General features: G+C 44.4%; 1 protein-coding gene across 2 annotated transcripts; it reads right to left on the reverse strand.

The window, feature by feature from the left end:
- Positions 1–90402: 90402 nt before the first annotated feature.
- SFMBT2 (Scm like with four mbt domains 2) lies at positions 90403–208756 on the reverse strand. Of its 2 annotated transcripts, XM_026119388.2 has the most exons (21): positions 208595–208756; positions 193951–194120; positions 186462–186556; positions 183732–183972; positions 159554–159642; positions 156409–156655; positions 149625–149722; positions 138777–138878; positions 137970–138117; positions 132285–132367; positions 128498–128624; positions 122856–122969; positions 121061–121103; positions 120389–120459; positions 119078–119217; positions 111835–111944; positions 103613–103788; positions 101839–102011; positions 99750–99998; positions 99468–99596; positions 90403–97896 (listed from the first exon to the last, which is right to left on the reverse strand). In XM_026119388.2, the coding sequence occupies exons 2-21, from the start codon at positions 194054–194056 to the stop codon at positions 97756–97758; spliced, it is 2682 nt and encodes an 893-aa protein (XP_025975173.2). In that variant the 5' UTR covers positions 194057–194120; positions 208595–208756; the 3' UTR covers positions 90403–97755. The 2 variants fall into 2 exon arrangements, with proteins under 2 accessions (XP_025975173.2, XP_064356316.1); XM_064500246.1 differs by lacking the exons at positions 183732–183972; positions 186462–186556; positions 193951–194120; positions 208595–208756 and having other exon boundaries at positions 156409–156464; positions 159554–159634.
- Positions 208757–234871: the final 26115 nt, after the last annotated feature.

Below are 234871 nucleotides of genomic sequence, written 5' to 3' on the forward strand. Positions count from 1 at the left end.
ACAGATAAACATAGAATAAAAAGGTATATTTACAGACATCCAGTCCTCAGGATGCAAACATATCTATCACTACATGAAGCCATATGATGAAAACACAACATATGGCAACTTAATCATAACAGTAAACAAAAGTAATTTTCTGTGTTGGTAGAAAGAAAGGAGCCATCACACTAAATCTGTATTTGTCTTGTTCCATTAAGGCTAAAGGGACGAAGAAAGCTGTAATGGACAGTTAAGAAATAAGAGGCTTGAATGGGAAATCTTCTTCTGTTTTATAGGTAGAAAAAGGGTGGCAGCTTTTCTGATGTTTTCTGTCTCAGTCCAGATTTTTTCTGCAGCCGAGGACAAGACACATTAGTGACATTCCCCAGAGAACCAGGGAAGAGGATTTTTGAAGGTAGAGCAGAAGCAGGTGGTAAAAGTAGTTCCTCTGAGTCCCGCCACTCCACGTGGGATTGCACTCGACGGGAAGTGCCCTTGAGCCAAGAAAAACCAAAGATGCCTATGCCATCAGCCCACGCTGGTCCGTCCTGTCTTCAGTGGCTCCAAAGACCAGCTGGTCTTCACTAGTGGTCCACATGCTACTGGTTGGTGCCCATGAGGGTTGGTTTGACCCCTGGGGCACAAGGCTTTCTACCCTTTGGCTATTTTTCACCTAACAACTATGTGCATCTTTTCTTCCTGTGGAGACAAGTGGTTTGGATGTGTTCCCCATTCCACCAAGATTTCCGAAACCAAGTGCCTGATATTAAACTCTCTAAATCCATCCTAGTTAGGTATGTGATTGCCCTGATTTTTGAAAGTAAGAGTTTGCTGGTGGTTCCCACTGAGGCTTGGGTCACGTTGATAGGGATATGAAACTTCAGTATCAGATTTTAGGCATTCATTTTCAGAAAGGCAATCTGAGACCAGCCTGAGCTTCGTTCTGCTTCCAGGGAGCTCCGTGGATAGTGATTTAAATAGGAACAGGTTTGGGCCCTAAATGAAATTGAGTTGTCAAGGTCAGTAGATACCCACAGCAAATCTGAGTTGACAGCTGTTTTCTCCAGGGCTAAATTTTTGCCAAAAAGTTTAGGAAACATAAACAACTAATGGTCTCATCCTGAGAGAAATTAGTCAGGTATGAAAGGATTAAAAGAACACTGAAAACTGAGAGGAAAAGTAAAGAAGCTTTTCATGAAATATCTTTTTTGATATGCAGTAGAGTTTTCCTCAGTAGGAAATTTTGTTCAGTCATATTAAAGTCACTAGCTATTCTGCCAGCAGCACATCTCCTCTGTAATGAAAGGTAAATCTCACATGCTCCTCTGGAATATGCGCAAATTTGGGGATATTCATACACCTTTCCTTTGTATAGCCAGATCAGTGCTGAGATTTTACTTGTTATTTGATCTTCCTCAGTGCAAAACAAGACACAAAAATAGCCTCAAACTGCTAAGTCTGCATTGTCATCCTTTTCGCCCTAATTTTTTCCAAGAGAAAAAACCCCTTTCTTAATTATATAATGTCTTCAAAAATGGAATACCAGTGTTAGGATAGATCAAGGAAATAATGGTAACTCACTTCTCTGTGCAGTGAGCCATATTTAGGGCAATCTGTATTACTATATTAATCTCAGAAACATGAGGTGGTAGGGTATGGAGACTGAGAGGTCTACAACTCTCCTTCTAGCTTAAAGACAAGTACTGATTCTAGCTAAAAGTACCATTTCATAGATCAAGGGCCAAATTCAGCAACGTTACATGATATTCATGGCTACATGCAACAAGGCATATTTGAGGCTGGTGTAAATCAGAGCAGCTCTACTGGCTTCAGTAAAGGTGTGACAGTTTATATCAGGCTGGCATCTGCATTCACATATAAATTTTAATTAGGATGGGTCAAAAACTAGAATTTCCAGGCTGTCATCTTCCAGCTTAACTGTGTCTCTCAAGAGGCTCAACATCAGCTCAGCTGGAGCACAATCTGCAGTGTCGTTCAACTCGTAGTCTAGCAAATGCTAGATAATGGGAAGAGAGACGTGGAGGTAAAGAAGAGACCAAAAGCAGAGATCTACAACTGCTGTAGTTGGTGCAGTTCAATGGTGATGTGACCCATGAGTTATTTCATTTTGCTCTTCCTGGGATAAGAATATGAATAAGAAGTAGCAATGACATTTTTTCAGCAGGAAACATGGATATTACAAAAGGAACATTTCTTGTCCAATGCATACAGTATCAACTAGCTTTAGGACATAATTAAAGGGTGAAAATGTGTTGGGGCAGTTCCCCAGACACCTGCACCTCTCTCCCCTCTCTGCATTTTCTCTTCTCTCCCTCCATCCTTTCACTGTTTCCCAAGCCTTTTTTTTAGCTACTCTAGCAAATCCTCGTACCTATCTATAGATGGCAGCAACTTTCCAAATCATTTGCAGATGCTGATTTAACGGGCTGGTCTCTGACTTCATAGGGACAGAAGTGCTTCACTGCATGAAATAATAGCAAAATGTACACGGATTTATTGGCATGTACAAAAAAAGTTAATTCACTCTTGAGGAGGGGTGCTTTTTTATTTGCTCTACTAAGCATTTGGATTGACAGCAGAGACATGCATGGGGGTGGAGGTGGCAGTTGGGGAAAGCGGGTGGATGCTTTTATTCTGCTACTAGCTGCCAGCTCAGAAATATTTAAAAAAAAAAAGAAAAAAGAAAAAAGTGTACTCCCTGCCTGTGATTGTTGCTGGCTCTTAACATATGTCAGGCTCTTATCATTTCATAGCAGCTGGCAAGTTCCCGCAGAACCACCAGGCAGCCCAGCATGGCCAGTAATCAGTTAAGTACAGATGTCCAAATAGATGTAACTTCCATAAACTTTAAATAAAGGTAATTTATGCTGAGTAAACAGACGAGTGAGCACATTTGCCCAAATACAGATGGCACTACCTGATAGCAGTGCATTAGAAGGGTCGTTAAACAGGGAGGTTTGATAACATAGTACTCAAAGATGATCTTCTGCAAGGAAAAATAGCTGAGGTCAGAGGTATAAATTCTACCTCTGCATTTATTTTTTGTGCTTTCTTATGAATAGCTTGACAGGTTTGGAGTCTTAATGGGGCATGAAGAAAATCACTCTTTCTCCTGGAGGGACACCCTTACACCCGTCCATGAAAAAAAAAGAACGAAATTACAGATCCACCCATGGAAGTATGTTGAGAGCAGGAGAAGTGTTCCCACTTAGTGGGAAGGAGGAGAGGTTTGTGGGGCTGACAGCAGTGATCCAAAGCTTGCTGGAATTTGGGGAAGGACGTCCATTGCAAGGGACTTTGGGTTTGCCTTGCATCCCTGGGGAAGGTATGTGCTGCAGTCACACCCACAGCAAAACATTTTGTCCTGGAACAGGATTATGTTTCCATGTACACACATGCATGCACACAGCCACTCCTCCCACCCCCTAGTTACACAGCACGGATGCAGAGTCGTGCTGTGAGCTTCAGTGCTAGTTCCTTCACTAAGGAGAAGGAATCACACCTAGACACCAGACGCTGAGGTTTTGGCCTTTCTAGGCCATTGGGATGTTTGGTGGTGAATGAAAAGGTCAAATCATCTTTAGCACACCTTCTCTTCGGCTGTCAGGTCACACCACACCTGCCTACAATGGGGCAGTTGATATCACCCTCCAGGTTGGCAGCAGCACTGTGGACACCAGGATGGTCTTCTTCATGTGGGCATCTCATACAAGCATCCCGCCGGCCCCCACACTACTGTATTCAGTGGCCAAGCACAGTGAAGTCACAGCAGCACTGACTTCGGCGTGGGCCAGCTGCCGTCATAACCGCTTGGCTCCCATCCCTCTCTATTTGCATGGTCCACCACGAAGCCCTTGATGGTAACACTGACAGCAAGGTATGAGCAAGGGTTTCAATGCCCTCAGCACACTTCCTGGCCACTTCAGCTCTGAAGAGAAGGGCAATTTTTGCCAACTGGAGTGACATTTAACTGATCCATTGAAAAAGATAACAGGACCCAGTAAAGACTATATTTGTGGGTAACCAGTGCTGGCCTCTAGCCGGACTGTCTATGGAGGGCAGGCTTTATACTTGCAGTCAGCTTTGTGCCCGCTCTTTAATAACTCTACTAACTTCCTTGGCTGTGATCCACAACAGCCAACTTACTGCAAGTTTGGTCAGATCATGCAGTGTGGCGGATAGATGAATAAATTTTTTGCCTTAAACATTTCTTGGTGCATGGGGTGCAGGCAGGCCACAACCCCGAACAAGCCAGCTGTCCCTGGTGGAAACAGGACTGGGCTGCTGCGACCCCCGACATGGTCTCCCTGCGACCACCCGGGACACACCGAGCCTGCACTGAACAAGACCACAATCGGGCAGAGACTTTGGGATCTGTACTGTAAATTATTGTCCGTTTTTAGCACAACTTCTATAAAACCTGCTTGGCATGAGTAGATAAATTTGCCGAAGCCTTAGGCCACACTCCCTAGTTCAGTGAGAAAGGGCCCAGAGCTGGTGCAGGCGGGAATGATAAGGGCGTTACCAGCAATTTGCATTCCTGTGCACTGCTGAAACAGTGCTAATTGCTGCAGTTACCACCTCTTTGTCAGGACCTTGAGAGATGATGGCTGGACCCAAGAATGGAGACACACCTGTCAGCAGAAACGGCAACAGTAAACGGCCTACCTAGGGACAGGGATGAGACCCAATAAGGAGCAGGAGACCCCAGACTCAAATATTACTATTGGTCTGAACTACCACGTGAGGGGTAGGAAACTTAATTTGAAAAAGCTATAATTGCCGAGGGATTTCTTTGTTTGGCGCTCTCTCTCTCTCTCTCTCGGCCATCGTCCCTCGTCCCTCACTCCTCGTCCCTCGTCGGAGGCCCCCCAGCTTGAGCTGTGATTCAAACAGAGTCAGCAGAACATCATCGGCCTCGGAGTGGTGGTAGCTAGCTTCCTCTCTCCTTTTCCAGCTTTTCTCTATCTTTTCCCCTTACCCTTGTTCCCTTTTTCCCTTCGCCTCCCCTTCGCCTTCCCCCCCCACACACACCTTTTCTCCCCACTTCGTGGAAAATAAAGGTAAAAGGTTGTACGATATTTGACCGGTTTTAGCGTCTTAATCTCGTCCTTGGGATCGTAACGAAACCCTCCCGATATTGGATCGGGACATGCAGTAGAACAAGATTGCCCATGACCCCTTTTTAATACAGAAAGCAAGGATGGGATTTTTCCTGATTCCTCCCAGTTAACAGGTAGATGTCTGTTCTAAGCTTGTCATTTGCCTTCTTTCTGCAGCTGGTGGAGCTTCCTTGGGAAATTCATGCCCTGTTAAGATTTTTGATTAATCACTTCTGAATTTACTTCCTTCTGCTGACTATCGAGAGACAGACCCCTTGTTTGCACTATGCCAGATGCCTCATTTTTAGGTGGCTAAAATAAATAAAAGAAATCCAACTGTAAAGGAAGCACGAGCTTGTCTTTATTATATTTTTTTTAACTACATTTTTCTCTCTGCCTCAATTTGCTCCTTGTGGAATAAGGAATATGATATGTTAATGTTAACAAGATGCCCCATTATCTCAAATGTTCTCTTCTCTGTGATAAAAGTTTGTTCCAGAGAAGGGAGGATTGGGATGTTTATTAGGTTTACAGTATAACCCTCAATGTAGAGAGGCTGGGAAATTTGGCAATATTTCGGGGAAGGTGCAGTGGTGATGCCAAAGGTGGGAAAATCTCAAATCAGGATAAAAATGCGAAAACACTGAGGTATTTCCTGAGAAGGAAAATCCTGCTGTGGTCCTTGTGCGTTGCTGGCCGCTGGAATGCCCTGATTCATCTCTTTCTGGTGACAGTGGAAAGATCTAGATGGGCAGACTGCTAGAGGCTGCATGGACCTGCATGGGCACATGGACTCCTCTATGTGCTGCTCCAGCACACGTTCCCCCTGCAGAGCTTCCCCTCTCCTCACAGCCAGAAAAGCCCGTTGAGGGCAACCAGCCTTCCCACCTGGTTCCAGGAGAGTATCCAGGCTGGCCGAGAGCTGGGAGACAGCGCTCAGCCTCCAGACGCCTTCCTGGGAGCTTCCTATCAGTGGGACAACTGGGGCAGTTGTTATCTGGACGTTTGTGGTGCACTTCCAGGAATTAAGCCCAGAGCTCCTGAGACTTGTGTCCTGCACCTATGAACTTGTCTCTTTTATTATTTAGAAATAACTCATTTTCAAAAATTTGTATGGTCAAAATCCCCTCTCCCCACACTGACTTTCATTTTCCCTATGCAAAGTATTGTCTTTTGTTCGACCATGTCAGTGTCTTCCCCACAATGACTCTCATTTTAACGCAGGGACCTTTTCTAAAAGATCTTGGCCTGGTTTGATCCCACTCATGACATTTGCCTACACAAATTCCTTTCACCTCTTCTCAGCTTTCCTCCCCCATCATTTTGAAATCATCAGTGCTGAAAATGTCATTTCTCACGTGTCATGTCAGATCCCATAACTATTGGTGTTGCTGGTGAGGTTCTCTAGCAACAACATATATTCATGTCCTTGCAGGTAGTGCTGAAACATTTTTGCCCTAAACTCTCTCAAAACTATCTAAATTGATAGCAAATGACCGGGATCAGGCATTGACCAACAGAATTTGATGCTATATTGAACATTTCCAGCATTGTGTTTTGTTCAAAACATTTCCCTCTTCAGGGTGTTTATTTCATTTTCTATTTCCTGGCCTCATGCTCATGTCACACCCCAATCCCTGTAGCTGTCAGATTAAACAGTGCTTTATCAGAAGAAATGCCACTGAATTATAAAACTTCTTTGGCCATTTAACACCTTTATCTCTGTCTTGCCTGTGCCAGGATTACTGACACAGAGTCGTCTTGTCCTTCCCCTCCCAGAAAACTCCTAAAATGTAAATAATAGAGCACTGTTAGAGAGTATTTCTAACAGTTTTTCAGCTTAGAGAAGCTATGTAAGAGAAAGCTATGTCTCAGCCATGGAAATCTATATTTAGGTACAAAAGAGTGCTTTATCTGTGAAATATCATCATTTTAAAAATATTTTCTCATGGATCTGTAACCATTCTGAATCTTGCTGATTTCTTCCCTGTGAAACACAAGTGGGCTGAGACCATTGCTCATGTAAATCCACTTCTAGCACCTGAAAGTCACCCCTTGGAGCTAATACCCTCTTGCTGGAAGCAGCTATAAAACCATTAACTTTGATGGAGGTATCAGTCCTTAGGCCAGAATAGACTGGGATCAGCTAAAGGGAAATGAATGCTTATCTGAACGGGCCAGGCTGTCCAGAGCATCCATGTCTCACCCAGGGGATTTTGCTCTGAGTACACACACGGACAGAGTGACCCTTCATCGCAGAGGCAAGGGACAGGGCTGACTCCATGGGGTCACTGCACAGGGCACTGTCACATGTAGGGTCACCCCAGCCTTGGACACACAGAGCTTTCAAGACAGCCCTGGCCGGGGAGCACAGACGTAAGGTGATGCGCTCTGCTGTGAGGCCGGTTGCGTTACATCAGCTGCACAGCTTCTGGCCAGCTCAGAGCACAGCCACAGCAAATGAAATCTGCTAAGAAAGCACCGGCCTGAATCTGCCTGTGAAATACCGTGTAGTCGTACCCTGAGGTGCTGCAAGATGGCAAGTAGGGGGATTGTAGTGTCCCAGGCTCAGCTCTGCTGGTCTGAAGCATAAGCAACTCCCTTCACTGCCCCATGCATATGAAACACAGTGGGTGAAGGGTTTGTCTCCAGGTCCCTTGGAGAAAGAGCTGCCCTTGACTCCAGATGGACTTGGATCAGATCCTACATCCAAATGGCAGCAGGGAGGGGACATTGCTCGTGGCACCCATCCCGGCTCCTCATTCACTGCTGGTATCCAGCCCTAATCTGGGCTTTACAGTGGCTTCTAATGCGCAGATACTTGAGTAGCTGTTTCTTTTGCCTCTATGGTCAGCACCAGCTTCTGATGAACTGCATGTACACTTGTTTGATTGCCTGAACTTTCATGTTGGTGCTTGATGTATATTTGCAACAGCAAAGCAAGGGAAAGGAGTACCCGTAATCACATTTTGGCTGATCCAAAAATAACAGTGATGCAAAAAGATTTCTGGTTCATCATTCTACTATGGTTCAGGTGAGCTGTCATGTGTGACCTGCAGATCTGAAGGTCAGAAGGGATTATTACAGTCACTTCATTTGACCTTTTCAAGAAGAGGCCAAACAACCACATACACAATGGGAAGTACTTTGTCCTCCAGCCAATGACTTTGAGTTAGGATCTGCCATTTCCCCAAGGCTAGTGGGTTTTCAATCGTCTGGATTCCTTTCTAAGTCCTTTTTCAAGCTGTGAAGTTTGGCACTGAATTTAGGCTTTCTTTAGATATGGCAGTTATCCCTAACAGTTATTATGGTCTTTGTGCTTATTATCAGCAGCAATTATTTCTATTTCAATATCTCCTTAGGGCCCATGTGTGCTAGACTTTGTCAAAATATTTCCTTGATCCTCAAAGATAGCACTTTATTAGCCAAAATAAGAAGCACCCATGTTCTGCAGCCAGCACTCTCAATTACCAGCCGTTCCCATCAAGTGATCCATCTGCCAAATGCAGTGCCTTCTTTTGACTGTCGCGATCATTCTCCTTCCAAAAGCAACCTTCAAGCAGACAATTGACCCATTGCTCACATTTAGGAATATACTAGACAAATATATTTGGAAGAGTATATCAGTGAGTTGTTGACATACAGTTTGTTTCTAGTATTTGAATCCATAACCAGTTGCTCTGACTAGTCATAGTGGCCTCAGGGGATGTTTCTGTCCTTGGACTGGATAAATGCAACCCTGGCAGTGAATAGGGCTTCTCATGTGAAGTTATCACTGAATTTTGTATACACCTTCTCCTGCAAGCATCCCTGACAAAGCCATACTGGCTTGCATACAGTGGGACTGCTGATGGGGTTATCACGTCTCCTTTCCTCTCCCTTGCTTGTGGAGTGTCACATCTGGCAGCTCTGATTTGGGGATCCTCATGTGGCTCTTGGGTAGCTCAGGTGTGCTCCAGCCACTTGCTTGGACAAGATGGCAGGGGGCAGCTGGGTAACCAGGGTCTGTGGCTGCTGATGCCAACGCCGGCAGAAGTTGGGTCTTGGCAGCACACTTAGCCCTGCCTCATCTCACGGTGGGTCTTGATGGGGCATTCCCTGCCATCTCCCACTTGTGAAGTGGACTCAGAAGTCCCATCAGCCCCTATCACCATCTCAGCTCTCCGGAGGTGTGGGACGGTGGCTTGTGGCAAGGAGCCCCAGGGAGACATTGGTGAATTGCTCCTCCCTTTGCTGCTCCTGGACATGTTTGTACTTATACTGAACACTTAGGGTAAATGGACTGAACACAACCCTCAGGGCTAGTCTGCATTAAGATGTCAATCTAAGGTGCACTTTTAAATTAATTTAATTAAGGTGGTGCACATGGCTATCAGGAACATGTTCATTATGGTTCAAATCTGGCTATATTTTGATATTTAACCTGGTCTAAATAAAAATAGGAGTGGCTGCACAGCCCTTTGGATTTGCTTAATTAAAACAGTTCAGCCTTGTGGAGGGAAAGCCTAAGATTAGTTAGAAGCATCTATCAGGTCAGGCAAATATCACAAAGGGAACTCAAGGATGCGAATGAATGCTTGTGAGTTGTTTCCTCTGTATCTGTACTGGCCAAGCTCTAACTGATGTTATTTACTGGTTCAGGCCAGGGGTCTAGCAACTAAATATCGTGTACGAAAGAAACTACTTCTCTCGTCTTTAGAAGAGGCAGGGGATCCTGAGGTAAGACCGTTGCTTATTTTGCTGCGATGAGAATCCTTCAACTTTGTGAGCAAAAAATAATCTCCAGTGTGACCAGATGCCTCAAACCATCTGACTGGTTTAAAATAAGAGAGGCAGCTTATCCACACAAAGTTATTAAGCCAAGTTCTCCTCTTTGTCATACTACTGTCTTCGCTGGTGTTGCTGGTAAGAAAATTTGGATGCCATCAGAAAAAGAAATGATATTACAAAAGAGTTAAATATTTTACACTCTGATTTAATGACCATCTGAGTTACTACTAACATATATTGATGGCAAAAAGACTCACTCCGAGTGCTTGCGAAGCAGAGGAAGGAGGCTGATAGACCAGATCAGTCCAACCACAAAGCACACAAATATGCACATATACAGGGCAAGGTTATTCAGCTCCTGCCTTTGGGTAGAGTAATTGCTGTGTGAAACATTAGTGAATCAGCATGAATGTTTCATAAGTTTGAATTTATAAAATATTTCTGATTTTCCTGTACACATGCCTTTCAAAGATAACTTTCAAGTGCTTGTTGTATTATGCATCTCACTTTTCAAGAGAACAGCATGATTTCCTTGAAGACATATCCGTTTAAAGAGTTGCCATGGCAATTTGTTCCCACCCCCCAAAAATGCTTAAAAACAGATTTTTCCATTGTCTTCTGATTTCTGCAGATTAAAACATGTTTCACTTTCCTCTCTTCCCTAGAGTGACTCTAGGTGAGCACACACAAAAAAGAAAGAAAAATCATTTCTGTATATAAATTACCTTCTGATGAAAGCAGAAAGCTTCTTCCTCCAAAGTTTAGGCACTACCAAGGCAAAATTCTTTTACTATTTGGAACAATCATTTATTAGTGTGATTCTTGTATCCCAGGAGAACACTGACAAAAATTGCCTGTACAAACATAAAACCTCTTTTTGCATATGCAAGGTGAGTAATTATTAATCCAATTAACCATCTGCTTACCAGCATATTTAATTAGTCCTCAGAATTACTTGTTCCCTGATGTAATTGAGCTAACCACCTTGTGCAGTCTGTAAACCTGACCAACAACATAGTTAAGCTGGTTTTTTTTAAATAAAAGGTAAGTTTTGGCAAAAAATGGGATTAATTCAAGAATTATGCTAGTTTCTTCTTTTTTTTGCTTTTCAGCAAAAAAATACCCTCACTCCCTGCTCAAATAACAGTAACCAGACAATGATCAGGATTATATTGTCAAATACTAGCAAATTATGGCCCTATTTCTGGAAAAAAATGTCAATACAGTGATATTTTTACCCCCATTAACTTTTTAACAACAAATATGCTCTTTGATCATCGCTAATTCCTTGGTCCCAGAGCATAAGCAGACAGAATATTTTGACTAGAGAACATACTGCTTTGCTTGTAAACAGTTCTTCTTTCCCTGTTTTTATTGAAAAATAAAATGAAAAACTAATAGTGCGTGACAAGTCCATTCCTAGTATTGTTTTATAACAGAGGTTCTGCTGTGCTTTTAAAATAATATTGCTCTTTCACAATTCTTATTTTAATTGCTCTGCTGGGGGAATGGATCAGCACAAAGTCTGTGTCCTGATGTCTCTCCATGGTGCAGGAAACACTCTGAATAACTCCAGCGAACCAAAATACGTGAATGGCCTTCTCCATTGCAGCTCTGTGGAACTGGAGCTCTTTCCACTTATATGAGGAAAATAAAATGAGGTGTAAATGGGGCTATTAGTTGAGAGCAATTCCGGGGAAAAGATAAAGGGCTCAAATGTGTTGTCTTGACAAATGCCTCCAGTGTCACGTGAGAAGTCCTGGAGTATCTGAGACATCCTCACAGGGCTGACATGGCCAGGACTTCTATGGGAGACTTGTGCCCTTCTGGAAAGCAAGCCAGACACCATAACAAAGGGCCATGGACTACATTGAGGGCTATGTTCAGGAAACTGAACCAAACTCTTGATCTCCACAGACTGCTCTGGAGGTCTGACCACCTGCCCCACCCGGGGACCCCTACCTGGGGATACCGTGAGCTTGGTGTCTTAGCCTGTGAGCTGAAGCTTTCCCCTACGTTCTATCTAATCCTGTGACGACTGATCCTAACCAAGCCACACAAAGAACTGGTAGTTTAACCAGTCTGTGCAGCCTCTATACCCAATCCTGGTTTGTCACAGACCACTCAGGAGTGGCCCACTAGATGCCTGCTCCACTAAGGTGGTTACCCAAGCCTTGGATGTTCTCCTTCCTTGCCACAGAAGACTCCAAGAGGTGTCCCTGGTCAGGCCACTGCACACAAGTGTGGTGGGAGCTGTGTTTGGGCAGCATGTGGCCCCCAGAGAGCGTAATTTAGTCACCATGAGTTCAACGTGAGTTTTGGTGCAGAATTTGGGAGGTTTTCCAGTGGACCTACTCCATGTATTTGGAACCATGGCCAAATCTTAGGTCTTTATGTCATCAGAGGTGTTACAGTCAATCAGCAAACTAGCTCCTCACACAGGGCAAGGCTTTATGGCTTCCTGTAGCCTCTAGACTATGAAAATTATCTGCTGCTCTCCCTTCCCCCTGCCGTTCAGACAACTTCACCTATTACTGCTTCAGTAAAGCAGGTTCTGCTTGCCTTTGCTATTATGTGTTCTGGAACGATGAACACGATCACCAACTTCTGAACAGGATTTTGGTCGTGTGTTCTGTCTTTGCATATATGTGTACCTGTAAATAAACAGAGCCATCTGATGCTTTCTGGGTTCCTGGGATGGGTTACAGTGGAGCAAGTTAGAGTCCGTGGGATTTCCTCTTTTGCTTCCTGGATATACACACGTTTTAATTACTAAATAATCCAACTGCAGTGTCAATCCCACTGAACTAGGTGCAATGTTAGCTTTAATAATACAATGTACATGCAAGTAGTCAGAGGGGGTTTTTGAACATTGATTTCCTCTCTGCCTTCCCATCACCTCATTTTGAAAAGAAGACAAAAAGATGGCTATATAAATAAGGATCACTGAACTGTAGTGAATGTAGACCTAAGATAAAAGTCATCTGAATGTTAACAACAACTACTTGACTTGTGCAGTGCATAGCCTTGCCTTAAAAAATACCCCTGCACTGTCACTCATCAGCTCTGTGTTTGTGCTGGGCTCACTTGGCCTCTTTCTCTTGCAGCACTAGTGCCCTGATTGCAGTAACTGCAGCATGGATAATAACATCGAGATTTATCTGTGAATACAGCATTGGATGGTACAACCTCAGGGAAAAGCAGTGAATGAAAAAGAAGGCAGATCCCAAACTGTTAACGAGCATCTTCTAATCATGAACCTGAGAGAGATGCATAAAAACCTCAGGAATTCAAAATTACCGTCAGCGGATACCAGGTCAGTGCTAGACGAATGGAAAGCTGGCAGCCTGCTTTCATCTGAAATTGAATAACGCCATATGTCACGAGCTAGCCCATCTTCTCCTCTGGATTACATAGTAGGTGTGAGACAAGAACAAACCAGAGCACAGGCACAGCTGCATTCATCTTCTCATTTGACCTGAAAGTGCCCCAGGAAAAACACAATCCTTTCAATTCTCTCTCTTCGAAACAAGAAACCACAGAAAAAGCAGACAAGTTTCTACTTGCCTGTAGATCCCAAAGGAGGTTTAGCTGATCTTCTCTGGAGCTCCCTAAAGATGATTTCATAGATCTTGTGAGTCATACTAATAGTTTCAAATCACGATAATGAATTTACATCTCATTTCCACTTTCAATTCATCTGATTTTAGCTTCTAACCCTTGAGTGATTTCACTTCAGCTTATGCTGAAGTAAACTGCCCGTCTGCCTAATAGTCAGGTGTAATATTGTAGTGCCAGGCACCTTAGGCTGATATATGCTGATTTTCAATTCTTTGGCTCCTATAGCACTTGGTTTTCAGAGATGTTCCACCATCTGAGCTATCAGAGTAGCATAAAACTAATAACCAGGCTGTATTACATCTTGATGATGTGACAATGGTACTGATGGTGCTTATTCTCAGAGACTACAAGGCAGCATTTCTTTGATTGCTTATGGAAACACTTTACAGCTGAAGTATAATTTCATTTATTAGAGGCAGACAGCTTATAAAAATGTGTGAAACACAACAGGTACCGAAAGGAAAGCTTTGGAGACTGATGAAGCACAGGGCTCATACCTTTAAAGAAAAGAAAGGTTTCTACAGACAAAAGGCTGATGCAGTTTGTTTTTTACGGATGTAAATCAATCAAAACATTCAAACCATGTTATCCTGGAGAGTTACAACAAATATATTTCATCTAAAATTATTGATGACACTGCTTTTAAACTGAGGATAGGACGAAAAGAAAAACAAGGAGGAAAAAAAGTCCTTCAGATTCAAAGAAATACAGCTGGAGTGAAAACCAATTTAGCAGAAGAGGAAAATGTACACAAGTAAAATAATAATAGCATTGTTATAAAGTGCCTTTTTCTCAGATCTCTCTCCCACCCTATCTGAGCAGTCAGGAATGCAGGGACAGAACTGAAGCATTATTTGGTGTAAACATCTTCAGTGAGGACCCAAGAGTGAATAAGGGAATATTAAAAGATAAGACTGGCATCATTTAAGAGCGATAAAACTGGCCCGAGCTGCCTGCAGAAACGTCTGCACACCTGCTTCTCAGCTGGTGAGAGATGTCCATGCTGAGGGGTGGCCATGGAGCAGAGACCAAGCTAAGAGTATTTGTGGACTCTGCTTGCTTGGTCTCTGGACCAGCACTGTTGCAGCCATAGAGAGGGGGCTGAGGTGCCAATGAAGAGGCAATGGTTAGGGTCCAAGTTATGAGCAGGCTGTGAAGGCAACCGTAAATGTCCCATACAAGGGTCAAAGCATGAAGATGGAGATGGCAAGGATAGGGCCAAAGCAAGAAGATGGAGAAGGAAAGGACAGTGTGATGTTTTCCAAATATCAGAAAGTCCTGGTCAAGTATGTTCAGAGGTATGAAGGGCCATCAGTTCAACTGGAAAACTCCTGCTGACTTCCTTGTACATTCCAATTTATCCACCCAGAGGACTCCAGTGAGATACCAACTGCTTCTGCCCTCACTTGTTTTTGTTTAGCCGATGGTCACATTAGCACAGCCTGATGCCAAATCTAAATATGACTACAGTGGGCAATTTTTCTGAGCAAACTGTGTGTTGCATATAGAATAATACGGAGACTTCTAGGACATGAGAGATTCAGTGTGTAACATATACAGGTCTCCTCTGGGTTAGACATTTTCACAGGGATGGCAAAACAGTTCAGGGGTTCCTAGTATGCAGTATTTGGTCAGGGGGATTAATGTGTTCTTACCGGGATGCTAAGCTGGATGCTAAGCATCCAGCAGTATCAGAAGTCCTCACCCATCCCAAAAATGTGTGTGAGGGAAAAAACAGCCAAGGGACCTGTGAATACATCAGTCGTGGACTATACATCTTCCAGAGCAGTACTGTCTTGTATTCAGCCAGTTTGGAAGAAAGGAGGGGAGGCTGTGCCCCATTTGTCTCCCTAGACATCCTCAAGTCATCTCTGGTTATAAACTCTGGGCAGCAATCAACAGCAATGAGGAGCATCATCTGTTCCCTCTTTTTCCATTCTGAAATGCAACCCAAAGCCTTGTATTGCTCAGAATTTGCCTGAAGTTTGAAAAATTAGGACCATACTCTGAGAGCATTCATCCTGAGCCAGGACAGCAAAGATGGGTCTTACCAAGTATTGACAATTAGTTATGCTGCAGTTCCTAGGAAGATGCATTTGTTTGGAACGTCTCATCAGCCATGCAGTGTATCCCCAATCAGCTTTTGCAATGCAGAGTTTTTCCGGTACGTTCAGCTCCACAGAGCAGCTACAGAGCACTGAACTGCGGCTCAAGAGACCTGTTATTTTTCTCTGCCCCAGGCCTGCTAGATGTCCTCAGGCAAGTCAGTCTTGCTTGATCCCTGCATTTCCTCACTTGTAAACCAAAAGTGGAGTTACTGATCTCTTTGTAAGGAAACTTCCGATGCACTGTGGCAGATTGCTGAAAGGAGATGGGAGGTGTCAGCCCTTGGGTGCAAGCGCTGGAAATGGAAACAGAAGCCCTTAGCCTCAGACTGATATTGCAAAACTTTTGTCACCTGTGAGTTAAATTAGGAACCTTTGCTGGCATCTTCTGCCATGCTACAAATACACTTTTGCCCTGTGTTCCTGTTAACACAGATTAGAGAACAGCTATGAAGGCTTCATCTGGAAACTGGCTTCATGCTCTGTTGGCCATGGGCCTTTCTTCACATTGTTTTATGGGATGTGCTCTGTAATTTAGATTTGACTGTCTTCATTACAAACTCTTCTCCTGTGGGCCCACCATAGTAGGTACCTAGAGCCAGGTTTTCTAGCACTCTTACTTAATGCCTTTTAGCTGTGGATTACATTCCTAATTAACATATTGAGCATTCCTTGCCAGTTCCTGTTAAGAAAACAATCAAAGCATGTTTAATGACAGAACATAACAAGGAAGCAAAATGTTTGATACTCTTCCCTATCTCCACCACCATCACATCTCTCTGAGGACATTGTCTGTGATCCATCATACAGACCCCTTATTTCTGATCCAAATAGGTTCACGTTTTATTCCACTTGGGTAGGGGTCATCGAAACAGTTCAGTTCCAGTCCTCTTGCCTGGGTAGTTGGGGATTTTGGCAAAAAAACAAAAGCAAAGGGTTGGGAGTCTGGTTAAGCCCAATTCTCTTTCATGTAAAAGCCATTTATTGTTGCTATGGAGGTGGGCCTAAAGCAAGGAGTCAGTTCCATGTACACTTTCTCTGAGAACACTCGTACATTGCTTTGCAGCATTAAAGACCTTTCTGTAAATGAGAATCAGCCCCATAGATGTGAAGGGCTGAAGCTGTTTTAAGTATCTACGTCCTACCTCCCACATAGACTTTCTCTCTGCCATTCCCACTTGGGCCCAATATTTTGCTTGAATTGAGCACATCAGTTACAGGGATGACTTATTTGGATATCATGAGTCTAAGTGGATCTCTACTCTGTTTGGTAAATGCAAGCATAAGCCATTCTCATGCTCAGACCCAGCCCATGACATATTTTAAGTGCTCTTGCTCACCCTGACAGATCCCTTTAGCCCAAAGCCTGATGCTCTTCCTGGGATGCCAGACTCCGTTTTGTGCCCTCAGGATGGGGTGGACGTATTACCCCCACTCCACCCCGACCGCCCACAGTTCTCCATAGTGCAGCTTTTCCTAAAAGTAATGTGGTTGCTTTCATTATGAACCACATGAGGACTCTGGGTAACCAGACAAATCTCAACCTGCTCTTCCCCTCACAGTGTACCTTAAGCTAGAGAATAGAGCACGTCTTTCAGAAAGCTGCCCCAATGCTGAGGTACATTAACTCCTGGCTATCTCTGCAAATGCCAGCAAGAGTGGGGACTTCTGGGTAGGAATCAGTATAATCTCCATTCACTTCTCACACACTCTGCTGTGTAAGAACAAAGAAAAGAAATTAGCTGATTTAGCAAGTCATTGCAACCTGGAACAGGTCACGTATCACATCATACCCAAGGTGTAATCTTACTGCTTAGTGCTGTGCTCAAAGTGAACGCTTTGTTACTTGTGTGCAGTGAAGGCATCACAGTGGAATAAATGCAATGCTAGGGCAACTATTCTTTTCTCTCACTCCCTTCCCTCCAATGCATAATGAAGAGAAGGTAAAGGGAATGAAGAATATCATTTGCTATTATACTCGAGCAGAGAGGACTCATTTGAACAACTGTCAGCTGTGGAATTTCATCTACGTTTCCCAGATAAAATCTCCTGTTCCAGGGAATATATTTACAGTGTGTGTTTAATTTGACAATGAAAACTCAGCACTTAATAATCTTTCAAATAATAATAATAGGAAAAAACAATAGAAACCTCACAGCCAGCCTAATAAGAGTAAAATGAGCAAGTGTCAAAACCAGAAGATAAAATTCTACCCAGCAAAGCAGAAAGGGAGCACCCCTATTTCTTACAGCTGAAATTGCATGAAGAAACTGTTCTGCTGCTTTGCAGCCAGCTCAGATATTGAATATTGCCATGTAGGTTCCCCTTGCCCTGCTTCCTTCGGGATGAGTGCCTCCAAGGAGCAGAATGGTGCTCTGTGCCTGCAGGATTTGGACCTCTCTCAAGGGTTTTTGTTTCAAGTGTGCCCTAGCACCTGAGCTCACATCTGGCAGCTGCTTTCCAGTTAGCAAGAAACATTCCCTGAAGAGAAGAGGAGGAGGAAGGGAAGAATAAAGGGGGAGAGGGGACCTCTGCGCTGGTAAAGGGGCAGAGCCAGTCTCGGAGGTGTCTGCATGGGGTTTTCCAGCATGCTCAGACCTGGGCAGATGTGAGCCTGCACTGAAGTGACGTATAGCTGAGCTGAGCTAATGGGCTCTGCAGAGGTGATCACATATTGTGCTTGGTAATGTAACATTACAGCTGTACAGATTCCCATCTGAAGCTTAAGCAGAGGCAGAAAGAGTTTGGGGAAGTCTGTGAAGAAACACCTGAGCTGAATGTTGGTTCCCATCAACTCTCCCTTCAGCGTGGAAGAGCTCAGAGACTCGCTCTTCCTGTGGTTCATTAAAGACAGGAATGAATATTGACAAGATATGAACAAGAATTTGTTGAGAAATTCCAGTGAAGGATATGGGACTTTAGGGCATCAAGGGTTAGTTATCCAACAGCAGTTTAAGGAGACAGGGAAGTAACGGAGATTGTCAACAAGACACAAAATAATAACCAGAAATCATGCTTTGCACACATCCCAAATTGCTGCTTGTGGGTAATAGTTCATGATCCTTCTGGGAGTCCCCTATTAAAGGAAAAGTATCTGAAATTGCCTAACAAACTGATCGCAGGCTGAAGTATTGATTGTACCATTAAGGTCTTCGTTTGAAACATTATCAGGGTTAATGAAATGATCGAACGCTTCCCTCCAGCATAACCAACACTGTGGTTCATTTCAGCTCTGCCTTACAGGTTCAGGCCTGCTCTCCTTGAACCCAAGAGGGACCAGGCTGCTGCCTGTCACAGGAACAGGTCAGCTGTGGTGTAAATCACCTTTTCTGCTCAAGCAAGCCTATGGATGAGATAGCCATGGCGGGAAATGGGAAAGTCACTATGTACTGGTTCATTATACAGGAATTTACTAATGAAGCCGGACGCTGTAATGTGACTGTATTTAACTCCTCATCTTCTAGGCAGTCAGCTGAGGCAGACGATGTGCGGTTTGTTCCCCTGCACTGCCAACCTCAAAAGATAAGAATCGTTTGTCTCAGTTACCTCGAGAGATCAAAACTAATGCACGAGACCCCACCCAAATAGCGAGATCAAACAGCAGTAACATCAGTCCTGTTTTTCAGTCAGCTTTGTGATATTTTTTTTTAACTCCTTATCAGCACTGTAGGCAAAATGGAGCTTTATTTCCTGGAAGATAAAAGCAAAATAACTTATACTGTCGTCATCTGGCAGCGGCAATATTCAGCTTTCCAGCATCAGCAAAATGAGTTTGGGGTAGATACAGCTACAGGTATCTGGAAAGGGTCAGGAGGAGTTTTGAGGTGGAGGAATTTCAAGAGGAGCCTCTTAGAGGTCGGCAGAGCTCTGGAAGGTGTAGGAGATCGGGGGGCTTCAGGTGGAAGCAGGGGATAAATCTACCTCCTACTTCTCCTTCCTGCACCCTCTGGTTGATGTAGCCTATTTGTCTTCATCTGCCTTCCTTTTCCCAAGTGCTGGGCTCCCTCCGCTAGCTCTCCCCATGGCCTAGGTCCCCTCCACATCCCTACAAGGTGATTCCTTCCCTCGCCACAAATATCAGCTGCTGTTTCCCGGTTCACACAAAAAAGCTCCATGTCTCAGACGAATGGGTGGGAGAAGGGGGTCTGGAAGCAGAGATCCACAAAGTACCCTGAAAAGTTGTGTTTTTTTCCCTTCCTCCTTCTGCTGTCAGTGGTCCACCCTCACCCTATCAGGACTCCAAGTAGCTCCAGCAAGGGTCACCACCTGGACAACCTAGTGTCCCACTCACCACCAGGCAGAAGTGGTCCTGCACGGTTTGGGTGCTGTAGGCAGGGGTCTGGGCCTGCCCCGGCAGCCCACTGTCCACCTCCTTCCCCTGAGCCAAGAGCCAGCTCTGCCTGACCTTCTTCATATGTCCATGAGACAATTTCAGCCTGGGAAGTCAACCCCTTGTGTACACGGGTATCCCTGGCTCTCCCTGCCTGATCCAAGGGAGATGGTGTTTATTTTTTCTTCATGCCTACAGAAGAACTGCCAGGCTCTCCCTATTGCTTGCTTTCACACGTTCTCACCTCCTTCTCCCACAGCTGACCCCAGTGTCTCTTCTGTAGTGGGTGGTAAAATACCACAGGAAAATGAGCAGAAAACATGCTCAAGATGCACTTTGCTGTGTTTTGACTTCTTCAGTTATTCTGCGAAGATTCACAAGAACTGCAATGTTCTTCACATGTGAGGATGTCTTTTCCACATTGACTGCCATGCTAGTGGTTGTATAGAAAACCTCATGGCTTCCTCACACCAGTGTTACATTAAGATTTTTTAAGTGTTCCTTAATAAAGCAATTATTTCTCATACGTTTAAAACAATTTGAAAGAAATTCAATTCTCAATGCTTTGTATAATTTCTAGCAATTGCAGATATATGTATATAACTTAACCAATTGCCAATGTAGTCCTTTAGAATAGTTTTGCTCCAGTTTGCTTCCTCTGCATCCTAATGACCTTCCTTTCCTCATTCTCCCAATCTCCCACTCAGCCTCCATTGTCTTCATTCCCTTCTTCACAAGTCTCAGCTGCTCATTGGCCTTACCCAATTTGCAGAGAGACATTTTATCTCCGTGCAAAACATACATTCCATTGAAAACTGTGGGAGATGGAAGCCACCTTTATTAAGGCTAGTTTCACATCCCTATTTCAAAAAAGGTATATGGGACAAGGAGTCAGAATGCTGGCTGCAGGTTTCTCAATGATCATGGGAGATGTTTGAATGTTATCTGTGAAAAATACTTGATATTTCGGTCAGTGAAAATTCCTGAGAGTGCAACCTTTCAATTTCTGAAGATGAGAGAGGGAAAACACCAAGAATTACAAAGTCTTGAAGACATGGGAACCACATTAGAGCAGCAAGATTTGGCAAAGCTGGTTTCCTGATATCATCCCTTGAGAGCACCTACAGAGTCATCTCTAGCACAAAGTAAAATACCCAAGTTTCATTCTTGCAGACTTGTTGACATTGGCCATGGGAGAACCCCTCACCGCAACCCCTGGTGTGCCAAGGGCCAAGATTGCTGACTTCAAGTCTTCCATCACTCTGGCATGCCCTACTTTACCGAGCTGTAATGGGTCTAAGAAAACTCCTCCTGCTTTATATCGCTTGTTTGTCTTCTGAATTGAAAAACCCTGATGAAGGTGGAAGCCATTTCAGACTTGGGTGTCTGGAACTATGGATAAATCATCTTTGGAGATGATGAGACGATGGTGAATGAACACTGATTATGAGGGAAAGCTGCTGTATCTCCCTACTGCTGTGGCTGCAGTGGTCACTTGGCTGAGTGATACAGATACCAGCCTGGGGTCATGGGCAAAGGAGGAAGGTGATATGAGGGAAACAGAAAGTTTTAGAGGGATTTTTGCCACTCAGAGTAAATGAAACATTAGTATTCTGAGCAGCTTTGCATGGAATAGGCCTCATTAACTGGACATCTTGAATTAAGGAATGGCAGCAATAGGTTCAAGTAGTGGCTTTTTATAAAAAAGAAGCAACTTTTTAAAAGAGTTGATTCCTGACCAGTCCTTCAAATGCTTTGCCTTTGATTTTATTCTATTTAAATTGCAAATGCCTTACTCCCAGGGGATTTCAGCTGAAGGTTTTCCTGCTGAGAGTCTGAGCTCACAGGTCTCTCCTGGGTCTCCTCTCTTCCTTGCAGGAAAGGTGAAAAGGAGCTGTCTACATCCACTTCTATCTCTCTAATTTTGTTATGCTTTGTAGCCTCTTCTCCAAGGTCACCTCTGCAATGAATGCAGAATCCCAGGGCAGGATTTAACTCAGTTGCCTAAGTGCAGGTATCCCATGCGACTAGGAGGTCCTACCTGGCCTCCAGCTACTGTCCCAGGAAGCGTGGGGCCCTGTGGGTCCTGAGCCCTACTAGGATGTCTCAGGTAGCATCTCATCTGCTACAGGACTACTGTATGTAGACAAGTGGCTCACTCCCTTGTTTGCTTCTCACATCTGAGCAATCTGTGACTGCTTAAAAAAATCTCTACATGAAAAGGTACAAGCTATTGAGTTTATTCACTACTGGATCATATGGCAAGTGATTAGGCCCTACTATTGGGATTGATTCAGGGAGATAAATCTGCTTCCTGCTCACTTTTTATCAATCAATCAGTAATCTTTTTCAAAACAAAATATTTATTGCCCCACTCCACTGCCTACATTTGTTATCCAAGAGCTATCCTTGATATATCTTCTTTTTCACTCAGAAATGTTGTTCATGAAGGAGAAAATAAAAATAAAAGAATATAAGCATATAAGCATTTGGCCAGGATCTCTGGATAGCCAGCAGTCTAGACAAAGCACAGTAGCTAAAATGATCTCTGGACATCCCAAAATGACAGATTGATGTTGTCAGGGCAATATTTGCACTGTTAGTGATCTGTGTCCTGCTGATTTTGTCTAAAGCAGAAGATGCCTTTGATTTCTCCTGCAGAATATGTACTGAGACCATACAGATGCATGGGATGTCTCTTTTGGTCCAGCTTGGGTGAAAATGGAAATGTTTTTCTGAGGAAGAGAAATTCCTTGGGGGGAAAAAATGGACTGGGAAATAAATTTCTGACAATGAAGCATTTCAGTTTTCTTTCTGAGCTGGCCATAAACACTTTAAGTAATTCAGTGTTAAACTTCATTGTTATATATACCTGGGAAGTGTCACTACAGGCATCTGCTCTTTCCACTGGCAGAGACCGGGCTGGCTGGGCCTTTCCTGCTGGCTCGATGCAGGCAGTCTTGTGTTCCTGCGCCCTGAGAAGAGCTGTAATTTCAGGATCCTGTAGACCCAGTAACCTTTTTGGGATGGGACTTGCTTCAATATAAGTGCCTGCATGGTAGATGTCTAGAGCTAGGTAGGACAACACCCATTGCCCTCTTGCTTTTGCTCTTCCCTAGATCTGTACAAAAAAGGATGTCACCATGATACATTTGTTGTGATGAAAAATGTGTTAAGGGACATGAGCAGCTCAAATACTATATAACCAGAGTCCAGTGAACCCTTGAAGGTAAAAGGGGCACACAGGAATCGCTAGCCTGTCCCACTTTCTTCTTGTAGTGGAACTTACTGGGACGCTGTCAGTCTTACTGGTCTCTACTGCTACTATCCTTCTTTCTCTTATAACTCAGATATGTGTTACCTGCTCAGGGACACAACATTTTTGATAGATTAACTCTGTTTTAAAACATCCCTTTCACAGAGTGCAAGTGCTACTGTAATTATCTGTCAGGTCACAGGCTTTGGAGAAAAACTGTAGTTTCCAGAGAGAATAGAGAGGGAGTACAGTGGAGATGACAAAAGGGGAAGGAGGAAAAAAAGGTATTTTTAAGCTGGAATGTGTCTTTGTATGGATCAAAAAAGGAGTTGGGTCCTAAAGGAGAAAGGACTACTCCATGTGAGAGCAGCTGAGTTGTGTTATTCCAGTGAGAGAGGCAATAGCTTAGCTACAACCAATTATGTTTCCAGTCTATTCTGTCTTTCTTCCACTCTTCTTTCTTTCCCTCTCTGTCTTTGTAAAGTTCTAAGTGCTTTTCAATGAAGACAAGAGAAACGTGATTTTAAGATGAGTTGGGGCTGTGCCTTCAGGCAGAAGCAATGCTCAAAAAGTATGTTTTAATGAATACAAAATATTACACCGTGAAAATCGGCAGCTGCTGCTACTGCTTTTTTTAAGGTATGTTAATTTTTGTTGCTTTTAAATACTTCTGTTGCTGGGAAACCATCTCACACACTGTAATTGAAATTGGTTCTTCATATCCCATTTTTTCCCTGGCTGGTTTAAAGTGTTCTTAAAAGCTAACAACTCAGATGAGAAAAGGCAAGGTGCACCTGACAGCAGATCCCTTGGCATTTCTTTGGGCAAAAGTCATTGTGAAGTGCATTCAGGAAAAGCTAAAAGCACTGGGGCAAGGGAAAAAGTTGAACCTGGTGGTGGGGGGATATGGTAAATAAATTTAGTGGGCAAGAGGATTTTCACAATTGAGAAGGATCTTTAAGGGCTATGAGAGTTAGAGGATCCATTTAATCCAGATCCACCTTGGTCCCACTGGTCTCTTGCATCCTACATTTCCCAGGTCAGGGGCTATAGCTCTTGATCCCAAATTTCTCAGTACTCTGATATGCAGACACTTTGTAATTGACTCTCCAAATGTCACTCACTCTGTGCTTGTCTCTTGCTCTTAATGTTCCTCTCTTCCTCTCCTTAATGTTTTGTCGAGTAATGACAAGTGGTGATACACAAATATATTCCCCCTCTAGTGAACAGAGGGTCTTGACACCACACAGCAAAGCATTTTAACCCTTTTAGTCAAAGGTCTGTGCATGCATTTGGAAGACAACAAACCAAATCCCACATGGATTAGTTTGGGCATGGTCACCACATTTGCTATTCAGGTATAACTGACCAAGCTCTGACTGTATATTTCTTAGTTGCATTCTCTCTCTTTTGCATGTCACTTTGCTCTTACTTATATTTTAATAGATGCATATACCTTTTACATCATTTTCTTTCAGTTGCTTGCTTCAGACCTTCTGTTGTCTTACAGAATTTGGACTAGTAACTGAGCGATGTGTAATCTCTCTTATCGGCTTTCTTTAGTTCCTGAACTGAGTGAAACTTGGCCAGACCTGAATACTGGGTCCACAAGGAGCAAGTTAAGCAAGAAGGAGGAAGTTAAACAAGAAACATTTAAATGCTATTAAACAAAAAACTCTTGACTCTTCACCTACTTGGTTAAAGCTGCTTGTAACTATTTCTTAAATAAGGACCTCATAAAGTTTACAGACTGAATTGCAACACGTGTCTTATTCCCTTGTCTACTGTCATCTGCTCCAACGTTGCCTCTTCCTTTAGACTGTAAACTCTTCTGAGCGAAGATGTGTTGTGCTCAAGCGCTATTCACATCTCTCATCCGACATAAGTAATAATACATCACAGTAATAAAGCAGCTGTTTTGAGTTAATTCCAACCAAACTGCAATCTATCCCCATGCAACAAAATGTCTGTGCAATCACTCCTGATAATAAGTCTTGGGAAATGCTGCACAATAACCTCAGTGCCTGATTAATTTTTATTTCATAACAAGTCATTATTAATCGGCCAGATGCTGATAAGTTTGCTCATGGTGAGGACAGTCTGACTGCAGGAGAAGTGGCATTTATAGGAAGGAAACAAAGTGCTACTGATCTAGCACAAGGATATTCCAGTGCATCGCTGCCAGAATAAAACAGCTAGTGAGTCAAACAAAACAAGATCAGCTCTTAGAAGCAGGTATAATGATTTGCTACCTTGAAGAGATAATGCTCCTCTTTTAGTTTCTTGTGTCACGCAGCAAAAGAACATTGAAAAGTTCCCAGAATATCTGCTCAGGGAGTTAATGTTTCCTGCAGAAAAGCCTTTACAAAAGGGGTTTTCTTTCTTATACACTCTTCAGAGAAAGGCTGGGTAAAAGAAAAGAGCTTGTCCAGGCAAACTAAGAAGAAAAGCATCAAGCCTTTTCAGTGGGGACTGAAAGCACAAAGACAAGTTACTGGTAAATGTCAATATTTACCACAGCCGTCATAAAACTGCTGGCCAACAGGGAGAGTGGAGAAAGTTATTCAAAAAATGGACCTTCAGGAGACCATGCACAAGCTTTCTTTTTGCGCTGTGGGATGTAGGGTCAGCCACCAACCATGACTGAGCCAACAGTCAGTGACATAAGGCCAATCTGGAAAGCTGAACTTTCTCCCCAGAAAGCCCCAGTCTCTTGACAAATTAATTTGCAAAGCCAGCGACTCTCCCAGGAGGGTGAAGCAAGATAAATTGGGTGCAGGGTCTCCACGTTCAAGGCTTTAGTATCCAAACAAGCAATTGGGTAATCCCACTTCCCCTTTGGGAGTTCCCAGGAAATGAGGTCTTCAACGTCGCCCTGCGGGATGTGGAAATGTGGATTGCACACCCCGCTTGCCCCTTTGCTCCCTCTTCTTCTCCTGGGTTCATGTTACAGTACAGCCAGGGCTTAAGATTTCACCCAAGCTTTGCAATGATAGATATTTCCCTCGTAAAATTGGCTCCTGGAGCCAAGAAATTCCATCAAAGTCTGAAAGTACAGTCTGGGGCACTTGTAATGCCAGAGGAAAGCTGGAAAGTGTGACTGCTACTGGCTTTGGTACTTAACACTACCTGAACAAGATCCCCCAGACTTTCAAATATATCTACATAAATAAACAGATTCGTTATGATTTTAAAACACTCTGATGATTTTTATGCTTAATGTTTCAACATATGGAACTGGCGGTATCACAGTTCAGTCCCAGCTAGTTCCTGTCTGTGTTGGAACCAAGCTAGATCTCACTGAACATACCAATACTACACTTAGCTAATAAAGTGAAGTTGCTTAGAATTTACCCTGAAACTGCTAAGGACTAGTTCAGGTCCAGCAAATCTGCATTAATCAAGCTAACAGAAATGGCCAGTCCCTCCCCCAGTCATTCTTTGGATGTAATCAGTCTGACAAATCCAATCCATACTTTCTTCTGACAGTGATTAGTCATCATATTAAATCAGATTATGTTAACAAATTGCTTCCATCTTCATATTGCTCAAGCGAACAGAGAAAGAAAGGGCGGCTTTAGCTTTAGAAAATGACTTGGGCTAAGCTGATAGCAAATTGTAAGTACTAACTGAAGTTCTAAATTAACAGCATGTAGCAGAATTTAATTTAATTGCTTTAAAAAGAGATTTTCCAGGGTACAGTCTTCTGGCCTTCAGTGTTACATTGCCAAAGCATTTTTAACTCGGGGAGGAACTGGTTTAGAAAAAGCTCATGTTCTCACTTTGACTGCATTGAGTTTCCTCTGTGTTCATCTCTCTTCAATTGTTGCAGTATTGCTGTGTGCGTGGTCCCAGGAGCATTTTCCTCCATGAATACTGATGCAGATATAATAGGACTGCATTATGCATTTAGTAATAACTTCATGCTTTATAGATCCTGCCAGGATCAGACCCCCAGTGGGGTCTGACTACACTGGGAATATCAGTGCTCTCTCTCAAGATATTCAAACAAGCAAAAGAAACAAGATATGCAAGGAAAAGGTAAGACTGATCACTTTCTTTTTTACACACCAGGAAACAAGAGTCAGCAAGAAAGCTATTTCCTGGAGAAATGTTGGGGCTTAGCCACCAAACCACGAGCATGCAGTGCCATTTGAAATGCTCTAGGGAATCGGAGAAATCCAGATGGGACTGGCAGGTGCGACAGGGATCTTGGGGACACTCTTGGCCCTTTACAGCGGCGTGGACACCAGGAGCCAGAAACGTGAGCAAGCAAAATCATGAACTGATCTTGGCTCAAGCTTCCAGAGAGACTCATCTGTTAAGTCTGTTCCCCTTAGAGCAAACAGGCCAGATTCCAGTTTGAACTTTGCCTGTAGAAATACGAGCATCAAATTAGGATAAAATAGAAAAGGTAGGGCCAAAGAACAAATAATCATGGATGTGTTCTTTGCTACACAGCTGGAACAGTTTAAAATCTGCTTCTACCAGCTGTATTCCTGTGAGAAGGTTCCAGGGATGTACGTTCCACCCCAACCAAAGAAGCATGAAACAAATCCTTAAATCTCACCTTAAAAAAACCATGCAGATGGAAAAAGGGGCTGTTTCCTGGGAACCGCAGATGCAGGGCGATCTGGCTGCCCCTTCAGCTGAGATATGGCTGCAGACTTTGTGGGCACTTCTAATCAGCCTCTGCACAAATTAAATCAGGTCAAAGTAAATCACAGCTGCGGGATGGCAACTTAATCTGCTGCGGCTCTCTCACAAGCATGCATTTCAACAGGACACCAGCAGCTCACATATATCTTCTGTGCTTCACACACAAACTCGTTGCTTAACCTGGTTCTTGCGGCTCCCAAGCTAATGACACAGGTCAGCCAGGCAGCACTAAGGGCACATCCCCCATTGCTGCTCTTCTCAGTGGAGTTGTTGGGAGTCCTTCTTTTCCCTGCAGGTTGGTTATTACGCCATCCCAGTGCCTCGTAGAGTTATTAGCTTCAACAGCAACAGCAACATCCCTTAACAGGTTTCTATCTACTGATAAAATCAGTGGAACTTGAAATGCCTGGCTTGGAAATGCAGGAACAGCCTGTTCGGCACAAGTGCACATTTGTGACTATTGCAGGCCATTGGTGGAAGATTGTATATTTTTAACGTGGCACATTTTGTGTATAATATATCTGAAGTTGTTTGACATCTGAAATGGCCATGCAGAGAGTCAGAATCTGCAAAGCTGGAAAAAGGGCTTTAAATGTTTTAAAAGTTTTTCTACATTATATCAGTCTGGCAAAGGGATAGGCATATAAGATGGCATTTAGATTATGAATTCCCTAGAGAATGGGCTGTCTCTGACTGTTTCTATATGGTGCCTGACATAATACACTCTCTGAATGCATATCTACAAACCTGAATTTACCTCAGAGCAGAGAGCCCCAAATGGAAGCACAAGGGCTTGAAATGTTGTTTGTGGTGGTGTGTCATGGCAGAGAATTGACCCCAGGAGTGCTTTATAGGTCTCAGTTACAGAAATCTACAGCTGAACTGTTCATCCTAGTCCGTAGAGAGCAATGGGCATTTTCCAGACATTATTCATCTGCCCTAATTCAGATTAATTTCTCCCTAGAAGGTCTTATTTCTCCCTGATGACTATAAAAGTAGAGAGGAAGAAATCTACCTCTGAGGTGTCCACATTTGATCAGATGGATCCCATTTACTGTGTTAAAGACACTGTGTTCCAAAGAATGAAATTAAATTTCCCAGAGACAAAGCAGTCATGTGCTATTTTCTTCTAAAACCCATCAGGATGTATTACCGCAAGAGTGGACATGCGTCTGGTGCTACGGCTTCCCACTGCTCGTGGTGCATCCAGGCAAAAATGGCTTTCTTTATGGGCTATGCCACAGACTGAAGGTCGCTGAAGAGTTCTTGGATACCGAAGAACATCCAGGTGGACCTTCTGTGCAGAAGTCTTGTCTCCAACAGGTAGAAGAAGACAAAAGACTCTGAAAGAGAAACACTGGCAATGTAAGCAGAGTGAGGCAGTGATGTGGGGCTGTAAGAAATGCAAGGACCTACTCCTGTGAGAAGCTAAAATTGTATAATACCAAAGGCCTCCATTTTCATGGAAGGAAAACTAGTCTTCAAGGTGACAAGCTGAGTAGTCAGGAGAGTGTTAAGCTAAGAAAAGGGGAAGGCAGAAAGGGAGCAATGAATGAGCATTCATTTAGCACAAAATTAAGATGTCAAGAACAAAATTAATCAAGGCACCAGGGGATGTGAAGAGAAGAAATTCTTTAATTGCCTATACTCTAATGCTAGGAGTCTGAGTAATAAACAAGAATTGGAATTGGAATTGCTCATTTATGAGTATACATTAGACCTTGTTGGCATTATTGAAATCTTGGGGGAAGATTTGCATGATTGGAATATTAAAATCACTCATTATAATCTATTTAGGAAGGATAAAGTGGGCAAATGCAAAAGGGGAGTGGCACTCAACATCAGGTGCCTAAGCTCATTTTGTAAAATTATTCAGGCACTTCTGCTTCTTTATGCAACTGAACACATTTTAAAATGTGGATGGCAGGGATTTGCAAGGTGGGATCTCTTGAAGCCTCAGTATTTGTGAGGGGTTGAAGGTCTGTCACTATTCAAAGACTGTGCTTCCAAAAGTCAGACTCTCATCTTACTGAAGGAAGAAATATTCTGAGTAAATCTTTGGTTTATTGTACACGCAAAATCTCTGGCTTGAAGGCTACTGTTGGAATGGCATTACTGAAATTTGCCATAAAAAAATGAAACATAATGAGCTTCATCCTATGTTCTGATTAAATACTACAGGCATTTTGTGTATGGAATTAAAGATACTAGGCCATTCAGAAAAGCATGAGTACCTAGTCTTCTCTGACCCTTCCTGGCATTACACACAAAAGAAATCTGGTCCTTTATATCTTTTCAATTGTGTAAATTATCACCGTACTTTGGAAGATGTAATACTGGCAGGTCTGCAAAATAAGAGAGGCTCTAATCATCACTTATTCTCCTGCTGTGATTTCCCTGACATCAGTTTAGATTCTCAGTTTCGCCACATATACACATATTTTATTTCCTAGGTAATTTTCGCAATTCTCTCTGTACTTTTTCGTATGCATGAGTTGTTCCCTAAGTACAGAAAATTCTCTTAAGAGTAGGAGTCACTTTTTCTTCCCTCCTACCCTACTCAATCCTCACGTCTATTCTGACTTTGAAAACAAGTTAATTCATCTTAATTGAAAATTCTATACAGGATCACAAAGATTCATACCACCAATTTAATTTTATGCCTTTATCATTGTGATCTTTATTCTGCTTCACAGTACAGAAGTTCCATCCTCTCCCCTTCTTGTTATCAGAGGGTGCCTCAAAACACCAAAAGCTAGAAACCCCCCAAGTTTGTTTCCTTCTTGTATGCCAAGAGATTTTTTCTTTAAATGTTCAAAAGCAATAGAAGCAATTCAAGCAACAGAAATTTGAAGATGTCTTTTTTCTCTGAGAAGTTCCTTACGAGAATCATGTGTCTGTGATGGAGCAAGGAAACAAAGAGAAAAGGTGCGCTTGACCAGCAGAACAGCTCACCACAAAGTGGATGAGTGACTGTGTTGCGATATGACATAAAAAGCAGTTTCTGTGTGAGCTGGGACTCAGTTTACTGGGGCCAGTCACAAATCTCTTGGTTGTGTGCACATTTCTCTCTCTCTGTCTAAATACGTGTGCTTTTTTGGTGTAAAAAGGGGATACTCGTGCTTCCTCTTTTTGAATCAGTGACTCATGCTGTCATTTCATGGTAAAGCAAACTGAAGTCATAGCAGAGCAAGAAAGAAAGATGTGATTCAGACTTCACTCCTGATTTTATGCTTGAATAACATTCTGGAATGCAAAGTAAGCTCAGTGAGCCTGCTGCCAATGTAATGCTGGGATAAGTGAAGCCAAAATTAGAAGTAACAAGGCCTATGGCTTTGCAAAGCATTTTTTTCACAAAACACTATACACTAAAGCCAGCCAATGCAATGCAAGGTCCTTCAGCCAATTAACTAATTAGTGCACGATTTCCAAGATCCATCTGAACCTCAGCTCAAGCTCCGCTTGTTTCGCTGCAGCAGACACGCTTCCCCCCGAGACAGTATGAAATACCCATGGTTGTTACAGCACAGTATGTGTCTGGAAGAATAGGCGTCGATTTGTACTGACACAGTTACAGAAGCACTTCCTAGCATCTCTTGGGAAATCTTACTTGAAGCAAAACTCATTCCAATCAACTCAGAGGGAGGCATTGTCATGGCTATGGGGCTGTAAACAAAAGGTGATGTTTGTCACCAAAGAGTGGAGTTGAAAGGAGGTATCCTGGAGATGGTGAAGGTGTGAAGAACAGTAGATCTGGCCTCTACACTGTTAATAATAAAGAAAATAACAGGTACAGATAATAAACAAGCTGAGAAGAACACTAGTAAGGGCAGAGAAATAATGAAAAGGGAAGGGAAAAGGCCAGGAATATCAGCTGGAAATAATGAATGGGATTCAACTGAAGAAAAAGAACACGAAACAGTGAAGACAGAGAAGGAAATCTGGGACAGAGAAGGAAATCTGGGACCATATAAGCTAGGTCTGTTCTGCAGTGGGGAGAAGTGAATGGGATGCAGCAGATGCTTGCTCAGTGTGCCTAAATTAGCTTGAGAGCTGGAGTAGTGAAGGCTTCAGCACAGGAGGAATAAGTGTGTAGGGGATCCTGGTCATCCATTTCAGTAGCTGAAGCCCAGCCAATACAATATTATTGCATTAAAAGTAGTTCAGATATATGCACCCAAGCTGGAAATCTCAGTTGCCATCTGAAAGGACACTGGTCTTATCTGGGCTGGTGATTATTGCGTTGTCATATAGGCCAGGAACGTCTGTTGGCCCCTTTACCCAGGTGAAATATCAGAAAAACAAAGCTGTAAACACTGTTCAGCTTAGCATCCAGATCCTACCTGCTGCCTGATGGTTGCTTCTGTGAGCAAGGTTATTGGCAAAATGCTGCATCAGAAGTTTTAGAGATGGGCACTTTCATATGCTCTGGATGTACTTATGATCAAGCCTACAACCACATCACCCTTCTCAGGATTGTCCAAGGCACTGATATATCATCTTCAGGCTCAACACTGGATTACTGGAAAGTACATATCCCAAAGCTGACAATAACACACTACTATGCAGCTAAGCAGATATAAGGATGGAAGGAAGGATGGTCCGTCTTGTGGTGGAGGGGTGCAGGTGGAGTTTGGGGAAAGCATTATAGGAAGACTGACATCTCTCGAAGAGTGGAGTTAAAGACTAAAACGTTCTCCATGAGAGATAATGGTTGGTGAGGCCTGTGGTTATGGTTAGGGCAACAAGGAGTTCGTACACTCTGTAGCCTTAGCTTTTCACGTCCCAGGTATTAGGATATTTGGCTTGTTTGTTTTTTTTAATGACTTACATTGAATGCAGAACATGGCTAGGCATTCACATATTCATTAATGAACTGGAGATGGTCCAAGAAGGAGTAGAAAGGATCTGGCAACTGGTTGGGTCAATGTTCAAAGGAAGGCTTGGAAAGACATGCAACACTTGGCTCAGTTAAATGGAGAAGAAGAAAAATAGGGAGAGGAGAGACAACCATAACCTACCCAAAAGATATGAACTTCAGGGACAAGATTTCATCCCCTGGGTTACTGGTGAGTGCTGTTTTCACACACACATTTTCACAAAGCCTGGTGTCAAAGGTTGTGCCAAGGGAAGGGCAGAGTACAAAGCAAAGCAGCTTCAAATTCCAGCAAGCATCCTGAACGGACACAAAGACCAAAAGAGGAAAGACATCGGCTCTCTTTGGTCCTGCCTACTTTGGGGCCATGCTTTCTTTGGGGCCATACCTATCATGCATGATCTTTAGATCCTTCCCCATTCCTTCTTGGTTTCTACCCATGTGCACTGAGCTCTGGTCATATGACTCTGTATAGCACTTTCCACTAAAGCAGGGATGATAGTGGTGTAACTCAAATATCCTTCTGTGGCAGATAGTTTGTAGCAATCTCAGAGTGAGGACTTTAAAACTCAACTGGACAAAAGCAGTAGGAGCTGCAGCAGACGGATAATTCAGCTTTGTAGAGAGATGAGATGGCTAATCTAATATTTGGGGTGTATCCCTGGCTTAATATGGGTATGTCACTATATTACATCATTCATCACCACAGCAGTGTGTACCTGCTCTTAACTGATGGTCTTGAATAACTCTAATGTACGCTTTTATTTCACTAGAGAAAAGCATTAGCATATTTCCCTTCCTGAACCCTTACTGAAAGCAGATGTTTTTAATAAATTATGCATTGCACTGTATAAAATGCACAGTAATGTGTGTGTATGTGCATATGCACATATTCTGTGATTTTCATTGCATGAAAGCAATATTCTGGGGTTTGGTTGGGCACATCTCCAGTGTGAATCCTGGTCTTGTGCTCCCAACTGTTCCTTTCAATGTACAAAAAATGTAGATGTCTAACTTAGAGCTGGAGTTATCCTGCTAGGAAGGGTTTCAAAGACATTTATGTTTAGAGTCATCATGCCTAAATCTGTCTGGGGATCTGAATCTACCAAATTCATTTTTAACTAGTACCCAGGAGTCTGATTTCTGCCATACTGACAGGGGTGACATCAAAAACCTGGCTGAACAGCTGAACAGGAAAGTCATAAACTCAAATCAGGGATTTTTAACGAGGATAAAGGAAATTAGAAAATATGTCCCATCAGTGGTCACTGTGCTTTGGCTACATGTTTTCCTTTATCCTCATTGAGAATCCCTCAAGAGGAACCCAATGTATGCTTTCAGTTAATGCTGAAAGAAGCTTTTTTTTCCTGAAAGAAGCATACATAGTAAGGCTATCTAAATATACTTCTGATCACTGTAGAGTGACATTTTTACCGAATTCACATCAGACACCTGTGTGACAGCTTGCTGCAGCAACTGAAGGAGGAAAAACCATCAATATGAATATACTGCAGAGTGCTTGTCAGGTTGAGTAGCCACATCTATTAGCTTGAGTGGGCATTTGGAAAAGCGGATGCTAAAATAAACAGCATGGTGAAAGCGTACCGGTGCCTCAAAAACTCACAATTTCAAGAAGCCCTTTACATTGCCACACTCATCAGACCTACCTTCCTTTCCCTTTTACCCCTCCCTGCCGCGGCTTCTTCCCGTCCTGGTTTAAGCTCCTAATCTGGAGGAGGCATTTTTGCGGACCCCAGAGCAGCCGCCATGCTATGCACAGGGCCTTCATTACCATATTTGCAAAAGGAACGGATAAAAGTCCAGTGATGAATGAGAAACATGATAACCCAGCTTAGTGAAAGCGTAAGATAGCTGGGAAGCACTTTCAGACTACCACTCATATTGCCAAAGTGATCACATGGCACCGTCACTAACTTTACTTAACTGCAAGGGGTCAACCTGTCTTCAAGCTCCAGGACCTAGATAGCTAGTTAAGGAGCTACCTACCATAGACAATTCCACCTGAAGTAGTCACCTGAGATTCCCTTTTGAGTCAGAGAGGAACAGCTATTTTTGTGACATGTTCCATCTCATCTCTTTTAGACATTTGTTTTAGGAGGAGAAAGCAGTGTGCTCTCTGCAACCCCAAAATATTCTCCAAGCTCCCATGGAGAGCCTGCTCCCCCAGCTCACCCCGTATCTACTTCTGCCTCCTTCCAAGGCTGCCCAGAGAAGATATCTCCTTCCCTCACAGGATACTCATCTAACTACTGCCAGGAGAACTGAAAAAGTCCCTCAACAAATCAGAGACAAACTGAAACCAATCCATCATCTCGGAAATAACTACAGCAAGCGTTGCAAGGCTCCTTGTACTAACTCACCATCTTCAAAACACATTTCAGGAGTGATTTATCTTTTCCTCTTAACACTTTTAAGCCAGTTGTCATTATAATGAGCTAGAACAGCAGCTCCTAAAAACAAAAGAAAATAAAAGATGGGATAGCTCCTTCTCTGCACTAGAACAACTGTGATTCAGATTTAGCCTGCTATGCTTATTTAGCTGTTGTTGGTTTGGAGGTTTATTTTCTGGCGTGTGTGTGTGTGTGTGTGTGTGTGTTTGTCTTCCCTTCACAGGAAAATTGACTGTTTGAAGGAACCAAGATTGATGCACCTAATATTTACAAACTGCACACACTTCTGGACACTATTTTCTGGTGTAACCTAATAAGAAATTGATTTGTTAGTTGCTGTGTCTTTTCCTTGTTTAACACATTTTAAAATATTTATAGATGTATATTAGTATTATTCAGCTTTAAAAATGATGAACAGAATGGTTAGAATTCTAATAAAGTAAAATTTTGGTGATAGGATAACCACTAAAAATGATGAATCTATAATTTTGGTGCCATTTGCACACATATCTAGGAAATATATCTTAGTTAAGGCTGGCTTTTCTGGAATAAGCAAGAATTTGATCACTTTCTTCTGTGATCATCTGTTGTCAGCTCTGTATCCCTCAGGCTTTTGTGTTACTCTTGTTTTGATTTATCATTTGATCTCTTTCATTTTGTCATCTTTGAACTCTACTGAAATCCAGCAATGAGGATCATATGAAAAGAAATATGTTTTTGCTCACATTAAAAGCTGGAAAAATTTAATAAGATGCTTTCCTCTTTGCCTGTCAGAAGGGAGAATCTGGTCCTGATTCATCCAGCTATTCATGTGGATGGACCTCTTAAGTCCAGCACAATCAATCATGCTCCTTATTGAGACAGTGCTGAACACTGATGGGATTTGTAGTCCCAAAGGCCAACTGCAAAGTAAAAGCAGTAGCCATGAGGTGCACCAGGAAGTGCACAGTCTGCATAAAAACAGAATTTCGGAAGGATCAGGCTGGGGGAAGATGAAGGTGTGGCTATTTTTCAGATGTAATGTTCAACTTGATTATAGAATGGGGTGTTGGGATCCTGAGACCTGAAAAGAAGAATATACCTTAGCCTTATTGTGTGGTTTCAGTTAGCTGCTTTCTTTGACTTGCTTTTCCTGTCTATGAAGCAAAGCATATGCTTTTCTGAAGCACAAGCAACACATGTCAGCTCACACATCAGGCAGCATTTCTAGTATGCTGAGTCACAGGATGGGGAAAGAGCCTTTGCAAGTCATGCAGTGAGATCCTAAAGGAAGCTAGGCCACTGGCTGCAGTGCAGGATGCCAGTGGCATGACCTCTTGTGCCAGCCTGTCACAAACCTACTGATGTGCTGCATTCCCAGAGCAGGGAGATGCCATGGTCTCATAGCTTGAGCATCATGTGGGTGCATCTCTGGGGGCAGAGAGCAGAAGCCAAGGGTTTGAATCTCATCTACAATATGTGTGATATGACAGGGCTTCACAGAATCATAGGATAATTCACGTTGGAAAGGATCTCAAGAGGTGTCTCATACAATTTCCTGCCCAAAGTGTCAAGTATGAGATCTGACTGGGTTGCTCGGAGCTTTATCTAGTTAGGCTTTGAAAACCTCAAAGGATGGAGACTACGTAACCTCCCTGGGCCCCTGCTTCAATGCTTGATTATCCTCACAGGGAAAAAAAAATCCTTATAACTAGTCAGTACCTCCAAGTTTCGATGCATATCCACTTTCTCATCCACCCACCACACTTCTCCGTGAAGAGCTTGGCTCTGTCTTCCTAATGACCTCCTCATAGGTACTGCAGGCTATTATGAGGTTCTCCTAAAGCCATCTCTTCTCCAGGCTGAAAGAGCCCAGCTTCCTTAATCCTTCCTCATAGGGTGAGTGCTCCAGACCCCCAATCATCTTGATGGCCTTCTGTTGAACTCACTTCTGGTTTATGAGTGTCTTTCTTGTATTGGGTAGCCCAAAGCCAGGGGCAGTATTCCAGATGCGGTCTAAAAATGCCAAGTAAATGGGTATAGTTTAGTATAGACCAGTAACCTGCTGGCCTTCAAGGCTGCTAGGCTGCACTAAGGACTTGTGTTTAGCTTACTGTCTACCCCCAGGTCCTTTTCAGGAGAGTTTCTATGAAGAAACGTGTAAATGTACAGCTCATGGATTATCTTTTCTCTGGCACTGAAAATATAAACTTTTTATTGGTTAAAGAGTGGTTCATATCTGGAGAAACCACAACTCCCATCTGGACTCCCCAGATAAGGTCGCACCTTCTTGTCTCCAGGCTGGATGGGTTCCTCCAAAAGCCCCTGTAGTCCTCCAGGACTGCCTGAGTTCCCTGGGCTGGAGGCTGCCTCACCTGAATCTGTCATTGCTGCTTTTGTTCCTACAGTGCTTCTGTGATCACAGCACTGCAATGAGTAGCTGCTCGCTCCTCAGCAGTCTTCCTGACAGGTGATTCCTTTACAATAAAGATTTAGGATAAAACAAAAGTTGAATTCCCACTGACACCCTCCTTTTCTCCCTCCAGCATTTCAAGTCTGGATTCATTATCACCTCTTTAATTGGGTAATTATAATAGAGCTGACAATCACTTGGTGCCATCGAAAGGCATGTTTGATCTCACTTAAAAAATAAAATAAAATAAAATAAGTGGAACAATTAGGCTTCCCCTCCTTTGTCACACCCTTTTCAAGAAACCCAGAGAGTCCAAACTGGATATAAATATATAATTCTTGGTGTACACCAAGGATTGACCTATTCCACACCCATTACCTAACCCAAGTGGAACCACAGCTTCTCAGATGGGGTGATGGGGGGGAGGACTTGAGGCAAATGGTATTTCACAGAGGAAGAGAGGGATGGTCAGTCTCTCTCCAAGGCCAGCCCTATTATAGGACTGCTACAGCTGCCTCTAGCACAACCATGTTCAGAAGGGAAATGGTAGATCACTTCATCAGTGTCACCATAGGAGGAGGAAAAGAAGCAAGAGGAGGAAGTTCTTGCTAACAGACTGTCAGTCCCAGGAGTGAATAATATTAATAGGCTGTCTGCAATCTATTAGGAAAAGGAATTAATTAGTATTTTTAGATGAGTTTGTTTTGTGTTCTTTTAATTATGCACACAGGAAAGAAATACCATCTGCCCTTTTGAAAAAGAAAAATGCAATCACATGAACAGATGCCTCACGAAGGCAAGAAGAACTGCAACATGCAGCAAAGCTGGTCACAACAGAATCCCTAACTGTCACTCCATCTCCACATAAGCACATTTTAAAGAGCCAAACCTTACCTCTAGATCCACCAAAAGATAATATTTCATAAGATTTTTTCCTATGTCTTGCATGCTACAGGAAGTCTTCTAGCAATGTTAAAAGATGCTCTATCTGGATAATGGTGCAATCCATTTGGGATAAGCTCAAACTTCTGGATGCCCCATAATCAGAGAATCATGGAGGCTGGAAGGGACCTCTGGAGATTGTCTATTCCAACACCCCTGCTCAAAGCACGGTCAGCTAAAGCAGGCTGCCCAGGGCAGGTCTGGCTTTGAATATCCTCAAGGACGGAGGCACTACAACCTCTCTGGGCAACCTGTTCCAACATTCAACTGCTCTCACAATAAAAGAGTTTTTTTTGGTACAAGCATCAATTCCTGCATTTCAGTTTGTGCCCATTGCCTTTGGCCTGTCACTGGGCACCATAGACAAAAGTTTGGATCTGTCTTCTTTACTCTCCCCATCAGGTACTTATACACATTGATAATGTACCCCTCAGAGCCTTTTCTTCTCCAGACTAAACTGTTCCAGTCCTCTCAGCCTCTCCTTACGTGTTAGGTGCTCCACTCTGTGAATCATCTTTGTGGACCTTTGTTGGACTCACCTCAGTAAATCCATGTCTCTCTTGTACTGGGGAGCCCAGCACTGAATACAGCGCTCCAGATGTGGCCTCATCAGGTCTCAGTAGAGGGGAAGGATCATCTCCCTCAACCTGCTGGCAATGCTCTGCCTAATGCACCCCTTTCTTTGCTGCAAGATTGCACTGCTGGCTCATGGCCAACTGGCTGTCCACCAGGACCACCAGGTCATTTTCCGAAGAGCTGCTTGTCAGTTGAACAGCCTCCAGCTTCTAGAGGTGCCTGGGGTTGTCCCTCCCCAGGTGCCGGTCTTTTTATTTCCCCTTGTTGAACTCCGTGGTTTTCCTGTCAGCCCACTCCTCCAGTCTACCAAGGCCCCTCTGAACAGCAGAGCATCCATCTGGTGCATCAACTAGTCCTCTCAGTTTTGTGTCATCTGCAGACTTGCTGAGCATGTACATTAATGAAGATGTTAAACAGTATTGGTCTCAGTATTAACCCCTGGGGGACACCAGTAGTGACTGGCCTCCAGCTGGACTTTGTGCCACTGATCACAACCCTTCCAGTCTAGCAGTTCAGCCAGTTTTCAATCAAACTCACTGTCCATTTACCTATTCTATTGATAACTGATGTGTTTCATCAGTTTGAAAATGAGGATGCTATGGGAAACAGTGTCAATCTATCTATGCTGACTACTCCCAAGCCCCTTTTTGTTATTCGTATCTTTGGAAATGGTTTCCAAGCAGATTTTCTCCATCATCTTCCCAGAGATCAACAAGAGACTGACCAGTCTGCAATTTCCTGGATCCTTTTTCTAAGGAATCCCAAGAGTGACATTTGCTCTCTTCCAGTCCTCAGGAATCTCCTTTAATCATGATGGTCATTTAAAAATAATCAAGAGTGCCATTGCTATGACATTGGCCAGCTCCCTCAGCACTCATGGGTGCATCCCATCAGGTCCTGTGGACTTGTATCTGTCCAGTTTGTTTAAGTGTTCCCTAACATATTCCTCCTCCAGCAAGGAGGAGTCTTCCTTGCTCCAGACTTTCCCACTAGTCTCGGGAACCTGGGATTGCTGAAGACCACTTTCACCAGTGAAGACCAAGACAAAAAAGTCATTCAGCACCTGAGCATTTTCACTGTCTTTTGTCATCAGCCCCCTGCCCCATTCTGCACCAGACCTGCATTTTTCTCAGTCTTTTTTTTGCTGCTGATGTACAGGTAGAAGCCTTTCTTGTTGCCCTTCATATCCCTTGCCAGATTCAACTCCAGATGGGCCTGGCTTTCCGAACACCATCCCTACATGTTCATGCAGTGTCTCTATATTCTTTCTGGGTCACCTGATCAGATCCTGCTTCCATCTCTTACATGTTTCCTTTTTATGTTTGAGTTTTGTCAGGAGCTCCACGTTTATCCATTCATTCATTCTCCTGACACCTCTGCTTGTCTTTCTAAACATTGGAATGGCTTGGAAGTGGTGGTCCTTGAAAAATCAACCAGCTCTCCTGGACCTCTCTTCTCTCCAGGACCATATCCCATGGGATTCTTCCAAGCAGGTCCCTGAACAGGCCGAAGTCTGCTCTCCTGAAGCTTGGGGTTGTGATCCTATCATTTACCTCCCTCATCTCAGGATCCTGAATTTCACCATCTCATGGTCACTGAAACCAAAGCTTACCCCAACCTCCATGCCTCCAAACAGCCCTTCCTTGTTTGTATGAGGTATGAGGTGCAGCAGAGTGCCTTTCCTCATCAGTTCCTCAGTCAATCACCTGTGTTAGGAAGCTGTCATCAATGCATTCCAGAAGCCTTCTGGATGGCTTATTTCCTGTTCTGTTGTCCTTCTAGCAGCTATTGAGGTGGTTCAAGTCTCCATGAAGCTTCTTGCAGTTGTCTGAAGAGATCTTACCTATTTCTTCCTGACCAGGCACTCTGTAGATGACAGATGAGAGCTTCCCTCACTCATGCTGTCTTCTCAGCACTTCCTCATTTGTGTGCATACACCTGAGGTGGGTCCCCTTCAGCCCTGTTTAGTTGTTTTCAGGGTTTCTCTTGTCCATATCACCCTGCTCCCTTCTCTTGCTAACCTGGTCCACTAATTCCTCACTCAGTTGTGGGCCATCATCTGTTGTTCCTGGCACTCACCAGGTCCTCACCAGGTTGGCCAGCCTGCTGGCAAAGATGCTTTTGTCCCAGTTGGTCAGATCAGTCCAAGCTCCCAAGACCAGAGAATGGAGCAATGAAGACTTACCCTTGATGGGGGAGGATCGTATTAGGGAACACTTAAACTGGACATACACAAGTCCGTGGGCCCTGATGGGATATACCTGCAAGCGCTGATGGAGGTGGCTGATGTCACTGTGAAGTCGCTCCCAATTATCTTTGAAATGTCTCAAGGTACATAGCTAAAGGAGCTTATATTTAAGTAACGAAGGTCACCCTTTTTCTTCTGTGCACACATAAGCTGGATCTCAGGTCTCATGGGTCCTGGATGGGAAGAGGAAGACAACAGCAGAGCTCTCCATCTTCTCTGTCCCAGCATGCAAGATGTCCATGTATGAAGTCCCAGTCTGGTCCAGATTCCACTTCACTTGCAAAGGTCAGCAAGCCTTGCCACAGAGGAGGAAGGCATCTGCTCTGCAAAGATGTGGGCACGGACCATTTCCCCAGAGGAACACCTAATTCTGGGCACATAGAGCTACAAGCTATCCTTTACTTTGTAGTAATTGAGTCCTATAGCTATAACTGCCTCCATCCAGGCTGCCTGGACTTTTGCAGTGCCAGTAAAAGTTAATAAATGCTTTGGAATATGTTCTCATGTTGAATCCACATTCTTTCTCCTTATGGATCTTTTATGGTTGATAATACATTGCTGGAGATGTCGGATAGTTTTGGTAGTAGGGATGAAGCCACCTGGACATTTAATCATGTCCAGTACATGATATTATGCACAGTGCAAGTGATAAAATCCTTCCATATAATATATTTTCCCAGAGTGGAGGGGGAAATAGAATTGGATTTTTTTCATATTATTAATTGAGCAGAATGGCCATATTTAAAAGGCAAAGTCTATTGAACGATGAGCCTGTGATAGGTTCATGGGAACCAGTAAATCAGCATAGTCCCTGGGGCTTTCCTAGCTATATAGCCTTATAGTGCCATTTGATATTAAAAAGGAAATTGCTGTGATCGTTATGCAATTGCGGATCACATGTGAAAAGGTGGCTGTGCCTTTCAGTGACACTGTAGATTTTCTTAGACTTAACCAGTGGTGAGGGGAAGGATGTGAATTTTAGTGCAACATCTCTTTCAGTTATTAGAAACTGGTGTCATAGCCTCGTTGTAAAATGTCTGATTCATAAGAATGGCTCCATTGGCACCAGCGGGCCTGTTGCATGAATGTGATTGCATAGCACATGGCACCACAGGGAGTATCAGTCTAGAAAAGGCTCTCTCCAGATAAGTAAACTTTCTCCAACTAGTGAGCAGTCTCAGTTGTTTCAGAAAAATATTGGGGAACACTGGCTGGAGTCATTTAGTGGATTTACTGTATTTAGTGTCCATTTTCCCTGTCATCAGTTCTGGAAGGCTGAATTACACCCTGGAGTATGTGGGTTTCTACCCTTTGAAGTACAGGTTTGGTTGGCAGATAAGAAGTTTTTCCTTTGGAAAATGCACGTACGCCCAACTTCGGTTCCAGCCTTTTGTCTCTTTTTCACCAGGAATCACTCTTTCTTGCAACACCGCATTGCAGATTGAGACATCCGCTGAATGAAATGCACCTTTTCAAACAGGCAACAGTCCTTTCCCCAGACTGCTCCAAAGAGACACCATGAGGCACATCAAGCCAAGCCTCCCCTGTCTTGGGATGTGGTTTGATCAGAGAACACAAGGCATCGCTGGACAATTCCTGAACTAAAAGAGCCCTAGAGGAAGCTCAGCTCAAACTTTTTCCCCATCCATTGCTGCTTCCGCTGTTTCTTCCTCAGGACTGTTCAGGTTGCTGTCCCTCTGTGGGCATCTGGTATCTGGGGCAGGTTTATGCGTCAGCCCCTAGACTGAACCATCAGACCTTTGGACATAGCCATCAGTTATTATTTTCCTGTCTGCCAGATGGACGGTCACTGAATGAGGTCTTAAATGGCCGTGCTCAACCTGAGGAGCTGTAGGAATGGCGGCACTGTTTCGTATGAGTCTATGATAGGAAACCACTGCACACTGTAAGATTCCTGCTTCTCCTCACTGCTATTTTAAATGGATTTTTGAATTAAGATATACCTTACAAAAATGGTTTGCATATATGTTTCTTATATATTATTTATAAAAATGTATTTTCTTATGGCTATGTGGAGATAAACAGGAGCATGTATCAATATGTACAGATCAGAGAGAAAAGAGCAGGAAGGTTTGAGCTGAAGAAATTCATGCTCCAAAAATGTCTATTTAAAACAATAAGACAATTTCAGCAGCATTTGTCTTTGTTTTAAGATTGTGCTGTGCCAGATGGTTAGTTCATGTCTTATGAGTAAAAAGAAATGTCTGTGAGCTCACCCAAACTTGAATTTCCTTGTTAAGACACTTCTGACATAAAAATAATGAAGATGTTGAGATGAAAGCAACTCAGAGGACATTTACTTCATTTTGTCCTAGGTATACAAAGAACATACTAGACAGTGCATCACAGGACAGAGCAGCAGGGAAAGGACTGAGAAGAAGGAAAATATCATAGTGCATAATCTCTGTAGGTGCAGCAGGTACACAGGGGAGGAAGAAGAGTTATTGACCTGTGCATGGTGTGCTTGGACCTGAAGGAGCACGGGGCAGGACTCCTGGCTGGGCACCATCCCAACCTGCCAGGTGCCATTTCTGTCTGCTGCTCTTTGCTGCTCAGCTCCGGACCAGCCACGTGGAGTTACCCAAAAAGCAAAGTGGCATTTTATCTTAGGCTGTAAGGAAACACAGAGTGAACTTCCTTGTGAAGCGCTAAGTGCAGTCAAGAATTTTCACTCTGTGATAAATTCTCTAGACATTTCTCTGCTTTGTTTTTTGCCTCACATTGGGACAAAAGAATTTCTTCTTCTTCTTCTTCTTCTTCTTCTTCTTCTTCTTCTTCTTCTTCTTCTTCTTCTTCTTCTTCTTCTTCTTCTTCTTCTTCTTCTTCTTTTTTTACAGAATGGACAAGGGGCTGAAAAAGAAATTCAATTTGGAAAGGTCAAAACACAACAGACGTCAAATGCTCTTCTTGACATTTTCACTTGAAGAGAAATGTTTAACATGACTGAAATCAAAACCTTTCTGCTTGGTTTGCTGAAAGGTTTTGTTTTGAGTAATGGCAACATCCAACTTTGTTTCCTCATTGCAGCACGTTGTCTTATGGGAACTGTAGTTCAGAGAGAAATTTATCCCTCCTGCTCTGACCAGGCTTCCTGCTCATGATAATTACACTATAATTACAAGATAATGTAGTGTCCATGACATGCCATACTGCTTGGTGGGTGGGAAATCAGCACAGTTCCTTGATGGAAACACATTCCTCTCAGAAGATCATTTTTTTGGAGAGAATGTGGCTGAAACTACTAGTCACATCAGGCAATACACCAGCAGAAAAATGCAGTTTAGTACTTTGCTAAGCAGTTTCCAAAAGAAACACATACCAGTCAGTCCAAAAGGAAAATATTTCTCAGCAAAATGAAATACATTGCTGATGGAAGTATGGAGAATTTGGCAAAATTCCCAAAACACTTCCATAAAGATTTCTGCATATATGGAAAAGTTTTTTGATTGAAAAAATCTTGTTCCCTTATAATTAGAAACTATGGGCCCAATCCTGGTAAGTCCCAATGCTCACAATTGCATGCCAAATAAAGCTCAGTGTTTAAAGGAGAAAAAAGTATCTTACTAGTGACAGAAGACAAAGAATAAAAAGAGAAAAACAAAAACGTTTAAGATGGCCACGTGATGAAACGTATTATTTTACCAAACAACCCTCCCACACAGAAAAAAAAAAAAAAGAAAAAAGACACTTCAAAGCTGATTCCAGCCTGAATGACAATAATTATAATGTACATTTGTATGGTGTCAGTCATCCTTACAAAACCCCAGGTGCTTCATAAACTGTAAATACAGCAATCCTTCAGCAGTTATTGGGGTGGAAGGCAAGAGCTATTCTGCATCAGCGATGATGCTCCGTGGCTATTTTGGGATGGATTTTGCAGTTGAGAGAATAGGGAGACTTTTATTTGCAAGTACAATTACTGCCGAAGCTCTCAAGCAGAGAGGACATGGTGCAGGGAAACAACTCTCCAGTTCAGGTCTACGAACATGACAGACTGCAGCTCTGCCACTGACCAACCTGTCACCTGATATAATTTGTCTAGTTAGATGATAAACTTCCCAGGATGGGGTTAATTTTTTGGAGGCTAGCAAAACGGGTGTGTCCACCTGAGTGCAGCCACATGCTGCTGTGCTGCTCATTCAAACAGAGCTGAAATTTTCGTCAAACATGGACTTTTAGTTGGTGTAAAAGAAGTTTGGCAGAAATAGGGACACTGGAAACACCCTTTCAGCTGCAACATAACTTGGAAGACACGCGAAATCCTGAGGAGCCACTCTGTGATTTTAATGCTCTTGCACATAATGTTGTGTCTTTTCACGTGTCCAGACTGCCCAAGCAGGGCGATGTGCAAAGACAAAAGGAAAGCAGCAGGCATTGATGACCAGGTGTCCCGCCAGGTCCTGGAGAGGTGTCTCTGGTAGATCATCCCTGAGAACACTTAGCCCCATCAGGACTCTGACACCCATAAAGTGCCTCTTGGTTTCCAGACAGAGCCGGAGTTGTTTCCTATTTTTAATATTACTACTTTGAGGTAGAGCTCCTACCCAAGGAATGGGAGAGTGATTCTCCTTGCAGAGTGGCAATCTAAAACCCAGTTCCCTCCCCCCCATCACCTCTCCTAGAGATACTCAGTCACTGTGTTAGGCTCTTCTGGGTGGAAGATGACCCCCATTCCTCCTGTGCAGAAAGGACCTGATTTTCAAAGTCAAAAAGAGAATGAGTCAGAGGGAGCAGTACTCTAGAGGTAAGAGCCCTCTCTAAGTCTTGGTCTCTGACTCTTGTCCCAGGTGTTATTTTGTATTTTTTCCATCAAATGAATGATAGAAAATGTAAACAGCGTCATGATCTTAGGTCCCAAGTTGGAAGCAGAGAGGCAGTAATTCATACCAAAGATCAGAGAGGGGCTTTCAGTTCACCACTCTGCATTGCTTTGGACTTTACTACTTCATTCTAAAATTTTGTTAATTTTGTTCATTTTGCTTTGATCTATAGTTCAGTTTGTTTGCAGCCCCTACAGTCCTCTTTGGACCCTGAGGAAAACCATCTCCAGTTGAGACACTGAGGGACCCAGGTGCTTCTGGACCTATCATGAGAAAGGTGCTCCTTTGAGGGAATTTAAGCAAGACAAATGATAAATTAACAATTGAAGTGGAGGGTGCAATCTCATGAGCTGGGGAACTAAACTTACTGCCGAACAGGGGAATCTTACTTTGGGGAATCTTCTTTTCCCCTGCTCCTCCCTCATCATCTCTGCTCTTTCCACCTTTCTTCCTCTTCCAGCAACTGTGAGCTGTTAAACTAGTTCAATTCACTCGTGAAACCACTGAAATAAGAGGCTGCATGAGCTAATATGAAACATATAAAAAATATAAAAGCATGTCTGGCATAAGGCTGCTGTACACGGAGAAAAGAGTCATCATCTCCATTGGGTTACCATTCTCAAAAGGGCATGTGAATGCCCTTCAAGTGGGGGCATAGAAAATTAAACAGAAATGGACAAGAAACATATAAGAACTAGAGAAACAATAAGGCATTGGGCACATGGGGTTTATTTATAGATTTATTAATGATATATGTAGAATAAATAGCTAACAGAAACAAAAGAGTAGAGTTATATGTGCAAGCGTGTACGTGACGGTGTGAATGCACACGCTTTCTAAGGTTCAATGACTAATTTATAGTAGAACTCTTTCAGTCAGTAATTTTCTGCATTGTTATGATACTATAAATTACCCTTTTCTCACAAAGAAAAGGACTGGAGTGAGCTAGACAAGAGATGACACCTTCTGAAAAGATAAATACAAATATATGGCCCTTTTCTGGCCAGTTTAAAGCAGCTATTATTTCAATTTAATAGGCACAGGAATAAGATGCTGCAAAATTGTCTGTAATTACACTGTTACTATGATGCATCTTCCAGCAGTGAACAGGGCAGCCATCAAGTCTCTCGAGTCTCATCTAGTCTCACTAATACATTTTGTTGTCTGGATCCTAACATTACAAGAAAAACCCTGTTGGTTGTCTCTATTACATGTTATTAGGGATTCCGCTCTGAACCATATCCCCAGTGGTGTAAAATCAGGAAAGTTTCGATAAATCTACAGTGACTACGGTGGTTTGTTTTGATATTGGAGCTGGCCTATCAAATTCAAAGCCACTTTTAGTTTGTTTGTTTTTTTTGTCATATTCCGTCTATGGGCTGCACTTACTGAATGGCATTTTGGGGGTCTTTATTTTAGGTGCATTATAGCAGGGCTTCAGATTCCTATATGCAATCAGTTATTACTATAACTAACATTAATTTGGCTTCCATATGGGCTAAATGCTCTTCTACATTTAATACCAGTATTTAACATAGATGAAAACCACTTTTCCTCCTCTTTTCCTTCTGTTGAGCAATATATTTACAAGTATACTTGTGTGTACTTACAAGAATCTTACTACTAATATAGCAGGAACTCTCTGGACCAAATTGTCGGCCAGTTCCTACCAAGCTAGCAGTGACTTCAAGTCTCCATTTTGTCACTCATTGAACTACAAATTACTGATTTGGGTTGCCTTGACTTTCGGATACTCGATTTGACTCCTTCAGAAGTGCTTAAAAACTGATTACGTCATTAGATTTTAGAAGATATATATCTGAAAGGTATAAATGCCAAGGATGATGCAGGACAGAGGGAAGGAAAGAGAAACATTATCTCAGATATCACAGAAGCTTTCCCACTGGCTACATCTCTCTAATCTTATGATAATGGATGAAGTCCGAACAAAGATACACTTGGTCTCAAGCTGCTCCCAATTCAGTATTTCTAGCACTGTTGCTTCTTCCAAAACTTTGCAAGTCCATGGAATTCCTTCTGCCTTCGCGGGGAATTGGGTGGCCCTGGTTATCAGGCAAAATCAAGGCACCACTGAAGCCAGTGCCAGCTTTTTTTCCTTGAGTTCGGGAGAGGCTGGGTTTTCTCCCTGTGACAAGTTTTTCTAAGCAATTCTGTGCAACTGTTGCAGCTGTCAGCTTGTCATCTGGAAGGGCTTCAAGTAAGAACCTTTGTAAAACAGGCACAAAGCATCTGCTGGCAGACTAGCCCAGGTTTAAAGTGTTTACAAATGTTAGCTATGAGAGCCATAGGCAGAGGTGAGGTAAAATTATTTTATTTATTTTCTTATTGAAATAATAAATATCATTAATGCATTTATATAATTATATTATATATTTTTATTGAAAAAAAATTCAAAGCCTTGACTATCACCATTTCAAGCAGTCTGTTTCTTTCCTGAAACATGAAAACAATGTCCTTCCACTGCCTTTTAGGATGATTGAGCCTTTTCTCAATCTATTTATTCTGCTAGTTTCTAAAAACTGTTAACATTCAGCTGTTGGGCTTGGATTTTTTGTTTAGTTTTGTTGTGTTTTTATACAAAAAATTCATCTTCTTTCGATGTTTTTGTTTGCTTTCAAAAGCTCATTAAAAATAACAAGGAACAAATTGGGTGGAAAAATGAGCTGTTGATGAATCATCCTTTTTCTGAGTCAATCTGAGAAGACTGAACTAAATTAAACCTTTTCAATTCATGAGGAAAGAATAGAGCATCATTACTGGAACATCCCTGCAGAGTATTATTGTCTGGGAGGTGATTGTGTTTGCTGATAACAACATAGGAAGAGATTAAGCAATACAGGCCTTCCTGGTCCCCCTTGCTAGAACGGGAGTAATATTAATGCTAAGAGCTCGAACAGATCCTGGTTCCAGGGTTGATCCATATGTTGGCAATGGCTTGTGCAAGTGTAGCATGAGTCAATACAAAGCACTTTAATTTGCTGATGGATCAGCTAAGCATAGCAGATGGAGTTACTACTTGGGCACCTTGCCTTAGGTGTCTGAAACAAAGCTGTCTCCATGTGAGCTGGTGCCTGAATTCCTATTACAGGTGTGGGAATCAAGATGGGATTCACTTGCCCACATGTAGGCTTCTGGAGTGACCTGAGACACCCTAAAATACATCTTCATAAGGCTGGTAGGTATGTCCTGGATTATGGTATGTCCTCTTCCCAAGCACTCTCCCAGCCTCCAGCAATTTATGTTTCAGGACTTTTTGGGGTAGAAGTACTATGTCCGTATGTAACAGCCCTTGATGAGCTTTCCTTTTGGGAACTCGTCCAATCTTCTTTTCAAACCATGCAAATTTTAAACTTCCATAAAATCCCAGATCAAGCTGTGACCACGCTTTGAGAGGAACCTGCTTGCCTTCAACCTGTTTCTTCCAAGTTTCAGCAGACTCCCGGTGACCCAAGGAGTCGAGGCAAGTTTGTCAGACTGAATTATAAAACAGTTCATAAAGTAGCACAACATGGCTGGTACATCACATCCGTAACTCTTAGGACTGCACAAAGGTGAGCTCAGAACCAGCGAGGATGTGGTCGGTTGAGTGTGACCCCAAGCATGCTTTGCAGTCTGGATGCTCACATCCAGTCCAAGCTAAGCTGTGGGCTCAGACCAGGATTAATTGTGCAAGGAACCCAGAGTCTTGAGATTAATGAGACTTATGCTTTGGAGGGAGTCCTGTAAAGGTTGATAAGCGCTTGGAAAGTTCTTGGAGATACTTAGGAGAAAGCAACTGCAACCACGTGAAGCTTTATTAGCACCCAAGACATGCCTTGGCAAACAATTTAGTGTTTCAATCTTTAGAAATGAAATACTGTGCTAAATGGTATGATAATAAGGTGTACTGAACCCTAGGCAAAATTATGTGACTAAATTATCACTATTACCAAACAAACCAGATCTCCAAAGACATATTAGACTATTCACAAAGTTGGCCAACTGATGATAAAAATCAGACTCAATAGTATATTCTTAAAAAAGAATGTATCTTGAGGGAGGTGATGTGCCAGGAAGGGCAATCATGACTTCTCTTTGCCTCTAGGAAGTCCTTTCTCTTCTTTTCAGAAAACACTGGTGTAGATCCTCAACATAGGAAATTTTTCCCGCACTTTTTAATCAGTGAAGCAATTAAAAATGTTAACATCAAAATTATACCATGTGTATGAATCTGTACCCATAGTTCTCAGGGTGTTCCCTCTGCCTTTCCAACTCTCTGCAAACTCAGGCAGCCTAGGTTTACCACTTTCAACGTGGGTCATGCTACACTGCAACCATCAGAGCTCCAAGAGAAATGGAAACAGCTACCCAGCTTCCAGCCAAATGAAACAAAGTGCTTAGTATGAAAAGCATAAGTATGAAGAATGTTTGTCAGTTTGGATTACGGGGGAAGCATATCTTGTCCAACAGCCTATCCTCTGCTGAGAACATTATGTTCCTCATTTCAGCTAGTTCCTCTCTTCTTTACATGACTTGCCTTTATGATTATAGACAAATTACTGAGAAGGTTTCTGAGAGAAATAGATAAAAGTTAGGACTTCCCTCAAAATTTTATGTATATAAATATGCCTCTGGAGGGAGACAATGAAATGACTGAAGAAAAATAAAGCCATCACAGTTATACCATTATGGCCTGCAATACTTCTTCTTCCAGAGGCAGTTTCCATTGAGAAAGTAAAATCATGTAACAAAAACATGAAGAACCTAATCCAGAGTAATTGTTATTGATTTCATATCAGATTCAAAGGTCTTTTGGGGGCCTTCATTCATAGGGCTTATGGTCCTAGGAAGAGTTCAAGACTTAATGAAAGCTTCAAGAAAAATCTATAGGAACCTTATTCTTTTTTATGCTCATTTTAAAGCAGATTCATCTATATCCCTACCTGACTGCCTGGCTATCAGCTTCATCCATCTCCTGTTTCCAACACCCATCTCTACATTTCACCCTACTGCCTCTACCTACCTGAATCAGACATCCCCTTTCAAGTACACAGATACTTCCCTACCCATCCATCTCATCCACCTTTTCCCCAGCTGCAGGGCTCCTCTGCATTCAGATGTCCTGGCATGGCCTGGATCCCACTACGGAGCAAAGGGAGGTTGCAAGCTACTCCTTCACACTGGAGCAGGTCACCATGTCTCAAAGTGCTTTGTGCAGGTACTTTTTCCATAGCACACATCAGGTGAGATATTTTGCATAAAATCTGAGGTCTGTGTGTGCACTTCTGCCACTCATGTGGAGTCAGTTTGACTGGAGAAAGGTTGTGGGGGCCAAGTTCATGGTCCTCTAATAGTCATTTGGATTACTCCTTGTGCCTTGAAGGGTAATGACCCCAAATCCTCTCCATCCAGCTCTTCGTCTGCCACATTTGTGTTCTCTTCACCCCTGGACCTACCTGAGAAGAGGCAAGGTGAAGTTAACCCTTGGCTCACTAGGTACCAAGACAGATTTCTGAATGAAAGACCCCTCATAGCAAATGTGTGTCACGTCCCTTCCTGTGCCCATATTCTGCACAATTTTCCATTCTGAGTAATCCACTTCATACTAAAACCGTGACAGCAACAGTGCTGATAACAGATGCTGTATCTTTTTCTTTCTCTTGTTCTTTTGCTAAGAAATAAAGCCACTCATTGGAAGTGCCAGGATATGAGAGAACACAAGGTGAAAAGAGTTATTTGGGAGGTGTTTATTTTATCGTGCTTTATTATGATGATCACAAGTCCACTTCCGATGAGCACCTGTGAGCTGTGCAAACCTTGTATCCCGTGCAGTGAAATGGCAGCATGATGGAGAGCTCCCATTATTAGGGCTAGCGCTGGGAGTGGATTGCTTTTTGCCATCCGCTCAATCTGGGCCCGGGCACTATATTTTGAACAGCTATTCCTCATGATATATTGAAAGGAAGGCCAACAAATGCAACAATGTCATCCTCCGATGGGGAAGAATGCTGTGCATGTTGTGGCAAACGAAAATAGATGGGATGTATGTATGTATTAAAACAATAAATGCTATGGAAGTAAATCATCTCTTATTGCTTCATATTTCTTTTCCAGAGCTGCTTCCTACTTCTTACCCAGCAAAGCATCCCTAGCAATGATGCTTTTCTTTCAGCTATTCCAGATGTATTAATATCATTTCTCCAGCTGAAGCTGAGTCAAAAATACTGACTTTCACCCCTCTGTGACACACCTCCATTCCTTGTCCATGCTTTTTTGTCAAGCTCTTTTTGCAAACTAAGAATATGATGAGGCAGGGCTACAGGGAGGATGGAAGAGAGAAAGGGATGCTCTGCTGTCAACGGGACCTGGATAAAACCACATCTCAGCTGTTCACAGCCAAAGGCACTTTTCAATAGTTGTCACTATTTTTTCTGGCGTATAGCTTCACAGAAATACAAGCCATTTTTCTTCATCCGTTTGGTATACATTGTTTTCTACTATGGAAGAGGTTGCTACCTCTGATGTCATAGTTTGGGTTTGCAGTAGTGGTAACAGCACGGAGATATATTGTCTCTGTTTTCCAAAGTTGTTCACACTTTAATTCACTGCACCATCACTACATTAGTAGTAACAGTAATAATAAAAATGCTGGTCTTTTTATAGTGCTTTTATACTAGCAGATTCCTCCAGTGCACTGCAAAGGAGCATCACAAACTTCATTTCAGACCTGGGGAAACTGAGGCAGTAAACGACAATTTCTTGGTTGTGTTATGGCAAAACTAGAACCTAGACTTTTGCAAGCCAGTCCAGGTTTACAATCCACTAATTCCCATAGTGTCTTCTGGAGAGAAGTAACTGGGAGGTTCTGGCAGTACCTTTGAGATGCGAATGTGCATTCCTCAAAGCTGATGCAGTTTAAGTCAAGGTGTTGATCTGCACTGGTTTAGGATATAAGTTAAAGGACAAGATAAATGGAGGAAAAATGTGAACCTTTCATTCACTGCAGATAATGTCCCATGCATTTACAGCAGCATATCTTGTAGTAAAACATGTGCAGGCTGCTTTGGAGAGCAGCTAATATACTGCACTTCATGTTTTGTCTTGCCCTGTGGTAGTTCATTCATTTGATCCTGGGCCTAATTAAACTGGTAAAATAGCTGTTTTGAAACTCCCCCATTTAAACCCATCTCATTTCATTTTTTTCAAATTGATTAAGTATTGTTTTCTTTTTTTTTTCTGTTATACTATCTTACAGACTCCTGATAGAATAAGGCAGACTAATCACATCCTGACATGCCTTATGGGCCTAAAGAGTCTCTTTCAGCATCCAGTGTCTCTCCTATTATTTGTCTTTAATATTAAGGCTTTCTGCTTGGAAGCCGACAGATGAGGAATCTTATCTATGTCCCCTTTGCCAGAGCGCTTCTATTTGCTGATTCAAATCATTAAACCCATTTTACAGTCTACAATAAATATTACATAACCAACAGTAGCCAACAAGAAACTTGGTTTTAGTGTCCCGCTTTCTCCAAGCTTGAGCTGCATGGAGATGGACCAAATGGTCCTCAGAAACTCCTTTACTCAGAATGGAAGCTGCAGTTCAGTGGTGACTTCAAAACGCAGAAAGATGTGGGCACATAAAGGTGCAGTCTCTTAGACACAGGCAGTGGCAGTTTGGGAAATCCCCTCACAATTTTTCAAATTCAGGTCAACTTACAGACCCTGAAGTTGCATTTATTAAGCTGGAAAGGCCATTTTGAATCTTCTGCTTTTTTACTTTCCCTGTTGTCTCTTACTTCCGGGTTGGCCCAGGGCAAAGGACCACCAGGAGAGACCATTGACTCCAGGGCCCTTTTCTCAGAGGGGCTCACTCTCTCATTTTGTTTTCTACCCTACTACAGATCCCACTTCACATCCCACATTGGAGAACTGTCTTCTTAGATGGGCACATCAGGGTATCAGATGTCACAGCAGGGTATTTGTGAGGATGAAGGCACATTCTTTGGTGAGGAGTGCTGGAGAATGGATTGGGAGGAGGATGCTGGGGCAGGTGGGGATGGAGAACTAAGGTGAAGGGCTCAGCCAAGGCATAAGCCCACAGCTATGAGGTTCAGCAAAGACCCTAAGACAGGAATTGATCACAGCAGTGGGACAAATCAATTCCTTCCCAGGCAACTGGTTTCACATGGGGAGGTGCAAGCAGGAATAATGTCATTTAAGTGTTACCCATGCAGGATGGGGGAATTGCCTCCTGGTTCAAGCACACATGCTCCGCTACCGAGGAAGCCTCCACTACCGCCAGAGATAGGATGTTTGCTCTTGAGAAGAGTCAGGGCTTGCTCTATCCCAAAAGTCTTGTTCGTATATGCAGACTCCCACAACAGACCTTATGACACTATTTGTCTGTGCTAGGGCCAGCTCCAGGCCCATCAACTGCTGTCAAAGCCCTCCTACCTGCTGCCCACTTTTGTACATCATCTGTGTCCATCCCAGATAGCCCTAGTCCTCCCCACTGCAGGGACAGGAGAAGGAGGACAGCCAGTGCTTCAAGATATCTCAGGCTCAGCTGAGCTGGGGCAACCATTTTGCTGAGCTGGCCTGGGCCACTGCTTCTTTGGGACACTGAGTTGTCTAGATGTGTCTCTGTGAATGAGCTGACCCTTCTCTGATTCCCCATCCCCTTCCTCATCTTTGGACTGCTGGCACTTATTTCAGGCCCTGGTGCCGAAGTTTCATGCATAAGGCTACAAATGCCTAAGTTAGTCTTCACAACTGCCGTGGTATCTAGCAATAAGATAGGAACAGCATTAGGGCTCTTGACAGTCTCCCTGCACTGCTTTTGGACGTGATCTGTCCGTCTCACCCTTTGCTGGAGGTTACTACCCCCAGCTGTGCTGGCAGAACAGAGCATGTGCCTCCAACTCAGCAGCTCCGTTTCTTCATTTCCTTAAACTGTTCCTGAAGGTGAGCTTCTCTCACGACACTGGACAAGCACTGCTGGGATGTGACCATATGTTCCCTTCAGCTGCCTCTGCTGCAGGAGCATGACCTGTGCAGAGAAGGAGACAGCAAGTGCCTGGGAGGAGCTGGCAGTGTCACAGTTCTTTGTCTAGTGAATGCCAGTCAAATATCCTGAGTAATCGATGATGAGAAATTATTGTCCCCAGAGTTAACCATCACGCTGTCACTCTGCTGGCTGCTGCATTTGCATCTCACCGTGACAGGTCTATATTTTCTTATCTTTGTCCCGGTCCAGGTAGACAGTCCAGCACTGGCTCTGCTCTCCCAGTATGTTTATAGGCACAGACTCATCTGGAAGTCATAGAGTTCACAAGTGCCCTTGGCTCCCAGGGCTAGTTTTGACCCCCAAGGTATTCTCATTGCTTAGGCACACATTTCCCAAGTGCTCCAGCCTCTAAGGCATGCGGTGGAGACATACATTCTGTCAAGGTTTCCAGTGCACGTGTTCATTATTTTAGGTAAAACTAGATACAGACACATTTAGGCAAATTTCAACACCAATATGCATTTCCCTTTCTCCCTTTTGAGCAGCTGGGTTTTGCCAGGCTTCTCTATGGTGTTCAAGATCTTTCCAAAGTACAGACATTTGACTTCTCTCCATCACCGCGGAGTCATCATCTCTCTTTCTCCACTCCTTGAAGCCAACTTCTTCAGCTACTCTGCAGCCCAGTAGGATCTTTCTGCAACAGAAGCATGTCCTCTTGTCCACAACTTTTCTATCATTTTAATTCTCTACACTGATGCTTTTGCCCCTTTGTTTTGCCTCTACCCTGAGACTGTCCAATCTCCAGTTCTCTGGAGATAGATTTTAGTTAAACTGACATCTTCAGTTGAGGCATATCTATGTAGCATGCCTATTGCTCAGCCAGGGTGCAAACATTATGTTAATTGCTTGTTTTAGTTCTTTACCATCTTTCAGATTGTGAGAGCCATGTGTCAGGAGCCCTGTCTGCTCAGAGTGACTGTCTGTACAGCGAGGCATTTGGTATGCAGCAATTTCATAAAGTTACCCAGAATTCATAAATTGGGCAAAGGTAGATTTCTCCCATCACAGAAACAATTCAGTAAAAATATGATTGGAGGTGTTTAAAGTTGATGGATTAGGCCCTGCAGTGAAACTAATATTGGACAGTAAGGCAATGCAGTTACCAATTTAACTACCTTTCTGTTCTGAAAAAACCCTCACAAGTACATACACACAAAGTGGGAACTGCATTATTAGTAATCTTATATTTTTATGACTAGGAATGAATTTTTATGGAGCTGATAATGCAAATAGAACACACAATTGTTCTAGTCAACATGAAAGATGAATACAAATCGCAAATCAGCTCCTGAGCTATAAAAAATGGTGCAACCTTCTGAGCAATAACTGATTGTTTAGGACACTCAAATAGAGTCACAGTGATGTTTCTTCCAGCCTTATTAAGCATCATAGTTGTCATGTTAAACCAATGATGTATGAGCATTTGCTTATTGTAATGAATTCTGGAAACAGTAGCTGGAGCAGTGATACAAAAGAAAGTCAGACTGAAGACTCCGGATATTTTTTTCTGGCTCACTGAGGGAAATATTTATTCTTTTTATTTCACTAGCATCAAAGAATATCTGAACTGTTGATATAGTCAGAACTTCTCCTGAAGCTAAATCTCTAGGACCTACTTTCCCTTCACCCTCAATGGGCTGTTAATAGCAACTCTGGATATCGCTGACGTTCTTCTGTGTTTTTAGTTCTCTAGGAGCAATAGAAAATGCTTATTACTTTGTACATGGTAGACTGAGGTTCCCAAATGCCTTTCTAAGCTTTAATAAAACTCTCTTGGGAAATGTGCTTGGACGTGCCGTCTGCCATGTCATCCAGAAGTCAGATTCTTGCTGCAGTATGAGCTTTGGAGGACCTTCAAGCTGAGTGAGGTATAGAAACATGACACTCAAGACCCAGCTGAGGGAGGTTCAAGGGAAGAAGGAAGATGTGTCCTGTTGAGGAAAGCTTGAGGAAGGAGGGGTAGTCAGCTGATCTTTGATTATCTAATACATATGTTATATGTGTGCCTTGTCCCATTTGGGGCAAATCCATTTATAGAGTAGCAAAATACTAAGAAGATGCACTGGTGGTCTTATAGGTGAGTTGCTGCTTTTTTGGTGGTTGTGGCAGATGTTGCATTGAGGTGCATTGTTGGTCATGTCTAGGAGCCACCAATTCCTATACGAAGCCCATGGCTTTCTTAAAAGGAACTAAAACATGAGGTCTTCTGAGCCTTCCCCTCTTACCTATGCCTGGTGGGAAAATCAAACAGTGGTAGAATCCAAGCAATTTATGAATACACAGGGTTAGAATGGACTTTGTGTAATCCACCCTGATTTACCAAGGTCAGTCAGCCACTTAGCTCATGTCCAAGCCCTTTGTCCTATTACAAACCAAATTAGATTTTCACACAGTCAGTTTTTGACCAGTCTTTGCTGGCTGTTCTTCCTTTCTGGGTTTTGTTCTAGATACCTACAAACTGATCAGTTGTTCAGTTTGGAAGGAAGTTGAAGTCAGATTGAATGATCAGTATTTCCTTGCTTCTTCTCTTTCTCCCTTTGAAAAAACAGTCACTTTTCACTCTTTTCTAGCCTTCTGGATTCTCACTTTTATAGGAGATATTTCAGTCCCATCTCATGCTTGAGACAAATCCCCTTTGTCTCAATATGTATTCCACCTGCATAGGGGAAGAAAAGAGGAGATAATCCAGGTTGTATTAGCAAACATAATATGGCCTTTCTTTTCCAGTTCTTGTCTTGGCAGCTAAAAACATTTTTACAGAGCTATCATATGTCATTATAAGAAAAGTTTGCAGCCATGAGCTGAATTGAAGCTCTGAGAAGCTGCTATGTTTCTTCCGTACATTTTGCAGATGGGCTCTTCGTCCTTAGGGAGATAAGTGATTGCCATGATTACATAGGCTTCACCTATTCTATGTTTGGGATTCATCCAAGAAACAGACCATAGTCCCTGGGCCATGTGGTGAAAACTGTTCTACATCTATACTGCTCAAGTATTGGAGCTCTTTGGAGTACAAGGTGTGTCCTTATTGCATAACAGCAGGAGACTCTTAGAGCTCTTCCTCTCATTTTTCATGCCTAGAGAACATGCAGCTGCTTCCAGCCCACCTGGGAAAGCTTCAGGCCTGTTGGAATAGCCTCAGAAGACCGCAAAAGGCTGAGCAAGCAACATCTTGTGTAATTCGTATGCCCACCGTATGTAAGATACAGATCCCAGCACGGGCTGTTCTCCGATCTGTGCCATAAGTTTTCAGCCAGGACACTAACAATGTCACACTGAAGCCAACATTGGGGTGAACTCCTGCATACGCAGTGTAGACTTGAGTTGTAGCTGCCACGTTAAACAAGGCAATATTCACTCTGGATTAAATACGATAATAGATCTTATCTCCGGGGCGGGGGGGGGGGGGGGGGGGGTTTGAGGAAGAAGTGGTGCACTTCTTGAATGTTTCCAGATCCTACAGGTATTTTAGAGGTCTCTGGAGGAGTGAAACTTGTCACAGTATAATAGTGGCCTGCTGTTAGATAAATGCCAAGACAGGCACCGCCAGGCTGTCAGGGAGTTATTAATGGAGGTTTATGAATTGCTCTCTGAAGTCATTCTCAGTTAAGTACTAATGTGCGTCTTGCCTTGAAAGCCCTCATGCACTTAAACACAACTGGAGAAAAATGGGCTCTGTTTTGTTTATCATTCATTTCAGCTTTCCTTAGCATAGGCTTTTCAGGTATCATAACAGACTTCGTGAGCTGTTCATATATATTACTGGCTCAGAATTAGAGGCACGTGGCAGAGCTTTTTATCAGCATGGATTACAAAGCAGTGTTTGATGTGTTTTACTGCTGCGATGATTGCTCAAAGAATGAAAAAGATGTGATCCTATTTGCCTACTTCTTAACACCTAACGAAGCAGTATATATTCCATACAACATGTTATAAAACATGTTAAAGACAACATGAGCTTGCACCTGAATTTTTCATGCCTGAGGTTATCTCAGAGGTAGCTTCTGTGTGTGGTAGCACTGACAAGACTAAAAGCTTAAAAATCATCAGTCATTTCCCGGAATTAAATCAGTGCTTAAAATTTATGTGATTTAAAAATAATGAAATTCAAGATTTTATTCTTTTCTCTTTGCAGCAAGATGCCCTAGGCTCCTATTTTCCAGCTTTTCCCTGTAACAAGAAGGAATGAAAGGAGGCAAGAAAGAAGGGAGAAAGGGGAAGCAACTCTGATGATATGATTGCAGCAATTGGACGCTTAAAAAATCCCTCACCAAATACTATGATACTGCAGTATACTCATGAGAGTTGACAACATTATGTCAGACATGCAGAATGGAGCGCTTTTGCTGTCATCTTCGCTGGTAATTAGTGATTTAAAGAGAGATGAATCTTTGTGAGGGGCTAGATACATGCAAGTTGGATAAATTGGACAGTTAACAGAGGTGTTAAATTAGAAACCCAGCCACCATCTGCTCTCTTAGAGTCAAGAGAAGGGAGGGGAGCCTGTAAGGGGCACAACTTAATCCCCTATAGTCTAAATCAAAGCCAAGGAACCATGTTTCTTTCTGGTCATTTCAGACTACGGGTTTTGAACCCTTCTTCAATTTTTAGAACCTGTAGATATTTTACTTTGGAGATGAAGACGCTGAGGAGCAAATTTCGGTCTATTGAGTCTAGGCTCACTTTTCTTAGTTATGTTTTGGGGCACTGCAAAGTCTTAGAGATGACAAACTCCTGCTACAAGAGGCTGCCTAGGATAATTTTCTGTGCCTGTAGTAAATACTGTAGGGTTACCTGGGGTGAATCCAGAGCTTATTGTTTCCAAAAGGATGCTCACTGAGGTCAGTAGGTCATTTTGGACCCTGGCCTTACACCACTAACTTTGTCTCCAGTTAGCTTGAGTTTCTTAGATGGGCCATCAGGCTGGACTGAAATCAACTGATTCTACATGAATACTTTTTCCTTTTGCTAGCTTCATCTCTGATCAATCACACTCACACTAGAATTAGCATCCTACGTTATTAAAATGAAAGAAGAGTTTTTACAAAGGCACACATGACTAGCAAGTTGTCATTCCTGAGAGTGTTGCAGCTCTCTGCTCAAGCAGAACAGGATATCCAAGAGATACAAAAACTCTTAACTTCAGGAAAGTGTCAACAAACTATTTCTGGAACAGGTCTCTTTTGTAACCCAAATCATCCAAGTGACATCTTTATAGATTTCACAGTATCTTTTGATATCTTATTTCCTTGGTTATGCATCTGTTCATTTTCACTACCAATACCTGGGAGGAGACTCAATCAGTGAGACTTTTAATGTCTACAGTGGAGATCCTTCCCTTCAGCTAACCATTGTTGGTCCTTTCAGGGTGCAATTCATCTTAAATATCCAAAGCAGGACAGATGACTCTTGCCCTGGAAATGCCTATTCCTCTCCAGTCATTCAACAGAAAATCAAAGGAGGTTAGCTCAGACATAGGTGTTCATTGTGCAGACATCTAGAGTTTGTTGACCCTCATGCTATGTATCTAATCATGGATTTGGGGTCCTGTAGGATGGATACAGATAATGATGGCAGCAGTGTAGTTGGCCTTCTGATAAGCTAAGCTTGTTTTAAAAAAAGAAAACTTCCAGTGAGGCTTTGTGTAGAAAAGATGCACTGCTCTTCAGCGCCAATGCTTCTTCCAATGCTCCATGGAGCCAGGAAGCCTGGAGCCAAGGAAAGGTTTCTAGGCTGGGTTGTGAATGCCTGAGATGACAGTGCCATTAGCTGAGAAGCAGAGGTGTGGGATGGCTGAGCAATGCCAATGTCCCAGTGGTGAGAGCGGAGAGGTCCATCTGACATAGGTGTCTTGGAAGCCTCCTAGAAGATAAGTTGAGGGTGCAGACAGGCCAGGGGAACCTCCTTGGTTAGGGTGTAAAGTGAAGTAGGCTTGATAGCCGAAAATGGAAAAAACACTTTTCTCCCACTTGTATGTAGAGGGAAAAAGACCAGCAGGGCTTGCCATTTTATAAAACCCAGAACTTGAAACCATACTGAGTTTTTAAAGTATATAGGAAAAAAAAAGGCGGGGGGAGGGGGAGAAACTATTCAGTTCTAGTCATTACCATGGAAAAAATCTTCATAATATTGATCTCTAAGAGACTAGCCTTGCCAGAGACAAAATCCCTCAGTTGCTGGTCACACATTTCTCTGACCAAAAGCCCCAGAAGTGCTTTCTGGAAGGCTCTCCAGCAGCAGTGGACTGGGGATCGCAGTGGTCTGGTGGTCAGGGCCAGCATTTCACCCCTCAAGCCCTAGCTGAACACAGCAAGGGTGAAAGGCAGGGATCAGAGCCATGCACTTTCCCCTTACAAAGCAGGGCTAAGAAGCCACTAAGGCCATGCAAGGAAAAAATTGAGACATGACAGGTTACTTCTCACCGTAGCTGGAAACCAAGCTAAATTATGAAATTTCTTTTCTTTTGTTACTTAAATGCAATTTTTAATAGGGACTCACTATGAAAGGGCTTATAGACTCTAACATGCCTAATTCTTGTTTTGCTACCTCAGCAACAAAATGAAAGTATGCTCCAAAGCTCTCTGAAGCTAATGAAAGTCTTTCCTTCTCACTCACAAGGCCCTAACAAGCCTTTTTATGCATGTTGAACAGGATCTGGCCTGCCTGAAATGAAAGTGCAGTGATCCTGAAACTTGGTTTAGACTCTCTAGAACAGATAAAATATGCATGCTGATTTTTTATGAGAATGCTCTAAGAAGTATTACATCTGTCCATTTTATATTGCTTTTGTGACATTTCTTTCTCTCTCTCTCTCAGCTGAAACAAAAGCAACAATGAAAGATTCATTGCACAGAGGAGCCAGGCAGTAGATAGCAAGAATACAGCTCTCTTCAGTTCAGTATTGTAATATTTTGGTCATATTTGATCCAGTTTTAGTCCCCGGACTGTTCAGGGTCATTTGGTCTAAGAAATACTGTGAGTTCCTCTCTCATCTGGCAATAAGCACATTCTAAGATGATTTAAAGAAAAAGCAAAGGAGGAAAAAAGCAATCAGGAGAAATGGAGAGGAAATTGCTTTTTTTTGGTGATATCTGCAAACCTTCTGCTGTTATATATTTCTCTGGGTAAGAGTCAGATCTCTTAGTCACTTCTGTATTAGCTAGCAAGCTGATTTTTAAGTTGCATATATGGGCTTGAGTGTGCAAGAACAGGTTTACCTTCAGCAGTGCTACTCATTCCGTTTTTATGTGGAAGGCACTCTTTATTCTGCGGAATAAATTCTTTAGGTAGATGAAATTTTTTTTCTGAATTGGAAAAGTACGTACTTCAACATGCACTCATACTTTCAAGATACAGATACTTCTAGCTGGAACAGCTGTGGCACCCCATTTGGATTGCATGACCTCCCTGCTTTCAGTCCACTTAATTACCCTCAGAGTTTCAGGTCTGAAAATACCTCCATTAAAATAGGAGTCAGGGAGAAGTGGCTAGGAGAACAGGAGTTAGGAAGTAAAAGGACTGAGAATAATCACTCATCTCTCCGTATCTATCTCCCTCCACGGACAGGAGAGGGAATGCGGGTGGCAGAGCATGCAGTTGTTGAGATAGTGAGAAAAACAAACCCTCCCATGGAAAACAAGATTGAGTGTTCATGAGGCTCAGTTTAAAGACATACCCTCGACCATAGCCTTGGCTATTCCCTATTTCCATGGATTTTACCTATTGTGAATGTGTTTCCATGTCCCCCGCCATGGTGCTCTGCAACCAGCCACTTTTCTTTTGCCCTGGGGCAGGCTGGGGGAGGAGAAGAGGAAGGGAAAAGCAGGCTGGCCCTGAGGCCCTGGCAGTGGACAGGAATAAAACTGCTTAACTTTTGGGCAGCCAGAGTACACATTTTTTCATCTATTTCCCCAAAACATGAAGCTTTCCACAGAAGAAGGGGAAAATGCACTTTCTGTCTAGTTTAATACAAACATGACACCTGGGAACTTCTCCAAATAGCCTGTGTTACACTGTGATTCCTGCTGAGGGCTGATTCCAAAGCTCTGCTTTTTCCATTTTGGTGTTCCACTCATGAGAAGTTAAACCACTTCTGAGGCCCTCAAGTCTATCTGGTCACTAGGACCTTGCATCAGTAATAAACGTCCTACCCTGTAGTATGGGTTTTCAATCCCAGGATCTTTCAGCAGTGTCTTGTACTGAAGCATATTTGCTTAGCTGAGTTCTGGCAGTGGTCAAGCAGGGAATCTAGCTCAGTTCTAAAACATATGTCTGATCCGTTATGTAGCATTTTAAGAAGCAATCTGCAGACTTGCACTTGGAAGTGGCACATGCCCAAGCCTGGGAGATATGACCAGGAGTGTACTAGAGACCCACACCCTTCTGGAGCAAGTGCATGTCCTAAGGTATCTCAGATGCCAGAAGCCAATGAATCTGGTGGACTTTGGGATCAGGAGACTTCTCCTTCCTGGTCCACTAGAGCCAACTGCTTTACCTCTGCATCCCCTAACGATTCCTATGCCCCTTTAGGCAACCAGCCCCTTAGTTGGCATGGTGCTCCAGCAGTAGTTTCTTTGGCTGTGCCATGGTGGCAGGTTTCCTATGAGGGACAACAATATAATCATTCTCCTTGGATAGTCTTAGGATTCAGTGTGCTTCATTTTTGCTGATTATATCATGGGGGTTGAACACCAAACACATACATGGAGACACCTGAATTTAAGTATCTTAATCTGTGCTCTCAACCTCACTCTGCACTTCCACTTCTACTGTTAGATGAATGCCACAAAAAAAATATATATAAAAATGTACATTTAGTCATGAGATTACCACAGTCCAGCAAGATTATAAAGTTTGTAAATCTTTTTTGCAATTCGTTCATTGAAAAGTACATATGAACTGTATCGGTTATCCAAGAAAAACCCAATGCATGCTGGGTGTGTGCTGTAAATGTGAATAGAAATCCAGCACTAAAGTCCAGTCATTTTTCTTTATTGTCTTCCAAAATCTACTCATGTTGCTTGTACCCGTTTGCTGAGTGGGGTTACTGGTGTGCAAGGATCTCTCCATGAGCAGCTGCTGTTTTTCCTCCAGCAAAGCCTGCCACTAGCTCACAAGCCCACAGTTCGAGGAGGAGTGGATGGAGGTTGTGTTCTGATTTACAAACTCATAGACAGCGCATTTGATTTAATAGTCTAATAATTAATCAGGAAGGGAAGAAAGAAGGCATTTATAAAGGACTGATAAGAAATCGATGGCAGGGAGAGCACATCACTGCTCGGGGAGAAATAAAGGCTGCATGAGATTGGGCTCGGAAAAATAATCCTGTAAATGTTTAGAGAGCATGAAAATATGTGCCCTCAGTTAGAAAAGAGCTCTGACTTTTTAGCTTTGCAACCAGGAGTGGCTGAAAACATTGCTGGTTTTGTGAAGTAATATTTATCACCTCACATTGAAGAGGAGGACATTTGGTCCTTCAGGGCTCTGCATGCTTTTGAGGGCAGCGAAGCAGAGGTATGGTCAGCATGTTCCTCTACTCTGACTTTTTCACCCCATTTTCTGTCCTCGGTGCCCTGATAGACTGCTCTTTCAGGTCTCAGTTTATGGGAATTTTCCCACTGATCCCAGAAGCCATAAAGTAGGTTTTATTAGAAAACGAAGCAGCTATATTCTGAATCTTCAGGAAAAGGACTATTTACTGACTGAGTGGAATTCACAACAAAACCTCTCTAAACTAAACCTCTGCTATGTAACCCAGCATGATTTGGGGAAGAGATTATTAATGAACTTAAAAAAAAAAAAATACCAGGAAACACAAAGGAAGTAGTTTGATAATGCACTCTGGCTTTTCCTTTCTCCAGAGAAAATGTGTTTATCTGACTTACCTCAGCATGTTCAGCTGCCTGTTGGGCTGAAGGTAACTGAACAGGCAAACTGACTTGACTCTGTTTATTTGATTTTATTTTTCTATTTTGCAGGTTTTCTCCCAGTTGCACTTTTGGGTGTTAAAGAGCAGCCAATGAACAGAACATGCAAAGCGGCTCCCTGACTTGATCCTCATTTGAATTAGACACTAAGCAGTCCATAGACCAAAAAAATGCACCAAACTGTTAATTGATTTTTAAAGGAGAATTATGATGCTTTTAACAAGCCACTTATCTTGCTAAGCATTGTTAGGGTAGTAGTGTGCATTCCATTGAAATGGCTGTTCCACGATGTGAGTCCCTAATTGCTTATAAAGCACACTGTTTATTGAGTATTAGCTCTGGCATAGTTGTTTATTGCAGGAGTGTATTGCTTAGTGTTTGCAAAAAGCCATCTAACTTAAATATGCTCTGCCTCATCTCTTATCCTCCGATGCTCTCATGAACAAATGCTCTTCATCGCTAAGTTTGCAGTCGAAAGAGAGGGAAAGTATTCGCAATGTTATGCAGAGCTGGAGCAGGTTGCCTGGTAACTGTGAAGAAGGGACTCTGATTTGGGAGTGTATTGACTATACATTATCTTCTGCGATCTGCCCACAATTAACAGGTCACTGACCCAATGGAACATTTCAGTTTAAGCCAAATTATGAGCTGGACAAATGTATCTCAAGTGCTGCTGTACACTGCTTGTGTATGATTACTATACATTATGTTCTGGTAAAGTAAGCATGAATCATTAATACATGCAGCAGATTCCCCGGCATCCTGCAGTCAAACACAGTCCCCCAGCCCTGAGTAATGCCCTGCATTATGTTCATAAGACATGAAGCCTTCAGTTAGCATGATCTACAGGGCTGTTAGCTTGTAGCGTGGATGCATTCGCTTTTCTCTTTCTCAGGCATTCGTCATTCCTGTTAGAGAGATGGATAGTATTTTCAGGAGAAGGGAGGGAAACACCAGGAGAGGGAAGACAGGGGGACAGATATACTGATACCTGTTTGGTTATAGCTCCCTTTTTAAGACTGTGAATGATTTCTCCAATTTGCTGCTCTTGTAAGAGGGAATTAGGTTGATTCGCCATCTCTTAGACTCCCCCATACAACTGAAGCCAGCAGAAGGTTTTAGGTAGAAAGATGACCAAGAATGGCATTCAGCTGATGATTTCTTCTATCCTGTAAAGTGAGAAAGCCTCTTTTCTTGTCGAAAGAACTGCATGAACTACAGGAATAGCTGAAGAAATGTTTTCTGGTTTTGACTGAGATTGTTAAGCGGCAGTGTGGGATTTGCGGCATGAACAACTCTTGCAGGTATATCTTGTTGTACCTCTTGATTTTCTTCCCAAGCTCCAGAATCATCTTACGTTGTGTTTGTAGTGTTCCCTGCCAACGGCCACAACCAATGACTCTTCACAACAGGACACGATCAATCCATAATCTTCGAGCACTTGCCAAAACAGATGCTTTCCTGTGAAAGCCTTGGTGGACCAGAAGCCTTCTCTAGAATGAAATGGGATTAGTTTGCAAGTGTGAAGTCATGTGCAGTATTTTCCTTCTCTAAATGATAAAAGCAACAGGGAAGGAATATCCTTACTTTAAAACCTGGCTTGCCCTAAAATCAAACAGCAATGCTTCTCACATAGCTGTGACTCGAACTCAGGACTTTTACACATGTTTTTTCAACTTTTCAGCTAACTGCGTGCTTTTTTTAGAAATACAGTTTCTTGGTTCTTCTTTACAATGAGGCTATTTACACTTTTGTTGGGGAAGAGGAGGATGTTGTGAGGACAGTTTGGTATATAAGGTTCAGATTTAAAGTCATGAAAGTGTGATTTGCCACAGTGATTTCTGCTGTTCCATATCTATTCAGATCTTCGGTGATGAGCTGGTTGAATTCTTAATGTATTGTCTCTCTTGCCAATCCATACTAACACAAGATTTATCTCTATGCTTAGTCTCTTAGGCACTTTAGTTAGTCAGCAGTAGGAAAAAATGAATATTGTGCTCCTTCATGGTAGTCTCAAGGGCTTTCTGAAGCTTCCAAAAGACCTTTAAAATTAGAAACTACCAGCAAACTTTGTACCACCAAAGATGTATAACAGTCATTTTCCCAACAGTCTGAAATTAAATACTGTTGGCCCAGTTAATGCCATGGTTTGGGTAAGCTAGTTTCTAAGGGAAATGAAGAAGTGGCAGCAACTTACTTCTAAGTGAAAGTTGCTTTGATGGAGACTACTTGGGATTTCAAATGGTCTTATATGGAAAAATCCAAATCCACAGTAAAACTGAACAGAGAAGTCTCTGGAGAGGGTATGTTTCAATGAGCCTCATTCATAAGCTTATTAAGAAAAATGTCAGCAAATATCACATTGAAAATCCACAGTGTATTCCTCCTAGTATCAAGAATTTTACAGTCCAAATCTAGACTGCTCTATATTCATAACTACTAGTTAATTAAATTACACAGTGTTAGTTTACCTAATTGGGAGAAGATTTTCTTTTCACATTGATCTTTGAATTAAACATGTATCTCTGGGTATATATATTTTTTCACTCTGTTATCACTGTAGCTAGCCCAATAATCTGTGCTAAACTAAATCACATCTTACAGAAAGATATCAATTCTTGACGCTGAAATATTTGCAACTTCAGTCCAACCACTTTATAAAGAAAAAAGATCAAATCACAGTGTGTACTCTCAAAACCCTGTGTACTCTCAAAACCCTATATCTTAAAACTTTCTAATATTTATTTTCACCTTTGGAACACTTTTGAATGATTTAAATATCTGTTTGTTGATCTGAAGAGGTTTGCAGGTGAGGACGCTGAATATCCAATCAGCCTGGAGTGGACACATTCAACTAAATCAAGATGTTTCCAGCATCTGCATCTGAACTAACAGACTCCCTTTAGAGTCAGTGGAGGAAAGAAGCACTTTTAGAACATGATTCATCTCATTGTAAAGTAATTGCCTAAATCAGTCAGAAGAACTGCTTCCTAAAAATGTCTGCTACTCTCCGTTGACTTCAATGAGAGCTGAGAGTGAAAAAGCTCAAATGGAAAGAGGTACCATGTACAGGTGGAATTCATCTGACATGTAAAAACTTAGACCTGATCAGATAAATTCAGTTGATACAGTCAGTGGCCACTAAAAACCAATGGACACCTTCACGGACAAGCAAGTCACCATCTCCTGATGCAACTGCAGGATGAGGACTTGGGGGCTTAGATCTGGAAGAAGAAAAGTAACAAAAGGGAGTGGATGTTGATAGATTACTTTACCATGGGTCCTGTTTGCACACTCTGACCTTTATGCAGTCTCTACCTGAATCCATACTGGCAGAATCACCAAAGCCTGAGTCTCTTTTAGAGACTATCTCATTCCAGTAAATCTGAACTCAAGAAAGGTATTCAATTGAAGCAACTGAACAAAAACAGACAAGTTTCCAGGTATGTAAACCCTTCTTAAACTACATCATTTGCTCTGATAAAAGATCTCAGCAGGGTGCCTATAAATCTTGTCTTGCTCATCTCCTTGTCATATTTACTATAACATGTTTTGAAGTACAACTCAGATAAGCCTGAGATCCAAAGGTACGGAGCATCCCTAAGTCACATTTTTCTCATCCCCATCTGTCCTATGGGCTTCAGAGGACTCACTCTGGTACATCTCACTGTCAAGTGAACCAGACAGTGCAGAGGGAGGTCACACAGAGGGGAGGGAGAGACACTTTTTCAAGACAAGGCTCAGATTTTCCTTTGTTCTCCATGTAGTAGCACAACTTGTATCCTGGCTGATGCGAGGGATCCCTTCACTGAAATGCATGTGCCATCATCAAATGTGAGACTAGGGTTCGGGTGTAGATTGCAGCAGATATATGTCCTCTGAAAACTGAGAGGTAAGGAGGGAAGAGAAAGCTGAGAAAGGACGGATCAATCCAAAGGAGAGGTGCAACACACTGCACTGTGAAATATTTGCTTGCTCACAGTTGCAAAACACAGTTTATTGGCTGATGCCTTGACAAAGCGTGTACTTACTGCCTGTAAGTCCCTTGATGAAAGGAGAGTCATCAGCCTAAACTCATGGCAGTTACTGGCAAGTTATAAAGACCTGAGACAACCAGGTGTGTAGCATGAAAATTTGCAGAATAAAGTATCTGCCTCAAAGAGTTGATAAATGGGATGAAATCTTCTGCAGTCAGCGCTGAACTGATAGCAACCATGTGCAATGTCCATTAGAAAGGACTTCAGCTCCCCAGGAACTGTGGCTTGTGACTCTAAGAAGAGTAAGTTGTTCTAGACACTGAAGATTTGATTCAGCTGCCTAAACGTAAGTGTATAAGCCTCCAGGTACCAGAGTCACCCAAATGGGGCTGGCCAGTACAAAACAAAGTCTATGGAAGACGTTTATCTTTCTGTAACAGTAGCTGGAGTCCAGAGCAAGGTAGTTGCAGGCATTTCAAATGACACAACATACCTGTATTTAGACAACTGACTTGAGACCTTAGGGGAAACCATGCAGGTCTTTTTGGAAACACCTGTCTCGTTCCCTAATGTCAATCACATCTAGAATAATTTATTTTCTTTGCTTTTGTCCTCCTCCTCTTTTGTCTCATGATCCGCTTTCTGAACGAAGTATTGCTTGGGGCTCTGCTGTCGTGTTCCTCTCTGAAGATTTCTATAATTTTTTCCTAACTAAAACCTTCAAAAAGACCATGAAATGGGAAGGAAATAATTGTTTAGGTCAGTTTTTTTCACCTTCAGCCCAGCAGAGTTGATCCATTATCTCTGTTTTGTGTAAGGGTGAGTGAGGTGAGAGAGGTCAAGAAACACATCTGGGGATTATCTCGGATCAAGAGGCACACTGATTAGGCTTGTGTAACTTTGGTGACACTAATGCAATTACCCTGCTCTACATGATCAGAATCAGATGAGCAGATAATAACTGGCAGAAAATTGAATTACATGGATTTATTTGAGCTGTGGTCATAATGAACATAACTATGTGACATGACGTAGAAAAAAATAAGTGCTGCCATCAAACCTTGAGAAGATGAATTGGGACAGGCTACAGTTGCCTACAGACAAAACATATTGGAATAGACTTCTGCCCAGCCTGCAGTTTCTTTGTGAAACCCTTAAGGTATCGTGAGCCCATGAAGTTTCTTAATTCAGCCATGACAGAAGAAAAAACACATCTTTGATTACCATAAAAATAGGTGCTAGTTTAGACTCTATATGCTTAAATCCTACCCAGCTCCCAACACACTGTTCCCAAGCTGTAAAGGTCACCCAAATTTCTGTCCCAGCAATCATATTTGCCCTGTGAGAACCAGGGGCAGAATACAGACACCTTAACACAGCTAATGCCATGTGAGCAGAGTACATAAATTCTCATTACACTCAACAGGGCCAGTAGATCAATAAAGGCAGCAAAGCTGACACTTTCGTTTGGTGAGATGAATCACTTGTCGGATTCTGTAGACTGCAATGACTGGGTATCTTCTGACTGAACTTAGGGACTCAATCCAGAGTAGCTAGTGCCATTTGAGACAACTTAGGGTGTCTTGCCCAGTCTCCAGATGCTGCTCTGTATGTTCATTTTGTATTTCAGTGTATGATAATACTATAATGTGATCTATTTCTAGCACCATCAGGTAAATACAGCAGGGTTTATCATCTCCAACCCACCCCCTCTCAGGCCAATTCTTCTTGATCTGTAAAGTTCTTCTCATGGTCTTTCTCAAGCAATGGAGTCTCCAGGCAGTCTTTTGCCTCCTGACAAGTTGCCAAGATAACTCATTTGGTAAGTCCATTGTCGAAGTTGTGCTTCGGTTTTCCTGCAATATCTTCTGTACTATTTCTATGAAGGTATACATAATGGAGGCAAGCAATTTGTAAGGAGGTAACCCGATTGCTTGCATTCTTTGTCTTAAGTCTACAATAGATCAATATAGTAACATATTGCACCAATAATCTTGCAACCTCTTGTAATCCTTTATTAACTGTCTCACTGACCTCACAATAATATTATTTATAGTTTCCAGAGGAGGATACTGAAACCCAAATTCTTATTGTTTTCAAACATAGTTGCCTAAATCTGGTCAGGAGCATCACTGAGAAAACCATGAAATGGTCAGAGGAGCTGGTCACAGGATGAGCGAGAGAGAACAGTGAGATGAACACAGTGCATGGTCTCCCTCACAGTCCCAATAGAGACACATCTTAGATGCTCTCAGAACAAGTGGTAGGAAGGAAAGCGGGTCTCCAGGCAAGATCTCCAGGTCACAAAAATCAGTGGAGTCACCCTGAAATCAATTTACACCATCTGAAAGGTTGGCCATACACATTTGTTGTGATGTAAAGCTAGAAGAAAACTTTCTATTTTCAAATAATAGCTTTTGTAAACACACTTTTCCACTGATGGCTATTTTATTGTCTGACTGATGCACTGTAGGGAATGCAATTGTAAGTTTTCCTGTAGGCTACATTTTTATTTTGCAGCCAGATGTCACAATAAAATTGTATAAGCAGAAATGATACAAATAAGTTGCCAAAGTCAGAAAAAAATAATCAGCTCAGGAAGGAGGAAAACACATTTCAGCCTCCAAAACATCACCAGGAACCCTTATATTTCCATTACAAAAATAGATGACATTCTTAATGCAAAGGACTCTCTAATATGCTCTGTGATATTATATTGTCCTGTATACAGTCATTCTGTGATAAAGCTCCATTATGAACATTCTCTCACTAACCCTTTCCTCACTGTAACCCTATAAATGCTTGTATCCTATCTGCAGCCCAGTGTGTCTTTCCTAATATTTAGCATTTTGACTCACTTTGAGGAAAAGTGCCCTAAGAGTTGTTCATTTTCCATCATATTTGGTGTGATGAACTTTTAAAAATTGACCCTATTTTGAAAAAAGGGGAACAGAGGCAGCTGAGTTTTCTGAAACAACTAGAGTCATGGTGCTAGCAAAGTGTATTGCTTTTGGCTTCATGTAAAAGATTTAAAGCACTTAAGTTCTAACAATAAGAATATAGCACTATGACATTTTTAGTCTTATTTATCCTGTCTTCTTTGACTTCCAAGTATTCTATGAAGATATTATCACTGTGAGTATTGAAAAGATGGGACAAGTGAATATGTAAAAATGAAGTGATTTGCCCAAAAAGGACAGTAGGAGACAGAAGTAGACAACAGGTCTCCTGAAGTCCAGCACTCATTTCCCTAGGAAAGACACGCAGTCCACATGAGCCAGCCCCTGAGAGACAGGAGGGGCAAAGAAGGATATTAGGATCGAAAATCCCTTGTGACAAGGGAATTTGCTGAGCTATTTCAGCTGAGAGGTGGTTTCACTCCAGAGTCCATTATGAAGCAAACAGGTTGGCAATTATTTTCTCATAATCCACAACTGGGGATGTAGACATGAGTTCAATTTCCCTGACCTGCATCTCACCTTATATCTCATCCTCTCTCAGTGGAGCCGCCTAACCAGAAACAGAGGGAAGGGTTGGTCTCTCTTCTTGGAGCCACCCCATGCATTTAAACCACCTAATTTTACATTTGCTCAGGAAGTACAAACATAAAAGTGGTGCTGGTTGGTTGATAAGCAATCACTCAGAGCCATGGGTCTTGGGCCACCATGCAAGTCCTGTGCTTCAGCAGTACTCAGGTGTCCCCACCAGACAGAGCTAGATGGTGGAGAAGCCTGTGAGAAGAGACTCCTGAGAGTCCCTTGGCACTCAGAAGTCCCTGACCAAAGGACCAAGTCTCTACCTCGCCACCCTCTGCAATGCACGTTTGAATATTTTACATAAAGCAGACAGATGCAAACAAGAGAGACTGAAAAAATAGATGCAGAACATTAATGCATGGCAGGCAGCAGCCTCTCACAAGAACGGAGTGCTCAGATCCGCCCAGGCAGAGGTGGGTACTGAACACACATCTCCAACATCTGATGATATTCACACTGAACTGTTCCCCCATTATGAAAGATGCCTCAATCTAGCTTTACTATTGTAGCAAATAATCAAATCAGAGATAAGACACTTTGAATGAAACACTTCTGGCAATCTAGAAATGCCTATGAAAGAAACACCAAATCATTTCCATTTTGGCTAAGTCAAACTGGATTTATGCATTATCTTTAGTTTTGAGGGTGGACACAGGGATCAGCCACCAAACTGCTGTTCATCCATTCTGGGTGGACAACTGGTGTGAGTTTATAAACCAAAACAGTGGAGACAGCTTATAGCAAGCTCTGCATGAAAACCTGTTCAGAAAAGAAGGCGCACATTCCACTCAATAAAAGAATAATAAAGTGTCAGGTAGGAAATAAATATTGAAACTAATCTTCCACCAGGGAAATCTCTTTGCAGTAACTAATTTAGATGGAGGAGAAAATAAAAAGTCTCTAAATCTCAACCCTGGCAATAACTTGCCATTGAGCAGCACTCACCTCTTGTGTCTCCTCAGACCTGACACCTGCGTGGGAAGAAGGTGACCACTGCCTTTCTGTCTTCTCTTCTAAATCAAGGCAAATAAACCACATGTGAAAGGAGAGCCTTGCAAAATAATAACTGTGCATTGTTAACACCTTGGAGGCTCTTGAGCAGGAGACAAAAGGCTTTTCTTCTCAATGCTATGAGTAATTACATCAGATATTACAGGTGAATAAACTGTTTTGGTATTTGCTCAAGGAATTAAAATGGTCTCAGAGTTAAAGCAGAGCCTTTAGCTTGCTGGTTGGGGTTTTCTCACTTAAGTTCCCCTGAAGATTAAAAAGAGGGATGGATGAACAATACAGAAGAGATGGGGAAATGTTTGTAGGCCACGTGCCTGTGGTAGTGTGGGCTGGAGACCACGACAAGACAAATGAGGTTTGACTTCTCTGGAGGATGAGGGAGCAAAGTGGTGGCCAGGACCCACACAAGCTGTCCCTGATGGTTGCCCATCCTGGTTTCACCTCGTGCTCTCTGACAGCGGGACATCTGGTGTGTCACTGCCTCTTTCTTCCATGCGGTGACCTTGGGGGCCTCACTAGCACAAGGTTGGGGGGGGGGGTGCAGCAAGCCTGTTACTCTGCAGGGGTTGAGGCTATTTGGGGACACATACCCTGAGGGTCCCCTGTGCAAAGGTGCATCCATGGATGAGCACTGCAGCCTTTCCCCTGAAAACTGGACATTGCCGCTGTGTGATCTGCTTGCACAACCCTGCAGGCAAGCACTGCTGGAAGATCACGTCTCCTTTTTGCCTCCTTTCCCCTGGAAGCAAAACCAAGGAGAGCAGCACACATGCTTAGACACTTGAACCAAGCCTTCTGTTTTCTGCATTTTCCTGCAGACCCTTAATAAAAATAGCATTTTGGAGATGATGCATGCCTATGTTTCTACAGGCAAGGAGCAAAGCATATCCTTCCCATCTAAGATAACTTCTATCTCGAGAACCTGAAAAATGATAAAAAGTTAAGGTGCCCTGGGAGGGGAGGAAAGCACGGACACTGCGATTCTGTTATACAGGTTGCAGCAGCTGAGAGGTGTCTACAAGTGTAGGTGGAGGCACCTACACTTGAGCTAGTCCTCTGGGGTGCAATTTAACTGTCCAAGTGTCCAGTGACATTGAAGAGCCCAAGAAATAGTTGAGCAATCCACACAGGATTGATAGATATGCCATGGGGTGTCACAGAAAAACCTACGTCCTTTCGGCACAGCAGCTGGAGAGCAGGCAAGACACCTTCAGGCACCTCAGACACCACTAGAAATTACACCCTAGAAGGACCTGTTTCTCCCTTCTGACTGAAAAGGGAATGTAGATCCAGGTGTCTGCTTGCTAGACATCAGGAGGAGGATTCAGATGATGAAATGAGAGTCTATGCCTACACAAATCCCAAGTCTCTCTCAGCTCCTCCTGCAGTGGATGGAGGTTAGAGTGTGAATCCTCCCATCCGAAGGTAGATGCCTGCATCTGGCAATGTGAATTGCACCCTAATCTCCACTGACAGTATTGATTAGCCTTTCCACTGCCTGTAAAAGGAGTCTGGCACCTCAGTGTCTGCACTGCTGGGCAGCATCCCAGTGCCGAAGCACAGGTGTCCTGTGTCATTTTAGGTGCTATAGGATCACACCTGAATTCCAAGTGTCGGTCCAGAAGGTTTCGGTCTTCTGCAAGTCCTGTGAGTTGCCGCTATGTTTCCACAGACAGATCCCATCCTGGTTTCCACAAGAATTCCAAGTGTCTGAAAAAAACATTTCTTGGGAGAACTGTCATCTCTATCTCTATAAAATCAACGTGGGCGTGTTTTACCTACCTTCAGACACCTACTATGTAAACAGCTCTGTCTGGCCTAGCAGCTCTTGGCTCACTTTACACATCTGAGGAGAGACAGAGGCAATTAGAAATAGAGCATTATCCATCTCACTGATCTGAGACATCTGCACTAGAGCAGGACAAATCACTCTGTTGAAGAGCTGCATCTCTCCAGTGATGTTTAAGGAGTCCAGATATCCTTATCTGGAAAAAATTACCCATCCACTCCCAACTTTTTAAAGTCTAAAAGGGCCTGCATGACAAAAACAGTCCTCACACACCTGGCCTGTGCACATCCCTTAATCTCATGTTTGATCTGCCATCTAGCATTGCATCAATATCTCATCTTACAGGTCCCCAGGAACCCCCAAGATAAGGAAACTTGTCTTCCTGCCATAACTGTAAAGCATCATATAATTTTATGCGAATGATGCATTAAAATAAATAATTTATAAAATAAATAACTGTACATTACTGTGTCTGAGGGCCTCAAGCCCAGAAAATAAATTGCCCATCTCACTTTACACCTCTACCATTGGCACCTTGAAGAAGTAGCTCATTAACTAGTGAAGGAGGATGCAGGGGGAAAAATCCAATTTCTAGCTTGCAGTATTTTGCCAAAAACATTGATAACAATTTCTGCTATTAGTCTTTGTCAGAAATGCCAGAGTCATTACTGAAATGGTGTGGCCAGAGGGCACCCTGCATCAGAGCTCACTGCAGCATCTGAAACCCTTGAATAAATATTATAAAGCACAGTGAAACTGTTTGTATTTGAAAGTTATCGAGTAATTAAAGTAGCACTCAGCTCTGGTGGTAGTAGAGAGTGAAGCAGAAATGAAAGATTTCCTGCTCCTTGCTGTCTCCAAGCTAAAGCAGCATGTTGTGTCTGCTGTCCCAGGCCACAGCTACACAAGCTTTGGTAGGATGTCTGAGCATGCATTCAAGCATCCGACTCAAGGGGCCTGCATCAAATTGCATCCACCTTGGAGCATGCTCCATACTTTGCTTTAGAGTGGGAATTCAGTAAGCATTTGCCCCTTTCCATGCTCCCTCTCCTTTGCTGGAGTCAACTGCAAGTTGTGCAGGATAGCAGAGCTCAGCTGTACACCACCCTGTCCATCATCAAGGGGTCAGGCCTCAAATGGGTGCTTAGAGAGCAAGAAGAGATGCATCCACTGATCTGTCAGTCAAGATCAAAAATCATGGGGCCTCGAAGCATAATAATTGTAAATTGTCAATAGCTGCCTGTGTGTGCTCTTTCCTCCATCAGGACCATGCTCCTGAGAAAAGAAGCCTCATACCATCTTTGAATGTGTTCCCAATATTTGCAAGCCCATGATGATTTCTGATTTTTTTTTGTTCTAAAATTGAGGCCCTAGAGCTCACATTCCCCAGGTATTTCCATAAGAGTTAGGCACTTACGTGCTTTTGAGAATCTGGGTCTACAGCTGGCCTTTCTGAACATGAAGGTACCCATCAGCTACAAGGGCTAGGGAATTTAGGACTTACTGTCTTTATTACTGACTCTCATCTGTATAAATGGAGTAATTACTCACCTTTTTGGCAAACTGCAAAAATTAGTTAATGTTTGGGAAGCATTTTCATGATCTTAAGCGTGGCAAAAGCTAAGTATTATTATTGTTCCACTTTGTCTTCCATTCAAATGTAAAGGGGGTGGAGGGGGGGCTGTATAACTACTTCCCAAGCATTTCCCAGGGGTGTTGCTAAAGCAATTATGTTGGCTGACGCTGTCAAGCTTCGGAAAATGGAACAGATTCAGAGGCTGACCAGTCAGCCTCTTCACCAACAGATGAATGTAACGACTTCAAAGCTATTCATTAAACAGCACTATGAATTGATTACATAAATTAGCATGCTGCTGACAAGGCAGGGAAGGGAGGAGAAAAAAGGAAGAGGAGGCTGACATAATACATTCTTCATTTGGCAAAAGCAATGGTTGTTAGGAGCCAAGAGCTAATGAAAGAGACAGATCCATTAGGCACGTGTGGCTATAAGGGATCGACCGCTCCCCCAAAAGAGCGCTCTCTTGTTACTACAGGATTATATTTGTTCTAGCCTGTTGATCTAGGGATAATGCTGTCACATTTAACAGGAAAGTATAGCTTGTAGAGAAAGGAAAGTAAGATGATTAACTCACTCCCAAACCACTATTGAAATCTTATAAGCCCAAGCAATGCAAGACAGGTTGGTTTTACTGTTAGAAGGGAAGATGCATGAGGAGGATTTCTGTTTAAAGCATCTGTATTTAGGAGACTTATAGACAGAACCATTGGAAAACAGGAAATTTTTCACTGGAAATTTTTACTGACAAAATCTGGTACATGAACTGAAGCCTGCCTCTGATGAAAACAATCTGAGACAAGCAGGGACCCTGTAGTAGTATGAGGCTAAGCCTCATTGCAGGTTCCCTTAACCTGGATCACCTCCTATCTCTGAAAACCTCACTGGAGCTGAGCTGCTCACCATAGCTGCATACTCAGGCTGTCTATATTGTTGCTCAGAGCTTGGCTTTCCCCTCTACAATAACTGATATATTGCCCCAACCTTCAGTGCCAGCCAGCTATAAAAATCCCTTCGCTCCTGTGCGGAGCTACTTTTATTTCAGATGGGTTAGCCTTGAGCTGCCAACATCATCTCTCCAGGCAGCCCGAGTGTTTTCTCAGTGTGACTTCCTTCCACATTGACTGGAGAGGAATTGAATAAAATGGTCTGATGTTAACATTGCCTACATGCAACATTACTTCTTCATTCAGGACTCTTTGGATACTCCTTCCAGTGCCTCCCTGCCTCATCTAATCCGGGGTATTCCTGAATAACTCTAGGTGCAGAAAACCCCCTTGTCTCTCTGTGGGTTAGAAGCATGTTTTCCACCTGTTGGAGTTGCTTCTGGCACTGAAATAAGGGAAGATGGGTTGGGTTATTTTCCAGTGTTGGTCTGCACTGAAGCATGATTTGAGTCATCTCTCATTACAGGGACGTAAGTGTGTTGTTCATGCCTTTAGGTCCTTAAGTATATGCTTAATTTAAGCAAATGCTGAAGTGCTCTCCTGAATCAGGAGACCTAGAAAGTTCTGGTGGAGTTTTTTTTCTGTATTTTGCAATTGCTGCAATCCATTACTCAAAGTGCAACTCAGGCACTGAAACAGAACCAAAATTCCTAGGAAAAGAGGCTCTTAAATGAAAGCATACCTCTTTTGATCACATTTTAGAGGTAGCTACCTGCTTGGCAAGTTTGATGTTTGTCTAGCAAGGTTTGCATACTGCAGGAAAATCACAGTTGTCATTTGATGACTGACTTTAACAAAATAATTTGTGGTCTTTAAAGATGGAGGTGATCCTTTATTCTGTGGTTCTATTATCAAAGGAAAAAAACATTACTGAACCTGATATCAGCTCAGATTTCTTCCAAATTTGCGAGAAAGGTGCTTAGATTTAAAAAAGAATCCGGTCACAAGCTTCATTCAGGAAACAGCCTTTCCCACCGATTCAGGCGGCTTGCTGGTGTCCGCTGGAGAAAAAGCCAGGTTTGATGGATCACCAGGAAAACCCATCATGGCAAATGAACGCTGATGACAGCTGCACAAGTTCAAGCCGACTGACTTCTTGCGCTGCAATAAGAATTCAGCAAGATCAGAAACTACCAGACCATCATTATATTTGCATATTTGATAGAGCAGCTTTGTGCAACAATTGAACTTCAGAGATAATTTTTCCATCCTTCACTGTTAAAGTAATTTGGTGGATTTATTATTAACCAAGAAATAAACAACCGGAATAGAGCATCTCACTAACTCTTGCTACCTAGGGATTACACAGAGCCGACTGTATTATCCAGTTGTTGCGTTGCATATTTCATTGACTCGGGAGAAACATTACAATTTATAATTCCCATACTGCCAGATTATAGTACAATCTCTGGCAATTATTCTATTTTTTATGATCTGTCAATCTCTGCACTGTTTAATAAGACAATCTGACTACCCTAATGCCAGAAAAATCTCATAGGGCATATTTTGAGGGGGATCAACACAGGAAAGGCTATTCTTATGACTAGAAACCTATCATTACCATTCATTTGATCACCTTCCCTTTGCACTGCAGATAAACACTGAACTTAACAGTTTTTAGCCTTGAAAAGATAAATAAAATTTCAAGTCTGCTCCCTGGAAGTCTTTGGTAAATATCGTGTCACCATGGAGTGCCACATTAATACAGAGTGTGAAATGCAAGTGTGAAGTCTATGATATATCTATACCCTGTGCTTTTATATGTCATAATATTTAGTTATCCCCAATCATGGAAATCACAAGACTTTTTAAGTGCAGTAAGCAATAGTTTGCACATTTTACAGATGGGGAGATGGAGAGATATGTGAAAAAGATGCAGTGACTTGCAGGAGGTAAGGCAGCTCCTGAAGTACAGCCCAGACCTGCTGTCTCTCAATCCCATGTACAGTCCAGTGCTTCCAGCTTTGATTAAAATTTGAATGAATTAATAAGGTCTGGATGAAAGAAAGGAGGGGGCTTGTCGACAGAGGGACAATTCTTCCACAGTAATTAATGTGGGTATTTAAAGTGGATTGTCAGTTCCATCTTTTAGCCTTAATTTAAACGCTTGCTCCAAATGCAGTAGTCTTAGATTTGTTTCACAAGTACCTGCTGTTGTGGGGACAGAAACAACAGAAAAGGTTTTGCCCATCTGCAAACTCCCTCCAATTTGCTACAAGCCTGAGATTCATCTGACCAAGCATCCCCAGTCTGGGGTGGGCTCTTGAGACATCTATACAGGAGGGGCAACAAAACCCTAATAATCACTCATGCTCTTCCGTGCAAGGTGCAGAGGCTTGTCGCAGGTCAGGTGACCCCCAGGTAGCTTGACAAAGCCAGAGGCTGCTTTTTTCATAGCCTGGGAGCAGGGGCTTTCTAGGAGGACTGTGGCAGAAACGAGTCCTGAGCCATATTTCTTGAGTCACGTTCTCATGCTGCTGCCGAAAGACTTATCATCCAAGAAAATCATGAAGTGTGTGGTCCTAGGGGACAAACATCCTTCTCATAAGACCAGCTATGCTGATAAGAAACAAACTAATAGCAAAATGCTCAGCACATCTTAGAAGTTATTAGCCTCTGCATAATGATGTGTTCCCCTTGTATAGGTGGGAAACAGCATGGTAAAGCTGGATGCTCTAAATGTCTTTTTTCCTGGACAAATCAATGGAAAACTTCCCCTTTCCTTCTACGGAGAAAAAAAAGCAAGTCGTAGAGCCAGACAGCAATATACCCATTCAAGCTCTTCTAATCTTTCATGGGGTCCTAATGAAAGCTTTACAGATGGGGGAGGCAGCAATTAACAATTAGCAGCAATTAACAATTATTTCTTCTCCTTGCTTCCTGCTGGAAAAGGGAGACAATTAAAGTCTCTTATCCTGTCACTGCTTTCCTCCCCTCTCCACCTGGGGAATTACACTATCAGGGAATCATTTCATTTAGCAAAGTGTCTGCCTTTGCTTGCAGTAAGTAGTTGCTGCTTTAGGGCTAGGTATTTCAAGATTCCTGATGATACTGGATACTGGGTACTTCCTTCTGAAAACTCACAAGGTGCTTCTCTGCATCTATAGATGCCTAAATAACTGGTATTGATACATTGGATAAGGAAAAATGAGAAAAACAGGGTGCAGGAATGGAATAAGGAATATATGGAATAATAAAGAAGGAAGATCAGTGGAAGAAGGAATATTGATGCTAGATTCAGTGAATGATACCCATGAAACCAGAGCAGACTATCAAGTGTGAGTCCTCCCAGTCTTTTACAGATGGAGCTCCAAGTTATGTATCTTGGAGGTGAGTGTTCTTGAAGCTGTTTATTGGTGTGAGGGCAATGTGCTGCTCTGGGAGATGAACCCCACCTTGGGGCAAGGCTTATGAGGCCAGGTTGGGTACTTCTCTAAAATAGCACTTGTCTCTGCAGTTCCTCCTTCAGATCTGGGAAACATCTGCCTGCAAATCTTTATCATATAGACTTATGCTAAGAAAACAAATTGTAGAGCTTCTGAGAAGCAGAAGTGATGGAGAAGAACAACAGCTGATACCTGATGGGAGACCAGACAGGGGAACAAAGAAAATCTGTTTCTGCTAGGAGTAATTCTGTGATACAGACATGGAAGGTAATAGCTATCCAAGAGACAGGTGAATGGAGAAGGGTGAGTTACTTGTCTGTGATATAAGGAGCTGGGAAGAATTAAGACAGCATAGCATGGCTAGCAGAGAAGCAATCTGAAGTCATTCTGGAGTGGGTGGTAGGACAAGTTCTCTCTAAGTGGTCTTGAGAGACTGTGATGAATTGTCATGTCAAGGCAGTTGTATGTGTAGGATTTCTTACTGCTAAAGGGAAAAAGATATATCCTTGGGGAAGGCACTCTCACGGGAGGCTTGAATGTCCTAGGTGCAACCTGGGAGACAAATGCTACTCATAAGAGTTGGGCCCAGAGATCTCTGATGCAATGGTCAGCTGAGCAGGAAGTGATGAGGCTATTTATGGACAGAGAGCAAACTTTAGAAACGCTAGCTGTAAAGAACAAGTTCACATTAAGCTGATGAAGTTTCAGTTAAACAAAACGGTATATCAAAATTGGTCTGCAATGAAGGTTCTTGATTTCAAAGGGTCTAGTGTTTCTTTAAGTCAGTGATGTGAAAACTGCTAGGAATGGGAGTAGAGGAAAAATACTAGTACTCCAAAGTGAACTAAATCAATTTTTATCCCCAAAGCAACTTTGCAGTGGGACTTCTCTAACTTCAGCTTTCTGGAATTTAGATACGTTGACTAAGTTAGTTGTCCTCTGGAGATGTCTGTCTGCTCACTACAGAGGACAGTTCATCCTGTCCTAGGTAACTGTCCAAAACAGATGGGATAAACTGCCCTCTGGAGGTGCTTGTCTCTCTTCCTTGGTTACAGAAGGAATTTACATGAGGTGCAAACATCTGAAAAGCTAAAATTAAGTGATACTGATGGACCACAGTAGGAGGAAACCAGGCAGCTATAAAGGTGTGGAAGGGAGGGCGTGAGTGGGAAAGTAAAGCATTAATTAGCAATGAAACAATGTCTCAAGGTTATGAAAACTTAGAACAGAGTAAGAATTGCCATATTTCAAGCAGGAATTTTAGAAATATTTGTGTGTTCTTTTTTTTTTTTTTTTTAAAGAAAAGAAACACACAAGAGGATCCTCATTTAATAAGTCTCTTTGAAATCATAATAAGTTTAGGTCTCTGACAAATCTGCTGAAGTCAGTTTTGAGTACAAATACAACATGAACAGAGAGGTGTGATATTTCTGGCATTATAACAAGAGCTATCACTAATAAAACTGCTTCTTGACACATTTGGAATTATCAGATGCATCTGAAGGCTCTTCCTACAGCCCTGTAGGAAACACCTTAAAACCCCTTTCAACACTTCAGGTGACTTCAGAAGTCAGTAGAACTATCTGTTGCTTAAATTCAACTGTGTGCTTATGTAACTAATTGGCTTCAGGGCTGCTCTGGAGAATCTCCTTAGGCTTTGGAGTGGGGGGGGGGGGGGCGGGGGAAGGAAATTAAAACTTTTAAAGGTTTGTTTTTTTTTTTTTTTTTTTTTTTTTTAACAGAGCAAAAAATATAGTAAGCCAAGCTCTCATCCAACTGAGAAGTGTGGATCACTGGTAACAAAATCTAAATGAGGTCAGTAGAGAAAGAGTGGTTAGCTTATTATGGAGGGAATACGGGCAAGTCAGCAGAATGCCTCAGTTCAGAGAGTGCCAAACTGGTGATTAAACCAGGATGAGCAATCATAGTTACTCACTTGGGTCTCAGACTTCTTTGCATGGCACTGCACACAAATTCATTAACTTGACTTTTCAGTGTGCCACCTTCATATGGCTACGTTGCTTCTGTGTATCCGAGGCGTTGCACTGCATCATGGAGATGTGTTCAAGAGAGTCATTTCAGGGAGCTTTCAGATATGTAGTCAAGACCTGACATCCAAGTTGCAGCAGCTATATCCAGGATGCAGATCAGGGGTTGGTCTGGCAGTGCTTAGCTCAACTTAAGGACACCTGAGTGAAGTTATCCATGTGAGATATGATGTTTCTCCTGCTCTGTGTGAGGCGTGAGGAAGCATCCTCCTTGTCTCTAGGACTACGGCAGCACCAATACTGAATTCAGTTTAAATCCATGCTGCCACTGGAAAAGGCAATCCTTTCCTCCTTTCCCTCCCAGTTACTTGTTCCTACCCATCCCAAGACACTGACAGAAGAGTTCATATGACAGCTAGCTAGATTGGGAGAATGAGCCAGCTGAGAGCTAAGATGGCTTTTAACATGAGTTAGTCTTTAGCCAGATGAGTTTCCCAGCAGACTGCACAGCTGCCAAAATATCAAAGCCAGCACAAGTGAGAAGGCAGAAATGACACAGAGATAGGATGGGACACTTCTTTCAGCAGAAGGAGCTCTAATGCTAATGTGACAGCACAACCTTGGCATGTGGGTTAAGTGATCTTCAATTGCCCCAGCCTGAATTAGGCACTTATGACAAGTAGGCAACCCACTACAGTTTACAGCTGGTCTTGCTCTACTGTTACTTGTTCACATTTCTATGCTCAGAAGCTACTGTCCTGCTTCTATTCAGTGACAGAGTTGGTGACTCTGGAAGAAATATTGTTAAATAATACTGTGTCTCATTAATACTGATCTGTGAATGTAAGAGATATTCTGTAATTAATCTTTTAGAAACAGGCAATTAATATTCCAAAGACTATAATTTATACAGATTCTGTCAACTTTATCATCCAGATCAGAGGATAAAAGATAGGAGCTGCAAGGATTTGAGAAGGAAACAGCCTACAAATCTTCATTGCAAGCTCAGCAGTGAGAAAACTAACATTAAAGTGCTCATCAATCTTCAGAGAAGCTGCCTGGACCAGTGTGGTTATCATTCCATGCTTCTTCCAGAGAGATGCCCAGCAACAGAGAGGTGGACCTTGGTTGTCCCATGTTGGTAATAGAAGCCTAAGTCTGGATGTCTACAAGCATGTGGGTGTCCTCAACTGTATCCAGTGCAGTCAGTGGAGATCTGGTCAATGGAGCAATAAGAGTAGATAACCAGATAGGACTTGAGTTAGTCACCTAAATGTAGGTGTCTACTGCTGTCTGAGAGACCCTAAAATACCCTCCAAGCCTCTAGCTGCTGCTTGAAGAGAGTGTGGGTTTCCGCTAGGTCTGTGTCATCCCGTTCATGTCTTGGACACCCTGGCATGACACAAGTAGTATTTGACATCTGTATTAGGCAGTTCAGGCTCCCTCTGTGATCAGGGAGAAAGACACCCACCAGAGGTGATTTGGCCCATCCTAGCCCTCTCGACAGCAATGACTGGATGTAACCAACCTCCTGCATGCTCGGCGCAGCACAGACAGGTGTCTAGTACCATCTGAGATGCCTCCAGCTGCTGTTGCAGAAGGGACTGGGTCCTCCACAAGTCCTGTGTCACATCAGCCAGCTCCAGGTGCATGTCTTGGACACTCCAGTGCCTTGTGAGGCACTCACACGTGCGTGACTGACCTGAGCCCTGAATGACAAGCTCAAGCCCAGCCTGAAGTCAGGTGAGATGAACTCTGCCAAGCACCTGAAAATTAAATGCTACATGTCCTAGTACTGCCCTGCCCTGTTCTTCGTGGCTGCAGGCCCCAGTTTGCCGATTGTCGCATTGGCCCACACTTCCCTGTTCCCAGATCTCTTAAGACAAATCTGATCTGACTCCCCACTGGAGTCAAAAGGGCTGAAATATCTCAAGGAAACTCAAAAGCCAGTTCCTCAAGCCCTTTCTCTACTATCTGACCAATGAGACCTCCCTTTGCCTGCTCTTTTCTGTTCCTAGTAACATTTTTAAAGCCCGGGTGATCATCAACCAGTGTAATAACTGAGGGGGGGACTACCAAGATGCACAGTGAGATGTCCACTTTACAATCCAAGGTTTCCATCAGTGTGGGGTCTGCAGTGTAAGAAAGCACCTGGGAATTATTTTGTGACCTTCTCTTTCCAGCTTTGTATTCTCTGAAATGTCAGCAAATTTCATCAGTGCTTCCAGTCTTAAACTCTCCTTCTCTCTATTTCCAGGGATTCAGCAAAGTATCCACTGGATTATTTGAACCAAATCTGTCTTCACTTGCCTGTCAATAACATTAATAAAAGAAAAAAAGCAGCAAAGCTTCTTTGTCTCAAATCTCTAATGCTCTATCAGTAGAAATTAAAGATAGATTTGTCTGAAATAAGTTACAATTTAGAATGTCTTTTCTCATTCTACATTAAGGGACTCATCTTCAAAGCAATCTGCACAAATCCCATTAATAGCAATAACAGAATTTGTGTGAGTAACTCCCCAAACACCACTTTGAACATTAAGCCCTTTACTTAATTCAATATCAGATAAAAAACGATCTAAGAACATGCTAAGACTTGATATTCTGGCTTGTGTTTCACAATGGACTAAAGACTTGCACACAGACACACGCACGCAGACGCTGCAGCTTAACAGTTGTAAATGGACACAGAAAGCTGTTTTGTATTAAAGGAATTAAAGGAAAAAAAGAAAGAAAAGGCACCCAAAATGCAACTCAAAATGCCCATGCAATAGCAGCTCCATTCCCAGAAGAGAAATGAAACTTTCAAACATGTTTCTGAGAATGCTATATTGCGTTTCAGAGGGATTGATTTACAAAACAATATACCCTAACGTTGGGTGCATCACTGAGTAGACTGCTGCTAAATTTCCAGCCTCTTCTCCACTTTTTATCTCTTTTCTTTCCTCTCCCACTGCCCACCCTGTCAGGCACTAAGCAGTCTGTCTGGCTCCCAGCTCCTTTGAAAGTCAAAGGAAAGACTCCCTTGCCTGGACATGGATCAGACCCTTCCACCACATGCATCCCCAGGCTTGGTCATTGCTTCATCTGTATTTTTTGGTGAGAACCTTGTTTGGGATCTTATTATCTCCATGGGCAGAATCTCCTCCTCCACCCACCTCATTGTCAACAAGTGGTCTGGACCACTCTCTTTCAGCCCTGTCCTCCCACAACCACAAGAATTCAAATGTCACCCTGAAATGCCATGAGTGAGGTATGATCCCATCTCCCTTCTTGGGGACCCAGTGTTCTCAAGCACCTGAAGCAGGGGGAAGGGTTTCTGTTGGCTTTCAAGATGTATTGTAGATCCTTGTGCAGGGGAATGGGGAAAAGGAGTCCCAATTTGACGCTACTGTGCCGTGTGACAGGGAGGAATGTCCTGAGCTGTTTTGAAGGTTAGTGTGCTGAGAGGACAACAGGACTTCCCCACCAGAAACAGGTACATGAATTTATGGTAGCTGCTCTAGTGAAAGACATTATTTTAAGTATTACTCCTATTAACGTGGGCTAAAAAGTGACGTGAATGTCTAAAACAGCAGTTGTAGATGCTGAACAAGCACAGAACAAAATGAGAGATTTTTTTCCCTAACTAGATGACAGCCTGGGGCTCAAATATAGTCGTAACATTATTCCCTTGAGACTTTTATGCTAGATGCAGACAGTCCTCCAGGTTCCCAACTCTTCTCTTCTTTCATGTTTGTCTCTATTTTCATCATGACAGAGCATGAAATTGAGGTGCAAAAGGTCTGGTGCTCAGGAGCAGAGCATTGTGCAATCGTAGCTGGGGAACTCGCTGAGCTCAAGGCCTCCTTGGCTAAGTGAATTCCAGATGTGGTCAGGAGGCTGTTAAGTAGAAAGCTGCAGTGGTAAAATGCAGTTAAGGTCAACTGTATGTCCAGGAGCTCAGCAGAGCTCCCAGGATTCCTGTGACAACTCAAGCACAAAGATTTACAGTTCAGATGCTCTAGGGTCCTTCCAACACTGAGCAAAAATGTAACCTCAGTGTCTCAGTGCCAACTCCGTGAAAGTGATAATAACACTTTTCTCCCTCTAAATGGTTCCCATCTTTTGCTCGGTCTTGTCAGAAAAGAGTGCAAATTGCCTCGGCAGGGAATATCTCCTGTGCACTCTCTGCACCTCTCATGAGTCCAAGCTGATACACCTGGAAAGATCCAGCGAGCTCTCAAGCACAAGGGCATATTCCAGGTCTGAGCTAGCAGCAAACCTCAGACTAAGCACAGGGAGCAGTTGCTCTGAAGTTAACACCGTTATGTTGATCAGCTAGGCAATTTGACAGAAATGGGTGGCTGGTCTGTGTGTAATGTCAGCAGGTGGACAAGAGCAAGGTCCATTGTACATGACAGAGCAACCTGAACCTAAAACGATGGGCCTTTAATCTGTGTTCTACAATAATCCCAGTGATACAAAGCTTTAATTCAAAAGATGACTTGTCCAGAGACACAAGCACAAGGATGGCAGCACAGGGTATTGCAGGGAAGTGGCCTGTAGTACCGCTGTTGTTGTTATCTCCAGCTCTTTTGTCCTACCTCCCTAAATAAGGACTCAGGGTGGAAATTATCACAGTTGCCTACTTGAAATTTAATCTTAAAAGTGAATTTTCTAGTTTTACTATTAAAATTTTCTACATTAATTACTAGTCCTACTAAGCTTTGCAGACAGAGGCCATTGAATGGCAACATCAGCTCAATGGTTTTACCTGGGAATATTACACTTCACTGTCCAAATGCCATCATGCATTTTTAGGCACTCTCGAGATGCTGGAGAATCCCTATCACCAGAGGTCTTATTTTGACACCTGTCTGGAGGTCAAGCTGGATAAATGCCACATAGGAATAAGATTGGTCTAATTGGTCTGACCTTGCGGAGGGGAAGCAGGCTAGCTGACACCTCAAGGTGTCTCGCAGCACTGTTTTCTGTGATTTTAAGATTCTGTGACCTATTAGAAAAGACAGTGTAATTATATCTCTGGCTGAAATGTAACTATAAAATCAATTTACAGTAACTAAGTACAGGCACTACAGCAAGAGGTGTATCATCCTTAGGCAAATATTGTAGGAGCAAAGGAACTTTGAAAATAATCACTACATTTCACTGATAGTCATGAATCTTGGAATTAAAAAAACCAACAGCAATAGTAACAACAACAGCACCTGCAGCATCAACATGGCTATTAATAACAATCATTGTCTTGAATGCCTTTCTGCAAACCCTTGGAATGAAATAGGATTATCTTTATTATTATTTTTTTTTGTATTTGTTCTGTACAAATGCAGAAAAGAAAGAGGGTCTTTTCCTCTGAGATCTGAAAATCCAGCTTGATTTTACTTTTTTTATGTTTTTTTTTTAATGTGGTAGGCAACTGCTGTTCACTATATGTTGGTGAACGCACTCACTGCATCAGTGCTTGACTGTATCCGCAAATCAGGTGAGGTATCCAGTGATCTTTCCCAAATTAATTGTGAATGTAAAACTGCAACACTAAAAACAGAGGTTAGTCTTCAAAATCTTGGCCTGTGATGCCAGAAGCAAGGCTGGTAGATCCCCCCCTCCAGGAAACCATATATGACAACTGTATTTCATGCATTGGTCACTAATCTCAAGGAACTCAACTGGAACATCTTAGCAGTGTTTTACTAAAATCACTTTGCATTATACTCCTCAAAAATGAGCTCTTTGCACAGCTCTGAGCATATCTTCCCAGAGCTGTGGCAGAAATCTAAAACTCAGTGTCTGACCTTTGCATTACTTTTAAATGACTACATAATAAGCTGCAGGGAGATACATGGATTTATTTTCACCTCTGGATTCTTAAGAATATCATAAAGCATTCAAGCTTCCGCTCTTTTAGTTTTATGCCACCATGAGACTTAGCTCAGAATTATTTCCTTGTATAAATCCTTCCTGTTCTACACATCATCTTTCAGTGACGACATCTGTGGCCTAGCAAGCCGTATGTCAAAACATATCACTATCCATTGGCCTGATGCTTTACTTTTAAGGCTCTTTGGAGATGTCAGTTCCATCACTATCTGCAATGTCGTACTTTCCGATGTATGGGCTGTGATTGCAGCATCATAACGTGTTGCATAGAAGGAGCTCCAGCCAAAGACTTGATTAATATTGTAAAAAAAATCTTACTAATGGTTTTATCCCTTTGTAAATCACCCTAAACCCACCTACTTCCCCAGGGTTGTATTTTGATCAGACAAAGAATGGCTGGTCTTGCTAAGCTAAGAGAAACTGTGGAATTTAGGCTCTTCACCACAACCTGTACCTCCAGAAAAAATCTTATCTGAAACGTGTTTTCATACAGTACAGTTTTCTTCTGCAATGTACACCAGGATCTTTGTAGCCCACGTTTTTGACCCCAGTGAATAGCTAATATTCCCCACCGCAAGGTTGCTACTCCATGGAGCAGTGTTCAATGATTCCCACGTAGCTTGGGAAGTCATGTTTCTTGCATCTCTGCTCCACATGTTGTGGCTCTACTGTAAGTCTTGTCCTGCCACTGTCAGCTGCTCTCTCACTACATCCTTCCTTTCTTGCTGCTCATTTCATTGCTTCCATTCTCTTCTTTCACTCCTCTCCTTGTCACTCTCCTATGAAGTCCTCAGATAAGAACTGTTCTTCAGTGTCACACCTCTACTCGGATGGAGCCTGTGCTCCTGGCAAGCTGAGCCGTTGTGTTTGCATGACGCTGTGAAGGATATAACCAGAGCCTATGTCCACCTGCACCCATCCACGTAGCCTGGCTCCTAGCTCAGGTTGGCCCTTTCTCGGTATTCACATCCATGAGGTGTCCATGTGCTCTAGATGCCCTCTAAAGGCGTTGAAGAAAGGCACCTCCCCAGGGCGATTCAACTAGGCCAACCTAAATCTGGCTGCAGGTTCTTCTCTCTAGTGACCAAAATGGCTTTCTCACCTTCCCTCCTCAAGGAAGAAGCAAATACATTAAAGCACAATCCTTGCTGCCCATCCAAGCGAAAAAAATACCCTGGAGAGAGACGTGATTTATTATTACTTTATTAACAATGTAGCTTACAATTGCTTCAAGTAAAAAGGGGATTTATTTCATTTTGAATAAAAATTAAAATATAACTCTGAATATAGATTTTCACTTATTTACATGAAAACATATATACAGAATAGAATCTTACAGCAAACTAACAACATGCCCTTTGCCCTGTGGACTTTAAAAAGTAAAAACACCAGCATTGATTTATTTATATGTATATATATATATATATATACACACACATATATATATACACACATATATATTTGTAACACACCAAAGGGATTACGTACACAAAGTTTGAATCAAATCCTCAGTACAAACTGGAATGCAAAACAATTCAAAGGTTTCCAATGTACATCACCACTAATGGTCTGTAACTGCTGGCTGTAGAGCGAATTTCTGCTGTTCTGTTAGAGAGAGGAGGGTACGAGAGGTCACCTTGTTCCACCCTGGCTCGTGAAAAGACTCAGTTCCCTTCAAAGCCTCTGCTGGAGATCTTTCACCTTTATCGAACCATGCTGCAGTGAGTACCTGGCTATACGTGATATCCCTGCCTGTATACACGGAAGTGTCACGTCATCCTTCCCCAGGCAAGCATTTTCTAACAAGCAGGTCCCCCAAGGTGAAAGCTGCTGGAATAACTGCATGTGTTGGCACATCCTGAGCAGGTTCTGTCGAACGGGGATTAGGAAATACACCGTGTGCAGTTATGAACAGATCTAAAGGCCACAACCTCTGGTGAGAATGGAGCAGTAACATGCAGATGGGTTGACTTCTGAGGGATCATTTTTGGTCTGTCACATCACAACACACAGCTGTGTGTTTTGCTGACTCCCATAATCTGAACTCAGGGCTAGGCGACCTATTTCTATGGGAGGGAGCTAAAGTTTTAGCCTGACTTTTCCTATGAAGGTCTGAAAGGTGCAAGAGGAAGTTCCTTAATGCCCAAACACAGGAGATGCACAGGAGATGGATACCAGGAAGAATGATCTTCCCTACTGCTCCCTACTGAGCCAAATGGCCCAGAGACATCTGGGCCAAATCCCTGCATCTCCACAAGGGAAAGAAAATACTAACCTGACAGCACTCACATGCAAGGGTTGTAGCTCTGAGTGTATTGCCAGCTTCTTTCCTTCTCCTCTCACCAGGCCTCTGCTTGGGCTTAAAGCATCTTTACTATGAGCAAGATGCAGAGAAGCCTTCAGGAATGATGCTGATGGACTACAGCTGCAATTTCCTCCCATGGAAGGTCCTTCTCTACAAAGGCATCTCCAACTCAGAATGCCAAACCCTCTTCTTCCCTGAAACCATCCCTCCCGTCTCTCACAGGCATCAAGGCTGACAATATCTGTGGCTAAGTGGCCACATGACAACTGTCCTGCTGCCTTACGCTATTCAGGCTACAAGATCCATCCAGCAGTAGCATGACTGGAAACATGTCCCCTCGCCCCTGTGAGCTGTGGGGAGCATCCGTCCTCCAGGCTGTGCAGAGGACTCCTTCGACAAGCAGGGCTTTTTTGCAGAGAGATCTCCTCATCTCACCTGCCCTAGCTGACTGTCAACGCATGCTCCCATGCTCATAAGTAGCATGACACTAGATCTAAATGCTAGAAAGCTCTGCCACAGGCCATCGCAGAGGCTAGAGTTTTAAATCAGGAACTTGAGATCTTCTTCAATGTAAGAATTCACATCAAAGACTAAAACACGAGAAAAGGCATGAAAATTTAAATCTATGACCCATGTTATTTCTGGGCAGTTCACATTCACCTTCTCATGCAAGAGAATTCCAGTATGTGGCACCAAATCACTGCAAAACCACTCTTCTCCTGCAGGACAGCTGACATTTAAAGGACTACTGGGCTGTAAAACTCTGATCTTTGATGTCTGGCTCAAATTCTAAATGCAGCCATTAAGATCATTGCACTTGTTGCTGGAGTTTCGTACCAAAGAATAAATGATAATATTAAATGTTTCTGCTCCTTTCTTTGAAGTTCATGAGCACCTAAGGACATGAACCCTTTCTCATTTAGTCTGGCAGATTTCGGTTGGATTTCTGCCCACTGGGAGAAGCAGGTTTTTAAACTTCTTGTTAATTAACTGCACACTTTGGACTTCTAAGTGAAAGAATTCAGTGAAGACCTGGTCCAAAGCCCACACATGTCTATGAGGGCCCTTCCACTGACTTCGATCACTTCTGGATCAAGTCCTGAGTAACAAGGATTCCCTAAATAGTAGGTCAGCTGATTCGATGAAGAGTATCAGCCAGGGAAAAATATACATGCACCCATATTTTGAAAGGGTTTTTACATACATATATTGTATAAAACTTTTCCAAAACTCATAGGATTTAGAGGGGGCTATTTGTTGAGTGTGTCTGAATTAAAAAATCTATAGCTGCAAGAAAAAAAGAATGATATAAAATCCTAATGGTTAAGACATGTTGTTGATTACAGAAAATATTCTTGGAGAGGGGAATCAGCTTTGTAATTCCAAGCAATGGAAAATACAGAGTGACACACCTTAGCACCAAAATGGAGCCCTTGAGAATATATTTATACACATGTGATAAAGCTGGTTTCAATGGTGCTCTTTTACAGCATGTTCTTTTTTCTTTTTTTGGCACTTGAATGTTTAACTGGGAGAAACAGTCTGATCTGCATCATTCTCCAGACATGCTGCACCATAAAAGCAAAAAGCATTTGAAATGCCCTGATGGTGCTGAGCTTCCAAGACATTGTGATTGCATTACAGCTCCACCAAATTCAATCTGGTGCCCTGAAAAGACCAGGGCAGGCTTTTCCAGTGACCAGATATTGATTATGGTGGGTTGACATTGTCTGGTTGGGCTTCAAAGAGCTGAGGTGGCGTTTACTCCAGACCATGTTATTTCTGACCACAAAAGGTTGCAGGTTAAAGCCAAGGAATAGCAACTTTCCAGTTTAAGGCAAATAAGCTGTTTACCCACACTGAACTCTTTATGGGTTTTAGGTGTCTAACTTACTGAGTTTTGTAAATCCCGGCAGGCATCCAAACACCTCTGGCAATGCGGGTCAGGCTGTCTCAGCTAGGACATGCACCCGCTAGATGCTTCACTGAGGACAGGCTGTGTAACCATTTGCCCTGATTTCAACGGGTGCTGAGGATATACAGCATTTCTAAGAGGTTCTCCGCACCCTACAGGACCAAACTCTCAAGAGCTATTGCATATGGTCAACAAGGTGGAGCTGGAGAACCTGAAATCCTTCTCAGAGCTGGGAGGCCATCACAGCTCTGAGAAGCAGAAACAGTCAGGAGTTCGGTCATCCTGCAGTTGAGAAAAAAAAACAGGGAGTGTGGATGGGAGCTGTGTATTTTCAAGCTGGAAAAGGAAGAAGAGCTCTGAACCGAAAAAGAGCATTTCTCTTCCAGGTGGGAGAGGAGCATTGATGACAACAGGAAGAAAGAAGGACAACCAGCAGGGAAACATGGACATCTGCCATAAGTTAATGCGTTATTCTGGTTTAATGTGTTATTCCTGGTCTGGGAAGGCTGCAGGAACCTGCCCATGGACCTCTTCAACCAGGCTGAGCACAGGCTCAAAAGAAGCCGATGCAGAGCAAGATGGGCAAGTATCAATGCATAATATGCTCAACCCTTTCCTTGTGCTCCTGAGCACAAAGCTCCAGAGATGCCCATCCTTGGTCCTATGCCTAAAGAGAGGCCAAGAGCAGATGCCTGCACACCTTCTCTGTGGGAGCAAAACGATCTGTGTGAATGTGCTGAAGCTCAACATCCAACATCCCAAACGCAACTGCAGGACTGCTCCTCAGCCTTTGGTAATGGTCTCAGATAATCATGTGTTTAGCACTTCAGAGTAGTGGCTTTTTGCAGCTGGTAATACAATAAACTTCAGCCCTGGGTGCAAAATTCAGAACAAGTGGAAGAAGATATAATTTCATCAACATTATCGGTGTATCTATGCAATTGCACCAGCTCTGAATTTAACCCAGAACCTATACTGGACCAGAAAAACTTTCAGTGTCTTATATTTCTACTTAGCAAAGCGATGTTTTACTCTAACGAGATCTGGTTTCAAATGTCACTTTTGAGGTACATTATTCTAAAGCCTTGCTAATTTTCCAGAATTGAAATGAAGTATGGGCAAGAGTAAGCAGTTGTCTCTGATCTCTGCTCAAGGTTTAAGTGACAATCTGAGCACATTCTCCAATTAATCTACGCACAATCCATTCTCCATTTGTTTAAGAAACCATCAAAGACCTTCAGCTCCAGGTTCTCTGGGAGGCAGTCAATGCAAGAGACAACATCTGCCCAATCCCCTTTTTCTCCCAATCCTAAAGACTGGAAAAAAAAAAAAAAAGCATTTATCACCCAGCTGGTACAAGATAATTTTACGATAAAGACTTCAGGTTATCATTTTCTCCAAAAGGAACAGAGAGAGATAAATGACAGGACACAGAAGAACAGTAAATTGAAAGACGAATGATGAAGAGAGAGAAACCTAAGGAAATAAAACAGCTGCTGCAACCTAAAATTAAACTGTTTTTTGTTTAATACATGTTTTTTTTTAATATGATCTAACTTCCCTGAACAATCAGTAGAGACTCCCACGTGCTGGGCTCCACACTCCATCCATCCCCTGCTTGGCCAATGTTAGGGATGGTTATTCTCAGAGTCTGCAGCTCTGCTCCCCGACCGTGCTTCCGTGAATAGTTAGCTGCCATAGGAATATCTACAGTTACAAGGTTAACGGAGAAAGCGTTGAAGTTCTTGCGACATGTTCCAGGAAGCATTAAATGTCTCTGACAAATCTGAGCGTCCAGAAACTCCAAAGAACATCAGAGCAGTGGAAGGACGCTCAGAAGAAGGTGAACTTGGTAAGTAAAGGATCAGTGCTGGGATGCTCAAAAAGGCAGATTCCCTTCCTTGAAATGTCCTCGTGCTCTGGTTTTCCTGATAGCAGTCTTGTGGGAGATATCTCCTGCTGGCAGACGTTACACCAGCCTTGGAAGGGACTCAGCTGAAGCACGGAGGTGCTGGGAGAAGCATCCTCATTTGTCTCAGCCATGCTCTCTTTTTGCCAGGCAGAATCATTTTGTCTTCAGAGACTAAACAAGGAGCAACTCTTTAGGGACCCTAAAGTGAGTCCAAGCAGTTATCAAACCAAGTGCATGGACATAGTCCACTGCTACTGTTCAGTAGGTAATCCAGTCTAAAACCCAGTTTTTGAATGTCTGCACCATTACAGACCTTTTTATTCCTGGCTTTTGGAGAAATGAAAGAAACCTCTTTAGCACAGAGGTGACTACATCTTTTCCTTTCCTTTGATTTAAACTTCAACACCAAGATCTTCCATACAAACAAACAGCTGAGCCCAGACCCAGTCCTGCTGATCTCCCACCTAAGAAAATTTCCAGTGAAGTCTGCAGGAGCTGGCAGGAGCTGGCCCAGTCTGCAGCAGTAGCACCCATCAAATTCCTCAGCGGCAAATCAGGAAACTCACTGAAAGACAGATCATAAAGTCTCCAGTGATGCATGGCAGACGGAGTCATTACTTCTTGCCTAACACATGCTCTAGGGCAGATTCGGATGTAGCCCAGGATTTTATTTATTTCTGAGGCTTTCCACCTTTAATCTAAAGAATTTAAGGAGGAAATTGATAAAAGAGAAAGCACCAGCTCTAGCCTGGTGTTGGTCAGTAGGTTTTTTTTGAGTGCAGAGACAGCAGGATTATCTGATCCAAGTTTGCAGTCATCACATGGCAACTATTCAAGGTTTGGTTATCTGGCCAGAAGCACAGCCATTCAGATTTAGGGCTAGAAGAGACATTTCTTTTGGAAGAGGTTTTCCCTGGGTGGCCTTTGGCATCACAGCATTGTAACAGAGCTGTGTAAAATTTCCAGGACAAATATAAAACCCAAGCTGAGTTCCCCAAGGCCAGGAAAAAGGGGCCTGTCTATAGCTTAAAAAAAACCCAAAAAGTCTGCTGAAGCCAGTGGTTTCCTATGAAATCAGGCTAAACCTCAGCAAGAACCATCCAGTTTGCTTTTTGAGGGAAGGATTCACTCACACCTTAAAGTCAGAGCAAAATTCAGGCTTGGTCCCAGTTTGGTTCTTGCTTTGGGGAGAACTTCACACCAATGTGTCACCACCAACCTTTGCTGAGTTGCCACAAATTGAGGCTCAACACGTGTTTGGAGGGAGAGGAGGAGGGGTCATATAGCCCTGCAAGATAGACAGAAACACTGAGCCTGTTTAAAGCAAGCCCCAGTTTAACTGGCCCGGGTGGCACAAAGCACTGGGACAATCTGGGAGCTTTATATACACCGGAGAGAGCGGGTGCTCTGGGCTGGATCTTCAGCTGGCGTAAAACCCCGTGGGGTACAACGGTGGAAAACGTTGAGCTTTTTATGACCACTTAACACCAAATCCACGAAGGTGGAAGTGCAATCAGCCTCGCTCCGCAGTCTCATCATTAAATCTGAAGAGCCTGGTTTCTGTTCCCCCCATTGGGTTCAAAGTCAGACTTGAATTGAACTGGACGGGCTTGAGGATAAAAGATTTCATGCACGTTCCTTTACAAGAATGAAGCACTGTACAGATCTGACCACCGAGACAATCGGTGTATTGTACGCAGCGACGCGGGCTCGGGAAGCGTTACTGTGCATTAGGTCTTGTTGCGCCCTTGTCAGCTCCCTGCAGCTTCGTCTGATACCGTACAGAGAGCCTGGCTTGGGTCCTCCTTTCTAAATCACTCAGGAATAACAAATAGCATATGACTGGTATAACACTTTTTCCTTCTGTGAGAACAGAGAGGAGAAAAAAAAGAAGAAAAAAACCCCATTGATCACTAAGATCAAATTTGCAGTAAACCCCGGGTTATGTTAAAAATGGTCACTTACATTTCAATATGAAAGAAGTGCGTCAGAGTTGGCTGAAAGCATAGTTCATGTCCAGAAATGGACCTAGACCAACCATCATCAGCCGGAAATGTCTGACCGTTCTCCTTGGGAATGTGTCTGCCACTGGTAGCAAAAGTTGTTTGGCTTTGTTTTAAAAAATGACAAGCCATCTGATCCATACTGGCCTTAACACCACAGCGTAGCGGGTTAGCAAGGCTTGTGAAGGAGAGATGCCAGCAATCATTCAGTGTGCTTTACAAGTACAGAAAAATTCAATTTCTTGCTAGTTTTCTTTTTTTTTTTTTTACAAGTTACTTCCCAGTGCTTCCGATTCCATGTGTTTTCGGAAAAGAATGGGGGAAAAGCAAAGAACCTCGAACGAGTTGCAGTGTTAAAAAAGAGAGAGAATGAAAAAGGGAACAGACAGAAACGGAGAAGTGCAGTCAGTTGGCGTATTGTGCATAGAAAGCCACTTTTACTCGCTCGATCTGGTGACACAGCTTGATGGCCGGCCCGAGCTTCAGCTCCATGCACTCTTGCACCGTGGGGAGTGTCAGCAGCAGAAGGGCTTGGCCATCGATGTCCTGTGGAAGGGAGAAACAGTGACATAGGCTTTGTTCATGGACTCTGGAGGACAGCAAGCAGAATGAGGGGTGGAGAGGTGAGGAGGGAAGCCTGTCTCCAAAATTAGCTGCTTTGCCTGAGAGATTTTGTCCTCTGTCTTTTTCTTAATGAACCCACTTTGATGCTGCCCAACTCTTTCCTCTGGGATGCCTGATGCCTTTTCAGAAGTTATCTAGTATGTCTCCTTAGGTTCCCACCTCTTCCTCAATTTGGGAGAAGCCTCCCAGACTATGAAATGTTGGATCAACTTCTAAACAAACTCCATAGGCACCAAGGAGATCTGATTAGTCCCGTTTTATGGCTGAGGAACTGAGGCAAGGAGAAGGCCACAGAGACCATGTCCAGAGTCTCAGACTTATTTATGTCCCAAACTCCCTGAACCAGCACCCCATAAAAAAGCCATTTTATGACAGATTCCTGCTGGCTTCACGATCCTCCTCTTAACTAAGAGTTCAAGTCCTTTTTGTTCTTTAATGGACCGAGGAACAGACAAATCGTTTTTCACACCTTAGGGAGGATCAAAGTCTAAGGACAGAAAAAGCCATTTAACTCACAGGCAACACAAAAACTCTCCAGGATAGCCCAGATTAGGTAGCCTTAGACACGTAGAGACCTTGGACACCTTAAGCACTGCTTTGATCAGGACTGTCCACCACTTGGGTTCTTTCTACATTGAAGCTCAATGGCCCATAGCACCATGAGCTTCCTTGCAAATAGCAAGGAAAAGCTCCACTAATCTGTGTTCGCTTGAAGTCCCCATAAAACTCTCCGATGAAGGAAAGATGGGTTTGGCTTTCAAGCCCTGGCAATACTCCAGGTTGATTAACAAATGGTGGGAGCATACTGCAGCACGGCGATTGCAGCATCTCGCTACAAGAGTGTTTCAGCCTTGCTCTAGATTTGCTCTTCAATTTTTCCCACAGATATTCCCAGGTATGCCCGGGAATGGGCTTGTTCACAAAGAAGAATCAGAAATAGTTCAATGTGCAGCTGGCTACATCGCTCTGCTGAGTGCCATTGGCTGCAGCCTAATTGACCACTCTTGCTCCAAGAGATGGATCTTTCTAGGGATTTCCTGGAGCTTTGCTGCCCCTTTGTTTTCAAATTAATCAACAGTGGCCGTTATTCATTAGCCAAGGAATGGCTGCTTCTATATAAATCTTACACATTCATGCTAACTTGTACCAAAGAACCACTACCTGTTGGTACATGGAGATGCCCACTTGACACCAGCATGGTTTTGTGGGATCGTGGCATGGACAACAAAGGTCTAAACCTCCTCCTTTTGACAAGGACTCAGAGAGGTTTCTGCTCTCTCTGAGGATCTGGCAAAGCTCTGACACCAATTTCCAAGGGTTTCCATGCTTTCTCAAAATTTGTGCTGTAGCTCGGCCCAAGTGGTTTTGAAATCTGATCAAAAGCTCTTTGTCAATGCCCTGGGCCCAGCTAGCAATGTAGTATGTCCTGTCTTTTTTTGACATGTGAATAAGCACCACAAATGTGAAGAGAAGTGTTACATGAAGATCTCTACCTGCTCCTGAAATATTTTGGCAAGGGGTGCGCAGTCAGTCAGTTTAATAAACCTCACAACATCGGTCACAGTCCACTCCAGTGGATTACTGTCCAGGATGAGCTTTTCCTCCTCTTCTTGCTTCATTTCCTACAAAAGTCAAAAGCTCTCGTAAAGAAAACTACACGGCGCTGAGGACTACTCAGTCACAGAGCAGGGATGTCCTCCTCAGACGAGCAACGCTTGACACCAAAGAAAATACTGCCATTAATTAGGAGTGAAAGTGCCTGCCGCCATACTCACTTCCTTGACTTGAGGGCACTTCTCTCCCTCGTTGTACGAGAGAGGCTGGGATTTCCGGCTCCTCCGAGCCCTCTCCGTGGGAGGAGGTCGGTCCGACTCGGTGCTGCTCCGTAACGTGACGGCACGCCGTGGCCGGGTGGAGGGGACCTCGGCGGAGGAGGTGTCCGTCTGGTCATCGCGGAGCTCGGAGCTGGTTTCCTCGCTCCCTGTCTCATCCTCCATCGCATCCGGCTCATCGTCTTCACTTTCCTGCACAAAGATTATCAGAGAAATGGCATTCGGACTTGGAGATTAATACCACGGCAAATCAAAAGGTACCAGGTCAAATTGTACGCCCATGCCCATGTCAGTCCACAGTAACATTTATTTTAACTGAATTATCTCATTTTTACTACAGTGCTAAGTAGATTAGCCTCCAATTTAGATTTCTTACAAAATGTAAAAGTAAAAATACACAGTTAATAAATCCTTTTTTTGTTTCCAACAAAAGGTCAATGGCAATAACTCGTCTGGCATGAAATGTTCCTCTGTTGTGCCTGCATCTCAAACCTTGTGGCACTGCTGATGTGCATGAGAATGGGAAATGGAAACCACCGAAAGGATAGAATGAAACTCAGGTTGCTAAAGGTGAAAGAAAACCAGAAACACGCTTGATTTTAAATCTTCATCTTGCTTCAGATTATCATGGGTGTCACTGGTATTGAAAGGAAGGAAATTTTGATGCCTTTTTAAAGTATCAAGAAGTACTAGTGTATAGAAGAGATTGCTTTGCTGGAATTTCTGTACATTTCAGGACATAGGATTTCATCCAAATTCCCTGCTTTCAGCTCAACACGGCCTTCAGCTTGAGGGTACAGCATAAATTTCCAGGTAAAGGAGATTATAACCACATTCCTGTAATTTCTGTCACACAGAGGCCTATGGAAATATATACTGGCCTATGGAAACTGTGTATGCTGAACTTTATATATGTAAATTGCCCCAACAGCTTCAACAGATTAGCTCCGACGAAAGCGTGAGCATGTATCTACGGCACATGCAAAAGCCTTAAGTGGAAGAACAATTTTAAACCAAGTTAGTTAAATGAATTGAAAAAGCTGGCTGACAGTCAATTTTGTTTTAAAATGGATTTATTTCAGTTTAAAATCCTTTGAAAGAGGTTTAACCTAAAGAAATGAAAGCTGAACTACACCTAAATGAGGACTGATTCGTGACGGTGCAAGCAACCAAGTGAGAGTGGCTTTAGAAGTCACCCTCCCTCCAGCTGAAGTAGAGGGAATTTAGGCAAACCTATTTTATTTCACATTGCACAAAGCAGCAACCGCTGGCGCTCAGCTGAGGAAAGGAAACCACATGTGAACTTGGTCATTATAATCATATGAAAACCAGCCAGGAAGAATCCACACAGAAGTGATTTAACTAAGTCTGCTCCAGTTTGCACCTGGACACGAATCATTGCTGAAGCTGGGATCCTGTCATCGCACACAAAGTCTTGGCGAGACCAAAACCTCAAATTTGGGACACAAACCCTTTACTTGGCTTCTAAAGCTTCTAGTGCTTCTGTTGTTTGGCCTTATGAACCAAAAATATTACAAACAGTTAATGAAAAACTAAGAGTCCAATGACCCAAGGGTTATTATTTGTAGTACTATGATACTTGGAGATCTTAGACGTGGATCTCAGACCTCCTCCATGGTGTCAGATGCTGCACAAACACTGAAAAGAGCCTCATATGTCAACAGACATATGATGAAGCAAAAGAAAACAAAGATATAATATCAGATAGTTCACAACTGATCAGCATAACGAATGCTTAGTCACTATCAAGTGTTTGGCTGGCTCCAAATCCAGGGTGAAACGAAGGTGGAGCTCACAAGCATGAACTGCACTTGCTAATACAGGAATTAGCATGGGCTAAGTGCCCAAAGTGTCCCCCCAAAACCATTATGATCTTAGAAAAAGAGGGTGCTAAGGAGGGATTCAAAATCGGAGAGTGAAGTATTGGAGTTTGCTGACAACTGTTTCAAAAGGGAGACGCAGACCAGGAAAAAAAGCCCAGAGAGGCTTTTGCTGATTTATCAGCGTGTACCTCTGCCGAGCCTGCTGCATTCAAATCAACGGCCGACGTCCTCCTTTTCTTCTGCACAAAGATGGATTTCCGCCTTTTCCTGCGTCTGGCTGGCTTGACATGTCCACTTTTCATGTTGTTATTTTCCCCAATTGGTGGCTTAATGATTTTTTTCCTCTTTCCATAATAATAAGCTGAAGAAATGAAAGGAAAACACCCATTAAAACTCTAACCATCAAGAGAAGGAAACTTCGGCTTGCTTTTTGCTACTGATTAAATATTGCACTCTAGCTGCACTTTTACAAGGAACTTTAAAATACCTTAATTCAGAAAAAATGTCCAGTGTAAATACAGGACGTCATCTTGGACTAGTGCGAAGTGTTAGAGCTCTTATGTATACACATTTATCGGCGATGAGTGAGGAGTTCTGAATTTAACCCTACAGTGTGTACTTAGGCAAAGCTTCCACTAAGCCAAGTAGCAATTTGCAGTGAGAGAGGTCTACATGTTTCAGATCTGATCTGCTGCACTTCAGCATGACTTAAGTCTTAGGTACATTTTCAGCTGCTGACGGTTGCAGTGCAGGGTGGGGAGGGCAGGCTATTCTGCATTATGTATGTTTGTTCAGTGCATGAAGGACTGGGTTTTTATTATCTTCAAATATTTCTTGGCCCAAGCTGAAATAACATTCAGTGCACAGGAGATGAGAGTCCTCTGGCCTTACGTTAGGGGCTCAGTTCAGCTGCCATCTGACATGCTCTACAGCATCCTCTGGGGCTGACAGATACTGCGGGAGGTTTAGGGCACACTTGCACCAAGTAGGGCATGCTAGGACATCTAGAACAGCCCTTGGTACCCATGTGTAGGCAACTGAACAGAGCTAATACAATCAATGGAGTTTACGACATGATTCCTCTGACCAAATACAGGCATCAGCTTTGGGATGAGACGACCACAGCCTGCGCTTCCCTGGCTGTACTCCTCTAGCTCTCCATTCAACAAAGATGGAGTCTAGGAGACTAGCTCGGGTGTAGACTCCTACAGAAACCTACGTTAGGTGGTCTGAATCTGTCCCTGAGCCCATTTCTCCTTTTGCCCTGGCACCAAACAGGAACAACTTCTCTTAAATCAATCAGTTTGGTTTCTTGCAACCTGGGTGAGAGAAGAACAGCACCAACTTACATTTTGTGACCTGTTAAGAGCTAATTTATCTAACATTGACAACAAAGAGTGTTGAACACATGCTTAACTTCAGCATTCCTGAGTACGTAGGGATATGTTTAAATATTAAACTCCCTGGGTACATAGAAGTCAATGCTACCAATCTCCTTCCAGCAGCCCTGTCATTGTGACACTGGCATGTGCTGGTGCATATGATGGAAACTCTTCACTAAGCAGGAGGATTCACCTCACTTAATGAAGATGTCTGAGATGTAGCGGTTTAAATCTCAGTGGCTGCTGCAGTTTCCTTTTATATACCCTGTATTTTACCTTTATATATGAAGAGAAGTCAACACCTCCAAAGAGGAATGACTTTCACACAGATAATATTAGCAGGGAGTGAGATGGACCATTTTCTGAAGATGCCCAGTTCTCAGCAATGACTACTAATGGAGCTTATGGTGACTTGGTCAGGATTAAATAACTGTCTTTTGGGCAGTTCTAATTAGGTGAGGAGAATCACACTCTATATTAACGTATTACACAATTCATGTGCTTCATAACCAGTTCATGCGCAGTCTCCCACTGCTCTGACTCCCGGCTAGCAACAAGAAGTATTACAGCTAATACTCACTGTACTTGGTTTTAGTATGAATGGAACAGTTCTCCGGGCAGACTTCAGCCACCAAGACAGGACTGAACAGGTTGGGGCAGCACTCCAACTTTGCACAGACTCTTCTGCAGAAATCTGCTACCTGATCCGATGTTCGCACAATCTTAACCGTTGCCCTGTACGTCTTCCCTCTGTACCTAGAAAACAGTATCACAAGATCCCATGTCACCAAACAAGCAATGTCCTTCGATGCTACTGACCAGACTCTGCCCTCTGTTAGGTAGACCCCTTCCCTGATGACTTCTGGAAGAATGTCTCTCTTGAGAAGAGAAGCAGAATATACCTACTTGTTTTAGTGACTCCATTTCAGATAGACTTGAACAAGGAAAGGAAGGATGAAACGATGCTGGAAGCTGAGGTGTGGATGTCGTTTGGGGAGGAATGCACGTGCAGACTAGATATAATTGGAGATACGGCAAGAAATGGAGTAAATTGAGAGTACAGTTGGTGGGGATACCGCACAGGATAGTACTGTCGTACCACAAACTGATGGATCTTCAGGATGGTTTGATGGTGTTTGGGAGAGGGGTGCAGGTCTCTCCTCGTAAGTTGACCTGCTATGAGAAGCATATCCACCTTGAAGAGCTATTTGGTCACCACCTCAGGCTTGGGTTGTACTGGAGACTGGCTCTGTATGCCTCCACCTCCACCTTGGTCTTCTCCATTGCCATGTGTCTTGAGGTAGCTCTCACATCATGTCCTACATGTACAATGAACTGAGCACAAACTGACTTCAGTAATCCAGATACTTTTTCATGTAGTGGATCAGGATGAAATAAGACAAAATTCATCTCTTGGCTTTACCCAGTGAGCTGCCCCCAGACTTCCCCACAGTAGCTGCAAGGATCTTGGCTTTCTGTCCTCTGCCAGTGATGTAGAGTGTACCATCCGATACGTGAAATGCCTTAGCCTAACTGTGGCCCCTGGGCTATACGCACTGGGTAGAAATGTCTGGGTGAAACTGGACTGTCTGCGATGTGGGGATCAGATGACTTTACCGCTATGAGGTCTGTGCAGTGCAAAGCCCCAGGAAATAATCCAGAGTCTCCTGAGTGATTTAACTGGGCTGCAGGAACAGGCCCTAAACGGTGACTCCTGGAGGGAATACTTAGAGCAGAAAGCTGCAGTGCAAGATTTGTTTTAAACTTGTTGTCCATGTACTACTAAAACATTTATTTCAGTGTTTTATATGAAGTGTTTCCGAGCGATAAATGGCTAAGAAAGACATGGTTACATCCCTGCTGTAATACATTGGAGACGTGAACTCTGAAAACCCAATTATCCCCATAATTTATTAAACAGCAGCACCAAGCTTTTGTAAACAGCGAGATAAGGCTTTTAAAACATCCCTTACGCATCCTGAGGAATGCAACACAAGAGACAGTCATGCGAGTGCCTGGTGTTCAGGCATTATAAATGTGCTTAGAAGACAGAAAAGTAACACGCAAAAGAAAACAGGGAGGACAGAGCGAAAAAGAGAGATTACTGGCTTGGAAGCCATGAAAGACAAGTTGCCACCATCAGGAAGAATGGGAGGAAGTATTTGTGAGTGCATTAAGATCCACTGCTTCCTAACAGGGAAGCAGCTGCCAACAGTCCAATATGGAAGAAGAAGAGGAGAAGAAGGCGCAACAAAAGAGCCATGGAGTTAACATACGCAGCATCCTCCCTGGACCCCCTTCCCTCTCTCAGAAGGTTTCACAGAGTTATGCAAGGCAACTGAGAAACCACCTCTTACTGCTCTATATCCCTAAAACTTCTTCTGGAAACACTGGGGTATCGGAAGAGGGTTTGACCCTGTAGTGCATGATTTTATAAGGGGGTTCCCAAATTAACCCTGAGTCTGGGAACAGCCCAGTCCAACCATCCTCACATCGCAAAAGGCTTGATCAGAACTATCACCTCAACACAAAACTCTTCCAGAACCTAAATGAGTATCTCTGCATGACACCAGGCTCTGTCATCCCATCTGCTGCCCAAGCAAGATCCCAGGTCATGGAGTCAATTCCAGATTCATTAATTAATTAACTAATGAGCCAACTCTTCATGCAGCCCATCAGACCTGGACAGACAGATGAGGCATAATGGAAAAAGTGCTACTTCCAAGGTGGAAGAGAGCACTGTTATCCCAGCTTCCCAATGAAAAAAACTTCAGACAGCCTGGCTAAAGGGGCTTTGGCAAAACCTAATATGAAAAGAATGATTTCCACAGACATTTAAATATGTGTACTTAAAAAGGTCTTATACTTCTTTTCAATATGTTTGAAAAGACTCCTGCCCTTATTACTTCTCCAGGAGCTGTTAAGTTTAACAGTGACCTAGCTCATTAGGTCAGCAAGTCAGACTCCTGCGACAGGCTGCAGAACTTCATTCTGGTACCTTCACCTGAACCCAACAACTTTAGCTGGACAAAAGCATCACTTCCAGAAAACCACCAGCTTCCCTCTAAAGCCCTCCGCACTGGAAGAATTCAATACTTTACTGGGCAGCAGGATCACCCATACCTATAAGCCTATGCTTCATTTTAAATCTGGATGTGTCTTGATTTAAGTTATACTTATTTGTCCTTGTTCTGACTTTCACCACTAGGATGAAAAGACTGCATCTGGTTTTGCTTCCCTGTAAAAGTACTGCAATCAAATTGCCTCTTGATCTTTTTTCTTACAAGCTAAGCTACCTGATAATATCTGGGTGTCATTTGAGGATGGCTCACTTTTTCTAACTGCACACTTCCTTTTGTGTTTGCCTATCCAAAAAGGTCCCACTGTACTAAAGTGCCTGGCAAAAGAAAAAAGATGAAGCTGATAAAATGAAAAACTGATTTCACTGTCTGCTTTGAATGCAATACCCATATTGCACATAATGACTAATAGAAAGCATGGCAAAATGGAGATTGGCATGACTGCAGGAATCACTCTCAATAACCCGAGGTGTTTGTACTGGCCACAAGAAAAATTTTACATGATTTTGGCCTTGGCAGCACCTCTTGCAAGGATATAAGCCAGGATCTACTAATATTTTCCATACTTCTTGCACTCTAAACCTTCTAACACAAACACCATCAAATGTAATCTGAGCTTGTCTAGGACAGCCCTGTAGAAAGAGCTCCTCAGGATATAACCAGAAAACCCTTTTCTATTAGCATTGTTCAAAAAATTGCCTACTACTGATACTTTCATACTGGGACTCCTATCTTCCCAACTACTTTTAAGCAGCAAGTAACTTGCACGCATAGCACGACAGTGCTAAAGACCTCAAAAACAGCTGTGTCAAGCATAACATTTTAAGCTTTCTTGGAAACCACTGTTCCTTTGAAAAAGATTTTACATTGAAAGTCAAAGAAATATTGCTTTTCTGCCCCCCTTCTCTCTGGTCCAAGACATCAAAAGTTGAAGAAACCCTCATGGCTGAAAATATTCCCAGGAAAAATATACTCAGAGTCTTTGCTGATCCATGAGCAGTAATACGCAGCTAATAGCACCCGTCTGGAAATATTTTACTTATTCTTCTTTGGAACCTTCCTTTGGCCATAAAATAGATTAGAAGCTCATGAGAACAAAATGTCACCTAGGAGCAGTAGTTGGGGCTATTGTGCCATGACATGAAAAGCCTCATGCTGAAGATACTTCAAACAGCATGAACACTGAGCACTAGCTACATTTTCAAAAGTCACACCATAAAGATACAGCCCACACTTCTGACAACCTTTGACAGTATTTTGAATAATCAGGTGGCTAACAGCCTCACTTTCCTTTGTGGGATTGGAAACCCACATCTGTTCTTTTGCAAGAAATTTCACATTTGGCTTATTGCTCAAAGTCAGCCAAATAAGAGAAGTCTCCTGGAAACATCAGGCACCCACAGAACACAACCAAAGTCTCCTTGCATTACATCTACCAGAAGTATCTTACCAGTGCAGTAGCAGAGATCATTTAACATCTGCTTTATTATGCTTGAAATAGAACCTGCCTATATGGGCCATTGGGACTGCCAAAGACAGTAACCTCTAAAGTTTTCATCAAAATACCTGTATCTTTGGAGCAACTCAATGTATCCAGGATGCCAACAATTTTGCAAATATGCATACTGTAGGTAAAATCATCAAAAATGTGGTGGTGACCTTCCTCCAAACCTATTTAATCATCCAGTGATGTTTTGTACTCTTGAAAATAAAATTCAGTGAGGGCCCTAAGATTGTTCTAGTTGTAAGAACATGTCTGGCTAAGTCTCCTCCTAATTATGGAAGAAAAACCCTTAAGTCATTCCATTGGTTCTGACAACTACTATCGCCAGCACTTGGCACAAAAGACCAAGCTGACGTTGAAGACAAATTAAATGATATGAGCTATAGCTCAGTACTGACTTTGAGGAGTGCTGCTAATAACTAGCTGCCACTTGGATTTCATATTACTGATCACAATCCTTTGAGCACAGTTTTCCAACCAGTTTTCCACTCAACTTATCAGGCACCCATCCAATCCATATCACCACTGTTTGGCTACAAGAATAGTATGGGAGACTGTGTTGCAAGCCTTGCTAAAAGCAGTGTAAACAACTTCCAGCACTCTTCCCTCATCTACCAAACCAGTCATCTCATCACAGCAGGCACAACTTGCCCTTGGTAAATCCATGCTGGCTCTTCCCAGTCACCTCTGGTCCTACATGTTCTTGGAAACGGCTTCCAGGAGGATTTGCCTCATAACCTCCCCATGCATTAAGTTTAGGCTGACCAGCCTGTAAGTACCTGGATCTTTCTTCTTGTCCTTCTTGAAGATGGGTGTGATGTTTGCCTTCTTTCAGATATCAGGAAACCTCCCTGATCATCATGACCTTTCAAAGATGAAAGACAGTGGCCCTGCAATGACATTGGCCAGTTCCCCCAGGCAGCCGTGGGTACATCTCATCTGGTCACATGGACTTGTGTATGTCCAACTTGCCTACGTGGTCTCCAATTCCTTTTTCATCTACTGTGAGTAATGCTTCACTCCCTCAGTGACAGGGACCTGGGAGACCTGCGAGTAAACCTTGCCAGCAAAGAATGAGGCAAAGAAGACATAAAGTACCTCAGCATCATTCATCCCAGATGAAAGGAAATCTTGTAAAGCATCCACAGCAAAAAGACTTTCTTTGAAATATAACCTCATAAATAAGCAATGGTTTCTGTGATTACGAGTTAATATTCCTGGAATTCAGCTACTAGATTTGGGCAGGTCTTGGAATTTCAGATAATGGGAATTTCAGAAATAGTACATAGATAGGACCAGTGTGCACAGAGTGTGTGTCTTGTATGAAGCCCAGTTAATCAAAATAAAGAAAAAGAAGGCTAAGTCCTGCAAAAATGGGTGAGGCCCAACAGCCTGGCTTGCAGCTGTAGCAATAAAAGCCCTTAGAAAGAGTAAAGGTCCTTGAGCCTTTGTATACAAGATCAGGACAGCAAATCTGGATTTAGACACTGAAATTAAAGCATCAAAGCTATAAGGGCTGAATGGCCACAGCTCTGGGAATTCAGGGGATCAGGACTGACATTTCTAGCTCATCATCACCAATAAATAAGGTGTGACTATTTTCACAGAGAGTCAGCAGTGCTGATGGGAAGCGACTGCCATCACAGAGTGCAAACACATCTGTTCGGACAATCTAAACTGTTTATCTTCGTTGCAAGGCTAGTGTAATTGATTCTGCGCTGGCCATTCGTGACAGCAGAGTAAACTAAATGCAGGTTGCCCTAGGACTGCGATAACGCATTCCCGGCAGGGAACAACTTGGCGTTCGGGCTGGTGGGAAACAACAGCCTTGTCTTCACCTTTCTCCTCACTCCCCTTTGCTCTACCCTACTGCAACCATCGCCGCAAACAAACAACAACATTGTCAAGATCCAAGGAGGTGTCAGTTTACATCAGAAGGAAGGCGGTGACACGACATGTCACATTACAGCACGAACGCTCCAGCTGGCTGTAGAGCTGTCATCATTAGCAGCAAGATACCATTGGGAGCCGGCGTGGTTGGAAGTCGGCGTAGACAGACGTTTGCTCGTTACAGGTCTCTCTGTTTAAGATTCTGGAGCACACCCGACTGTCATACCTGATGTAACATGTCATGTGTCGCTTTGTGCATGCCGGGGTATCTGATTTCACGAGCTTGTTTTCTTTGCTGTTTCTGCACAACCAGATGCAATTAAAACCCAGCAGATTTCTTGATGAAACAGCCCCAGCGCACTCAGAGGAAAAGTGACCTAGACTAGTCAGGCAATCTTAGGGCTTGTCTACCCTCTGTCACCCACTCCTAGAAGTACTCAAAGTACCTGCAGGTGAGCTGGTATGACCACTCAGCACAGCTCTGTGCACAGAGGACCATGGGCTCAGCCCCCAGGAGCCAGATAGCCACAGTAACATGACACGGACCCATTAGCTCTGTCTCTTCACTAGCCAGAATAAACAGCCACACTGAGATGAGAATACATTTCTACGCCTAGAAGTCACTGTAAAACTTGCTGTCATAGCTTTGAGCCTGCAACGATACCTGGGGAAAGTTCTTCGGCTTGACAAAGTTGAAAGATGTTGTCTGACTCGCTGAGATTGCTGCCTCCTGGTAGGACGGCAGATGTACAGGAACATGTACACTACCCGTGCCCAACAAGAAATGCAAACCTCTTTGATGGAAAGGACTGGTATATTTTTCTCTGGAGGGCTATATAGATATAAGATATATCCCAGCAGGCTAGCCCCCCTGCTAATTAGACGGGAGGAGAAAAAGACACGAGAATGAATGGATAGAAGTGCCATGGGGGAAGGTAGAGGAGATGAAGGACAGGATGTTAAGATGAGGAAATATAACTTGATTTCACAACTGCTGAGTACCAGTAGGATTGCTATATCTGACATTTGCCAGAACAAGGTGCAGGAGCCTGGAATCAATGAAAAACAGCCCATGGATGATGACTTATTTTTAATGAAAATCTACCCGTGCAGAATGATCTTTGGGTTTTTCATCCTCAAAATTTCATTGGATGAACACCAAAAATATGACTTCCACATGGGTGACAGAAGCAAATTAAAAATCAGATTTTCCAATAGCCTTCAATTTCTATTTGCAATCCTCCTTTAGAAGAACAGTTTCTGAGTTTGCAGAGTAAACGGTTCTCAGTTCTCTCCCTCAAAGAGAGCACACATGAGCTGTCTGTAGTGTCTGCATGGCCAAAGATCAAATACAATAGAAATCAATAATGTCATAGTTGAGAGTCAACCATTTCAAATAACCAAAAGCCAATTGCATTTATTTAAAAAGGGAGTAACAGAGTTCAGTATAAGAGGTGAGATTCATCACATTTAACTTTAGCACTCAAAAAGATAAAGTGTCTAAGTCAGTCAGTAGGGAGAGGTGTCTTCAAAGAACTTTTTGCTGACATTTGTCGACAAAAGGGGAATAATTGCTCTTTGGAGGTATGTGGAGAGACCCCTCTTTAAGAGGAATAACGGTTGCAGGGATACATCCCAGCTAGAGTACCTATTATATAAAAAAAGACTTCAAGGGGTACATATTACAGTTGGAAGGGGAAAACAGAGCATTTTCTAGTACATCTAGCATTTTATAGGCACATAGTTCACTTATATATTGTTTAGACTAGAATTAAACACACATATATATATTCTAGTACATATTCTAGAAAGACATCAGGTCTTGATCTGAATCTCAGACTTCTTGGTATTTTGTCCCAATCACTCTCCTGCTTAAAAATATGTTTCTCTTATTTTGTTTGCAATTTTTTGTATTTCTTTCTTCCAGCCATTAATTCTTACCAGATCTTTCTGCAGTAGAGTGACAGGCTGTATATTAAAAGCAGTAATACTGCTACATTTAGAAAAGCCATGAATTGACTGAATTCAATAATAGCAAAGTTCATAGGAGTAGCTTATCATAAAAGTCAGGACTTTGCTGAACAAACATTACATTTTTCTTCAAAATCTGTGTAGCTACTTAAAAAAAGACAACAGAAATGAAATGCTCGGGTGAACATTTCACTTCTTAAGCTGCTCCAGAACCAGCCAAATAATTCAATGAAACAAAATGATAATTAAAAAAAATAAAACATTCGCAGCAAAAAAACCTTTTGTTCTTTTTTTTTTTTTCCAGACAGTTCCATTTCTTAAAGGTACCAAACAAAAAAGCATGCACAGAAGACTTACTTTGCTTTGAGCGTTTCCTCTTGGAAATTCCACTGAGGGTCTTCCACGAGCTGCAGTTCTCGTAAAACACTCCCTGGCTTGTAAGCTGCATTGATCACCATGCTAAGAACCTAACGAGAGACAAAAACAATGCCGATGGGTTTAACAGCAGCCCTTGACCACAGCAAATACGATCATGGGTGATGCACAGGCAAGAGCAGCTACAGGTGCCAACTTAGGTTCAAGGTTGCACAGGGTAAGTGCTACATCCGATGAGAAGAGGTCCCAGAGTTGATCAATGTGCAAAGCATATTGCAGATGACACTGATGCTGAGACAACTTTAAATGCTGCTGGCTAACCCCAGAGGTCTCTTCAGAAAATTGCACTTGTGCTTTTTTTGAGCCAGACCCTCACCACCAAGGCAGTCCCAAAGCAGATGCCACTCCCTGCATCCACGGAAACTCAATTTAATGAAAAATGTAAAGCGCTCTGATGGTGCAGCCAGGTGCAAAGTGATGTGTACCTTTACACACTGAAGACTAAAGGAGAAACTTTGATACTCGAGGCCAGCAACATGCTTGTGCGTCTGAGTGCTGCATTCCTTGACTCTATTCACAGATTATTATTAAGGGCTACACAAAAGGAGTTTGCAGGAGGTATGCTTGAAACCCAGTGTGTGTCTGCTCTGTGTGACAACACATGTGCGCCAAACCATTTAATCCAAAGTCTTCAAGAACAAAAATGATTCCTACTGTTGGCAGAATCCAAGCTTTAATAGCCTATATTTCGCCTAAGGAGGTAAATACAAGAAAAACAAATCTCTTAACAGCACCAGACCGTGTTAGTACACGCTGCTTTGTATGGACATGAATGACCCCACAGTGGGTCTGGATCGGTTTTGGTACAATTTAGCTCTTTATCTAAGGCCTGCAAGTGATTTCAGGGTGATGAGAGTTAAGTTTCCCCAGCACCTATGAGTGTGCTTTGTCAGGAATGAAATACCCAGTAGGCCACATTGCAAAGAGCAAAGTGTATATGATTTTTTTTTTTTTAATCCAGCAACCTGAGGATTTTCTGGCATTTTAAAAAACACGTGGGATGCATCATTTTCAGGCAAGGGCTTCACTTATTATGCAAGGGCTGCACATTACCACGTGGAACCGCAATGTTTGAGTAGCCTGGCTAGTTTATTTACTAGAAACAAAATCTAATTTATTGTTGGGCCCTTGGAAACATTACAGGAACAGCTCTTAAAAAAATGTAATTAGAGAGACCTAAAGCAATGTCTAATAATAGCAGCAACATCTTACATGGCTCTGTTCATCTGTACAGCTCAAAACACCATACGAGGAGGGGCAGGAGCATACTCCCTGTCTCACAGAAAAGGAAACTAAAATACAGCTCTACTTGCAATTCCCCAGCTGGTTCCTATCTTGTCACAACCAACCGTAGCAGCTACTGAGCCATACCGATTCCCAGGAGAAGAAAGGAGAACTTCTGAGTGAGCCCATCCACTTGCTTGGTCATGTCTTTTCTTGCCGGCTGCTCACCGTATGAACTGATATGGTGTTGGTTTCTGAGATACTGAGACCCGAAGCAGCGAAGCCAAATCACTCGTGAGCCTTGGATGGCTCTATTTAAGCAGGCTTGTGCCCTGACCTATTTTTCCCAACTTCACTCAAAATCTAAATATTACCAAAAGAGTAAAACAAGAGAATTCAATGACAGAAGCCATCCAGGTCTAGCTCCAGAGTGGTTATGTACCCCCTGGCATGGGGACATCTACTATGCTCTTTTGGGATAGCTCCCATGGCTTCACTACCAATCAATACAGAAATACCCTACCGCAAATGCTGATGGATACAGCCAAGGGGGAAAAAAAGAGTCTTTTCCTCTCTCTAGTCCCTCTGACAGCCTGGGGGGAATGAAGCGAGGAGGTACAATCAGTTTTCCTTTGTTTTTCTCTGCAGATCACCTGCATTTTAGAGGTTGCTGCTGTGTGCCCTCCTCTGCAGCCTTCTCCCTTTGCATCCTCTTTTTTTCCACAAGGTACTGCCCATTTCTGGCGACAGGCTATCAGGCTGCACAGGACTTAAGCCCAGTTTCTTGAAGACAGTAGGCCACTAGATTTCATTGGAGTCTGTGGTAGTTAAATGTGCAAAATCCTCTTTTAATTAAAACATACCACTTGACTGGACCCCATATCGAGAAGACAAAACTGGGATTGAGGCACTGCAATAATAATGCTGTTGTAACAGATACCTTCCCATCCCTCCAGAGCCAGGCATGACTTTTGAAAGGGGCCAGCTTTAATTTGACCATAAAGAAAAGGCGGGTTTTCAAAAACCTGTAGCATCTGCATAGTTCCCACATGCATTCACACCTCATCAAATGTGTTCTCCTCCCAGTCCAGCAAATCCAGAGAGTCATTTAAGACCTCTGCAGGAGCACACTGGAAAATCTCTTTTAACGCACGCTTCTAAGCCCACCCTGGTTTGTCCGGGCATTATCCGAGACACCTAGTGACCCTCAGCCCTGCGAAGACACTCAACATACCAACACTTTCCTCTAAACTAGCTTGTCATCACCATGACTCTCTTCTAAACTCATGTTAAAAAAAGAGTGTTTTGACAGAATAATAATTTCCCTTTGGAGAAAGGAAAAATAATAATAATAATAAAAAGCTTTAGCTTTTACTCTTCATGTATTTCATAGAAGTCACTGGGCCTGACATTCTACCTTGCAGCAGGAGTCCATTATCATGCTAATAATGTTATCTTCTAACAACATTATCCTCTAATCTCACAGACTGTTAAACACTAGGAAGAGACTAGAATACTTTGTTTCTTGGGGAAAAACTAACTGGGATTAAAAAAAAAAAAAAAAAAAAAAAAAAAGGAACCTAGACCAATTTACAACTTTCTCTGGAGATGGAAAAACACTTTATCACATCAGATGGGTCAAATTTTGGTCTGATTCACTGAATTCCCTATTGGCTTGAGCGTGACCAGTCTGAGAGTTTGATATCTTACTTACTGTATGCAGAGCTGCTTGGTCAGGTATTAAGTCACTAGATGACCAGGCATCTGAAAGTTAGCTTTTGCCACACTCAAGGCTGCGGCATCACAATGCTGACATGCTTATGACTGCGTACAACATCTACAAAAATACAGTCAGATCCTGAGTTGGAGAACAGATGAGCTGAAGTCCACCGAGCAGTCTTGAGGAGCATGTTACTGAACCCTCCTGCAGAAATGCAGTTCATATCTTTTCGGACTATAGAAGGTTTCTGCCATCCCAATACCATATCTGATGGCTAATGACAACTCCATCAGCCTGGCTCAGTCATACATTTAAGGCTCAGTGCAAGCTACTTAACCACTGAGATTGAGACATCTGATTTAATTAAGCGAATTTCTCCTAAAAAGTCATTCTGTGCTCCAAAAATTTCAAATTGCAAAGTGCAATAGCCTTCCTTCACAAAATGCTGACTGATTTCTCCTGTCTGCATTAATTGAACAGTTAAGTTACCTTTAAGTCCTTTTTTTTTTTAATAGGGAAAGAGCAAAGTGACCTAAGAATAGTAACAGCAGTATGCAGTGAGGCTAATCTTTAGAACAGACTTCCCTAAAATCTGGTGGGTTACAGATCATTTGAAGTCTTAAAAAGCCATCTCACTTTGTTTTCAGGAGATGTTCCTGTGGAAAGTTGTTGGCATAGACGGCAGAATTGTTCAGAGGGTCTTATTAGCTATTGTGATCCTAAAGCTAAATCAGGCAGGCAATCTATTTATTTTGATTTAATTTAAAGTTACTATTTGTTACATGGTACTGCCATTATACAGCCACTATTTTCCAGCCCAGGTGCAGTGCTGGACAGCAGTAGTTGACGTCTCCACAGTCTCTTGCTCCAAATCTCAACTTTTTTTTTCAAACAAGCATGTTAGGAAGGAGATAAGCTTCGAAGCTGATGTTAAACAACAGGCATTACCACCATCACCTGCCTCTTGAGGTGAGAAGTAGAATGGAAAGACTCTGCCTCTGAAGTCAATATCTAAAGAGGCCACAAGAAACCACTGGTCCCAGGAGAGATTAGTGGTGCAACTGGGAATAATGAACAGCTGGGCTTTAAAAATGAGTTTGGCACTAAATACCAGAACGTTACCCATCACTCACCTACGGCTTTGCATGAATGCAAAGATACACACACGCACAGACACACGAACACAGAGAATTGAAGCCAGTATTTCTGATCATACTACTAGATAAGCTGGAATTGCTCTCAAGGTTTTGCCCCAAAATCTTGCTTATGAGCTGCTATCCTGCGAGGGACTCTGCGCAGGAGACACCTCTGCACTCTGCTCCCTGCAGAGCTCCCAGCCTCCATATCCAACACCTGGATAAAGCAATCGAGCAGAAGTTGGGGGGATGTAGTAACAACGCATTCGGATTACACCACCTGCAACAGGGATCATCTCAGACATGCTCAACATCTGCTCCCCAGAGCTCCTGCCTTGAGTCCGTGTTATGGGACTGCCAGAAACAGAGGAGCAGGGAAGCCAAGCAGGGGCGTGTGAATGTGTATGCACGTGCCTGCAGAGGAAACAGCTGCACAAGACAGCCTGGCTGGACACGAAGGCACCTGGTGTGCAAATAGGTCATTAGCATCCTTTTTTCAACACTCAGCAGCTCAGCAATGAAGTGGATTAGGAACTGAGAGGTTTCCTCCTTTCTCTTGAATAAGGAATATGATTTATCTCTAGAAAGAACTACTACTGTGCAGCAGAAGATGCTTTACCTTGCTACCCTGAACCATGATTTAACCATGCTTTGGTTAAACAGGGCCAAGGGATGGGGCAGGAGAGTGATATTCAGCTATTTTCAGCATAGGATTGTCTTCTCCACCACTCCCCTGTGTGTTGCAGAAATAAAGCCCATGTATAATTTATCTATTCCAAACAAGTTACACTGATGCATAATTTACAGTGGCCTGCAATTTTTCTATACAGTGTGAGAGAGATAATTATAATGCATTTGCGGTCTCCAGGCCACATCATCAGCAGGCATAAAGCGAGACAAAGCCATCAACCTCAGCACTGAGACTGGGTTCATAGGAATGATGGCTCTCCTCTGCTTCAACCCTTGGAGGACTCTGCAGCCCTGCAAAGCTTTGCGGTTGTGGCCATGGGGTGTCGGAGGTGGCTCTCCTCTCTGTATGCACGGAGGGACCATAGAACAGCACGTCAGCAGGTATCTCCCACCTCTCCCACCTCTTGCTTACACCAGGTGCTGGGTACCTCCATCCTCACCCCTCCCTATGGTCCATTGAGCTGCCGACAGCTCTCTCACCTTGGCAGCAGCTAATACGATTCAGGCACATTTTTCCAGAGCAATGCCCCAAATGTCTCCTCTTCACTCCTCCTAGGACTTGGACCAGGCCCTCATGTCTACATGGACAGAATGAGCCTGGATTTACTGCAAAATACCACTGAGCTATGCTGGGCTATTGCCACAGCCCTGCTCCTTGGGAAGTCATTCATGTCTCCAAGAGGAAAATGCCTGTGTCTCGTTGACACTGCCATTTGCTCCTTCAGCAGGCAATTCTGCAAGGAGGCACAGCAAGGAAAATTGGCTTTCCATAAGAAAATTAGTAGAATTGCTCAGGTTGATTTCCACAGATGAGAATAGGTCCCATTCTTCTGGAATCTGAAGAAGCTGGTGTAAGTCAATGCAGAAAAGCCATAAGATTCTAGGTTCTTGCAGAAGCTTTGCATTACTTTTGCTTTGAAAACCCAAATTCCAGAGGGAGAGGAGGAAGAAACATTAGTGTAAATATTGGTTGTGCATGCCTCATGTTTCCCCCATGTTGCTTTTTCATTGTCTGCTTTTCAAGTAGCAGCAGATCGCTAACGCTCCCCATCAGCAAGCCGCTATGGACTTGCTTTCAAATTTGGCAGCTGTCAACTTTTACTCTGCAACCACTTTATCCTGCTTTCTGCTGAGGGCTATTTTTGATTTGCTTCTTTCAGATCCAAGTGTCCCACCTGCACAAGCAGCTGGATTATTGGGTGCTCTTCACAGCCCAGCTTTTAACCATGTGAGACATCAGGCAGTGCTGTTGTGTATAAAGCAGCTTACAGAGGTTACAAGCAAGCAAATGAGGATGCAGGAGTCACTCTACAGTACAGACACGTTTTCAAAGGTAGTGGGTGACTTGGGAGGAGTCTCCCACTTCAGCTGCCTCTGCTAAGGGGATGGGAGTCATCTCACTTCAGACAACTACAGACATCCACATCTGAGCTAGGCACTGAGGCTTTTACAAATCCGTCAGATGAATGGAGCCCTAAAGCTCCCATGTCTTTCCACCAAGGGCAGAGAGAGGTCAGCTACGCCCTTGCATCATAAATATCTGCGTTAAGTGGGGTTCATACAAATCCAGGTTAGAAAGCCAAAAGATCTTGATTTCTAGAGGAGACAAGTAGAAATGGTTCCCAAGGTGCCAGTGGCTCGCTGTTTATCCAGTGGTAGCATCTTCCTGTCCTTTCCCACCTGGAATTACTTTGCCTCTCATTTCTGTATGGACTGTAGCCTGTGCGGGAAATCTTTACACAGTTTTTTCAGACAAGCTAGCTTTTTCCTGATGTTAAGAGAAAGTGCTCAGCACGCTGTGGATTTGGCCCAAAGCAAGCAAGCATTGATTTGGTCAGCATTAAGTGAACAGATTTTGGTTCCCTGCCATCACTGCTGTGTGGGATTAACCCCACCGTATTCAGCAAGAGCTGAGTGCACCACAGCTTCCATACAGCCCATCACATGCACATGCTTGATTTTCACTGCTGTTAACTTCAAATCCCAATGGTTTGGGCCTCATAAGACCATGGTCACCCATGCAAGGGTGTCAGTCAGGATGAATCTGCTGGCACAACAGCAGCGAGGATGCTGCATTACCTGTGCCAGGAGAAACAGGTCTATGGCAACACCTCACAGCGGCCATCCTGGGGGACCTGCTCTAGTCAGAACATTAATCTCTCTTGCACAGTAGCCACGGTTAGATGAAACTTGCTCCCACCCAACAAAACTCCTCATGTTTCAAATTGTCAGCTCTCCTGGTAAAACCTCAAACGCATATACTTACCTTCACTTCTCAGCTCGCGACTTGGGCTCAAGGAAGACCACTACAGAGCTGAAGGACAATTCTAGGTGCCTTGTAACCCATGGCTCACATTTTCCCCTGAAATCCCCCCAAAAAGTAGCTGAGCCATACCTCTTTAAGGACAAGCACACACTTGCCAGGCCCAACAGACTGAGGTAGCTCTGCTATTCTGCCTTTGTTTAAATATGGACCTGAGAAGCAGCGGTGGTTGATGTAGAGCTGGGGGCAGCAATATCTCCCATTGATGGTGCCTGCAAGGAGAAAGCAACATTGATGTGCGTGCAGCACTTTTGTACAGCAAATCAAGGGCCCTTCTTCCTCCTCCTAGATGTTGGGAAGAAGAGGAAAGGGGACATGAAAAGTTTTCCCTGAGATGGCAGGTACAGAGGCCTCTGCTACTCGAATCCGTCCAATATGGGAAGAGCTATTGCTTTTAATAGTAACTGCTCCGGCCACACATCCTACTGAAGGAGAATCGGGATGGGATTTCATTCACACCGCGACCCGAGGCTCTTTCATAACTCACGTCGCAGAGGTACACGAGCAACTTGATTGCAGCTCAGCAGACAGGTAACATATTATCTGCTTCTCACAGATATGGAAGCGACTCAGGACGGAAATTTAGGTGCAGGGCTCTACAACCCCTGTTCAGCTACTGTCTATCTAGGTAAGTACTGAGGTGCCGTTCATCTGACCCCACATGGGTCTACAGAGCAGTTTTATGGCTCTAGGCTAATCACCCTGGGCTCCTTTACGGTCCATGGAGAGAAGCAGGTACTTCCAGATGTGGTTCATGTGCCGGCCAGGTGGCTGTCCACATTGGCTCAGATGATCATACCTAGAAAGAGCCTGTTTCTCTCCATTTGCCTGTAACGGGGCCCTGGGATGTTGGCTGGGAGGCACGTGCATGTCTTGCAGACTGCTGCAATAAGGTCAGTTAAATCCTGCCCCTCCTACAGTGTCGATGCAATTAACTGGATGAATATTGCACTCTCAGAACCCCCTGCCATCACTAAAGGGGAGAAAAAATTACCTTTAGCTGAAGTAGCGGCCATAGCACATAATCATGATGCTAACATGGGAATGCATTAAGTTCTGGTGTACACAATTTCACGGATGCCAATTAAAAAGCAGCATCCATTTTCCACTTCATTAGTCCAGCCTTCACATCGTTAGCTGAACTGGGCAAGCTGCAGCTAAGCCCAGGCAACCCAAGCAAGACACAACATTCACACACACAGGACCAGACCTCACATGATGTAAATCAGAGGTACCCACTGTTTGTGGGTCTATACCGCCTTACACCCCCATGGGATTTGGCCCTGGCTGTCCCCTTCCCATAGGACATGCTCTTTGGGGTTGTCCCCCTCTCCACAGGCAACTCCACCTCGAAACGAGGAGAGGACCTTGCTGGTGCCTTACCTGTCGTGTCTGGCTGAGGAACCGGGCAGAGGTCATGAGGTATTTTCTCAACAGGCACTGTGGATGGTAACCTGTGAAACAACAATTCGGCACGTTGAACAGCGTAAGCCTGGGCAAGGGGGCACAACTGGAGCCATTCAGGTTTCCCACGGGACTCGGAAGGTGCCCTGAATCCACCAGGAGCAAAGCACGGAGATACTCTGAACGCAGCCCGACCTCCACGCAGACCGCTCCTCATAGCCCAGGGCCTGCGTATTCCTGACACGGAGCCAAATTCACCCCTCCTTTGTAAATGCCCTCCAGCCGGTGAGCTTTAGCCCTCTAAACTGCAAATATTTCCACCCACTAACTCAAGTCCCTTAAATTTTGGTTTCTGGAAACTGGAAGGACTAGATAGGGAAATGCCCTCCTGGTACATGCTCCCCTAAGCATCCCTTATCGGCCACCGGAGATCGGACACTGGCTACACAGTCCCAGCTAGTAAGAAATTTCTATTACAAAGAGCTTCTAATATGCTCACAAATATTATAGGTTTAAAGGAACCCCTGTGCTGACTCTGCTGCACTATCTGGGCTGTAGTTAGCAATGTCACTCAGCTGCTGCGTATTATCTCCCTTAGCAGATCTGATCCATCACTGTAAAAATATCACCCCAAAAAAACCCCAAACTTACTGCTTTTCTGGTTGCACAACTGCAATCCTTCTCTTCTTTCGTACTGCAAAAATTAAAAAAGGAAGAAAACATAGTTTTGTGGTCCTCTGTCCTACAAAGTACACCCATAATAAACAAAAAGCTGCATAAATGCACCGACTATAAAATAACTTATAACACAGTTAAATGGTACTTAATTACTATCGCCATCTTTTTTATTTTTAAGTAAGTCACTACATCATTAAAACCTGCTTTAAAGATGTAATAGCACATTTAATCTTTCTTCCAGAATGCTAATATTGTGTTTTATGGGATCTGTATAAAAAAACATGAAAATAAAAACACAAATATTTTTCCATACAGAAACACATATGGATAAGATTATATTTTACAAGCATGATTACCTCCAGCATAATTTATCTTCAGCTATAAATTGCAATAAGGCTGCATAATGTTGCCATAGCAGTAGTCTCCCAAATTAGGCCCTGGCTGCCTGATTTTTAACATAAGCATATTTAACTCTTCAAAAGGGCTGACACATTTTAAAATTTGCCTTTCAGATGTTAAGTAATATAAACAGCAAGGATAATTTTTCAGCTGGTAGCTTGAGATCGGGGTTGGATGAGCTCTGCGACGAACGGGAGAGCATCGAGCCACCGAATCTCAGCCAGCAAGTCCCGACCAGGGCTGTGGTGAGTCCATGGCCACTCTCCCTCCCTGCTCTCCTGATTTTCAAGCCTGACTCTCTCCCACAGCTCCTTGTAGGTTTTGCTCCGGCTTTGCTAGCCTGGTTTTGCATTTCTGGGCAAGCCAGGTCCATGCTGTCTTATGCAGCGACGTTGCTCCCTGGTGGAAAGGCAACTCTGAAAGCTGCCCCAAATCTCCTTGGGATGCCCTACCACTGTCTCAGCCCTGTCGCACAAGCTCAAGATGAATTCTTCCAGAGCTGTTAGATGACTTATGGGCTGGACTGTGCCCTCCCAGCAACCTACAGGCCTCCTCTCACCTAGGACTACGCTGTACTGAGGGAACAGTCATGAGAAGCCTTCAAATGCAAATGGCAAAGAAAGAAATTGGTCTTCATATCCTTTGGAGGTAGGACAAGACACCACGGGCTTAATTGTGTCAAAAGAGAGCTAAGTTAAATGCTAGGAAAAACTTTGGACTGGTAAGAGCAGCAAAATAACAGGACACATCGCCTGAGAAGAGGTAGAAATTCCATCATAGGAGGCCACGTTAACATTTCTCAGTCTAGGTGGAGCTGATCCTGTCTTGCAGAGGTAGCACCTAGATGACCTCTATATACTATATTGAATTTTTTTTCTTTTCTGATTCCCGGTCCTGCATTTCTAATTCACCCCCCTGCCTTGGAGAATCCTGCACTATACCTGTCCATCATTCCCCTCTGCTACGTGTCCCAAATGGCTCGTGCTCTGCCGTAGAGATGCTCAGGAGCACTGCTTGAGGGATGTGGCTCAGTGCCACAAACCCAATTTGCATGCTTACAATCGCACTGCAAACCCACAAGGCACATCAGGCAATCCCAAAACACATAGGTGCCTTTCCCAAAGCAAACAATACAATTTCTAGAGGAACTGATCACATAGACAAGTAGAAACTAGGCAATACTATGGGTGTAGAGTTAGGTCAGTAATTAGGTTTGTTACTAGTTATTACAGTACGGTTACAGACTGATTACTAGTTCACTTACTGGTTAGGTTGGCAGTTTCAAGGACCGGATTATAGACATAAGGCAAACTCCCTGATAAATCAGTCGAAACACTATCTGTTCTGCTTGAAGTCTCCATGTACTTACAAACAGCTTTGTGTGGTGGAGTTAGGTTATAAGCATTCGCTTCACACCAGCCAACTGGGAAAATGTCCATAGACTCTACATCAACTATGTACTCTGGAGAGGGCATCTGTAAACCTATAAACACAAATTTATAATGCAGTTTAGACATGGGAATACTGAGCTCGGCGCCATTCAAACATCCATCACAAACCAAGGGAGGCAAAATGATGGAACACATAAAAATAAATCTGCTTCCTTGTATCAAAATCAGGCATCATTTCATCTTCAATTTGGCACAGACAGCAATGATAAGGCTGTTGTATTTACAGTGCAGTGTGATTCCAGAGAAAACTTGCATGAGAAGCAGATTAAAGGTGCACAGAGTGAAGCAGCCAAAATCCAGTGAGGTCAAAGATGCATGACTTTCCCTACATCTCTTAACAGGACACCCTAATTGATGTCTTGGTTTTGGAGTAGAGATAGATGAGCAAGTTAGCAGAAGCCAGTTGGGGGCCTGTTCACACCGGTACAAGCGTGCACATGGGTCCCACCAGAACAGCAGATGATGGGACAGGCTTTTATGCACCAACTGCCCCACTGACGCTTGTCTGTGCAGCTCTACCCTTGAGTCACTGCCTTTAAAGGTCGAGATGGCCACTCTAAAGGTGCCAGGACTTCTGCTAGGGCTCCTCACTGGACGTGAAAAGTGAGCGGATCACACAAGGGACTGGCAGCATTAAAATCCTAAACTCGATAGAATCGCTAAGCCCTCGGGCACAACGCTGACTCCAAAATCCCGTCGAAAAATCTCTGCCTAGAGCCAATCTCCTCTGGTTTGGTGATTATGTCTCTTTTAGAAGATGCTGTCATGTCTTGACTTTTGTGGGTCACACTCAAAGCCCACTGAAGCAAATGGAAATATTCCTGCAGGCTTCAAAGGCTTTTGGGGCCAAAGGGGCCTGAGTCAAGACACTGTTTAATTACACCAATTCAAGTCTGCATGTGCTGGCACAGCCTGGCCAGGACGTTCACCCCCACATCTGCTATTCTCGCACTCTGACCCATGGCTCTGGCAACGGCAGGGGACAATCTCCTAACAAAAGAGACCAACAGATCAGCTGCTTCCCCCTCCAGCATCCTCACTTTGCATCTTCTACAGCATCTTTGCCTCCTGCTCAATGCAGCAGTGTTTGACTGTGCTCAGCTAGATGACTACAGGGAACTTTCCACTAATGAATGTTCATAAAGGGCTCACAGCGCAACTGAAACAGTAATTGAATTTTGTGATGGGAACGGCATCCAGGCTGAGCTGCAGCGTTTGGCTGAGTCTTGTCATCAGTAATGAAATTCCTGTGTTTTGAGAGTGGGAGATCATGCAAAAACCCAAAGGCAGCATGAAAATAGGTGCTGGTGCTCACAGCGCTGGAGAAAATGATGACAAAAATGAAGCCACAGAGTCTGCAGAGACACATGGATGTCTTCATGGTATTGCTCTGAGCCGTGCAAGCCTGTTCATGTATCATACCTCAAAGGTATAGTTCCTATTTCACTGGGATATGGGGAAGGATGGAAGAAGGGATGAAGGCATGCAACAGGCACAACCTGCCCATTTGAGCAGGATAAGCCACAATGCAAAGAGAGATTTTTTAGCAGCTGGTGTTCCCTGGACAATCATTTCCCTCCATCTGAAAATATCAAGTGGTCACTGCCCTGCTTAAACCTGATGGAAGTTGCACTCTCCAGGAGGCGAAACACCATCTAACTCCACAATCCACCACAAAACGCACAATTTTCATTATTGCAACAGTTCTATGGTGCTTTTCTGGCCCAATAAACAAACCAAATGTACTTTCCTGCTTACAAACAATAATAGATGTGGCATTGATTTTAAAGTTTACGACTGCAGCCACCCTCATGACCACGGAAGCACCATAATGTTTATTCTCTCCTCCTGCAATACCACTGCGCCTGTCCTGTAGGACACATTCACATCTGCTCTAGCCTCCATGGCAATGCTTCTTCCCTTTGGCGATTGATAATCCAGCCTTCTACTTCCAACATCTAACTGCTCCATTTGGTCTCACTCATATAACCAGAAAACAGCTTGTTTGAAGCTCATTAATTTGCTGCATTTTACACGGCTGTCTTCCCACACCAAGAAATGTCCATTGGACTTGTGAGGTTAAACAGAGAAGCAGAAAACACGGGCATTGAAAATAGGGTGAGGAAAACTTCCATCTCCTGTTACGAACCTTACATGATGGGCAGGATAGAGCAGTAATTCTGGAAACCGATTAAAGGGAGTATTATGGAAAAACTCTCTGGAGAAGCGATTAACAAGAGAGCTTTCCTCAAATGCCTAGTGTGCGCAGCGAGCGTACATTACAACTTGCATAAATTCAAAGCAGAAAGTTTCAGCTTTAAAATCTAAAATGAACCAGTAAAAATTAACAATGCAGATGATGAGTAATAAAGTAGCAGAAAGTGATGGGACGCGCAAAGCCTTGTATCGGACCCGTGCTTCTTTACCACCGCAGGGGAACTATACTGCTGCTCATTAAATGCTCGCCCTGAAGTTTACAGAGTTTTGCTACTGTACAAAGGGTGATTTATTAAGCAATGTTCCCTCATGTCTAACTCGATGCTGCTTAACTACTGCAGCCTGTTTTACGGCTGCCATTTGGGCCGTCAAACAGCGAAACGGGGAGGACAACAATGAAGGCTTCAGACGGAGCCATGATAAACGGTGGGACCCGAGGACTTGAGCAATGGAGCTCCCATGGTAGCTGGGATGTCTTGTTGCTACCAGGATATAAATAATCAGTTACAAATAATAGCGTATTAATGGAGTCAAAATAACGTGCCGTAGACCAAGCCACATTTATTTTACAACTCTGCAAGCAGGAGGTTTTTTTTTTTTTTTTTCATATGCCTAGTTTTAGCCAAACTCTGTTCCTACTATAGTCAGTAATTCCAATAGCAGCCAAGACACCTTTTCTTTTTATTTCTGCAGTATTTTGCATCTTTTCCTTTTACAACCGATCATTCAATTCCCGGTACTGAGCTATAAAACAAATGCAAAGCACCGATACATCAGAACTCAAAAGACAAAGAGATGCGCACAGGATTTTTATGACAAGTTGCAAAAAACACACTTAAAAAGAAATTAGAAGACAAAAGGAGGGGAGAAAGAGATGAAGGGAAGGGAGCAAGATGGGGGCATGTGGCCTTCTCCTTGTCCTCATCCAGGATATGGGAGGACTAGCTGATTTAAAGACCCAAGAAACAGCATTCCCTACTGACTATAATGGGCAAGAGTTTAGTGAACAGTGAGCACCTTTGAAAATATTACAGCTTAAAAAAAGTGTAAAGGATTCCCAAGCTCCATAAAATCTGAGTATTGAAAGTGAAGGAACCTGCCCATTGAAGAAGAGTAGTTGCCACAACGGGCCAGAGTCCACAAGAAGGTGGTGCAAATTTGACAACAGAACTGTATTTCAGACAAATATGGATTCCAGATCTTAACCACAAATAACTGCTAAGCATCCAGACCAGGCTGTCGAGGAGCATTAGCTACCTCAAGCCTGAAGGCAAGAAGAAAACCCAGTTGTCCTGCGCTCTCCACCCCTGCTGCATGCAGGCACATGCCTGGAGCTCGGCTTTCTCCAGAGCTCTGCAGCCAAACTGCAGCTGCCCCGACCCGCGGGGCTTCGCTGCAACGGCACAGCAGCTCGAGAGACGTTGCCTCAAACCTTTGCTTGCCAAGTTTTCGATCGGGAGGAAGCTCTCTTTCCGTAGCAATGGAGTTATAAAGCTCTGAGGAGGGAATTCAGCACGGAGGCATCAGCAGATCCTTGTCTGCTGCATAACGCTGCTTTTCTAGAGCCAAACCCTGCAGAATAGCTGTCTCTTATAGTTTAGAGCGAGCTGTTAGCACAGATGTGGTAATTTGGGTTCCATGCCAATGTTTTTACTAACTTTAAGGGCTCTGACTACAGATTCTTCCTCTTGCACAGACTGCATTACACATTACTGGATGCAGAAATACTTCTTGGGTTTTTACGATCAATGCAGCGTGATATTACAGGGAAGAGTAACTCTCTTGTACCAGGTGAGGATGAAGTAATATGGCTAGTGGTAATCTGGCTTTCAATGCCTTCCCGGCCCCCAAACCCTGACAGCCGAGCTCTTAGTGGAGGAGGGAGACCGGCTTTTTGTGCAGATCAGGAGATTTCAGCTCACATGGATCTATGCCATCAGCCCTTGCCCCAAGCCCCCTAAAGAAGACATGCCCTTTCCCAAAATCCTGTGCTTGACTATGGCACGTACAAGTCCCCATTAACCCCTTCCTAACTGTCTTCCCCTGGAAGGTCCAAAATATTTTCATGGTTCTCCAAAGAAGGCAAAGCAGCATATTGCATTTGTAGGCAACGCAGATCCAATTCCCACCGACTTCAGAGGCAAACTGAAGCTCCTGTATCCACTGCAGACACAGCCACTTCCTGACCTTCGATGCATCCTTACGGGGCTGTCCTTCTACTGTGCAAGTACCATGAGATACCTGAACATCCAGGACAAACACCGTTCATATGCAGCCCGAATGGCCCAGAACAGAATTATTTCACCTCTTTTCACATGTTTCTTTAAAACACATTTGGGCAGGGTGTCCAAACTCAATAGCAGTCCAAGGCGTAAATCAGGGACCAATGCAGAAGCCAGCAGCTCCTAACAATAGTGTATTACCTTGATGAGTAAAAGTTAAAACATGTTGGTACATATTAGAACAACTTTATGGTTTATCACAATGTTCATGAGAATACTCACACAGGGCAACACAGGACATCTTCCTGTCCTCTGTGACTTTATGAATAATATTGTTTTTAAGGCAAGAAGCAAGAGAATCACTGTATTGTTCTAATTTACACTTAAGTCGCTGCTCAGATGAATTGAAGAAGAATGTCTGAAGAGCAAGGCCAGGTCCATCAACACTTCATTTTGAGAAAGGTAAAAGGTAAAATTGGAAGTCTTGAGGTGGTATTATACTCTGATAGTTTTTCAACACTCTCCTACTACTACCTGCACAGTAGCACAGTTCTCTATGGGATGACAGCTCGATAAAATCTTAGGGAGTTACTGCTTGCAAGAGCTCCCGTAGGTCAAGGAAGTGGTACAGGCACAGGGCGTAGGGATGTGAGTATGCAAAGGTCAGGGCGAGGAATAGCACAGCTTGCAAAAATTTCATGGATCTAGATGAAGAAAAGGAGGGAAAGGAAGAGGAAGGAAAGGATGAGATTGCGGGGGACAGGACACCCTGCGAGAGTGCATGTTGGGAAGGTCACTGGAAGTCTCAGCTGCTCGAACAAGGCAGATGTCCATTTCCAGGAGAGAGGCTCATTGTGATGGCAGTGGGGAGGTTTCTACATCAGTGGAGATGACTGTTGAAGTCCATATGGTTGGGAAGGTGCAGGAAGGTCTTGTGGCTCCCTCATAGAGAGAGCAGGGGAAGATAATTCTTAATAATTTAGATTATTGTTTAATGTGTATAAAAAAGCAAAGCTGGAGGAAGCAGTACTGGGCAGAGGATGGAGAACAAAACTAAGAGAGAGTTTGAACAAACCACACACCATTGCACAAAGAAGACAAGAAGCATTTACAGCGCATACCTTCGAGGTGAAGCCACATCAACCGTCCTTTAACTGAGGTGATAGAAGCGACACATATCTCTGCAGGGTTCCTGGGGTTCACAGCCTCCAGCTTCATGTTCTTAGTAAAGCCACGGCTGAAGGATGTCTGAAAGAGTCAAAGGCCAACTCTGAAACATGGCATTGCAGCACTGAATGACTTTAAATAGGCTGTTGGCTCAGAAACAATTCAGCACGGCATCCAGACTCAAAATGGAACCTGCCCTGGACGCTCCTATGAACAATAGATGACAGCAACAGATCAGGAAGCAATGTTGTTCGTGGCCAGTGATGCATTTGCTGGCCACCGGAATATTAAAAAGAGGGTTCCCAGATCTGGCCTGCTTGGATATCTCTCACCTTGCTAGGAGAAACTTTCTAAAGCAAACACCCCACCTTGCCTGAGGAGACTGGAGAAACATGGACCCACTCCTCCACACAGTTGCCCAGTCTGACTAATGCTGGACAAATTTCAGTAACCTACTTAAGTAGTCTTCTTCTACTTGGGGGATTTTAAGCTCAGTGTGCAAAGTCCTTCTCTGAAGACTCTAGGTACGTAACTCCATCCATGCAGGCAGTTGGTAGGTGTAGATGGAGCCAGTTGTGTTTACTGCCAGAGCAGTATTTCTGTACACTTATATGCAGCACCAAAGAAACAGATCTTTCACAGGTTCTCTGAGGCTCCTGCTCCCCTCCCCTCTTCCCCTGTGAAGGCAAAGCCAGCCCAGATGTTATAGCAATGGTACCCAAATGAGGGGTCATCAGCCCAAATAAGAAACACAGGACCAAAACGTAGGGTCGTGAGCTTGAGACAGTATGTTGGCTCCTGCTCTATGAAGAGTTTGGGAGCCTGAGAGAAGCTGCAGTTCAAATCATGCGGGAACAGTTGCCTTAGGCTAATGTGCTCCCTGGCAAACCCCTGCAGAAGGCTGTCCCAGTCCCTTCTGCACCCCCGAGAGCCAGGATGGCTCAGCACCAACATAACGAACCAGCACCCCTGGATCCAGCTGTTGCAGATGATCCCAGGCTCGAAGGACCACCAAGAACTTACAATCCTCCCCAAAATCTCCCCCAGAAGCCCAGCGATTTCATGCTTTCCCTCAGGCCAAGCCTCAAGCTACTCAACTCATCCACTTCCACCCTTGCCCTCTGTCCCTTCCAGTGTCCCCTCTCCCTCTACTTCTCAGCCCTTTCCCAGTATCCCTACCAGCACTATCCCTAAAATGTAGCACAGTAACGCAAAAAGATTCCCTATCTTGGCTGCAATCTCGGCTCCCTAATAATAATTCAGATGGGTAACAATTGCCACTGACTCCAAACGATACCATTCTCTCATCCAGCAATCCCCTGTGAGCAACTGGATGCCAAATTTAAACAGGATCCTCCTGTTATTTGTACAGCACCTAGCACCAGGGGCACTCCACCTTGACCAGTCACTGGGAGCTATTAATGAGACTGAAGACTTCTGGATCTGACCTTCATTTCATTAAGAGGCCTTCCAAAAATGTGTTTTCAGTCTCAAACATTGCTCTGACTGTTCCAAACTCTGCCCGGCATTCAGAGTGGCTTCACCCTGTAAAAGCTGCTAATAGGCAGGACTACGGAAAAGCACGGTGAGTTTGTTTAAAACCTTTTTATGTTGGCTAACAAGGAAATGTCATTTATCATCACACCGGCTCCTTTCATTGCAGTTCGATGCTGGAGGCTAATTTATACAGAATCAATGGCAAAACAGTTAGCTGGGAGTTTATTTTACTAAGCATTTGGTCATGTCAATCCCTTTCGTAACTGCCTCTCCCTGTTAAATATCCCCCCTGGGGAAGCAGTTACAGCATAGCCACTTCCAACACCACGTCTGGCTGTGCTGCGTGGAAGATCTGCTCGCAATAAGCCTCCTATCAAAGAGCCACTCACAGCCGTGAAACAAACGGACCGAGCAGCCAGGGAGGTTGCACGAGCGATAACGGCAAGATTACATCTCTCTGCAGAGAACTGCGTTATTGAGAGTGAAAGCATAACAGACACATGTTCATCTGATGAATGTTCCCTTAAAAAAAAAGGAAAAGGAAAAAGAAAAGAAAGAAAATTCTTAGACCTGATTTAATCTTTGGAGAATATTACACAGAGTCTGCTCTCAAGGCTGCCGGTGTTGAGAGCACAGATCCATTACTTGACTAAAGAGAGAAAGAGATAAAAAGACAAGGGAAGGGTGCTAGCAGTGCAAGCAGACGAGAAGAAACACGATGATTGTCCTGGTGTATTGGAATGATGCAGCACTGTCCCGCTTTCCTTTGAGCCTCTATCTTAGCTTAAGGTCCTTCAAGGGTTTTGCATAGCATGGGCAAAGAAACGGGGCGAAGAAATCCCAACTCTGATTTCATCGCTGAGTGAGATGCTGTGGAAGCTGGGGCTGAGCCTCGGACTTCATCAACAGCAGGTGCTAATCGAAGGTTTATTCCAGGCCAGCATGAAGAAGGCTGACCATTTTGCTGACGCGCTGTGGGAAAAACTGCAAATTCTGCAGTGCTGCACAATTTCTGCAGATTTTTTTCTGCTGGAAAAGCAGCAAGTGTTTTGTGTGACTGTCTCCACTGTGCTTTCCACTAGCGAGCTGTCCCCCAGGCTCGCATCTGCTTGAGATGCTGCATACAGACAAGGATGGTGTGGGAGAGCCTCTACCTGCTCTGCCCTATCTCACATCTCTCTGGCGGACCCCAAGGGAGACCGAAAGCTCAGGGAAAGGCCTGAGGATTTGCACCCGGAGCTCTCCCTGCTTCAGCACAGCTCTCTAGGTCTTCAGGCCTTCACAGTGCATCTGCACAGAAGCACACAACCTCTAGGTGAGGATAAGTTTTCTCCTTCCAAATCCAAAATAGCACAGAAAATCAGCATGGTAGTCTAGCAAAAAAACTATGCAACTCCCAGAGGAATCAGCGGTCCACCTTTCACAACACTGCTGTATTATGCAAACCCTTCAGAAGACCATGCTGATTTTCAGTGTCACTGAATCTCCAGGCTGAGTTACTAATAGGATCTTGACTTCCGCCAGTTGATGGGAGCACCAATAAGGGCACCAGGTTTTTGGAAAAGGCAGGTTACTGCTTCACTTCCTAAGCAGTGAATTCCTGTAGGATCAAGCCATGCTGGACTGCCAGTGCTGGAAAGCAGTCCAGAAAAAACTGTTTTTGAAGCTCAAAATCTTAGTGGCCTGGAGTGTAATGGTGTGCTACTCATTCACGCATCACTGCTGCTGTAGCGAGGAACTACAAGAACAGCCCCAAAGAGCAGAGCTGCCACGTGGCTTCATCCATGTTCTCCTTACACTCTGAGCTCAGCAATTTCAACTGTACTTTTTAAGTGCATTTGGTTTAGTTGAATGCATCCCTCTGGAAATAAGAAAAACCATCCAACAAGTGAAAAGGGCCTGGTGACATCATATGAATTTTTTTTAATTTGGTTTATGGTTTTTTTTGTAGCATTTGAATTACTTGTAAGGGTAAGCTCAGATCCTTCTTGTGCTAGGTGCTGTACAAGATCAGAGAGATATGAAGAGCAGATAATCTAAATGGATCAGATACAGAAAAACTAAGAAAATATTTTTCATCTTTCAGGGATGGAGATCTGAAACACTTCTCCAGCTTCCTTTCCAAGACAGACTCACGCTGGTCTGGGGGAGCCTCCCCGAAGGCTCGCTCACGCCGTTCGGCGCTGAGCAGCCCTGTCTCGCACCGATCGGCAAGTGCCACGCGAAGGGAAAACTGGAGCTTACGTTTCGAAAGCACAGCTGAGGCACTGCCTCCGCTCCGCACTGCTTCTGGTAATCCGCCCAGTCGAAGTCCTGGCCAGAGTAACCTGCAGGAAGACAAAACAGAGCGCGCCGTCAGCCACCACTCCGCGTGGGAGTAGGAAACGGGCGCTGAGTCGACGACCGTTTGCGTTTCAGCATCCCGTCGCATCTCGGTGAAGTGGGAAGTATCAGCCCACAGGTCCTGGGAAGCAACTTGTTACTGTCCTGAACTTCCAGAGAAGAAAGCCCACACAGAGGACGCTGATGGAAGGACGTGTGTCCGGTCCATCCCATCCTGCCGTGAGCTCCCGACTGGTCCCGCTTGGCTCACCCTCCCTGCAGAGGGGGGGTAACTCCCCAGGGGACACAGCCGAATGCTACTCACGGCTGCCCGTTCCCCGAACTGCTCTGGTCCCTGGACTCCTGCTCATGTACCATTAAAACCAGTGTCAACACATCTCCAGCCCATGGTCATATACCTTTTGCGTTTCTCTTAGGGACTGAAATGCAGGGTGCAAAAGCACAGAAAAGGGATAGAGGTCAGCTATTCTGTTTCTTAACACCCTCCCAGATACATGCCACACAATGCATGCACCCATCGCGACTGCCATAGTGGACTCTGAGCGGTGGGCAGTGGCTCAGCAGCATGCGGCAGCTGAACGGGAGAGGCAATCCCTGCCAAACACATCAAGGCAAACTCCAGGTCTTCAATAAAAAGTAATTAATGATTTTTATTTTCCTTATTCTCCCTTTCCTGCAAGTATCTCACAGGCTTTAATAATGCCATAACTAATGAGCAAAGAAGTGCTACTGTCTTCATTTTCCAGGTGGGACTAGCCATGGACTCCTCTCTCCTTGCTTTAGCTACCTAAAAGTTGGGGCTACTGAAACTGGATGTCAAGGGCCCCTCGGCAGTTGACAGCGAGAGGACCAGCACACTTAGAAGCTGATTCATCCGATCTCCCTTAAGATGGGATAAATTCTCCTCTCTTCAGTGACTATGGACGGACCCTACATGACTGAATTTCCAACAGCTCAACTTATGTGAGTTGAGTCCCATCACAGTAAACATCTTATCCAAGGACATAAAGGAACCTGGGGCAGAGCAGGGAAATGAACCCAGATTTCCCAGCTCCTAGGCTAAAGTTTCATCAACCAGATGATCCTTTCATCCCCTAAGTTGAAAGATGGAAGTGACACTGATTTATAGGGGCTCATCTGAAACGGGGCCAACACAGAGAGACAAAACAGAGCTCTACTCATCTATAGCTCTCACCTGGCTATTTAGGCAATAAACTCCTGGGACGGAGATTTTTTTTTTCTGGCTGGCTCTTAGCCTATGTTTTTGCAATGCTTGAAACAAAAGGGTGCTAATCCCATCCAGGAGCCTGAGCCGATACTGCAAAAATATTATTGCAGAACCACGCGCACTGGAAAGTTTCAGGAGTCATTTAAAGGCCAAATTCTCAGCTCAACCTCCCTATTTGGCATTTCAGCTTGGACTCGTTCTCACTGAACATCCCTTAATGTCATTTTCATTGATAGGCAAAAAGGGACACTTAAGATCGTGTGAGAATGAATCTTTTATGACAGTGAAAATTCTGAAATCTTTTGCAGGCAAAAAAGGGCTGGAGTATGGAGGGGAATATGCCTATCAGTCACCCAGACTCAAAAAAGGAGGTAAAGATTTTGAGAATAAACCCCCAAGTATCCTGCAAAGATGCAAGTATGTGGGAGAAGACAAACTTCTAATTTTAATGATTGCATACATGACAAACAAATAAATAAGACAAAACCTTGAGCACAGAGGCTCCCAAGATGCCTGGTCTCTGTGGAGCATGAAAGTCTGATGCTAAAACATGATAACGGTGGGAAAACAGGAAATAAAGAGGCACAGGGAAATAAAAAGAAAAAGCAAAGACAATTATTTATAAAGAATCTTCATTTCTCATACAAAAAAAAAAATCCTTGCACCATTTTCACATACATTGCTACAACAGTATTTTCTTCCCACTTCTTCTCCATCTCCTTATTTTCTCCAACTACTTCTTTGCCAGATAGTTTTCAGCTTAATAAAATGACATGGAAAACCGGAGGAGAAGTCTAGATCACTTCAGGTCAGAAGGGGATTCATCTGACCAAACACAGATGTTTGCAGCGGAGATGCCTGTTGCTGAGCGTCACCCTGGCTCCCTCAGCAGTCAGCGGAGAAGCAGGCACATCCAGGTGTGATTTGTCTGTCCTCCTTCAGAAGGAGCCAAATCGGTCCACGAAAGTCCCTCTAGTGACTCTGCAGGCAGCTGGCTCGGATGGAGACATCCGCACTGTAGTTGTCCACATTAAATCACCCAGGGCTCAGAGACACAGAAACCTGCCCACGTCCTGCACGTTCTCTTGCCTCCAGTTTAAAACCCCTGTGGACACTTCTTGAATCTTAATTGTGAGCTGTGCACAGTCTTGGCAGAGTGGATGGAAAAAAGGTACGTGGACATGGTTTCAGTGAGATATAAAAATGTTGTTTAGTCGTCGCTGCACAACCACCTGTTGACTTGGCCCTGCACCATCCCAATCGCTAGCAGACCTCTGGCTACAGACCTCAGCGGGAACAAAATTGGGGAGGACAGCAACGGAGTTTGCCGTAACTCGCTTTTGCAGCCCCACTAAGATCACTCCAAGAGGAGTCCCCCATACTGGGGGGGACAAACAAGCCTGGACCTTTCTATGGCCTCTTCCCTGAACCTAAAGCCTGGACCTTTCTAGGGCCTCTTCCCTGAAGCTAAGGATGCAAGTGAAATGTGCAGCTCCGTTAGCACGCGACATTCCCACGCTGCTCCGCTTAGTGGCTCAGCCCAAGTGATAACGCACGAAGCTTTGCTTGCATGATTCACGTCCTGCTCCCAAAACATGCAAAACCTCCTTGTGTTTGCTATCTCGACTCTCAGCATGGAAGAGCCCGGCAGCTGAATCAGAAGCAAATACCACAATGCAAATGTATTGGAGGATCTGGAAGCGGCATTTCCTCAGCAAACCTTACAACTAGTAGCACTACCGAAATGTTCCCCCCGCCCCCCCCTTAATAGCTCATAAAAAGGAACAATGGTTGCTACTCTAAAGGGAAGTGGTCTATAAATCCAGCTCTAATAAATATAAACAGCGCTTGTTCAGTGTTTATACAGCAGCAGTAAATGGGTATTCATTTTTGGCACTGTACAGCAAAACACTACTCTCTATTTCTAGCAGCAAATGTTTGCACCTCCTGTTCGTGACTCCTCTACTGTAGGGCTTCAACAAAGGCCTGAAACGCGAAGGCAAGAAGACAAAAAGTACTGGGAACCCAAATATGCCAACCTGCCACACTGTTCTCGGGAAATCAACTCAGCTAATTTTATAACCACAGAACCTCTTTGTCAATCACAGTTAACAAAAAAAAAAAAGTCCAGAGTACAGCAAAGCAACTTCTATCACAGAGAAAAAGGAAGGACATCTGTAGTGTCGCATTGTCATCTTCCGCTCCATGGGAATTTCTTGCCTTTCACAAGGAGAGCCATTTGGGCAACATCAAATACTGTTGACATGTTCTCTGCCAAGGATGATGTTGGTCAGAATTGTCTGAGCACTGGGGAAGCAGCGGGCTGGTCAAAGCCGTGTGCTGGAACAGGCAATTCTGGAGACCCCAGGGCAGGGAGAGACGTTGGGTGGCTTTGGTGGAAATGGTGGGATTTCCTTCTCCTCCTCCTCCCACAGACCAGCTCATCAGCAGCCAGCTCACAGCACAGCCCTCCCCACTTCTGCAGTGTTGCAGCCCTCTCCTATCAGTCCTGATTATTCCTTTATGCAAAGCTGGTATTATTCTGCTCAGAACAGGCTGGTTCCCTCAGTGCGCTTTGCCGTCTGGATGCATTCCACTTCCCACCTAGCTCTTCTCAAACAAATCATTCAGAAATCACTCAGAGGTCTGATCACATCCTAGTAACTCGAAGAGCGTCTCTGCCGACGGAGAAGGCTTTTGACACCAAAAGTGTTAAGATGCAGCTTGGGCACGCAGCCATCACACGCACAAAAAGAAATACAGCAATACATAGCGTGCATATATCTGCCATTTACTCGCTCTTTTAACAGCTTCCCTCCAGGATTTCTGATCTGACAGCAGAATACAAACTTTATTTTGATCAAGGGAATGAAGGGAGACGTCGTATGCGGTCTCAGGAGCCCGGTGTAGCCCTAGTTTCTAGGCATCACCCCAGATACCCACCCGCTGCTTCGACTTTGTGGCCACTACTGACAAGCGCTTGCACAGGCGTTATCATTAACACCAGATTTAAGTAGGAGGGAGATGAAGCATCCAGGGAGCACACGTATTACACTAAAAGTAGCAGGAAAATAATGGATACACTGAACGCAGCTGCATGCACAGGGCTCCCAGACTTCGGTGGGAATTTCACATTACATGGGCTGAAAAGACACGCTGGACGCACATGAGAGGACTTCGAATCTGGCAGAGTTCGGCCCAGCAGAAGCTGAATTATGGTCAGCAAAAGTGTTAGGGTGACAATGGAACAACCCTTCATTTCCTTGGGATTGGCAGCAGAGCATTTTTTCCGAAGTTAAGATAAACCGGCATGCACAAAACTTGATGGGCTTTTTCTTTTTGAGGCATTTCTTTTTGCTCCCAAGCAACACCATTTTTTTGGCAAAGGATCAACACCCTGGCCAGCTTCGAAAATCTACAGTTCCACAAAGCAGACGCTTTTTGCAAGTGAAGAAATATTGCTGGGACACCGCAGGTGGTTGTCTGAAATGGCAAGTAATTAACTGCGCCGCAACAAAGTTGGGAAACACCACGGTCGGAGGCTGTTTCTGCTGGCTCTGATCCGAGCACTGCTCGCAATTTGCCCTCGCCTGGGATTTTCTGAGATGGCTAAGGAAATGTCCACATACTCCGGGCAGACAGCTGTGAGTTTAGCTGGTGGGGCACAAGCTGATTTCCATCCAGAAGCCGCTTAGATATGGGAGTTTGCTTGGACTTGGCTCTGCACCGATGTGGACGCTACAGCAGAGCTGGGTGCCATGGCTCTGCCTGACCCCAAGGACAATCCCAAACCTGAATTCCCTGTGTTTCCTTCTGTAAGACTGGCTCGCTGTCTGCTTGATGTGTTATTGTGTCCCTCTCCCCATCCCCTGGAAGTAGGGAAGTGCCCTACAGATGGAGACTGGAGGGACAACAGGAAGAAACAGCTCTCAAACAGACTAACAGCCAAAACCAGCAGTGATCTGAACCCAACCTGCACTTAACCAACAGATCACCCTCTCTCTTGGCATAGCGGATATTCATATGGGGTAAAAACATCCCTTAATGCTCCTCCTGCTCTCTCAACAAAGCATCACCAAGATGCATTTTGCAGGGATTCACTACACATTGGTACAGCCTTCTTTGGCCTGCAAAACGCAGATGCACCAATCCCCCCGTGAGATGCGTTTGTAGAGATGTTCCCTGGCTGACATCAACCGGAGCAACTCCAGCGACTCGACAGAGCCACGCCGGTTTGCAATATTTAGTGTGATGCTCTCAGGCAAAGAGCAACGGGGTTTTAAAGGCAGTAAGAACAAGCAAGCTTCCTTCAGAGGAAGCCCACAAATCACCAAGAAATCAAAACTGTGCATACGAACCCTTGGGAGGTGTGAGATTGACTCCGTTTTTAAGGCACCACTGTATTGGCAAGATCCCTAAGGAATCCGCATGGCAAAGCATGGAGATTTTGCTAGGTTCAGGTCGCAAATCATCAATGGTCACTTGAAAATAATGATTGTTAAAAACCTAGGAGGAGAAAAAGAAACACAGAAGTTAAATTTGCTGTAACATTAGCAAATGTGGAAAGCTGAAACAGCCAGGCTCACGAATCAAACTACTCCTGAAAATAACCCACTCTCACCTAACGCTTTTCGTCAAAGTGTTTCTACCAGACCAAGACATTTTCAGATGGGTAAACTGAGGCAAGGGAAAACACCAGGGCTTGAGGGATTCTCAGTGTGCGTATAGCTGAGCAGGGACTGGAGGTGATCCTGGAGGCCCCAGAGCCTTCCCCTCTCCTGCCTTTCAGAGAGTGTATGAGATATCCAGGTACCCTCCATGTCCAGCTGTTTTATTTCAGATGGTTTCCCAGATATGCAGAGAAAATATGTCTGCATGGAGGGAAGGCAGGGATAAACGGAGGAGCCCCTTTTTCTACACAAAGGTGGTAGACAGCCATGCACATCCCCATCGGATCTAAGCGCATATATAGTTACCTGTTGAAGCTTGTAGGACAGATACAATCCACTATGGAGGAAACATCCATGGATTTTTTTTTATTTTAAACCTGTTTCTCAATGTGTTTTCCATCCAATGAAGTTCCACTCTTGAGTTTTTCTAAAAGTGGTGTAAATCAGCAAGATGTTCCTAATCAGCCTTTTCAGCCCTCCCTTCTGGGAGCTCACCTTGGTCACTGATGCAGGACAGATACTAAATGGCTCCCTCATATTCACCGCCTCCAGCTTCATCCCCACAGTGAAGAAGTGGCTTCTCAAATCAGCGTGGTCCTGCGAGAAGAGACAGGGACGAGGAACAAATGGTGTGTCAGCACCGTCCACAACGGAGGGGTCAAAAAGAAGGAAATGTCTCAGCATTTCCTTTCATCTGCAATCAATTTGCTTGGATTTTGTCCCCTAGCTGATTACTAGATTGCTCCCCAGCTACAAGTGTGTACTCCTGGTCTTCTGATGAGTTTGAATGTTATCTCTTCATGCTAACTCAGCTGCAAGAAGAGCGGGAACCAGGACAGCTTGGCTCCCAGGCAACAGATCTGCAGAACTAAATCCACCAGATCCCAAGTGTGATGTTGCATTGATCTCACCTGCGGTATCTAAATTGAACTCAGTGATCAAGGAGGTTGTGCTCACCAAAGCGAGGACCTCTCTGGCTCACCCAGAGAAACAGCTACCTGAAAATCGCACCTGGGCAGAGTCTATTCACCAGGAGAGACCTCTGCCAGCCTCTACTGCCTGAGAGAGGTAGTGAGGGGGGGTCAGTCCAGAGGTGTCAGGACTGCGACCAACATCCCCCGGGCAAAGCAGTCGAGGATGGCTCTGATATACATGGGAGGATGGCTGGTTCCTGTAGGACATCAGAATAAGCGCCAGTGCTGGTCTCCATGCACCAAGGATGGAGAGGTCTTCTCTCCAGTCTGGAAGCCAAAGGTTCAACTCCCTAGTTTGCCACCAGTTTATTGTGCAACACCTATTAAATTACTCATCCCACCAGGACATCAGCCTAAAAGGCAAGCAAATCTTAACTCCAAAGTAACAATAGTATTTTGTGTTTGTTTGAGCAAAATGTCCTCAGCAGACCATCTGCACGTTAATCAATACCAGTAAGAACAGAGATGTTGTTATATTTAACACACACACACATACACACACAGAGAAATCCAAAATACATGCAGAAAACTTACTATCTGATAAGTGGTTAGCAATGTCATTCCCGTCTACATTCATTGGTACATGCTGTATTCTTGTTCTAAAATGATTTTATATTGATCCACAGTTGTATGTCATTACACTTTCTTCCCCCAAGAATCATCTTCACCTCTAGACTTGACAACTTCTATTTTGGGAACTTGCATTCTTAGTGCCATTAGAGATAAGGACTTTTACAATTTTTACAAGACCCATTTCTATCAGCTTTACACTGAGCACGTTTCGTGGAATAAAAGACTATATAAGGAAAGAGAATCTGGCTCCTTTTAAATAAGGGTTGGATAGTACACTGGATGCATCAGAGAGGCAGGTTATCAAAATTGCCATCTTTACTACTGAAAAGGCTTCGGTTAGGAAAACACGACGGCTGCAAACTTCAGACCTCACATCAGCCCTGAATTTCAATCCACCAAAGACAGAAAGCATCCAGACTGGGGGGCTGCCTCCTTCACTGCACCAACACCCCCATTTGGAGTGTCTTAACCCCTTGGGGTGAGGTTGCAAAGAAAAGGCTACTTTGCAAAAGGTACATCTGGAAGCAAACGATGTCTCCCCATCAAAAGATTCAGGATTTGATTCACGCTCGCATCCAGCTTCAATACATAAAAAGCTCAGATCCACCAAAGTACTTAATCATGTTTATCTTTAAACATGCAGTAGTTTCATCAACTTTTTAAGTGATTTGTTGATTGAGATGGAAATACTTAAGCGATGTTGCTTCTCATTTTTATTTGAATCAGTTTCTTCGGTTCTGCTGCTTCTATGTGCTCTGGCCTTTTTCAAAGGCAAAAAATAATCCACAGGGGGAAAAAAAAGCAAATAATATTTAAAGCAATTTTACTTCAAAAGCATATCCCCTTCGCTCCACGCACTATGTATCCTAGCGTCAAATCTTCCCAAATCTTCCTGCTCATTCACCATAGCACATAGAGATCATTCCTGTCAGATGAACAGCAAGAGTGAACTCCCAAGGGGAATTCATGGGATCTTGGGTACTTCTACCTTTTGGGAGTCAAAATGCTCTTTGAAGCAGGAATGTATGTTTGTTTGGGGAAGCGCTGCAGGAATAAAAAGTCTGCGTTAATTGTCATTTTTGAGATGGAAAAGCGTTCAGGGAGAAAAAGTCTTTGTATCGTACCTCCCCGGCAAATGGTCAGGGTCTGGGTATCTGATCTCCCTCAGGTATTTAAAGAGAATCATCAGACTTACAGAAACAGCCTTAGATTTCTGCAGGCACAAGGAGAAAAAAGATCTCGACACCGTTCTGCAGCTCCAGGGCTGCAGTTGCCTCAGCCAGCAGGGAATTACTTAGGATTTGGCATATGCTCCTCTTCAAAACTCCAATTAATTTACATAATTTCTAAGAATAGGTTCCACTGAAGTAAAGGCAAAGCTTTTAATTAGTATTAGCCTCAAAGTGAAACACTAGATAATGAACTGCTCTCGCCTTCCTTTATTCGCAGTGACACAAACTACGCCTGCTTAATAAAAGCAGCTGCGAGGAGAGGACTGCCCACGACACTGCTTGTGCTGAGCTCTCCCCCGTTTATTTCCCTCTCGATGGATGTCCTGGTCTTTGAAAATTAGCCTGAAAGAGACTCCAGCAGCTATTCCGAGTGAGTAGACACCATCAAAACTTGCCTTCAAAAGGAGCAGAATTGGTAGAATATCTTGGACCAGTTGAAGCATTTTATAGCTTCATGTATGGTGAACCTTTGCTCCCACCGGCAGGCAATGCTTGCAAGGAGCAGACCTACTGCCTGCATTGACTATATTAATTTTCACCAGCAGATAGCCCACTCTGGGGGTCATTGGTCCTGAAAACCACCAGGACACTGAAAAATCCCTTACAATGCAGCAAGAGTTACACCAAGCAAAATACACTGAATTAACGGGGTACAAGCACTGCTGTCGCTCATTCAAAGGGTCAGGGTCTCCAACATGTTGGATTACAACCCGTGACAGTGTTCATGAGTTACGAATGGAAAATTACAGCACCCTCCACCGAGCAAAAGTCTGCCACTTATGGCCCGAACCACATCGGTAAAACCCAGGGCTGTAATGAATCTCACCATGGATCTCAAGAAGCCGTTAAGCTTGGTGGCACTCACAGTTTTAGTGGCGCGCAGCAGATGTATTTGCAAATCTGCCGGCGTGCACAGACTGTGACCCTCCGGGCCATCCGACAGACGGACGCACTTTGATACTCACCATCATCATTATCATGAAACCCTGTAGTACGTCTTACTATGGCATGCGCTCCCATAGCCCTTCTGCAAGAACATGGATGGACTTTGCAACAGCTCCCTAAAACCAGGATTACCTCCCTTTTCCCAGCTGTAGGACTGAATGCTGGAAAAGCTGAAGATCATGTAACAAGTCAGCGACAATGCTGGGAGGAAAACCCAGGCTCCTAGCTCCCAGCTCTCTTCTTTAGGTATTGAGAGAGCTGAATGATTTTCTCCTTCGTATCCACTGAGACACAAGTAGTGGAGGTTTCAAAAACATCAAGGTGACTTGGGAGCCTAGACATCACTCCAAAGCGATCCACAAACAAGTTTACAAAAGTATTTAGACTGAAGGATGCAGATGGGATTTAGGAAAATGTCTCTGTGGATTACATGCCTAAGATAATAAAATCACTGGCCTCCACTAAGCACTGGCACTAGGTCTTGACCTCAACAAATACTCTTCAAAATCACAGTAGTAATTTGTATCTTCTGGCCCCTAAATACCTTGCAAAATCTGGCATTTGGTTATGTCTACTCAACCAATGTCAGTTAAGTGCAGATACACTCAACTCTGTCCATATATCGGCAGGGGTCTGGCCACCGAAGGATGGAGCTCTGGTACTTTCATACTCCATGGGACAATGCAGAGACAGCAGTAGGACTTGGCCAAGTTGCTTTTACATGTGACATTTTGAGAAGCTGTATCATGAGCTGGTTGCTCTAGCTGTGTCCACAGTCCGAGGGAGGGCAGCTCCTTCAGACCTGTGAAATGCTCATTCACAGCCCACCCTGCTCAAGACACACCACTGAAGACATCTCATTTTAGACCCAGCAGCTTACACAGTTCGTAGATAAGAGGACAAACCTCTAATTTGAACCATGATTTTCAAATACCTGAATAAAATTCAGGGCTTTTCTGGTCGATGCTAATTACAAGACTGGGACATTGTGCAAAATTCAGAACTAAGTCTGAGTGCTGAAAAGTTGCAAAGCTGATTAGAAACAGTGAACAATTAATAGATGGTTGACCTGAGTCTCCTTTAATTCTCACCAGCTGTAACAGTGTGAAATGCTATTGCCTTCAATCACATCTCTCCTGGTTTACTCTACCAGAAGACACAGAAGAAGCAGGCCCCATCTGGTATGATTGGAAATATATTATTTGATTCAGTTTTTATTTTGAAAGTAATCACTTCCCCCAGTGTTCTCCCTAATTCCCCAAGAAACTCACTGCTTCTAATAGCCTAATTCTAATCACAAAGCTCATGTGTGGTAACCAGTCACAAAGACCGCAATAGCAGTGGTTAAACTGCCTCTATAGGAATCTGGCATTTATCTTTTAATTGAAAAAAAAAAGGGGGAAAAAGAAAGAACCCCTCCCAAATACAGCCCTCTGCATTATTTGCAGATGAATCGGTCTTGTTTGCAATTCACCAGCTTCCTTCGCTAAACATGGAGCAATTTTCCCTGAAGACACGCTCTCTGCAGGGAGGCAGAAATTCCCCTGTTAAGAAACAACGTGAGCAAATAGCCCCTCGGTCTGACAAGTGCAATTGAGGGAAGGCCAAAATATAGAGGTGCTGGGGTGGGATGAAGAGGAAAGGGGGCTGGGGAAAGAGGCATTAAAGATATTTTGACCCCAAAGCTGAAGGAATCAGTTTGACAGCCAGTTACGAACTCCAGCTACCAAAGAGCCCCTGAAAAACTCCAGACGCTTTCTGCCTTAGGACTGAATTTAGCCCTATGGATTTTAAGCTTCTCTTGTTGAATAAAAATAGTTTCCATAGAAACAGCAACATTGCAGAATAGCCGGTCTCAGTCTGAAAACACCTTCTCCGTATGGCTCGGCCTGCTGCAGATGGCATTAGGGCAAAGATCCCCTCCTGCGCAGCGTGCTTTCATTTGCCGGGGCGGTGGAAACACGGGTGGCAGAGGTAGGGTTAAAAGAGATGGATATGCATCCGCTTCATATGTCTCCCACCAGAATTATAGCATTAGGCATCTGTGGACAAACCAGCCCGCTTCCCCAGAGTTCACTAATGAATCTTTGCTGCATCACACACAGTGCCCCCATTTTACAGGTGGGAAAGTTGAGTGGCATGGAGAATACAGGTGGGCATACCCTAATTTGAACGCTCCTAACGAAAACATCAGCATCTCTATTTGCACCCCTCAATAAGTACCGAGGCCGTTCATTGAAAGGGAGTCAGTCCTCATAGGCCCTTTTTTGGACCAAGTCTGCCCTCATTTATGTTGCGCCAGTAATAACTATTGCGAATCAATGGGAATTCACTAGAGGAGAGAGGATCATAACAAATTCAGTGCACACCCAGGGCTGCAAAGGTGCTATAAAACCATTAGATACACAGCTACAGGTCAGAGTTGGCTTTTGTTTTCTCCAGTAAAAATCATCCGTCTCCGGATGGATGACTCTTGGGTATCACTAATTAAATGGTGCATGTGAGCCTCTCTCACCAGAAAGCACTGCCGTGCCCAAGCATGCCGAAAGAGGCAGAGTTTGGGTCTTCACCTACAAGCTTCCCCGCACCAAGCTGGGGTGCAGTAAGCAAACTGGATCACGCCCCTTCGCTAACCTCTCAGAGTCCTCAGAGACCTCTGGCATGTACCAAGAATGAAAAACGCGTGTGCTAAATGCACAGCCAGCGGGACGGGAAAGGCAGCAGGCTGCGGGATCCTGTCCCCGTTCGGCCCATCTGCTTCGCTTGAATACCATCCAGCGCTTCTCCTCGAATCCTGATTTTCATATGGTGCTGCTGAACAGACCCTGAGGGCATCTCAGACAGGGTTTGGCTTTATTTACCTCCACGGCTTGCTCTCCCCACCAGGCTCCCTTGCAACGGCTGCGGTCGGAAGGGAGACACCAAGACCTCATGACGGTCCCTGGACCATGCAGGGAGCACCAGGACCCATCTTGCCTCTAAAACAGCGCAACGTGTTGACAACGGAGACACCTGCACTCCAAAAGCCACCATGGCAGGTATATTTGTCAGGATCTCTGCAAGAAATGCTGGTTATTAGTCCTACAAAGGTAAGTGGCTTTAATGCGCTGAGGCTGAAGTGGGTCAAGAGGCAGGTGATAAACAAGAACCAGACTTGGTCTCCCAGCCAGGGGAAAATAGCAGTCGGGGAGGAGGGCTGGCGAGCACCACGGATGGGGAAGAACAGATGGAGTATAAATAATCTGGCAGCCTGCAAACGACGTGGCGACTCGTGGATTATTAAAGCACAGCACGCGCAGCAAAGGCCAGCCAAGACATCAGCGCTCGGAGGGGCTGGGAAGCGCTTACACTGGATTTTGGCTTTCCAAGTGAAACCAAACACACATCCAGTTTAACCTGCGGCCTCCGCACGTGCCCCTCTGTTATGGGGCTGGAGCCAGAAAATCCCTATTGGACTTCTAAGTCTGTCCTTCCACCCAGATCAGGATGGAGCATAAAGAGCTCCTTGAGCTTCTCTAGCTCACAGAGAAACTCCTCCAGCAGAGCCCACTAATGGAAGAAAACACCCTCAAACACCTTATGAATTTATTGTGAACTTTTGGGAGACAATGTTGTCCTTCTTTTAAAATAATCACAATTTTGAAGAAATATTCCATCTGAATCTCAGATGGAATGTATGCAATTCAGCTGGTGGAAAAAGTATATATATTTGGGATAAGGAGACGAGTCCTGTTTAATATTTCTCCTCATATTTTTGGAATGTGCAACTAGAACTATCACCTGTCCCAGATATCAGGAGGCAGTTCCCACCTCGGTGCTCCCTTTCCTTCCAGACTGATATACCCATTACTCAAGGCTATTAGTCTTAGCACTAATTAATACTATCACTGATCCACAGGAAAAATCTGAATACCCATTAGAAGCAGGGGTACACTGGACTGGGCGTAGTGCAGAGCAATAGATGTTTTTGCCAGAGAAATAACAATTTCCAGTGAAAAAAGCAACTTTAGGAAAGGAGGACCAGAAGGGTGGGGTCGAGAGGAGTAAGACCAAAATGACAAACTACCTTTAAATCAGGAATTGGCACCTGCCTTAGAAAAACCCTCTCCCATTTAACGGTTTGTGGTCTTCAAGCGACTTAACAGAGTTTGGGTTGGGAATGTGGTTGGAGACAGCTCCATCCAGGCTAGTCATCAGGACCCACTTTATAGCGACTGGAGAGGAACTGGCACATACAGGATGTCCATATTGTCCATATGTAACATCTATAAAGCAATGAGAGGCACCCCACACTCTGGGCAAGATTCAGTTGCCCAAACAGAGGTGTCTGGGATGGACTGAGATACTCCCAGGAACCCAAGGCCTCTACATGGGGCCAGCAGACACGGCACAGGAGACCAAGAGGAGCATAGCGAGATGTCAGATAAGATCCTCTGGGCAATAATTGCCTCTCTGGGGAACCAAATCCCATGATCTATGTCCAACTTTCATCTTACTCAAGCTACAGGGCTTTACATCTAAAAAAAAATGCACTGGTTCATAAGTCTTAGGGCTAAAAGGTGCTGTGTTTGGAGTCTGTCTTCCTGACACGAGGCTCCCCCTATAAAAGCACCAGCAATGCCATCACTGAAGCAAGCATCGATGTGCTTACTTTAAATTAGGCCTTGACAGTAGTCCAGTCACCCTTATTCTATACCCAAAGCCTTGACCAGTTTCTCAGGTGACCTCTGAAGCCTAAGCCATAGTTTGTGATGGATACTCAGCTAAGCATGGGGATCACTGCATTACCCTCGAATCGGAGCACAAACAGTAGAGGACACCTCTCCTTGGGTTATGACCTTTCAGAAGGATTTATGCTCCTAAACTATTCAAACCATGCTTGAAAATCCTGTCTTTATTTAAGCTTCTTAAGGATCAACATGTTTCCTGAAAAGAACGGAATGACAAAATAGTGGATGGGTTGCAAAACGCTTTCGCAAAGAAAAAAACTTATCCCAGGAGGTGCAGTTTGCAAAACACTATGTTTAGTAGTTATATAATAGCAACATTTTCTGGCAGTTATACATCACATTCCTTCTCAAAGGACCCTGAAGCATTTTGCAAACACTTTCAACATATGGCCAAGTGTAAAATAGCACCAGAAAGAAAGACGTTCCTATTCGCAGCCTTCTCTGTGTTTTTTTGCAATCAGCTTTTGTGGTCTGGGGGCTTGTGACCGCTGCTTGGAGGCTCAGAATATGAATTTTGGCTGTGCCATTTCACTGCTCTGAGTTTCAGCTTCCCCATGGGTAACTTGGGATCGACTTTTGCAAAGGACTTTCTGACCAGCCGGTGAAGACCACCACACACAAGTTCAGCTCTGCTGCACCGCTGAGCACTGATAATTCAGGTTCAAGTCTATGCAGTGAGGGGTCTCAGGTAGATCCTGACCTTCTCGCACCAAAATTAAAGAGCATTGCCACAGATGGCAACGGTGGGTGCTAAACCCATAAAAGGAGTCACTTGTCCCACAACAACGTGGACCCGCTTTTCCAGCATCCCGATCCGGGAACAGTTTGACAGCGTATTAATGATACTGCCCATGGTTGCGCACAACTCAAATGACAACAGTAATTTAAGTCTCAATCCAGGAAAGCAAATATGCATCCGCTCACCGTAGGGAAAATTCATGTCTGTAGAGCAAGCACTTATGTTCTCCTCGCACACAGATTTCTGTAGGGGCTGAATATAATTGCTCAATGTGCAGTATACCATGTCCATCAGAGTAAACATTTCTAGCTTTCCAGGAAACCAAGATCTTTAACAGTTGCCAGCTGTCAAACTCTGTGTTTTATATCTCATCTAACACATGACAGCTACAGTAGCGCAGAGTCCCCTGGCACCATGTAGAGACATTAGTTCTGTGCTGGTTTTGCAAAAAAGAAAAAAAAAAAAAAGGCATCTTTGGAATCAACACTGTTTGCTAGGATCTGGGATTCTCCTTGGAAAAAATCTAAACATTCCCTTATCTTGTAAGATCAGACAAGCGTAATTTCACTGAGTCAGGCTTGCATAGACCTTTGCAGCGGTGGGACTTCAGGTGGTTGTCCTCTTAAAATAGGGCTGAGGAAGACAGGGTGGAGGAAGGTAAGAGTTGAGATGGCTCCAAAATCCCACCACAGTCAGTGGGAAATTCTGCCTATGGATGTGAGCAGGAGCGCAGATGATCCCCAAATCTGAACCTCCCACTGGTTTAGACCAAAGTAGCTCTGAAGACGAAAGTCATTAACAGGATGGCTCTCTGATCTGGTCCTATGTCTTCAAACATCATCTCCCACCCTCAGATTTGGAGATCGGACTAAAATGATGCTCACAAGTAAAACAAATTTATTCAACATCCTGCTTTCCCAGGCCTGGAACCAGGGACTTAGATATGACCAGATGTTGAATTCAGCTCTCCTTGTGTTGGGCTTTCACAGTACGAATAAAGAAGCCACACTCCTGCCTTTTTTTTGTCATGCATGGCCCCAAAGTAACACTCCTCTTGGGCCACTGAAGCAATCCAATACCTTGCCTTGTCTCACAAGAGGAACATCCTCGCAAGCCCCAACCATACGGCACTACAACTGGGATTTGCTGAGTTTAAATTTACAGCCCTCGCACAATAATTAAAATAAGTGGGTATAAGTTGGGCATGCTGAGAAGAGACACCAAAACAGCTGCAAGTTATAAACCAAAAAGAAAAAACAACAAAAAAAAAGTGTTTTATGAGCCTCATCAGAAGCATTCTTCACTCTCATATGGACGGGAATAAGATTTACGCATTAGGTATTCCCTACCGTTATTTAATCCTTGCCCCACACAAGGCATTTTTGATGCTGAGACTTCAAACGCAGACTGGGGAAGCTTAACAGAGTCCAGGGATCAAAGTGCTGTACGAAAAGAGGCTCAAAACTCTCCGCGCACCATTCCCACCGCAACACGGGACCGCTCCAACGCACGGCTGTGCCGAAAGCCAGCGCGCAATCTTCCCACCCGATAGCAGCCCCTGCCTCGGCCGATTCCCAAATTAAGGGTTTCATTCCAGCATAACGGCAGTGCAGATTGGGGAAGGGATATTAAAGCTGGTGCCTTGGGGCTGAAGCAGATCTCTAGCTTTAAAAACCCTGGGTGAGAAAAGAAACAGCGTGGGAGCAAATTATCTCCCACTACAGGGCCCTGAAGGAGGTTTCTCTGCCTTGCGACACATGACCACACGAAGATTTGGGTATAAAGATCCCAGAAAGCTGGCTAGCTTATGCCCACTTTAATACTACTTTACTCTAAATTAGCCCTATGCTTTCACAGCTTGTCTATGATGCCTTTTGCACAGGCCTAATATAATAAGACACATCAAAAATGATGCTGCAGGAATCAGTGCTGATCACTCCATCACTGCCTGCAAGATGCCAGTTCCCAAAACGGGAAGCCCACGGAGAGCAAAACTCCTTTTTATACAAACATCTCACTTGCGACCTTTCGCAGTGATATATTAGCGCGCGAGCATTTTCCTGCAAAAGTTTTAACACAAGCTGCTAAGCACCGCACAATATTTATTCACTGCGGGTCCCGTAGCTGAAGGAGAAATGTGCATCTTTTACCTTGAATACTTCCATCGGAAGAGGAAAATTTGCTGCATCATTAAGGGATTTTTCCAGAGCGCATTTCCACTCAGATATAGTCTTCAGAGAATAGATATCTAAAGGGATGACACAAAAAAAAACAACAGAAAAAGGTAACTGTTCAGGGATGAAACATTTTTGAAAGACTTCAGTCCCTGTGTCATGAAAATGGATAGTCAAAGTAAAATGAACAGCATGTACATTTGAAGCTGTACAGTGTGGATAAATTCAGCACAAAAGCAACTAGCAGGGGCGCATTTGAGGAAGATCGTGTTTTCTATCCCGGAGTAAAAAACAGACAAATACACATTCTTCATTTTCTGTTGAAGAAACAAACAACGCACTTTCTCATTACTTCAAAAAAAGAAATCCCCTGTTCTGATTTTCAGTTCTCAAAATACCTTATGTTTTGCAGGCTGAGGAGCCTTGGGTTTTCAGCCAGTATTAATTATATCTGAACAAAACCAGAAATGTCTTTACTGATGCTTCCGTTGATTGGGAAGCCTCTTTTTTTTCCTTTTTTCTTTTATTATGGGGCGGTAGGTGTGGGAAGGCATGGAACATTTCAGCTAAATCTCCACCCAGACACATTTGTCGGCACCACACAGAAACCGGAGCATTGCACCAATGCAACAACAAATCCTTATGAATTCTGCTCACTAGACTTTTTTTAGCAACATCTTTGTGCAGATTCACATTGCTTTCAGTGAGTTTCTTTAAATAGGTTTAATATCATTAAATCATTATATTAGCCAGCCCTTCATCATGATTCATTGCCGTGAAACACCCATGAATCATCAAAGGAAACAATGTAGGAAACAACACAATGATGAAGAACATTATATTGGATTTACTTCTGCCCTAGAAAACATATTGTTATCCTGCCCGTAACAAGTTATTGCAGAGCATTCATATCAAGGTCTTAAGGAGACAAGATAGGTAGATAGATTGCAACAATTATTAAAATGTAAATGAACATTTATTACCCAATAATAAACTTGAACCTCGATAGGGAGTGAATAGCAGGAAGCTTTTCTTTTGTCAGTTTGGCTTTATACACTTGCATCACACTTTAATTTGGCCCAATTTATATTTAAATTCTGCACATCTAATCACCAAATATATTTGCTGTCTAGCGAAGATTTACTGTGGTATCTTACAATTCTGAAGGAGAAAATAAAAAATAAATTAAAAAAAAGGAATTGGCAAGCACTGTTTTCACCTAGCACTGACAGTACAAGAGAATTTTATGCTCTGATCTCAACAGATTTAAGACCTTATCAAAATAGGATTTGCAGAATCACTCTCTGGAAGTGGATGTATTTATACTTCCACTATATCAAACCTTGCTACTTCAGACAGACATCAAGGATATGCATATGAATTTAAACACACTTAAAGGGAAATGTTAACCTTTCAGGGCTGTATTTTGCATTCCTTGCCTGTCTGATTATTAATGGGAACATACATTTCAAGCCTCTGTTTACAGCACGTGCAGTGGTTGCGAGTGTTAAGAAGTTCACTCTCCATTTAATCATTCATTATTTTATAGACCTGTTGCCCCAGTTCTCCCTTTCCTCTGCTCAGCCTGAAGTGCAGGAAGGGAAATGAGCTGCCTTGTTTCTCCCTTTCCAGCTTAAATGATGCCAAACAGGGCAATGCCCAATTCTTCATGATTTTGCCCCAAGCTGCAGACTGTCTGTTGCTTGAGCAGCCCTGAGCACAGATCAGCAAAGGTCCCAACAGCCCCCTCTTCTACGAAGCTTTCATGGTGGGACAGCAAGGAAAACATGGGAAAATAACTCCCAGAACTCATAATTGTTGAGAAGACCCCAAAGAGGTAACCTTGATGGTCAAAGAATGCAAAAGAAAATATTTTTTTTCTTAAAAGAAGGTCTGGCCCAGGGCATCGCTGCCTCCATGGCCTTTTCTATTTACCCTCGTATGACCTCTGTCTTCTACTGTGCAATGGCAGTGAAGCACAGGAGAAAAGAAGAAGGTGGCATTTTGGGTGACTCTGCTCCAAATCAGTGAAAACAAGTGTCAGTCTTTTGTGCGGAGTCAACAAGTTTTGAAAGATAAAGACAACTCTAATGATTTCAATAACCAGAAAGCAATATTATATGTGCATTTCATTAGATGGTGGTGGTTAATTTACGCCAGCAAGTTTATGGACACTAAATCTCATGGTTAAAAGAGCATAAAGCATTTTGTTTAACTGATAGTGTTGCAGGTAATTGAACAAAGTGTACTGTGTCAATTTGTATTTAGGTTAACAAGGAGTGAGCAATTAAAATGACTGCCAATTTGCCTTTAACTAGAAAGTAACATAAAATGAGACAATCTCTTCCTGCATAAACAGTTGAGGCAAGATCACTGGTGGTTCAGTGTCAAGGGGTTTCTGCCAATTTGCACTAGCAAGGAAGCTTATTTTGGATTTGGTTATACACCTGAAGAGGAAAAAGATGCTATTTTCTCTCTGCAGCAGTTAAAAGGGTTTGCAGGACATAAAGAGCTCCTGAAGGTTCCCAAGTGGAGAAGACAGCAAGGGTGCTATTTCCTAAGGACTCTCCTGCAAATTCTTGCATGTTAAGGGGGTTGCTCAGATCTGGAGAGCCTCAGAAAAGAGACCTCTCCACAGAAACGTTATAAACTTCTGGATCCACAGGATCTCCTTTGTAGGACGCAAGATGTGCTCTGCATCTCGAAAGACCCAGCAGTACCAGTCACACAGAGGAAGCTTGGCCACCTCTCAACCTGCCAGGCAAGGTGAACCTCAACCTGGCAGCCTCCAGAAGTGGATCAACGTAGTGAAACCACAGCCCAGACACACAGGGAAATAAAGTTAATGGTGCATATGCAACATTTGGGTCAACGGCAGGCAAAGCACTGTAACAACCCACAGGGCTGAAGTGCAACTGAACCGCCTCATTTTATAGTATTTGTGCACATGGCACTCAGAGACCAATTCTGGGAGTCTCCTCAGCATCTCCTGGGAGGAGGAGGAGATTCATAAAGGCTTTGATATGCAAGCTAAGGTCATTCCTTTATCAGTCAAGGAGCCATCTCAACTGGCTTCAGATCTCCAGAAGCTAGATGACCAGGTCTGTGCTAGCTGCTCTCAATTCCCTGAGTGGGGAGTGGGAAAAAAATAGGCTTATGAAGACATCATTTCATCTGACTTATGTTAGATATCCACTTTGGATGAGAGGAATTGCTGTCTGGTGCCCACTTCTCTCCACTGACCATAAAGAAAAAATAATTAACTTATGCTGAAGCATCTTTTCAATGCCTGCACTACAACAGATGAATCCAATTCCTTCTGTGTAAATAACAATATATTGCCTGTAGATTGTTTCTCCTTACTAAGAAGGTCCATACCAGTCATAGCAAAGGTCTTTTTAGCCCAAATCCTGTTTACTAGAGAAGCCAGTAAGAGCAGCCTAGGAAAGCGTGTAGGAAGGAGGTTAAGCAGGTAGGGATGTGTCCCCAGTACGCTCTCCTGGTCTCCAGCCATCCAGGGAACACTGCCTTCCTCTTTAAACACAAGCATCCCACTAGTCACCTCCCAGCCCACTGGCACCCAGGATGGTCTTAAGGGAGAGGTTCCTTATCACTGGCTGTGGTTCAGCGACTTCATCATTGCATTTCTTTAGAGCTTTCTGCCACACAGCTCCTCATCTTGACAATTTGCTGCTGCTCAGCTGCCTGCTTGTTCCAAGACTTCTTTTGCATGCTTTTTACTTTGCAATGGATCCTCTGATCCTCGAGCACCAGCCACTTCACTGTTTTCCCTGCCCTTCCTGCGGGTCAATGAGATATCACAACTGTCTCTCAGTAAGCTTTGTTATCTGTTGTGCTGTGGTAACATCAAATGGCCAACACAGTTCACGGCGTTGGAGGTGGAACAAGAAGCATTCCCATCACCAGAAGCAAAGCAAAGATCTCTGAGGCACCACCAAAAATAATTTTAAAATTAGAAATGCATCAGATTCCCATTTCTGACTGGTTACTCCCGGACCGCAGAGCTTGACAACTGGGTAGCACAGAAGAAGGGATCAGGAAAACATCCTTGGAGGAAGTATTCTGGAAGAGAGGACTCATGAGCAAATGGAAGGGTTCAGACCCAAAAGGTCTGTTTCTCAGGGACCTCCAACGAGACACAAGCTCAGGTGTAAAGCAATGCACCTCTATATAAGTCAGTGGAAGTCAGGATGAAGATCTGAACCACTGAACTCATTAATAACAATGTTCACTAAAAGCTGAACAGCCAGAGAAATGACAAGGAGAGAAAACATGCCAGATAAAGAGAAAAAGACAAAGAAATCCAAAAAGCAGTGAAATCAAGGAGAGGAGAGAGGAAGTATACACAATTTCAGCAAAGAAAGAGAGTCCTATAACCAACCTAGCGATAGGACAACCAAAAGAAAAGGAGCGAGAGAGAAGGAAAGACAAGCAGATAAAAGCAGGAAAGAGTAAAAGCAGAATGGAATAAACAAAGAAGAGGTACAAAGGTGATCAAGGCCATTTCTGTATTGATTCACCAAACCTACACAGGACAAGAGGGCTCAAACATGATCAATGAAAAGCTGTTTCTCTGTAACGAAAAACACTCTGCGAAATAACAGAGTGAGTGATATTCATGCTCTCTACCGTTCGCATCTAATTTAGAAGTGAAAGGGAGCATCGACTTCCTACCTCATCAGTGAGGAAAAACAAGCATTTCTGTAGAGCGTTGAAGAGACCCTGAGTTAGACCCTCAACCTGGACAGACACTGTGAGCACCATTGGGGGTAACCGCTCTCAATCGGGTGTGATGAAGAAGAGTCACATCAGAAATACCTGCCCAGAGGAGGACTCCCTCTCTCTTAACGCTGACACCAGTGGGAAACCTCCACCCAGGACATGAGGAAAAGGAGGCACAGACCTGGACAAGTCATCCACCTACACAGGAAAAGCTGGAATAAAATCTAGGTCTGCTGTGCTGAATCCTATGTATTTACCAAGAAATCACCTCAATTTGCAGGGGGAATTTTGGTTCTGGGGAATCCAGTTTGGAGCTGCAGACAACCGGCAAAGGTGGGCCATGCTCCACAGGACTCTGCAAGCTGCTTTGCGGCCCTGAGTATAAGCCACAGCTTTATGAAACATACTGATATTGCATGTTTTCTACCCCAAAGCAGACCCACATGCAGCAGGCTCAGCTGTCACATTTAACTAAATCCCTAACTCCAAGAGAACTCAAGTCAAACAACTTGACTTGACCAACTCAACCAACTCAGGTAAGACCAACTTTTAAGTCAAACACCACGAGTAGAGAAAACCCCAATTGCCCAGCGACTTCCACAGAGTTTTGACCAATAATATTGGGGCTGAAGGAATCAATTCACCCCTCCCGTCTTCCCCCAGAGTAATGAGCACTGCCTGGAGATAGTCACTCCTCCAGATAACCTGCCACTCTGTCCATGGAAATGGGAACAGCTCCAGATGCTGCCACTGGGTGCCTCTACAAGGGTTCCTCCAGGAGGCTGCCAGCAGCCCTGATCCCCTGCTGTGGTTCCTAGGCTGAATCGTGCTTGCTAAACCTTAATTTCCTTAGTAACGCTTATTTTCTTATCTGCTCTCCCCCTACACTGAGCCTTGCCCTCCTTCCTGCCCTGCCCGTTTGATCCTGCTCCCTTTGCTGATCCCAGTCCCGCTGTTTGGAGTCTGATTTCAGCTGATCTTCAGACCTTGCTCTTGCTCTGCGCCTTGACACAGACTGCTTGTGCCTGGCGCTTCTGCCTGGCTCCTGCCCCTTGCATATCTCTTGCCCTTGGATTTGCAACTTCCACAGTTTCTGAGCCTGCACTCCCTGGTTTCCTCCTTCCAACCTGGTCTGAACACTCAACTCAACTCTAGACACCTCCTTCTCTAAGTTGGAACTCCTGAAGCTGAACCTGGTCCAACATACTTGAAAAAACTTTGCTCCCTTGGAGGCAACGTAGGACAAAGGCTGCAGTCTTCCAAATATAAAAGACCTCAATCTACCACTTGCTGAGAGAAGTATTTTCTTGACTGCTAGAGAGAACCCCTCCAAGGGCAGGTTGACACGGACAGGCAGATGAAGCCAGCTCCCCCACCACACACTCTGAGCTGGTCAAACACAAGGCAGGTCATCCTCAGCAGCTGTACAGCCACATTACAGGTGAGCATGGAAGGCATGTTAGATCAACCATGAGGTCCCAAACCACTTTCCCCAGCCCCAGGAAACTTCATGGAGATCCACTGCCATGCAAGAGAAACATGTGCAAGCGCCGCAAGACAGACTGGTCTCTGGGGCATGGTGAGGGGTAAACAAGCAGAGCCCAAGCTGTACTGAGGGATGTCATTTAGGACATCTGAACCCAAATGTAGATGTATGTACGTTCTTTCCTGAACAGCCCTACATTAAAACGCTGTTAAGAGGTGGAGACTTTCCTAAAGAACTACACTCACTGGAAGCAGTGTTAACTGCAAAGGTACAGACAGGAAAACAGCAAAAAAATTTGCTCCATCACATAGAAAATCTATGACATGACCAAGACGTAAACCTGGTCCTCCCACCCTGACCCCAAGAATGCATCTGTGTAGGGTCAGCTCTCACAAACAACCTGTTTTCCAGGTAGAAAGTCAAAGCAGTCAAAGCAATGTGAATGCTGGAGAATAAGAGCATATTTGCAAAATGTCTCAACACATCAGCAAATGCAGAGAACAGAGGTTGCATTTTTAGGGAGCTATTTACCTGCAGGTGGGTCCATTCTGTATTTATTCTCTTGACACCAACCGACTGGTCGAAGTCTGCAATCCAAGTAAAACAACCACTGGTCATAGGATTCAGTCTCCTCCAATCCCACATAGCGAAGGCGTAATCTTCCTCCAACATTTTCAACCACACTAACTATCCAGTACTGAAAGGGATTCTGGGAATCCTGCAGCTCTATTAAGGAATCAACTGTAATGAGGTCTACAGGGTTTTTTCCTCGCAGAGGCTGTTTGAATAGAAGCAAAACTCCTTATTTTAAACTTTAGTTGAAGACTTCTCAAGGAAACAGATGACAGCAGATTATTTTTGTTTTTCACACCATCATCCAAGCGATCAGCAAACAGTCTGTTCTTCTTCTATTTTACCCAATGTCTTCCAAGTGCAAATTCAGAAGTAAAACAGAAAACAACAGTTGTGCTAATTCCTCAACCGACATCAACAACAACAACAAAAAAGAATTATAAAGGTGGAACAGCTCATAAGGCACATCCCCTTAAGATGCTCCCAAACAATTCAAAGCCCAGTTATATTGGGGGATTTCAAACCAAATTCTCATCAATTCCAGCTCATAAGAACCGATCACAGGACTAGACCCTGGTAGTTACCTAAACGGCAACTATTTGGGGCATGACCCTGAAAGCCCTCTGTGTGCCAATCTTTCCTACCCAAGACCTGAGCTTGCTCCTATGGACATGGACAGCAAATTGTTCTCCATCACCATGGGTGCAAGAGGGTCATTCCTCCAAAGCCCACCAAGGCCAGCGGCAGACTCCCACCAGCTTTCGTGGGCTTTGGCTCAAACCCAAGGCACACAGGATTTTCTGGGTCAAGCCACCGAGAAACACCAGCGAATGAGGCTCTTTGCCTACGTGCAATGTTTTCTGTGATCCCAGTTTTGCAACCATTTGCACATGTGCTTAACTTTACACCTGCAAAGCTGCCAACCACAGGCATTAAAAAATCATGAGATGTTTTTCAAAATCATCCCTTTGGGGCTCTGTGCTTTTGTTTTATGATTGTGAGCCTGTTTGGGTCATCAAGTTCCTCTCCACAGCTCTCAGGATTAGATTTTTTTTTTTTAAGCCAGTTGGGATTCTTACACAATTTCTCAATTCCAGGGATTTAAGAGCAGCACTAAAAATCACCCTAAGAGTTGGAAATATTGCTCCCCAAAAAAGCTTCAGGAGTCCTCAAGCGAGATGCTAAGCACAGGCAAAATATGCAAAAGACTAGGTCAATTTGTGTGTGTGTATGCTTGTCCCACTTCAATTGAATTAAAAATATATATACCTTTCAGGGTATTTTTACAATATTTATTTTGTAAATCAGAGTCAGCCTGAGAATGGTTCTTTTTAAGGCTGGCTGGAAAAAAGGAAGATGAAAGCCTTATTTTTAGAAAAAAATCTCTTTCAGGTTGAATTTTGAAAATAGTCAAAATTCTGAAATGTAACTAATTTTGATTTCCTTTGTATTAAGCCAAAAATGCAGGTAACAGAATGAGAATTTGGTAAAAATATAATTAAAATTAACTAAAATGCTATCACATGTACAGTTTTAACAAGCTCTGTCATTAATAGGTATTCCTCAGAACCACATATTTGCCATTATAAGCCACTCCTCTATTGTATATATTAGGAACACCTATATAATCTCCTCAAACATTATTTAATGGCAAAATACAGTGTCAAAATTTAATAATATCATGGAAATCTACTTCCATGTGATTTTTCTCTCATACAACAGCTTCATTGCAACAAAACATTCTTTAACACCAAATGACAGTGTAATGATTTAACTTATTATAATAGATCCCTGGCAATAAAAAAAAGCTAATATTGCTTCTCTGATTCGTGCGCTAAATCCTAAGCCAATGGGTTGTCACTTCCCCCTGAGAACTGAGCGGCTAAGATTAATAATTGGGTTGCATGAAATATTAACATTTACCATAATGCAACAACTCTTTATATGCATAGCTAGAGTGTTAAAAAAAAAAAGGCATCACTGCATATTGATTTAACAACACGACAACAATCTTGCAGCACTCACGAACAGCAAATCTGTGGACAGGGAGTTACATACACCGAACGCCACGGACGCCACTAAGCACATATATTGCATAAAACACCGCTGGAGAACGGGCTAGGAAGTGTTTCTGGACAGGGCACTGTCTGATTTCTCTGCATTTCTGCCCTGGGACTGTCTTTTTTTGCCTGCCGAAAGGGAAGGGGGACCCTAGCAATGTCCAGCAACAAGGTGGCAGCAGACACGGGCATCGCTTGGGGCATGAAAGGGCTGCCGCTCGCCCCGATCGAGAAGAAAACCCTGCTGATAGGCTATGCAGGAGGGACAAAATGATCAAAAACGGCGCCTGGAGGTGCACCCACCTTCCAAAGGGCCAACACAAGCACTTACAGAAAGGTCAACCAGGCACAGCACCCACACGAGAGCAGGGCAGGTCCTCCTGGAGAGGCTGCCCAGCTCACACGGTTTCAAGGTGACCCTGTGAGATCTTTGTCAAAGACACTGAAGTGAGTCGAGGTTGCCCAAGGGCAAGTGTCCCCATGGACGTGCTGCACAGACTTGGCCATCTGGGTGCATTTGTAGAAATATCTCCTCTCCTCTCCTGCCTGCTGCTGGCTGAGGGCATCTCACACTGCTTCCCTGCTAAATCTGACTCCTGCTTTTAGGTAGACCTTGAGGAGGGAAAGTACTTGGGAAGCAACTTCTATGCACACACAAACATGACAGTGCTCCCCATCAACCTGCTAAGCCCCTTCTCCAACCATGACCCAAAAGCTTGGGCCATCAGTTTGGTGGAGCTAACAGGGTCCTAAAGGGCTGCGTCCTCCTTGCGACAGGCTCTCTCAATCCTCTCCTGCATCGTCCAGGCTTTTACGAGCACCGAACTCCATTAAATAAAAGGCAAAATAAACTACCCCGTAACTCGGTCAGAAGCAGAGCCAGCGGAGGTCAAGGCAACGTCGCCGCTGACTCTCGGCCAGCGCTGGCTCGGGTACGCTCACGGCACACGGACATCGCAAGCACGCAGCCTCACACGCCGGACACCGCTGCAGCACGAACACCGCGACGCGTTATCAGAGAGAAACTGCAATCTAATACATACGCCTTCCAGCAAATTCGCAGGTGCGGTCCGGGCGCCTGTCAAATCCTGTATGAGAAACTCTGTCCAGTCCACGTATTTCTCTTTGATTGCTGTGGAGCGTGGGGAAAGAAAAGAAATATTTAGCACGGCGCATTGCAATGGACTTGCCACATATATTTTAAAGAGATTTCCTCTGGGATTAGCAGCCCTGTGTTTAAAGTTTTGGATACAACCACAGTTCAGACCAGGAAAAAAAAGCTAGTTCTTTGCTCAGCTCCTTGGGCCACCTCCGCAAGGACGTGCAGCTAGATCCCAAAATAAGGGAAGGAGACCTCGCTCCGCTGCAGGCAGTGGCAGTGATTTACAGCACCACAGTTTATCAGCTACATCGCTCTTGATCAAAATTAGTCCCTGCTTGCGTAACCACTTGTTTCCTGCTTATCACATATGCTCAGATATGATTTATAAGGTCTCTTTGTATGTTTTCTAATGGCCTCAGAGAAAATAAGTTATGCAAACTTGCAATTCCTCAGCAGGACCATAGCGGAACTGCAGGCACTTTTCCCCACAGAGCCAAAAAAATCAACCTCGAGAACATCATATGTCAGACGCATTAATAAACTCGCACGTTAAGAAAGACGTGAACAATTTACCAGGAACACCTACTTCACTTCACAAAATTTGCCAAGCCATTTTTTTTGAGCCAAACATCATAAGACGTAAGTGTTTCTTTAGGAGTCTATGTCAACACAGTTTGAGGAGATTTAAACTGAAATGGATAAATGCTGCCTCTGGGATTCAAATTCCTGTTCTTCAGTTCTTGTTAGAAGTAGTGCAAGTTGGGCACCAAAGTCCCTTAGGCGATTCAGCAAATCCCAGTTTCAGAGATTCAGACGCCTCCTCCAATTCCTCCTGGGCATTCGCAATCGGAAACCCACAAAACAGACTTTAATTTCACCTGCCTATAAATGGGAGCTAGATCACATCAGAAACATCCTTCCCTCCACCCAAAACTTATTTGTTAGACAACGAACAGAGATATAGGTCTAAACATAGCAATACCTGCAGAAGGGGAAAAATCACAATCATAAGAAAATTAAAAGCTTTCCTCTCAATAAGCAAGTAGGTACAGGGCTGAAGGATTGTTACCCCATAGAGGAGCCCAGGAAGGTCAGGACTAGAAAACAGACTGGTATCAACCAGCTTTGCTCCAAAACAGTGAAATTATGGCAGCCACCACATTTGCCTCAAAGGAAGCCAAGTCCTTCCCTTCACTTTTTGTGCAAATCTCAGATTAGTCAGGCGAGAGCAATCCGCTCCGTAGTACGCTGGGCTTCCACAGAAATCCCAGTGGGATTTCTACATGCTTTGAGAAGCTCAGGGAATGTGACTTCACAGCCCTTCCCAGAGATGGGGATCAGCTGCTGCGTTCCCCATTTATTGCCACAAAACCGAGCACGACGTGCTCTCGCTTGGGCTCACTTTGGCCCAAGCACTCGGCACAGTCGGACTCTGGCATAAACTCAGGCCCATACTCAATTTACACCCTAAATACCTTATGCAACCCATGCGGTTGGCCATGGTCAAGGAGAGGAGCCAGGCCCAGCAGACCTTATATTGCAAGATCTCATTTCTGAGTTGTGCCCCTTATCTGAAAGCCATTTTTCCCCGTTTCACTTTAAACGATGCATTTAATTTATAGAGCTAAACAACCTTGCAAGTGCATTTCAATGTATTTAAAATTAGCAGACTTTAAAGCACTGGACTTCAGCCTCTACAAAGTAACATTTAAACTGGCCTTGAACTGCTCTAACTCTTTTGCAACCCTGTTTTGCTATGATTCCCAGGAAACTTAGGACCTTGACATTATTTAAGATGAAGGAATAGCCCAAGAAAAAATGGTTTATACGTGGTGCCTCCCCTGTCAACATTCCCGTGGCATGCACCTTGTCAGCTCCTGTCCACCTACATTAGGATATAAATGATGAGCTTAATTTTGGCATCAGTGAGAGAACAGTAATTGCCATAATGAATGAGACTGGAACCCCTCTAGTGCAAGCTTCTGCCTCTGACTGTGAACAGCCCTGGAGGCATCACAGAAAGGTGCAAGTTGAACTTCATTTTGGCTCGTACCCACGAAGTTGTCAGCCAAATTCTGAATGCCAGAGCTTCATTACTGAGGACTGACAAATGTGATAAAAAGAACTCAGTTCGAACTTTCAAAGCTGGCAGGGGGAAAAGAAAGCGTCAGGATTTTCAAAGTCGACAACAGATTTTAGATGCCTCCGTTTCCAGATGCCCACTTTGAGATGCCTTAACCATGCCTGATTTGTAGGTCTTGCTTTCTGCCAGGCCGTTCCTCTCAACGCAGGCACCCCAAATCCCTCATCCTTTTAAGCAGATTTGCACCCTGCTGCTTTTTGACACCTAAATAAGACCAGGCCTTTAGCAACGACATTCAAACCTGCATTACAGACTTCCCAAGTTCAAAAGCGCCAAGGTGAACCTCATTTTCCGACCAAAATGACTCAGCTGAAAAACTGAATGACTCCCAGTTTCTAAATCAGAAGAATCCTGCCCAAGCAAGTCTCGTATCTGTGGTTTTGTTTCATTTTATTCTTCCTTTGCCTCTGGAAACCTCTAGGAGAGAAAGGATTGCACTGAAAGTTTTTAGGAACAGAGATCTGCACTGTTACTGTGACTGTACAGCACGATCAGGGCTTCTCAGTAGCACAGTGCAAGCCATTACAATACAAATATTATTTTTTAGTAGTAATAAAGTGACTCTGAATCATCACAATATCTGCAAAAGCCTTTAAGGACCAAGCAAGATGTCAAATAAGAATATTCAAACAAAGGAAAATCTTCTGGGTAAATGAGGATCTGGCAGTGTAATGCACGGGTGCCCAACCAGAGCATCCACCTCAGGAAATGCCGGTTCATCTTCACACAAGACCTCTGTGAACTTCCCCCATGCAGGAGCCGAATGCACCTCCGGGATCTCAGGCAACGTCTGCAGTGCCGGGGGAAACACGCGTGTGCGCCCACACACAAGAGATCAAGCAAGAGGAAACTCCTTCATAAACCCTTTCAAACGGTTTCACTTCATGCAGGGAGGTAGGTCCTTCTGCAAAAGCCATGCAGGACAAAGCAGTTGCTGAAGCCTTCAAATGGAAATACTCTGACGAGTCTCCTCCAGCTGTGAAGTGTGGTAGGGACAAGCAGTGATTTACAGGTGCACGTTTGCTTCTCCTCCTCACCCATGTCACACTAGTTCTTACTGACCCGCATGAGCTCAAAAAGTGATCGAAAATCCCCAAAGCCAGTATTAAAGTCCCCACTACTTCTGCCTGGATGGCATGGTAGGAAACACCCCTACTTTTCTGCAATCCAGGGAACCCATGAATCTGGGAGGAAGACTTTTACCAGTGCATAAAATCCACTCCGAGGGGGGATGAGGACTCAAGGCTACGCACCCACTGCACGCCCACCCTTCCCTTGCCAGGCACAGCTGATTTGTGAAGAGGACACCTTGGAAAGGGACTGTCACCCATGCCATGATGGAGCTCCAAATAGGCACAATCACAGGAAAGCATTTGAGATAGTCCAGTTACACTGGGGTACTTTGGACATGATACCCTCGGGAATGAGGACTGACCAAGACAACGGGGACACGATCGCACTCGTTGGTCCTCTAGAGCATGAGACTTTGATGCTTCACGAAGACACGGAGCTTGACAGAACATCCTAGGACTGTCAATACTGCTCCAAGTACTAGACTCGTATTACTGCCAGTCCTGTGGTCCTGCTGTGCAGAGAAATGAAGAATATGAGATTGTGCAACAGTCTAAGACCCTGGGGGCCAACAGCAATCCAATTTATCAGGGGGAAGGGCAATGATTCAAGAGACAGAATAGCAGAAAAAGACTCAGCTTGGTGCCCCAACTGATGCAAAGGCCACAGTATGAGCTGAACTGAACGATTACACACTAGATAATCCAGAGAGGAGACACACATTAGCCGTGCTCTCACCACAGGAAAAGCTTCAGAGCTTGTGCTGTATCGACTATAGTTCAACCCAAACGCAAGGCAGGCATCGCTCAAAGTGATGCTCCCTAAACGCCAAACTGCTTTTCTTTCCAGGTTTAGCAGCCGACACCAGTATCCTGTTTTGGAGCCGCAGCTTGCTGGCACAGATGTGCCGGTTTCCTTTGGCTCAGCTTCAGCTCATCTCAGAGCCAGCGCGGTTGGTTGCTTTCACACCTCGGCAGCTCCAAGGCCAAAGACTTTAAAGCATCTTCGTGCCACAAAAATGCTCTAGAAGCACCTGCCTTCAAGCAAAGTAGACCAAAATAGAGCCAATAGCTCTGCTCCAGACTGCATCCATGCACGGAGAGAGGAATCCAGACTGGATCTGGATCTACTACACTCGGGGTCTCACCGAGGTCTCACACACACAAGATCTCCCATGCTGCTGAGAAAGATCCCAGATTTCTTACAGTTCTCCCCAATTCCCAAAGAGCAGTTGCAGTGTGGCACCAGCTCCCAGACTCAGCAAGCGTCTGGCACATGGACACTGAGGGTGAGGCAGAGCCAAGGCTTCCTGAAGAAAATGGAAAGCCCTCCTGCAAAATACTCATGTCACAGAGGAGCATCTAGCTTTGCAAAGAATACAGCAGATTCTTAAATTAGAAGCAAAAAAAAAAAAAAAAAGACCCTTGGACATTAAGGCTCTACCTATTTCTGCAGAAGTGACTGCACAGGTTGTGAAGCTGAGTTCCCTTTACACAGGGCTCAACTCCATCAAAAACGGAGATATCCCCCATTTAATAGTAATTCTTCCCACTTATTTTTCCACGTGATCCATCCTGCCACCACCTCTGCTCTTCCTTCTATTCTTCTCTCCCTGCAATTTTCTCACTTTTGCACATGTCTCATTTTCCCCTTTTTGAGCAAATGGTTCTGGATCGCGGCAGGATCTGATGGCTCAAACCCAGGTTCGGCAGCTGAGATCTAAGGCTGGGGCCACCAGTTGAGTGGTGAACATGCAATGTACCATCAGCACCGCTTGCCAGTCATTGGATTTTCCCCAATTTTCACCGGTAGCTGCTCCGAAACCTCCCTTTTGCCTTGCACTGTGCATGCTCCCGACGAGCCGAGGAGAGAGGCCAGCATGCTGCAAACCTGCACTACCAAATCCCCCACAATCCAGAGAAGACAATAGGAAGAATGGTCATTTTTTGCCTTCTTTCTGTAAGCTTGTTATTTAAAAAAAGAAAAAAAAACCCTCTCTTGATTTTTCTCAATTTTTCTTTTTTTTTTTTTAGTATCCAGGATCCCCAGCAACCCGCCAACATCTCCACCAGACAATCCCCAAAGGCCTCCATCGACCTCTAAATAGCCCTGAGCTTTAACTTCCTCGCATGTGAAGTGAGGAACAGTGTCTTAAACAGCTTTACAAAATGGTTCAAAAGCATTCACATAACCTGTTAAGCAACAACACTCCCGCTGCACCGGCTAATCTTATTATTAAAATTTAAATCCCTCCTAGAACTGGAATGAACAAAACTGGTTAGCCAAAGTAACTAAAGCTGGATCTGGGCAAAGAGAATAAATAAATAGAAATAGAATAAATAAAGTAAAATATCGATGTCTCAGAAAAACTACCAGTTTCTCAAATAAGTAATTCTAGACTTTCAAAAGATTTTCTTTTAGTTAATATTCAGAGGTGCAGTTTTTGAAAAGGTAAAAAATACATTGCAAGAATATAGAAGCCTTCCCACCTCGGTGTTTTCTTTTATTTTTATATTTGTTGTCACTATAATTTTTATGCAGTATTTATATGTTATAAAGGTCTAAATATATAAATATATATTGTAACTATGTTATAAAGGTCTAAATGACAGAGTCAAAATGAGATGTCTTTATATCAAAACAACATAGAGCGCTAAAACAATTTGTTTAGACTTCGCCCATCAAAACAGTTTGTCAAAACTGACACGTTCCCCAAAATATTTCCATTTTGATAAAGCAGCATTTTGACAGAAAACAGTTGAATCCGAACGTTTTCAATCAGCTTGATGAAGACACATCCCCAGGAACAAGGTCCCAGACTGGACTGAGAATGGGTTTGTTTGCATTCATGTTTCTGTCCCCAGCTCATGGTCATCTCAAGGGACAGATGGATTTGACAAAAGTCACTGCACTGTCTAGACAAAACAAATAAAATAATCAAAGGCTACTTAGTGAGTTACTATCATGTTCCATGGAAATGACTGTTCTTTATGGATTCCTCTGTGTGCTCTAGGGAAAAAGCCAAGTGTGGATACAGACATCCTCAAAGAACATTCTTCAAACTTCAAGCAATCTTCTGTTCTCACACCAGCAGGTTCTGCATTTTGAAACAGGTCACAAAATGATGAAAACTCAGTGCAAAAAAGAAAAAAAATGCACAAAAAGCTGTTGATCTGATTTCCTAATGATGAAGCCATAAATACCATGAGACATCAACTTCAGAGCTCAATCATCACCTTCTATGCACCCACCTTAAATACGGAAAGCCTCTGAAGAACATAATATTACTTAATGGATTTTCATGGAAACCAAAAGTTATAAGCAACTATGTATCAAAGAATACATGTAAGTGCAAAATATATTCCTGCAGTCAGCAGTACATTATGGTCCCATTCATATGGATTTATAACAGGCCAATACGGAGATGTTAGAAGGAAGCGCAATAGTTATAAGAGAATGAGCAGCTGTTGTACGCTATTGGAAGACGTTGCTTTATGGTGTCGACTGACAGGCCAGCTCCTGTAGCTGTTAATTATCCTGAAAGTTTTTATAAATGAAACTTTAAAAATGCATAAATCCCAAATTAATCTTATTTGCTTAGACTATACAAGCTACTTCACATAATAAAAATATGCTGCATGACTTTTTAAATTGTGTCTTCAAAATATCTGGCTTTGGTTTTTTGGCTCTCCTAAACACACTGATCCTAATTCGGACAGAAGACTCTTCATGCTGCACTTTTTAAAGTCTTGACTCAAGAGAGGGCCAATGCACAGACACTAATCCCTGCATATTCAGTTCTGCCTGCACCAGCACCCTCAGCTCAGAGCACACATGCAAATCTTGTTGACTTTGTGCACTTGTGTAGGTGCTGTAACGAAAGGACATGCTCCCATAGACACCATATTTTAAATTTAGTCAAGCAGAACCCAAGCATTTTTTTTAGTAAAGCTCCGCAGGTAACACTTCATGTGCAGCTGCAAGACTACATCAATAAGTAATGGATGCTTTGATTAGATATGATCCTCTCCTCTTTTATATCAGTACAAATGGAGAAAGACATGAACACATGCTTTAGGTTCTCACCTTAAAAATTATTTACAGCTTTGTCTAAGCAACTATATCAAATTTCAGTATGGTTAGACTATTATCCTTCCCGCTGCCATTCGAGGCATCCAAAAATGACCCATTTACAATCTCTTGGTCAAAGCAAGTGAGATGACAAGGACAAAACCTGCCCCACTGTCCACAGGAGATTTTACTTCCTAACATCCTTTTGAGTCATTTGCAGATTGCCTGGTCCCCCTGGGTTTCTCTAGTCCTTAATTAAGTTTTTTTCTTTTTAACAATAAGAAGGCAGTGGGTGGTTTGGGCAATGCAATTTATTTCTTGAAGCTTCCTCTGGCCTGTGCTGTATCTCGAACCCACCTGTGGGGACTATGGGTGAAAAAAGGGAAGCGCATGGAGATGGGATGCTGTGGGAGAAAAGTGTGAGTGTGCAGCCAGGTTGATGGGTTATTCCCTTGAAGTTACTTTGCTGAATTCTGTTAGACCTTCTTCTAGTAAGGTCTTCACACTTTGCCCAGCAAAGAACAGCTTGTTGAAGGGTCATCACCAGCAACTGCCAAGGCATTTCCACTCAGTAGAGTCTACTACGTTAGCTAAAAATACATTACAGAAACAAACACGCTCTGCTCGAGAGCCCACTGCTCTTTACAAATTAAACTGCCCAAGATCAGAAGAGAAATTTGGCTAATAAATCCCAGCAGCACGGTAATGCGTGTGCCATTAACCCGGATCAGGTGCCTTGATTGACTGAGGAGCAACTGTCTCTCTTGCCATCCCTGCAGACAAGCTGCAATAAATGATCCACCTCATAAGCACCGTGATTAATTACTCCCCTTCAGTTAAAGTCAATAACCTACTTGCGCTAGATGGCTTATAAAAAAAAAGGGAATAAAAAGAGAGGTGGCTCATTTGGGAGCATGAACGGGAGAGGAGGGAGAGCAAGAGGCAGGTGGGAGACAGTGGAAGCCAAAGGAAGCTCATCTCTCCCCACTGTGGCCTTGCAGGACCGTGACCAGTTCGTTCATCTGTTCTCCGATGGACAGAGAGGTCACCTAGAGCCACTCAGCTGCTGCGGCAGGTGCTCAGGAACAGGGCATTCAAGTTTTTAGAGCATTTGCTGCGTGCAACCCTGTCTTCCAAGTGCTTTTATATTAATTTCCCCTGGAACACAATTTTGAATCATCATCATCCAGATTAGGCACCAAATGACAAAAACATCTCTGGTATGCTGAGGTCATTTGCTCAGTCATGAGCTGGGAAAAGCAGTGCCTAACAAGCTACCCAGGAAAGCAAAAGATCTGGACATGAACATATTGCTTCGCTTGGGTCAATTATCCATTCCCTTGTATCCGCAGGCATAAATGAAGGCTGATTATTCTGTCTTTGCTACAGCATCCTATGTGGGAACATAGGGCCAGTTTTATTCTTGGCTACCTATGTAATAAATTTGGAGGAAACCTGCTGCGTAACTACAAAAGCCAGGGTCTTTCACTCAACGCAAGCGACTTCTCCTTTAACCCTCAAAGCCGGGATCAAACTGGAAGAGCTCATTTAGAGAAGCACTGCTGCTGGCTTTCCAGATGCCAAGCGGTGGAGAATTGACCACTTTCGGATCAAGGAAGCTCTTCTGCGGCCTCATGACCCTATCCAGCATACATGGGATCAGAAGCAGACTCAAAAAACATCACCACAGCCACGGAAATCACCTTGGGGCTGGCAGCATTATCAAGAACGCTGATGGGCTGATCTCTTGATCACTGTCGCTTCGCGGGATATGATGACCCATCCAATGCGCTTTCCGTGTTCTCCAAAGTTTCTCACCTTCTTGGCCAAACAGAGCATAGAACCCCTTGTGCCTAGCGATGACATTGCCCTTTGCCTTGTAAAGCAACAAATTCAATCCTGGGTAACTACATTCCCTTGTTCTCAATCATAGCATTATAAATTAAGCAGGAATACCTCACTTTTCAAAGCCAGGCGATGCCCGGCACTCGACAGCTCTGAACGAACCCTATGACCACAGGGGATCCTGTGTCATTAACATCACTGTCCATTAGGGCGACAGCTCACTGTGAAAATGCACATCCACACGCCACCGCTCTCTCCACTTCACCCCAAGCCTCCCCGTAAATCCCTTGATTATTTGGTTTTTTTCTCTGTTTGCATTAGCCACAGTGCTCAATACACAGAAAAGATGTAGCACGTGAGATGAGAGCTCAAATTCCCCTCTTCACACCCAGGAGTCTTGACAAGCGCCTTGTCAAATGAGGAATTTGGGACTACTCAAGGAGGCGGGGGGAACCTGATAATTTGATTGCAATTTCTAAATCTGTTTTTAACCCATAGAGATAACAGCAACATCACAAGAGCTCTGTTTTCCAGGCAAAATCAGTGCCGTAACCAAAGTGCTCCTGCAGAAGTGTCATCTACATGCCTGTATCAGATGCCGGCAAGGATACCAGATTCCCTACACGAAGCTGCACTTAGCAGGCGGCTGCTCAGCTACTCTTTTCCAAGCTATGGTCCCCGCCATGCGGAAATGGAAAAGGCATTTAGTGCCCTTGGCAGGCACCAAGACTTGCCTTTGCAGGTAGACAGAGATGAACAGACTCCTTGCAAATTTCTGGTTTAAAAGTTCCCAAAGCATCGGAGAGGCCGTACACATGCCACTTGCCAATTGTCACTCTGAGAGTGCCCACAACGCTTCATACGTTGTCCAGCATTAATTCCAGAACAGCAGCACAGCAAGAGGGAAAAGGTATGTCTACGAAGCCAAACTCAGTAATTCCTGGATCTGTCTCCAGCTGAGCTACCTCCAGAACTGGCTGCAATCCAGTTGTCCGCTTGGTCCATACCCTAAATTAGTATTGTTACGAGCTTCTTTGTTACGAATGAGCCTGGGGGTCTCCTGCACAGGGCTGCACTGCACCACTTCTCTTTGATGATGCTAGAAACTGGAGCTAGTGTGCGAAGGGAGGTCTGGAGGCTACCTGATCCCAATCCAGCTGCCCTAAGCTCTCCCCCGACTCGCCTTTGCAACGGGAGGCAAGCGGCACTTTTACATCCTACCCTTTCCAGCTCAGGCAGACCAGCCCCGAATCAATTCTGTGCCGTAACGGTGTCTAAAAGTTATGGGACGCTCTGGAAGGGGATGTCATTACAGTGTAAACATCGTGCCCAAGGCTCTGACCTCACGCCTCCAAACTCTGCCCAATTATCTCACGCACTAAGTTCTCACTTCTAAAGCCGGCAGCCGTATGCTGAAGGCTATTCTTTGGAGACAGCTCTGTAAAATGCAACAAATTTACAGCAGCACAATGTCCTTACATAAGGAACAAACCAGCTCACTGCACAATTGCCTTTTTTTCCCCCAGCACACTGGTACCAGCTTATAAACACATATACACAGGGGCCTGATTTCCAAAAAATACATCCTGGTTTTCTCCCCTGCCCCCCGGCCCAATTCCCATTTGCTACAGGAAAATGAGAGTAAGTAGAAATGATGCTTATAGCTTATTACAGGCATTGGATTGTTTAAAAGATTACAGAGGAATAATTAAGACAATCACTTCTTAGCTCTGGTGGGAAGCTCCAAGGGAAAAAAGAAGTGATGCAAGTTTTGCTTAGTGGTTAAAGCACCAGACTATGAGGCTGAATTACGAATTTTTTTCTATTACCAAATCCACTAGACATGCATGAGTCTCAGAGGTTAGTCAAAAGCACATTTCTGGCTTTGAGATTTTATCCCTTTAGACAGAAGCTATACATGAGGGTGAATCTCACCCTACATCACCCATCTAAAACTGAACCATCTAGTATTGCATTACCCAAGATTATTTGGTGTTACGGCTATCGCAGGTGAAAGAAGTCCCTGCTTGGCTGGCCACATCTCGCAGTCCTCAACCCGCGCCATCCTTCGGAGACACGAGCAGTGATTTGAAAGAAAAGGCAAGCCACACCTGTTTGCATGATGGGCTCCCAACCCCAGCGGCATGGATCTACTTGGGAAGACGGACAGAAGGACACCGACTTGGAAGACCCTGGCAGGAACACAGTGCTGGGTGGTACAAATGACAAACCAAGGTGCATTAGGTCTAATTTAAGAATTGGTCCATGTTCCTCCACAAATCTCACCCAGAGCTTGCATCAGAACTGGAAATCTGATCCTCCCCACGACCTGATGGTGAGCTTCCAAATTATTACGGAAATAGCCGGCGAGCTTCATTTGTTGTGACCTTGCTTTCTGATACCCCATGAAACCAGAAACATCTGTAAAAGACTTGATCTAGCACTTTGCAGTGCATTCAGTAATTAATTGGAATTGTATTGCCTGCTTCTAATGATCAAATCCCATTTAATCACTTTAGAGCCTCTCAGATGCGTGACGTAAGCGCCGCAAATCAGAACCTACAGGGCCTTATGAACACTCACCACGCATCCTTCCCCAAATTAATGGTACAGTCTTAACACAGCCAGGCCCCATGGGGTGCTTAACATCCTATGTGCAAGGTCTAAATTCATAATCATCATAACATCATCAAAGAAATGCCCCATCCAGGCACGTTTTGTGCTTGCTAAACATGTGTTTTCCTCACTTGAAACTAGAAAAAGACTTGAATTATAAATCCTAGGATCAAAAAAACAAAAACAAACTTTGAAGACTTTAGATCTGACTCGGAGATCAACATGGAACATTATGCGAGACACCATGTGAAATGATGACCGTGGGGGAGAATTACAGAATTTCCTTCTCATCTCTGTAGGCTCTATGTTCATCATGGCCAAGTCTCTTAATTAAAGCATGTACAGCAGGTAGCATAATGCTTTCCTGACTTTGGTAAGAGTTTTCTCTAGATACATCTTCTATACAAACTCCAGCAGGTTGTGAAGTAGTTACATTTTTATGCCGCAGACCTAAAACGCTGACTCTCTCCTCGTTCGTTCATCCAGTCCCAACAGCGCGGGTATGGCACAAGGTGTTTTTCACTCCAAACACAGGAGATGATAGACCCTGTGCCTCACGTCACAAGATCAACTGTTAATCAGGAAGCACTTCAGCACATCCTTTACCTGATTTACTCATTTATAATTTGTGGCCAAAATCAAACAGAGATGGGAACTGGGGAGAAGGGGGGAGGGCAAGGACAAAAAAACAAATTGCCTGGGAATTCACAGCAAAACCCTTCCCAATACCACGCAACAAAGGCCAGAACTGACCCAGAATTTGGAATCTGTATTAAAGGAATCGCCTTCTGATGGTCGTGGGGAAAATGTTTTATAGACGTGTCACTTAAATTCTCTGCACTGCATAACAGCTACCTCCACGGCTCCTGGAGCATATGGTCTGCTTCAGGAAGCAAGCCCCTTCCGCGGCAACCGCGAGCCCACATTATCATGTGTAATGAGAGAAAAATCAAGCGCAAGTCACAGCTGGCTCAGGATCATGCTGTCGCTTGCATCTGCCACTAGCAGCCTCCGCAAATCGCTGTCTGCATTCTCCTCATGCTCAAACCCAGAGGTGCCCCTCATCAGGCATCTGAAGGGATGGTCTGCTGAAGGCGTGCCACGAGACACCTTGAGTTGTCCTTGGCCGAAAGGAAGACAGAACAGCCTCTAAAGTCTGCTCAGCTCTAATAGGCATAAAATAGCCTTTGACCTGATCAAAACGGCCCATTGCAGAAATGTGTATGTCACCTTCAGGGTGCTCTGGATCAGGTCCCTTCTGCCCATTACCCTTCCCCTCTCCCACAGCAATGTGCAAGAAGCCATCTTGTTCTCAGATATACAGCCCCCAAAACTAGGCCTAGGTTAGAATATGGATGACAGGAGTTTTTTAAGTCTGAGCAGATGTCTCTAATGGTGATTATATAAGAGTTTGTTGATGCTTTACTTATTATATCACCATATTAACTACCTAGTTAAAACTAGGCATCTTGCAGTTGAGATGGCATTTGCATTCCAAAGCTCCTTTGGGGAAAATTATAGACAACTAGGGAAAGGGAATATAAGCAATTACCAGAAATGGCCATTTAGAATCTCTGAATTACTATTTTTAAAGAACACTTTATAAAAACCCATTCACCTGGACATTAGCTCAGCTGACCATGTCAAAGAAGAGTGGTCTGTGTTCACTATTAGGCTATTATGCTGGTTTTCCCATTTTCCATGGTTTCAGGGCTTTCCAGCTCCACAGCTTCAGAGCACATGTCCCCAGAAGTGTGCCACAGTGGAAGAACAACTCACAGCAGGCACCGCTGGATATTCCAGGTATGGAGACCTACAGTCATGAGTGACACTCACATCTCGCAGGGTTTTTCTTCACTAAGGATGTGGCAGTCTCCTCGATGACAACTCACCAAGTGTCCGAACTGGATAGAAAGTCGTCTGCTTTACAGTGAACAGATTCTGGGCTGTTACATATTTTGTTCTGTATTTACAGAGTTTGCACCAGATAGCTGGATGATGTCAACTGATGACTCAACACAGAGCCCCAGAGCCAGTACTTCCAAAACTTACTCCTCGTCCAAATTTTTATTTAGGAGCCTCATCAGTACTTTAAAATAACTGACATCCTTTCTTCCCTTAGCACTTGAATGTCTTGGGGTGAGCATTTTGCTGTTTGTACAATGGAAGTAAAGATTTTTGGCTACATTCTTCAAAGGGAGATTTTAGCTGAAGTGGTCTCAAAGGTATCTGATTTTCAGAGAACTGTTACTCAGCACCTGCTGGAAAGCCACCCAATCCCATCTGCTGCTGAAGAATGAGGACACTCAGGAAGTCTCTCATCACAGAAAAGCTTGATGTCTGCTCCCAACCTTTCCTCAGATATTTCCCTGGAAATACAGCTTCTCATTCACAGTCTGACCTTGCACAGCGATTACTCTTTCCGTTACATATATTTGTTCCTCCAGCACAACTTCTTCCGAATGTCAGGTGGTTTAGTCACGCTAATGGCTGCAGTATTATCCCTCACACTGTGACCAGAATTGTGAGCAGCAGAAGACGAAGCTGCAGGGTCTCAACTGCTCACCTGAGACTCCCTGAGAATCCAGAACTGAGCTAGGGTCCCTTCAAAATAGGCTTTTCTTGACAGAGTTTGGGAATCTCAGCAGAGTTCAGTCCTACCAACACCTAGATCTATATATGTCAGCTACTGCAGCTTAATACTACCGTGAGCAGTTTTGCTCCCAGTCCATCACTTTTATCAAAAGTTGAATATTTTTGCTGTACAAAGGGCTTGGGCTTGGATCGATACAGATACAACCTCACAGATCCCCAGCAGCACCTAATAATCAACATAAAAAAAAAAATACAGGACTACGTGGATCTGGACAATCAAAGCTTCCTCGGTTACTGATGCCAGCCCTCTTCTTCGTCACAGCTCAGAATGTGGCAAAAGCCCATGGAGACCTACTTCATCCAGCCCAGAGGAATAAATTTCAGTTCTCAAGGCTGCCTACTACAAAAACAAGCAGTTCCAGATCAGTGGATGTCAACAAAAGTGCATTTTTACTCCTTTCTACGGGAAAAGAAGCTGAGAAATGTCCCATTCCATGCACCTGTTGAACGAAATGAAAAAAAAACACCATCCCTTGCAAAGGCACAAGAGATTGTCCACATCTGAGCCAATCCTCAGTTCACTGAGAAGCTCTGCTCTGAGATGCCTTCCTAAAATCAGCTTTGCTCCTGTGGGCACCCTTGTTTTTATCTCCTTACTGTGTCATGTTTGCTCTTTATTCGCCCGGCTCAGCTCTGGAAGAATCCACTAGCCATAGTCCCACTCTTTCCAAGTTAAAAATCAAGTTGCTGTGGATTTTCTAAGTATTGCAAAGACAGAGAGTACAAAATTAAGAGATTTCCTGATGTCGTCCCAACCACCTGTTGTGAAAGCCAAGCATGAAGCAATCACGCTGGCATGCCCAAGCCCCAAGGTTGTTGATAGCCCAGGAAGGAGCATAAGGAGCGTCAACCTCCTAAATGTGTACAGCAACCCAGCTCAGAGACTCAACCCATCTTCCCGTTGGATAATGAAAACCTCATCCAGGGGCACGACCAACCCAGCATGACAAAGGGCCGATGCCTCCTGGAGCTGTAGGACCACGAGAAAAATCAGACCCTGGAAACCACAGACTCGCATCATACGGGCAGGATGGATCGAATCATTTCCACTTTGGTATTCAAGCACCTTCCCACCAGGAGAACAGGTATCAGGAGAAAACAAACAGAGCCGAGTACAGCGCTGTGTACAGAAATGAACTAATATCAAGCTTGACTGAAAAAGTTGATTAAATTAGTTTAATTTAAAAGCCCAAACAAACCCTGAAGGAGGTTCTTTGTTTATTGCTTTTCACTGACAGCACGTGTTACTGAAGAAGCACCATGTGGGCATGAAATATTTATTCATTAAATCTTTCATAAAGCTGCACACTATTGGTTTCACTCAAGATATATTTATAACTTGTCATGGTCCGGGAAAATCACTGCTTTTCCTTTCTTCCCCCCCACCCCCTCTCCAGACTGTTTATAAAAGGGTTTGGCTTTGAGTTTCCATCATGATAAGCCTGATCCTGGATTCCACTATAGCTTGTATGCAAGGTGCTGCTTCTTTAACTGTAATAGTTGCAATTAATAATACGATGGCTGCAATTAAAATAGTTCAGCTCTCTCTGCACCACCCAATACGGACTACTACAGTGCTGCAAAGCACGCTGCCGTTTCACCGCATTGCTGCCGGCCATGGGGCAAAGGGAAAGTGCAGGGCAAAGAGCCACCAGCACTGGCACAGGGAGAGCCAAGGCGGCAAAGGACAAGTTTTAACCCGTTCCCACCAGAAACGTCCCTCAGCTCTGCGCAGTGCTCGGAAAGGCGATGCTCCGACACCGCCAGCATCACAGTGCAATGCAGCAGCTTGGGATTGCTAAAGTTTAGGGCAAGGAAATGTGTCTGGCTGAAATGTCGCAGGCTTAAACCTCGCGCCTGCTTAACGGAGCGCTAATAAAAATGGTAAAGTCATGCATTGGTATGGGAAGGCACCATGCACTGGTAGCAATATGTGGAAACAAGAGTCACATCAGCGAGAAGACGCACGCCTAGAGGTTTCCCTTCCCTTGGGGAAGGACCCAAAGACGCCCTAACTGTCCCAGGACAGACATCCATCCAAGAAAACCAAAAGCAGTCTGCGTTTTAGTCTCGGTATGTGCAAGCCGTTTATTATCGAAACTCACTCCATCAGCAAAACCCCTTCTTGAACCCCCTCTTGGCCGTCGGCCAGCCTAGGGATCAAACCCATGCTCCAAGCCGGCGTAACAACAGACTAGCGTAAACAGGGTCATACTATCCTCAGCGTTAGTTGTAAAACAACCTAAAATAGTTTTACTGTAGTTTAACTGACAACATAGTTCATACAGGAACGAGAAGAGGCTGAAGTTAGAAATAGGGATCAAAGTGTTTTTTAATCCATAGGACTGGAAAAAAACCCCCACAGGATCTGCATTAGGGCTGTGCAGGACAAATTGCATCAGTGAAACCATCACCTAAATTGCACTGATACCTAATTGGGTGTGGGCCAAGCTTAATTTCCCCATGTAATCTTGAGCAATATAAAGGCAGTTCAAAACGGGTGCAAACTGGGCAGTGTCGGTGCAGCGCAGGGTCCTGCATGGTCTGACGGCCACGGTGTGCATCTTCCTCATCGGACCACGGGCCGCCCCGGCAGGCCTGCCCCTGTTTCCCTTCCTCCATTTGTTGGCAAGAATAAATACAAATATAGCATAAGCAGATGTCGTTGTCCCTGGAAACTAGGCTTGCTGGAAATGTTTCTGCTGAAACTGCTTCTTGGTGGAAAATTAGGTTTTGATTAAAGTGGCTTCTTTTCTTGTCTTTGATAAGCAGAGTCTGCTTCGTGTTCAAGCTTTGGACTTTTTTGCTGAAAACCCAGGCTGTCCTGTGGGTTTTTGCATACCAGTTCCTCCACTGGGACCTGGTCACCTAAGTGCAACAGCATCTCGTAGGGCACCAAGGAGAAGACATCTCGGGGTGCTCCTGCATGGAGAGCCCAGCACCTCGCAGGGAGAAAGTCTAACCCAGGCAAAAGCACAAGGAGGGAACGGTGCCACATATGAATACCACGAGGCACTGCAGTCACTCAAGACAATATTCGGGGGCTTAATCCCAGAAATAGCTGTTCTGACCTTTTTTTTGGGGGGGGGGAAGGATTTTTTTCTTTAAATGGAAAATATTGATGAATACAAAGTAGAGGGTTAGAGTTTCCCCTTGGTAGTCTCCATCATTCATCGTGGTCCCAGCTAAGGCTCAAGCCATGGAAACCTCCCATTTCCCACTCCCATTTCTTTGTCCGAGTCTCACACCCGAAATATCATTTGCTTTCAAGCCTGCCTTACAAAGCAGCCAGCATCTCATCCCTGCAAGGCTCTCTGCAGCTGCACCTCTAGACCTGAAAAGCTATACAAAAAACTCAAAACAAAAACATCCGACTTTAAGCCCAGCAGAATCGACAATCCTCAAAAATGCTGCATTTAATAAAGCATCCTACTTAAATGTTTTGCAAGGCCTGTCCCCCTGGCCATGCTGTGCCGCATTTGCACAGCAGCTCAATGACCACCTACATTCCCAAAAGACACGTGGGGGTCCGGCCTATCCTCAAAGGGCCTCCTTTGGTGATATGAAGTCTTTTGAAAGTACCCACAGCCAGCACCACGTGCAAAAGATTTGCAGTTTCGTGCTGCAGTAAAAAGACCACCTTTCCTAAGGAAGACAACATTACCTTGGTGCGGCGCAAGATATGCGCTAAATTCTTGAATTTTCACCTCCCAGACTCAGCTGCCTGAGTCATGCCAAGGACGGGAAGAAAAAACTCCCATGGGTGCTGTAATGAAAACATTTTTATTTTTCATGCCCCTCCGAGGGGCTGCTTAGGGCATGGGGGGAGATGCCAAGCCACGACACACCCCAGCAGTTTCCAGCTGCTGCAAGCTCCCAAAAGCCAACGGAGCCAAACTGACACCGCTCCTGCTAGGGCAAATTGCAGCCCAAACAGCTCACGCTCCTCAGCCAAGGCTGGTGCTGTTTTTCCTTGCTCTCTTCTCCTCCCCTCTGCAATCATTAGAAGACCTCAGGAGGAAAAAAAAAAGAAAAAAAAGCTATTTTTTATATGCTCGTTAAGAATAATCTGCTAAATGTTCTGTGCCAATGCATAAAGCTGCCTACTATGCTAATAGAATATCTGACATTTATTTGCTGACTAGTTATTTATGCTAACGTCACCCCTGCATAATTAATACTCTGCTAAAGTAGACTTGAAAAGCACACATAAAATACTGTACTAGAAGTCATTTGCAGTGTTTAAAATAAAGAAATCCTACAATCTATTTACATTAGGTTAGTCTAAACTTGGTTTTGATGGAAAAAGAGGATAAGGATTAGGCAAAGAAGATAAAAAAAAAAAAGAGCTGTGTAATACTTTAGCAATATCCACAGCATTTGGCAGCACAACCTGCCAAAGAAGATTTCCGAGTTTCATTTTACTTGGCTCAGGGGTCCAGTTCTTAGCTGATGTAAACCAGCATAAACTCAGGGCATGCCTACTGATTTTCTCCAGCCTCAAGCTCTTAGGAAGTAATATTTCAGGTAAGCCTCCAGTAAAAGAGCTAAACCAGGGCCAAATCTGCTCTCAATTACACTGATAGAAAAGCAAAGTCATTTCAGATAAGCCGATGGAGGCAAGCCAACTCTTCAAAGACAAAAGCAGAAGCGCACGCTGCCTATCTGATCCCTCTACCTGCATTATAATCATGCTGCCGCAAGCACAGTTAAAATTTTATTTCCTGGGGCACGAGATTGCCAGGAGGAGGGAGGAGGAACAGAAACAAGGGCAGTGTTGGTTTTGGTTAAAATACATCCACGATCATATCTTCTAAGAGAGCAGCTCCAGAGGTGGGCAAGATCTGGTTGCTTCGTTTCAGAAAGCCAAACAGTGCCTCCTACCATGGGATTAACTTTTTTTTTTTAATCTATCTGTTCATCTATCTCATATTTTGCACACAAACAGACTATGCAACACAGCAGACCATCTTTGGATTATGCAGAAACTGAGGGGTCTTCATGCCCTACGTTTTGATGCGGCCAACCAGATCCGCTTTTCCCCTTGCTTACAGCAGTGATCTCAAAGAACACAATTTGGCCTTGGAAAAGATTTACATAGCAGTAATCTCCATGGGTACAGCCTCAAAAAAAAGAAAAAGAGAAAGGAAAAAAACAGGGCAGTTAAAGACTCCTATTTGAAATCTGGAATCTTTAATTAGACCTCCAGGCTACTCCACAGCAGACTGAGGTAGCCTGGGTCATAGTGAGAGATGTCAACTTAAACGGGAATACGGTTTTCATTCTAGGCAACCCACTTTGTTGTAGCACAAGTCTGATTTTTCACTCATGCTCAGCTCAGAATCAGGTCCAGCACTTGGCATCCCAGTGAACTTCTTTCCTTCGGCCTGGATCTAAGGTCAAAATTAATCTGTCAGGAGTTACATAGAAAGAACAATCTTTAGCTACTTTAAATCGTGAGCATATGATGAATTTTGCCTTCATGGAAAGTCTGAGCAGCCAAAATGCTTTCCGTCTACAACTCTTAATGACATATTGGGCTCTTGATGGAGCTCAGCACCATGCAGGTAGGACTCATTACATCCCAGGATCAGGATCTGAGTTTTAATTCTCCTTATACAGGGTAACTGAGAAGTAAAGGCTGCTTTCTGCACATAATTAGTGTCTGATCATGCTGATTGCAGAATTTGAGGAGAGAGGGTGCTCTGAGGTTTTACCATCTGCACCAGCTCCCTGTACCATCAGAACATGGACCTGGATCTCCGTATGTCTCGCACTGCATGCAGCCTCAAGATCATCGGGTGGGTTTACGCAAGGCAACGCCTGAGCTGAATTTCTACCTGCCGACACCGTTGAAGCAAAACCTCCACAACAATAAGCGCACGCAACAATCTTGTCGTCCGGCATCTTCGGTGCCTCCCAGAAAGCGTTAAGCTGGTGCCAGCAGAGACTCTGCTCTGTTGGCTCAGCTGTAAACCAGCAATCTGCACAAAAACACCCACGTGTCAATCAAGAGATGCTCCTGCTCCCTGCGTGTTTCACGACGCATAATTTAGCTACTACGCTTGTCAGGTCCACCACGCTGCTCTTCTCTCCGATGCTGAACGCCTCCCCGAACCCAACTGTCATCAGCAAAGGAAAACAGCACATGGGGATAAATGGCCGAAGGAGGCAAGAGACCTCTTGTCCTTTCACGGCTAAAGGAGTTGCTAGTAAGGGAAAGTTTATTTAGTCACAAATTTACAATGCTCAATGGATAACGTGTCTCAGGGGATGACAGCAGCCGAAAAGCAACCCCCTCGGTTCTGTGCTGAAGAAGAGGATGGTGCTTGGGTAAGACACACAAGGTGATAAAAGCTGTCCCTGTTCCCACGTAGGCCAAAATAATGAGAAGATTTTAACGAACTGATGTGCCTAGGTCACCCCCAGCCGTATAACGCAGAAGCCAGTTCCCACGTTACCACCACAGCCGATGAACTTTGAATCAGGCTGCCCTTCCTCATAGGAACTGCCACTGAAGGACTTCAACAGAAAGGAGAAAAATTCGCACTCAGCCACATCAGGCAGTAGCTACCACCGGTCTCCACCCATGGTTAATATGCTAAAAAAAAGAAACCCCTGTCCCAGAACTGATCAGTGCCAAAGCTACAGACCATAAGGACAGCTTCGCACTTTCCTCAAGCTGGTTCATGAATAAACATCCAATTCATTCAAATGAGTTCTATATTAACTAATTTAAATAATTTTCATTTTGCTTTGAATGGTAAACAGATCTATTCTGCCAGGATAGTTGAGTTTGCAATTCAAATTACACACCGATTTGTAATGAGAAAAATATAATTAATGGCAAAGCTTGCAGTAAGTACAATTTTACTCCTTTGATTTCCTGCAGGGAAGGGAGGTGGAGGGTGAAGCACACAGGCACACACACACCCACACCGTCCTTTCATCAGCCAACGCATTTTACTGCAAACTGGAGTATTTGGCCCTCAGGCCTGTTGCACCATAATGTCATGGCGGGGACATAACATGACTTGACATTATACTTGCAGGTACCATGATGCAATACTAACGTCACCCCATAAATAATAATGTAACAGTCTGTAAATTAAATGACTTCCTTATATTAGGATCATAAACAATAATTACTTGGCAGCTGCCCCTTGAAAGCTCTCTCTGTGCTGAACATTAAATCAAGCTCCATTGATTTGATAAACTGAACAGGGTTTTTTTTCTTTTCCCCCCCCCTCCAATCTCTCTCCCATCTAATGAAATTCGCCGCCCGATCACTCTGTAGCAGTGTTGTCTGGCATCGTATTTATAAGACTAGCGCCGATCAGTCCAATCTGATTCGCACGCAGAAACAAAGCGTTGTCCCGCTGCTGGTATCCTGCCAGCTACACGAGTTCCTCTGTGCAGATCTGCTTATTAACCAGAGCCTTCAACTCCTGATTAAAATCAAGTCTTAATGACAGCTCACTGGCCCTGGCCATGCTGTTTGCATGTAGCGGTCTGGTCTTGCATTCGTTAGCCAACAGACATGCTCGCTGCGATTGAGCTGCGCAGAATCAGGCCCTGAATCAAATCCACATTACCTTGGAGCTGGATTTCAGTTCTTCCAAAGGTTTGGCAACAAAACGGCGCGTAACACTAAAGGCAAGACACTTGGGTGGAGTTCATATAAAACAGCACTTGCTCCTGCAGCAGTGCGAGGTCTGATCCTGCAGTCCTCACCAGATAAAACTCTGGACTGCAACGAAGTTTGCCTCAAGAGGAGACACATTCACTGAGCGGCAAAGCAATTAACCAGGGGAGTAACTTCCGACATCTGAGTACAAGGAGTCTAGTACTCAGAAAGGACTTTTAAAAACCGGTCTGAGCCCAGTTCTCCCTAGAACAGACAAGGGGCACTTTCGAAAACCCCAGTTCTTCACTGAGGAGCCGGAACAGGAGCGACGTTCTTTTGAGAGCCCACCTTGGACCCCAGGGATGAACCCAACGGGCAAACACCCGTGGGCACCGCTGTGATTCAGGAACACATTTGGGACCGCTATCTTTCCACAAGTGAGAGAGAAGTCCTGAAGGCTCAGATCCTCCTGGGCATTTTAAGACACCTCATTCCCAAACACAACTTAAACTCTTATACCCTTAAATCTCTTCTGAAATTGCAACTTGGACATTGAAGTTAATTTGCTCTTTCTGAAAACTATACTAAGACCTATTCAATAAAGTTTATTCATTGAGAAGAGGGAGAAGAAGAAGAACAAAACAGTTGCCCAAATTTAGGGTCCACCCTGGCACAGCTGCATCTCCCGGCTCGAGGAGAACGGATGCATGACGCACTGCACATTTGCAGTCACTCAAGCAAGACAGCTCACACGAAAGTAGCCACAACCCAAAGAGCAGATTCCAACATTTCCATGAAAAGCAGTTGCCTCCGGTTATAAAACAATCATTATTTTCTATTACAACAGTCAATAAAATCTCTCACCCCTTGACCCTGGCATTTTGAGTTTTAGTTTACCGCATTGTAAGCTTTCTGGCAACATTGATTACAATCCATGTAATAAGAGGTAGTTTAAGAGACCAATAAAAGAAAAAAAATTTCATCCCTCTCACGTTAGCTTGATTTATTAGTGTTAAGCCAACAGATTTCTCAACCATATCTATCTTAAAGACTTTCTTTTTTTCCCCCTCCTTTTTAGGCAGTCAATCCTCTGTTTATTCAGAAGACACAGTCAGATCAGAAGAAGCCCAGAGATAACAGTTTAGCTCAGAGTGCAGCGTACGCAAGGCAGGAATGAGTCTTTCAGCCCTGACTCAAGCAAAGTCTGTCCCGACAGCACATTTCAGCAGAAACTGAGGCGAAAGCAGGGGAAATCATGCATGACACGCAAATGGCACATACACTTTTTCAATGGTAACGTGTAACAAAGTAAAAGGATGACTTTAGCAGCAGAACCCTTAAATGAGGCTTTTCTTAAATGCATTCACAAGCTGGAGGCTAAATATTCATCTCTTGCTTCCCAGATCTAGAACGAACCAGGTGTATGGAGGCAAAAGCCATTTTTAGATGCCATTTTTCTTATACGCTGGGAATCAAAACATGTTTTTTAAAGAAACTGTTCCACATGGGCCACTAATCTACAGCTTTTGCCTTCAGCTTCTGTGCATCCAAGAGCTGACAATCACGATGTGCCCTAACCGATGTCGACCAAATCTTGCTGGCTTTAATCTATGTATCTGCCATTGGAATTAAAAGCTGCGAGAATTTGGCAACGGAAGGTTTTTAACTTTCAGAACAAAACTTGTGAAGAGTTTGAGTGCACAGCCAAATTCTGGTTTTGGTTACATCCAAACTGATCTGAGTGAGAAGGAACTAGAATAAACAAGCATTTGGTCCTCCCATTCTAGAACTACAGGACAATTTTTTTCCCTGGCTGAAAATCAGGGTTTTTGCAATTTGACACTTCAGCTTCCTCCAGAAACTTCTGTTCTTAGCAAGCAGGGCAAAAACTCCTTTTCTAGACTGACTGATTTATCCACTGACTGGCAGACGCTCAACCCTGAGCTGCTGTACAACAATATCAGTGGAGTTGCATCACCCAACACCAGTTGAGGTTCTGGAGATTAACCCATTCCAGATTGACTGTAAGTCTGGAGTTTAATCATCGGACCAATACTAGAGCACGACCCTCGCAAAACGCGCAGAACTCACCATCTGGAGGCATCAGGACCTTGTTATTCTGTGTACACCAGCCAACGGGGTGAAGATCCGCTGTCATCACATCACACCAGAAATCTGCCCTGCGGTCATCTCCATAGCCACAGTAACGAAGCAGTAAGAGCTGTCCACATGTTGTAATGATCGTAGCTACCCAATATGTGTCCGGATTGCTCTTGTTGGCCACTTCTAATTTCATTCCTGGTTGGAAACTGCTTTGCAGGCTGATTTCAACCTTACAAAAATGAGAAGGCCATGGTGTTACTTCTTCTCGTTTGCAAGGAGAGCCCTCCCTAGACAAGCAAGATAATACTGCCCGTAAAGACCAGGTTTTGGGTAGGCCATGAGTTGGTTGTGATCCTTAACCCAACCACTTCCCTGGCAACTTGTCTGGCCAGGACCACTGCTACTTCATTGGAACATAACCCCGTGATGCAAGGCCCCGCGTGCTCCAAAGGGGCATCAGCAGCAGTAACCTTAAGTGTACTACTACATCTGAGAGAGGGCTCATACACGCCTAAGCATCATAAGTCTCACTAAAGATGGGGAGAAAAGTGAATACGACCCAAAGGAGGTTACTTTATTGCTGCACAGCTCCATCAGGCAAATAATGGGACGTGTGCAAGGGCAGGCGCTGAGCACCTCTACGTTAGGCCCAGCTATAATAATTAGTCATATAGCAACACTGAAGCACCTCTTGAGTTTTGACAAGCATCAATTCGCAACCAATTTGCACTCATGGGTTCAGGCCACTGTCTTGCCATTAGATGGAGATGTCACTCACATTTACCTCAGCAGTGACAGGTCACAGGTAACTTGCCCAAGGACATTGGAGATGCCAGTGCACCTCTCCCAGGACACTGCAGGAACTCCTGTTAAACACTAAGGCCTGCTGTGTGCACATCTGTAACTTATCTCCCAAGAGCTGGCGAGACATCTCTAGCTGGTGTTGATAAAGAAGAGATGGGAGCCGGTCCAGTAGTTCAGGTATCAGCCTTGACTTCAGAAGTCCACCCAAAATGTTGCCTGCAACCTCCTGTGAAATGCTAAGGGACAGGCTCTCGGAGGTTTCTAGAGTACCTGATCTCCCACTGAAACCAGAGAGATTGTAAAACCTGGTCTTAAGTATGTCTCTGATTAAGTTCTCATTTAAATGGCAGGTTAAAATGCCACTCTAGCTTACAAAGTTTAGTGTCTTATGGCCTGCTTGGCCACCAGAGGACTTCTCAGACTGGGAATGCCAAATTGCAGAGAGAAAACTGAGCTTCTCTGAGATGTCAGTATTCCTCCCTCACTCACCCCACTCCAGCTTACAACAACCTCAGTGCTGCCAGGCCAAACCCATTTGTTACAAGCAGGTTATAACACTCCACATGCCTCTACTTGTACAGGTACTTCCATCAGCACCAATGACTGGACTGAGGAAGGTCTGTGACATTTACTAGTTCACTTAGTCAAAAGGTAAGGTCTTGTTATTCCAAGGATCCTCAAAAATAATCCATGTTAAGTGTTCATTTGTAGTCTTCCTCCTTTCTCCTCCTGCAAGTAGTAAAAACAGCACCCTACTGATGTGGCCACAGATGCACATCTTTGTCTGCATTGAAGAAGAGTTCATGTGTAGGTCTCAATGCTGTCTCACATTCCCAGGTGAAGACTGAAGGGGGAGAAGGCAAGGTACGGACAGCAGGCAAGTGGGACTGACTAGAAGAGGTTAAACAACTCGTTGTGGATGGGGCAACTGGTCTCAAACAACAACATCCTTGATTGTGATGGGCTCTGCTTGGAGACAGATTCTTTTCTTCAAAGGATGCCTCCAATCTTCTTGGTCAGTGAGGATTTCAAGGACTTTTGATATTCTTGTGCTAACATGGACCAGAGTTGCAGACAGTGCTGTCTGCATGCCTACCATGGCGTTTCCAAGACTCATGATCTGCGTGAGCCATGTTCACCCAGGAAGGGTATCATCTGCCCAGGTACTTGGTTCCCACGCTCCTGAGAGAGCATCTCTGAGCAGCAGGCTGAGAGACAGCTTCCCTAGGGGCAATGCTGGACCCTAGCGCAGAGTGACCCTCCTAAGGAGTAAGTCATGCATCAAGAGGGCAGTTCTAGAGGAACAGGATGCTTTTGTGAGACAGATCTCTGGTTTGGGAAGGATAGCAATAAATAAAAAGAGAGGAGGAGAAACAGAGGAAGAGAACACAGGGAGTTCAGCATATGCAAGGGGAGTGCAATATAATCCCTCAGAGATGGAAAATTTGAACGAGAAGCAGAGGTAGGTTAGTTATAGAGCTTCAAGTTGTAACTGTGGCCGGTGCAGACATCTCAAGTCCACTGAAGACCAGCCAGAGGGCTGGCAGCAGCACAAACACTGTGCAGAGCTTGGCCTTATTCCCAGCAGGTTGTGACAAAGGCACACAGCTCCGCACGACTAGGACAACCTCGCGTTCAACCTAGCACAGGTATCAGGTGAACACTGTGTTGGCAGACTAGGTCTTCCCACCAAAAACCTTTGCACATGGAAAGGGAAGAGGCAGGATTTCAGTAAGATGTAGGAAAGCGATTTTAGCAGGTTTCGTGATGAAGCCACCAGAGAAGCACAGAGGACCGACTTCTCCCCATCTCCCTGAAATGGTCAGTCCCCACTTTGGTTTGTGCGCAGGACCCACCCGAAAACAAGAAGGAGGAACACGCGCGGAGCTCACAGGGCACCGGCAAAGCACGTACGTGTTTGAACGAGGTATGGGGAGCAGCGCTGGCCCCGGTTTCCTCCAGGAATTCATCCCAGTTGAAGTCTGTGTCCTCAATGCTCGAGCCTTCATCTGCTCAAAAGGGGGGGAAAAAAAGGGGGAAAAAAAGGTATAATGAAAGGAAAAGCAAACCACCACATAGCCAAGGAAGACAAAAGTTGCAATGACATGTTGAGGTGAGAATAGCAACTAGAAAATAGAGAGCTCGTTTTAAGATCTGTGCTTGCTTAGTTTGACTGGCTCTTGTTATATTTTCAGATTATACAACTTTAGCAGCCAGCGTTTCCAGACCAGAAATGACTCTGCTTTCACAGCAGCAGGGGAACAAGCTCTGTCCTACTGCAGAAGGCACTTGTGCTCTTGTGCTTTTATTTGGCGATTCTCTCGCCACAAGGGACCTGGCTGCCTGTCAGCTATCCTGGGGTGCAAAGACCATGTTCGTGCCACAAACGAGGGTGCAAAGACCATGTTCGTGCCACAAACGAGGGTCCTCCATGAGTGCTAATTACAGCTGCTTCCTCCCCAAAAACCCCAGCGCTGCTCACCAGACCATGGCTGCCTTCTTGCACCCTGCTCTTGTCCTTGCCCTGTTGCCCCCCAATCCTCAGCAGAGTTGGGGCTCTGCATCAAACCTCCTCCCATTGCCCCAATCCTGCCCCACGGAGAAGGAGCTGACATTGCTACTTTCTGTTGTACACCCGCGCTGAGCACAGTGGAGCATAGACCTCAGAGCATCGCAGAAACACACACAGTAATTAAAAATAAATCTTCTTTCACTTACAGAAAAATCAGCGAAATCCGATTGTTTTCATTTTGTTTCCAGGCAATCTCACAAACCTCGGTTTCATCCCCAGAGCAAAAATATTTACAGTTTAGCAAGGAGCCCTTTGCAATAAACATTTATCAGGCAAACTCAGCAAGACCCTTACCTGCCCAAACATTCATCAGTGCGGTCATGATGTAATTAAAGTGACTCATGACAAACTGAATTAAGAAACCTCCCCAGACAGTTTTATGAAGAAAACGGCAGGGTTAATTTATTGCAATTATTGCTACAGGTCTCCAGTTTTCAGAACCAGAAAATTATATTGTGCAATGGGAATCTCTCATTATTAAAAGGGGAAGAAATAGGTTTTATTTGCTGCCCGTGGAGCCAGACATATACATGCGAGGGAAAAAAAGTATATCAGAGGAGGGTTGTCGAGACAGAGCTGGCAGAGGGTAAAGATCCGTCTGGGAGTTCAAAGAGGAGCAGTGAGCCGTCACCACTGTTAAACACTTTGCACACTGCTGTATCAAGACTAAGGTCTGATTCCTTGCCATAAACTCAATTAACCTTCTTAAATATGAAGATGTAAATCAGCATTTACTCCGGTGACAAGGTGGGTACTCTTACGACTCTCCCGCTGAGTAGGACAAGAATTAATACATGCCCGTGACTACAGCCTGAAAATAGGCACATTCAACATAGGAGTACAGTTTTGTTTCTTGCAATCATCGCAAAAACTTCCAAGCATGATAGAAGCTGGGTCATTTAAAATAGTCAAACCAGAACAAGGGGTTTGTTCATTTTCGTACTGAAAGACAAGCCCCAGCTTAGCCACAAAGCAGAGGCTTGGTACAAAAATTACTAAGAGAGTTTCCCTCATCTGTATCAAGCAGGTGGGCAGGCAGCTTAGATGATTGGGGCAATCCTTCAGCCTTAAAAATCTGTAACTCTGTGGAGTTAATGTTTAGAGAAGCATCAGATCCAGAGGTTTCAAAGGCTTAGCCTCTGAAATAAAGCATGGCAGCCCACGGGTGGATGGGCAGAAGACCACCCATCACAGGTTTAAAATTAGTCCTGTGCATAAGCAACTCTCTCCCCGAGCAGAACCAATCCCAGCCCCACTAAAAGTCAGTAACCAAATGTCACTGAAGTCCAGGGAGCCAGAGGCAGGTAATTCAATGCCATATTCCAGCAACCTGAACCCCAGCCTCTGTGTTCAGTCCCCTGTTGACTCTCATTAGGAATCTCCTCAATTAGGACCACCCTTTTCACCAAATAGCTCTTACAGGTCCCTGAGAAGTACCTAGTTCTCCACTGACAAAGTCTTAGGAATTTAAGCTACTTGACTATAACCCTTAATATTTTTGTGGGGAAGATGCAATACCTGATGTGAAAAGCATAAGGCAAAAAGCCCTAACTACAAATGCCTTCCACGTGCTACCAGGACGACCTGCCCTCATGGTGAGCCAGAGCCTGAGGAACTGCAGGTTTTGGAGGCTCTCCTCCTCGGTTGTGGTTCCCCTCTGCCTCTTTTCTCCTCGCTGCTGCACCCATCTGCTCTATGGTGTCAGGATGGGCTGCTCAACATCCCCAAGGACATCTCCAAGTCAGGACATCTCACTTGGACAGGACATCTCCAAGTCAACTCTGGGCTCTACCTTTTCTCCTCTGCTGCTGTCACTTTAGGGCACTAGATATTTCCTCAGCCCTTAATGCTCCATGTATTTTCACGCTTTTCATTCCTGCTTTTTGCTCCAACCTGCTGGGCGAGTCTAGACAAGCATCGCTCTTTCCTCTAGCCTTCCATGGAAATGCCTCCTTCCCGTAAGGTTATCCAAGGGACTTTTGAATAATAAATATACAACCTCCAGCCCTTGTAAGGAGCAATGTCATCAGGGTGACAGTATTTTCTCCAGAATTTGGCAGCAGAAAGTTAGTTATTATGTTAGCATTACAGATGTTAGTTATGGATGCAACCAGTCCTCCTACCCTTCTTGTTACCCATTCTGGTGCAGCACTAACAGATTATAAATGAGATCATGACCTACCCTGCCACATGCCATGCCACACCACCAGAGTCACTGGCCCTGCTGCTTCCAGATAGGATGTAAAAGAAAAGGAAAAGGAGAAAGCAGAGATCAAGTATTGAACCCAAAACAGGCCCAAGCTGTGCGGGGGCCAGCTGGACACTGCTGGCACGTCCATTCCCATGTGGCACGTTCACATCCAGTCCAGCAAAACTCACAAATAACATTTGTTTTTAAAAATCCCCCAGATCTCTCCTTTCTAAACCCAAATAACGAGGTTTCGGGACCCCAGAGGGAGGCAGAGCGAGCACTCTCCCCGCAGCAGAGTGCCGCAGGCTTCACTCGCTGTCAATCCATTTCTGCCTGACACATCGCAAGTCTGACTCCTCTGCAGTGTTTTATCTGCAGACTTTATCAGGAAATTACTTTTACAAGGTCTGTAAAAACAATGTCAGAGAACTCATTTATCATGGCATCAGTGTGTTATTTTGCTTCATTTTATCAGAAAGGATTTGGAAGGGACTCTGAGTTTCCCAAATCATTTTAAGGGATTCTGTTCCCTTCTAAAAATCTCGCAGTGGAGCCATCGGGAGCGGAGACAGTGTGGCCCAGGGATCAGACCAGTGCAAGGTCTAGACCCGGCGATACGCTCGCAACCCTGTCAGTGCATGCAACGGGACTGTACACAAACCCCCTAACCCATCAGAAAAGTCGTACTGAGGAGCAGAGGACACCTCTTGCTGATCTCTCTCAAGTGTCTGGAGACCCCCAGATTAAAAGGCAGGTATTTACATACAGTCTCTAAGACACGATGATGATTGATTGTGCCCACTCGAGGAACGGTGATCACAAAGCCAAGCCGTTCATCAAGCCTCAAGTCACGCGCTCCAAGAACTAAGTCCTGGCTTTGCTGGAGAGCTGCAAAACCCCAGGTGCCAGCATTTCACAGAGCTCCCTGCGAGATGACAAATTTGGCATTAGGCCTATTTTACATATCAGTTCCTTTTCCAATTATTGGTGCTTAGGCCCAGTGCTCTTTTTTAATGAAACAGTCAAGCCTGGCTAGCCTACAATACGGTGTTGTATAAACAAGCCTAGGCTGGCAAATAAAAATCAACAAGTCATTACCTATGAGCCTCTCAACAGCTTTAAAGTGCTCTGCGATCCTCTGTGCACTAGCACTATAAAAATGCAACTATTCCAGCTGTCATCAGCTTTCCAGGATGGGCAGCTACAGGAAATAAGGGGGATAAAAGACCCAAAACCTGTTGCTGCAAATGCACAGATTTTTCCTAGGCTTGCCTGAAGGAGAACGTCTTTCAAAAGTGGAGCATTTGTGGCAAATTGCTATGCCATTTGACTTTACTTATTTAAAGTCATTAGATACATTCATGACTCTGTCAGTGAATAGAAAACTGAAAGGTGATGGTGGTCTGGTGGTTAGCACACTAAGCGAGGACTTGGGGGGAACCTTGATCAACCACAAACCTCCTGCATATCCCTGGGAGAGTCACCAAAGTCCATATCCTCAAAGAAATTTAGGCATCACAGGCAAGGTCCTCTTGTTCCAGAACAGACGCATACAGTCAGCCAAATGAATCGCATCGTACCTGTCCCATGAATATAAATGGATCCAGCAGCAACTGGATCAGGCCTCAGCTGTCTACTCCAGACGTGTCTGAATTAGCAGACATGAATCTCATCTTGTGAGAGCAGTTTGCCTCTTCAAGGCAACCAGGATTTAGATGCTCTCCTCTGCTCCTAGCAGGCTTAGCTTGCTTTAAGCTCAGTGGGGAGAAGCAGGCAACTCCAGAAGGCCATTCAACACAGAGGTAATGCGATATCCATGTTAAAACGAGGTGACTCGCTCTCTGGAGGTGCATCTCTTTTCACTGGCAATCCAAGCAGCATCAGATCACTAGGGCTTTTAAGGCATTTTAAGATGCTACAGCTCCAGATTCAGACTTTTAGCTTAGGATGATTCTCGGTTGTCATCTCTATGAGTCACTCTTTGGAAGGGGGCCTCTTTCTCTTTCATGACTATAAGGGAACTCAGGACAATATTTACATTGCCTTGGATAAGAATGTGAGAGTGTCCCCACCACTTCCACTGTGCAAGGGGCAGTACAAAACAGCCTGTCCTCACCCCAAAGAGCTTACAGGCAAGGTCACTGCCCGGACCAGGGCTCATAGTTCAATTATGGCATAGTTCAATTATGGCATGGTCTCACATTGTCTTTTTTTTTTCTCCCCTCCTTTCCCCTCTTCTTCCACCCCAAATCACTAGCGAACATGGCAAAGATCCACACGCTATCTTTCTAATGAGGAAGACCTCCGTTCTCCTAGTCACTAGATGACTCTCTGATTTTTGTATTTCCTTGGACAAATCAAGAAACTGAAGGCTGGGCAGCTGAATTTCTAGGGTGCTGAAGCAGTGGGAAGCAGTAAGGAGTGGACCAAACAGATATCTTTGCAAAAGGACTTCACAGCAATGAACAATAATGCACGAACAGCACCACCTGTGAGAAAAGGTGCAAAGGTCTCTGAAAGCAAAGCAGAATCACCTCACCGACTGCTACTGTTGTATTTGAGGAGCGTTTAATTAGCAGTTCACCACCGGTGAGGGCACTGATTTCCATGGATGCAGACTCTAGCCAGTCCTGGAGGCTTTTTAAAATTGTGTGTACATGGTTCCTTCAACAGATGTTCTTGGAGGAAAAAATGCAACCATTAAACAAATCAGGGCCATGTCCATAAACTGCTTGGGGCTCCCAAGCCTGCACTCCAAGCCCCCACTGTCCTCCAGGACAGGAGGCCCATCTGCAAGCGAAGACTCATCTGCCATTCACAACTCAGGATCCTTTCGTCAAGAATCCCTTTTCCAGAAATCTTTTAATTTCTGTAAAAAAGTTCAAGTGTCTGAGCACCAAGACAATCATCATGCGAAGATGAACCCTTCTGTACAGAGTAATGGCTCAGTACTGACTGCTCAGTCTTGTGCTCCCCAAGTTCATCAGCTGAGCTCTCCTGCGCAAACGTACAGCAAGGACTAAGTTACAGGTTACAGCTGAGCCAAACGAACAACTCACTGCCACCGGGATAAGTCCCATTCCTCTCCAGCACTTGATCTTTTACTCCAGCTCTGGTACTCATAGGACCCTATGCTCAGCCAGGTCAACTCACAAAGCTGGCAGAAAATTATTCTTTTTCTCCTGGATTAGCTCTCTGCTGGGTAAGTGAGTTGGACTGAGTCGGCACAAGCTCTGATGAGCAGCAGAGACGGAGCAAGAGAAGAGATGGCAGAAAGAGGGGCCTCCCATGTTGGCATCAGAAAGACAGCAAGTCAGCTCTAACCATAATGTGCAACTTCAACCAATGATGCAGTCTCCTCCTGTTAAGGCTAGATATTGGAAGTTAAATCACCTAATTCCAGCAGAAATCACTGGACGCTAGCAGCCAGATCCCACGGAGGATTTATATACTTAAATCCCTTTGGTTTCCTGACTGCGAGGCAAGGAAGCCAAACACAAACAGAAGAAAACGCACAGAGAAAAGTTGGTCACTCAGTCCATGCCACGGGGTAAGGAAGAAGTGGGAATTCAATCCAGGCGCCCTAAGTGCCAGACCATCGCTGACCAGTATTCCACCATTCACCTTCCTAGGTACTAATAAACAAAAAAAACAGATACCTCATTCTCACATAAAAACAGCCCACCTATGGCCTGTGATTTTCCTCAGTCATTTAGAGGTATACTGACACCTAAAAAGACAACACGAGCAATGGTCAACCCCACCCTGGGCTTTTCAGTAGGGACCCAACGGGCCCAGAGGTGAATGTCATGCCAAAGGAGGAATCCCATGTGACAGGATTCATCTTATTTAGCTTTAGATAACTACAACATGGATGTTTGCATCCAAGGCAGCTCCCACGGGTCCCTTTTCAGTCAGTGGAGAGAAACTGATACTTTTACACTGAGATTTGCCTGCTCTGTTTTAAAGTTGAGCATTAGGATGAGAGGAACCACACTGTCTATTTCTCTCTATTGACCCTAAATGGCAGCTTTGGTGACTCTTCTACATCTACTGTGAAGATGCTAAAACTTAGCCAACTTGAGCCTTTAGGTCCCCACCTCAGAGCTTTACAGAGTGTTCAGTTATACCCAGGAGCACACGGACAATGTACAACCAGCTCTCCTGGCTGGGCTAATGTTTGTGAAGTCTCCTCATCTGAAACACCCAAGAGAAAAAAGAGAATTCTACAGGAAACGATGATGAAGGGTCAAAAGGGAGGGGAAATATTGTAATTTCTGAATATTCATTTCTTCTCTTTAACTATGAAAATCCAAAAAAAAAGAATATGGGGTAGTAAAAACACATTATGATTTCTTGGAAAAGATTTCCCATTATTTTTTATTTAAATTTTTAGTATTTCACATTTCCTGTAGAAGATATCCAGAAGAAGAAAATCTCAAATTTCCCAACCCATCAACCAGGGACCCACATGAGCGCTCCATGATGTGGGGCACAGTCCAACTCATATGACTCAGAGAAGTCCATAAAGGCATACAGCCACTGTCCATGCTGCCCTGGTGACGTGGCTGTCCCCACCCCTACAGACAGTTGAAATGCTGTAACTGTGGAGGTGACCATCAAGGCAAAGGAGAACCCACCTGAATCAAAGTGCTCCCTGTTGCCATTGGCTGGGCTTTGACCCTTCTCTGGAGAGAGATGCTGGGTCTCTTGCATGCTGGCGATGAAAGACGCTCTTGTCTCCATTGTTCAGAGGAAGAATCCTTCCCTTCCTAATTCATCCTGCAGCAGGGACTTCCTAGAGGACAAGCTAAATAAAAAAGAAAAAGAAAACGTGAGTGACCTCTTCTACCCAAGCTAACTCATTCCCTCAACTGTTCCTAACAGGTTTCAAGTTTTCCTGCATTTTGATCATAACCCTTTAGTCCTGCTCCTTCTACAATGTGGAACATCTCAAACATTCACCAATGCTTCCTCTGAGGTGAAGTACAGCTAGATGAGGAACCACGACAGCGGACCTTTTCCCTTCTTGGAGGCCTGTTCAAGAACTTGCAGCAGCCGATGGAAAATTAGGAACTAGATTTCAGGCTCTAAGCACGGCATCTCGTCTTTTATTTCATCCCCAGCTTTTATACCTCATCTGCCTGCCTACACAAGATCTGTACCAGGGAAAAGCAAGATAGCTAAAGGAAAACTTGAGAAACAGGTTCTTTTAAGCTAATTGTCACTCACTGTCTACACTTTGGCACTGTCTCTTGCCAGCTTCCCACTGAGGGCACCAAACCGCTGTGTACAGCAACCTGGAGCACGTAAGATGCATTCATTGCTGGTTTTGATCTAAACAGATTGGGTACCAAGAGCAAAGACGACAGCCCGTTACAAACAAGCACTACTCCAGTAAAGCCTCATGCTTCTACCACGGGCAGAGTTCAGCACTCAACGGTGCAATCCGCATGTGACGTGTTTACAGGGGACCTTCAAGATCAGAAACCCAAGGACAGAGGCCTCTGTGCGTCACAGGAATAAAACCAGAAAGTAGTAATAGCTGTAATATTGTAATAGGAATAACAATAACAACACCAGAAAAGACACTGAAATAATAGCAATATTCAACAACAAGCCCATAAGACATAACCCATGCGAACAGAGACACCCAAGGAAGGCCAACTCAACCATCCTCTGACAAGCTCAGCCTCTAGCATCCAACTTTTTGACAGCTAACACTGTATGAGGTATACCTCATTCCGAAAATATTTAAATTTCTGAAGGAGAAGATTTGTGATAAAGTAGCAGAGGAAGCACTGAAAGGAGAACACTTGGAGAGACTGGAAAAACTCTAGAAAATACAGTTCAGCATGCAAAATACAGCTACCCTAATGAAACAGTGCTGGCTGCAATTTTTTTTTTTTTTTTTTTTTTTTTGAATGAAGGCTGATCTAAGGAAACTGCACCAGTTAGCACCATCCGGATAGCGAATAATAACTCAGGCATATATATACTGGCAGGGGAGATTCTTCTAGAAGGGATGAGCATAGTAAAAAAAACTGTGGAATGAAAACATGCAGAGATGAAAAATGAAACAAGAAGGGGAATACATACTGAACAGATCTTGAATCAGATTCCAAAGTAAATGAGGAATATATTTCTAGCAAGAGTAAGCCACCAGACAAACAATACCCAGAGATACACTTTAGGAGTTGTTAAAAAAAGAACTCCAAAGTGAGCTTTTCTGTAAAACTCACTGAGCTGGTGATGAATTACGAGGCATCAAAGGCAAACTGAGAAAGAGAAACCAGGAGTCTGGGTTATGGTCGCAGAGGGAACCAGCTACTCACACAAGATATGCTAAAGCAAAGACAGGCGTTGGGGGAGAGGTGCGTGCAGAATATCGGATGTGGAGGACTGGTCCCGCTTATCAGCGGATGCTCCCAGGACTAGCATGACCTAGAGGACTATGCTGGCAGTGCCAACGCCAAATGCTCCGCGAGAAGCGTGACTAAAAATAGGAAAGAAGTTTCTTGCCAGAGGCCAGGCAAAGCAGAAGGTAATAAGATTGTAAAAATATTATGGGATTTTTTCAACTTTTACTACTCAGAAAGCATATTCAGGAAGGCAAGATATGGTGGTTATAAACTAGAAAGAGGAGAGTGCTGTGTCGTAGGTTTTTCATTCCCAGTTTTTAAGGCCGTTCAAATGAAAAATGCAAGAAAAATGGACATGTATGAGCAGTTACAGCAGGGACTGAAAAAGATGAGAAGCATGAAAAGTCTAACAGTGATGTTCGTTAACTGAACCGTGGTGGGACTGTCTGCTGGAATTATCACAACGGCGTTGCGGTGATCGCAATTAATCCATGCTAAAACCATGGGTGCTTCACAAAGCACCACTGATAGAAGGAAGATACAACCCTCCACCGATGGTTCTTGGGTCCAAGTTGGACCCCTATCAGCAATTTGTGTGCCGCCTCTCAAAGGAACCTAGTAACAGAAAGAAAAATATTAAAAAAAAAGAGAGAGAGAGACTGTAAACCTATTTAGAGCAATATGTTTGTTGGCCTCTTTGCAAAGTGCTTAGTATACTCTGAGCACTCCATAAATAATAATGATCACTTCCCCACTGTGATGGCGACTGCAGCACTTCATCTTTATTCTTTGTTGACAGGACTCTTGCTAATGAATTAAGTGTATTATATACTATGAGTATTTTGAGTGCAGCTAACCTCAGAACATATATATCACTCATCCCCAGTGTATATTAACTTTCAATTAACTACAAAACTAGAAGCAATCAGTCTACTGAAAGTCAAAAAACACTTATCCTGCAGTACAGAATACTTCCGTAAATATCATTAATAATAAATTGGTTAAGTATCGGGATTTTACATCAAGCTTGTTAGAAGAGACAGGAGGGGAGGTGTCAGCTGCAGCTAAACCTTGGGTGGATTCAGCTATTTTCACTTTTGCCTAGGACCAGACAGTGATGGAAAACAATCTGAGTATATTAAAAGAGAGACAGAAAGAGAGATCAACTGAAACACGCCAAATCAATCATGTTAAGCAGAAGGCAGGGGTAACAATATAAATACCAAGAAGAAAGATAAGCTGCTTGGTAGCATAGTTAAACCTTGTGATGCTCCTATTACTCTGACAGGACAAACTTATGAACCGATAAAAAGCTTAGGGGGTCCGTTCAGACAGCCACAGTATTTATACCGGTGAAAAGCAAGTAGGACACTGCCCATATAAGCATGCCCCAAATCTGCCACCACACCCATGAGAAGGGGCTGGTGCCCAGTGAACTTCACATCAGACCCAAGAAACCCTACAGATATCCAGGAGGAACCTGCCCAAGGCGCTCGCGTCCCCTCCGGGGAACGAAACGTGGCAGAAAGCAATTCTCAGGGGCAGCATCTGGGGCTGAGCTCGAGCCCTCCTAGCTGAAGAGGAGGTGATGCAGAACTTCTTACCCAGAGTCAGCAATGTCACCAGTATCAACAGGTAAAATTCCAGTGCTTTTCATCTGTTTAATTAGGCTTTGATGCATTATTTTTTTGCTGCAGTCACCATGGACAATGCCTTGTTTTTGGAATGTCACGCTGACAGCACCTAAATCTCAAGCAAACTGGATCTGTCAGAGGCTACAGCTTATCTCCTGATTTGGGGAGTAACTCTAGTTTATTTTATACAGTAGGAGAATATTTAATTATCTTCCCAATATAACGTGAAAGAAAGACCAAACTCTTATGCAAACACAAGCTCCAGTATAGCTCTGAGCCTTAGTGTTGATATAACTAACAAGCACAGAAAGCTGACATAGGGTATTAATTTTTCTCTTCTTATTAATTGCTGCTAATTAACACTTCAAACAGAGTCCCCAGCCGTACTGTTAACAGTAGCACGCTGACTGGCCTGCAATCAGCAGCATTAAGCAAGGAATGCACACTGTCGTACTCTGATTTTGCTGTCAGTCTGAAGAAACGTGTAACCACTGGAAAACAAATTAAGGACCACAAGCCACACCACTACCCTGTAAACCAGCAGACAGGAAACAACAACGTAAGAGGCTCAAGGTGACACGACGTTAGCCAGGAACACAAAGAAAAAGATTAAGAAATGCAGTGTAAAAAGAGAAATACTCCGATTTTAGATCCCTTGCGCAGTGTTTTTGCAATGCAGCGGTTCAGACGGAGCTGATGCTTCCCCCACACAGCTACCCTGGCATGTAACTCAGACCCAGCCTCCGATTCACGGGCAGAAAAAGCCAGCTAAAATATAAAGAATCTCTTTTATTTGCTCCTTCCCATGGCTGTCAGTCTTAGCAGCATCAGTACCTCTAACGCGCTGCCTTGTCGTCTCTATCGATATTGGCTCTTTGCATAAGTGCTGGCGTTGGCTCGTTCGAACCGCTTTACGTTTCTCGTCTCTTGTGGACTCCACCTCGTTTACCTTCCTTTGGTATAAGTCCATGTAGGGACCGGTCCCCTACTCACACACACAAACTGAGCACCCTACGGCTCTCCCCCAGAGTTACTCTAAAAAAACTTCCCTTCTCCTTCCAGTATGTGTTGGTGCAACTCCTTGTTCTTGGTGAACAGCCCCTGCCAGGGATGTAGCTAGGAGGGAAGGTGGATCTACAGGCACCTTCAGGGCTCACTGCATTTTCAGATCTCCTTCCTAGACACATCAGGGCATAAGGAATCCAAGGATGAGAACGGCCTTTAGCCCCGTTCCTACTGAAGTTTTGTCTCGGTCAGAGAAAAACAAATTCATTCCTTGGATTCCTTTTCCCAGCAAGCTGGAGGGAAGCTGGACATGGGGTGATCCAGCAGACTTCACTGGTGAAACCATCTGCAGGTGTCACTCAGTGCCCTCAAAGTCAGGCACTACCATATGCAGTTTCTTCCTGTGACCTTTACTGTCTTCAAGCCTTCTGCAGAACATGAGTGAAGAAGCCACAGCAAAAAGACTGAGAAAATCACTTTGAAACAAAGGAGAACAGATCTACTTGCCTTAACAATTAGAAAACTGCAGCACTTGGTGCTGAGATTCTCCAGAAAAACAGAGACAGGATAGGACGGTGCTAAGACCTACCCTTCCTCAGCACAATCTCAGAGCTGAAACAGTCACTTCAGTTATCTCCTCTTCTGCCCGGCTTCCAGAACTCACCATTTTTGGATGTCCTCGCTGCTGTCCCCACCCGGCTAAGTGGCTCAGCCTCTGGTAAAAAGTGGGCACCTGGGACTGAAGAGGTGAAGCAGAAGCCTAGGAAGAAGGCGATACAGGAGCAGGTCCTGACTCCATTACTGACTTCACCATGGGGTTTTCCAGCACAGCTGAACCCATGAAACTCAGCGCTACCAAGAACCAATCCTACCCACCTCAGGCGGTATTTACCTCACTGCTCACTCCTTTGCAGTCCGCGGAGAGAAAGAGGCATCTCCAAAGGGGTGATTTGTGTGGTCTGAGTTGGTTGTCCTAAGTTTGGACGGGACAAACTACCCTCAGGAGGTGCCTGTGTTTGCACAGCGCCTGCCAAGATTTTAGACACACAAGTCTGTCAGCAAGAAAGCTGAAGCAGTGAGAAGCCCCAGTGCCATATGGCGCTGGCCCTGTACGTAGAGCAGGGCTAAGTGGGACTCAACCCTGTGTGGCTAGGTCTAGGCCCAGGTGGGAGCCCAAGCAGGATACATGCGAGCTGGTCAGGAGCAGGAGAAACTGCTAGCATGGTCTCAATCAGGAGCAACGCCGCGGTGTGCTCTCTCCTCAGGTGACCCACCAAGACATCCTCTCCTCCAGGCAACATGGCCTGAGAGCGATTGTCACCCGAGAGACGTGACAAGCCACAGCCACGCTGATCTCCTGCCCACCCGTGACCCCTCTTCTCCATGACGCCTACCTTTCCCCTGCCCTTCTGCCGGAGGATCCGACCCAATCCTATGCTCCCATGGCCTCATGCTCACCAGGCTGCTGGTTGGCTCCATTGCCTGCTAGCCTCAAAATCCTCGCATCCCAGCAGATCCCAGCCCCAGTACATGCTGGAACTGGTCTTTCCAGCATTTGCAGCCACACTGCAAACCACAATTCACAGAAACGCTGCTTTTTACAGCTCAGGTCAAGTCAACAACATTCTCTTCTGGGTCTAAAAGCCTGGATCTCTGACCCTTGCTCTGAATGATGCAGGTGACCTTTTTCAGCGCTTGGAGACCACCTCTAAGGGCAGACACACTGCAAGGCAATAAATGCAGCCTCCAGCTCACCCCCAAAAAACAAAAACCATGGGCAATGCTGCAAATCACCCCATTGCGCTTAACATGAGGATCCACAGGACTGATCCTGTGGCTGAGAAGAAAGTCTGCTCCTCTAGGCAGAGGTCCCTAAATGAAAACATGCTTCATGCAGGACTGCCAGTGGCAGCTTGCCACAATATTTACACCCCCTGAGCATCTGCACAATGCAAACGGAGGCTCATTCGGAAAGGCTATTGAACACATCACGGAGCAGCTTTCACCTCCTAGAGAAAGAGCCTGTCTCTCTTCTCACACAAAGTACCAGTTGGAAACCTTTTAAGGATCGCTTCTTGCAAATTCCTGTCCTTTTTTTTTTCCTTTTTTTTTTAATATTGTTTATTTGAGGGCTCCCCTCACCAAATGTTTCCACTTACAGCAAGTGACGATTTCTCTTTCATATTGAACACCCTGCAGGATTTTATTAGGGGCAAATCACTGCTTTGAACAGGGCTGTGTTGGTTCAGACATATTCTAGCGTGGAAGAAAAAAACAACCCATCTAATCTGCAGAACCAGGAATGTCCCCAATATTCGAATATATTTAAAAAAACAGCTGAATGGAGAAGAGAATAATCTGTTCTTCATGTTCTTAACGGGTCAAATGGGAAGAGCTGGGTTTAAACTGCAGGAACGGGGGATATTGATTTGGGCACAAGAAACTCCCTAAAAAAGGGGCTGGTGAAGAACTGGACTAGATTGTGTGGGCACAAAGTCCCCTTTTTTGGAAGGGATAGGACACGGATCTGTCCGGAGTGACCTTGGTAGAGTTAATCCTGCCTCGGGATAAGAGGTGCTCTGCACAATCCATGATGGTCCCTTCCTCCAGCCATCCAATAAGGCTGATCTTCCCGCTCTTGAAATCATGCACAGTTTCTTTTTTTGCATCATTTGTGCAGCAGCATGGAAAAGAAAGAACTAACCCTGGAGAGAAAACATGCAGAGATGGGCAATTAAAGGAAAGTTTTTACCCATCAGAGCAGGGAAGGTCTGGATTAGCCATCCAGAAGGGGAAAAAGGAAGGGAACTAACTTCTCTGAAGACCTATCTTGGATAAAGGATTAACCGCGGCGGTGGCTGCAGGTCCCTGCACCCCTTGCTGCTTGCACCGCTGTCGAGTGCTTCGCGTTTTCACACCAACGGAGCCCAACTTCTTTCACAAGGCAGTTTTTGCATCCTTTCAACCCGGCACACCACCGAGTCCAGGATATGTACGGAGATAAATAGCAGTGAGATAAGACAGAGAGTAAAATAATGGACCTAATTATATCAACTAACTTGTTTACAGTGAAAAGCCCTACAGTATTAGGCAGCAAAATGAGGCAGATGACAGGCAGGCAGGCGGGCGTCGGGCTTAGGTCCTCAGCTCACTTTTAGCTGCCCTATGGATGAAGGTAGCCTAAGGACCTAGAACTGGACTTAAAGCAGCTTGGGGTACAGGACTGGGCCCCAAAGCACCCCACAGCGCCGCAGGGAGCTGCAAAACGGAGCGGGTGCCTCTTCACTCTGCCTTGCACTTGCATTATTTACACTTATCCGGAGTGGCTGTAAAATCCCCTCCGGTCACAGCACTAATATTTTACATCCTCTTTGCATGGATATAAATACGAGCAGAAGGTGCCAGGCCAGGGAAAGGAAGGTCACTGTGCACTAACCCTTCTCATTTCCAGATGTTCTGTCACATATTAGGTGGCCAATGCCTTTTCCATTATTCAGCAGGTGATTTCCATCCATTAGACACAATTTGAAAAAGCGCTTCCGCACGTGCTGAGAACCCACTGACCTCCAACTGCTTTGGGAATACAATACGTTTAAGATAAAGCATCTTCTAAAGCGCTCAGCTGAATCGGGGCCCTGAAGAAGACCCAATCCCTGACACCCTTTACAACAGCCAAAAAGCTGCAGGAAAGAAGCACAGTCGTAACATCAACCACCTGCAACGGCCTGTCTTCTCCCACCTCTGGGTTGGGAACGGAGCTGAAATGACTAAGCCTTTTAGATGGGCAACTTGAGCACACACAGCTGCTTACCATCCCAAAACATCTCATTTGGCACCGGCCACATGGACTGAATTCAGTCAGACCCTCTGAACAGGACGGAGCTGCCAAATGTTGGAAGTCACCCAGAGGGAAACGCAAAACACTGTTTTGGTGGACCTAATTTAGGGACTCATTCAGGAGCCACTTGTCAGCCAAAACTCCCACTGCCCGGGGCAGTAAGTTCTGCCTTTTATGTCGCTGCACTTTGCAGCAGTCAGAGCAGCTTTGCAAAAAAATAAAGAGACACAAACCGGAATCCAGGAAACATCTGCCATCTGATTCCAACACTTTTTAGGAAAATGACATTTTAGGTCTTGGAACTGTTTGGTTCATTTGAACAGCACAGCTGATCAGCATTTGGGCTTAGGCCTACAAGCACTTGCCTCCCTCTCCGCATTTTACATCCAGAAACAGCTTCACCGACTGAGAGGATCTGCCAAAAAAAAATTCCAGCCCTCCCAGCCATCTCCTGCCATCCCTCGGTACAAGGCAGGTGAGAGGAGGACCCATGTCTCCCTACAGGCATGCGATGACAGCGAGGAGATCATCTGCTGGCAAGGTCTATCTGTAATCAACTTCCAGAAGATGTTTTAATCCAGAGACCTACAAGTCACATTTGGGGGGCTAATTCTACCTTTTTCCTCTAACCGAACGCAAACTGGATTCCCTTTCCCTCCACACGTAGGCTCTCCGAGATGCGGTGGTGAATGTTCAAGCCACTCGAGGTCACCTGCAATTCGTGTCCCATCAACACCAATTCAACAGCATACGCTGGAGTCCGGTCTAACATCTACACTGAGGTCCTACCCTTGGCTCACAAACGAAATGAGACTTGCTCAAAACACCTTCTTCCAAGAAACAATTAAATATTACTTTTGTCCATTCTTTCTTTAAAGGGTTATTTGTAGTGCTTCCAGAAAAGCTACTGCTTTTCACCCAAAAGTCCTGGCAGGGGGTTTAGGGCTCCTTAGACTTTAAGGCTACTCAGCACATGGTCATCCTGTCTCATCTCCTTCACTACAGGGGCCAGGGGAATTTTAGCTGCTGGATTTTAGTGGAGGCAATTCCACTCCTCTGCTAAGCAAATAAACACAAAAAATCTTTCCAATAACTTATGTTCAAGCTGGATCTCAGGACTTTTACTCAAGCAATTAGGACTCCCTTGCCCAAGCCACTCCATGATGTTAACAGCATTAATCATGAAAGCAAGAATTATGAGTGTGAGTAAAAATAGCAAGTATTCTGCACATAACATTTTTCAAGGCTCACACCTACTCAGAAATGATCTCTCGGTCAGCTGTCAAGAACTGCTTGGGTTTTTTTCCTTTTCCTTTTATTACTATTTAATTTTAGAGCAAATGTTTCTGATTCATAAAAATGGAATAACTGTGAACACACTTTCCAAACTAGTCCGCCCCAGAGTGCTTTGTTTAGGTCTTGCAAAAGGCCAATCTCAAAGTAAACATTTTCATGAGTTTTTAAACATCAGTGACACCGCTTTTTGCTCATATTTCTGCATTCCCCTGGTTTGCAACCCAAACATTTCTATCGCTGTAGGAGTGATACCTGAAATATGGAAGACAAAGTAAATGGAAACCCTCTCTCAAAAAACTGAATTGCATTTGACTAGTTTGGTCAAAGATGACTGTAGGAAAAAGAAGAACAGTTTGAAACACTGAGATTTAAGTATGGGCAATGTACCATAGGCTACTCTAATCCTTAAAAACTGCTCCAGAAGCTGGGCACTAGGGTATAACAGTGATGGAGCAAACTCAACAATTGCAAATAGCATTACTATTAACATTTCATTTCATAACAAGCCTTTCATTTTTTAGCACTGAGGACCCTCCCGCAGCAGTTGACGTGTTTTGTACGTGGAGATACCCCTGACCACTGATACCTCCATCACCTTCAGGTCATCTAAAACGTGGCCACTGCAGTCACTAGGTGGACTCTGTCTGTGCATCTGCACACTCATCCTTTCACTGCTTCACGTTTTGCCTGCCTGTTCTGTTCTTTGGAGCTTTCCACAATTCCTTTCCTTTGTCACTTGGACGTACTCAAGAACCATCCGTCTCCATCAGTCACCACCCTTGAAAACCCTCCCTTGGCCGGTCTCCACACCTCTTTGCCCTACACCAACATGAATTTAGCCAGCAAAGAGAGTCTTTGAAGAAATAAGCTGACACCTTCTCTGCGCTACCCTGTCCTTCCATAGGGTCCCAGTCAGCCAATGCCCCTATCGTATCACATCAGCACTCCCTCGGCTGGGAACACGCCTGAAACCGTGACTCAAAATGCATAAATATATTTAAAGTGCCACCGGCATACTCAGTAGGGCACAAGCCATGGGGGGAAAAAGCATCCCTAGCGCGAAAAACTGACAGTTCCCCAAAGGCCAGGAATGACATGTGCAGATCAAGGCCCAGGTTGCCTGATCCTACCCCGTTACACTTAATGCTCAGTGCTGGACCAGCACAGCAGGGACAAGACCACGGCTCCATCCTCACCTCCTCCGAAAAACCCCGCTAGGTTGTATCACACGTAAAACAGCAGAAGAGCCCTCCTAATTGGCATCTTCCTCTGAGGAGGTGACCGAAGGTTAGGACATGGCTCTGGCAGTCCTGGCCCGAGCCAGGCCAACAGCAGTGTGTCCTTTGAGGGGCTCTTCTGGGATGCGGTGACACGGACTTTCCCCAGGTCCTCCAACAGCAGCCTCCTTTCAGCAACATTATCCTGCATATCCGCAGGCAGTTATACAATATGCTATCAAGAAAGGCTTGTTAATTCACTGAAAATAGCATCATCTTCTTGTAACTTCATTACCTGCACAGTTGTACTACATAGCATTTTTTCTATTTCTAGTAACACTACCATAAAGATTTAATAAGTGATGTCTCATTAAAACATCAACTGTCTGTCCAGCCAGTCAATTATTACTCATAATCATAGCTATATAAATATATACTGCCTTCTACAGATGTTCTTACATCTGTGTAAAACTCTCTTCATCTCTGCATTGTCCTTATAACATCTGTTGAATATCTGTAAATATTTTCTCAGTACTTAAATGAAATAATACTGTTTCACTCAGAGTATCTACTGTCCCACTTGCTCAGAGTATCTACTGTCCCACTACCAAGTGCACCCTCTAAACATCAGTAAATAGGTGTTTTCTTGCTGTCTGTAACATGCGAGTCTCTTGATATCACTTTGCCACATCTCTTTAAATGGCTTTTAGCATTTCACTTAGTAACAGATCACACCGAGCCTCCATCTTATCAGAGGAGTCTTTAGGACCTAATCCTTCACTAGCGTTAAAGTTATCAGATTTGTCAGAATATTTCCCTCCCTTCCATAAATAATCTGTTGCCAAAAAAAGACAAGGGGGGGAATGTCAGGCTACTTGAAGCCCTGCTCACCTGGGCAAGGTCCCATCCCAAAAGAGCAAACCTGCTTTGCCCTCTCCCCCCACCCCGGGGAGCCCAGCAGCGGTTAACCCCCTTTGCTCCCAACAAAAGGAATCACATCTGTGTGTGCCTAGAGACCTCTCGGGAGGAGAAGCACACGGCGCTGCAGCCCTGGCCATGGCCCCTCTGCCAGCGCTGGAGAGAAGTCCCCAGAGGAGGTTCACCTGGGGCTGAGCCTAATGCAGCAACAGGGCCCCCTCCCTCTGGGGGCAACAGCAGCAAGGACGGGGGAGCAAAGGGGTCCCATGAGCACAGCCCCTCTCGCTGATGTCCCCCACCCCGGCCGGCCATAGGTTGGCAGGGGGGGTCGCACCCGTCTCGGCTGGGTGCTGCAAAGCCGCCCACGAACACGGCGAATTGCAAAGCAAGGTGTTGCCGGCAGCAAGCACAGTTTGCAAGGAAAGAGCCATTTTAGGCTGCTTTTTTTCCCCCATTTTTAAGCACATCCCTCCAAGGCAAAGGAAAAAAAAAAAAGGAGGGGGAGGGACAAGACCCTCAAACACAGAGGGACCTGCAGATCTCTGCACCCCCTCCATCCCCACCTCTCCGACAGAGCGTGCAGCCAGGCAAAGTTGCTCTTCTGCTGAGCTGCCCCCTCTCTCTGCTACAACATTTTCCTCCCCAGAGCACCAGGGGCGCAAACTGATTTTAAAAGCCATCTCGTCCAAGGGGAAGCACGCTGGGGCGATGGGGGGGCGGAGGACTGCTTCCCCTTTTGCAATGCCTTCATGCCTTCCCACCCCACAGAAAACCCACCAGGCTGACCCCCCCCTCCCCCACTGCAGCTCTCGGATTTTGCAACCCAAGTGCCACTGTGCTGTTTGACAACTGCCTTCCAAGCCGCTCCGCTTGCAATTAATGCTATTTTATGTTGTTTTGCTAAGAGGTCCCCACCCTCCTCCCCCTTCCTCCTCTCTGCTCCCCAGCCCTGTGACTTAAGTTTGCTGGCTTTCCTGAGCAGCAAAACTTGGTCCCGGCAGGGTCTGGGAGATGGAGAGAAAAGGGGAAAATAGGGTTGGAGGAGGGAGATGAGCGTTATTGCAAAGGTAAATCCACACTGCAAGGCGGGCGAGCAGCATCTCCAACCGCTCCTGCTAAATAAAAGCACGGCGGGTTTCTGGAGAGCATCTCCAAGGGCTGGGGGGAGATGGGAAGGCAGAGCGGCTCTCTCCCCCCAGCACCCCCGGCGGCTCCTCCATCCCTGCCTGGGCACCGGGAGCTTGCGATGCCGGAGCTTCCCATCGCCTCCCGGGGCTGCGAAGCACAGACGCCTGACTCGCAAGTTAACATCTTGCGACCACAGTGAAACAATCCCAGAGCAGCAGCGACGAGCTGCTCCCTGCGCCGACACGAGGAAGTTTCTCCAGCCGCCGTGGCAGCCTCACTCCTCCGCTCCCCTGGAAAATGCATTTGCAAAAGGCAGCCGGGAAGGGCACAGACAACTCCCTGCAAACTCCCTGCAAACTTGCTTCGCAGAGCTGGGATTCACCTCTTTCGCCGTGGGGTTTTTTTTCAGGGTCTCTCTGCAAAGAAACGCTGCTCGCTACGGCACGCACGGGTAAAGCCGCTTGTTTTGCAGCACAAATTTCCGTGCATGGAAATTTCGGAGGGTTTTTGTTAAACAGCAACAGCAACAAAAAACCCCACCACATCCCCAGCTCACCGCGCCCAAGCGATGGGGGAAAGCTTGACAGCTCCAACAGGACAGCTCAGCCCACGACATGCCTCACGCTAGCGCAAAATAAATTATTGTCATGTCTCTCAGAGGGTTTTTTTCTTTTTTTTTTTCATGGCATGTCTGCAATTTTGGCATTCAAAGGCAAATCGGCTGGGCTCCGAAGTCCGCACGCCCTGCCGATGCTTTCTCCCCGCACACACACAAATGCTCCGGGTGCTCTGCCTTTGCCATATACTTTTCCCACCAGTAAGTCTTATGGGGGGGGGGGGGCGACTAATCCCATCCCCTTCGCTCCATATTTAATTCCCCAGCACACCTCTCCGGGCGACAAAAGAGACCCGAGCCGCACGTGGGGTACCCCGGCATGCCTTTCCCCCCCCCCCCCTCCCAAAATGTTTATTTGCAGTTTTTAAAGACACCTTAACCCGCCATGTTGAACTGCCAAGCTTTATAAATATGCATTTACCGCAGTTCGGGAGCGTTACAGGAAAATATGTACGGATCAGGACTGCACATTTTGGCACAGCTGATTGCTTTCTTTTCTTCCTTTTTTTTTTTTTTGGTCTTTTGCAGCAGCTTTTGCTTTTTTCCTCTATTTCCCTTGTAGATTCAGAAACCCACCCGCACACCCAAAAATAAACTCTGTCAAGAGCTACATGAAGCCGAGTAAATTTGACAGGCGGTCGCACGCTTATTTATCAGGGAAAGCACCAAAAGGCAGGATATTACTTTAAAGAGCAAAAAAAAAGAAAAAAAGAAAAAGAAAAAGAAAGGGGAAAAAAAAGAGAAAGAGAGAAATGAGAGCATCTACAACGCGACGCGCCGAGGCCGAGCGCAGAAAACCCCGACATGCCCGCGATGCCTCGCACAGCCCTGCCCGTGGCAACTCCGGCGAGCGCTGCCGGAGGACGGGGGCGCGCAGCGGGCGCGCAGAGCAGCGCAGAGCAGCGCAGCGAGCGCGCCCCGAAGCGCCGCCGCCCGCCCGCTCCGCGCTCCATCCGCGCCGCGGGGCAGCGCGCACGCAAACACTTCGCAACTCCTCCGCCGCGTTTTTATTTCCCCCCCACACCCCATCCCTCCGAAAAAAATAAATAAATTAAATTTTAAAAGCACACCCCAGCTTCCCCCACCCCCCGCGCGCTTTGCTTTTTTTTTTTCCTAAAAAAGAAAAAGCGCCTTTTAAAAAAAAAATCCCGGGTGGAGGGAACGAGCGATTCTCTCCACCCAAGCGGTGCATGAAAATTAAATAAAATAACAAGGGAAATGCCCGCCGCCAGGGCGCGGGGAGGCAAGGCTGCCGGGCGCGCTGCCTTACCTGGAGAAGTTTGGGGGTTTTGGTTTTGTTTCTGGGTTTTTTTAATTATTATTAATATTTTTCCCCCCCCGCGTCTCAGCGGCGGAGCCCCCGCGGGTGCGCGGCGCTGCGCGGCGCGGAGCCGACCCGTCCCTCTGCCCGCACTCGCGGCAGACTCATTCCAATATGGCATCCGCGCAGTGCGCATGCCTGCCGCTCTTTTTAGGGCTTTCTTTTTTTTTTTTTTTTTTTAAATAGCAGCCAACTCCTTCGGTGACCTTTTTCAGCAGTTACCACACAAAAAAAAAAAAAAGAAAAAAAAATCCCCCCCCCCCCTCCTGCCCCATCCCCCGCCTCCCTCACCCCGCCGGGCTGCGCGGCCGCTGCGCGCCCCGCGGTGCCTCCGCGCCCCCGCGCCGTGGGGACCCTCCGCCGGCCCGGGGAAATTGACCAGCTCGGCCGGGCGAAATTGAAATTGACGAGCGAAATTGACGCGGTTTCGGGGCTGCAGCGCGGCGCCTCTCCCCGCCGCTCCCCGCCGCTCCCCGCCGCCTTTTATTTCGTTTTTTTCCCCGTATTCGGTCTGCAAAGAAACTTCCACCGAGGGAGATGCTAGCTGCCTGCGCGCAGGGGTGCCAGAGCGGGGAAAGCCGAAATGCACCAGCTCCCCTCCGGTCCCCTTGCCTTCTCCAGCATCCCGTTACCTGCTTATTCTCCGCTGCAGGGAAAAGAGCTCGCTAGGCACAAGGCGAGGTGCAAAACCAGCCGGCGCGCACCCGTCCGCCCCTCTCCCGGCGCGCAAGCACGCACGCAACTTTCTTTCTTTCTGTCGTTTGCATTTTTATTTTTTATTATTACGTTTTGCAATAAGCGGCTGCAGAGGAAACCTCCCCGGCGGGGACAGGGATGCATTCACGGCAGAACCGCGCTTGGACGCGGTGTGGGGTGTGCCGGCGCGGGGGTGTCTGCACAGAAAGCCACACTGCAGGGTTTTTGTGATTCCCCCCCCCCCCCCCCCCCCCGCCCTAAGCTGCTAAAATCGGCTCCGCTCCCCTCGGGGCTGCAGCGTTGCACGGCTGCCCCGTGTGCCCCGCACCGAGGGGTGCTGCACCCCGGGGTGGCAGAGACATCGCCGGGGCGGGGGGGCATTAAACGCCCCTCTGCTGCGGGGACTGGTCGGGCGGGGGGTGCGGGCTGCTGCGGAGCTTTCCCCACCCCGGGGTTTGCTCGGTGTGTGTTTTTTTGCGGGGATTTAGCCCCCTCCCTCGCAGCCCTGGGGGTTTGGGGAGCCCAGACCCTCCCCTGCAGGGAGCAGCCCCGGCAGGACGGAGGGTGCAGCAGGATGCCTCGCAGAGCATCCTCCGGGGTGGGGGCCGGCACCGCGCACACACGTTCAACGGGTCCGGGGGAGGGCGGGGGGGTCCCGCTGAAGGGCAGCGAGCGGCGCTGGGTCCGTCCTTTCCACCCCAGGCGCTGCTGTGGGTCCAGCCCCACACCAAGGCTGCCAAGTGTGCATCGCACCTCAAAGGCTGAGACGCCACCGCTGCCCCTGCTTGCTTTTCTTGTGACCATCCCTGAGCTGAGGTTTGAGGTTTCCAGGAGGTCTCGCAAGCCTCCCTCCTCCCAGGGGCAGGGGAGTGCTGCAGGGCTGCCTAGGGACTCGGCGGAGCGGCAGCACTGATTTCCATGAAGCAGCGGCACTGATTTCCCATTTGTGCTCTTGCCTTTCTTCATCCCACCTGCAGTGACCAGCTTCCTTCAGACAACAGTCCAGTTGCACCCATTCTCGCTGGGGATTTGCTGCTGAACCTCCTTCAACCAGTGTCTCATAGACACATCACCCTGCCACAGGGTTTTGGTGTAAGAGGAAGACAAGGGAGAGACAGTACAATAGAGATGAAGAGAGGTGTGTGGTTTGGAGTGTTTTCTTTCTTTCTTTTTCTGGCATACATTCATGGAAAAGATACTGAAGACTGAAGACAGCAAATATTGCAGATAGTGCATTTCTTCACCAGAATCCACCTTCCTGCCATTCATGATCTGTCTCTGAAAGGTCATGGAGAAAGGTTTGGCGCCTCCTGTTCAAGCAGAGCTGCTGTAAAACACACAAATGAAGCGCTTCATGTTTTTCAGGCTTCCAGGTTGGATGGGATTTCAAAAATAGCAAGGGAACATTGTCAGGACTTCAAAATAAAACCAAAAACCCAACAGATGCCAGGGAAGCATTGAAAGCAAATTCAGGCTTTCTGCAGTCCCATTTCTCCAAATGATTATAGAAGTGGTTGACATTTTCAGCATGATGACATTTCAGATTTTCAACATATTTTTAAAGGAAGATGCTCTGCACACACGATGTCTGTGTTCTCTCTCTTTTTAACTCGTTCAAAATTAGATTACTCCAGGACTTCTCTCGCTGTAGCGTATCTTCATCTAAGGCTGTGAGTGCTGATGGTGAGCTCTGAAAGCGCTGTCGTCCAGACTAGGGCGACAGGGCTAGCAGTTCTCAGAGTGTTTTAGATGTTTCTCCAGCTTCTTTCCATGAACGCTGGATCCTTTGTGCTTTATTTCCATTCGCACTTAAGTGGTCTTTGCAGGAGCTTTGATTCCACCAACCTCTTTGGAGCTTCTTTCTTCTTGGCCTCAGTTTTCTCTGCCCTGCCCTCTTTTATTTTTATTTAGAGACTATTTCTGAAGAGCTGACAGTGCACTTGGCCATGTACATAGAGATGTAAAGGAAAGCACTATGCTTGTCCAAAGTGTTTATGATCTAAATTAGCTCTGTGGAAGGTGTCCAAAGAAGTGGATGAAAAAAACCCAAGGCTAAGGAAGAAAATGCCTCCAGAATTTTTCTAAGTGGCTGATACAGAACAATTTTCAGACCTGAATGAAAACGTTCAGATTTACATCAGGACCAGTTCAAAGATGACCATAAAGGCTTCTGTTGATGGCAAAGACTGTGGATTGTACTCACAATTGAGAATACAAATTGGATTAGCGGACATGAGTTGCAGTAATATCTCTGAAAGATTTTATTTTAATACTATCCTTAAAGCATCACTGGGAAAGAAAAAAAAAAACTCAGGAAATGCTGAATTTTCCCAGCATAGTATCCCCCAGATCTAAAATAGGTGTAATCTCTGATGAACAACTATGCTGATATTAGCTTCAGTTTTAATCACAGCAACTGTGTTCTCAGGGATGCATCTTCAATGTGATGAAAATCAGCCTGACTGCCTTCATTTCTCAGCTATCTGTGCTCCTAAACATCACATCTTTTGGCAGCCACGTGACAGCCAAACTTGTGTTTCAAGTTGGGAATAGATGTTTCCCACCTGGATTTTTTGTTTTTTAAGAAAAACACTTTTATGCAAATAGTACTGATAAGAGTCTTACCTGAACCCCAAGTTTAAATGATCATCCACCTGCCCTTGCCTCTGATAATGATCCCCAAACCGTATAGCTGTTCACACCCCGAGTGCTACCATGTTTTCTGTAACTGAACAAGAGAAACCCGTCCAAACCGGTAAAACCCAAACATTAGCTGAGACCAGATAGCAGGAGTCTACAGCCCCGGTGCCAACGGTGACGGATGGGCAGACACCAGTATCCAGCCGCAGCATCAGCATGGATCTGTGCCACCCTGAGGAGCACCTTTGGAGAGATGCAACGGCTCCCAGCTCTGTTATTTAGCGGGATCTGCTGCCTCTCGCGGAGAATAAAGTGACTGGTAATATCTTGGCTTTTAGGCTGCATCTCCTGGCTCCTGCTGAGTTTCTCTTGGCGCCCCGACCATCTCTTTTGGGAGAGAAACATGCAGCCTGGCACGGCCCCTGGAAAGGTTTCCAGCCCCTGGGTTAGCTTATCAAGGCTACGCAAAGGCCGTTGTCCTCAGCACGTTCGCATTTTGGGAGGAGAGGCCGAAATGGGCTGAGATGGTGCTGGGATGAGGCCCGTATTTGCATGCAGTATCTAGACATGTTCACAAACACAGATAAATGGCATCCGCCTCGCAGCTGGTGCAAACGGTGGGATCTGAGCCATCATGTCCATCGGTAAAATGACAAAAGTCAGGCCCCGGGGGTCCATCCGTGTCAAACACTGTCAGATGGGGCAGAAGTTAGGTGACAGCAGCCGGATTTATACAAGGAGGACTTCCACTTCAGGGAGATGTTTGCCCACTTTGGGTCACGCTGCCCAGCAGCAGGTTGCAAGCAGGGACAGAGCTGCGTAACTCATGCCGAGGTGTTATTCAGGGACCGTTAAGAGACCTCTGAGGAGGAAGGGCCTGATGGGCACCAGGTAGCTGGAGCAGAGATACTCTCTAACAGGACCTCGGTGTCAGAAAAAAAGGACACCACTTTTGCTCCATGCAGCAAATGATGGCCTTCAGCTTCCCAGTTTTACAGGTTCAGTCCCTATTATACTCCGTCTTTAGAGGAGCAAAGGACAGCAGAAGGCCCTTAAAGCAGAAGGCCTCTATTTAAGGCCAGATGGATCCCAGTTAAAGTGCATTCCCATCCATGTGTGCTTTCCATGAGCCCGCAGTCCATTTGAGGCTTCACCCCACGGCACACATTGCCCCTGGCATTGCGTTTCTGGGCCAGATCTTCTTTGGCACAACCATCACTTACTTACACCTTTATCTTAATTTAATTCATCAGACAGACCTAGTTCGGAGAGAAGTTGGTCACTGGCAGTGGGATGCTGAAAGACTAGTTTCGCAGTGCCATCTTCTGGAGAGGAACATCCCTTCTACACAGCATTTTGCAGATCATTTTTTTTCACCCGTTTTAACTGTGGAGCACAGGGCTCTTTGAAGACAGGTGTTTAAGGCATGATCTAAAGAAGCGGTTAGCGTAAGTGAAGTTAATCCAAAATTAAAACTCCCTCGTTATGCTTCACAGTAAAAGTCCTGCTACTTAAACGGTGTGAACAGCAGCGAGATTACTCTCTGGGGATTCATAAAAGCTGTGCAATATCCCCAGCTGTGGCCTGGCCTCCGAGGTGATCTGGGAAAACTGCCTCCTACCTCCGTGTTGTAATCGTGTGTGTAAAATAGGAGACATGATACTGCTCTCCCAGTATATATACACTACATATTATATATATATATATATATATATACACACACTGTGGAAGAGCACAGCTTTGTATCATTCTGGAGGATGAGGAGGAAATGAGTGGTGAGATGAAGCCCAGACTCTTTGAAAGTGATGTTTCCCTCTCTCATCACCTGGGTGTTTCTGCCTGTGCCTCTGCAGCAGATGTGTGTCCCCTCCATGCCCACCCCAGGGCTGCAATAAAGCACACTGGATATGTCACGTGCTGATCACAGCTAGTTTGGCAGGCACTAACTCGTCACACAGTCATAACTCAGTTGCTTTGAGCTGAGTAACCATATCCCAGCTACCAATTATTCAGGAATTGCTCGTCATTGGGTTTCAGCAAGTTGGCGAATTGGGAAGACGACCTGCGACTCAGGATCTCTCCTTTAGGAACATCAAGAGGAAAATCTGAGCCAGTGCATTACATCTGCAGCCCAGGAATCCCTAGAAAGTGTGGTCTCAGTGCAAAACAACAGCTCTTCCCCCTCAGCATAAAGGCAAAGGAAGCACATGTTATAGCCAATAAATCACAGCAGTGAGATTCAATACTGAGGCTCATAGCTATGAGTTTTATTGATCATGCCCGTGCTACGGAAGAAATACACTCCCACACCAAGGGCTTGCTCATTTCTACCACTTATTAACAGCTTTCTTATATATTTTTTTTATTTGCAAGCTTTTCCCTGGCAGGGAAGCACCTCCTGGTTGGTTTAGCCTCTAAGGGGCAGTGCTGGGAAGGCAAGCTGGGGAAACTGAGGCACAAGAGCCCCGGCCTACAGTCACAGGAGAATGCTGCTGTGATGGAAAGGGATGTAGGTTGCAGATGTGGGACGGCACAGCATGGTGGCTGTAGCTCTTGCTTACAGAGGTGTTTCTGCCCAGCTCCGCAATGCTGAACATGTCAGTTCTTCTCCGTTTCCCTTCTCACCCGTTAATACAAGGGTCTCCGTAATGGCAGAACAAGGCCAAAATCTCAGACGGACAAGCACTACCAGCAGCTCGTGTCTTCTAAATAAGGTTAAATTCTGCCGGTGGCTCCGTCCTGCAAGGAATTTCATTAGGGCCATGTCCACACAGCAGCCTCCTGGGGATGTAAGCTCTAATCCAGCAGCCGGATCATTTCTGAGAGTAATATTCAGGAGAGATGCTCAGCATCACACATCTCTATATCCAGCCAGACTAGGTCTCCTTTGAAAATGGCCCAGTTATCTGCATTTCTTATCCTTATGCTGCTGTAGTAGTCAGATGGGGGATCTGAGTCTTTGCTGTGCATTGGGTGAATTCTGTATCATCATACACAAAATTTGGAGTAATTCTGGCTGTCCACATACCTTGCTTGCACAATGAACTCTGAAGCTAGCCCAGGCACTTCCACCATTTCAATCTCAAATAAGATTTATGGGCTGGCCAGTTTAGGGCAGAAATGCCCTGGCATGTTCCTGGACACTGACACCATCCCAGAAGCATGGCTCTGACATGCCTTGTGCTCAGCTTCCCTGGGGAGCATCTCCCCTTTGCAATTTCCAATGAGCCAGACACAAATCTGGAGCAGACGGTGTAATGGACAAAAGGTAGTGGCAAGAATTACTCTCAGGTGTTACATTTCTTGCAACAAAATCCCAGTCCTGCAATGCAATACTTGACCTTCTCCTCCCTCTTTCCAACCCCCTTCCACTGCCACCCCCAAAATAATAGTGAAAAATTAGAGAGTCATGCAAGTAATTTGTTTGATCCATGCAAAAAAATCAAAACAATGCATTTGAAGGCATCTCTCTGAAGCTGACAATGAAACATGCATGTGCATTGCTTTTACTGTTTTTAATGGCTCCTTCTGTATTAAGGAGGAAGATTAAGAATGAAATGCCACTAACTGCACATAAAGGCCTTGGTTTCCACAGTAGTGTATATGTACATTGCATGCAGCTTAATCTCCATCTGCCCCTAAGAGCATAATTGATTTTTTTATTTTAATTTGAAGAAGCTGACACTTGTATTTCTTTAGCGCCAGGTTGCTAAGCACATTTAATAAGAATGCATACAAGTTAACAGTGGTTGAGCCTACAATACACCATTAAAGGTAATAGGTAGCATATTTAAGGTCATAATGAGCTTGGAACTGAGCATCTCAGGCCAGGGACCAGAAGGAAAAGTATATAGATACTTTCCTTATTAGAGTTCTGATGAGCAGGAAACAGCAGGCGGTTAATAAATAAAGAAGGAAATTCCTGAGAAAGCTTTTGAAAATGGGGCTCATTCTTTGGTATGGCTTGATCAATTTGACCTGACAAGTGGAGGCAACCTGTGCAGCATCCAGAGTGAACAAGCTTGCTCGGTGTCATGGTACCTGCGTGGTTAGGGAGCTGGTGGAGGACTATGTTCCTTGGGGGCCTTGGTAGAAGAAATCCTTTCCAAGTATTATTTAAGGACCTGTCGTGGCTGTCCTGGAGTAGACCACCAACAGAAGGACTTCCTGACCATGGTAAATAGCTAATGACCTGTCTGATGAGTTACTGTAACTACACAGCTGGGGATAAAGTGATTTCACGATGAGGATTTTCTGGTCTCATTTGAGACCATGTCCCTTTGGTAGTTCATATCCTAATGCTCTGTTGGGTACAGATGACCTTGGTTTTACTGTAAACCCTGATACCAGACACTGGCTGACTGCTGACAACTGGCAGAACCTATGAATATTCAGTTTCCCCATCTCTAAAATGGCCAGAGGAATAGCACCCTGGCTTTATGAACTGCATGGAGATTCACTGCTGGAAAAAAACAGTGCCTTGCACCTTGTAACTGAGCACTGCCATCCCTGGCCAAACCACATGCATGGGTAATCTACATCCTCAGGTGCCTCATGGTGATTGCTACCACATGGATATAGCTTAGATGACAAACGGCACTTGCAGCAAGAGCCCAGTTCTGCTCTGGTTCTGTTTGGAGTCAAAGGAAAGGATAGTTCTTGCTTCCTTCAAAACCTTGCCTTGTCCATTCAGTCTGAGAATTATCGTGCAGGTGGGAGATTGAAATCTAGGGGAACTAACGGCCAGATCCAAAAAGGTATTTAAGCATTTAATTCCTACCTCAGCACCTGGCTTTGCTTTTCAGACAGCAGGCTTTAGGAAGGCTGGAGCCCTTGCAGAGCTGATTTGGGTCTCTGAGGTTATCCCAGGAAGGCTGGAACAGTGTCACCTTCTAGGCAACACCTCACCCCTTTGCTCATCCATTCTGAAGCAGTTCCTCCAAGACCCTATTTTTAATATGACATTGGTAGCCTTTTCTCAGCTTTCCGACTCTCAATAAGCCTGTCCAGGAGAGGTTACGTTCAAGCACCCCCAGACTATGATGTACGGACAATTGGTAAGATTCGTTCTGACAGAGGCATCTGGTCTATTTGAGATTCACCCTCACTCTGATACCACGCAGAAAGTCTCAGCTGCTGCGTCTGTCACAAAGTTTCAGCCAAACCCAAAAAATATTCACACTTAAAAAAAATTGTAGCTGCTGCCACATGTAGGCTCAGGCAGCCAGTGTGCCTGTGTGTGTGAAAACGCACAGCACCCATCCTGGCCACCCAGCAGTACCAGCCCAGGAGCTGTGAACTCCAACCTCAAGTGCTGGGAAAACCTCTGTCAGAGACTCAACTTCAGCCCCGTGTGTGGGACTCTTTCCTGTGTGCCAGCCAGCTGCAAGGACTCAAGTTTGGCTACGAGATCTGGGTTTAGCCTTCTGGGTCATAGCCAACCCCCGGTGCAAAGTCAGATCGGGGCTGTTACCTTCTCCCAGTCTGAAGTGACACCTCCCATGCAGTCCTTTTCTCTTCACCCTGGACGTTAATCTGGCATAAAGAGGAAATGGAAACCGGAGCCCTGCGGGGTGTTAGAAGGGTCTTCCATGCCCCACTCGTAGCACTGTGCTCCCTCTCAGGGATGTGGCAGGTGCTCCAGAAAGCCCTGATCCAACGCGTAAAACGTCCCAGAGAGATGTGATGCTGAGGGCTGGACCCACAGGACACAGTCAAGGCTGCACTTGCCCGCTTTGCCAGCACACATACACCCTGGAAAGACCAAGAAGAGAAAGCTGAGCTTTGGCTGTGAACAGACATCCTCAGCCAGAACCCACTGTGCCAGGGGAAGAAGATGCCAGCAGTCACCTGGCCGTACGTCTGATTCACGCAGTGGGTCTGATCTGTTACCCTAACATGCAGGACTAGACACGGTCAGCAAGAGTTAATAATATTTAATAAGACATGAATCTTGTGCAATTCAGCTGTACTGTTACTTCCCTTTTCATTTCATTAACTGGCACAGCTGGAGGCCAGGAACAATAACAAGATCCCTGGACAGTGCTTTTTGTGCAGTTATTTTGTGGCTGGCCAGTGGGGACGTCTGACCATCTCCTCAGTCCTGCCTCAAAGCCAAGGAGCTAGAGAATAACTGCCTTTGACATTCACTGCTAGCCCTGCTTTTCTGGGGGTTCGTCTGTACTGTAAAATAACTTACTTTGCTGGCTTATTCCTGTGGCTCTCTAACCAGCTGCATGCCAAAAATATTAACTCTCTCGCAGGTTTTCTTCTGGATTGAACTTACAGGTTCCCTGTGAGATGAAACCTGGGTGTGTTCTGGAGTTGCTCTAAGGATGCCCCTTTCTTGGTAGTGTGGGTGATGCATGGTAAATTTGGGTTCCTCTGTCCTACACAGTCCTCCAGCACTATCCCAGCAAGCCTCGCAACTTCAAGTATCCTTGGGACCCTCGGCCAATGTCCCATGGCAGGGCATGCTCTGAAAGTGCCACTCTGGCGGGCTGCACCACCACATCGCTTCAGGCACTTTGCCTTGAAAATTAGCTCTTATCTTAGGGCCACAGAGATGCCCCATGAGGCCCAGAGGAGACCCCGACCAAGTACGATGCAGGGTGGACATGGCCAGTGCCCCCAGGGAGAGGCTAGCCATGAGCCGGGTAGACACAGCTTGGCCTGCAGGCTGGAGATGACCCCGACAGCAAATGAGAAGCCGTGCAGATGTAGTGACCTTCTCACTGGCCTCAGATGGGTGTCTTATCCGGGGAAGGTGTGCTACCAACGGCTCGACAGTGCCAGCCTGCACTGCGATGATCACAGCCAGACTCCAGGTAAGATATTTTATCACGAAAAATTTCCCTTCTTCCACACTTTTTGACTGCCTGTCATTACGCATGTGAGGTTTAAATATAAAAACTTCCTGGCATGCTGTTGCAAGACAAGGATAGGTTTTAGTACTCTGAAAAGTTTTCATTTAAAGGAACTTGCTTCTTTCTACAGGGGGAATCACATTTTTCTTTGCTCAGCCCAAACGTCTTCTGTTTTCTCATTCTCACCTACAGTTTCATACTGTAAAATGTGAGATGGTTTTACCCTGACAAATCTTCGTAGTGGTTGTCTCAGTGTCCTTTACTTTGCCTTTTTGCAAACAAAAGAATATTGCCCAGTTCTGTCAAGAGGAGGTGCTGAAAAGAACTGGGCTTAAAGTAGTGTCTAAGTAAACAAAGCATATCGACAGTCTAGTATTAATTGATTATGTTATTGTCTATTAAGTATCTTATTTAGACAAGATATGTGAAAGGCAGCTCATTACATTAGCAAAAACAAGGAAAGCAAAGCAGGAGATGTGGCAAAGGGGGACTTTGGAAGAGAAGCCAACAAGACAGGGCCAGGGCAAACATTTTCTGTTTGAAAAGCAAGAAGTTGAAAGTCTCAGGGATGAAAATTTATGCAGTGATGCCTTCTTAAACTGGCAAGTGTAATGCCACTATCACGTAATCAGGATGCAGCAACAGACATGCTGTGTCCCAGCACTTGGAAGGTGTGTTGGGTGAGTTATTTATCATGGACAATAAGGCACCAAACAAGTGATCAATGTGTATTGCACCTCCCTCAATTAGCACAGTGCAGGCTTCACAGTCAGTGCTCTTGACTTTCCTTTGGCTGTACAAGAAGCATCCCTACAAACCTTACTGGCATTTGTGATGATGACCTTCAGTAAGGTTTCTCCACGCACAGTTCTGTGATAAATGGTAACTAAGCCTCACCTACTTATAACTAAGGCAGACAGTTTCTTCCCTTCCCTGACCAACCCAAATTGTCATAGGAAAACCTTCTGAAGAAGGAGAACCTTCCTTTTTAAAGGAAACCTCCTGGTAGCGAGGGAGAGAAGATGATATAGGCTGTAGGCAGTTTGTTCTGGCACTGCCCATCTCCCTCCCTTGACTCCTTATAGAGTCTAGATGATTAGCTTGACGAGGTGCCTGGCATTCAGCTCCAGATTAGGACATCTAAATCTAGGTGTTGCCAATGCAGGTGCCTCTTTCTGAGTCAAGAGATGGATTCAAACGCCTAAATGGAGATGCTCAATCCCATTTGATTTGTCTTAGGATGCCTCGCTTGGTCTCCAGCTGCTGCTCTTGAAGGGTTGGATCTCTGACACACCTTCTGCCACAGCTGCCAGCTTTATTTGGATGCCTTGGATAGCCTGGAGCATCTCAGACAGCATATGCTGTTTCTGTTTAGACCACCAAAGCCTATCCTAAGGGTCCAAGCACCTACTATAGTCAAAGGAGATCCAGTACCCAGAGGGTTAATGGAGTCTGGAGAAGACGACAGCTGAGCAAATGCAGGTTCCCAGCTTGGGGAGAGCTTAGACTTTATCGGCTGCATTGACTAGATCTCCACCGAGTAGAATGGGAGCTGAGGCACCTGGTTCATATGAAGCCATGTACAGATGATGCATGAGATGAATCTGACCCCAAACATAATTGTATCATAGCTTTGAGAGGTTCTCAGGTATCCAAGACAGCAGCCCCAAAGCAGGAAGTGGGATTGTATTCTGGGGAAATACCAATACATAACTGATTCTCGTAACTTATTTTGAACACTGTGGAAAGCCAGGATACTGAAGCAGATGGGTGTTTGGTCCAACACTTCATATGTTCTTGTATTCTTATAAACTGGCTTGTGCCCAGCCCAGCGATAACATGGGGTTGGTTAGATATGCCCATGGAGACAGTCCCCACCTGATCAGTGTGACAGCACAAGCCAGACAATCCCTGTTCCTCCTCTGCTGGGTCATAGCAATAGCCAAGGTAGGGAAGGAATTTGCTTTTCTTTGTGACAGCCTTTGAAATGGACTCATTTTCAGCTTCTCAAATGTTTTCAAAAAATCAAAACCACTCGAGATAGCTTTCCAGGCATGGACAGGACCACATCTCCTGGCACGACAGGCTTTAGGGACATTTGTCCAGCTGTTTCAGAGCACTTTGCTACAGCAGAAAGGCAGAAAATGCAACCACGACAGAAAGACATGCAAAGTCCTTCAAAGACATCTGCACAGCAAAGGCAGAATTTCGAAGGAGCCAGAGCAAACTCAGACCCGGTGGGAGGGGGGCAACATTTCCTTTTGACTGCTTGGAAAAGCCTCACTTGGGAGCTCAGGGAGGTGGCCCTTGTGGGGGCAAACCATGCACTTACAGAGCAATTTCCAAAAAAGATTAGTGTCAGCACTTGCACGTTTGAGGCACAGAAAGGTGACTTTCCCACGTGACTGGTCACAGCCCAATGATCCATCATTAAGCCATTCTGCCTCCCCATTTTTCATCTCACCAGGTAGTTTTAATGCTAATCTGATTAAATGCCTTTTTATAGCCAGTAGCTGGAGGCTAGCTGAGTTAAAAAACCTTTACAGTTGTACAGTCGTTTACAGGGCTGCTTTAAGACATGACATATATTATGTATGAAGCTTTAGAACAACCATCCATATCAGAGCTGATGGAGAACATGAAAGCAATACAGAAGAGGCACTTGCTTTAGCACTTTGTTAAAGGTGACAAGAGATAGGAGATTCAAAACCCTAAGTACAAACGGTGGTAGGAAAGTATTTTCCTGAGAGACTCCTACAGCATTTAAACATAAATAAGACTTTAAAAGTGACTGTGAAACAAAGGGCTCTTTTAATTAAAAGGAATCTGATCCCAGAAAATGGTTGAGGTTGTATTCATTTGCCTGAACTTGGATATATTTAGATATCTACATCTGAGCTGTTCATCCCCTTTGTAATTGGTAGAGAAAATCACTGTAGGCACTTGTACGGGAAATTCATTTCACTCATGAATTGCCTTCGGGAAGCGCCTTTTCCTCTCCACTCACTGTAAAGGAGACCAGGATGACTTTCAGGGGCTTCGGCATTGGCCATCCAGATGGCTGAAGTTAGGCGAGAGGAGTCCCACCCCAAATCTAATCAAAGACATAGAAGAAACCCTGGTCTTGTATGATACTTGTATGATAAAATACTCGTATGATAAAATTATGCGTGTACTTACAAGTTTGGCGCTACTGGATCTGCACTGTTCTGCATCTCTTTGAAGCAAGCCCTAAAGGACTGTGATAGCGAGTTTTCCTCCTAAACCACAGACTGGAGCCTGCGAAACCACCTTAAATTCAACATTCCTTCCCCATGCATTAAGAAGTTCAAGTCATCCTCCCTCCTATCCCAAAATACAGCCATCAGCCCCCGTCTCCTCCCTGGGATGTACTTCAACGCTGATTATAAACAGAACGTTGTGGTTCTCCTGGGGTTCTGAAGAGCTTTGCTTCCATGCCAAATAGGAGCACAAAAACTGAGTTTTGCTCTCAATGGTTTTAGCCTTTTCCATTCTGGAAAAATCGAGAGCCAGCTCCTGTGAATAAAAGTTTCCCAGGACTAAAGACTTTTCATTTACACTCACAGAGCAGCTGGCTATCTTTTTGCAAAAAATGTACTTATATTCTCACTTCTTACCACAATGGTCTACCTCCAGGTAAAGCAAACTTACGCATTTATAACAAGTTCATGTGAAAGGCATGTAGCGTAACAAGATTAAATGAAATTATATGTATTGAAAGCTTCAAGGAAAAGCATTCTCTCCTCGGAGTGTTATCACATTAGTGGCACACACTGGTTATCAAGGGCTAATGTCTACTTTAAGTAGTATCAAGAACAGAGCAACTGAAAGATAGTAAGAGGAAAATGAGTAATGAATCAGTTTTATTGTGTGTCAGTAAACAGTCCTCACTGGAAGAGTGTGTTGATACTGCCCACTAAAAGAGATGGATGAAAACCAACAGCAGCAGGGAGAGGCAGCCCCACACTTCGAGGTGAATGAACGATTTTTTGAATGATTTTTTCCTTAGCCAGTAGCTTCCTGCTGTAGAAATGGGATGTTTTCTTGTGGATTTCAGTATAGACATAGCAGGTGAATGACATACTCATTTACAGAGAGAAAACAGCAGCTCATTGGAGAGACAAACCCAGTTTGCACCATTCATGAATGTGGCCGCACCAGCTGCCCCAGGAAAGGTGACATTTGTGCCTCTCAGGCTTCCCTGCAGGACTCCTCTTTGCCGTCGCATCTCCTCCCTCCGTTGTGCCATACTTCCCTCAGCCATTGCTCTTCATTTTGTCGCTTTGGGTTGGTACCTGCACTGCACCACGATGTAGACAGACCTGAGCTTGCTAGAAACCATGTAGCTGATATAACACTTTCCTGGTTTAAAACAGAGTAAAATGAGCCCACACGGGCCTTTCTTCCTACCACAGCAAGATGGGTGTCTGTACCCCAAGTCTGGGTATCTTCACTCTAGACTGGATGCTGAACTGTGGACATATATTTGACATCGGTCATCTCCAGAGATGATGCTCTCTGGTGCAAAGACTCCATGATTAATTAGGACCATTTCCCACAAGAGCCTTCATCCAAAATTCATCTCTGCAGCCTTGCCGTAGTAGACAAGCGTCTGCTCTAAGCTGTCCTGATGGTCATTACAGAAAAATGGACACTCAGAGAGTAATCCAAAGCACTCCCAGATATTTGTCTCCCCACAGGATGGGTTGCATGCTGGAGGGACCTGTGCCTGCCTCTGACTCAAAGGGCAGTCTGGACAACAAGCTTAGATGAGATGCTCAGCTTTTACTGGCTAAATCTCCATGGCAAGAGTCCCCCAGGGCCCCCACAGTGACTGTGTGGCCCGGTTCCTTCTCGAGGTGGACGCAAGCCAATTGTCCCCGCACTTTAATCCTTTGTGGTGTTTTCGTGAGGCCAAGGTTGTCAAATAGAGTGGCTGGGGAGAAGAAGAGAGAATTCTTCATGATAAACAAGTTCCTGTTCTTGCTCTTTTCTACGTGCGATGTTTTCATCACTGCTTAATTTTTAATCAAAGCGTAATTTGTGTCTAATTTGCAGAATTTCAGTCAATTTTAAATCTCACCAACCAATATTTGTTTTCCCATGTGTTAAGCAAACATCTTTGATTGCAAGCAGATGTTTTCTAGCCCCGTGCACTCAGGGTTTTGTGTTTCAGTTGTAATCACTAGTGAAGAGGCCAAAGGACAAGAACATATGTTCTGCTTCATCACAAAACTAATAGGTCTCTTGCTACAACAGCAGCTTTTTATTAGGGCAAGGGTGAAAAGACCTACTTAATTATGTAGAAACACCATTTAAAGCAAGTCTGAGATAAACATTAAATTCCACAACAAATTGCTATTGAATGTTATATACAGAACAGTCTGACTCCCCCAGACAGAGTGAAAAATCTCAGCTTTGGGTCCCCACCTTGAGCTCCGGCAAGAGCAAAGATCTCAGCAGAGGTCATGTGGGAAAAGATGGTAAAAGTCACTTCATTTAGGAGTAGTTATCCTTGCAAAAAACTGTGTTTCCAGGCTGTAGAGTTACTATTCTGGTGCGATGAGTAAAATAAATTAGGTAAGTAAAAGCCCTGTCTGCAACAGCATAACTCCATGTTCCGTGATTGTAAAATGTCACCCCTTCACTGATGCGACACTGTCAGAAAAACTTTTTAAAAGCAAACCTGGCCTCAGACATGTACATTGGCTGAGGACTTGTCCATCACTTTGATATGAAAAGAACTTATTGCTAAGTTATGTTATGAAATGCATATTCATGTTTTTCCTTCTGAGCCAATTATGGGAAAAGCACCTTGCGAATGCTACCTGCATAGCTTATGAAAAGCCTACAGGCCTCTTTGCATGGGTGTGCTGTGCGTGCTCACTTAATTATGTTTCTGAATGACCCGTTCTGGCAATAAGCCCTGATTTACCTACATCTCCCTTTTAGCTTCCAAGATCCATATGTCAAATCAATCCCTAAATAGAACAACCTTTGCTCAGCTTCCTCAGGGAGCAAACACTGGATCAGAAAATCAATGTCTATTTGCCACCAATTAGTAGAGCCCACGACTGTTTGTAGGAAAGCTGTGAGCATGGATAGAGCATTGCTTACCTAATGCATCGTTGTCTTCATGCCAGGTTCCCTGGTGGCTTAGCTGGGATTTTAAGAATGAGTTTAAGACATGACAGCTTCCCTGTCTGAACAGAAAAATAAAATAAAATAAAATAAAATAAAATACAATAAAAGCAACTTCCATTACAAACACCTTCTCGCATTGCAAAATCAACATTTCATTTCCTTTAGAGGGAGACTTTTTTTTTTGCTCTTTCAATCTGGAGGAAAAGACACCCTCTGCCGCAGGGCTTTACCCATCCCTTCCAGCATGGGACAATTCAGCTATTCCTGGAAGCTGTGCCCAGCTCCAGGTATTGTGTGGCCGAGGCTCCCTCCTAAGCACCGAGGAGGCCACCACCCTTATTCTGAAAGCGTTGCCATTTCCCACACTCTACGAGACATCGTGGCCAGCTAATATTAGACACCTCATTGTAGTGGAGAGCAGAAAGGAACTGAAGGAAGAGGAAGCAGATGAAATGCACAGATACATGAGCTGGAGCAACAATAATGGCTGAAGTTGCAAAGCGGCTTAAGTCCTGTTTTTTGGAGAGTCAAACCTGGCAAAATACATCGGGGTAGGGGGGTCTGAAATGCAACCAGATAGGCAGATATTGAAAGGGGACAGACTGGGATTTCTAATCAAAGAAGTAGGGCAAAGGCTGTGGTTCTTCTCAGCTAAATTTAGCTGTTTAGAAGTGAGGTGTCTGGATCTAGTGGAGGAAAACAGCACCACTGGAGAGCAGTTTATCTCACTATTTCAGATGGCAATATCAAGAGCAGATGAATCAACTTTAGAGAACTCTGTTTCCCTCCATGGGCTCTGGAGGGAGCTCAGACAACTAACTTAGACAAATGAACCAGCTTCAGACAGCTAAAACTGAGTGAGATGAATCCCACCCCTGATACTGGGGTCTGAGTGGGAGAGGAGTATGGTTTTGCCCATCAGAACCCACACTGGAAGCTCTGCAGCCTCCTTCAGGAAAACAAGTGAAAGCGCCGAGTTTATAACTGTGATCCTTCTTCATTATAGCTGCCACCACCTTGGTTGTCCCTCTCCTTAGTTGTGATTTTATTCAGCTTTGCCATTTCACTAATTTTTTTCAACAGTATCAACATCTTTTAATGCCTGGTGGTGATGACTCTGTGGCGCACACCACCTCCAGCGGTGGTAGATGTGATGGTCTGCAACTTGGGCATCTGGCCTAGGCCATTCATCCAAGCCTTGACGAATTGCCACCCAAAGAGGTGTCTCTTTCCCCATTGACTAGAGAAAGCCCAAGCAAGTAGCTTGGATTAGACACAGTTGGCTTGTGTTTAATTCAATGTTTAGATGGCCAAAGATCGGTCACCCTGAGTGTTTTGCCCACTGCTTTGCGGCCACACTCAGAGGTACACCCAGCTCGAGCTTTAATCGAGGCACTGCCTTTTTCTCTGCTTGTACAGACAATAAACCATAGACAGAAAGTAACATGGCAGCACAAGAGCGGGGATGTATCAAATATGATGAGAAAATTTAGCTTTCCCTGTTTAAAGCAATCAAGTGGCAAGAAACGTGAAGGCTGCCTGTGACTCAGTCGCATGCATGTTAATGAGTCTCATGATCCCTCCTTTGGTCATGCATCTGCAGACTTTCCTAGAAGGTATTTTTGCTGGGCTTGGTGATTTTTATAAGCAAGAAAGCAAAGCTGAGGCATGCTTGAATGATTGGCTAAGGTGTTAAGATAGTCACAGGCAGATGTGTGTGACTTCCACCCTTGCTCTGAAGGAGCTCTGTCCCATTTGCTCTGGGAAATCCTTGCAGAAGTGGCCCTTGTAGATGCTGTTAAAAAAATTGATCACAAATATTTTCATAATTAATTTGTTTCAGCTTTAATATTTTTTTTCTTAATAGCAAGAGGAGAATCTGTCATAATTAGGCAGATCAGTCAAATCTCATGCTTAGATGAAGCACAGTGTCGTCCCCATCCCAGAACCCACAAGCTGAGTGCAGCATATCTCGGCTGGTGTGGTCCATCGGCTGGCAAATGTCAGGGCATGGGGGCAGAGGGGAGGTGACACATTTGCAGACTGACCACTTTTATCATGTCACCACCCACAAGTACTGCCCTACACGTTAGGAGACTGGGAAACAGGGGCACTTTTAATAAAATAAAGCAGAGCTTTAAATTATAACAAAATCCACAACTGACTCTAGAAAGTTTCAGCCAGAAAGGTGAATATTTCAGGCAGTTTTGGAGAGCAAGAGCAGGGCTGTAGGATGGGAAGGATTTGTGCAATTATCCGTAGCAGCTGCTGTCACTCCTGCTACTTCAAATGTTTTCTCTTCTCCTGCTAAAGATGGAAATGCTGTTAAAAAAAAAAAAAAAAGAAGGACTCCTCTGGGACACAGCTTCTGTGGACACCTGCCAAACATTTCAGATAGGGCCAAAATGCACTGCAGAGCCTGGGAATCAAAGGAAGCAATACGGCCCGGTGCACGAGCTGTGCTCACCTGACCAAGCGCTGCGGCTCCTCTGTAAACAGCTTAGAGGATCATCTTGTTCACTCAGCAAGCTAAATTCAGATATGGGGGGAGGACAGATAATTTAATAGAGATCAGAAAGTCAGACTTGACCACATTACTACATCTCAGAGAGGTTAAGCTATTCAAAAGCAATGCATGCAATGTGCTACATTAATACAAAGTACATTTACAATAACGTAAAGTCATACACCACCAGAGTCACAGCCTGCGCTCCAGAACTGAACGAGACCATTAACTCATTATTTGCCTACATTTATGCTATAGTATTTCTGCATGAAGAGAAGGTGTATGTTGACTATTGTGGCATGGGTCCAGGGTTTGGGAATTGAAAATGCGCTGAAAACACATCTCCAATCCATTCACTTGTTCAACTAAGATTATTTTTTTATCAGATCTCATCTAAAGGTCTGATTTACAGATCTGACCTAAAGCAAATTGGAGCCAGTAAAGATTCCCCTTGACTTCAGAAAAATGAAGTCCTGACTTATGTAATCTGCCCAGTTCATTTGCAGCTTTGGAAAACCACCATAATGAATAAATAAATAATAACAATTAAGTTGGTGTTTTAGAGCAGATGCTCTACCAATACCACCAGCCACCATCAGATCTCTAGTTACCTGTCACAGGAGAAATGAGTAATTCCCTCCTTGTTATTTTCCTTGTGACATTTGTCTATTCCTTAAACAGAAGTCACTAAGCAGGGATTCCACCTGAAAACCTAGTCAAGGTCCCATCATTCAGTCCTCCAGAAAGAACTGGCTTGGGCTAATCAATTCTTCTACTTTTTGCAACATTTGCCTTCCACAGTGCAAAATCAATGGTTCTATGTTGGATAATGTACTGGCCTGGGACTTGTACTCTCTGGGCTCCTGGATATTAGGAAATATAATATGTCTCATTGCTTTTATCCCTTCCACCCATTTCATTGCCAGTATGACCACTGAGGACTCGCTCGTGCTCCTCCTACAGCCACCAAGAATTTGGTAGTCTCCACACGTGATTTTTATTCTGAAGAAAGGGTGTGCATGTTTCTATCAGAGAGTGTAACAGCAACACTGCTAAGACAGCTGATGTTTTTTAGTAGTCTCTGGGAAGCAATACTGCAAGCTAATGCAGGGGAAGATATAACCGAGGTTTCCAGGCTGAAGCCAGGCTTCTTCCTGAATCTTAAGGAGACTTATTCGCTGTATTATTCATTGCGTCATTTCTGACCCCAACACCACAGACACCCCACTCGCTGCATGCCCAAGTGCTTCTCTGGAGGGAAACACCCCCGTTAATGCACAGGATGAAACTCAGCCACAGGACAAGGTCCTTTCCCGACAGCTTTCTTGTACCTGTGACTTTACATCATGAAATGGAGTTCTTTAGCAGGTTATTAGTTTAAAACTAGGTAGTGTTTGCTGTTTTGGAAACATCCCAGGAGAGGAATCTGAGGTCTCCTCCCCGGATGATTGTCTGCAGCCTGAATCCAAATAGTATCTCTACTGCAGCTGTAAAAAATGCATTAAAGGAAGTAGAAAAGATGTCTTAGCTATAACATTTATAAAACATCAAGGGTGACTTGTGAAGCAACCTGTGGTTTTCAAGTGCTAATGGAAGAACAGCTTGGGAGCAGTGAATATTCTCCAGGTCTTGGCAAATCAGTATGTTATTTCCAGAATTTCAATGAGCAATAGCAGAGGAAAAAAATCAAGGTTCTCTCTGGTATGGCATGAATTTTAACACTGCATCAGTTGGGTATGTCCCCATCTTCTAACTAATCTTTTCCCATTAATGGTTACCTAGACTGTCAAATTCTTACATCCAGCAAAAGATCTGAAAGGACTCATCCAAACCCACTACCATGCAAAGAAAAAGGCTTCCCTTCCCCTGGGGAATCTCAGACCTGTCAGAGGGACAGAAGAGCTGTAAAGAGTGAAAACATATTTGATTTTTTCTCTTTACCCTTTTTTGTCTGAGCAGGAGTCTGATCCTCCCGCTGCCTCAAAGTGATCCTTGCCTAGAGTAAGTCCAGCTCTGGTCTGCCCTCAGAAGTGAATGACAGGGTAATGGTTTAATCGTGTGTTTCAATGACCACCAGAGGTTGATTAACAAGCTGACAGATGCATTATCACTGGTTTCCCAAAGCAGGATTAGGAATCCAATCTCCAAAAGCATTGAGCTAGGACACTGCCTGCCTGCACAATAAATAACACGTCACACCAGAAGGCTAGAGCTACGGTCTCTCTAAAAAGCATAGCATCCCAGAAAACGTGGTGATGGAGAACTTCGGAGATCAGCTCATCCATCCGCCCATCCCAGTGCAGAAATCTAAAATGACAGAAGACTATCTAAAAAGACGACTGTTCTTAAACCCCTCCCAGCAGCACAATTTCAACCTCTTCCCCCAACAACTTATTGCAATGCTTAACTAGCCTTATTCTTGGAGAAGGCTTCCTGATGCCAAGGTAAATCCACTCTGTTGCAAGATCTAGGGCATGCTGCCCAGTCCACAATAGGCATAAACTCAGGTCTGCCGCCAGTCTCCTCTCAGGCTTGGAAGAACTTGGATCTGGTCATCCCATTCTCACAAAAGATGGGCCCAAGCCATGAATCTGGACACAGTATGCTCCCAAAGCTCAGCCTCAGGGCAGGAGATATGGAGAGCAAGCTGCAATTGTGCTGTAAGGTTTGTTTTATCATTTTAGGATTCTAATTTTCAAGAAAGGTTTAATTTTCAATAAAGAAATGAATTCAAAAAGTGAATTTGGAGCCATTCAACCAGTTTTATTCTTATCTAAACAGACTTACAGATCCTCTGGCATTTATAACACTGTGAAAAATTGCTTTGTAATCAGTGGCAATCTTGCAGTAAAAAGTAAACCAGCTGCTCTGGGCTCAGCATGGCACCGCAAGTATGAGTTTAAATTCCCCTGAAGAAAGTGATGGGAGATGAGCGCACTTATATTATTTCACTCTACAGCCTCTGTGGTGGATGGGGCTGTGATTGATAGACAGTTGGAGATGCTATAATATATAGGTTTGGTAGCAAGGAGTGATCTTGTGGATGAAATGCTGGACTAGAGGCCAGGAGCCAGGATGCTCTTCTGCACTGATCTCATGTGCTAGGACATAGCTATACGGCACCTCTATTTCAGTGGCAAAACTGGTTTAGGAAATTCCTGCCTCTTGCCCCAGCTCTGCAGTTCACCACCTCATCAGCTGTGTCAGGTGGAACATTTTAAGGGCTTCCCTATACGCAACATCAGCAAAGTGATCTGAGTTAAAGAAGCAACAAATCATGTTATTAATTCCTTCCAGGACTGCCTACCCCTCCTGGGGCAGCATTACAAAATAAATGCTTTGCAGAATAAAATAAGGCCATGCAAAGCATCTGCTCTGGTGGTTCAAATAAACTCATTTCACTTGCTACTGTGGTGGACTAGTTGAGATACATGGGCTAGAAGGCATCCGCAAAATGTTAAGAATGGAAAGAACTGTTGTTCTCCTCTGTTTTTTCTCAGAGGAAGTGGAAAACGCAGAAAGATTTATTGACTGGCCCAAGGTGATGTCCAAAAAAAGTAGCAAAGCCAATCCCTGAAACCAGGGAGCAATAAATATCTGAGAGCCCCAGTTCCAAGTCAAACACAGCATGCAAACATCACCACAGGCCCTACAGGGTATGAAATTACTCCCATTCATTCAGTGCTAGACATCGAACATGGCATAATAATGCAACTAAAGCACTTACTGAAAATACAAAAGCATTATTTTGACAATTATTCCTTGGAGTATTTTGCAATACAAAGTCTCTGCTGAAATAAAAATTGGTGTTGGCCTCTTGTGTATGTATGTAACCCAGACCTGAGTGTTAAATGTGCCAGGTCTTGTGAGAAGGGGTAATTCAGCAAGAATAAGGTCTATTTACTTTTTGATCAGTAGGAATCACTGCTGCTGGCAGCGGGAATGGAATCTATTCCAGGTATCAGTCAAAGGAAGTTTTCTCCGAGGACCTTGTTTTCAGAAGCGATTTCTCCACTAGATGAGAAATAAAATCAAAGAAATAATTTACATCAATGTCATCTTTAAAAGAGCAATTTTCTGTGCCACCCTTGAATTCACCATCACAATAACAGTCTGCAGACACTCCACTGCTCCTTCCTCATTCCTACCATCACACTGGGGACCTTGGGGGGGACACAAGCCACCTGAGTGCTGATGGGGCAAGCGAGCTGAAGAAACCAGTGAGGGCTTGGGTGATCATGACCGCACTGCTCGCCGGCACCAAATTCATTTTGAGATTGGACATCTCTGCAACAGGGGTTCCCAAGTTTTGTTTCCATCTGGGCTGCCATGAGGCCAGAAGATGGAGCAGACTAACGTCACATGAGAGCTGACCAGAATAGATCAGAGCAACATATCCTGCAAGAGCCTATTTCCCTCCACCGACTATAAAAGGAGCTAAGAGACATTTATACAGGGGATATCTAACGTCAGGTGGGACGGCTTCCACCCAGGAGCACATACAGGCTGGCTTTTTGTCCTGTACAAGGACTGCTAAGGATGCCAAGGATGCAAGGGCATCCAAGGCCATGGTCATGTTACTAAAATGTATGACGTTACTGTAGTTTGTGTGACAGAGCTAAAAAAAAAGGCACTGGGGTGCTGGGCAGGCAGGGGAGTGCCGTTTCCTGCACTCACGCTTCCTCCTCAGCTCCGTGCAAGGAGCAGCGAATGCAAATAAGCAGGAGCCCTTGGCCAGGGGCCGAGTATCCCGCCGGGTCCCGAGCCAGCAGCTTTGCAGAGTGACGTGCCCTTGAAGCGAGGAAGTCCTGCAAAGTGTGGCCTGTTTTGAAATCTGAGTCCTGGCCTCGCAGAGGGCTGCTGTGCGCAAGCTGGGGACAGCGCTGGGTGCCAGCCGGCTGCACTGGGGAAGGGGGTGACATGCAGACGGTCGTCATTAGCCATTGCAATGGGTCAGCCAGTTCCCAGCACACCAGGATACCCTAGTTTGTTGAGTACTGTAAGAAAGAAGTGGATTTGTCTTTGCAAGCAAAAAGGCGGGGGGAAAGACATATTGTCCTCAAGGAATACGTGCAGCCCTTTGTAACGGAAGATAAAAAGGTCAGGAAGAAAATGAACGGAGTCTCAACATGCACGGGGTATAACAGAGCAGGATTGCTGCAGAAAAAGAAGCACCCTGATCTAGCTCAACACCACTTATTTTACATGTTTTCTGGCAGCTGCCACTGCTGATTTCTCTAATCAGATCTGGCCAGCCCAAAACGCTTGCTCCAATCCCTGCTGCGAAGTGCTGCTCTCACTCCTGCTGCTGCTTAGGCAGGCAAACTCCTTGATGTGGTCGCGACGACTAGAGTGCCAGGCCTGCAGTATGCATTTGTTTCAGGCTGGACGGGCAGATGGAGAATTCACTGAATAGCATGGGAGATGCCCAGAAGACTCCCCAGGATCTTGGTCTCAGCCTCCTCCACTGAGGCTGGGTTTTAACGAGTGACAAGGTGTTGCTGCTTTGACTCCTGTGGTCAGGGGCCCCTGTCCTGCTGCAGTTCAAGGGAACGAGAAAGCTCTCTTTGAGCCCTAAATGAACTTTTCATTTTCTCAGTCACTCTCTTCACAGCCAGAAAAGATGCATAAAGAGCTTGTAGCAGTTCTGTCCTCTTGAGAAGTGAACAGGTAGGCACGAAAAGCAACTCTTCATCATAACCTCCTCTATACTGGAATAGTTTTGCCACAGTTCCCTTTCCTCTAATGACACCTACCATTCCTCCAGGCTTTTGGGGGAAATAAATGACCTTTATTCTCATTCCTGTTCTTTAAACACTTACCATTCTTCTTTTTTTCCTCCAGACTCCAGCCCGTACACATCTTTGTGTCATAGCAAAACTGGGCTGGCCCCAGATACCGAAGAGAATGGAATAACTACCCCAGATTTTCCATAAAACATTCCTGATAACCTCCCAGAATGGGATGGGCTTTCCTTGCAATGCCATTTTGTTATTGACTCACATTTTGTCTGTAGGCCCTTATCATCCCCAGATCCTCTTTCCAGCCAGGCATGCCACTTTCCATCTCCTTCCCTTCCTATCACATTTCATTTTGTTGATTTTGGACCGTGTTAAATGAGTTTAACAAACTCATTTCTGATTCTCACCCTAACCTCAAAAGTGTCTGCAGATTCTCCTGCCTTGACTTCTTTGATCATGCCTAAGGGTGGGATTTATCTTACCTAGCTTTAGATACCTGCCTCTGAACCATTCAGAGCCTCTCTACGCTCAGTGAAGAGAAATAGGTGAGATGAGTCACACCCTGATATCACCTATTTCAGGCGTCTACCTCAGATGTGGTGAATCTTGCCCCCCAAATCCCTATTTCTCTTCACAAGCAATAAAGACAGTCTAGACAACTCGCTCACATGGAGGCATTAGCATTGCAGACACCCTGGTGAGCTGAAGGACCCCGCTCTGTAGCATCACTCAAGTCGTTAATGAATGTACCAGCTAAAACCAGGACCAGACAGACCTGCCATTGAGCAAGCGGCCCCGCAAAACCCTGGTCACGGACTCAGGCTTGGAAAAGCCCCAAGCCCCTTGGAACGTTCTTCCGATGTGACAGCAAACTACTTTTTGAGCACGGTTCATCGGCAGGCAGTGCACCTGCCTTCTGCAGGGCTCACAAGCCGTATGTTCCCGGCTTATTTATGAGAGTTACTGGGGCAGCAAGGAAAGCTTTCCCTGTGTCAAGATACGGCGTGTCCCCTGCTTCCTCTTATCCAGCAGGCCAGCCATCCTGCCAAAGGAGAAAATGAGACTGGCTTGACACGATTTACTCTTGTCAAATCCATGTCGGCTGGTTTTTATTGCCTTATTATCCTCTGGGTGCTTATAAATTGATTGTTTGATAATTTTTAATAGTATCTTCCTAGCTACTGGAATAAAGCTGGCTGGTCCCCGATTCCCCAGACTCTCGTTTCCCTCCTTCTCAGAGCCAGGCGTGCTGTCAGCCCTTCTCCAGCCCGCTGAAACATCCTCCCCACATGCCCGCCGACAACCCCAAGGACTCAGGTTTACCCCGTCCAGTTCACAGCAATTCTTGCATTGATTTCTTCAAGCCCCTGCACACAGCACATTTCCCTCTGCCTTTTAACATATTCTCCCCCTGTTCTACCCTGTGCTCCCATTCACGTTATTTGAAATTCATTTCATTTGCTAGCTGGGCATAGCCAATAATTTTTAGAAGACTGAAACAAAAGAATTTATTTTCTGTGGTTTCTTTCACTTGGTTTTCCGCCCTCTGAGAACTAACAGGGTAACTCCATCCTTCATTTTCCTCTAACTTCATGCATGTATTTAATTGCCA

The sequence above is a fragment of the Dromaius novaehollandiae genome, chromosome 1 (genome assembly GCF_036370855.1).
Source record: "Dromaius novaehollandiae isolate bDroNov1 chromosome 1, bDroNov1.hap1, whole genome shotgun sequence".
Lineage (NCBI taxonomy): Eukaryota > Metazoa > Chordata > Aves > Casuariiformes > Dromaiidae > Dromaius > Dromaius novaehollandiae.

Bases quoted from the DNA above. Each gene is read 5' to 3' on its own strand.
- SFMBT2 (XM_026119388.2), bottom strand. From the start codon at position 194,056: ATGGAGACAAGAGCGTCTTTCATCGCCAGCATGCAAGAGACCCAGCAT. The intron at 128,625-132,284 runs GTAAGCTCCAGT...TGACTCTTTCAG, and splicing joins CTCAGCTGTGCTTTCGAAAC to ACATCCTTCAGCCGTGGCTT. The intron at 111,945-119,077 runs GTATGGCTCAGC...GTCTCTCGTTAG, and splicing joins GTGTGCTTGTCCTTAAAGAG to GTTCTTAGCATGGTGATCAA.